This window comes from Oryctolagus cuniculus, chromosome 5, assembly GCF_051225735.1.
Source record: "Oryctolagus cuniculus isolate XC-2025 breed Fujian yellow rabbit chromosome 5, ASM5122573v1, whole genome shotgun sequence".
NCBI lineage: Eukaryota > Metazoa > Chordata > Mammalia > Lagomorpha > Leporidae > Oryctolagus > Oryctolagus cuniculus.
Window position 1 is genome coordinate 144,721,157 of NC_142871.1, and position 243,793 is coordinate 144,964,949.

At 43.8% G+C, this 243,793-nt stretch overlaps 2 protein-coding genes, 1 long non-coding RNA gene and 2 pseudogenes across 5 annotated transcripts; 3 read left to right on the forward strand and 2 right to left on the reverse strand.

Moving 5' to 3' along the window:
* Positions 1-26,969: 26,969 nt before the first annotated feature.
* On the reverse strand, positions 26,970-27,568 carry LOC149126772 (spliceosome-associated protein CWC15 homolog pseudogene; annotated as a pseudogene).
* Positions 27,569-84,204: 56,636 nt separating this feature from the next.
* Positions 84,205-243,210, forward strand: CAP2 (cyclase associated actin cytoskeleton regulatory protein 2). Of its 2 annotated transcripts, none has more exons than XM_002720865.6 (13): positions 84,205-84,730; positions 108,621-108,742; positions 111,949-112,049; positions 145,521-145,598; positions 199,830-199,973; positions 200,308-200,393; positions 203,094-203,199; positions 230,109-230,298; positions 231,640-231,812; positions 232,835-232,958; positions 233,042-233,124; positions 239,141-239,281; positions 241,841-243,210. In XM_002720865.6, the coding sequence occupies exons 2-13, from the start codon at positions 108,622-108,624 to the stop codon at positions 241,922-241,924; spliced, it is 1,431 nt and encodes a 476-aa protein (XP_002720911.2). In that variant the 5' UTR covers positions 84,205-84,730; position 108,621; the 3' UTR covers positions 241,925-243,210. The 2 variants fall into 2 exon arrangements, with proteins under 2 accessions (XP_002720911.2, XP_069930406.1); XM_070074305.2 differs by lacking the exon at positions 84,205-84,730 and adding an exon at positions 88,376-90,223.
* On the forward strand, positions 89,417-89,631 carry LOC127487347 (U2 spliceosomal RNA; annotated as a pseudogene).
* On the reverse strand, positions 144,894-156,534 carry LOC138849699 (uncharacterized). Of its 2 annotated transcripts, XR_016234738.1 has the most exons (4): positions 156,414-156,534; positions 153,900-153,952; positions 148,020-148,737; positions 144,894-146,303 (listed from the first exon to the last, which is right to left on the reverse strand). It is a non-coding gene; the product is annotated as an uncharacterized LOC138849699 (long non-coding RNA). The 2 variants fall into 2 exon arrangements; XR_011388749.2 differs by lacking the exon at positions 153,900-153,952 and having other exon boundaries at positions 156,414-156,518.
* LOC108178875 (uncharacterized) lies at positions 181,144-181,987 on the forward strand. The gene has a single exon (XM_070074309.2). The coding sequence runs from the start codon at positions 181,276-181,278 to the stop codon at positions 181,852-181,854; it is 579 nt and encodes a 192-aa protein (XP_069930410.1). The 5' UTR covers positions 181,144-181,275; the 3' UTR covers positions 181,855-181,987.
* Positions 243,211-243,793: the final 583 nt, after the last annotated feature.

Sequence of the window (243,793 nt, forward strand, 5' to 3'; positions counted from 1 at the left end):
GGCACGGTATCTGAAATCGGAAAGACTGTGGAGGAACAGGGTTTGGTAGATGCTGTCACTGCATTTGTGCTGTCAGGGCACATGTTGAACATCTACGTCCTGGGTCTACTGAGAATCTTGATCATTCACACTGTCGTAACAGCTGCATTTCTTATCGTCTTTGGCATATTTCTTCTGCGAGCACAAAGCCTCTTATCTCGCCAACAGTCTCTCCCTGGACTGCTGTCTCTTTCAGCTGCTTAGAGGCCTGGTCCCTTAAATCTCCCAGCTGTCTTTCTTACCTCTCATCCCTTGCTTCTTTTATCTGAATTTTCTTTTTTAATCTGTCCCAGCTGCCACTCTTGGCACAGTGCTTGCCTCCACGTTCTCTCGAATCAGACATTTCAGCCCGATGATGTGGGCAGGAACAGCATCTTTGCAACAATGCCTTTTCAAAATTAGCCCTGAAATCTATTAAAGAAAAATTTCCTCTCAGCTGCTGTACACCCTGTGTCCCATGAATCAACTTGTGCGTTTTGGGAAGGACGGGCGACCCCAGAGGCTTGTACAAAGAAATACAAGTGAGAATCCCAGCACACTTCGTTATCCAAAAGAAGAGATTTCTGCCCCCTGAATGCAGGTCTCGGTTTTCCAGCCTCACTGACTCTCTCTAACACTCTCCCCAGCACCCCCATCGTGGACACAAATGCAAATTCTAGAAGCTGGAGAGAAATTTCATATTGGAAACCATTTGGCTCCATTTGCCTGCTACCAGTACCTCCAGATGATTCTAGGCCTCTCTTGTCAATGAGATTCTCATTTCTCAAGGTAATTCTTACGAGAAAATTCTGGTGCTTCCATGGGGTTACCAGGTGAGTTCTGAGTGATTAAAAGGAGGAGGGTGATCTTAGTATGTTGCAACAGAGAGGGACAGTTCTCAGAATGGCATGTCGCTAGGCAAGCTAGGAATTTCAGAATGGCAGTTGTTACTCCTCAATTCCCACTCAGGAAAATCCTCAGAGTCTAAATGTCTTGGGTAGTACCCTAGTTCCCTTTGGAGTTAACTCATGCTGATTTTTTTTATGTAAACTCATGAAATTGGAGCACGTATCTTTGGGTTGCTTGTATACTGTTAAGATAAATGATTATCCCAAAGAGTAGTCTCAACTAGGATTAAAGGAAAATCTCTTAACTGCATAGAAATACAAATCCCCTATGGTTTACAGTAAAGGAGAACTTCTTATACATTTAATGAAGTATAGATTCTTGGGGTAAGAAGAAGATTGACTGGCAAGGTTTGTGCAGGTTGGATTTATAAATGTTGACTATCTTCTCCACCAGAATCCATTGCCACATCTGAATGTATTATGTAGGAATCTCCATTGACTGTAGGCTGCAAGAAAGAACAGTTGAACTGATACACACACACACACACACATACACACACACATGCACACACATGCACATGTCTCTCCAAGTTACAAAGGGCAAGTTCTTCCGAGCTATTGCTAATTAGATAATGCTTTGGCTTCGGATAAGATAAAAAAACTTGTTAGAAGAATAACTGTAAAAGTTGGATCATTGTATTTGAGATCCTACAATTTCCGAAGTTTATAATCTAATTATATTCGTGCAGTACTTTAGAGCCCTAAGGCAGCCCAATTATGTAGCAGATAGTCTACAAATTGAAACTTGAAAATTAAAGTTGCGATTATTTTTCATTCCCAGAGTCATTCTTTGTCTTTTTTGTCATAATTGTGTTCCATCTTCCTGTTCTAATATGATGAAATCAGTGCTACAATCTGAGCCTTGTTGGGCACTGCCCATGTGTAAAGTATTTTGGCACACTTCACGTTTCTAGGATTTTGCTTCATTGGGACAGTCTGTGTGTGGCAGCTCACACAACCTTGACATGTTGGCCAAGTGTTGGAGTAAATGACTTTTGAAAATCTCTGATAGAATAAAGTAGGATTAATTAAAATAATAGTATCTAGTTTACTTTTTTTAAAGATTTATTTATTTACTTGAAAAGCAGATTGACAGAGAGGGAGATAGGGAGAGAGGAGAGGGGGAGCAAGGGAGAGGGAGAGGGAGAGGAAGAGAGGGAGAGAGGGGGAGAGAGAAAGAGAGTCATAGATCTTTCATCTGCCGGCTCACTCCCCAAATGGCCACAATGGCTGTGGCTGGGCCAGGCCAAAGGCAGGAGCCAGAAGCCTCCTCTGGGTCTCCCACGTGGGTTGCAGGGACACAAGCACTTGGGCTACATCCCCCTGCTTTCCCAGGTACATTATCAGGGAGCTGGACTGGATGTGGAGAAGCCGGGACTCTAAGCAGTACTCATGGGGTTTTGGCATCACAAGCAGCGGCCACAATGCCGGCCCCAAGGATCTGACTTCATAAAATTTTCACGGCTTTATAGATCAGTTGTCTTTCTTAAATCGTTCCAAGGGAATTATTTGCAATGGTAATTGTAAAATTTTAATCATTTTCATGACTTCAGTTATGTCAAGTTAGATAAACTTAGTATGTGTTAACGGATTTTTTTAGACACAGAAGAAATGTCAGTTAACACAGCAGTGAATTCAAGCATAAAAGCTATAGAAAAACTATGGGAATGTGCAAGTGTGTCAAAGAATGAGGCAAAGGGTTACCCAGAGATGGCAGAATAAAAAAAAATGTGTAACACAATGTGAAAAATGGTAAATTTGAAGAAGTTACAATGGCACCAAATTATTTATTCCAGTCATCTGCAATAATTACAGTGTAATGAACTGCCCCAAACTTAGTGATGTAAAAACAAACCCACAAGTTTTCTTGCACTCTCTGGCCTTGAGTCAGAAATTCATACAGGACTGGGACAGGCATTGTGGTGCAGTAGATTAACCCGTCACCTGCGGTGACATGGGCATCCCATATGAGCACCAGTTCTGGCTGCTCCACTTCTGATCCTGCTCCCTGTTAATACACCTGGGAAAGCAGCAGCAGATGACCCAAGTGCTTGGGCCTCTGACACCCACGTGGGAAACCAAGACAGGGCGCCAGGCTGCTGACTTTCAGCGTAGCTTTTGCAGCCATTTGGGGAGCACACCATCAAGTGGAAGATCTGTCTCTGTTTCTTCCTCTCTCTTTATCTGTCATTCCGCCTTTCAAATAAATAAAATAAATCTTTTTAAAACAGAATTCCATCCAACAATGCTTTTTAAATGCATAAGAGCTTCAGAAAGGACTATGGAGACAGCTTCTGTCTGTGCAATCATGGGAAGGAAAAAAATGACGGAAGGGCACCCAGAAACCTGGTGGCCCCAACAGCTGGGGATGGAAAGTCACACCCAAGTTGGCATCTCCAGTGTGGCGTCCTCAGGTATGTCCAGTGACTGCTCACATGACTGCTCAGATTCCAGGAGTAAATGCTTTCTACGAACAAGGCAGCGTCTGCAAGTGCTCTCCTGGCCTAGCCCGAGAAATAATGCAGCTTTTCTTGTGCCATCTTCTGTCGGATCCTAATGAGTCCCTAAGACTCAGTGTCAGGGAGCTTAGCCCTCATCTTTAAAAGCAAGAAGTACCTGGTGCCATCTTTAACACAGCCGCGTTAGCAAAGTATTTTCCATAAAAATTAATTTATCCCTAATGCCTGTCTCATCTCAATATCATATTTGAAAAGAATGCATTTGGTGCCTCTGCCTGTGGCTTCTCTTACTTGGTTTTGACTGGTAGGAACTGGTGTGTTGAGTTGTGAGTGCAGAGTCCCCAGCTATATGTGTGGGAAAGGTTACTTCCAACATATTACTGATGAGTTTTAATAATAAAATAGAAATTCTATTGTAAGTAGGATATGCTAAACTGTTGAAATCTTTACTTAATGTATGCTAAACTGATCTTCTGTATATAAAGAGAATCAAAAATGAATCTTGATGTGATTGGAAGGGGAGAGGGAGTGGGAAAGGGGAGGGTTGCGGGTGGAAGGCACGTTATGGGGGGGGGAAGCCATTGTAATCCATAAGCCGTACTTTGGAAATTTATATTCATTAAATAAAAGTTTAAAAAAAAGTAGGATATGCTAGGTGCTCAATGTAACCTATCCAGTTTATTTGGAAACTGACATTTTTTAAAACTTTTATTTAGTAAATATAAATTTCCAAAGTACAGTTTATGGATTACAATGGCTTTCCCCCCCTATAACTTCCCTCCCACTCGCACCCCTCCCATCTCCTGCTCCCTCTCCCATTCCATTCACATCAAGATTCATTTTCAATTCTCTTTATATACAGAAGATGGATTTAGTATATATTAAGTAAAGATTTCATCAGTTTGCACCCACACAGAACACAAAGTGTAAAATACTGTTTCAGTACTAGTTATAGCATTAATTCACATTGGACAACATATTAAGTACAGAGATCCCACATGAGGAGTAAGTACACAGTGACTGCTGTTGTTGACTTAACAATTTGACACTCTTGTTTATGGTGTTAGTAATTTCCCTAGGCTCTAGTCATGACTTTCCAAGGCTATGGAAGCCTTTTGAGTTCGCCAACTCAGATCTTATTTAGACAAGGTCATAGTCAAAGTGGAAGTTCTCTCCTCCCTTCAAAGAAAGGTACCTCCTTCTTTGATGGCCCATTCTTTTTTTCTTATATTTATATTTTATTTTATTTAATGAACAGAAATTTCCAAAGTACAGCTTATGGATTACAATAGCTTCCCCCCCCCCCATAACTTCCCTCCCACCCACAACATTCCCCTTTCCCACTCCCTCTCCCCTTCCATTCACATCAAGATTAACTTTCAACTGATGGCCCATTCTTTCTACTGGGATCTCACGTGCAGAGATCTTTCATTTAGGTCCTCTATTTTTTTTGCCAGAGTGTCTTCACTTTCCATGCCTAAAATACTCTCATGGGCTCTTCAGCCAGATCCGAATGCCTTAAGGGCTGATTCTGAGGCCAGAGTGCTGTTTAGAACATCTGCCATTCTATGAGTCTGCTGTGTATCCTGTTTCCCATGTTGGATCATTCTCTCCTTTTTTTATTCTATCAGTTAGTATTAGCAGACTCTAGTCTTGTTTATGTGATCCCTTTGACTCTTAATCTTATCATTATGATCAATTATGCTTTTATTTGGAAACTGACACTTTTCTAACCCGAATAACCAACTTGCCACATTGTTAGGATGTGAGTCCAAATTCCTGGAGTTGGGAAATATAGCCAGATCTAAGGGACACACAAGGCATCTTGACAAAAGAGGGCCAGAACCTACATTCAGAGGACCCCAGCTGGATACACACTAGATGGGCACTGCAGTGGGGACCCAGAAATAGACTCCACATTCACCCCACACCCTATCGGTCATCCATGTCCTGTGCTTGGGCAGCTCGCTCTACTTGTTTGTCTCCAGTTTCCTTGCCTGTAAAGAGCTTGGGCTAGGTGATGTCATGGTGCCTTCCTTCCAGCTATAACAACACTTTGAATTTAGCAAAAGTCCCTCCTACTACACTTCTAAGAGAGAAGCTATTTAAATATAAGTGGGAGGGGGAACTTCAAAAAGTTCATGGAAATGTACATAAAGAAGAAACTCTGCAAAGATTTCAAAATTTCTTACATCAAAATAAACTTATCTTTTAAAAAAAGTACTTATTTATATAAAAGGCAGAGTGACAGAGTGAGAGACAGACAGACATGAAGAGATCTTCTATCCACCGGTTCATTCCCCCAAATGGCTGCAACAGCGGAACATGGAGCTGGCCCTGCTGAACACAGGGGCCAGGGAACTTCATCTGGGTCTCCCATGTGGGTAGCAGGGACCCAAGTAGTTGAGCCATCATCTGTTGCCTTCCACTGTGTACATTATCAAGAAGATGGAGGGGAAGTGTAAGCAGGAATTAAACCAGAGACTCTATGTGAAATGCAAGCATCCCAACCAGCCACTTAACCTGCTGGGCCAAAACGTGGACCCCTAGACTTATCTTTTAATCCTGTTTCCCTTCCCATACACACACAAAATTTGCAATATCTTCATAGATAGGAAGGCCAGTGTTGTGGTGTATCAGGTTAAGCCTCTGCCTGCAACACCTGCATCCCACATGGCACCAGTTCGAGTCCCGGCTGCTCCACTTCCAATCCAGCTCCCTGCTAATGTGCTTGGGAAAGTGGTGGAAGTTGACCCAAGTGCTTGGGTCCCTGCACCTGCATGTGGGAGACTTGGAAGAAGCTCCTGGTTCCTGGCTTCAGATTGGTCTAGCTCCGGGCCCTTGCAGCTATTTGGGGAGTGAGCCAGCAGGTGGAAGATCTCTCTCTCTCTCTCCCCTCTCCTCTCTGCTCTTCCTCTTCCTCCTCCTCCACTCCATCCTCCTCCTCCTCCTCCTCTCTCTCTCTGTAACTCTGCTTTTCAAGTAAATAAAAAATAAATCTTTAAAAAAAGACAGGAACAGTAATAAAACAAGCATTCTTTGGATGGTCCTTTTTCTCCTACAATAGATTCACTAGCTGCTTTTTTTTTACCAGCAATAAAATGGCTACACTAAGAGAAGACATGAGAAAGAGTTCAAAGAGAAGGTATTTTTTGGCGCAACCAGGTGATAATCAAGATTTTGAGCCCAGAGAGAGCCTGCTGGTTAACCTGAGAAATATCTAGCAACGGTATCTGTCTAGGCCGAAGGCAAGAGCCACATGTGTCCCTCCCCTCCCGGTTCACGCTCACCTGATACGTCTGCTCTTGGCCCAGTCAGAAAGAAGACGCTGTGCCTGTGAGAGGTTGCTTGAACCACAGCCACCCCAGCTTTGCCTTGAGCAAGTGCGCACTCGTGGACTGCTCCAAGGGGACACCTGTGCCTGCTGTGTTTGTCTAGGGTGACAGGAGGCCTTGCCTAACAGTGAAACCCATCAATAATCTATGCGCTCGTGGAGAAAGAAGTCTATAAATAAGAAATGCTCCTGCGTGCAGCCAGCAAGGCCCTCGTTCCAGGGAAACAGAATATACTCAGAGTGACACAGCACTCTCCAACCTTCCCAGTTACGTCACTGGATAGCTTAGATCAGAAGCAATTTTAGAAGATGCATTCAACATGCTAATGCCCTTCGACCGGCCTAATTCGTTAGGGTCAGAGTCTGGTCAGAAGCACACTTGCCTAGAGATGTGCTTGTTTGTTTGTCTTTAAGATCGGTCAAGGGCACGGAGTTATTTTCACACACTAGGCTTCCTAGCAGGTCACTGTCTAAGGACAGAAGTGTTTATCTGGGAGGTTTGGGATCCACTGTGGAAGACTGAAGATCCACAGGAGTCCCAAATACATTTTCCATTCCATTTAAAGCTCATAATCTTCTAGGTCTGTCCGGTTCTTCTTTATGGTAACATTTAATTATTAATCCTTCCTTACTTTGAAGTTCTAATTTAAGAGTGCATTAATAGATTGCTTACCAGGGACTTTGCCAAAATGATGGCAGGGCAGTCATTAGCGTGTGCTGTCTATGGGCATGGACGGGGCAGGCAGATGGGCTCAGGTCGCTGTGTGGCCTTAAGTGAGTCACATGCCCTCCTCCTGGGTGAGGGGCGGCTGATGTCTCACAGACTACAACGTGTAACGCGTGGAGCACGTCAGGTGGTGAACCTCAATCAAGGTTAGTTTTATTAAAATTGTTGTTCTTATTCATCACACGAATGTTTGTTGCTTAATGTGTGTAAAGCATTTAGGGACATTGTGGTAGAAAAACATACCATTTGTTCTTTATAGAGCTTACATTGTGGGTGGGTACAGTGGAGATCAAAAATAAATAAGAGCATCAACACACTTTTCAAGGTGGTTATAAAAGGATAGTGAAGAATAAATTAGGAAAAGGGATAGAAAGTGACACAGAAAGGAAGAGGTGCTGCATCTTTTCAATTTCTCTAATGTGCAGACAGAACAAGGAAACTGAGAGAGCCATCATGTGGACACTTAAGGGAAGATCGCTCTTGGCACAGGGAGCTGCATGTGCAAAGGTCCTGAGGCAGCAGGTACTTAGTGTCATCAAAGAAGAAAAATGCAGCTAACGTAGAGACAGTCAGGGGCAGAGTGGCAAAAGATGAAGTCAGGGTGTTGCCAGAACATCTGGAACCTTCTAGACCATGGTGAAGACTGAATTTTACAGCAGATGAGATTGGGAGCCATGGACAGGTTTCAGATATCACAGTGTCCCAGGAGAAGCATTGCAATTGCTATATGTGAGGGGTACCCTGCAGGGAAGGCAGGCAGGGAGTTGTCCACAGGAAGCATTGTTACGGCTCAAATGAGAACAGTCATAAAAGCAGTGAGCATTGCATTCCGTATATATTTTAATTAAAGAACCACAAGTCTTTGCAGACAAAGTGTGGGGTTTGAGAAACAGAGCAGAGCCAGAATGACTCCAAGTTTGCCCTGGAGTCTGAGGTAGAATGGACATGTTGCTTATGAAGACATTTTTAGCTTGTTCCTTCCAGTGTGCCAGGACCACACTTCCTGCCCCCTTAAAGTTAGGCCCAGCCATGAGCCTTGCTTTAGGCGGTGAGATGAGAAGCAGAAGGGATTGTATTCTTTGAGACACACGCTTTAACCTTTGAGAGTGTGAGTTCCCATCTCCTGTTTTCTTGCCTTGGTGATGGTGGTGTGGGTGTCAGCCTGGCTCCCTCGGGGGCCACAGTGAGCAGCCATCCCTGCTGGCTCACGCTGCACCTTCTAGAGTGAATGAAAAGCAACAAATGCCTGTCTGTCTAAATCACCGAGCTTTGAGAGAAGTTTCCAGCAGAGTTTCTGTTGACAATAGTGTCTGGGCCATGAAGATAAGGATGCATTTTAATTCATGGACCAGAGGAGATTGCCTTCAGGGTGAGTGTGAATGAGAGTGAGAAGGGGGATGCAGGCCACACACTTAGCATAAGGAAGCAAAGGAAGCTTCCTGGAAGAAGACAACCGTTTACTGAAAGCTGTGTTCCCCCAGAATTCATAGGCTGAAAGCTGGCTCACCTCTGTGATGATATCGGGGTGAGGTTTTTGGGGTGATTCAATCATGAGAGTAGCAGCCTTACAAAAGAGACTCCAGAGAGCTGCTTTCTCCTTCTACCACACACAGACACGACAAGAATACCTTCACCCACCAGAAGACAGAAAGCTCTGGGGCCTTCATTGTCGGATTCTCAGCCTCCAGTCTGTGGTTATCAGCCATGGTTTGTTTTTTTATTCAAAAAAAAAGTTTCTTTTATGTATTTGAAAGTCAAAGTGACATAGAGAGATAAATAGAGATAGATGCCTTCCATCCATTGAATCACTTCCCAAATGGCCATAATGGTCAGGGCCGGGCCAGGTCTCCCATGTGGGTGACAGATGCCCAGGTGCTCCGGGCATCTGCAGCTGCTTTCCCAGGTGCATTATCAGGGAGCTGGATTGGATGTGGAGCAGCCAGGACTTGAACCAGCACTCTGATATAGGATGCTGGCATCACAGGTGCTGGCCTAACACACTGTGCCACCATGCCCCTCCTGTAAGCTGTGGTTTGCGGCATTTTGCTATAGAAGCTTGAATGGACAAAGACTGAGAAGGAGCAGCTTCTAAGGCAAAGGAAGATGTCAAAGGAAGAAGCGGCCACAAGAGGAGGAGATACCCCCCTGTGTCAAGTACGACCAAAAAAGCTAAGAACGAGACCTGAATATTGGCATTGAACTTGGCAGCGTAAATTATGGGTGACGGGTGACCTTGACAAGAGAGATGTTGTGAAGAGATGGGAGCAAAAGCCTGCTTGTGCTGGGTTCCGGGGAGAATTGAGAAAAAGAAATGGAAGTGGCAAGTATAGACAAGACAGAAAAGGGGGAAGCAGAGAATGGGGGGGGCTCAGCGCAGGGCATTTATGATATAAGCTTGTGCTGGGCTTGTGTAATAAAAAGGAATTCTCAATAGCGAGGGAAATGCTAATGATGCAGAAGCGTACACACGGCGGCAGCAGTGTCACCGGCAGGGAGAGGGGTTCTAGTCTTCAAGGGGAGAGGCTGGACTGTGGCCGTCACCCATGCTGAGAGAACAGACAACCTCTGAGGGCACAGAGGCAGATGGGGCACAGCTATGGTTGGGAGGTACAAATTCTCTTTCCACTCGTTCAAATTTTTTTCTTTTTGGTGAAATAAGTAAAGCGATGAGCTGAAGGATGGAGATTTGCTGCAGCAGTTAAGGAACTGTTTGGAGTGGGTGTTGTACAGTAGCTTAAGCCTTTGCTTTGGACACCTGCATCTCATATGAGCACCAGTTGCAGTTTGGGCTACTCCACTTCTAATCCAGCTTCCTGCTAATGAGCCTGGGAGGCAGCAGATGATGGTTCAAGTTCTTGGGTCCCTGTCCCTCCAGGATTCCCAGCTCCTGGCTTTGGCCTAGCCCAACCCTGGCCATTGTGGGCATTTGGGGAATGAACCAGTGGATGGAAAATTTCTCCATCTCTCCTTTCTCTGTCACTTCGCCATTCAAGAAAATAAGTAAAATCTTTTTAAGAGATTTATTTATTTTCTTGAAAGGCAAAATCACACACACACACACACACACACACACACAAAGAGAGAATTCCATCCATTGGTTTACTCCCCAATATTTCTCACATGGGTGGCAGGGGCCCAAGCATTCAGGCCATCTTCTGCTGCTTTCCCAGGTATGTTTGTAAGGAACTAGATTGGAAGCAGAGCACCCGGGACTCCAGCTGGTGCTCAGATGGAATGCCGGCATTGCAGGCCATGACTTAATCACTGCACCACAATGCCAGCCCCCAAATAAATCCTTAAAAAAAAAAAAAAAAAAAGACAGTGCCTGAGATGCCCACATCCCATATTGGAGTGCCTGGGTTTAAGTTTTGGCTCTGCATCTGATTCCAACTTCTGCTAATGCACACCCTGGGAGGCAGCAAGTGATGGTTCAAGTACTTGGGTTCCTGCCACTCATCTGGGGACATGTATCCAGTTCCAGACTCCTGGCTTTAGCCTGGCCTAGCTGTGGCTATTGTATTTGGGGAGTGCATCAGGGGATGGAAGGTCTCTCTCTGCTCTGTTTCTCTCTCTCTCTCTCTCTCTCTCTCTCTCTGCCTTTCAGATCAATAAATAACAAGGTTCTACACGTTCTGGCTGCTCCCTGTCACCACTCTCCCTCCCCCTGACTTTCTGTACTGCACCTGCACTTTCTTCCTTGATCTCACCAATCACATGCCTGCCTCAGAACCTTTGCCCATGCAAGTCCCTGAGCCTGAAGTGATGTTCCCTGCAACAGCCATACGCCTTGCTCCATTGCAGCTCTTGTGTCTATTCAAATGCCATCTGATCCAGGAAAATTTCCAGACTTTTCCAATCAAAAGCATCTTCTCTCCCTCCCCACCTCTGTCACTCCCTGTCCTCTTGCCTACTGGATTCTTGGTCATCACCATTATCCGCTACCTGAAAAGTGCATTTACTAGCTTGTTTATTTTCAGTCTTCCTTGCCTCAGGGTTTATGTTTTATGAGCATTCAGAACTTTATGTTTTGAGAAGGAAGGATATGGGCTATAACAAACGTCTCAGATTTGTGGAAGAGACAGGAGAAATGGAGCAGGACTACGAGGCAGCTCTGAGGGCCCTGCTAAGGTTAGGGATCATGAATTCAAAGCATTGTATCCCTTCAACAATGTTCCAATACTTAGAATTACTTCACTGTATAAGTGGGGAGAGGGTGGGAATTCAGCTTCATGGAAAAAAAGGAGAGCTAGGAAAAAATAATAGCCATGAAATGCTTTAGGTTGCTAACAAAACAGCTGAAGAATGTTCCAGAGCTCCAGTGCTTCATAGTTCAGCTAACTTTCACAATCATACCATTCAGCTCCTCTGAGACACCAATGTTTCCTTTTCTAAAGCAAATTCATTCATTCATTCATTCAGAAATACATAGACAGCACTTACTGCCATCCACTGGTTCACTCGCTTAACGCCCGAGACCTGGGCAGATGCAGGGACCGGGCTGGGCTGAGGCCGGGAGCCAAGAACTCAATCCAGATCTTCCACGTGGGTGCGGGAGCCCGGTTACTGCAGCTATCGCTGCTGCCTGTCGGAGTCTACATGGGCAGGCAGCTGGGATCAGGCGCCAGGGTCAGGAGACAGACACAGGCACTCCATATGGGTCCAGGTGTCTTAACCAGCAGCTGAACCACTAGGCTAAAATGCTCATCCCTCCATCCCTAATGTTTACTTTCTAGAAAATTTGAAAAGGTTGTCTGGACCAAGGAGCAAGGTTTCCCAGTTGCACTACAAAAAGCTGAACAAACAAGCAAACAAAGCTACCACTCTTTTCAGCTTTGGGGCCTCTGTATGAAGTTGAGGGTTTGATTTCCCTCTTTGAGGTCAGAGCCTTCCTGAGAGGCGGCCAGCCTTGCTTTATAATCTGTTTTATTTATGCATCAGTTTAGTTGTTTAATAGCGGTAATTATACAAAAAGCATAGAAAGACAGAAAATGTTCCACTTGCTGAGAGAGGAAGTGTATTCTTCCCCAGAGCAAAGTGAACTGTCAAGGTATTCATCTCTCCTTCCTAGGACCTATCTTGAGCTTTCTTGCCTATGAAGGATATGGCTTGGGTGACCTTGGCCCTGAAATATTTTGTTGAATTATTGCCTTGCGTATCTTGGTATGGAAGACTCAGCCCACTGTCACTGACCAGTCTGCAAAGTAGTAGAATGGCAGTGGATCCCCCAATCTCAGGGACACGCAACGGCTTCCTCCCACTCACATGATAAGAGTCAGCCATGGCTGGCTGCCACTGTTTCATATCATCTTCACTCAGGCACCCAGCAGAGACGATCTGGAATGCGGCTGCCCAGTGGCAGGGGGGAAAGAATGCAGCCAGGGGCACGCTGCTCTTGAACTTTTGCATGATTGTGGTACACCTCGCTCCACATATTCCATTGTCAAAAGCAAGTCTTGGGCCAAGTGTGACTTGAATGGGTTGAGAAAGTGGAATCTTCTGGTAAACAGTGATCCAATCCAGCAGAGAACTTCTCTCCTGGTCTTCTCAGAAAAAGTTTGTCACTGCTTCCTCTGATGTACCTCTAGAACTTCTGTATGCCTTCCTTATAATAGAGGATATTTTAGTTGTTGGCATGACCATTTCCAAGCAGAAGGTTTTTTTTTTTGTTTTTTTTTTTTTTGTTTTTTTTTTGTGAGGACTAGGGCTGTCTCTTCCTGCATTGTCACTCACACAATGCCTGGGACACAACTGTTGCACTGTTGAGTTGAATGGATTGGTAAGAGTTAGGTGGATTGGATTGGGTTGGTTTGGATTGGATTGGGTTGGGTTGGATTGGGTTGGGTTATGGTAAAACAGAGTATCTGAAGCCGTATGTTTATGTGTGTTATAAATAAACAGACTTGGATAGGATGTAGAATAAGGTGAAATTAGCCTAATGGAACTTGGAAGTGAAGATCTGTTTGTTCAGTGATGCTTTACTGACGAGAGAAGTAGGGTGTGGGCAGAACAATTGACTGTCTCGTACAATGAGCAGTGTCATAAAGAAACCAGGTCTCCAGTTCTCCAGTTTCATTTCTTTCTAATGTAGCTCAAGGCCTCTTTTGGGAACAAAATCATGTAGTCACTGCCTAGGTATTTATTTGGTGATTTGCTTATAAAATACATGTTCAAAGGAAAAATTTAATAATAAAAAAAGAATACACAAAATCCACTCTCCCTGTACCTTGCCTTCACCCCAGCTCTGGACAAATAACCACTATTAGCACCTGCTTGTACTCCTTCCAGAAATTTTCCTCGCCATTCACAAGCAAGTATGATTATTCTTATACAAATCACACAGCACATATGGTTATGCCACTTCATTTTTTATTAGATAATAATTTCTGAACACCTTTAATATCAGTGCATCTGAATCTACACCCTTGTTTAATGACTGCAAGACACTCTGTGGGGAGCAACTGGGAGCAACCCGGACTAGACTAAGTTACTGGAATTAAGACTTATTCTATGCATCTGCTCTCCCACAATATGGCACTGGGAGAGGAGGAAACAGCTTCTACACAGCTGCCTCCAGTTCAACCAATAAACTGTAGGACTTGCTCCTGATTGGAGGAGAGCAGTGTACTCGGCGTGTGGGCAGCCGAGTTGGGATTGGCAGAGGAGGACTATAAAGGAGGAGAGAGACGGCACGCACCAGGAACATCTAAGGGGAACATCTAAGAGGAACATCTACCTGAAGGAACACCTGTGCAGCCCCCGAGAGAGCCGGCCGGTGGTGTGCCGCTCCCCCGCGGAAGTGGGGAATGTGGCAGGGGGAACCGCCCTTCCACGGAGGTGGAAGGGTTGGTAGCCAACCCGGGAAGAACCAGCAGCAAACCCGGGAAGGGCCGAGCAGACAAAAGAACAGCACAGGGTCCTGTGTCGTTCCTCCACGAAGAGGGGGAGCAACACACTCCATTCTGAATATGATAACATATAACTAGATGGCTGCCAGTGTAATTTTAACATTTCATGTCTTTTATTATCACAATTGGTGAGATATATGTTAGTGACACCCTCATTCGCATCTCAAGCCCTGATCTCTCCTCCAAATTCCTTTTTTTTAACTTTTATTTAATGAATATAAATTTCCAAAGTACAGCTTATGGATTACAACGGCTTCCCCCCCATAACGTCCCTCCTACCCACAACCCTCCCCTTTCCCACTCCCTCTCCCCTTCCATTCACATCAAGATTCATTTTCAATTCTCTTTATATACAGAAGATCAGTTTAGCATACATTAAGTAAAGATTTCAACAGTTTGCTCCCACACAGAAACAAAATGAAAAATACTGTTTGAGTACTAGTTATAGCATTAAATCTCAATGTACAGCACACTAAGGACAAAGATCCTACATGAGGAGTAAGTGCACAGTGACTCCTGTTGTTGACTTAACAATTTGACACTCTTGTTTATGGCCTCAGTAATCACCCTAGGCTCTTGTCATGAGCTGCCAAGGCTATGGAAGCCCCCTGAGTTCACTGACTCTGATCATATTTAGACAAGGCCATGGTCAAAGTGGAAGTTCTCTCCTCCCTTCAGAGAAAGGTACCTCCTTCTTTGATGACCCATTCTTTCCACTGGGATCTCACTCACAGAGATCTTTCATTTAGGTGTTTTTTTTTTTTTTTTTTTTTTTTTTTTTGCCAGAGTGTCTTGGCTTTCCATGCCTGAAATAGTCTCATGGGCTTTTCAGCCGGATCCGCATGCCTTAAGGGCTGATTCTGAGGCCAGAGTGCTGTTTAGAACATCTGCCATTCTATGGGTCTGCTGTGTATCTCACTTCCCATGTTGGATCATTTGCTCCCTTTTTTATTCTATCAGCTAGTATTTGCAGACACTATTCTCATTTATGTGATCCCTTTGGTTCTTAGTCCTATCATTATGATCAATTGTGAACAGAAATTGATCACTGGGACTAGTGAGATGGCATTGGTACATGCCACCTTGATGGGATTGAATTGGAATCCCCTGGTATGTTTCTAACTCTACCGTTTGAGGTAAGTCAGCTTGAGCATGTCTGGATAAATAAATTATGGGACATGTACTCTATAGAATACTATAAAGCAGTCAAAAACAACGAAACCCGGTCATTTGCAACAAGATGGAGGAATTTGGAAAACATCATGCTGAGTGAATTAAGCCAGTCCCAAAGGGACAAATATCATATGTTCTCCCTGATCGGCGACAACTAAGTGAGCACCAAAGGGGAAACTTGTTGAAATGAAATGGACACTATGAGAACCAGTGACTTGATCAACTCTTGTCCTGACGGTTGATGGACAATGTAATACTTTATCCATTTTAGTATTTTTTTGTTCTAGTACCATTGGTTGAACTCTGTAATTAACACACAATTATTCTTAGGCATTTAAATTTTAACTGAAAAGTGATCCCTGTTAGGAATTTGGAAAACACTATGCTGAGTGAAATAAGCCAATCCCAAAGGGACAAATACCACTTGTTCTCCTTGATAGGTGACAACTAACTGAGCACCAAAAAGGAAACCTGTTAAAGTGAAATGAACACTATGAGAAACGGTGACTTGATCAGCCCTCACCCTGACTGTTGATGAGCAACTTGATATGTTATCCCTCTTAGTATTTTTTTTGTTTGTTCTACTTAATACTTTTGGTTGAATACTGTAATCAATACACAATTCTTAAGTACTGAAACTTAACTGAAAAGTGATCACTGTTAAATGTAAGAGTGGGAATAAGAGAGGGAAGAGATGTCCAAATTCCTTTTTTTAAAAGATCTGCTTATTTATTTATTTGCAATGTAGAGTGAAAGAGAGGGAGAGAAAGATCTTAGAGCTGCTGGTTTACTCCCCAGATAGCTGCAACAGCCAGGGCTGAGCCAGGCTGCAGCAGGGAACAGGTACTCCATTTGGTGTGGCAGGGACAATCATCCCCTGGCTTCCCAGGTGCATTAGCAAGGAACTGGGTCAGAAGTAGAGCAGCGGGGACTCAAACCATCCCATTTCAATATGGCCAGCAGTATTGCAAGCAGCAGTTTAACCCACTATGCCACAATGCCTGCCTCATTCTCCCAAATTCTAGCATTTCTGCATTTCTTCTCCTAGTTGCCTGTGAGCATTAACAACCTAGGAAAATTTAAATTAAAATTTTCCTTTGGGATAGTATTTGCATGCCCCCAACCATCAAAGTTAAGACTGATCCATTTCCATACGTTCTTTTCTTTTTCCATTAATTTATCATGGAAACTTTCATTTTAATGTACTCATTTTCTGACCCATGTGTTGATCCCTCCATCCATCTGCCACTCTATCATAGTTTTTGATGAATTTGAAAATATAGGGGTCAGTGCTGTGGTACAGCAGATTAAACCACCACCTGCAATGCCAGCATCCCATATAGGGTCCAGTTCAAGTCCCAGCTGCTCCACTTCTGATCCAGTTCCCTACTAATGCACCTGGGAAAGTAGCAAAGGATGACCCAAGTGCTTGGGCCCTTGCACCCATGTGGGAGACCCAGGTGAAGCTCCTGGTTCATTGCTTCAGCCTGGCCCAGCCCTGGCTGTTGCAGTCATTTGGGGAGTGAATCATCAGATGAAAGATCTCTCTCTCTGTCTCTCTGTCTCTCTGTCTCTCTGTCTCTCTCTCTCTCTCTGTAACTCTGCCTTTCAGATAAATGAAATAAATCTTTAAAAAAAAAAAAAAGAAGAAGAAAATACACAACACTCCCAAGCACTTCTGCATTCATATAATTCAATGAGGCAGCGTTTGTTTGCAGTTACTTCATTTTGGAGGACAAAATTTAAATGCAAAGGAGTGCAGTCACTCCTACATTTCCCATTTTGTAAGTTTCCATCCTAACTGGATATAGGACATAAATACAACCCCAGAAAGATTTCTCATCCCTCTTCCCAGAGTCAGTCTTGCTCCCCAACCTGCAGCTCCAGAGGCGTCAATTGTTCCGATTTTTTGCCCTTATTAGATTAGTTCAGCTTGTTCTGGAATTTCGCATAAATACAATCATAAGGTCTGTGCTCTTTCATGTGAGGCCTCTTTGACTCTGCACAATTCTTTTTTTGTTTTTTTCTTTTTTTTTTTTTTTTAGATTTGCCCATGCTGTTGCATGTATCAGCATGTCATTCCTTTTTATTCCTAGCTAGTATTCTATTGTATACATGTACCACAATTTGTTTATCCATTCTTGCGTTGATGAGCACTTGGGTCATTTCCAGCTTGTGGCTGTTATAAATAAAGCTTCTAGGAACATTCCCATACAAGTCATTTCTGGGGACGTGTTTTCGTTTTCTTGGGTAAGGACCTCAGGAGTAGAATTGTGGGGTCATCCAGGAGGATTATGTTTAGCTTTATAAGAAATGGCCAGGCCACCTTCCAAATGGGCTATCCTGTCTTCTGCTCTTACTGATGTCATACGGGAAATTCGGCCTCTTGTCAGTGTTGTAGTTTTATTTCTCACTATTTTATTTTATTTTATTTTATTTTATTTTATTTTATTTTATCTCTCACTATTTTAAGATCCAGTCCTTGGGTGTCTGACCTTTATAATGGGGTTTCTATTTTACTCCACACTCATCTCCTCCTGTGTCCTGTATATTGATCATAACAGAGGCTGCCCTCCACTGTATTTCAGAAAAATACCCTTAGGATAGAAGTCAGTTACAGGGGGCCGGCGCCGTGGCTCACTAGGCTAATCCTCCACCTTGTGGTGCCGGCACACCGGGTTCTAGTCCTGTTCGGGGCTCTGGATTCTGTCCCGGTTGCCCCTCTTCCAGGCCAGCTCTCTGCTGTGGCCAGGGAGTGCAGTGGAGGATGGCCCAAGTACTTGGGCCCTGCACCCCATGGGAGACTAGGAGAAGCACCTGGCTCCTGCCATCGGATCAGCGCGGTGCGCCGGCTGCAGTGCGCCGGCTGCAGCGGCCATTGGAGGGTGAACCAACGGCAAAGGAAAACCTTTCTCTCTGTCTCTCTCTCTCACTGTCCACTCTGCCTGTAAAAAAAAAAAAAAAAAAAAAAAAAAAAAAAAAAAAAAAAGTCACAGGAATATACCTCTTAGGATTCTTGTTTTTATTTCATTTTGTCTTCTGCAAATTCTGACTTGTTTGCAAGATCTTTACAATGTGTAAAACATAAAATTATCCAGAATTGTTGGTTGTTTACAATGGGGTGTCATATTATCATGATTTGAAATCTCCAGAATATCTCTTTACAAATGCACTCATATCACACCACACCTCTGATTAAAATTTTCCAGTCATTTTGTGGATCACTTAAAGCAAAACATCAAATCATTTTTCTAAAGACTGATTTATTTGAAAGGTAGAGGCAGAGAGAGAAAGAGAGAGAGAGAGAGAGGTCTTCCATCTTTCCATCCACTGGTTCACTCCCCAAATGGCACAGTGGCCAGAGCTGGGTCAGACAGAAGCCAGGAGCCAGGAGCCAGGAGCTTCTTTCTGGTCTCCCACATGGGTGGCAGGGCCCCAACTACTTGGGCTATCTTTTGCTGCTTCCCAGGTGCATTAGCAGAGAGCTGCATTGGAAGTGGAGCAGTGGAAACTTGATCCGGCTCCCCCATATGGGATGCCGACGTCATAGGTGGCAGCTCCACCCACTGTGCACAATACTGGTCCTTCTGCCGGGTCCTTCTTTCTAGTCCTAAAATATGTACTCAGCTTTTCTACCTCCTGGAACAAAGATTCCTCTGCAAAGCTGCCTCTTTCTCAGCTTCAACTCCTCAGAGAGACTTACCTTGACTTTGCTGTCTAAAATAGCATTTCAGAGGCCAATGTTGGGGTGCAGCAGGTTAAGCTGCCACCTGCAATGCCGGCATCCCATATGGACACCAGTTCTAGCCCCAGCTGCTCTGATTCCAATCCAACTTCCTGCTAATGTTCCTGGGAAGGCAGTGGAAGATGGTCTAAGCACATGGGTCCCTGCCACCTACCTGGGAGACCAAGATAGAGTTCCTGGCTCCTGGCTTCAGCCTGGTTGAGACCTCACTGTTGCAGGCATTTGGGGAGTGAACCAGCAGATGGAATATGTCTCCCTCTCTCTCTCTCTCTCCTTCTCGCACACACTCTGTAACTCTGCTTTGCAAATAAAAACATAAGTAAATAAATACACCTTTTCTTAATTTTTTAAAGATTTGTTTATCTATTTGAAAGTCAGTTTTACACAGAGAGAAGAAGAAGCAGAGAGAGAGGGAGGGGGTCTTCCATCTGCTGGTTCACTCCACAGCTGGCCACAGTGGCTGGAGCTGTGCCAATCTGAAGCCAGGAGCCGAGCTTCTTCCGGGTCTCCCACGTGGGTGCAGGGGCCCAAGGACTTGAGGCATCTTCCACTGCTTTCCCAGGCCATAGCAGAGAGATGGATCAGAAGTGGAGCAGCCAGGGCTTGAACCTGCACCCATATGGGGTGCCAGAGCTGCAGGCTGGCTGGGGCTTTAACCCACTGTACCACTTGGCCCCCCAATCTTTTTTTTTTTAGTGTGAAGATTGGTGGTTACTGGCATTAGTCCTCTGGCTCATGTACCTGAAAAAGCTTCAGGGCCTTTGCATTATGTCTGTGGCCTAGCAAAGCTGTTCAAGCTCCAGATACCACATCTCACATCTGCATTCAAGGCAGGAGCAAGTAGAAAAGCCTAATGGCCCTGCCAGGCCCGTGTCCCCCTTGTTGTGGTGAAGGAAAGTTCACCTAGAAGGGCCCCAGCGGAATTCTGCTTAGTCTCATGGGCCTGGCGCCTTCATCGCTTCACCCCAGCTAGACAAAAGGCCACACAAAGCAAATGTTTGGCTTTGGAGCCTGCAAGGTGGGGGTGGCAGGACAGAGGAGTGGAGATGGGAGCCGCAGTGGCCACCGAGCAGGGTTTCTCACGATTCGCTGTCCTGTAAGAAGAGGCCTCATAAAAGCTAGCTCGGGGAAATTTAAATAAACGCTTGAGGTTTACTATGAATCTATGCTGTCGTCCCAATGTCTGTGTCCTTCAACGATGAGCTTGTCATTATGAAGAGTTAACAAGAAAGGATGAGGGGCTTCAAAAAGTTTGTGGAAAATGGAATGAAAAGACGTTGACTTTTTCTGCAAAAAAAAGGGAGGGGGAGAAAAGCTGAAATCCACGCATACAAGGGATCTTCAAGAAGTTTGCAGAAAATGAGATTTAGGAAAAAACTGCATGGATTACAAAATGCTTGCGCCAGAATAAACGTCTCTTTTTATTCCCTTTTCCACGAACGTTTTTAAGTAGCCTCGCAGTAACTGGTTTTGATATGCAGTTTGAGCTCCATCTCATCACATACTTTTTACATTTTATAGATTTTTTTGAGATTGCCCTGGGATTAAGGGAATTTGGTGACTCAGGTCTTGAACTCTATTATTTTGGCATTAGCCTTCAGAGTCCAGATCCAATATTAGGCTGGTCCTATATCTATTTTTAACATCTCGGATTTGGAGGTAAAGGAGATTGGATGAAACCTCAAAACATATTGAAAACTGTGAAATAATGAAAATGTAAGTGGAAGCATAAAGATTCAATGTATTCTTTATCATCCGTACCAGCTCAAATAAAATGGCTGATAAAATAAAATGACTGACTTTTCGCAGAGTCAAAAATAATTCAGAATTTAATTGGCAAAGGTATTTTAAGGTTTCATCTTTTTCTATTTTTCTCCTGCCTTGGTAAAGCTATGAATTATGTTGCAAGCATTGAACATCTCAAAATAGGAGTTACTAAGACAACGTATTAAATTAAGAATTAATTGGATTTTTAAAAATTCTCCTGTATGTGCATACAAATATATTGGTGTTGCATTCTCATTTGGCTTGTACACAATGCCTTCCTAAGAGAAGCCCACATTTCCTTGGCTTCTGAAACAATATTTTGACACCTCCATCAGTAAGTAGAATCCATTAAACAGGATAAAGGATCTCTTTCCTAAGGGAAAGTTACTCATTACACCTTACAGAGCCGTGTTGTATGTTTGTTAGGTATTCAGAACAGCTTCCACCATATTGTAGTGAACACACTTGTCCTCTGGTATCCTCAGGGCATTGGTTCCAAGCCCCTCTCAGATACCAAATCTGCAGCTGCTCAAGTTCGTTCTATAAAATGGTGTTTGCACAGAACCTATCTCACCCTCCCTCACTTTAAATCACCTCTTGATCACTTATAATACCCACTACAATGTCAATGCAGTGCAAATAGTCCTTGCACTGTGTTGTCTAGAGAATTCTGAAAACCAGGAGAAAAGTCTGTGCATGTCACTACTGATGCAATTACTTTAATATTTTTGATCCCTGTTTTTTTTTTTTTAATTTTTTTTTAAATTTGACAGGTAGAGTTAGACAGTGAGAGAGAGACAGAGAAAGGCCTTCCTTCCATTGGTTCACCCCCCAATTGGCCGCTACGACCAGCGTGCTGTGCCAATCCGAAGCCAGGAGCCAGGTGCTTCCTCCTGGTCTCCCATGTGAGTGCAGGCACCCAAAAACTTGGGCCACCCCCCTCTGCCTTCCCGGGCCACAGCAGAGAGCTGGACTGGAAGAGGAGCAACCGGTACTAGGACCCAGCACCCATATGGGTTGCTGGCACCACAGCTGGAGGATTAACCAACTGAGCCAGGATCCCTGATGGTTTGAATCCCTGAATGCAGACTTGAAGGACTTCCTGGAGCAAGTTTTATGTAACTATCAACTCCAGAGTTCCTGCAAGTGTTTGCCAACGATACCTGGGCTTGTTGTCTGGATGCTTTCCTTAATTCTTTGTGCAGTGCCGGAGGCTGCTCCAAAGTGGAGCACTATCCATCTCCAATTTGAGTTGAGCTTTGTAAGAGCTATCACAAGCTATTTAGATGAACTCCATAGATCATGGCTTTTCTCTATGGAATCAGAAGGCTTCCATAGAAGGTTTGGGGCAAAGGGCCGGCGCCGTGGCTCAATAGGCTAATCCTCCGCCTTGCAGCGCCAGCACACCGGGTTCTAGTCCCGGTCGGGGCCCCGGATTCTGTCCCGGTTGCCCCTCTTACAGGCCAGCTCTCTGCTGTGGCCAGGGAGTGCAGTGGAGGATGGCACAAGCACTTGGGCCCTGCACCCCATGGGAGACCAGAAGTACCTGGCTCCTGCCTTCGGATCAGCGTGGTGCGCCGGCCGCAGCGGCCATTGGAGGGTGAACCAACGGCAAAGGAAGACCTTTCTCTCTGTCTCTCTCTCTCACTGTCCACTCTGCCTGTCAAAAAAAAAAAAAAATAGAAGGTTTGGGGCAAAGGCACTATAAAGATCACACAATTGGACCTACTTGATGTTACTCAAAGAAATCAAAGCACGTGTAAACTAACCTTCCCCAAGACAGTGAACTAGTAAAAGGTCTCCTTAGCCCCAGCTCTTCCTAGGGTTAGAATTCCTGCATAACTCTTAATAGAGATAATGGACTTCTCTCCACCAGCTTCATTCCACACCTCCGTGGGGTGCCAGGCTTTCTGCTAGGTGCTAGGGATGCAAAAGGGACTGAGATAAGATCTCTGATCTTACAGAGCTCAGGATCCTAGCATCTATGGGAGGAATAGAAAAGTGAGAAGATCCATCTCTGCTCCTATATGAGAGACAAGCAGGGAAGGTGGTGCAGTCACATTAAATGAAGACTTTGATCTTGTAATTCCATCTTTTCTAAACAGTCTTTCTCCAAAGGCGGAGTAAAAGTTTGGTGTGCAGCAGACTGAGGAAGCAAATCTTGGATCAGCCATTTGCTTCTTTGCTTCATCCGTAAGCAAGCAGTGCCTATCCCTGGAGTCAGCACATAGTAGCTGATAAAGCCTCCAAGAAAGAGAACTTACTACTCACTGGGAGGCCTTCAGAGCACCTGAGTTTCCTGTGTATTTATCCAGCCCAGTTTTTCTTCCTCAATTTTCTCAACAAAAGGAAACTTTTCCCAATACCCTTTCTTGTGTGCTCCTAGAATTTTGTGACTCTCAAAACTGCTTGCATCACCAAACTCTTTGAAACCACAAGAGGGAAGAGTGTTTGGTGGGGGGTGGTATGTGTTAGTCTGTTTTCTGTTGCTCTAAGGAGATACCTGCAGCTGGGTACTTAGGAAAAAAAAGAGGTTTATTCAGCCTACAGTGTTGGAGGCTGAAGGTCCATCATCAGGAGGTCTCATCATTCAGCCTCTGCTTTGAAGGGGATCCCACATTGCATCTCAGCATGTGGAGAAGATGAAAGGCAAACAGTTGGGTGCAGATGAGGCCAAGCACATAGGCTGGCCTCACTTTACAGCAATCCATTCTCATGAGAATTAAACCAATCCTGGGAGAATGACTCCCTTCTGGGGGTGGTGCTTCAGTGACTTAATAACATCTCACTAGGCACCGCCAATTAAAGATCTTACCAGCCCATCAACATCCTCACACTGGGGACTAAGCTTCCAGCACATGAACCTTTAGGGGAGAGGCTGAAACCATAGCCTCATCATAGGAGGATGACTTGGGGGGCGAGACTGAGGGCTGGACAAATGGGAGGAAAGTTACAGCAGTTGTCAGATCTGTTCTCCAGCCATGGTTGGAGTGTAGCTAACCTTCAACTTCAGTCAATGTTAGAGCAGACAACAAAGAGCTAGCCTGTAGCATCAGGGTTCAGGGTCTCCACTCCATCCTCATTTTCACATCTTCTGCCTTGTGGGCACCAATCAACACTACCGTGGTTTAAGCAAATGCCATGTCTGTCACTAGGAACAACTGGAAAAGTCATCATTCTTTTTGGTTATTCCAAATAATAATTTTGTCCACTGTAAAAAGAATACATGGTTTTTTAATGGGAAAAGAAAAATATTGAAATATAAACAATGTTTTGTGAGGCCAACACCTTTTAAAGGCAAGCCTATCAATGAATTGTTGAAAAAAGTTTTGATTTTAATGATTTGCTAAAAGTAGTTAAATGAATACCATTTATTTCACCACTATTTCAAGAAAAATGCTTGCTTGGCTTAAGCTTTAAGATGTCACAATAATAATAAATGTATTGAGGAGATTAATTCGCATGATTTCAAGATCTTGATAGGATATGTGCATTATTATATTCAGTATAATCTATATAGTTAGTGCCCATAAAGTTGAGAACCATAAATGAATCCCCATGATTTCAATGATACCTTTGATCTCTAATCCCAATCCATTGATATCCAGTGCTACATACCTTCTGTACCATGTGGGAAATAAATGTAAATGCCTTCAAAGGATTCACAGTCCAGTTAGGGGAACAATCATTTCATGGCTGCCAAAAACTGACCTCATTGTCCAGCTAGCAATTACTGATCGTGGTCCAAGATTCTATAAAAAGACATCCCAACTCACAAATCCACTCCATAGCAGAAGTTATCAAATTATGCAAGAAACATGGTTGTACCCTTATCACCATTCCTACTCTCTTCTTTTTCTCTCTGAAGGATAAAGGTAGTATGGCTGAGCCTTTGTCCCATCACACACTAAGATGTAGAACTAAGGACACTCACACGGGCTGAGCCATTTGAGCCTGTAAGTGATCAGACTATTTATCCAAAGAGAATTTTTCCTGCGTTATCTAAACATCTGCCTTCGTTTTCTCATTCATTTTTCCAGTGTACCCACAAGATGAGGTTAAGTCATGGTCATAAGAATGTTTATTTGCTTATCTGGTATGCTAGAAAAGGGAGGCATATTTATCCAAATCTGAGTTTCTTGGCAACCGCACCAGCTTCCCATTGCAGTTAGCCAGCTGTAGATGAAGCCCGATGGAATCTAAGGCAGGAGCTGACATTCAACTACTCACAGGAGGCTTGCAACCAAGGTCTGTGCTGTGATCTCAATAGAACTGATACTGTTTGCAATTATAACTGTAACAGGCTTTCAGATTTGAAAGGGCCTTAAATGTAACTTAATCTAAGTGCCATCCTGTCTATAACTTCACTGCAGGGTAATAGATTGAACTGTGCAGGAACGTTTGAAAGGCAGAGTGACAGAGAGAGAGGAGAAAAAGAGGAAGAGAGAGAGAGAGAGAGAGAATCTTTTCTGCTGGTTCACTCCCCAAATGGCCACAACAGCCAGGGTTGGGCAAGGCTGAAACCAGGAGCCTGGAACTCTATCCAGGTGTCCCATGTGGGTGGCAGGGCACAAGTATTGGGCCATTTTCTGCTGCTTTCCCAGGTGCTTTATCAGGAAGCAGGGCAGGAGCAGAGCATTCGGGACTTGAATCATCACTCTGATGCCAGCATTGCAATCAGCCCCCATGCCAAACTTAGTGCACCATTAAACGCAGAACTTTTTCCTGCAATGCACTAGCATGCTTCAGTTTTAACAGATGGTGAAGTTTTAAAATATTAACAATGCTCATATTTCATTTCTTTTTTTGTTTTCTAATATTTTAAAAGGACATATATTATTTTTCCCAGAAGAAGCTCCTGGCCCCTGGCTTCAGATGGGTCCAACTCCAGCCATTGCAGCCATCTGGGGAGTGAACCAGCAGGATAAAAGATCTCTTCTCTTTCTCCTTCCCCCTCCTCTGTAACTCTACCTTTCAAATAAATAAATAAGTAAATTTTTAAAAAAATATTTTAAAGATTTATTTATTTATCTGAGAGTCTACATCCAGGTCTTCCATGTGAGTGCAGGGGCCCAAACACTTGGGCCAGATTCCACTGCTTTCCCAGGCCATTGGCAGGGAGCTGGACCAGAAGTGGAGCAGCCAGTACTCGAAGTGGTACCCATATGGGATGCTGGTGCTGTGGGCATCAGTTTTATCCACTACACCACAGCACTTGCCCCTGATAAATAAATCTTTTTAAAAATAATAAATAATGAAAAGAAGCCTATTAATTCTCTACAATACTCATAATTTACCTGTTGATGCCTTTTACAACAAATTTAATTTCTTTGCCATAGGACAGCCTAGCAACATCTGATCCTCATTTAAGTTTTTCCTTCAACCTCAGCCTTCCCACTATCTTCCATCACACCTGACACAATGCCTTTGGGATCCTGATAAGTCACCTGTAGACTTAAATCCATTTTTACATTTTTTTAGATTAAAAATCTATACAACAGGGCCAGTGCTGTGGTGTGGCGGGTGACTACTCTGCCCACGGCGCTGGCATCCCAAATGGGTGCAGGTTCATGTCTTGGCTGCTCAACTTCCGATTCAGCCCTCTGCTATGGCCTGGAGAGGCAGCAGAGGATGGTCCAAGTCTTGGGCCCCTGCACCCATGTGGGAGACCCAGAAGAAAGCTGCTGGCTCCTGGCTTCAGAAGGTAGTGATAAAGGCAAAGATATTTCAGAATTTAAAATAAGGAAAGCCTATACAAAATTTAGATGGTAGGAAACAAACAAACATAGCCAAAGTCAAAATGACCATTAACGTGTAGTCTTTCCTTAAGCACATAAAGCTGTCCTGTTTCGTGGACTTCTCCCTGAAGCTTTTGCGCAAAGTCAAACCTCAGTGAATCGTGTACGCACCTTTCTCCTGCTCACCTGTGCCTTTCATGCAGTTCTCAAAGACAGCACAGCATCCTGCCTTCTGTGACTTTGGAAGTTGGCTAAGGCTGGGCTGGGCCAGTGAGATTAAGGAGAGGTTATTCACCCAAAGTGTCTCCCAAACAGATCTTCTCTCTTCTTCAGCTTTTAATTCCTATTCCTTCCTGGCCTGTTCACCTGTTCTTTCATTATAATTTTTTTCCGGTTCTTCAAGAAGAGCAGCTGTGTCATCAACACTCCCCTCTTCATAGCCTTCATCTTCCTCGTCTGCCAGAGGCTCCCCTGTGGGGAAGATGGCATCAGGACTCTGCCCTAGCCAAGGGTTCTTTATTGCTGAAGAGGAGGTTGTATGTTTTCAGGTTGGAAGATCTGCATTTCTCTCTCTCTCTCTCTCTCTCTCTCTCTCTCTCGCAGCTCTCTCTCTTACAACTCTCTCGTGCGGTCACGGTTACAGATCTCTTCTGGGGCATCCTGAGTATGTTGGTCTATACTTTATCTCTGTGTGAGCAGGTAAGTCTCTGCTTTGAGAGTTGGCTTAAATCACTGTCTCCTTTCCCTTTTCCACTTCTTGCAGGTTCACAAGTTGGCCTGGCCCCTGTAGTCATCTTTTGCGTGTGGCTGAGGTTCGACACTACAGCCTCTGGAAATCACACAAGCTTCCTTGTGACTCTTGGCTTCCAGAAACCTCTGCCTGCACATGGTTTTGAACCGAGACTCAGAGAGTAGAATGCAGCCTTCCAGGAGTGGCAGAGTATGTGGAGACCATGTGCTACCTTGAGTGGATACAGCAGGCCCACCCCCCTTATCTGATCTTTGGAGGTCTTTGGAGACCTCCTGAAACTGTACTTTGTACCACATTCTCCATATTCCATACACACCCATCATTAAATGTGATTTATAAAGTAGCATAGTATGAAATTAACAATCATAAAAGAGAAGAATTACAATATTCTATAAGAAAATTTACATTCTCATTCTCTTTCTCTCAGAATAGCTTGTTGTCTTGTATTCACCCTTCTTGTGATAATGTGAGTTAACACAATGCCTATGTGACCAGACTAAGTGAGGCAAATGATGAGTTAGGCTACGTGTGACAATTACTTGATAATAAGCACTACAGCCTTATGGCTGAGATGGTTACTAAGTGACCTGTGGGTGGGATGCATGTACAGCATGATATGCTGGACAAAGGGACGCTTCACGTTCTGGGTCGGACAGACCAGAAGGGTATGAGATTACCCCACGTGACTTAGATGGCATAAGATTTAAAACACAAGTTGTTTGTTTCTGGAGGTTTTCAGTTACTATTTTTGCATGGCTGTTGACTGTGAGTAACTGAAACTGCAGAGAGCAAAACTGAAGATAAGGGAGGATGACTGCGTGATGCTTCTGTGAATGTGACTACGCACTGTGGAGCCTGAAGGACCCAATTTTCAAAATTGATGCATTTGAAGGCAACACCATCCGGGACTTAAAGTCTCCTCCACCATGTTCACATGCTTTAGGATTTGTGGATCCCAAACACGAGACCTTACATTTATATCTCACTGAATCTTATCCTATTTAATTCTCTTCCTCATCTTAATCAAAATCTCCTGAGCCTTTGCTATAGTATATTCTTTCATTCAGTTGATGTTATGCAACTACATGATGAACCAGGTCGTTTACACTTTTGGCCAACATATGACAAAACTGTTTAGTGAATGAAAGGAAAAAAGTCCTTGAAGTGATTATTAATCCTTGCCTCTAGACCATAACTCTATCTTCATGAGAAATATATGATAAAGAAACTTACCAAATGCCTTACAGGAATCAGAAGAGAACTAAGATATATTGGCTGTCTCTTAGATTCCAGTAGCTACGTATTACCTAATTTCATTCTTTTTTTTTTTTTAACAAAGTTGTATTGAGCACCTACTATATGCCAGGCTCTGGGTATATACAGCAAATCAAAGGGTGTGTGTGTGTGTGTGTGTGTGTGTGTGTGTTACATGTACAAGTGCTAGCATGCTCATTTTGCAGAGAAGGAGAATGAGAGACTCAGAGATGTGGGCTAACTCTCAGTGTGGATGTGTAACAGTGGCAGAGCCAGTTTCCAGACCTAACTTCAACCATGCCAGGGTCTTCTTTCACTGCAGGAATCATCTCTGAAGTCCATACCCCCTGCAACTGCCTAACCCTCAAACACTTCAATTTGTAGACTTTTGCCTTTGATGTATAAAGCTGTCTTCTATATTATAATTCTCTACGGACATGAGACCATATCTTAACCCTAAGGAGTGATGTGGAGCATCCACATCATCACTCTACAAGGAATCACTACTCTGCTGTGTTCTCCTGATACAATTCACTGTTTGGCTCCATTGCTCCATTTTTGTCTGTTACCACAGATCTATCATTCACAAAAATTAATAAAAAGGATGGGGACATGGTGTAGCAGTTAAGAGGCATCTTAGTCCTGGATCCACTTCCAGTTACAATTTTCTACTAATACACACCATGAGAGACTAAAGTACTTGGGTCCCTCCCACCCATGTGGGAGAACTGGATTGGTTTCCTAGCTCCTGGCTTCAGCTTGGCCCAGCCTTGGTTATTGCAGGCATTTGGGGTGTGAAGCAGCAGATTGGAAATAGCCCCCCTTAACTTTCCTCTCTCTCTCTCTCTCTCTCTCTTTCAAATGAAAAAACAATAAATCAAAGGTCTTAGGGAGGAACAGATAGAGCAAAGCATCATTGATTTCATACCTTTTGAAAAAAATTATTTTATTTTAAGTTATTTGAAAGGCAGAGGACAGAGATGTCCCATCCACTGGTTGACTTCCCAAATATGCACAACACCTGGGGCTGGGCCAGGAACTCCATCCGTATAGATGGCAGAGACCCAACCACTGAACCGTCACCACTGCATCCCAGGGTCTGCATCAGAGGGAAGCTAGTGTCAGGAGCAGAACCAGGACTTGAACCTACACACTCTGATGTGGGAAATGGGAGTCTTCACTACAAGGGCAAGCACCGCCCCGGTTTCATACTTCTAAGTAATAAAATGTGGCTCAGTGACAGTGAGTTATTGACTGTCAAGGCCCAGAATCATGCCTTGGAAAAGAAAAAGGAGGTTGAAGATTTCCAGGGCTAGCTTTCAGTTTCCAAAGAAAATACTGAAGCTGTAGCTCACACACAACTTACCAGCAAAGCACTTGGGAATCTCTTATATTTGTCTTATTCTTTGAGGTGATGAAATTAAGGACATGTCCTTAATCTTCCTCAATTATCCTTTTTCCCTCCAACAATATCATCACTAACTGGATTGTTATCAAAAAGTTAATAACTGAAACTGAATTAAGGTTTTTAGCAGAACAAAAGAGTATAGAATAAAAGGAAATCTCTTGAATTCCTGTGTCTCTTTGTGCCTCTCAGAAACAATTGTAGATAATAGTTACCTGCATTTCTTCTAGACCTCATTTTCTTTCCATATATGTATACGTATGGGTATTTTTTTTTCTTGGAGATTTTCCTGTAATTAGGGGAACTTGTCACTTTCTTTTTAATACTTACATTATAAACTGTATTGTGTACCATGTTTGATTTAATCAGCCTCCTACTGATGGACATTTAGCTTTTCTTTTCCAGTCTTCATAATAAAAAGCAATTACTTGAATTTAATTCATTTGTTCAAAAAGTATTTGTGTGACACATACTAAATGCCAAGCTGTATGCTGAGCTCTCAAAGGTGAGCTCATTTAACCTCTAAAATAACCCACTGAGGTGGGTAGGTTTTTTTTATTTTTTTACAGATGAGGACATTGAAAATAGACTAACGAAGCACCTTGTTCCAGGTCACATGGCCTAGCCAGCGAAAGACAGCTGGAATTCAAGTCCAGGCTGCTCTGGCTCATGAGTCCATGCCAACCTCTGGTAGGCTTGGATTTCTTTCCTTCGCTGTGCCTGAAGTAGATCAGCTGCTAGGCATAAGGAATGAAAGAAGCTTTTAGTAGCCGGTATTTAGCATATGAAAGCACTGGGAGAGAAGAGAGAAATAGATGACAAAATGGATCAAGAGAGTCACTTCTGCTCCATTCTGCCATGCCCATTTGGTCAACCTCTGCAAAGTTTTACAGACTGAATCCTCCTGCCATGGGATAAATTCCTTTGCCAATGTGAAGTCACCTCAACCAAACACATGAAGAGATGGAAGCGACAGCTCCCAGAGCCGTGGCTTTTAAATCTTGCAGAAAGGGTGTAGATACTAATGCAGTTTTGCACAAAGCTTCCTTGGGGTTCACGATTTTGAGTTCAAGGTAAACACCATCTAACCCAAGCCTTTTAAAGCATTGTCTCAAGAACTCTTTTTTTTTTTTTTTTCAATCATTGCCACTATTGTAAGTTCTCAGTCAGAAGCGAAGTAATTTTGTTGCTCTCAAAAGCCTCAATGTATTCAGTTCTTTCTCCCAGATACAAGTTGATTATCTAGTGTCAGTTTTCGGATTTCTTAAGGATGACATTGCAGGATGCCAGCAGTGATACTAACTGAAGCTCAAAAGACTGGAGGAGAACCTCAATGTCTTGGTTTTTAAACTTGACAAATCCCACTCTTTCTTCCCAAGGTGTAAATATGAAACATTACTGCCAGCTCCTTTTGGTACATGCAATGCTAATTAGTTCGCTGTGCTTAATTGACCTCTGGCTTTTGGTGCAGCCAAAGCTTGGCTCTTTGTTGGTGCATTAGTAGCCACGCAAATGTTTGCACATTTTTGAAAGTCTGAAGTTGTTAATCACCTTGAGAGAAGCAACTTTAATCAGAGCATGAGAGCTACATTTTCACTGTTCCTTTACTGCTATTTTAGTGCAGGTAGAAAGGAAATGTGAACTTCAAGATTAAGCAATTGCTGAGGGGGTGGGCGTCTGGTTCAGCTGTTAAGCACAATATGAGATGACCACACAGCATATTGGAGAGCCTGGATTTGGGTCCCCACACTGCTCTCCATTCTGGTTTCCTGCTAATGCTCACTCTGGGAGGCATCGAGTGATGGTTCAAGTAGTCAGATCCTTGTCATCCACCCCAGGGAAAACCAGATCGAGTTCCTGGCTCCTGGCTTCAGTATGGCCTAGCCCAGGTTGTAGGCAAGTGGGAAGTGAACCAGCAGATGGAGGATCACTCTCTCTCTCTCCTCTCTCTCCCTCTCTCTCCTTCCCCTGCCCCATCTGTATGCCTTTCAAATAAATAAATAAATAAATATAATTTCTTTTAAAGTGACAGAGCATAAACCAAGAGAAGGAGTTCATGCAATGGATCTGCAACTCTTGAATCAGATAGTCAAAAGGTGAAAATATCAGAAAATGCATGACTCATCTCGGAGACACAAATTAATTGGAAGATCTATTTAAAAAATAAATTTTCCTAGATTCAGAAGAATTTACACGTAGATTTCTAAAACTGTTGAAAAATCTTTGAAATGCTCCTTGGCGTGTCATTTGACAACCCCAGAGGTCAGGCCCACTGGGAATTCAGACAAAGCCTGCTGTCCCTCATGTGCATCTTGTGGTCTGTCGTGTGTAACATTTCCCCTCCCAGCTAGTATCATCTTATCATTCTGTCAAAAAAGGATTTGAGTTTCTAGTGGGCCATTTTGTTCTTCTGCTCCAGTGAATCAAAGATGAACCTTCCCCCTCCAACATATAAATGTATACCATTGCTCTGTTTGGAATGCATATTTATCTTAGAAGACTATATCTAGTTGGGAAATTCAAACTAGGAACTTGAGGCAATCTTACAGGTAATTTGGGAAAGTGTTTTGTGTTGCCTTGGTATGTTATCATCTATGTAGGGGGAAAATTGTGCAATTGTGTAACCCAAAAGATTACTGGGTGTCTTCAGTGGAAAACTAGGCTCTGCTGGGAGTATACCCCTCTGGGTCATCTGGGTCTATGGAGCATGTTTTTCACTGCCTTCAAGCAAGTTTACAACTCTGCAAGTCATAGAAAATGGAAGTCATGTGAGGTTATTTTGTCAATAGACCTGCACATAAATTCTGTATGGTGAAGCGATGGTCTTTCTGCAAAACTAACCAGTTTTGCATCAATTTGTAAATTTATTCTGTGGCCTGCCCATATCTCCTCTTTTAAAGTCCTCCGTGGAATCACTGCAAAATTTTGTTTGCATCATTAATAAGTTAAACTCCTTGGTACTCACTCATTTTAAATGTGCATAAAACTCAAAATTTTACCTTTGTATGAAATTATCTTTAGCAATGTAACCAAGTGCTATAAATTTCCAGTTTATTTAAAAAAATTTTTAGAATTTATTGTTATTTATTTGAAAGGCAGAAAGACAGAGTGACAGGGATCTTTCATCTGCTAGTTTACTCTCAAAATGCCTTCAACAGCCAGGCCTGGACCAGGTTAAACCCAGGACCCAGAAACTCCATCTAGGTCTCCTGTGTGGGTAGTGAGGACTATTTGATCCATCATCTACTGCCTCCCAGGATACACATTAGCAGAAAGCTGGGATGGGAACTAGAGCCGAGATTCAAACTCAAGCACTCTGGTATGCAGTGTGCATGTCCCAAGTAACAGTTTAATCGATGCTCCAAGAACCCACCCCTCCAATTTATTTTAAAATTACTCAAGCCTTCACTTTATTTTGTATTTAGAGAAACCCTGTAGGTTTTCTTTCCCTAGGACCAGCTCTGAAATTACAATTAATTCCTCCAATTCTGCTTATCATCCTTATTTCACAATGATTTCTCTTAATTTTATGAGATCTGTACAAATGTTCCATGTATGGATTTCCTTAGGGACTTAAGTCATAAAGATTTATCAAATGGGAGCCAAAACCCTAGTGAACTCTGCTTTCCTGAGGGGTACAATTTTAGTTTATATTTGTTATATCATTTCTATCCCTCCTTTTCTCTTTTTATTTTGAATTGTCTAAGTCAGTCGAGGCATTGGAGTGAGGCTACATAACGTTCACGTAGAAAACATGTTCATTGTGAGGCGCTGAATTCCAGGAATGCCTCCAAGAAGGTCTTTCAGATAGGTAAGACCCTGCACAAGGTGTTCAGATCCTCCCAGTGCGTAAATGAACACTGAGAGTATATTAGTTATTTGAGAAGAGAGTCTCTGTAGCTTCCAGATCTGTAAATGAATGTCACAATTACTTCATCAATGTCATCAAGGTCCTTTCTATGGGATTAAAACAATGTGCCACCACCTCCAAAGTCCTGGAAAGGACATGTGGTTTTTTTCTTTTTCTTTTTAAGTTGATTTCCTTATGGGATTTCTTTTAAAATGGCAGTAAGCATATCCTTGAAATAAGGGAAGATATTGGTGTTATCCCTGTAATATTTGAGTCTAGGAGCAGACACAACCATAGCAATTTATATGGATAGAATTTAATGCACAACTTAAAGTTATTCTTACAGAACATACTACTGCTACAGGGATACAGAAGGGAGTGACTAAAGGAGAACCCTGAAGGCTTGTTGAGCCAAAGGGTGACCATAGCATCCCTGCACCCCAGCAACCTCTTTGAAAGGCTTGAAACTCTTTGGGTTTATTTTTCCTTTATCTCCCTTTCAGGAAATTGAGGAATGAGTGTCTATTCTGATCCTTCAGTTCCCCAGGAAAATGAGAATTCATATGAACAAACAGAACCCAACATGCTAATTTTGTTTCTAGATACAGCAATTTTTCAATTATTATTTTTACGACCTCCATAAAGGCACCACTTTCTAGCACACTTTTTACTTAATGGCAAAGTGATGCACTGCATGAAGTCTTCAGTCTTTCTGAGTCCTTTCTAACCCTCCTAAGAGTCCTGCTGTCATCAGTAAGGTTGGCAATGAGAGCCAAGTCCGATTTCATCATGCACTATCATTTATTCAATCATTACACTAGTGCAGTATCATTTATTCAGTCCTCAAGTGTCCATTCTGGAAAATGACTGAAAATAACATCTGTCATGGAGGGCTACTTTGAGGATTAAGTGGAAAGAAGTAGACACTCAATAAGCATTTATTAGTAACACGAAGATCAACATCTGGCTGGAGAGCCAGCCCATAGAGGGTCACATTAGGCAGTAATCCAGGAACAGTCCACTCCAGTTAGCACAACACTGCCTGCCTTCCCCTGACATGGCACCAGAGAGGAGCTCTTTGCCTTGAGATATGGTGGGAGGTAGGTGACAGAGGGACAAACCTACCTGAAGGAACAATCAACAACATTACAGCAGAAGTTTCTTGACTCTTTTTAAAGGATCCCTTGAAGCAGGAGTCCTCAAAGGTGACCCATGTATTTCTGGGGCATGGTCTGTGGATTCGCTTATAAGTTTAAGCACAGTGAGAAAAAATTCTAAAGAACACCTCATTTCTCTAACCAAGATAAAGTATGTCCCAGAAAACAGAGGGAACCTGTATACAAATTTGTCACTTTATCATCTAGTGGCTAAAGGAATCTTGAAGAATGAAAAACATACCAAAAGATTACAGCAAGGAAAAATGCCATCTTCAGGCCAGCACCATGGCTCACTAGGCTAATCCTCCACCTAGCAGTGTCAGCACATCAGGTTCTAGTCCTGGTTGGGGCACCAGATTATGTCCCGGTTACCCCTCTTTCAGTCCAGCTCTCTGCTGTGACCTGGGAAGGCAGTGGAGGATGGCCCAAGTCCTTGGGCCCTGCACTCCATGGGAGACCAGGAGAAGCTCCTGGCTCCTGGCTTTGGATCAGCGCAGTGCACCGGCCACAGCGGCCATTAGAGGGTGAACCAACGGTAAAGGAAGACCTTTCTCTCTGTCTCTCTCTCTCACTGTCCACTCTGCCTGTCAAAAAAAAAAAAAATACCATCTTCATATTCATAAGGGTTGCTTCCTGTGAATTATCAACATTGGCATTTGGTAGAGACCTCAGGGGAAAAAAAATCAAGAGGATACTATTAAATAAGTACTTGGAAAATAAAAAAGATAGAAAAATGTAGAAGACTGATAATATCTTGTGTTGGTGAGGAAAAGAGTGTTCAGTGCTTATGAAACTTTAATGTACATGTGAGTCACATGGAATTCTTGCTGAATGGCAGATTCTGACTCAGTGGGTCTGGATCCTACATCTCAGCGCACCAGAGGGGCCACACTTCGTAGACCTAGGCTGCAGCATCCTATCATACACTCTTGAAAGAAATACAAACTGAAACCAAATTCCTTAGGATTTTTAAATATGTATGCCTTTTAATGTAGCCATTCTATTTCTAGCTTTACTGCATGAATTATTTTTCATTTGCCTGAAGATGTATCTAAAAGGATATTTATAGCAGCACTGTTTATAAAAGCAAAAATTTGGCAACAACCTAAATGTCCTTCAATTGGGGAGCAGTAAAGTAAACTGAGAACTATTTTGAAACCCTTTAAGAGAGGGTACACTGTCATGGAAGATCTTAAGGTATTTTATTAAGTGTGATAATACAGAGCACTACCCAATATACATTTCCAGAGAAATGAATTATGGGACATTATTACATATACAGGTAAGGAAGTATCCAGGAGGCTAAACATCAATTTCACGGTGGTTCCCTTTGGGTAAGGATATGGAATTAGAGGAAGAAAGTCAAGAGAAACCCTCAGTATTTATTTTTTTTCTTCTGTATTTTACACACTTTAACACTGAGAGCTCATTTCCTACTTATATAATTATTTATAGTAGGAAAGCAAGAGCTGACTGGCAGAAGTCACCATGGGTTTATTAGGAACATGTGCATGCATTACGTCCTCATGGGTGGATTGGATCCAGGGACCGTGAGGTGGGGTTATCACTACTACAAACAACCAAAGCCAGATTCAGCAAAAAGGTATATCTCTTAGAGTGTGTCACAGAGCTGTTTTGGGTCCTATTTTAAAACATTTACCTGTGATTTTTATAAGGAAAAAAGGCATTTTTGAAATTTTCAAATATTATGAAGATAAGAAAAAAGCTAATTATTTGGATGATAAAACAGCATTCAAAATTTATTGTATATTTGGAAATATTGAATGTAATCTAAAAGAATGAAAATCCTTTGAGATGAATGTAAAATCCTACCCTTACCTTTAAAAAATTTCAATTACACAGTATGAAATGAGACAAACATGGTTGAATAAAATCTCATTTGTTGAGACAGGGATTTCAGCTGGCTGTCTCTCCAGATGAGCTGACCATATAATTTGACTGCCATTGACATTTGATTACAAACTTGATGCCAACATAGGATTCCTCTCTGGACAGGCCACAACATATGTGTTTTTTCTGTATTCTGTACTGAACAATTTAAGAATATATTGACAAACACAGAACATCCAGGTAAGACTAGTCAGGATGTGGAAAGGACTTGAAGAACCCTATCATTGGAGTCAGTATGGAAGAAATTTTGACTGATTGAGCTGCAGATTTACAGGAGGGAAGGCAGCATGTCAGTTGAAAGAAGATTCCTTAAGATCCAAACTAGGACCAAAGAGTGAAAGTTTCATAAAATGGGTTTCAAGGCAATAGAAGTCTAACAGTAAAATGGATTGTTTTGTAGGTCTCGAGATCCTGACCACTGGTGATATTCAAGCAGAGACCAAACTGACCTCTTGCTAAATGCAGTGGGAGAGGATCAAATAGATGACCTTGAAAGCTAATGCTGAGACTCTAAATATGCATATTTTATTACATGAAATACTAGCTTATATGTGATTTTGATGTTTAAAAACTTATATGATATAATCTATTACATAATTTTACTCATTTGACTAATCTTGCCAAGAACAAGAGAGTCTTTTAATAGACACAGGAAGAAGGAGAGTTGGCCCTAGGGTTTTCTACCTCCCTGCACTTGGCGCAGACATCTTTATTAGAGGTTCCTCCTCAAATTCCAAGCTGGAAAAAGTTGATAAACTTCTGGTGTACAACAATCTGACTAAGATGACAGAGAATCGTATACGTGAGGCAGATTGCATCCTTGTGTTCAACCTCATTCTAACCCCAGTGGGGGTTAATAGAACTCCTTTCCACTCCTCACACTTCTACCCTTGGCAAATCATTCAAGGGCACCCAGTACCAAGGATGGCTGCTACCACTTAGGATACTAATAGTATCCTAATACTAAGTATCTATAGTACTTACATAATCTGGCAGTAATTTTGGGTAATAGTAAGGACATAAAATCCCTCACCTCCTAGGCAGTAGGAACCAGAGATGTAGACACATTTTCTACTCTAGCCTTCATTCTCACTGTAGGGATATACTATGTCCTTTATCAGCCAGCTTCTCTGATGTCGTGGGAAGCTTTCCTGCCAAAATATTTTCATGTATCCCTGCCACAAAATACTCTGATTTGAACTTCTTTTAAGTCACATACCTTGCCATCAGATTAGTAATTTCAACATATTAATGGCTTGTTGCTACAGGCTACTTTGATTTTATCTTTAATGGCAGGTAATGGTGGTAGTACCAATTTAGGAGAAAATATATAGATCCATTTGGTGAGTTCATGTTGAGTTATCAGAAGGGAGGAGTTTGTTTCCAGGTGTGTGACTCACTCAACTCCAAAAATTGATGCAAGCAGACAGAAGTATGCTTATAGTTATTTACTCTCCAGGAAAAAATTAATAATAACTTATTTTGCAGTATTTGCCAGTTTCTGTGGTATTAATAAATCCATCTGGTCAATTTTAAGTGACCAACACATGCGTCATTGAACTTGGGGTTGGAGAAAGATGCAAACAGACTCTGATGAGGAAGCAAGCCTCCTTACTTGGAAGTGGGGATAAGATTGAGGTGAGTAGTTAGAGTACAAATGAAAGAATGTCTATAACATTTGACACCTGGAGTGAATCTTTTCTCATAAAACATTTTACAGAGATAGTAAAGGCTGGTTTGAGCCTGGTACACTAAAATAAAGCAGTATTTATTTCTTTTTCCTGTCCTTTTGCCAACTATTTTGATCAGCTGTCCAAATTTGCTTTTTTACTAAGAGGTATTTTAAGAATGAGAACTGCAGCTATTCTAATATTTATCTTGAGACTCTTCCCATCATTGTGAAGATTAATCTGTACTTTTATATTGGGAAAAACCTTCAATGACAAATTAAAACTATATTGTTGTAAGAAGAAACATAATTTTCTATCTCTAGAATGAATCCAATATCATTGATGCCTTTTCCTCCATAAATTTACACAGATGATTTAATCTTATTTAATGTAACGACATCTGTTTTTTAAGACTTACTTTGGAGGATCGCAGCACCTACTCCCAACTCTTTCTTTATTACCTTCCTGAGGAGAAGCTAGAATGACAAATGCCTGTTGGGCAGATTCTCTTGTCATTAGGTTTGGGCATTCCTGTTTCATGGATCTGTCTGATAGGGTGCAAGTTAAAGCTCACTCTGTGATCGTGAGAAAGTTCTTTTCCTGTGGATTGAGCATGAAGATAATGCCCAGGTCATGGGAGAGCTAGCACAAGGATGGCAGATAGGATAGAGAAGAACAGGTTGGAACCTGGCAACATCATTGAATTGTTGACTAGACCAGAACTACCTACATCTACATGTCTTCTTATGTGGGAAAACACCTATTTCCTTATAGCTTCATTGGAGCATAATTTATGTACCATGAAATTCACATAGCATTAAGTATACAACTCAATGAATTGTATTTGATTTATAAAATTGGGAGGTCAATCAGAATCCACCGTTTCCTTCTAGCCATTTTCAATTAATCTTTATTCCTACTACTAGCCCTAGGCAAACATTGATCAGCTTCCTGTCTCTACACTGACTTTTCTGAACATTTCATATAAATAGAATCACACAACATATAGCCTTTTTCATGTGACTTCTTTATTTACAACAATGCTTTTGAGGTTTTCTCATGCTATGGCATGGACCAGCATTTTATCTTTTAACACTGAATGCTATTCCATTTGTGTAGGCATACCTCAATTTGTTTACCCATATGTTTATCACTTGGTCACTGGACTGTTTTCTGTTTGGAGCTATTATAAATAGTGTTGATATAAACATTCAATGGTGTGCACTTGTATGTATTTCATATACACAGATTCCTCCCTACCCTCCCTCCTGCCCACACTCCAGCCCTTCCTCCTCCTCCCTCTCACATTCCCACTCTCAATTTTCATTTTGCCTTCTTAATGTTGCCCTTTGAAATAATTTTTTTTATTTTAATGAAGTCCAATTCATTCATTTTCTTTATTTTATGGCTGTTCTCTTGATGTCATATCTGAACTCTTTGTTACCCCAACGACATGAAGATTTACATCTGTGTTTTTATAGCTTTTATCATTTTAGCTAAGGCTATGATTCTTTTTGAGGTAATTATTGAGTGTGAGGTAAGATTCCATGTCTGTTTGTTTATTTATATACTTGTCTATTGCAATGTGTATATTCAATGACCTCATCATTATTGGTTGAAAAACTGTCCTTTCTCCATTTGTCTTGACATCTTTGTTGAAAATCAGTTAACCATAAATGTGTTCATTTTATTCTATTGATCTTGGGACTACTGGCCAAATCCAGCCTACCATCTTTTTTTGTAAATAAAGTTTTATTGAACACAGCTGTCCCCTTGTGTGTGCATATTGTCTGGGCTGCTTGTTCACCAGGAAGGCAGAGTTAAGCAATCACAATGACTCAAATATTTACTAAATGACCCTCTATAAAAACAGCTTACAACACCTTATCTATATGGCTAAACTTAGGTCAACATTATGTTGTTTTGATTACTACAGCTTTATTATAAGCTATGAGATTCTATAATTGCTCCAATTTTGTTCTTAATCAAAATTGTTTTGTTACCCTAAGTAATTTGTGTTTTATATAAATATTAGGATTAGCTTTCCAATTTCTTTCTTCTTCTTTTTTTTTTTTTTTTTTGACAGGCTGAGTGGACAGTGAGAGAGAGACAGAGAGAAAGGTCTGCCTTTACCGTTGGTTCACCCTCCAATGGCCACGGTGGCTGGTGCACCGCGCTGATCTGAAGCCAGGAGCCAGGTGCTTCTCCTGGTCTCCCATGGGGTGCAGGGCCCAAGCACTTGGGCCATCCTCCACTGCACTCCCGGGCCACAGCAGAGAGCTGGAATGGAAGAGGGGCAACTGGACAGAATCCGGCGCCCCGACCGGGACTAGAACCTGGTGTGCCGGCGCCGCAAGGCAGAAGATTAGCCTAGTGAGCTGTGGCGCCGGCCTCAAATTTTTCTTGACAATATTTTTTTAGTTTTCAATGTGCAAAACGTTTGACTTTTTAAAATACATTTAAAAAATCTATCTAAGTATTTTTTTTATTTTTGAGGACATTGTAAGTGAAATCATGTTCTTAATTTCAGTTTCAGATTTTTTATTGTTACTATATAGACATAGATTTGCTTTTTGAATTTTCATCTTGTGAACTAGCTAAGATACTTTATTACTTTGTGTATTTTTTGTCAATTTTTAAAGGATCTTCTACATTTAGGCTACAAATAAAGTTTTACTTCTTTCTTTCCAACCTAGATTAGATTGTTATATATATATATACTATATAATATAATTAATATAATATAATATATATATAATAAATATAAAACTTACTTTATTGTTTAGAACCATTTAGGATCTCCAACATAATGTTAAACAAAAGTAATGAGAGTGGACATGCTGGCTTTTCCCATTTCTTTTTTAAGTTTTATTTTATTTATCTGAAAGGCAGAGTGACAGGTAGCCCAACTCAGCATGTGCGTTAACAGGGAGCTGGAACAGAGCCAGCACTCCTATATGGAATGCCTGAGTCACCAAACAGTAGTTTAACCCCTGCATCACCATGCAAAGTGTCAACCCCTTCTACTTGATTTTAGGGGAGGAGTTTTCAGTCAATCACTATTTAGTAAGATTTTAGCTATAGGTTTGTCATAAATGCCCTATCATGTTGAGGTAATTCCCTTTTATCCCTAGTTTATTAAGAAGTAGTTTTTCATTCACGAATTGGTATTGGATTTTTTTTCACATGATTTTTCTGGATCAATAGAGATATTTGTGTGATGTTTGTTTCTTACTATTCTACTGCATTATTCAATTCTCAAGTGTTAAGACAATCTAGCATTCCTAAAATACAACACATTTGTTCATGGTGTATAATCCTTTTCACGTATTTCTGAATTCTGCATCTAATATTTTGTAAATGATTTTTACGTATACAAATAAGTTTATGAATATTGGCTAGCTGTTATTTTCTTGTGATGGCTCTGCCTAGCTTTGTTGTCAGGGAAATACCAGCCTGAGGGTGAATTTGGAGATGTTTTCTCCCTATTTTCTAAAAGAGTTTGTGGAAAGTTGATATGTTTTTATACTATTTTAAAATATTTAAATAAATTCACCAATGGACCTGAGCTTTCTTTCCTTTGCAGTAATTTTTTTAAATTACTAACACAATTTGCCTTCTCATTATGTATGTATTCAGATTTTCTATTTCTTCCTGAGTCAAATATTAGAATTTGTATCTTTCCAAATTTTTTCTCATTTCATCAGAGTTTAACTAATTTTTGATATAATAGCTATTAATATATTTAAATTTTTCCCATAATATTAATAATACTATTCAATTTTTAAAATAATTTTGTTAGGGTCAATAGTGATAGCCCCTCTTTTGTTCCATATTTTTAGTAATTTGTTACCTTTTTTGTTTTCTTGGTCAGTGTCACTAAAAGTTTGTTAGTTTTATTGTACTTTTCATTCCATCTACTTTCTCTGTTTTTCCTATGTCTGTGATTCGTAATTCTAATATTTATTCTCTCCCTCTTTTGCTTGCTTTGGGTTTCGTTTTCTCATCTTTTTTTAGTTTTTTAAGTTGAAAGTTTAGGTTATACACATAAGACCTGTAATCTTTTGTGAAACTTGTTTTGCTACAGATTTAATGATTTTCTTAAAGAATTCAATTAAAAATTACCAAATAAAATAGCAGATAGATGTGGCATTTGAAGTAAGATTAAGTTATTTTGACAACAACTAATGTTGTTTAACTTTAATAAATAATGTGAAGATGCTTTGTGTTTCCCCTATTATGGAGAATTAAAATAAGATTTAATTAAAAATTAAAACAAGAAAGAAGATCTACATTAACATGCTAATTTTAAGTGGATATATTTTCTGATCTAAACTATAATATAATAATCTGACAAAATTCTATAAATGTCTTCTAAGTGATGAATATACTGTATTATGGCTGGCGCTGCAGCTCACTAGGCTAATCCTCTGCCTGCGGCGCCGGCACCCCGGGTTCTAGTCCCAGTTGGTGCACCAGATTCTGTTCTGGTTGCTCCTCTTCCAGTCCAGCTCTCTGCTGTGGCCTGGGAAGGCAGTGGAGGATGGCCCAAGTGCTTGGGCCCTGCACCCGCATGGGAGACCAGGAGAAGCACCTGGCTCCTGGCTTCGGTTTGGCGCAGTGCACTGGCCATAGCAGCCATGTGGGGGGTGGACCAACGCAAGGAAGACCTTTTTCTCTGTCTCTGTCTCTCTCTCTCTCTCACTGTCTAACTCTGCCTTTCCAAAAAAAAAAAAAAAAGAATATACTGTATTGTATTGTTTGGTATCAATATTTGGCATTACCTGTCTGTGTAAAAAGACATTTTCAAAGATGAAATACATAAAATCTCATTATAGATTAGTATTAACAAATAAATATTTGCAGTTGACTTTGATAATAATCAACAGTAAATTTGAATTTAATTAAACAAATATCCTATAAAAAGAATTTTATTTTTATTAGACTTGTATTACCAAAAAACCACAATTATTATTATTATATATTGGATTTCCTCAATAAAATATATGAAAATCTATTTCTCATGCTATATAAAAGCACTCATAATACCTTTGATTTCCTTTTTGCCTGCAAGACCTAAAAAATGTATTATTTGGCTCCTTACCAAAAGAGTTGGCAAATTCCAGTATAAGGTGATATTTGCCTAGCAAATAAAAGATTTCTGCTTCTGGAAAAAGACAACATTTCCAGCACCTCTAAAAATGCTCAAATACAATGTCTGGTATGCAGCAAGAAACATGCTAGGCAATCCTAGCAAAAGAACCAAATGACTGAAAATCAAGAGAAAAAACAGATAATAGAAAAAGAGTTGCATGTGTTCTAGATATTGTAGTTATTAGGCAATAATTTTATTTAGACAAAAATATCTATTTTAATTTTAATTTATTTATTTTCATTTTATTTGAAAGGTATACAAATGGAGAGAGAGAAAGAGAGAGAGAGAGAAAGAGAGAGAAAGAGAGAAAGATCATCTTTCCTCTGGTTTATTCCCCAGTTTCCACAATGGTCTGGACTGTGTCAGGCCAAATCCAGGAGTCCAGATCCCAATCTGTATCTCTCACGTGTGTGGTAAGGATCCAAGTATTTAAGTCATCCTCTGCTGCCTCCCAGTGTACACATTAGCAGGAAGCTGGAATCAGACAGAGTGTGAATTCAAACTCAGGCACTCCAAAACAAGATGTGGGTATCCCAAGCAGCATCTTAACCACTGTGCCAAATACCCACCCCTGATAATATATGTTAAAAAAAAAAAAAAAAAACAGTGAAGAGGTAGGCTATTTCATCAGATAATCGACATAGATGAGATTTCTCAAGCATCACAAAATCTAGAAAAAAAAGATAAATGCTTCTGTTAGTAATTTATGACTCATCATCATACTTTTTTCCAACTTTTTGGCTGCTTATTCTCTCTTTTTTTCATTTTCAATTATCTTTATATACTGAAGATCAATTTAGTATATATAAGGTTAAGATTTCAACAGATCAATTTAGTATATATTAAGTAAAGATTTCAACAGTTTGCATCCACACAGAAACACAAAGTGTAAAATATTGTTTGAGTACTAGTTGTAGCATTAATTCACATTGTACAACGCATTAAGGACAGAGATCCTACATGAGGAGTAAGTGCACAGTGACTCCTGTTGTTGACTTAGCAAATTGACACTCTTGTTTATGGTGTCAGTAATCACCCTAGGCTCTTGTCATGAGATGCCAAGGCTATGGAAGTGTTTTGAGTTCGTCGACTCTGATCTTATTTAAACGAGCTCATAGTCAAAGTGGAAGTTCTCTCTCCAATTAGACTCACAGCAGACTTCTCATCAGAAACCCTACAAGCTAGGAGGGAATGGCGAGATATAGCCCAGGTACTAAGAGAGAAAAACTGCCATCCCAGAATATTATATCCTGCAAAGCTCTCATTTGTGAATGAGGGTGAAATAAAGACCTTTCACAGCAAACAGAAATTGAAAGAATTTGTCGCCACTCATCCAGCCCTGTAAAAGATGCTTAAAGACGTGTTACACACAGAAACACAGCCATCAATAATCTTTCTTTTATATTATTTATTTATTTATTTATTTGAAAGTCAGAGTTACACAGATAGAGGAAAGGCAGAGAGAGAGAGAGAGAGAGAGAGAGGTCTTTCATCCAATGGTTCTCTCCCCAGTTGGCCGCAACAACTGGAGCTGCACTGATGCAAAGCCAGGAGCCAGGAGCTACTTCCAGGTCTCCCAAGCAGTTGCAAGGGCCCAAGGACCTGGGCTATCTTCTACTTCTTTCCTAGGCCATAGCAGAGAGCTGGATCAGGAGTGGAGCAGCCAGGACTGAACTGGTGCCCATATGGGAAGCCAGTGCTGCAGGCGGTGGCTTTACGCACTATGCCACAGCCCTGGCCCCAGCTCACTCTCTTATTACCTCTTTGCACAAGAATAGTTCATAATGTTTTATATGGCTATAGCAAATAAATTATTCAGTCTTCTAACATGGCCAATCATTGTCTACATTAGTAGCAGTTTTCTGTGATATTTACACAGAAAACATCAGATCTTGTAAGGGTAAACTGTGTGAAATATGCTTACACACAATTAAATACATTGTGATGCATAAAATTCATGACTTCCTACTAAGACTGCTAAGACATACTCACTTATTGTGGCACTATGACTTTGTGCTCTATGAATGAAAAGGTTCATGATAAATGTTATTTTGTACAATTCACATTCAAAAACTCCATGGTCTGTTTATCATTATACGCATGGTATTGTTTTCAACTTTTATTTAATAAATATAAATTTCCAAAGTACAACTTTTGGATAGTGGTTCCCCCCCACCCATAACCTCCCTCCCACCCATAATCATCCCATCTCTCACTCTCCCATCCCATTCTTCATCAAGATTCATTATAAATTATCTTTATATACAGAAGATCAACTTAGTATATAAAAGTAAAGATTTCAACAGTTTGCACCCACAAGATACACAAAGTATAAAGTATTGTTTGAGTAGTAGTTTTACTGTTAATTTGCATAGTACAATATATTAAGGACAGAGATCCTACATGTGGAGTCCTACAGTGACTCCTGTTGCTGATTTAACAATTAACACTCTTATTTATGATGCCAGTAATCACCTGAGGCTCTTTTCATGAGCTGCCAAAGCTATGGAAGCCTCTGGAGTTCACAAACTCCGATCTTATTTATACAAGGCCATAGTCATAGTGGAAGTTCTTTCCTCTCTTCAGAGAAAAGTACTTCCTTCTTTGATGGCCTGTTCTTTCTGCTGGTATCTCACTCACAGAGATCTTTCATTTAGGACATTTTTTTTTTTTGCAACAGTGTCTTGGCTTTCCATGCCTAAAATACTCTCATGGGCTCTTCAGCCAGATCCGAATGCCTTAAGGGCTGATTCTGAGGCCAGAGTGCAGTTTAGGACATCTGCCATTCTATGAGTCTGCTGTGTATCCTGCTTCCCATGTTGGGTTGTTCTCTCCTTTTTAATTCTATCACTTAGTATTAGCAGACACTTGTCTTGTTTATGTGGTCCCTTTGACACTTAATCCTATCATTATGATCAATTATGACCTTAAATTGATCACTTTGACTAGTGAGATGGCATTTGTACATGCCACCTTGATGGGATTGAATTGGAATCCCCTGGCATGTTTCTAGCTCTACCATTAGGGGTAAGTCCGATTGAGCATGTGCCAAACTGTACATCTCTTCCCTCTCTTATTACCTCTCTTATATTTAACAGGGATCACTTTTCAGTTAAATTTTAATGCCTAAGAATAATTGTGTGTTAATTAAAGAGTTCAACCAATGGTATTAAGTAGAACAAATAAAATACTAAAAGGCATAAAGTAGTAAGTTGTTCCTCAATAGTCAGGACAAGGGCTGATCAAGTCACTGTTTCTCATAATGTCCATTTCACTTCAACAAATTTGCTTTTATTTGATCAATGATCTAAAACCAATTCCAGGAGCAAGGACAATGGATTCAACAAATGGTGCTTGGAAAACTGGATTTCCACATGCAGAAGCATGAAGCAAGACCCCTACCTTACACCTTACACAAAAATCCACTCAACATGGATTAAAGATCTAAATCTATGATCTGACACTATCAAGTTATTAGAGAACATCAGAGAAACCCTGCAAGATATAGGCGCAGGCAAAGATTTCTTGGAAAAAACCCCAGAGGCATAGTCAAAGCCAAAATTAACAATTGGGATTACATCAAATTGAGAAGTTTCTGTACTGCAAAAGAAACATTCAGGAAAGTGAAAAGGCAACCGACAGAACGGGAAAACATATTTGCAAACTATGCAACAGATAAAGGATTAATAATGAGAATCTACAAAGAGATCAAGAAACTCCACAACAACAAACCAAACAACCCACTTAAGAGATGGGCCAAGGACCTCATTAGACATTTTTCAAAAGAGGAAATCCAATGGCCAACAGACACATGAAAAAATGTTCAGGATCACTAGCCATCAGGAAAATGCAAATCAAAACCACAATGATGTTTCACCTCACCCTGGTTAGAACAACTTACAAACAGAAATCAACTAACAACAGATGCTGGCGAGGATGTGGGGAAAGAGGGACACTAACCCACTGTTGGTGGGAATGCAAACTGCTAAAGCCTCTATGGAAGTCAGTCTGGAGATTCCACGGAAACCTGAATATAACCCTACCATACAACCCAGCCATCCCACTCCTTGGAATTTACCCAAAGAAAATTAAATTGGCAAATAAAAGAGCTGTCTGCACCTCAATGTTTATTGCAGCTTAATTCACAGTAGCTAAGACATGGAATCAATCTTAATGTCCATCAACAGAAGACTGGATAAAGAAATTATGGGACATGTACTCTATAGAATAATATACAGCAGTTAAAAAAATGAATCCAATCATTTGCAACAAAATGGAGGAATCTGGAAAACATCATGTAAAGTGAAATAAGCCAGTCCCAAAGGGACTGGTTCCCTGATCGTTGACAACTAACAGAGCACCAAAAAGGAAACCTGTAGAAGTGAAATGGACACATTGTCTTCTTGAGTTTATTACTAACAGAAGAGAACTTTGGTTTTGATTAGATGTCAATAAGAACCAAATACTCTGCTTATAATTTTACATGTTTGACATTTAGAAGAGTTTTCCACCAAGGATTTTTTTTTTTTTACTTAGCTTATTTCAAAATTTCATTTTCCTCTCTGGTGTGTCCCTCCAGGGTTGTGTAAACTTCAGCAAGTCCATGTAGTGATGGACTCTGTGAATCTGCACCTGTGTATCAGGAGCTGGAGTGATTCAACACAGGATTTTAGGAATATTATAGAATCCACTCCTATCTAATAGCTACCAATATGGTACTTGTACAAGAAAGTGATTATAAACCATATAAGTATATCCTTCTAAACCTGAAGAAAACATGTCCTTCCCTTTGGCTAAAATGACCAAAACTGGATGCAACCACTCCATTACCACTCAAATGAAAGAAGTTATAATGGAGGGCAAGCTGAATTGGAAAGAGACCACATTCATAACTCACCGACATTGAAAAGATCTTGGTTTTGCAAAGTTTACAGAGGGGCCACTGCTGTGGCGCAGCAGTTGAAAGCCCTGGCCTGAAGCACCGGCATCCCACATGGGCGCTGGTTCTAGTCCCAGCCGTTCCTCTTCCAATCCAGCTCTCTGCTATGGCCTGGGAAAGCAGTGGAGGATGGCCCAAGTCCTTAGTTCCCTGCACCCGTGTGGGAGACCAGGAAGAAGCCCCTGGCTCCTGGCTTCAGATCAGTGCAGCTCCGGCTGTTGAGGTCATCTGGGGAGTGAACCAGAGGATGGAAGACCTTTGTCTCTGTCTCTACCTCTCTGTAATTCTGTCTTTCAAATAAATAAAATAAATCTTAAAAAATAAAGTTTACAGAAACACCTTGCTTTGCAGACACATCGCCTGAAGCCTCACCAGGGCCTTGGGTCGGACCTAGGAACCTGGAGAATCCTAAGGCTTAGACTCTGTTAGCTGGGACGATGGAGGAGAAAAAAGTAATGATGACTGTCGCTGGATATCCCGGACCTCGGAAGACAGAAAACAGGAGTAAGAAAGAAACTCTATTAAATTCTCTGGTAGAATTTTGATGTCTGAATAAACTTTTAAAAGTCAAATTAAGATGTTTCAATTGAGACAATATTTAATAGCTGGAAATGAGTGGTGATGACATTGGGTACTAAGTAAATGCTGTTAAGAACCTAATTTTTTTTTAAAATGGAGCATATTAAAATTTTGCTTTTTTCCTACTATTTAATATGTGATTCCTACAAAGATGAAAAGAACCTTGGCGGCAACATCATGGCACAGTAGTTTAAGTTGGCACTTGAAACACTGGCATCCCATGTGAGCACCAGTTCAAATCCTGGTAGCTCCAGTTCTTATTCAGCTCCCTGCTAAAGCACCTGGGAAGGCAGTGGAAGATGGGCCAAGTCCTTGGGTCTCTGCCACCCACGTGGGGGACCCACAGGGAGTTTCAGGCTCCTGACTTCAGCCTGGCTCAGTCCTGACAGTTGTGACCATTTGGGGAATAAACCAGAGGTGGAATCTCTCTCTCTCTCTCTCTCTCTCTCTCTCTCTCTAACTCTGTGATTCAAATAAAATAAAAGAAACTTTTAAAAATAAATAGAGGTTGGCATTGTGGCTTAGTGGGTAAAGCCGCCCCCTGAGCTGCCAGCATCCCATAGGGCTCCAGTTCAAGTCCCGGCTGCTCCATTTCTGATCCAGCTCCCTGCTAATGTGTTCGGTAAAGCAACAGAGGATGGTCCGAGTGCTTGGGCCCCTGCACCCATGTGGGAGACCCTGAAGAAGCCCCTGGCTCCTGACTTTGGTCTGGCCCAGCTCAGGCTGCTGCTGTCATTTGGGGAATGAACCAGCGAATGGAAGATTGCACAATCTCTCTTTCTCCCTCTCTCTTGTAACCCTGTCTTTCAAATAAATAAATAAATGTGCTTATGTGACTTCATGCTATGTGTCCATTGGGCGGTGCTGCTCTAAAGGTGCAAGTTCCCTCCTTTTCCAGACATGAGGCTGAGGACATCACTTGACATACCAATGTCAGCTTTACCACTTTGTAAGAGAATGTTTAATTCCAAAATATCAAAGAGCTAAAAAAAAAAAAATCTCAGAATGAGAAAATTACATCTTTCACTATAATTGAATAGCTCTATTAAAGTATTATATAATTACATTGTTTCACAAGTTTAAAGTCATCTCAAGAATTCTCTTTAAAGTAATAAGTAGTTTCTCCAGATAGTGCATTCTGGCTTGTTTCTTAAATTGCCGATTCACTTTATGCTGCTTAAATATATGAAATTAGATTGATGGTCTTCCATAATATTTTTAAATAATCTTATAAGGAAAATTATAAGTAAGCAAAAGACACACACAGAATCTGAATGATTTTCTTTTAATTTTATTTGAAAGTCAGAAAGAGAGAGAGAGAGAGAGAGATGGATCTCCCATCTGCTGGCTCATTTTTCAAATTCCCACAATGACCAGGGTTGGGCCAGGTCGAAGCGAGAAGCCCGGAACTCAACCCAGATCTGTTATGTGGGTGGCAGGCACCCAAATACTTGAACCGTCATTTGCTGTTTTTCAGGGTACACCGTAACAGGAAATTGTAATCAAGAGCAGAGTTGGGACTTGAACCCAGGCATTCTGATATGGGTTGTGGCATTCCAAATGGCCTCTTAACCAACTGCTATGCCAAATGCCTACACCTGAATGATTTTTTATAGCTTTTTATATTTTTTCAAATTAATTACAGTAAGTATTGTACAGACTCACCCTTCACTGTCAGTCTCCAGATTAAAAACTTATGTGCAAGGGCCGGCGCTGTGCTGTAGAGGGTAAAGCTGCTGCCTGTAGCACCAGCATCCCATATGGGTGCCGTTTCAAGCCTGGCTGCTCCACTTCCTGTCTAGCTCTCTGCTATGGCCTGGGAAGACAGTAGAAGATGGCCCAAGTCCTTGGGCCCCTGCACCCACGTGAGAGACCTGGAAGTAGATCCCGGCTCCTGGCTTCGGTTCGGTGCAGCTCTGGCTATTTGGCCATCTGGGGAGTGAACCAGTAGATGGAAAGCCTCTCTCTCTCTCTCTCTCTCTCTTTCTCTCTCTCTCTCTCTCTCTTTCTCTCTCTCTCTCTCTCTCTCTCTCCTTCTGCCTCTCTGTAACTCTGCCTTTCAAATAAATAAATAAATCTTTAAAAGAAAAACCTAGGTGCAAGGCCAACATTGTGGTGCAGTGGGTTAAACCTCCTGTGATCTCAGCATCCCATATGGGGATGCACAGTTCAAGTTCTGGCTGCTCTTCTTCTGATCCAGCTCCCTACAAATGTGGCTGGAAAAGTAGTGGAGGATGGCCCAAGTACTTGAGTGCCTGCCACCCATGCAGGAGATCTGGGTGGAATTCCTGGCTTCTGGCTTTAGCTTCACCTAGCCTGAGATCATTCCAGCCACTTGGGGAGTGAACCAGCACATAAAAAAATCTCTGTCTCTCCCTCTCTCTATAACTCTGCCTTTCAAATAAATGAATTAATTTAAAATATATATATGCGTTGGTTCAACATAGGCAAATCCATCAAGGTAATACACCACATTAAATGAACAAGGGGGAAAATGGTAATTTCAGCTGGTACAGAAAAAGCATTTAACATAATTCAACATTCATTTGTAATTTTTCAAAAAACTCAACACATGGGGTCGGCGCTGTGCCACAGCTGGTTAAGCTGTAGCCTACAGTGCCAGCATCCCATATGGGCACCGATTCAAGTCGCAGCTACTCCACTTCTAATACAGCTCCCTGCTAATGTGCCTGGGAAAGCAGCAGAAGATGCCCAAGTCACTGGGCCCCTGCACACACATGAGAGATCCAGAAGAAGCTCCTGGCTCCAACTTCCACGTGGCCCAGCTCTGGCCATTTCGTCCATTTGGGGAGTGAACCAGTGGATGGAAGACCTCTCTCTTTCTGTCTCTTATTCTGTCTCTCTGTAACTCTACCTTTCAAATTAATAGATAAATCTTAAAAAAAAAATTAGGAACTGAGGGCTCAGTATGCATTTAGACTGGAAGAAAAAAAAAAACCTCAACACACTAGAAATAGAAGAAAACTCCCTCAAAATAATAAAAACATATGTGAAAACTCAGTAGTGAGCATCATACTCAGTGGTAATTTTTGTGTATATATTCACATGAAATTTTGGGCTATAGTTTCCTTTTCCTAAGTGATGTCTTTGTCTGCTTTTGGTGTCCGAGTAATTAATACTGGACTCAAATAATGAATTGAGAAGTCTTTTTTGCCATCTACTTTTTAAAAGAGTTTGCATTTGCACTTTCAAATTATAATAAAATTTACCAGTGAAGCCATCAGAACCCAAACTTTTCTTTAAGGAAAAAATTTGAATTACTAAATCAATGTATCTTCTTCTGGTTCTATTCAAATTTTCTATTTCTTCTTGAGTCAGTTATTTTTCTAAAAAGTAAAAAGACTTTTTTACTTGAAAGGCAGAGTTACAGAGAGAAAGGGGAAGAGAAAGAGAGAGAGAGCTCCCATCTACTTGTTCACTCTTCAAGTGGCCACAACAGCCAGGTCTGATCCAGGCCAAATGCAGGAACCCAGAAGTCCATTCAGGTCTCCCACATAAGTGGTAGGGTCCCAAGCACTTGGCTATCTTCTGCTGCTTTCCCAAGCACATTAGCAGGGAGCTGGATTAGAAGTGGAGCAGCCAGGGTTTGAACTGGCACTCATATGGGATGCTGGTGTTGCAGTCAGCAGCTTAATCCACCACACCACAAGGCTGGTCCCTTGAGTCAGTTTTGATATTTTGTGTATTTCCAAGATTTGTTCATTTCACCCAGGTTATTTAATGTGTGAGCATGCGTTGTCCTTACCAGTCCTTTCTAATACTTACTATTCTGTAAGCACTCCAATAATGCCCCCTCTTTCTTTTCCATTGTTAGCAATTTGCACCTTCTCTCCTTCTCCTTAGCAAGTGTTTTTTATCTTTTCAAGGCAGCTACTTCGGACTTTGTTTTTTTCTGTATTGTTTTTACACTCTCTGTTTCCTTTATTTTTTGCTCAAATCTTCATCATTTCCTTTCTTCTCATTGCTTTGCAATTTAATTTCTCTTCATTTTCTACTTTCTTAAGGTATAGGTTGATTGTTGAGTGCTGATATTTCTTTTTATTATAGGCATCTACACCTGGATTTGTAACTCGGCATTTCTGAAGCTTCATTCTATGAATTTTGTTATGTTTTACTTGTGCTTTCCTTAGTCTCAAAGTATTTGTTAATTTCCTTTATGATTTTGTCTGATCCATTGGCCATTTATGAGTGGATGCTTAACTTCCACATATTTGTTACAAATTCCTTCTGTTACTTATTTCAAATTTTATTCCATTTTGGTTACAGAGCATACTTCATATGACTTAAATCATTTGACACTCAACAAGGCCTGTTTTGTTGTCTAACATATGTTTTTTAGTAGAGGAAATTCTTTCTTTAGGAACATATTCCACACATCATTAAGAAGAGTATGTATTGAAGGGAGTGTTCTACCGTTTTTCTGTTAGATACCGTGGGTTACACTCTTCTGTTTCCTTGTGGCTTCCTAGTTCTTTCCACTATCAAAAGTGAATGCTGAAGTCTTCAACTACTATCACTGAATTGTCTTTCTCCCTTCTATTTTGTCAGTTTTTGCTTCGTATATTTTGGAGGTCTAATCTTAGGTGCAATGTATGTTTCTCCTTTTTAAAGATTCATTTTATTTATTTGAAAGAGTTATAGAGAGAGGTAGAGACAGAGAGACAGGTTCGCTCCCCAGCTGGTCACAATGGCTGGAGATGAGCTGATCTGAAGCCAGGAGCCAGGAGATTCTTCTGGGTCTCCTAGGTGGGTGCAGGGTCCCAAGGACTTAGACCATCATTCTCCACTGCTTTCCCAGGTGCATTAGCAGGGAGTTGGATAGGAAGTGGAGCAGCCAGGACTCGAACCTGTGCCCATATAGGATGCTGATGCTTCATTATGGGGCTTTAACCCACTGTGCCACAGCACCAGTGCTGGCCCCAGCAATATGTTTCTAATTGTTATATCTTCTTGATAGATTGACAATTTTATCACTAGGAATTCATTTTTCTTCGAGTAACCATTTTGTCTCAGTGTCCATTGTGTCTATTATTAGTATAGCCATAAAACATCTTAGTATAGCATAGTGGCTCCTCTATGTGTTCATAATATGCTTTACATATTATATGCATACATATGTGCCATACATAAACATATACATGTGCATATATATAAACGTATAGACACATACATATATTATGCTCTGCTGTACATAAACATAACCATATTATATGTACATACGTATGCACTATACATTATACTATACATAAACTTATACATATGCTTATACATAAACATGGACACATACATGCACATATTATACTATTCTATACATAAACAGCTGCTTACTGTTTGTATTTTTTCCCATTGTTTTACTTTCAAACTATTTGAATATAGAGTGTTTTGCATGTAGAAGACATAGTTGGATCATCTTCAAAATCCATTTTCCAGTTTTTGTCTTTTGATCATTTAATCCATGAATGTTCGATGCAATTTCTGATAAGATTTATGTTTGGTTTGCCCTTGTACTTATGTGTATTATAGTTTTTTTGATTCTTCTATGTAGCCAGTACTGTCATCTTCTGAATTTCTTTTTTTTTAAGGATTTATTTATTTATAAAGTCAAAGTTACAGAGAGGGAGAGACAGAGAGAGAATCTTCCATCTGCTGGTTTACTCCCCAGATGGCCACAACAACCAGGCTGAGCCAGGCCAAACCCAGAAGCCGGGAGCTTCATCCAGTCTGCCACATGGGTGCAACAGGTCCAAACACTTGGGGCATCTCCACTATTCTTCCCAGGCCATTAGCCGACTGAAAGCAGTGCCCATATGGGATGCCAACATCAGAGGCTACAGCTTTCCTAGCTAGGCCACAACATCAGGCCCCTGAATTTCTTGTGTTCCATTTTAATTCCTCTTTATTGTATATTTTAAGTTATTTTCTTTGTAGTCACCTTGGGACTTATGATTAACACCTTGCTTTATTGAGATCTAGTCTGGTTTAATACCAAGAGTACACAAAATTCTGCTCCTAGAGAAATCCACCTTTTCCCTTCTTTGTGCTGCTGTTGTCACACGCATCCGTTTCTATGCATTGCAGAGCCCCCAGCAGACACAGATATTGTAATTACGATAGTCCTTCCTTATCTGAAGTTTCACTGTACACAGTTCTGGCTACTTAGCCAATGGAGATCCAGGAGTACTAAATGAAAAAATACGGAAAGAAACTCTGTAGAAGTTTAAATTGCGTGCCATTCTGAGTCATGGGATGAAACCCTGTGCCATTCCACTCCAGCCCACCAAGAATGTGAATTATCCATTTTGCAGTGTATTCATATTGTATACACTGTCAACTATTTGTTCCTTAGTAGCTGTCTCAATTATCAGATCAGAAAACCCCAACAATCCAAGGTTTCAAGCTTCCACTGAGGGTCTTGGAATGCATCCCACACAAGTAAGGGAGAACTATGTATGGCTTTATGTCGTTCTCTTTTAAATCAAAAAGTGTTAAAAATGCCTTTTGTACTTATCTGTGTGGTATCTTTCTCAGCACTATTTCTTCATGTGGCTTCAAATGATTTCTGTTGTTCTTTCATTTCAGGCAGAATTTCCTTTATCATCTCTTGCAAGGCAGATCTGCTAATGATGAACTCCCTCAGCTTGCATGTATCTGGGAATCTCTTCATTTCTCATTCATTTTTGAACAGTATCAAAGTCTTGGTTGGCGACCTTTCTATCAACATGAAAGGAAATAACTTCTCTAAGTGTATTACCTTTGTTACTTTCACTTAAAGCCTTTTTTTTAAAGATTTATTTTATTGTTTATTTGAAAAGCAGAGTTATGGGGGATGAAGTGGGGGAGGGGAATACATAGAGAAAGAACTTCCATCCATTGGTTCATTCCCCAATGAGTCACAGTGGCCTGAGTTGGGCTGATCCTAAACCAGGAGCCAGGAGTTTCTTCAGGATCTCTCACATGGGTGGTGGGGCCCAAACACTTGTGTCATCTTCTGCTGCTTTCCCAGGTGCATTAGTAGGGAACTAGATTGGAAGTGGAGCACCCAGGACTGTACAGGATGCCAGTGCCGCAGGCAGCAGCTTTACCCACCAAGCTACAGTACTGGCCCCTGAAGGCATATTTTTCCCCAAAGAAACTTTTTATTTAAGGGATACAAATTTCCTAAGTACAATTTTAGGAATATAGTGATTCTTCCCACCATACCCACCTACACTCCCACCCCTCCACCTCCTCCCTCTCCCATTCCTAGTCCCATTCTCCATTAAGATTCATTTCCAGTTAACTTTATAAACAGAAGACCAACTCTATACTAAGTAAAGATTTCAACAATTTGCACACGCACACACACACACACAATTGTCTGAGAATGAGTTTTACAGTTAACTCTCATAGTACAACTCATTAAGGACAGAGGTCCTGCATGGGGAGTTAGTGCACAGTGACTCCTGTTGTTCATTTAACAGTCAACACTCTAATGTATCATGTCAGTGACCACCAGAGGCTCTTGACATGAGCTGCCTTTTGAATCCATAAACTCCATCAGTGCTTAGACAAGTCCATAAGCAAAGTGGAAGTTCTCTGCTCCCTTCAGAGAAAAGTATCTCCTTCTTTGATGACCATTTCTTTCTGCTGGAGTCTCACTCACAGAGATCCTTCATGTAGAACATTTTTTGCCACAATGTCATTGCTTCCCATGGCATGCTTTTTACAAAGACTTTTTTTTTTTTTTTATTTTTTTATTTTTTTATTTTTTTTTAATTTTTAATGAATATAAATTTCCAAAGTACGACTTATGGATTACAATGGCTTCCCCCCCATACCGTCCTTCCCACCCACAACCCTCCTCTTACCCACTCCCTCTCCCCTTCCATTCACATCAAGATTCATTTTCAATTATCTTAATATACAGAAGATCAGCTTAGTATACATTAAGTATGGATTTCAACAGTTTGCTCCCACACAGAAACATAAAGTGAAAAATAATAGATGATTTTTTTAAATGATGATGAAATCAGAGCAGACCTATTGTCATGTTTAATCCCAGTGAGAGTCAAGTTGGGAATTGATAATTTCTTTTTTTTTTTTTTTTTTTTTTTTTTTTTTTACAGAGGATCAGTTTAGTATGCATTAAGTAAGGATTTCAACAGTTTGCACCCCCATAGAAACACAAAGTGAAATATATTGTTTGAGTACTCGTTATAGCATTAAATCTCAATGTACAGCACATTAAGGATAGAGATCCTACATGAGGAGTAAGTGCACAGTGACTCCTGTTGTTGACTTTACCAATTGACACTCCTGTCTATGGCATCAGTAATCTCCCTATGCTCCAGTCATGAGTTTCCAAGGCTATGGAAGCCCTCTGAGTTCTCCAACTCTTATCTTGTTTAGACAAGGTCATAGTCAAAGTGGAGGTTCTCTCCTCCCTTCAGAGAAAGGTACCTCCTTCTTTGAAGACCTGTTCTTTCCACTGGGATTTCACCCACAGAGATCTTTTGCCAGAGTGTCTTGGCTTTCCATGCCTGAAATACTCTCATGAGCTTTTCAGCCAGCTCCGAATGCCTTTAGGGCTGATTCTGAGGCCAGAGTGCTATTTAGGACATCTGCCATTCTATGAGTCTGCTGAGTATCTCACTTCCCATGTTGGATCACTCTCCCCTTTATTTACTCCATCGGTTAGCGTTAGCCGGTACTAGACTTGTCTATGTGCTCCCTTTGACTCCCAGTCCCTCCACCATGACCAAATGTGAACTGAAATTGATCACCTGGAACAGTGAGATGGCATTGGTACATGCCACCTCGATGGGATTGAATTGGAATCCCCTGGTATGCTTCCAACTCCACCACTTGGGGCAAGTCAGCCTGAGCATGTCCCTAATTATACATCTCTTCCCTCTCCCATTCCCACCACCATGTTCAACAGGGATCACATTTCAGTTAATTTTCAACACTTAAGAATAACTGTGCATCAATTACAGAACTAAACCAGTCATATTAAGTAGAACAGATAAAAAAACTACTAAGAGAGCCGGCGCTGTGGCTCAATATGCCAATCCTCCACCCTGCGGCGCCGGCACACCGGGCTCTAGTCCCGGTTGGGGCGCCGGATTCTGTCCCGGTTGTCCCTCCTCCAGGCCAGCTCTCTGCTATGGTCAGGGAGTGCAGTGGAGGATGGCCCAGGTGCTTGGGCCCTGCACCCCATGGGAGACCAGGAAAAGCACCTGGATCCTGGCTCCTGCCTTCGGATCAGCACGGTGCGCCGGCTGCAGCAGCGGCCATTGGAGGGTGAACCAACGGCAAAGGAAGACCTTTCTCTCTCTGTCTCTCTCTCTCACTGTCCACTCTGCCTGTCAAAAATTTAAAAAAAAAAAAAAACTACTAAGAGGGATAATGTATTAAGTTGTTCATTAACAGTCAGGGCTATGCTGATCAAGCCATCGTTTCCCATAGTGTCCACCTCACTCCAACAGGTTTCCCTCTTGGTGTTCAGTCAGTCCTCACCGATCAGGGAGAACATATGGTATTTGTCCCTTTGGGACTGGCTTATTTCACTCAGCATGATGTGTTCCAGATTCCTCCATTTTGTTGCAAATGACTGGATTTCGTTGTTTCTTACTGCGGTATAGTATTCTAAAGAGTACACATCACATAATTTATTTATCCAGTCTATCGTTGATGGGCATTTAGGTTGGTTCCAGGTCTTAGCTATTGTGAATTGAGCTGCAATAAACATTAATGTGCAGACAGCTTTTTTGTTTGCGAATTTAAATTCCTTTGGGTAAATTCCAAGGAGTGGGATGGCTGGGTTGTATGGTAGGGTTATCTTCAGGTTTCTGAGGAATCTCTAGACTGACTTCCATAGTGGCTTAACCAGTTTGCATTCCCACCAACAGTGGGTTAGTGTCCCTTTTTCCCCACATCCTCTGCAGCATCTGTTGTTGGTAGATTTCTGAATGTGAGCCATTCTAACCGGGGTGAGGTGAAACCTCATTGTGGTTTTGATTTGCATTTCCCTGATTGCTAATGATCTTGAACATTTTTTCATGTGCCTTTTGGCCATTTGGATTTCCTCTTTTGAAAAATGTCTATTGAGGTCCTTGGCCCATCTCTTAAGTGGGTTGTTGGTTTTGTTTTTGTGGAGTTTCTTGATCTCTTTGTAGATTCTGGTTATTAACCCTTTATCTGTTGCACAGTTTGCAAATATTTTTTCCCATTCTGTCGGTTGTCTCTTCACTCTCCTGACTGTTTCTTTTGCAGTACAGAAACTTCTCAATTTGATGCAATCCCAATAGTTGATTTTGGCTTTGACTGCCTGTGCCTCCCGGGTTTTTTCCAGAAATTCTTTGCCTGTGCCATTATCTTGAATGGTTTCTCCAATGTTCTCTAGTAACTGGATGGTGTCAGGTCGTAGATTTAGGTCTTTAATCCATGTTGAATGGATTTTTGTGTAAGGTGTAAGGTAGGGGTCTTGCTTCATGATTCTGCACGTGGAAATCCAATTTTCCCAGCACCATTTATTGAATAGACTGTCCTTGCTCCAGGAATTAGTTTTAGATCCTTGATCAAATATAAGTTGGCTGTAGATGTTTGGGTTGATTTCTGGTATTTCAATTCTGTTCCATTGGTCTATCCATCTGTTTCTGTACCAGTACCATGCTGTTTTGATTACAACTGCCCTGTAGTATGTCCTGAAATCTGGTATTGTGATGCCTCCGGCTTTGTTTTTGTTGTACAAGATTGCTTTAGCTATTCGAGGTCTCTTGTGCCTCCATATGAATTTCAGCACCATTTTTTCCAGATCTGAGAAGAAGGTCTTTGGTATCTTGATTGGTATTGCATTGAATTTATAAATTGCTTTTGGGAGAATGGACATTTTGATGATATTGATTCTTCCAATCCATGAGCATGGAAGATTTTTCCATTTCTTGGTATCCTCTTCTATTTCTTTCTTTAAGGTTTTGTAATTCTCATCGTAGAGATCTTTAACGTCCTTGGTTAAGTTTATTCCAAGGTATTTGATTGTTTTTGTAGCTATTGTGAATGGGATTGATCTTAGAAGTTCTTCCTCAGCCATGGCATTGTCTGTGTATACAAAGGCTGTTGATTTTTGTGCATTGATTTTATATCCTGCTACTTTGCCAAACTCTTCTATGAGTTCCAATAGTCTCTTAGCAGAGTTCTTTGGGTCCCCTAAATACAGAATCATGTCATCTGCAAAGAGGGATAGTTTGAGTTCTTCCTTCCCAATTGTATCCCTTTAATTTCTTTTTCTTGCCTAATAGCTCTGGCTAGAACCTCCAGAACTATATTGAATTGCAGTGGTGAGAGTGGGCATCCCTGTCTGGTACCAGATCTCAGTGGAAATGCTTCCAACTTTTCCCCATTCAATAGGATGTTGGCTGTGGGTTTTTCATAGATTACTTTGATTGTATTGAGGAATGTTGCTTCCAAACCCAGTTTGCTTAGAGTTTTCATCATGAACGGGTGTTGTATTTTATCAAATGCTTTCTCGGCATCTATTGAGATAATCATATGGTTTTTCTTCTGCAGTCTGTTAATGTGGTATATCACACTGATTGTCTTGCGCACATTAAACCATCCCTGCATACCAGGGATAAATCCCACTTGGTCTGGGTGGATGATCTTTCTGATGTGTTGTTGCATTCTATTGGCGAGAATTTTATTGAGGATTTTTGCATCTATGTTCATCAGGGATATTGGTCTGTAATTATCTTTCAGTGCTGCATCTTTCTTTGGCTTAGGAATTAAGGTGATGCTGGCTTCATAGAAAGAATTTGGGAGGACTCCCTCTTCTTCGATTGTTCTGAATAGTTTGAGAAGAATTGGAGTTAGTTCTTCATTAAACGTCTGGTAGAATTCAGCAGTGAATCCATCTGGTCCTGGGCTTTTCTTTGTTGGGAGGGCCTTTATTACTGTTTCAATTTCTGTCTCAGTTATGGGTCTGTTTAGGTTTTTGATGTCTTCCTGGTTCAATTTAGGCAGGTTGCATGTGTCCAGGAATCTATCCATTTCTGATAGGTTTCCCTGTTTGCTGGCATACAAGTCCTTGTAGTAATTTCTGATGATTCTTTTTATTTCTGTGGTGTCTGTTGTTACATTTCCTTTTTCATCTCTGATTTTATTGATTTGGGTCTTTTCTCTTCTTTTTTTAGTTAGTTGGGCCAATGGGGTGTCAATTTTGTTTATTTTTTTCAAAAAACCAGCTCTTCGTTTGGCTGATTTTTTGTAATGTTTTTTTGGATTCAATCCTGTTGATTTCTTCTCTGATTTTAATTATTTCTCTTCTCCTACTAGATTTGGGTCTGGTTTGCTGTAGGTTTTCTAGATCCTTGAGGTGAATTGAAAGCTCATCTATTTGGTGTCTTTCCAATTTCTTGATGTAGGCACCTATTGATATAAACTTTCCTCTTAACACTGCTTTTGCTGCGTCCCATAAGTTTTGATATGTTGTGCTGTTATCCTCATTTACTTCCAGAAAATTTTTGATTTCTCTTTTGATTTCTTCTATGACCCATTGTTCATTCAGGAGCATGTTGTTCAATCTCCATGTGTTTGCATATGCTCTAGGGATTCCTGAGTTGCTAATTTCCAACTTGATTCCTTTATGGTCTGAGAAGCTGCATGGTATGATTCTAATTCTTTTGAATTTGCTGAGACTTGCTTTATGGCCTAGTATGTGGTCAATCCTAGAGAAGGTTCCATGTACTGCTGAGAAGAATGTAAAATCTTTAGCTGTAGGATTGAAAGTTCTGTAGATATCGGTTAGATCCATTTGGGCTATAGTGTCGTTTAAATCTACTGTATCCTTGTTGATCTTCTGACCGGATGGTCTGTCTATTTCTGAGAGTGGAGTATTGAAGTCCCCCAGTACTATTGTATTGGGGTCTAAGTCTCCCTTTAAGTCCGTTAATAAATCTTTTAGATAAACTGGTGCCCTGTAGTTAGGTGCATATACATTGATAATTGTTATATCTTCCTGTTGAATTGATCCCTTAATCATGATATAGTGTCCCTCTTTGTCTCTCTTAACGGTTTTTGTGGTAAAGTTTATGGTGTCTGATATTAAGATGGCTACGCCCACTCTTTTTTCATTTCTGTTGGCATGGTATATCTTTTTCCAGCCTTTCACTTTCAGTCTGTATGGATCTTTGTTGGAAAGATGTGTTTCTTGTAAGCAGCAAATAGATGGGTTTTGTCCCTTAACCCAATCAGCCAATCGGTGTCTTTGAAGTGGACAGTTCAGGCCATTCACGTTCAAAGTGACTAATGATAAGTGGTAACTTTGCCCTGCCATTTGCCAAAGATAAGTTCTAATATATGCTTTGAATTCCCTGTGATCTTTTGCTGTGAGGTTTCCTTCCTTGGTTTCCTTCCTTTACCTTCTTTCATATTGATGACCGTGTTTCTGTGTTTCTGTGTGTAACACATCTTTAAGCATCTTTTGCAGGGCTGGACGAGTGGCAACAAATTCTTTCAATTTCTGTTTGCAATGAAAAGTCTTTATTTCACCTTCATTCACAAATGATAGCTTTGCAGGATATAATATTCTGGGCTGGCAGTTGTTCTCTCTTAGTACCTGGGCTATATCTCGCCATTCCCTCCTAGCTTTTAGAGTTTCTGATGAGAAGTCAGCTGTGAGTCTGATTGGAGATCCTCTGAGAGTAATCTGACGTTTCTCTCTTGCACATTTTAGGATCTTTTCTTTATGTTTCACTGTGCAGAGTTTAATTACAACGTGTCGTGGTGAGGATCTCTTTTGGTCATGTTTATTAGGGGTTCTGTGAGCTTCCTGTACTAGGATTTCTCTGTCCTTCTCCAAACCTGGGAAATTTTCTGCTAATATCTCACTAAAAAGGCCTTCTAATCCTTTCTCCCTCTCCATGCCTTCAGGAACTCCTAGAACCCGAATGTTGGGTTTTTTAATAGTATCCTGAAGATTCCCGACAATATGATTTAGATTTCTAATTTCCTCTTCTTTTCTTTGGTCTGACTGTATCCTTTCCTGTTCTCTGTCTTCTAAGTCCGATATTCTCTCTTCTGCTTCACCCATTCTGTTTGTAAGGCTCTCTATTGTGTTTTTCATTTGATCTATTGAATTCTTCACTTCAGTCACTATCACAGTTTCCTGTTGTACTAGTTGTTTCGTTTCATTTTGATTCCTCCTTAATATTTCATTTTCACGAGAGAGATTTTCTATCTTGTCCATTAAGGATTTGTGTAGTTCCAGAATTTGTTTTTGAGAACTTCTTAATGTTCTTATCAATTTTTTGAGATCTGCTTCTTGCATTTCTTCTATGTCATCATCTTCATAATCTTGAATTGGGGTGTCTTTTTCATTTGAGGGCGTCATGGTGACTTCCTTGTTTTTATTACCTCGGTTTTTGCGTTTGTTATTTGGCATATTGGAGATATTTGGTTTCTTCACTGTGGTGCTTTTTCTTGTTATACTATGACTCTAGATTAAGTGGACTATCTGTTTTTGATGGAGCCTTAGGGCTTGAGATGGGTGTGGCCTGAGAGCTCTGTTTGGTGTGCCAAAGGTGACACTCCCAGGTTAGGCGTGGTAAATCTCTCTCTCTCTCTTTCTTTTTTTTTTTGATTCAAAAGGGAAGTAATTCCACACAGCTGAACGAAGTTGGAGGTAGTTAGCAGGCAAATGATATACCCACAGGAGCCAGAGATCGGAAGCTCTTTCCCAAGAACCCCACAGGGAATCTGTTCGGCCCTCAGAGTGGGCTCAAATTCTCCTTCAGCCTACCACTGGGTTGCCAAAGTTACGGAATTGTAGCGTCTCTGGAGAGTGCTCACGTGAATTCCGTGAGTTCTCTCCCCCACCGTCTCTTTTTTCACAGTCTCAGTTCAGTAGCACCACAAATTTGCTAGGTCCTAATCTCCTATTAATTTGCCCCGCCCAGAGTCAGGTTTTTCTGCTAGGCTCAGGGCCGGTGCAGACCTGAGGTCGCTCTGCTTATGACGTATGTCCAAGATGGCGCCTGCTCTTTGTCTTGCTCGCCCTTGAGAGGTGAGCAGAGAGAGAGAAACCCGTGTCCGTACTAGTCACCCTTTTTTTTTTTTCTCTCTCTCTCTCTCTTCCAGTTAGCCTTGTGAACTTCCCCCCCCCGGGGGTCGTTCCCTCTAGTCTCCTCTCTCTGCTTGCCTGCCGGTGTCTCGGGCTATTGAGTTTCGGCTCACCTCGCGTTCCAGCGCTGGTGTGTTGAGTCTGCTGCTGGTGTCCCGAACTGTGGGCTCCCACGCTCTCCACGCAGGTCTGCTGTGAGTCACGCGTTCTGGAAGAGTTTCTTCTGCTGTTTCCTCCCCTACTCTTCCTTGAACCTGCAGTATCTCCACTTTTATTAAACTATCTCTCCCCAGACTATCAGTGTGCTCCCTTCCTATTCCGCCATCTTGCCGGAAGCTACAAAGACTTTTTTACACTCTAAAATATCACAAAAATATAAAGAAATATTAATATAATCATATTTTATTATGATCTTCATGCCCCTGCATTGTAATTACATCATTCTCTTTCTTTTTAAAGGAAAAATAAAAGAACTTCACAACGACAGGGAATCTAATGGTCTAATTATCAATTTGGGCCTGCCAACCAATGGATCCAACCCATTTTATTGACAATAAAGCAAAGCAGAAATGTATATTAAAATTTAAATATTCCTGACTGGCAGCACCCATGGGCATCCACTTGATTTAGGTATCTGTGTTTACTCCATGCATTTGAATCTCGGCATCCACCTGTGTGGCTTCCTTTGCCGTCACACTTCTCTCTCAATAGGACATAAGTGCACTGAGGTGCTGAGCTGACACACAGTGGGGAAGACACAACCATTCTAGGGAGGACTCCTATCTGATCTCAGACATCTTGAGCTCATGAGTCACCATTCTATCTGCCTGTTTTCAAAGTTCTTTTTACTTACTGCCATCATTTTAAAATTTTTCTAGCAATTCAGTTTCCATAACTGCTACAGGCCACCTTCCACCATGACTTCTTGTTCCCTTTAACAGTGAATAATTAAAAGTGACCTATGGGCTGGCACTGTGGCGTAGCAGGTAAAGCCACCTCCTGTAGTGCTGGCATCCCATGTGGGCGTCAGTTCAAGTCCCGGCTGCTCCACTTCTGATACAGCTCTCTGCTATGGCCTGGGAAAGCAATAGAAGATGGCCCAAGTCCTTGGGCCCCTGCACCAACATGGGAGACCCGGAAGAAACTCCTGACTCCTGGCTTCGGATCGGCACAGCTCCAGCTACTGTGGCCAGCTGAGGAGTGAACCACCTCTCTCTCTTTCTGTGTCTCTCTCTCACTGTCTATAACTCTACCTGTCAAATAAATTAAAGAAAAAAAAAAAAACAGAAATGATAGAAAATGGAGCCCACACTGTGGCTCACTTAGTTAATCCTCTGCCTGCGGCCCCGGCATCCCACATGGGCGCCGGGTTCTAGTTCCAGGTTGCTCCTCTTCCAGTCCAGCTCTCTGCTGTGGCCTGGGAGTGCAGTGGAGGATGGCCCAAGCGCTTGGGCCGCTGCATCCGCATGGGAGACCAGGAGGAAGCACCTGGCTCCTGGCTTCGGATCAGCACAGCGCCGGCCATAGCGGCCATTTGGGGGGTGAACCAACGGAAGGAAGACCTTTCTCTCAGTCTCTCTCTCTCTCTCACTGTCTATAACTCTACTTGTCAAATAAGAAAAAAAAGAGAGACAGAGAGAGAGAGAAAGAAAAAGAAAGACCTCTCTCTGTCTGTCTGCCTCTTCTTCTCTCTGTTTAACTCTTTCAAATAAATAAATAAATCTTTAAAAAAAAAATGCAACCTCTGCGTTAGCAAATCCCAGAACTTCATTTCAGCAGAGCAATGAACTCCTTATGCCTCATGGGAGGGCTTCCGTGGCAGGACACACCTGTAGCTTTCTCCTTCTGAGATCTGCATTTTCTAAGGTGCTGACATCCCTTTGTTTTCTCTGGAAAGTTCTTCTTCCCTTGGTTACTCCTGTGCTGCTCTCTCCAAGTTCCTCCCATTGTAACTGTTTGCTCTTCCATCTTCCAGTCTGGACCGATGACTTCCCCAAGGAGCTGTCCTCAGTTCTCTATGTTTCCCCTTTAAGCGTGAAGCGCTCGCTCTCCTGAGACCAACCTCAGAGTTATTACACAGTGTTATGTCTGGGATCATTTCTTCAGCGATGTCTGGAGGGACCTCCCTGTTCATCCCAGAAGATTCTCTGTGCTCAGATGCGCACTTCCAGTTTCCCATTAGACCTGTCCCCTTGTTCTCCACTCAGCTCCCATTCAGCAGAGCTCAGAGTCCGCTCTTCGCTTCCCTCTACTCACCCCTCCTCACCTCACTTTCCTTCCTGACTTTTCCAGGTCTCTTAATGGGATTGACATTTTTCCAGTCTGTCAGGTTTCAGAACTGGAAAGGAATTGCAGTTTTTTGGTTTGCTTATTTAATCTCTCTGTTTGGTTGTCCTCAATATGATGCCTTTTACTTATGTCAATTCCTTTTTCAAAGTTTATTTTTGCTTTGCCTTTTTGGTATGAGATTGGTAGTTTCTATTAAAACATTGGTGCACATATTCTTTGGTTCAGGAATTATATTTAAAATAATTTATCACGCACCTTTACTTGCATAACTGAGAAAAGACTTATACATAGTGATGTGTTCTTTTCAACATTGTTAAAATAGAAACACTTTGGGAAAAAAACTAAATGTCTACAAATAGCTCAGTGGTTCTTCACTCATATGTGCCAATATTATGAGAGAGCTGATATCCTGTTGAAAATAGCAAATCAGAAACATAGATTTATGCTATTATTTCATTTTGCAAAACAAATATAGACTTGTATGTGCATAGGCCTTTTTTCTGTAATTTATTTTTCCCCATTTAAAACATTGAAGTAGAGTTCACATACAGTAAAATTCACCCTTTTTAGCGTATAGTTCTGAGTGTTTTGAGAACTGCATACAACCATACAGTCAGCTCACAAGCATGATGTAGAACAATCCCATTCCTCCAAATACTGCCCTTGGACGTCCCTTGGCTTACCCAAGTCCTTGTCCTCAATCCTTGGCAACCACTGATGTGTCTTCATCCTATATGGTTTTACCTTTACCAAAGTGTCCCATAATTACACAGTATGCAGCCTTTTAAACCTGGCTTCTTTAAGCTAACATATTTAGATTCATCCCTCTTGCTAGGTGTAGTGTAATTCATTCTCTTCATCACTCAGTAATATTTCATTTACAGAGATACCACGGTTTGTTAATTCACTCCACAGTCGAGGGATACTTGCATTATTTCCAGATATTAGCAATTTTGAATAAAATCATATAAATATTAGCACATAAGGTTTTATGTAAACATAACTGTTTCATTTGGATAAATAGCAAACAGTAGGACTGATGGGTTATATTGTCAGTGTATATTTAAACTTACATTGGCATAACTTTTCCCTAAAGTGATTATATCATTGTGCTTTCCCATTATCAATATAGGAGGCTCCAATCACTCCAGTAATTAATATTGTCAATTTTTTCTTTTATTATTCTGGCAGTTCTATAGGTGATGTTTCATTGTGAGTTTGACTTCTATTTCCCTAATGATGGATATTGAGTGTCTTTATTTATGTTTGCTCTATGCACAGGGAGATTCAAGACATACACATTTAGTTCTGATTCTGATTATGTACAGTGTCGCCATGGAAAAGTCTTGCAGTAGCTGAGAATGGGAAGAGGCTTTTACATTTCACCTTCTACTCTTCATATAAGCTACTTAAATGTAGTCCACATGCAGGAAGTGTTGGGCACAAAAGGTTAAGCTGTCCTTCAGATACCGGCATCCCATACCAGAGCACCAGTCTGGGTCCCAGCTGCTCTGCTTCGGATCCAGCTCCCTGCTGATGTGCCTGGGAAAGAAACTCCCACATGGAGTTCAGAGCCTGCCCTGGCTGTTGTGTCCATTTGGGGGAGTGAACCAACACATGGATTTCAAATAAATAAAATAAATCTTTAACAAAATAAATATAGTCAAGCGCATGATTATTCTGAAATTTTTTTTCAAAAAGTTAGCTTAGAAAATTTTCCTCCTATAAGTAAAACCAGTCCTGTGTTTCATTAATCCTCTAATAGGGTTTCATGGGCAAAATACAAGGATAGTAGATTACACAAAGAACAACTAGAGGGTAGCCCAGGATGTGAAAAGAGGTTTGCCCAAATCTGTAGAAAGATCTCTCCTCTCCATCTCTTCTTTTTAATTCCCCTAGTTTGGATGTCACCATGAGGTAAGAATTGAGTTATTTTATTTCATGTATTTCAAAAATCTCTAATGTATTGCTTTAATTAATTTTTGAGGATGTTTTAGAAAGATTTATTTACTTACACATTCATTCATTCATTAATTTGAAAAGCAGAGTTACAAAGAGAGAGGGAGAGACAGACAGACAGAGATCTTTCATCCACCAGTTTACTCCCCAAATGGCTGCAACAGCCAGGTCTGGGCAGGCTGAAGCCGAAAGCCCAGAGCTCCATTCTGGTCTCCCATGTGGGTAGCAGGATCAAGTACTTGAGCCAACATCTACTGCCTTCCCAGGTGCATTAGCAGGAAGCTTGATGGGAAGTAGAACAGCCGGGATTTGAACTAGCTCTGCAATATGGGATGCCGGCACTGTAAGTGATAGGTTAACCCACTGTGCCACAACACCAGCCTCTCTATGACTACTCTAACAAAAGTAACAAGAAACCAATGTCGGATAGCTATCAAAACAAGAAATAAAGCTTGAAAGGGGAGCAATATAGACTTTTTATTTCAAAGTTGAATCCTAACCACATTGAAATACCACTGCACACCTATTAGAGCATCTAAAGTTAGAAAGACTGAACATACCAAGTTCAGGTGAGGATGTAGAACCACTGGAACCCTCACACACTAGTAGTAGAACTGCAAAAATGGAATTACCAATTTTGAAAGCTTTTTGGCAGTTTCTTAATATGCTTCAAAATACTCACATGACCCAGTTATTCCACCCACAGATATTTCCTCGAGAGAAAGAAAAGCACACGTTCATACAACACTTACACACAAATGTTAACAGCAGACTTTTTTGTAATAGTCCCAGAATGGAAACAAGTATCCATCATAATGTGGATGAACAGAGAAAATGAGGTACAGCCACGACTTGGATACTACTCAGCAATTACAAAATGAACATGAGTGAATCTCAAAATCATAATGTTAAGTAAAAGAAGCCAGACCAAGAAAGAGTCCTTATATAAAAGTCTCAGAAGCAGAGACTCATTCTTTATAACAGAAAGTAAACCTGTGGGTTCCTGGGATGAGAGACGGGGCCCAGAGGGCAGGAGAGCAGGATTATGAAGAAGTCTGGGGTGGGTTTTGAGGGTTGTGGACAGATCCATTATCTCAGCAGTGGTGATGGCTTCAGAGGGGCACATAACCACATTAAAACTGACAAAAGCATCTCGCTTAAATATGTGCAATGTATTTTGTCAGCTGTGTCTCAATAAAAGCTGAATAAAAAAGTTGAACCCTAACAGTATCTGAAAAGCATTTGACTTCTTATCATATAAATACACAACCAAGAAGCTATGCTGATGGATTCAGACCATAGGTTTGTGTTTTTGACAACTTAGAAGTATTAGATATTAATGAGGAAGAGGAGGTGGAGGAGGCAGCATTGGAGATAGATCAGGTGATGGATGGCTTTTCTCCTCGCCATGCTTTCTCCTACAAAGCACTGGACAGACAGATAAATTCGTGTCCAAAATGGTAGCCATTAGTTATGCGTGGCTATTGAACACTTGAAATGTGGCAAGTGCAGAGTGAAATGGTTTCTTTTGATTCATTAACTTAAATGTTAATTATCATGGTCATGTGTCTAGTGGCTACCGTGTTGGGCAGAGCAACTCCAGAGCCCTTGTCAGAATTCGGGTTCATTGTCATCCCTGCCCTGCCCAGCTGCTCTTTTCTTTTTCTGTCCTCACCAAGAAGTGGAAGAGGCTTCTGCTCTGAGGGATAAAGTGAGGCAAAGAGAGAAGAAGCACAACTATGCATTTCAGATCAGCGTGGATATTAACACTTGCATCATCTCAGAAGTTCCTGTGGACAGCACAGCTCTCCAGAGAGCTGGTGAAAGTGTTAGAACAGGATAGATTTAAATTAATGTGCAAACCGAAATGTGCTGTCTGCTTACTTCCATAGCCAGGAACAGGAAGACTGATTGAACTTCACCGTCTCAAAATACACAGAGCAACTGCTCTAATGAATCAGTCATGATCACACCAGCTCCAGAACACAGATGGGTCTCCATTGCTCCAGAACACAGGGGGAGACGAGAGCTGGGACTTTGGCACCAGGGCTGGAGTTTATGTGGAGAGCTGAAAAACTATCTACAGAGTGAAGTCTTACATAATGGATAAGCTTCCCCACTGACAAATGCCAGTTTTCCAGTGGACCATGGAAAATTGTCTATTTTTGGCCACTCCATGGGAGGCTATGGAGCCCTTACTTGTGTTTTGAAGAATCCTGAAAAATGCAAATCGGTGTCAGCATTTGCTCAGTGTGCAACCAGTTCTCTGTTTTTTTGGGCGGGTGGGTGAGGGGGACAAACATCCCTCAATGGATATTTGGAATCAGATCAAAATAAATGAAAGGCTTAGGATACTGCTATTCTTAGGAAGTTCTATTCACAGTACCTGAATAGATGAGATCAAGAAAATCCTGACAAAACATTTCAGCGAGACAGTTATTTCTGACACCAATTGTTTTTAGATTACAAAAGGCTTATAATTATAGTTGCCTTTCATTGCAATCTTTATTAATGACCTCATCAGACTTTATGCAAAATACCTGAATCCAGGAAACATCAGATACTGGAATCCCTTCTGAATTAAAGACAAATTATTAGATGTCGAACTATAGGTTTTTGTGATGCTAAAATAGCTACTTTGTAGTAGAATCATCTGGTAAATAATACAAGCCTAAAAGTTCCAAGCATATACTTATGGTTTTAGAAGGGTCATGAGGGGCTGGCACCGTGGCTCATTTGGCTAATCCTCCGCCTGAGGTGCCAGCATCCCATATGGGCACCAGGTTCTAGTCCCAGTTGCTCCTCTTCCAGTCCAGCTCTCTGCTGTGGCCTGGGAAGGCAGTGGAGGATGGCCGAAGTGCTTGGGAAGGCAGAGGAGGATGGCCCAAGTGCTTGGGCCCCTGCACCCAAATGGGAGACCGGGAAGAAGCTCCTGGCTCCTGGCTTCAGATCAGCGCAGTGCCAGCCTTGGCGGCCATTTGGGGAGTGAACCAACGGAAGGAAGACATTTCTCTCTGTCTCTGTCTCTGTCTCTCTCACTGTCTATAATTCTACCTGTCAAATTAAAAAAAAAAAAAGAATGGTTATGAAACATCAAGTACCTTTGAGTGGCTCCATAGTTATTCAGACTTTGCTGTAGTTGCTTTTTTAAAAATGTGGAGCAGACTGATCTTTTTTTACAGAGCTCTTTGACACATTTTATGAGATCACAGTAAATCATTCAAGACATCGCTGAAGATCAAGTTTTGTTGCATAAAGAATGACTTTCCACTGCTCCATCTGTGAGAAGTGAGAAATCAATCATTGCTGTGGTTTGGATGGTTTGGCCTCTGTAAGTGCGCCTGCTGGAAACTTGGTCCGCAGAGTGGCAGTGCTGAAATGCTGGGACCTTTAAGAGGCGGGGCCTGGGTGCAAGGTAATCAGGACATGGGGCTTCCACACTCATGAATAGATGGATGCAATCTTGTGAGAATGGACTAGGTCTCCAGAGTGAGTTTTTTTTTTTAACTTTTATTTGATAAACATAAATTTCCAAAGTACAATTTTTGGATTATAGTGGCTTTTTCCCCCATAACCACCCTCCCACCTGCAACCATCCCATCTCTCCCTCCCTCTCCCATCCCATTCACATCAAGATTCATTTTCAATTATCTTTATATACAGAAGATCAATTTAGCATATACTAAGTAAAGATTTCAACAGTTGGCACCCACACAGAAACACAAAGTATAAAGTACTATTTGAGTACTAGTTATAACATTACTTCACATAGTCCAACACATTAAGGACAGAGATCCTACATGGGGAGTAAGGGCACAGTGACTCCTGCTGTTGATTTAACAATTGACATTCATTTATGGCATCAATAGTCACCCGAGGCTCTTATCATGAGTTGCCAAGGCTATGGAAGCCTCTTGAGTTCACAAACTGATCTTATTCAGACAAGGCCATAGTCACAGTGGAAGTTCTCTCCTCCCTTCAGAGAAAGGTACCTCCTTCTTTGATGGCCCATTCTTTCTGCTGGTATATCACTCACAGAGATCTTTCATTTAGGGCATTTTTTTTTCTTTTTTGCCACAGTGTCTTGGCTTTCCATGCCTAAAATACTCTAATGGGCTCTTCAGCCAGATGCGAATGCCTTAAGGGCTGATTCTGAGGCCAGAGTGCTGTTTAGAACATCTACCATTCTATGAGTCTGCTGTGTATCCCGCTTCCCATGTTAGGTTGTTCTCTCCTTTTTAATTCTATCAGTTAGCATTAGCAGACTCTAGTCTTGTTTATGTGATCCCTTTGACTCTTAATCTTATCATTATGATCAATTATGAACTGAAACTGATCACTTTGACTAGTGAGATGGCATTTGTACATGCCACCTTGATGGGATTGAATTGGAATCCCCAGGCACGTTTCTAACTCTACCATTAAGAGCAAGTCTGATTGAGCATGTGCCGACCTGTACATCTCTTTCCTCTCTTATTTCTACTCTTATATTTAACAGAGATCACTTTTCAGTTAAATTTACACATCTGAAAATAATTGTGTGTTAATTAAAGAGTTCAACCAATAGTATTAAGTAGGACAAATAAAATACTAAAAGGAATAAAGTAGTAAGTTGTTCCCCAACAGTCAGGACAAGGGCTGATCAAGTCATTCTTTCTCATAGTGTCCATTTCACTTCAGCAGGTTTCTTTTTAGGTGCTCAGTTAGTTGTCACTGATCAGGGAGAACATATGATATTTGTCCCTTTGGGACTGGCTTATTTCACGCAGCATGATGTTTTCCAGATTCCTCCATGGAATCTGGAATGGACTAGGTCTCCAGAGTGAGTTTTTTTTTTTAAAGATTTATTTATTTTTTACTTGAGAGTCAGAGTTACACAGAGAGAGGAGAGGCAGAGAGAGAGAGAGAGAGAGAGAGAGAGAGGGCGAGCTACTATTCATTGATTGACTCTCCAAATGCCCACAAAGCCAGGGATGGGACAGGCCAACACCAGGAGTCAGGCACTCAGTCCTCGTCTTCCATGCGAGTGGCAGAGAAATGACCATTTGAGCCATCACTGCTGTGTCCCAGGGTTCACATAGCAGGAAGCTGGAATCAGGAGACAGAGTGGGGAATCAGACTTGGCGGCTCCAGTATGGGAAGTGGGTGTCTTAAGCCCTAGGATAAACACTCACTCCCCAACTTTCATTTCATGACTATTAGGAAAAATCCACAAAATTGTAGCTGGAAGCTTGTTACAGCTTTAAAATTGCAGAATTTTGCCCATTCATGTTTTTTATTATTCTTAAAACCTGAAATCAAAAAGGTGACTTCTCTGGGTTTTTCAGTTCAGGTTAATGATTATTTTCAGTGGGACCCATCCGTGGTCACAGCTGGTGGACGAGAAAGTGTTTGCTTCTGCCAGGCCCTGGTCCCTCCCCTTGGTGATCCCTGTAGCCCCATCAGCCATGCTTTTCACCCCACCTCGGGCACCCTGGGCTGTGCTGGCTCTGTCCTCCATGGTCTCTGCAATATGCCATGACATGACTATTGCCTCCCCGACTCACGCACAGCCTGGGGGATCATGGGTGCCTTCCTTTTCTCATCTCAGTCACTGCACCTCCAGTTTCTCCAGCTCTTACTGATTCCTTGAAAGTAGAAACAAGCAGAGAGAGCCAACACCAGGCAAGGACTCAGCTCCCCTGTGCAAGTAGGCTCCCTGTGTCCCAGCACCAGTCCATCCGTAAGAAGGCCAAGAGGACCCACAGGACTTCTGATGTGAATGAGATGGGTTCTGTCTCTGGCACTTAAAACCCAGCTACTCATGGTCTAGTCCCACATGAAATCTCATTCATGAGGACAACTGTGCAGAGGCTTGTGGTGAGAATATATAAGATCGCCTCTTTTAGCGATTTTCAAATATATGTAATATACTATTTTTTTTCTTTTTTTCAAATTAATTTAAAAGGCAGAGTTACAGAAAGAGAAGGAGAAACAGAGAGAGAAAGAGATCTTTCATCCACTGGTTCGCTTCCCAACTTGCCTCAACAGCCAGGACTGGGTTTTGACAACTTAAAAGTATTTGATAATAGTGAGGAAGAGGAGGCCACAGCAGAGAGCTGGACTGGAAGAGGCGCAACTGGGACAGAACCGGTGCCCATATGGGATGTACATTTTTTTAATAACATGCACTTTCCATGAACTTTTTGAATTGCCCCCATATATTTTATGACTTACTTATGTATTTAAAAGGCAGAGAGAGAGAGAGAGAGAGAGATCTTCCAGTCACTGGTTCAGTGCCCAAATTGTTAAAATTGCCAGAGCTGGGCCAGGCCAGAGCCAGGAGCCAGGGACTTTGTCTGGGTCTCCCATGTGGATGGGTAGCAGAGGTCCAGGTACTTGGGCTACCATCTGCTGTCTTCCTAGGTGCACTAACAGGGAGCTAGATCAGAAATAGAGCATCTGGGACTCGAACCAGCATTCTCGTAAGGGATACTGATGTGGCAGGTAGCAGCTTAACATGTTGCACCACAATGCCGGACCCTGCCTTTATATTACTGAATTGCACATTGTGACACATAACACACAGGAAGCAATCTGGAAAACATGTCTTGTGTGGAAGGAACTATAAGTGTCCAAAACCAATTTTAAACAATAAATATGTCAGTGGTATATATGAATATAATATTGTGTATATGTGTTACATACCAAAGTGTATTAAACATAGAGCACATTTAATGCATGAATATAAAGAGTAGTTTAAGCTGCAGCTCCACAGGATCCCTAAGACAGGGATTCCAGGGCAGAGACTCTCCCTCCAGTGAGGTGTATTCCTTGTCAGGGCATCTGCAAACTTCTTACAGGGAGTCACTTTTGATATCCAAGTTTCTGCCTGTTTTAGTTCTGCAGTCATCCACAAAACAGAGGGGATTAACTTCAGAGAATGTTCTGGCCAGACCTCACACTTGGAAAATAGTATTCTATTGAGTTTTGTGGATTCCTTGGTTTTTGGAAACAATGCAATTGGGATGAAATATTTTGTACTGCTCCTTAAACAATAACGATAAGCCTGATGTGAAGCCTGGCCCTTCTTTCTGACACTGTAAGAGTTTTGTTGTCCTGAACCAGTTGTTCCTCATCAACCGTAGGAGATAGAATCACGAGTTATTTAAGCATCTGATCTGTGCATAAGGAAGCTCTGCGAGCCACCTCTCCCAGTTCTGGTCGGAGCATTGAGCACTTGTCTCCTCCTCTCCCCCACACTTCCTATCCACATCATCCCCATCAGCTTGTGACTAAAGGAGAGAAAATAACTCCCCAGCTGCCCGTGGTTTTCTCAGCTGCCAGCACAATGAACTTGATCACACAGGGGAAATTCAGAATGAAAGTCAGCATGCACACTGTTCATCGTACCTCGGGGCTTCTGGGTGGTAGTGCTAGGGGGCACCCCTGCCCATCCTCTCCAGCGCACCCTGAAGGCTGTCAAGCTACACTCAAAATTGAGCTTGTGGAATCCAAAAAAGTTGAACTTACAGAAACCAAGAGTAGAATGGGGCTTTGCCAGAGACGAGGGTAGAGGGAACGGGAGATGTAGATGGAAGGGTGCAAAGTTTCAGGTGGACAGGAGGAGTGAGTTCAGGGGATCTATTGCACAAAGTGGTGACTAATTAATAATGGTAATTGGGGCCAGCATTGTGGCACAGCAGGTTAAACTGCTGCCTGGGATGCCAGACTCCCATGTGGGCACTGGTTCAAGTATCGGGTGCTCCACTTCCAATCCACCTCCCTGCTAATGCTCCTGGGAACCAGCAGAAGATGGCCCAAGTGTTTGGGCCCTTGCACCCATGTGGGAGACCTGGATGAAGCTCCTGGATCCTAGCTTCGGATGGGCGCAGCTCCAGCTGCAGCGGCAACCTGGGGAGTGAACCAACAGAAGGAAGACCTTTCTCTGTGTCTCTCCCTCTCACTGTCTGTAATTCTACCTCTCAAATAAATAAATAAAAATATTTTTTAAAAATGCATGGATTTCAAATTTTTGCACCAAAAGAAATGCATCATTTTCCCATGAACATTTTGAGGTCCCTCGTGTTTATTCAGAGGCTTCTATGAGCCGGGTGGATAGATGTTTTGGCATTTTCATCACTTCCAAAGGGACCATTACTTTTGGCTCAGGTCCAGGTCGCCTTCTCACCTCTCAGTTTTCCTTTCCCACTGCCACCTGCCTATCTACAGCAATGGCACAGGCGCTTACTTATGCCTGAGAGAATGAGAGGGGCAGAAGGCGTCCACTTAAGAAACAGAATTTTATTTTTGAAGCTGGAATCTAAGTCTCTGTTTCAAATATATATTATGACTTCACTTTCAACTTACTGGTGCAAACTATATCATATAAAAGAGATACAAAACAAAATGCAAGAAAACTCGTGTGCATGGGGCCAGCGCTGTGGCTCGCTTGGTTAATTCTCCTCCTGCGGCGCCGGCATCCAACGTGGGCACTGGTTCTAGTCCCGCTGCTCCTCTTCTGGTCCAGCTCTCTGCTGTGGCCCAGGAAGGCAGAAGAGGATGGCCCAAGTGCTTGGGAAGGCAGAGGAGGATGGCCCAAGTGCTTGGGCCCCTACACCCGCATGGGAGACCAGGAGGAAGCACCTGGCTCCTGGCTTCAAATCGGCGCAGTGCTGTCTGTGGCGGCCATTTGGGGAGTGAACCAACAGAAGGAAGACCTTTCTCTCTGTTTCTCTCTCTCACTGTCTATAATTCTACCTGTCAAATAATTAAAAAAAAAATCACATGCTGTGCTAGGATGGTGTGATTATTTTTGTCTGTTCTCTATTTTCATTGCCTTTAAAATACTCTCCTAAAATGGAAACTAAGTAAGCTTGTTCTTTTAGTAACAAACTGTTGTCTAACCGTTGGCCTCAGGCAAATTCACCCTTGTATGCTTTGTTTAAATGGAGAGTTCAAGAGTTAAATAGCTTATGAGTAGCTTTTTCTATACTCACTCAGGGTTCACACTGGCCTATTGGTCTCTTAAATTCTCTTGGCTAATCTCTCTCCCTTAGACTGCCAACTTTTAAATGTGGTTCTCTTTTATTAATTATGTTTTTGAAGACATTATCTTCTTTCCAAAAACGTTAAACACTTTTGGCAATAGCTTATTTCCTGTGTGATTTTGAATAAATCTTATTTCTCTAAATCTTGATTTTAAATCAGAATTCTTTTTTTTCCATTAAGTAAACTACTATTTACTGACCCCCGAATGCCCTTGGTCAGAGCTACAACGCAGAGCTGTACAGGTGCCCGGCACACAACCATCATCTGACTAGCAGCTGGGTGAGGGCTGTTTGTCATCACGTGATGAGAGGAAGAAACACCAAAAGGGCTGGTAGCATCCCTTCCTCAGCACTGAGTAATCGCTTAAATGAAATTTGAGATGTGTAGGGTGGGAGTTGTGGGGCAGCAGGTTAAGCCACTGCTTGGGACACGTAAGTCCCATATCAGACTGCAGTTTGGAATCCTGGTTGCTCCACTCTGATCCAATTTCCTTCTAATGTGTCTGGGAGACAGCAGATACTGGTTCAAATATTTGAGTTCCTGCCACCCACTTGAGAGACCCAGATGGAATTCCTGTCTCCTGGTTTCTGCCTGTCCCAGTCCCACTATTGTGGGTATTTGGGGAGTGAATCAGTGGGTGAAAAATCTCTCGCTCTCTCTCTTTCTCTCCCCTCTCCCACATCCTCCATCATTTTACCTCTCAAATAAATACATCTTAAATAAATAAATAAATACATTTGAAATGTCTATGGCCCTGCTTTCAGGCATTTACATATATACTGCAGAGACTTCAAAAACAGAAAACAAAAATTTAAGAGAGTAATTTCTTTCCAATGTAATGAATGAACTGCTAATTTCAAAAGCTTTTTAGATAAAAGAGATGGATGATGACTGCATCTTTATGTACCACCTCAGTGACACAGTGGAATTGTTAAAAGACCTTTAGGATATATTATGGATTTCTCTCATGAACATTTTTATGCAGGCACCATTTTGTCCACCCCTTGGGTTACTGGAGAGGGATACTGCAGTTGGAGTTGTGTCAGCCAGCCCCCTTCTTCCTCTCAAGTGTCTTATGGCTCTTACCCATTGCCCATCTGGTGCCTGAAATCAGTGAGTTTTCACCTTCAGCTCAGGATATGGCCACCACAAGATGTCCTTTGCAAAAAAAAAAAAAAAAAAAAAAAAAAAAAAAAAAAAAAAAGAGAGAGAGAGAGAGAGAGAGAAATTCCCAGAAATTTAAAGCCATGAAGCATGATGTACCCAGATAATGCAAGAGGCTGTGCTTACCAGAGGGTGAAGCTGTCTCAGCCAGGATGAAAAGAAGGAAACTTGTTTCTGCTTTGCATTTTTGCAAATCATGTATTTCTTTTTTTTAAGATTTATTTATTTATTTGAAAGTCAGAGTTACACATAGATAGAGAAGGAGAGGCAGAGAGAGAGAGAGAGTTCTTCCATCTGCTGGTTCACTCCCCAGTTGGACACAATGGCCAGAGCTGCGCCAATCTGAAGCCAGGAGCCAGGAGCTTCCTCTGGGTCTTCCCTTGCAGGTTCAGGGACCCAAGTACCTGGGCCATCTTCTACTGCTTTCCCAGGCCATAGCAGAGAGCAGGATCACAAGTGGAGCAGCTGGAACTCCAACCAGTGCCCATATGGTATGGGGGTGCTGCAGGTGGCGGCTTAACCCACTACGCCACACCGCTGGCCCCACAAATCCTGCATTTCAATCCACGTTTAGACGTGGATCACTCAGAAAAGTCTGACAAAAGCTATGGCCAATCATCCTCCCCAGCAAAAGCACAGAAGCTAAATCATTAACTACGACTCACGACATCCACAAGGTCTTGAAACCTACTTAGAGACCTCAGCCAGCAATCCCTGTCCACTGGACAAAGAAGAGGAGTCATTTTTAACATCTGTGGTGCCTAAAGTACTGCAGGGAATCCTGCTGTTCTTCACCTTGGCTTTCCTCATTGCATAGTTCATCCTCTCAACCCCCCAGAATGTGTGGGGAAAAGAACCATCAAAGTGATGGGGAGCTGTGAGTCGCTGCCACGCAGTTTGCTTCCACGTGCTAGAACTATGTAGGCTAGAGCAAGATGCAGGGGTAACTTCCCACTGGGGAGTCAGTAGAATAAAATTCAAACTCTTATAGTACAAGGGCTCATGAAAAGTTCATGGAAATGTGCATTATAAATAACTGCATGGATTTTGAAACTTTTCACATTAAACAATCTTATGTTTTAATTTCAATTAAGCTTTTTGAAGTCTGCTTGTGCACTGGTAACATGTTCTTGAGAACTTCTGGCTCCAGAGAAAGCACATTTGTGGAAGCATGTCATCAACATCCTGTGCCCTTCATGAGCCAGGAAAAGCTTCAAAAAGAATCCTGTGTTCAGTAGGTATTTTCTCTTTGTAAGAGGCAGCACCAGGAGGACAAATAGGGTGAGAGTGAGACAACACAGGCCATTAATCTACTCTCAGTAACCTTGGCAGCCACGATGGCACAGCCAGTGTCACAGAGAGACTTGGAACCGTAGGATAGCTTCATTTAGTGCTCAACCTGGATTCCAGGAACCCATTGTTTCTCCATGCAGCAGGTTTGGGGTGGGGATGATCTTTCTGGGCTCTTTGGTCCCCAATATAATGCTGTCCTTTGGAGAAGACCTTTCACCGAGCCAGCTTAGTGATGACTAGCTTCCTGTGGGCCTGAGAGAAATGCAAGTGATTTGGGATGTTTGCTTTGTGTATCTACAAACATAACGATACCCAGTATAGTATTAGAAGATGGCGTGTGTAGGGAAGTGACTAAGTTAGAAGTGCTTCACTCTTCTGAATAGAATTTGTGCTATTATAAAATCAGTTGAAGGGAGTGCCCTAGTCCCTTTTTGCCCTCTGCCATGTGAGGATGCAGCATGGAAGCTGCCATCTGAAAGCAGAGTTTCCACCAGACACTGAATCCGCTGGCTGCTTAATCCTGGACTCCCCAAGGCTCAGTGCTGTGAGAAGTAAATGTCTACTATTTACAAATAACCCAGCATGAGGGACTTATTATAGAAGCACAAGTGGACTAAGCCAGGCCTTCAAGACCAGTCTCTGGGAGGGGATCATGGGAGCTGGAACCCCACCTGATGCTTGGGTATGCATTAGAGACTATGAATTTTGAGGGCCTGGGCCCTTTCATATGAAATAGCTGCTTTAGCAGTTTTACCCTACATGAAGAAAGGGAAGAAGAACAGGAGAACCACCCAATGATAGATTCCTCCTCTTCCCTGTGTTGTCTACCTTGTTGTCAGCTCCTAGGGCTAGCCCTGGCTGGGTGACACTGGAATGAAATCAATAGGGACAACACTACAGAGAGGAAGAAGTTCAGGATACAAGAGTAAAGGCCCATGGTGGAATAAGCCAAGAGTATTAATAGCTCTGGCAAGGAAGGGCATACCATATATATGTGTATATATATATATATATATATATATACATATATATATATAAGTGACAGAGGAGAAATTTTGAGATAGAAGAGAGAAAAGTTGAAGGAATAAAAATTAACATCAGCCTTCTTGCAGAGCAGATAATGAGAGCTTCTGCTAGAGAGAAGAGCAAGTTTGGGATGGAATCTCTAGGACTGAAAAAGATCAAAAGATCTAGGAAAGTCCAGTGTTTGTCTTCTTCTTGATAATCCCATCACCTCCGGGACTAATCCTGTAAAAGAACGTTTATCAACAAATATGTGCTCAATGATGGTCTTTACTGTGTGAGCCCTGAGAAACCCAACAGACAAAATCCCTACTGTCTTGGAACAAAGAGGACTCACTGGAAAATACAGACATGAAGTATTAAGAGAGAACAGTTCACTGGGGTGAGTCCCATTGGGAGAGATGTCACATAGCAGGTGGATGCTCTGCTGGATGGCACCGGTTAAGGGAAGGATTCAGGCACCAAGGTAAGGCCCATTGTGCTCCCCTCCAGACTAGTGAATTCTTTTCTAACAGGGTTCTCTGCCTCTTATTTCTTTCTAGTCCTATACAGCACCAGCAAATCTACTAGTGTTATCACGGTTCTGCTCCAAACAGAACAGTCCCCCAAGGCTCACCACAGAGGGTCCAAACATCTTGGGGTGAGATCTATGGCTTCCACCAGCCAGGGCCTGCCCTTCCTTCCATATCACAACTCCCTGTCCATCCGTGCCCACAGGCTGTTCCCCGATGTGTGTCCTCTACCATCCTTCTCTCGCTTCTCCTTGAGCGCTCGTCAGCTGACATTCACTCTTGGTGTCTCATTTCTGCTCCACCATTCAACATGCACCTCCCCCACGAAGCATTCTCTGACCCTGGGTAGCAGAAGCAACTTCCTTCTCTTCTGCATGTCCACAGAACTTTGTCCATAATTATGATATTTTTAATAGTTTTTGTTGTGCTGTGATTTTAAAATAAGATTTATTTATTTTATTTGAAATGCAGAGCAACAGCGAAACAGAAGGAGAGGAGAGAACAGAGAGAGAGAGAGAACTGTGATTATTTTTATACTTTCCACATCTTCCTATTATAAACCTAAAGACAGGAAGTATGCCTTATTTACTGGCATAATCCATAATGCTTTATATGCCAATGAAAAATATTCAGTTAGCTGTCTGTATGCATGGATTTTTGTATCCAAGGATTCAACCAATCCCGGATGGAAAATTTTAGAAAAAAAATTATCTGTACTTGAACATATACAGACTTTTTGCTTGTCATTGCAAGGGTACTTCAGAGGTTGGTGGAAAATGGAGTTAAAAGATACATTTATTTTTTATGCAAAATGCATGCATACAAGGGGTCTTCACAAAGTTCATGGAGGGAGTGTACATTTAGCCTAGCAGATAAGATGTCCGTATCCCTTAGGTGAGTACTTGGGTTTGGTTCCCAGCTCTGGCTCCTGACTTCAGTTTCCTAGCAATGAAGATCCTGGGAGGCAGCAGTGTTGGCTTAAGTAATTGAGTTCCTGCCACCCACCCTGGAGATCTGGTTTGAATTCTTGTCTCTTGGCTTCACCTGGCCTAAGCCCAGATATCACGGGCATTTGGGGAAGGAACCAGTAGATGGGAGTTCTATCTTGTGTGCACTCTCTCTTCTGTTTGCCTCTTAACCAAATAACTTTCACAAAGATTATTATTAAAAGTTCATGAAAATGTGTATTATGAAAAAAACTAAGCATGGATTTTTTAAAATTTTTACATAAACATTTATTTTAATTGCATTTCCCATGAACTTTTTGAAATAACTCATATTCCCTAAACAATACACTGTAACTAGTATTCCCATCATATTCGCTTTATATTAGGGATTATGTGTAATAAAAAATAATTTAAACTCTCTAGGAGTATGTGCAAAGGTTATATGCAAATACTGTGCCTTTTTATACAAGGGACTTGAACACCTGTGAATTTTGGCATACATGGGGTGTCCTGGAACCGATTTCCCAGATACCAAGGGACAACTGTATTCAGCTAAAGGAAATGCTCTATTAATACTTGTTGGAATAACTAAAATAAAAAGTGGTCATATAGAAGAGAAGCTTAGGCTTCTCCTGTGGTCCTACACAAACTTTCCATGTTCCTGGAACACAAGTGTTCCCAATACATAGATAATATGTAGATACGTCATCCATCCATGCATTCATTGTTCAGTAAAAACATGCTGATTATCTACTATATGCAAGTCGTGCACAAGGGTAGCAGGATGCTGGCTCTGGCTTCAGGCAGTGCATGTATCCATGTATATGTTATTATATTTTCTTGTCCCCCCCCCCCCAAACAGAGCAAAATGGCACTGCACATCACCACCAGGAGCAACGTGTAATGATCTTCATTTTAAGTTGTGACCTATAGGGGCAGAAAAGCCTTGTGATGCACAGAGTGCAAAGAGATGCAATTTTCACATGGACAGAGAATGCTGGCTTCCTCCGGACTCGCCTTCCTGTTTAGTGCCTGCAAACTTGAAGAAGGCATCCATAGCACCCCCCCACACCTGCCCCGCCCCATCTGCAATTATTTTCCTGGTATTCATTCAATGGGGAGCTTCATGTCTGCTTCTTTAGATTTCAATAAACGTCGGTTCAAATTGAAAATCAGTACTTTTCTTCTAATGTTAACAAAAAAGGGAAAAGACCTCCAGTTGTGTAATTATAATCAACATGCAAAGGGGAAATGCCTACACGCACACATTTTAAAGAGTAGATTGCATTTGTTTCCAAACGGGCATTTTTTTCCCCCCAGTTGCTGCCGTATATAAAACACTTTAACAAAAAAACACAAAAAGTTACAAGATCCTGAAGCGCGGCGATAGATGGCTACCCACCTCCCATGCAACTAGAGCTTTTATCCTTACTGGGGCTGGGCGGACACACAGGCCGGTCTCTTCCTTCCTGCGGACCTGTTACCCATCCATGTCTCCGCCCAAGTCTCTGGGGACCCAAAACCTATCTGTGCCTCCCTCAGCCAAGAGCCCACGGATCTTTCCAGACTCCTTCGCAGCGGTGCAGCGAATTCATCTCTCTCCCAGGCTGCGCCTGGCACGCGGCCCGCTTCCCTGGCCGCTGCCTCCCACGTCTCCCCCTCTTCTTTCTCCCTCAGCCCATCTGCCCCCTGCGCTCTCGGCTCCCCATTATTTCCAGGGCCCACGGGCGCGCGCGGCGCTCGCCTCCTCGGCTCTGCCCCGGGCTCGTCTGTATTTGGAGCTCCCGGAAGCCGCCGGCGACTCTCCCCCGGAGCAGCGTGACTGACACGGGCTCGCGTTCAGGGGGGCGGAGGCGGCGGGGAGGAGACCGGGAGGGCGGCGGGAGGAGGCAGCGAGGGGCCGAACGCCGAGCTGCGCCGCGCAGGACGGGACTGAGGACACCGGAGCAGGTAGGGTGGGGCGCTCGGGGCTGCTGAGGGTGGAGAGCGGCCGGGCGGCAGGTGCAGGGCGCCTCACGGGCCGGCGCGCCCCAGCGGCGCGGGGCCCCGGACGCCTGGGGGCGGGGGCCTGCCGGGCCGGGATGGCGCGCGCGGACGCGGGGACGCGGGGACGCGGCGCGGGCGGCCCCCATCTGGGTCAGGGCAGAGGCGCGCCCTGGCCGCGCAGTCTCCCTGGGCCCTGGCCGCGCAGAAGGCGGGTGCGAGCGGGAATGGGCTCTCGTGGCCGCGGCCTTCCCACGCGGGAGCCGCTGCGCTCCAGGGCGGTCTCACTTTTTGGGGGGTTCTCCCCGGCTCAACCTCGGAGCCTCACGGGGGTGCCAAGGTGGGTGTCACGGCGCCGGATCTGACCGCAGCCACTCCGAGCAGAAAGTGCTGGAAAGAAAGCGACCTGGCTTCATTGCAGAACCTGACTTGAGGCGGTGAAGTCACTTCTAAAAAATGCAGCGGCAACTGAGGCATTGAGGGAAGGCTCTTAACGGGGCACCCCCCCACACACACCGGCTCTCTCGCTGCTTTGGGTACCGGGTCGTGGGTGGGAGTCGCCACCTTGTCTTCCTGCTGGCGCTGATAACCAGACCTGCGAATGACCCTTTTCTCATCAGCATCGCAACGTGCTGCAAGTTTCAGCGAAACTGTGTGTGGCTCCTGCGCTGTTTAAAATGATTGTTAGAGGTGACTGCCTTGAGGATGGTGAACTAGGATTAGATTCGATTAGCCCTAGTGGAGACGAGTACTTAGCAAAAAGATCGGGGACCCTTGGTGATGGCCTCGTGGGAATGTGGCCGCTTGTGGAAGTTGTATTTTACCATAATCGTCTGTAGAGTATTGCTTCTCTATTGCTCATTTAGGTTTCTTTTTAATGCAAGAAGCGTGTCCTGGAATTCATGGTAGAATATCTAAACTCACTTAATGTGAGGTTACACGGTAGAGAAATTGTTCTGGTAGGCACTGGACTCTGATTAGACTGTAAGCCTCTTGAGGGTACGGGCAGGGTTTGGGGCAGCTGATTCCTGCAGCACCAACACTGAATACATAGGTAATAAACGTTCGTGAAAATAATTACATCGGTAGCTCTGCTGTGACTGGAGCGTGACTTCTTAAAGAGACTCAATATCTTGAAAAGAAAATCTACTTCTTCATGAACCCCTAAGTCTAAAAACACTTAACAAAAGTGGAATCAAGATGTCATCTACTGTACATAAAGAGGAAAAGAAAGTTTATCATGAAGGTCATTATCAAGAGAGTCTTCGATAGTTGAATGTCCATTTTTGCTGCTCTTTGTTGAAGTGAGAAGTAATTTAATTTGTTGATGCAGGGTAGGATTTGGCAAGCGTTGGAAGAAGAGATAGATGCTAAAAATAATTGGTTTTTCAGGCCATATGGTCTCTTTAATAACTACTGAGATCTGTTGTGGGATGCAAGTGGCTGAAGGTACATAAAGGAATGCTGTGTTTCACTTTATTTACAGGTTTTTTTTTTTTTGAAGTTCATATTATTTTCACTATTCTTTGTTCTTTTCCTCTCATTATTTAGAAATGTGGAAACCACTCTTACCTTGGGGAAACACAAAAACAGGAGGGAAGTGGAGGAGCCCAGCTGGCGGTGGTTGCTACTCCCAGCAGCCCTTGCCAGAATTTGGAGAAGAGCCTTTTGAAAGAGTTAATGGGCCAAATTTGGAGTGCCTGTTAGATACCCTGGGAGTTAGGTTAAATACCTTCAAGAATAATATTAACTTATGTGGGGCATTATGGTGTCTGCTTTGGACTATTTCCTGACATTTTTATGTGTGAGGATTTGTTTTGGTTTTGCTTCGTTAATTATGTAGTATTTTGTGCAAAGATACTTCAGAAAGTTCATGGAAAGATGGAATTAAAATATAAGTTGATTTTGGTGCCAAAAATTTTTGAAATCTGTGCGGTGTTCCATGGTACTCATTTTCTAAGAACTTTTTGGAGATTCCCTCATTTGCATGGATTTCAAAATTTTTGCATCTAAACAAACTTAACCTTGTAATAACATTCATCCACTTTTTGAAGAGCCCCTGAACACAAAAATGATATGCTAAATCTCTATAAGTTACGAACATTATATTCAAATGCACCCATATGAGCCCATCACCTGTTTTAGAAACTAGAGCTTAAGAGCTAGATGGGTGTAAATAGTATGGGAGAAAATATTAAAATATTAAAAACGCATATATGTGATAGTGGACTTGTATCCACAATACATAAAGAGTTCTTACAGCTCAAGAACAAAAAGCTAAATAACTCAATTTTAAAATGGCAAAGGATCTGAATATAGTTCGCCACAGAAGATATATGGCCAGTAAACCCATACAGAGCTTCTCAGTATCATTTATCAGAGAAATCCACATCAAAACCACAGATCACTTCACACTCCCCAGCTTGGCTGTCATCACAAAATCAGATCATGATAACTGTGTGCATTGAAGGAATCAGAACCCCTATCAGTGCTGGTGAAATGCTGCATTTCCTTTGGAAAACAGTTTGTCAGTTCTCCAAGTGAAACATAGAGTTTCCACATGACCTAGCGATTTCCTCTAAGTATTTAGAGTCAAGAGAGCTTGTATGTCCACAAAAAAGCCTGCATACAGATAAGCAGATTACTGGAATGTGGTCTATCTGTAAAATGGGATATTATTTAGCCATACAAAGGAATGAAGTACAGGTGCATGCTCCGACATGGATGAACCTTAAAAACATTGTGCCCAGTGAAAGAAGCCAGTCACAAAAGACCACATATTATGGCCGGCGCCGTGGCTCAATAGGCTAATCCTCCACCTTGCGGCGCCGGCACACCGGGTTCTAGTCCCGGTTGGGGCGCCGGATTCTGTCCCGGTCGCCCCTCTTCCAGGCCAGCTCTCTGCTATGGCCAGGGAGTGCAGTGGAGGATGGCCCCAGGTGCTTGGGCCCTGCACCCCATGGGAGACCAGGAAAAGCACCTGGCTCCTGGCTCCTGCCAGGATCAGCGCGGTGCGCCGGCTGCAGCGGCGGCCATTGGAGGGTGAACCAACGGCAAAAGGAAGACCTTTCTCTCTGTCTCTCTCTCTCACTGTCCACTCTGCCTGTCAAAAAAAAAAAAAAAAAAAAAAAAAACCACATATTACATGAGTCCATTTATGGGAAATATCTAGAACAAGGAAATCTGTAGAGACAGAGCAGACGAATGGTTGCTTCAGGTTGGCAGTGGGTTTGGAGTTGGGGAGTGATAGAAAAAGGACACAGAGTTTCTTTGGACGTGATGAAAATGTTCTAAAATTGTGCTGAAGGTTGCGTGTATCTGTGAATATACTGAAAGCATTGAACTGTGTGGTATGTGAATGATCTCTCAATTAAGCTATTAAAGAAAATAAATGGAAGGTTGGGGAAAGAAACACTAGACTGTTTCCCATCCTGATACATCTTTCCTTGTGCTTCTCCCCTATGCGATTCCCCTGTCCCTTCCTGTTAATCATTTCCTGGTTTTATTGTAAAACAGTTTTATTACATAACTATGTATTCCTAAGCAATATATTGTTTAGGTTTGCTTATTTTTTACTTATTAAAATGGTATCTATACCTTCTCCTTTTTTTAAGATTTATTTTATTTATTTGAAAGACAGTTACAGAGAGAGGTACAGCCGGAGAGAGAGATCTTCCATCTGCTGGTTCACTCCCCAGATGGCCACAACGGCCGGAACTGTGCCAATCTGAAGACAGGAGCCAGGAACTTTCTCTGGGTCTTTCCATGCAGGTTCAGGGGTCCAAGGACTTGGGCCATCTTTTACTGCTTTCCCAGGCCACAGCAGAGAGCTGGATTGGAAGACGAGCAGCCGGGACTAGAACTGGCACCCATATAGGATGCCGGTGCTTCCGGCCAGGGCTTTAACCCACTGTGCCACAGCGCCAGCCCTACCTTCTCCTTTTTAAAACTCAATGTTGAGTCTTTAAGAATCATCCATATTGTTGCATTAAGTTATGTAATACTTTTTGGCCAATAGTCCCTCTTTGATTTAGGTATGTGTTGTTGTTGTTGTTGACAGGCATTTGGGTTGGTTCCATGTGTTGCTGTTACCCAGAGTGCTGCTTTGAAGACTTGTCCATGTGTTTTAGCCAGTGTTCTTCTGTGTGAATGTGAATGTGCCACGTAGTTTAATGGGGAAAAAAATAGCCTATTCTTCTGACTTGCAAGTTGATAATAGACACCCAGTTTTTTAGTTTTCCCAAACCAAGAGAGGCTGCATCAGAGATTCTGCTTTCTCCTCCTGCTTCAATTCTGATTGGAACTTCCATCTTAAGAAGTGTGAAAAAAACATAGTTGCCCACCATGACCCTGTAATGCAATCATTCATGAATGTCTTCATCCCCTTATATTATGTGGCATTAGGACAACACAGAGGACAACTTTGTAAAGTCAAAGGGACATTACTTTAGGCAAAGTACATGAGCAAACATCTTTAGATTTTTTTCTTGTGTGATGTGTCCTACTGGGTGGCCCAGTAGCTCTAGTTTGATTTGGTTTGATGATTCTGGTAATGATAAGCCAATCAGAAATCTGGCTTTTTAATGTTTGGTGTTTTCTAGTCTGCTCTGATACAGTCTCTGAGTGTTCACACTTCTTCAGGATATTTCTACCATCGCTTCTCGGCCTTTTGGCTAAGATCAAGTGTAGGATATTTCTACCTTAACTTGGGATGTGGGAAAGCATCCTAAGATCAGAACAGTGAGGGTTTTTTAATACTGTTTTTAAAATTGTAGTAAAATCTATGTAATGTGGAATTGATCATTTCAAGCATTTTTAAGTGTGTGATTCAGTGGCATGAAGTACATTCACTTCCTTGTGCGCCCATCACTACTGTGCATCTCTAACATGTGGTCATCCTCCCAAACTGAACCCTGTGGGGAGCAACTCGGACTAGACTAAGGTACTGGAATTAAGACTTATTCTATGCATCTGCTCTCCCACAATATGGCGCTGGGAGAGGAGTAAACAGCTTTTACACAGCTGCCTCTCACCAACTTGACAAGCTGCAGGAGCTGATCCTGCTCCTGATTGGAGTAGAGCAGCGTACTCGGCGTGTGGGTAGCAGAGTTGGGATTGGTGGAAGAGGACTATAAAGGAGGAGAGAGACAACATGCACCAGGAACATCTAAGGGGAACACCTGAGGAACATCTGAGCAGCCCCCGAGAGAGCCGGCCGGCGGTGTGCCGCTCCCCTGCGGAAGTGGGGAAAGTGGCAGGGGGAACCGCCCTTCCACGGAGGTGGAAGGGTCGGTAGCCAACCCGGGAAGAACCAGCAGCAAACCCGGGGAGGGCCGAGCAGACAAAAGAACAGCGCAGGGTCCTGTGTCGTTCCTCCACGAAGAGGGGGAGCGACAGAACCCCATTCTCGTCTTCCCACACCCTCCACCCAGGATAACCACCCTTCTGCTTTGTACTCACGTAAGTAGAATCATACTAGTCTTTTTCTTTTTTTTCATATGAGTCTTTATGTCCAGGGGACTTTCACCTTGCTTTATTTTTCTCTATGTGTATGCTTTTTCCACTAGAGGAAAACTTAGCTTCTCTGGGAAATTATGTAATAGGTTTGTTTTCCTTTCAATAGCCAGCCCTATAAACTAAGGAACACTGGAAGTTGTCTGAAGCCAAAAGAACTTTTTTTTAAAGATTTACTTATTTACTTGAAAGTCAGAGTTACACAGAGAGAGAAGGAGAGGCAGAGAGAGAGGGAGATCTTCCATCCACTGGTTCACTCCCCAGATGGAACTGCACCAATCCGAAGCCAGGAGCCAGGAGCTTCCTCTGGGTTTCCCACACAGGTGCAGAGGCCCAAGGACTTGGGTTATCTTCTACTGTTTTCCCAGGCCATAGCGGAGAGTTGGATTGGAAGAGGAGCAGCCGGGACTCGAACTGGCGCCCATATGGAATGTCAGCACTGAAAGTGGCAGCTTTACCCTCTACGCCACAGTGCTGGCCCCCAGAACTTTTGGCTGCTGTGAATATGGTCTTACCTGCCCTGTCTGCTTAGATATCCAGTCATCCTGGCTTCTTATTGAACACTTAGCCAAGCAGAGAGGCACAGAAGTCCATAAACCTAAAACTTTAACATCTGCCTGATGAGTGGGTGAATAAGGTAATCTTTGAGGTCCTATTAGCCCCTAGTTTCTCATAATTAAAAGCCACTCTGAAATATATGTCTGATTTACATTTCTCTTGTTTTGATAGAAAGGATTATACATATTTTTAAGATTTATTCACGTATTTATTTGAAAGGCACAGTGATAGAGACAGGAAGACACACACACACACACACACACACACACAGAGAGAAACCTTCCATTTTCTGGTTCATGCCCCAAATGGCCGCTTTGCCAAGGCTGGGCCAGGCCGAAGCTAGGAGTCAAGAACTCCATCCAGGTCTCCCATGTGGGTGACTGGGGCCCAAGTACATGGGCCATCCTCTGTTGCCTTCCCAGGCACATTAGCAGAGATCTGGATTAGAAGCAGAGAAGCAGAGCAGATGGGACTGGGGCCAGTGCTCTGATAGAGGATTACAGCATTGACAGGGACGGGTTAACCAGCTGTTCCACAATGCCAGACCAAGAAGGGATTATTAAACAGCAGGAGGGTTCCTTGAGAGTGAATACAGAAGCAGGGTGGTCTAAATGGCATTACCAAATAGAAAGATGGTTCCTGGAGATGTTTGATGCTGGGGACACAGAAGACAGACCTTGCAGTACATAAACAACACTGCTTGTTGTGTGTCTTCACTTGTGCAGTTTCATGAGAAGTTAATCCCTATTACTTTGAATCAATCCATGTGGCAGTCCAGAGAAATTCTGGGATCCCCTGATTATTTATTCATTCCTCCTATGTTGAGTGGCTACTGTATCACTGGGAATACAAAAATCAATATCAGGGAAGGAAGATGCCATGGGCAGAATAATACCTAAACTGTGACCAGAAGTCTCAAGGGATCCACTGGTGATGGATCCATCCAGTGGTGGTTAGTATTTCCCATCTTGTTTTTGTTTATTTCTGTTCATAGAAGAAGCACTGGATTCTTATGAGATAAATTGGGTTTATTCTAAGGCAGAGGTAGGGGATCTTTTCTCCTGCCAAGGGCCATTTGAATATTTATACCATAATGTGCAGCTATACAACATTATGAACTAAAAAATTACCCTGGTATACATTGATTGAATTTTGAGTCCCACCTGTGGGTGTCTTGGCAGAGCCATACCAAATGATTTTATGGACCTTTTATGGCCCATGAGTTTGATATTCCCCCACCCCTTCTCTAGGCAAAGACTTCCCAAAGGTACATGCATGGAAGTGTTTGAAGACAAAGTCCAGGTCCACATCTTCTACACGTGCTTTTCCTAAACTGATCTTTCTGAGAGAGAGCCTGTAATGGAGACACAAGTTCTCTTTTCTCCTCCTTTTCCAAAATCAGCTTTTTCTCACTGTGCATGTGAAAAGCCTGTGTCTAGCCCATCTCACTGAAGTTCCATCTCAAAGCAGTTTCACTTGATTGCATTGCTCAGGAATGTAGAAATCTATGAGGTGAGAAGGGTAAGAAAGGGAAGCAATCTAGAATATCAGTTTAGTTTTAGGGGTGACAAAGTGAGTGATTCTAATGCCTGGACAGACAACCTTTGCAAAGCTTTCTAAATCTTTCTTTACACTAAACAAGACCAAATTTAAGGACAATCTAATCAAGTTATAAACTCAAAAAAATTATTTATTGTTATTTACTTGAAAGGAAGAGAGACAAAGGGAGAGAGATCTCCCATCCACTGGTTCACTTCCCAGGTGCCCACGGAAGCCAGGGCTGCTGGGTCAGGCTAAAGTCAGGAATGTGGAACTTGATTCAGGTCTCCCAGGTGGGTGGCAGAGACCCAAATGCTGCCTCCCAGGGCACAATTTTGCAGAAAACAGAAATCAGAAGCAGAGCGAGTACTCAGTATAGGATATGGATGTTTTAACCTCTGTGTCAAATGCCCACCCCAGGATAAACTTTAAAAGAGGATGAAATCAAGGCCGGTGTTGTGGTGTAATGGGTTAAGCCACCAACTGCGTTGCTATCCCATATGAGAATTGGCTTGAGTCCCGGCTGCTCTGCTTCTGATCCAGCTCCCTGCGAATAGCCTGGGAAAGCAGTGGAGGATGGCCCAGGTGCTTGGACCCCTTCATCCATGTGGGTCTGGATGAAGCTCCTGGCTCCTGGCTTCCATGTGGCCCAGCCCTGACTGTTGCAGCCACTTGGCAAGTGAACCAGCAGATGGAAGATCTCTCTTTATCTCTGCCTCCTCTCTCTCTCTCTGTAACTCTGACTTTCAAATAAATAAATCTGAGAGAGAGAGAGAGAGAGAGAGAGAGAGAGAGAGAAAGAGAGTATGAAATCATGACTCTCATCAAATAAAGAACGAACATTTTAAAACATATTTTAAAAATGAAGAGAGCCAGAAAGGTTTCACAGTCAGTCCTAAGAAAGCCATTTCTAGAAATGTTGGAATGAATTTGCTTAATAGGTATAAAACCGACTTCTTCCATAGTGGGAGAGGGAAAGCAATTGAACTTCTACAGGATAAAATATTTTTGCATCCCTATAGACATGAACTATTTACTATCCATTTTTTATAAGTTCTGTCTCTGTGGGGTTGAAAAATAGACTAGTTAAGTCAGTGAATAGTTGAGAGAACCAGATAGGTGAGTTCTTAGGATGTTCACTCCATTAGTCTTTTCCAATTTTTCCTTACACTGGAAAGTCAAGTATTTTTCATATTTCATCACCTTTTGATGTTTAGCATATAACTAAGAAGGATTTCAAAAGTTGAATGACATTTCTGTAACAAAATTTCATACATTTCCATCTCCTTTTCTATTTTTCAGCATTGCATTGATTAAAAACAAAAAATCAGAATCAAATTGATACTTAACCTTGACTTATTTTAGTAATAAGTATAGTGATATAAATGTGCATGAAATATTTGAAACATAAACATGTTCAGCAAAGACAGTTGAAAAAAAATATCTAGGAGTAGACACTGTGGCATAGCAGGTGAAGCTGCTGCCTGCATTGCCGGCCTCCATATGGGGGATGGTTCTGGTCTTGGCTACTCCTCTTCCAGTCCAGCTCTCTGCTATGACCTGGGAAGACAGTGGGAAATGGCCCAAGTCCTTGGAACCCTGCACCTGCGTGGTAGACCTGAGAGAAACTCCTGGCTCCTGGCTTCAGATCAGCGCAGCTCCAGCCTTTGCAGCCAATTGGGGAGTGAACCAGCAGATAGAAGACCTCTCTCTCTCTCTCTCTGCCTCTCCTTCTTTCTCTGTGTCACTCTGACTTTCAAATAAGTAAAGATCTTTTTAAAAAAATTTCTATTTACATTTAGCAATTATTTGTCAAAGTTTTTAATATTTGCATTTTGATACATTTCTTTCTACTAATAAAGATAATGGTATTAGTTTTTAAAAAAATAGTTTGACCATTGAATTAAGGCTTAAATGTAAATATATTTGATAGAAAAAATATGATAATTAAAATACATCAAAGTATAAAATATGTAAAATTAGGATAAATTTCTGTAAGGCAAAAGGAAATTGAGCAATAAATTCAAGGAGTAAGTAAAAGAATTATGCAAGATTTGTGACAGTTAAAGAGCAGCCTGTTCATATATTCTTCTTTTTTAACACTTTATTTCAGAATAATTTTAAATTTATAAACAAAAATTGTTAGGTTGTAATACAAAGAGTTTCCATATACAGCTTGCACCACTTCCCCTATTATTAACATTTCATATCAGTATAATCTGTCACAATTACATATATTCTTTTACAATTAATAGTGAAATCATCAGATAAAATCATTTTACTTTTACATCTCAGTATGCAAGAGGGTTTTATAAACTTTTTCAGGCTATATGGAATTAAAAGTTTACTAACTTGTAGCTTACCTTACACCCATTATCTGAACAAAAAAACAATGGTCCGTATTGTAGCAAACTCTTTCTAGTTTAGTATTGGTAAGTGAACCAGTTTACTGATTGACATAGTGCTAGGGATTCCTTGTTCTGCTAGATTTAGGGAAGACATTTAAGTACTAAAGGTCTAGCACCTCTCAGAAGGGGATGGGAGCTCATGATGTGTTACTTTTTTATTTTTGGCAACTGTATCTTTACCTTATTCATCTTTATTTATTTTGTTTCTTCAATATGTTATCTTCAGTAACACAAATAGTAGACCTTTTAATGTGGTCCCACAAGCCTTTTAGACTGTGTTCATTATTTTTCCAATTTTTTCTCTCTGTTCTTCAGATTGGATAATGTCTGTTTCTTCAAGTTCCTGGACACTCTTCTCTGCCATCTCCAGTCTGCTATTAAGTCTGTCTAGTGCACTTTTTATTTCAGTTACTATTTTTTCAATTCTAGAATTTTCACTTGTTTTTATAGTTTGACTCCACTGAGACTTCGTATTTTTCCATTGATGTCAGGAGTATTTATCTTTATCTCCTTGACCATACTTAAAATAGCTACTATAGATCTGCCTTATAATTCCAACACCTGTGTCATCCTGAGGTTGGCATCTGCTGATTGTGTTTTCACTTGAGGATTGCTCACATTTCCTGGGCATTCCTATGTCAAATATTTTTGATTGAATTCTGGACATTTTGAGTATTACATGATGAAACTGACTCCTTTGGAAGGTGCTCAATTCTTTTGTCTTATTGGGTAATCAAGGCAATCCTATCTTGAATTCTGTGAACAGTGATTGCAATATCAGTTCAGTTTTCAAGCCTTTGCTGTTCATCTTGAGCCTCAGGCATGCACTGTTTTGAAGGTTAGTCTGGGACTTGAGCAGTGGTGTCTATCATAGTTCAGTTCTCAGAGTCTCACACATGAACACACGAGACTGGGACTTGTGCTTGTTGACACACACTGCACATCCTCTCCAGCCTTCCCTTTGGGATTCTCCCCACGCTTCTACTCCTGTGCTCCCTTTTTTCCCTGTTCTTCTGGCATGAAAAAATGGATTTATTTTGAAAAGTTAGCTGCTGCTGCTGCTGCTACTGCAGTTTAGTTCTCCAAGTCTGGAGCCATCCTAAAGGCAAAACAGTGAGAGAAAAAAATAGCAGGGGTTCTCTCCAAGCTCTTTGGACCATAGTGGTCCTTTTTATTTCCTTCTTTTTGTCCCTATGGTCAGGAGAGAAACTTTAACTGCCTGTGCAGTTCTGTCACACAGTTCCATGTTTGTGGTCACTCTTGGGAGAGAAAAAGGAAAACACAGAACCTTGGCTTCCCCCATGCTCTTTCACTTGAAGGAGCCCCCGGGCCCTCTAGCCAAACAGGGGGTTCTTTCAGCATGCTTGCTGCCTGCGCCGCCCGCACAGCTCTGATGCAAGGACAACCCCAGCACACGGCGTGGGTGAGGACTATAATCTTCCTCCCAAATGGTTCCCCTTTTCCAGTCCTGATTCTTCTCCTTTATTCAGCTGCTGTTGGTTGTCTTCCAGGGTCAGGTACCTGCTTTTCACATTTTGAACGCAGCCTAGAGACAGGCTGAAGGTGACTTGGTCAGCTTTGTTATCCCTCCTCTGCTTGGTGCTTCCCTTCATTCCATTTTTCCTCTGTTTCTTCCACACCTGTCACTCCTTTCTTTCCACTTTACCCTGATTCTGTCTTTTCCTTTTGGCTTTGGACTCCTCGGTCTGCAGACTTAAAAAGAATCTCTAGTCTTGTGTTCATCCATATCACTATGGGAAAACACTGATTGTGTTTAAGTGGTAGGTTGAAATCAAGTGTGAAATAGACCCAGGAGGCTGGAAAAGCTAAAAGGAGTTGAAGGAGAATGCTTACACCAAATGGATTCCCTGCGCATTTTACATCCAATGACCACATTTGCACTCTTAACATTTCTGTGCATAAAACTGGCCTGGAACAGTAGGGTTCCCTTTGTTTTTTCTTTTATTTGAAGAAAGTGGCTGAATCTGTTGTTCAATTGCATATGCATATTTAACAATAAAGCCAATGCATGTTGAGTTTAGAAGGAATTTCAGGAAGGCCTAATATGTATTAATCCGAAGAGACATGGCATTCTTCACCCTGAAGTGACAGAGCTTAATAAAGTATAATACTTCTAGTCATATGGTGAGCAGTGACCGACTGACCACGTGAACCAGTACTGCCTGTGTGCTTTCGGTCAGTCATGTTTGTGCATTTATTTGTTCTGTGGTGTGGTCCTAGAAGTGTGGTGGTCAGAGGTTGTGGTCAGTGTGTTTGGAAAGCCGATGCTGAATTTCCTGTCTCACTAGCCACAACCATTCCCTGTCTCTGCTTTTATTGACATCAATACATCTGAGATACCTGGGCTTCTCCCTTTCCCTCCATTTAATTACAGATCTAGCCTGAACACATCTCAGGCCTTCTTCAATCTACTGTCACCTTCATAGGAAAATTCATGTCTCCTCCCAGATCTCTCTGCCCCTCTAACTGCTCCTGAGTCCCCTGTTTCTTGTGCTTGGTTAGACAGCTCCTGGCACACAGTGGAAGCTTAAGAAACATTTTCTGCCCGTTAATACCTCCGTGTCTTGCACACGCTGGGCCAAGGCTCAGGAGTGCCTTTACTCACTTCCTCTACTTCTGCATAACACCTCCTCCTCCTTTGAGACTTGGTTTGGTTCCTAACCTGTCTCTTCCAAGGGCTCAGTTGGGTACTGCCCCCTTCTTGATCCCTGGTGCCCTACAGTGTTCCAGCATACCCTCATTATAGTGATTCTCCGAGGGGTGTGGTTCTTGTACTCTGAAGAATGCTTCTGAAAGCCGCACAATACTGGGATTGCCTATGACGGTGAATCAGTACTGGCGAGGGTAGGCCTAAGAGTCTGCATTTAGGAAGCCCCACTCCTGCCCAGGACTCTGATGCACAGAGAGCCTTAAGAACTGCAGCCCTATTCTGTCAGCTGCCTTGGCCCCACAGCTAGCACAGTTCCAGGAGCGAGGCGGGTGGGCGTGCACAGCAGTCTCTGGCTAAGCTTAATAACCACCTGTGACTTTGCCATAGGTGAGAGCCACAGAGTTACTCAGCTGTTAACTGGTTTTTAGTGCTTGTTTTTTCAGAGCTTTTTTGAGACACAATTTTCCATATCATAAAGATCACCCATTTTAAGTACACAATCTGATGGCTGTTAGTATATTTATTTCATTGCAAAACTCTGCTGTAATCCTATTTTAAATCATGCCCACCACTTAAAATAAGGTTTGTGCCTATTTGCAATCCACTCTCCTTTCTTACCTCCTCCCCTAGGTAACCTCTAACTTACTTTATGTTTTTCTCCATTAGCCCTTGCTGAAGATGTCAAATGAATGGAATCACATAATACATGGTCATCTCTATTATCTTGCTTAGGATCATCTTTTTGAGGATCATTCATTTTATTCTACATGACTCTATTTCAAATATTTTCAAGGATGTAGAATATTCCATTGTATAGATATGACACATTTTGTTTACCTATTCTTCAGCTGAAGTACATTTGGATTCTCTTTGGGGAGGAGCAGTTAGGAATAAAGCTTTTATGACAGTGACTTACAAGCCTTTGTGTAAACATGCCTTTTTTATTTCTCTTGAGTAGGTACCTAGGAGTGGAGTAGCTGGTTGATGTGACAGATATGTATGAGACTTCCAATCTCTCTTTCTTTTTTTAAAGATTCATTCATTTATTTATTTGAGAGGCAGAATAACAGAGGCAGAAGCAGAGGCAGAGAGAGGTCTTCCATCCACTGGTTCACTCTCCAAATGGCCACAACAGCCGGGGGGCCATTCTGAAGCCAGAAGCCTGGAGCTTCCTCTGGGTCTCCCACATGCATGAAGGGGCCCAACGACCTGGGCCATCCTCTGCTGCTTTCCCAGGCACATTAGCAGAAAGCTGAATCAGAAGTGGAGTGGCTTTACCCACTATGCCACAGCACCAGCCCCTAGACTTCCAATTTCTTCACATCCTCATCAGTACTTGTTAGTATCTGTCTGGTTGTGGGTATGTGACATCTCATTGAGTTTTGATTTGCATTTCCCTAGTGAGTACTAATGTGAATCTTCACATAGAAATCTTCACTAGAAAAATATTAGATATTGCTCTCATTTCCAAATTGGTGTGTTTGTCTTCTTATTATTGAGTTATAGGAGCTCTTTGTATACCGTGGATGCAAGGGGAGCAATACTTTTACTTACTGGAGGTACAAAAGGTCCATGAAAACCAGTAGCCTAGTAGTAGCCTGGCTTAGTAGCAGTGTTTCCATGTTTCTTTTTTTCTTAGTGCCAGGATGAGGCTCTTGGGGCCTCCTATAAGCAGCTTCTGGACCTCTATGTCCTCCAGGGGTTAAACAAGAACAGAAGGCAATGTGGGGATGCAAGAATTGAAAGCGCTTCCCCAACAGCATGGTTGCTTAGAAAGGGCCATGGAGTGGGGGTGGGGAGGGAATTCCTTCTCAGTGATGGTCCCTCCCTCGCTTTTACCTAAAGGAGCTCTCATGTCCTAGTAAGAGAAGAGGGTAGGTCTCATTCTGCAGGCAGAATCCATGCTTGTGGGGGTGCTTCTTTACTCCTGCACACCAGCCCCCAAGTCGGTGCACAGAGGCAGCCTTCATGATCTACATGGGCTTCCCACGTGGTCTCAGCTCTCTTCTGCTGCAACAGCCCAGTTCTCTGTGTCCTGGTGTCCTGGATGGCACCCTGTTCCCAGGGACCAAATGTCTATCATTCGTGGAGATCCTAGTGCTCTGAGAATGCAGTTTATGCCTCGTGCAGTCAGTATAGGACACAGCTCAAAACATGTTTGTATGCAACTTTCTTAAGTTAGTGAAAGGGGGTTGGTGCTGTGGTGTAGTAGACTAAGCTTCCGCCTGTGGCGCTGGCATCCCATATGGGTGCCAGTTCAAGACCTGACTGCTCCGCTTGCAATCCAGCTCTCTGCTAATGGCCTAGGAAAGCAGCGGAGGATGGCACAAGTGCTTGGGCCCCTGTACCCAGTGGGAGACCCCAAAGAAGCTCCTGGATCCCATCTTCAAACTGGCCCAGCCCTGGCCACTGCAGCCATTTGGGGAGTGAACCAGCTGATGGAACGTCTCTCCCTGGCCCCCAACTCTGCCTTTCAAGTAAATAAATAAATCTTTTTTTAAAAAAGAAAGCAGCTCCCAGCCCCTCTTACAGCAGCTGGGCAGGACCTGTATGTTAATCAGCTCTGATTTTATAGATCCATGCACTGTGCCTAGAAGACGGTGGAGACTGAAAGACTGAATGAAACAGGTTCATCTCTCCAAACACGCCATTGACCCCATTTAGTAATAATGAATCACAAGACTCCTTCCTGCAGTGATAGATAGTTTTCTGGGAAAGGAGAGAAAGTCATTGATAGAGAACTTAACAATCTAGGACAGTCTGATTTGATGGTAGTTTAACAGATATTTTTAAATTCTGGCGAATGTCATTATGTTACTTTTTGCAGAGAGCTCACATCCGGGACCGTAGCATGGCGTCATCATGAGGAAAAGTCACTCTTATTTTCTACCCTCACTTCAGGTCTATTTTCTATTTCTCCTTGGGCTCATGGTCTTTCTCAGTCTCTCCTAGAGAATCAGAGGAGAAACTCTCACCACAGTCATGTCTGCATCTTTGGTCTAGTGAGATGTGCTATGAATGAGCCTTCAGACACTGGGAAGACCCATCTGCTAACATGGACATGCTATAAGAGTAGCACTCTGTCTTATTTGTTTCATGGACTTGCTGTGAAAAAATTGACAAAACTCTTTAACCAAGGTCGAGTCTTTAATTGCTTTTAATTTTTGAAATCCTGAAGAAAAAGGAGCCACGGAAAAGCCAAAGGTTTACTTTGGAGGGAGCATTTATGCTCTGTTAAATCGTGAGAGGAGGCCACTGTGGTTCCAATAGGGAAAAGCTCGTCCACCAGTGTGTTTTCAATGGAAATTGCTCCTACCAAAATCTGGCTTTCAGCCTGATCTGGAATTGTGCCAGTGACCAAGCAGGCAAGGAAAAGGCAGTGGATAGAAGCCAATTAACTAATCAATCAAAAATATTTTTAGAATTCTGTAGCTATACAGCACTGTGGTAGACTCATTAAAGACAGGACCCCAGCCCATGGAAAGCTTGTGAGTGGTCTCCTTGGAAGGCAAGGTGTACAAGTGCTAACAGAAAAGAACACACAAGGCAGTGTTGTAATTGGGTGGTGTATCTTGCAGATCCCAGATACGTAATGCAGACAAATGGGCTGTTATTCTGAGCTTATCACTACTTACGCTGTGCCGTAGGGTGTCAATGTCCAGAGCAGCTATGAAAGTTGCTGTTTTATTGGTTAGACTGAATGAGTTAAAGTCTTAATAGACTCTTTTGTCCTGAGCGTAAGATGGTTAAGTTGAAGAAAATAGGAGGGATGAATGAGTGCTCTTTTCCAAAAATGGTTGTACAGTGATAGTGCATGTGTCTCCTGCCGAGGGCCATTTTAAAGCGGAAGAGTCATTGTAAAAATATTTAGGGAGAACACAGGTGATTAGTAAACTGACTGCATACCCCAATCCTCATTGTATAGCAGTCATTCCCTGTGGGCTCGAGAAAACCTCTGTTAGAAATGTTGGAGGGCGAGTTCAGCTCCGTGCGGGAAAGGACTGGAGAGGCATTGCCAGAGGTACATGCCACAGCCGTACCAGTGCTTGCTGAAATGAAGAGAATGGCTTCACTCGTGTGCTGCGGGCAGCTAGAGAGGACTCAAAACAGAACGGCCTCGCATCCCTAGCACACTTCTGAGACCTGGAACAGGTAACCTTAAGGCCTTTGCTGTGGCACCTTTCTCCCTGGGATTTTCCTGAATCTGGACCGAATGGCAAACCTGAGTGACCACCTCCATGCCAGGCTTGGTGTCCCTGTTGACTGTTTCCTGCCATCGTGTACCCATACATGTGGGAGCGCTGGATTGGGAAGAGCTGGATTGAGTTCTTTGCTCCTGGCTTTGGGCGGGTCTAGTCCTGACTGCTGTCAGCATTTGAGGGATGAACCAGCAGATATACAAGCTCCCCGCTAGTGCACCTGGGAAGCAGCGGAGGGTGGAGCACGTGTTTGGGCCCCTGCACCCAGGTGGGAGACCTGGAGGAAGCTCCTGGCTTTGGATTGGAACAGCTCTGGCTGTTTCGGCCATTTGGGGAGTGAACCAGCAGATGGAAGACCTTTCTCTCTACCTATCTCTATAACTTTGTCTTTCAAATAAATAAAATCTTTTAAAAATGAAAAAAAGAAAAAGAAATAGAAAGAAATGTTGGAGGAAGAAGTTCTGAAATTGAGGCAAACTCCCCTGAAGTTCTCAGGGAGTCGTTTCTGCTGACCAGATGTTCTGCGTGGCTGCCTGACCTTTTGAACCTGACAGTTCCCATTGAGGGCAGAATGAGGTGGGATGTCTTGGTAGTAGCTAGCCTGTTGATCGCTGACTATGCTTCAGACTGCGTACCTGTGCCCCGTCTGCACGTGGTAAGTGAAGTGCAGTGCAGCAAAGTGAAGCTCTTTGCCCAAAGCACCCCAGCTCGTGAGAGCCAGGTACAAATCCAGGCCTGATTCCAAAGCCAGGAGCTCTCTCTGTCATCCCAGCTAAAGATGAAGAAAACCACTGAGACCTTATGCAGTGTTTGCAAGTGTATGGAATGCTCTCTTTCTGGGCATTTGTTATGCAAAAGTTTAGAAATGCAGCCACCGTGATGTTTCAGCCATGGCCATGGTTGTTGTACACTGGGCACAGCATTGGATGTAAAGTTGTACAATGTTAGGAGCTAAGCAGCTGTACTTGAGGATGGGTTTCCTAAAATGACCAATGACACAAAAAATGTAAGCAATGGCAGCAATCTTTTTCCTCCCAGGAAAATATTTTCTTGATCCCAGGATACTTCATTATTCCATATACAAGAGGATACCAACTGGCTGCATCTTCACTGAGATGCAGGAAGTATTTGCAAATACTGCTAGAAATGTGGTACTGGAATAGTTTGAATTGTTTAAGTGTTTAGAATGCTAACTGATTTATTTGATGAAGAAAACCTTGATTTATAAACTCTGACCCAGAGATAGTATGCAAGGCCCATCTTCCTCTTCTTTCCAGACATGGTGAAAATCCTTTCTAAAGGAAATAGATCAACCAGAAAACAAATCATCTCAAATGATCAAAACACTGGGGATAAAGAAAAGATTCCGGCCGACGCCACAGCTCACTAGGCTAATCTGCCTGCGGTGCTGGCACCCTGGGTTCTAGTCCCAGTTGGGGCGCCAGATTCTGTCCCGGTTGCTCCTCTTCCAGTCCAGCTCTCTGCTGTGGCCCAGTAGGGCAGTGGAGGATGGCCCAAGTGCTTGGGTTCCTGCACCCACATGGGAGACCAGGAGGAAGCACCTGGCTCCTGGCTTCGGATCGGCGCAGCGCTGGCCATTTTGGGGGTGAACCAATGGAAGGAAGACCTTTTTCTCTCTCTCTCTCTCTCTCACTGTATAACTCTGCCTGTCAAAAAAATAAAAATAAAAATAAAATAAAAGATTCCAAAAGCATTTTTTGGCAAGGAAAACACAAGTTTTATCAAAGGATCAAGGCTCAGAATGCCTTTGGACTTGACAAGAGCAAAGTAGGAAGCTAGAAGATGATGAATCCATACGGTTAAATCTGTAGGAAGCTTTCCAGCCTGGTATTCTATTCTTAGTAGACTACCACTCAAGTGTGAGGGCAAAATGATAATATTTTCAGACTTGCAAGATCTCAAAAAACATTCACCTTTCATGGACCGTTGTTTTAAAAGAAGATACTCTTGCTGCTTAGAGAAGTGCACCCAGAAAGAGGAAGCCATAGAATCCAGGAAGCAGGTGTACATGTGAGCTGGGGGGAGGTGGTCTCCAGGACACAGGTGATGGCAGATTCCAGGCTCAGGTATTCTGCGGGTCTACGGAGCCATTGTGGACTTGGAGGTTTACCTCAGAAGGATTCCTCTGGGAAGAAAAGCTGGTGGAATTCCACATGTGTTTGACCCTGTTGAGTGGGGGAAGGGCTCAGAGATGAGTAAATTTTTATACAGCTTTATATAGAAAACTGAGAGGCTGAAGATAATGACTTCAGGGAAACAGGTAGCAAGAGATGGAAAATGATCGTAGTACACTTCATGACAGAGGTGCACATGCTTCTAACTGCATTAACTCAATAGTGATCAGAGCAAAATTGTGATATGGACCATTAGGTTGGACAAAAGAAAATAATTGCAAGTATGTGGTGCTGAGGATTGGGCAAGAAAAAAGCAAACCCTTGCATTTTCAAGGGGAACTCAATATTAATGTCTAAAACTGAAGGAAAATGAACAAGACACAGAGACACAAGCATGTTATTTAGAAGTAAGAAGGCAATTACTGAAAGAAACAGCTAAAATTATTGAAAATGGTTGACTCTTGAGACAAAAAAATAAAAGAAGATAAGCAAAGGGTTTTTTTAAAAAAGAAGATTTGTAGAACTATCGACTACATTCTGTGCAGGTCAAGCTTTGATAAAAGCAAAAATTGAACTTTCAAAATGGAAAAGTGAGGAGGAGGTTCAAGAAGGAGAACAATGACAAAGATGGCTGTACTTCTCATTATAATGAAACTCAAAAGAGAATGCTGAAAAATTAATACTAAACCTGGTATTGGGATTAACCCCCTCCCAGACTGAGTTCAGGTTCCTGGCTTTAGCCTGTTCCATACCTGGCTTTGAGGACATTGAGAGTGAACCAGTGGATGGAAGAGCCTCTCTCTCTCTCTCTCTCTCTCCCACACACACTCTACTTTTCAAATAAATACAAGTAAGTAAATAAACAACCACTATGGCTCTCCTATGTGGTTTCCTAAAGCAGATCTTTAAAAGGAAATGTGAAGTGCCTTAAACGCTCATCTGTTTCCTTCCACAGGCCCTGGTCCATGTTTTGTGTTTTCTTTTGTGAGCTATAGATTCTGGGCACTCCTCTTGGGGTTGGCTTTTGGTAGGATGGGGTAACTGGAGGCTCTGGGGTACCACATTGGAGTTGTACCATCCAACCCAGTCCCTAGATTCTCCAGCTGTGTATCTGGCTTCTCTTTGCTCCTCATCTAATTCTTAGAATATCTTATTCCAGCCATGGCACCATATCCTCTCTCTCCTGGTATCCTGAGCAGAACTCGTGGATCTGTGTGCCTGGCCCCGACTCATTCTTCACCCTCAGCTTGGTGTCTGTGTTCGCCTTGACTGCCCTGTGCATTTCCTCCACCTGGGTCTTCATTCCCTGCTCCCATTAAAACTTGGCCAGATCCACTCTGAAAGGCAAGGGGAATGGCACCGCCTGGAAAGAATTTGGGGAATCTGCAGCTCTGGTCTTTCCTTGCTCTTAAGAGCCAGGATAGCAGCTGAGGGCATGTGTCGGAGGAGAGGGAGAGAGGAGGAGAAAGAGGGCAGATAGACACAGAAAGAGAAAGTACGAGACAGAGAGAATTTGTTTCTGGGGGAGGGCATGGCCATCTTGGACCCCACCCTCCTCCTGGGAGTGCTAATGTGTATCCTGGCATATAGCCTTTACTTTGGCTTGAATTTCTCTTAGAAACTGTTCTAAAATGTGAAAAACCCAGAGGCATCCTTTAGCTTCCTTGCAAGAGCTACACGTTGACCTCTTGAAAGGCCACGGTGAGACTCAAGCCTTGCTCATGCTGATTTTACAGGAAGTGACATGGGGAGACGCTCAGACTGCCTTCCCTCCTGGTCCACCCAGCCCCGCTCCTGTCTTTAAGTATCCAGAGCCCTCGGTGCGGGGGTGTGTGGGGGCTTTGTTGGGGAGGCCGATGTGAAATGTGACAAACCTCCCCCAGCATCCTGGCCTGCGAGCTGCCAAGGCTGGTGGGAGCCTTTCCAAGGCACGGGGCACGGGAGCTGGCTACCAAGCAAACACATTTTTGCTCCTAGCCTGGACGAGGGCCACCACGGTAACATTTGGCGAATTGAGTGGCAGGGGCCGTGGACAATCGCAAACAGCTGGGCGACTATTAAAAGATCCGAGGGGCTTTTATCATTTCTCAGATGGCCTTCCCTCACCCCCAGGACACCCATGTCCCTTGCAGGGAGATTGCGTAAAGGAGTCCATTAGATTCCTTCTTCCTTTTTTTTCCTCCCTTCTATTTCAATGGAAGCAAATGCTGTGACGCGAGGAGGGAAAGAATAGATGAGAGACTTCTAATTTTGAATCCCCTTAGGATTAGATGCTGATGTGAGCCGTGCAGAGCACGCTGCTCTATATTTTGAGAGAGTAGCCGCTGGCAGTTTCTGGAGAGGTGACTTTCCAGAGGGGCCAGCAGCCCCGCCCGCCGTCTGGTGACCAGCTGACTCCTGGACTCAGCATCAGGCAGCTATTCGGGACTTCTGAGAAGGATCACCTTGCTTTTTAAAATGCTAGTGGCCCCTGGTCATTGTGCTGATCTCACAGTGAATGGTCTACAAAACACAAAAGAGACACTCGATACCTAGTTGCCAGCAGAAATGCAAACTATCAGAACAGTGGAATTTACCCATGCTGAGGACAGCCCCATCTGTATTCCGGGAGCATGCACCTGCTCCTCTGTTGCTGAGAATGGAAGTCCTTTGTTTAGAGAAGAAAGCTGGGGTCTGCGTTGTGGCACCACAGGGTACACCGCTGCTTGCAACGCTGGCCTCCCATACTGGAGCACCAGCTCAAGTTCTGGCTGCTCTGATTCTGATCCAGCACCTTGCTAATGTGCCTGAGAAGGCAGCAAAGGAGTGTTCAAGTACTTGAGCCCCTGCACCAGGTCGGAGACCTGATGAAACTCTGGGCTCCTGGCTTTGACTTGGTCTAACCTTGGCCACTGTGGCCAACTGGGGAGTGAACCAGCAGATGGAAGATTTTTGCTGTCTCTCTCTCTCTGTGTAAGACTTTGCCTTTCAACTATATACATTTTTTAAAAATAAAAAAAAATTCTTTATGTATTTGAAAGGCAGAGAGACAGAGCTCTCCATCCACTAGTTCACTCACCAAATGCTCACAACAACCAGGGCTGTGCGAGGGCCAGGAGCCCAAAACTCCATCCGGATTTTCCACACAGGTGGCAGGAACCTAGCTACTCACCTGCTACCTCGCAGGATTTGCACTAGCAGGAAGCTGGCTTGGGAGCTGGGCAGCCAAGCACATGGATTCGGTGTGTAGGCATCCAAATGCCCAGCCCTGGAAAGTTCTAAAGATTTGGGAAGAACCACAGGCGCCAACTCGCATGAGCCCCCTTCTGTTCTCTGCAGTAGCAGTGTGGCTTTGCCCAAAGTAGTCAGAAGCTGATGTGGTCAGAATGCAGGACCAGGAGCTGGGTCCTGTGAGATAAATTAGATTGGATGCCATTCCTCAGAGGAACACACATGCAAATTCTTTTTATTTTATTTTATTTTTTGGTTGGGCAACCCTCTTGTAAACATTTGCATTAAACTACTCCATGCCCCCCTCAAACTGAACAGACCACACAAACAAAAATTATCATTGATATCTGTAAAATCATGAAGAGTTTGTACTCCTGGCTCTTTTGTCTTGGTGGTTTTCAGAGCAGGAAATGAGCTCCATTAAGTAATCTCTCTGATTTCTCCATCTTGACACAAATGTGAATTCTAGGGCCAGGTAGTTGAAGGTGTGCACCCTACACACACCTGGTTAAACATCTGTTTGGAAGCAGGCAAAGTGGATACCAAACTCCACTTCCATACTCAGTCCCTGAATCAGTTTCCATCCTTGTTTATTCCAACCAACGGGTTACTGAGATTACATCACCAAATCTCACTAAATTTTGTCTAAAAATACCAACAGCCTTACAGAAAAGAAAATAACATTTTGCATATTTTAAATCAAAATTCCTATTCTTCTTATAATTTGGCATACTTATAATTTGGAATAATTCGGCAACAGAAACAAATCACTAAGGAGTGGAAAACAGTCAGCCCCTGGAGGTCACGACCTCTCCTTGCCTTCTAATTGATGCTCAGTTTCCTAAACTCTGTTCTCCTGTGCTGGACCCGTTGGTTTCATCTTTGGGTTTCGAGTCCCCTAGAGAATTATACTTTTTTTTTTTTTTTTTTTGACAGGCAGAGTGGACAGTGAGAGAGAGAGACAGAGAGAAAGGTCTTCCTTTGCCGTTGGTTCACCCTCCAATGGCCGCCACAGCTGGCGCGCTGCGGCCGGAGCACCGCCCTAATCCGAAGGCAGGAGCCAGGTGCTTCTCCTGGTCTCCCATGGGGTGCAGGGCCCAAGCACTTGGGCCATCCTCCACTGCACTCCCGGGCCACAGCAGAGAGCTGGCCTGGAAGAGGAGCAACCGGGACAGAATCCGGCGCCCCGACCGGGACTAGAACCCGGTGTGCCAGCGCTGCTAGGCGGAGGATTAGCCTATTGAGCCACAGCGCCGGCCCCAAAATAATCTTTTAATTCCATTTTTCCATAAGCTCCTTGAATTACCTTCGTAGATGGTATTCTTTACCAGGATGCCTCCATGCCAGCACCTGAGAGTAGTATAGAGGGAGTTGATGTTTGTGTCTTATTTATTGGGCTTGTAAAAATCATTCAACAAAAATTAAGCTTAACATCATTTGCCGTTTTTTGTTGTTTTTTTCAAACTCTATATCCTTCAGAGTTCCACACACTTTCCTGTTGTTCTGGGCAATCACAGCCATTCTGAGTGATTTCCTGTTTCCCCATCACCGCTGTTGAGTTTGATGCTGTCAGTTTGCTCCTCTGCCCTTGCTCATGCAGCCTCTGTGTGCCTGTTGTTCCAGAATGGGAGACATGCAGGGCCTGATGGAGAGACTGGAGCATGCGGTCAGCCGGCTGGAGCAGCTCTCTGCAGAGTCACACAGACCTCCTGGGGACTGTGGGGAAGTCAACGGTGTCAATGGAGGTAGGGCCACAAGCTCGTCACCACAGGTCTCCAAGGGGGTCACTTCATTTCGCTCCCATCATTTAGCTCCCCAGACGCATTTCCACCTGCTTTCCTCAGCGCTCCTACTCCTTCCTTTATATGTGACCATAACGTTAACCAGAGCCAAGCAATCCCTGAAAAGAGAAAGGAAAGAAAGGTTCAACCCACAATCTGCAAGAATTACCAACATCTGTGCCTGCTAAGAGCCTAATCCCTGTGCCAGATGTCATCATTCTTTCATTGTAGTGTTTGTACTGCTGCTCCACACTCAACTGCTGGCTAGACCATCCAAGTAATTACCAAAAGAGAATAGAATGTTTTGGATTAGAATGTAAATGAGAAAGAATTATCACTCGGAAGGCTTTACTGCTAAAGGAAATATGCTATTATGTTTAGGAACTGCAGCTTTGAAGGGAGTTAGTCTGATGTGAAGCCAGACGTGACTTTGGTGTGACATTGCCACATCCAGTGGTTTCACCTTTGCCTATTCCTAACCAAGTACACTCTTAAAAGCTGGCAGTTGATATCATGCTTCAGAAAAAGACTTTTTAAAAAAATCTATGATTAAACATAGAAAGTTGACAACTTCCTTCAAAGGGCACCATCTGTGGCAAACTCTCCAAATTATCTACAAAAATTTTCCCAACTCTTTCTTGTCTAAAGTTGCAGTTTAACAAATAAAAGTACAGGATACCCAATTAATTTGAATTTCAGATGGAGAACAGAATTTTTTTTTATAAGTGGGTCCCAAATAGTGCATGGATTATAGTCCATGGTACATACTTACCTAAAAGTGTTTTTGTTGCTTATCTGAAATTCAGATGTAACCAGGCAATCCATATTTAATATGGAAACTCTGTTCTTGTCACACCTGACCCATTTTGAGGCGTGTCAGGCTTTGGAGAGCTGAGAAAAGCCTTGGGGAAGAGGAGGCTTAAAAAAAAAGCTTTCCCAGGAAAGACTTCGGTGGAGTTGCTAGAATTTCAGGCGTAGCTGGAGCTGTGCCTTGTGCTGCATGCCACCGGACAGAAACTACTGTGTGAGCACAAACGTGCTGGCTGGTGCTCCCCTTGACTAGAATGAATGGAAAGAGGTGAAGTTCAAAGACAGGCTGCCAGGGGCCTGTAGGTTTTGTCGGCACCAAGTGAGACCCATCTATGATTTCATTTTAAACCTCTTGTTTTTTAACCTCCAGTTGGCCTATGAGATTCAGTAACTCTTATTGAAGAAAATATTTTCCTGTTCTCTTCAGTAACTTTGCTTTATTATACCACTGGAGTGATTAAAGACAGTTCTTTAACTTTGACCACACACATAGAAAGCCTGTGAACATACAAAGTAAAGTTAAAATCCAACTTCCAGGAGATTGTATAGTGCTATTGAGTAAAAACAAAAACAAAAAAAATTCCTCAATAATTTGGAGCTTGCTTATCAAAGAGGTACCAGACTATACCTTGTATTTTCTCTATTAAAGTTTTTCCCTAGGAAAACTATCTTGGAAAATTAGTCAGCTAAGTAAAATTAGAGGACATATAATTAAAATATTTATGTGATTAAGTAAGTCTCTCTAACTTAGCAAACCATTCCAGACCAGTTATCAAAGCAAAGATCCTCAAAACAACTTAGCTGGCAATTTGTTATCACATTTGAAAAGGAGTAATTAGTAAGCAGGATAATTAGTAAAATGCCTGAATGACTTAAACATTTCACTACTTCTAAACATTAACATTTCCGTTTCTTCTTAGCCAGTTTTAGTATTTCTCTAAATTCTCTTCTAAACAAATCCTTAAGAACAGCATTTCAGCTTAAATATAAACATTATCATTCCTTTTTTTTTCACTTTAAAATAAACTTTTAGAAGGAAAAACAATCCTTTACAAATGTATCATGTGCATAGAAAAAAGACCGTATTGTGACACTGTGAATATGTTTTAGGATGTGGAATATTTTTTCCCTGATAATCAGGTAAGCTCAGCCCCAACTGTTGAAAAATCTTTTTGTATGCCTTCCAAGTGACAAGCATTGTGGTAGGTGCAAGGAAATCTCAGATGAATCACACACAGTCCTAATCCTGCACAGTCTTTGGTCTCCGTGCGTTACTGTCCAGAGCCTCAAATGCTTTGATTAAGGGATACTCCGAGGATGCAATCTGGGGAGAAAGGCCACTAAAGACTGCCCGGAGGAGGTGTGAGCAGAGCAGCGTGATGAAAGGAAATTGGAAAATGTTTTCTTTTATCTTGTAGGTAGAAGCATTTCTATCGCGTTTCTGAAACTTTCTCCTGCTCTAGCTACTCAGCAGAGACCTCTCAGGCTTCTCCCAAAGCAACAGACCAGTTTATCTGATTATAAATGCATTCACAGAGAATCTCTAGCCCTGTGCCCTTTTTATGTTCCCGAAGTGTTTTGAGCTAACTCACTCAGCTCCAAAGTCTGTCTAGAAATGAGAGTGTAGGAGCAGAGAGCGGTCAGCAACTCTTGCCCTCACCCCTTGGGCCTGAGGAAATGGCCAGTTGAGAATAAGAAGGAAGGAAGAAAGCTTTATCCAGCTGACTTGAGAGCATGGAGGCTCTATTTTTGCACTATGAGAAAGACAATCTTCAGATTTGGTTTGGACGTTAACAGCCTGTAGTGCTGTTTCTCAGTATTAGGACTCAGAGACCTGGATTTTTTTTGTCTGTGAATTAAAAAGCCCAGGATGGAATGCAGAGCTCATTGGCTGTGCTGTCTGCACTTCAGCTGTTGTATTCACCTGGCAGAGAACTCCCTTCATGTGTTGGCTCAGCAAGCATTTTCCTTCCCACCAGGGTGGTCTCTCCTCCCCCTGGAAAGTGAAGAAGGCATGCAATGAGTAGAATCAGCTTTGCCTCCAAGCCCAAAGTCCATTGCTACCTCTCCACTGTCCTGGGTGCCTGCGCAGGTGGCTGTAGAAGCAGCACTGTGATGGTGCTGCTGACCTCCTGGGTTGGGGGAGTATTGAGTGGACAGTCCTTGCTCAGGAGGATGAAGAATAGGAAGACTGAGCTATTGAGAAGAGCTTACTCAACATAGGTTGAGTGAAGAACTGACTCAGTGAAGGAATTAGTGACACTGGCATTGATGATACTCAACTCCCACATTCCCTGTAGCAAGTCAGCTCCAGCTTTTCATTAAATCACCAGAGAATAACAAAATGTCCCTCTTCCAAGGTGTGGCGCCCTCCGTGGAAGCCTTCGATAAGCTGATGAACGGTATGGTGGCTGAGTTCTTAAAGAACAGTAGGATCCTTGCTGGTGATGTAGAGACTCACGTGAGTACTTTCTACCCCTGTTGGCTGGGGAAAGTTTGGAATGAGCAGCCCAGCCTCTGACAACTCAAACAGTGTGATGACTTTTTTTCTGTAAATTTGTTTACACAAGCTAGGCATGTGGTAGCCAAAATATTTGTGTATGCATGCATTCATTCATTCCTGCAACGCTTACTGATTGCACACCACCAGGCTCTGTCCTTGAAGCTGGGAGTAGAGTTGAACATATCAGGCCATGCCCTGCCCTCACAGGACTGCCACCTGACTCTGGAAAACAGACAGTAGACAAAAAGCCTTCACAAAGAGCATGGAAAATGTGTCTTATGAAAAACTGATGCATGGTTTTCAAACACTTTTTGTATCACAGTAAGCTTATTGTTTCATCCCATCTTCCACAAACTTCTTGAAGCCCCCTTGTGTATAAATTCGTTCAGGTAGCAAATGTGACAAAAATGTAAGAAAGCAGGGTCATGATACAGAAAATGCCTGGAGCGGAACTGTTGTTTGAGATGTGGGACAATATTTGCTGAGGTGACAGGTGAGCAAAGATCTGAGTGGAGAAGGGAGTGAACTGTGTAGTGAGGTGAGCAAGAAGGAAACAGAGAGGGGGAAAGCCCAGAGGAGGGACCACGCTCAGCATGGCCTCTGCAGAGGAGGCCAAGGAGAAGGTGAGAAAGGAGAGAGACAGCAAGGAGCCAGAGCCCAGCAGGGCCTTCTCAGCCACAGTAAGGGACTCACTCTTCTACGTGTGATAACAAGACACAGAACACTAGGCAGAGGACTGGGCACCACTTGATTGATGCTGTAAAAAAGATCCTCTGGCTCATCTGACTCAGTCACCAGCCAGCTTCTCGTCTCTTCAAAGTGCAGCTTGAGAGTGTCACCTCACACCCATTAGAATGGCCTTTATCATCATAATGACAGGACTAAGAGTCAAAGGTATCACATAAACAAGACTAGTGTCTGCAAATACTAACCGATAGAATCAAAAAGGGAGAGAATGATCCAACATGGGAAGTGGGATACACAGCAGACTCATAGAATGGCAGATGTCCTAAACAGCACTCTGGCCTCAGAATCAGCCCTTAAGGCATTCGGATCTGGCTGAAAAGCCCATGAGAGTATTTCAGGCATGGAAAGCCAATAAACTCTGGGAAAAAAAATGTCCTAAATGAAAGATCTCTGCGAGTAAGATCCCAGTGGAAAGAACAGGTCATCAAAGAAGGAGGTACCTTTCTCTAAAGGGAAGAAAGAAAGAAAGAACTTCCACTTTGACTATGACCTTGTCTAAATATGATCAGAGTCGGCAAATTCAAAAGGCTTCCATAGCCTTGGCAACTCATGACAAGTGCCTAGGGAGATTACTGACGCCATAAACAGGAGTGTCGATTTGTTAAGTCAACAACAGGAGTCACTGTGCACTTACTCCTCATGTAGGATCTCCATCCTTAATGTGCTGTACATTGTGATTTAATGCTATTACTAGTACTCAAACAGTAGTTTTCACTTTGTGCTTCTGTGTGGGTGCAAACTGTTGAAATCTTTACTTTATATATACTAAATTGATCTTATGTATATAAAGAGAATTGAAAATGAATCTTGATGTGAATGGAAGGGGAGAGGAAGCGGGAAAGGGGAGGGTTGCAGGTTGGAGGGAAGTTATGGGGGGGAAAAAGCCATTGTAATCTATAAGCTGTACTTTGGATATTTATATTCATTAAATAAATGTTAAAATAAAATAAAATAAAATAAAGAGATACAAAGCAGAAAAAAAAGGCCTCTATCAAGAAAATACTAGGAATTGTTGGCGAGGGTATGGAGAAATCAGAACCCTTGGGCCCTGTTGGTGGAAATGGAACATAGTTTAGCCATGGTGGAAAAGAGTGATGGCTCCTCAAAGTGTTAACAGTGGAATTACCATATGTTCTATCAGGTCCACTTCTTGATATAACTCCCACAACTGAAGGCAGGGTCTCAGAGAGATACTGTACATGCCACAGCATTACTTACAATAGCCAAAAGGTGGAAAACAGCTCACATATCCATTGACAGATGAATGGATAAATAAAATGTGGCTCGTATGCACAAGGGAGTTGATTCATCCTTGGAAAGGAGGAGGATCCTGTTAGATGCTGCAACATGGGTGAACATATACCATCTGGGTGCATGGGGTAGTCAAGAGTGAAGGGGGGCAGTGGAATGGGGCTGCCAAGGGCTGGCAGAGGAAAGGAGAGTGAGCTGTTGTTTAATGGGGACAGAGTTTCAGTTTTGCAAGATGAAAATGTTTCGTTCGGGTATTGTTTGTACAGCAAGGCGGATACGCTTGCTGCTGCTGAGCTGTAAGCTTACAAATGGGCAAGGTGGACAGTTTTATGTTAAGTGTGTCTTACTACGATTTGGAAAAAAAGTATAGGTTGAGGGAAAACAAAACCATAGAATTGAGAATCTCTGGATGGGAAAAGACCCTTAAAGGTAATCTAAGCCAATCTCCCAGTTTTAGACTTTTCCTATTTTTTTAAAAATGTTACTGTCATCCGTGAGGTGGGCCATTATTTGCCTACCTATAACAAAAATCAAATGTAATAGGCTAACCAATCTGAAAAACTTAGAAAGAAATGTATTGCCAGGTTCTTCTTTTTCATTGGATTTTGTTTCTCTTGGAGAATTGAATTCTAAATCCATCTGCCTATAAATTTCTCAGATTTGAGAAAATGCTGGAAAAAATCGTCTTCAGTATAGATTCAAAAAATCTGATTATTGAAAAAAGTTGTGATTTAAGAGTTTCTAAAAATATAAAAAAGGGTTCTTTGCCTCTCACCCCTCCCCCAGTTAGACACCATAGGCAACACTCAAGCACCAGTGTTCTGGATTATACCAGTTATACCAGAAGTTTGTCATTAAATTGTCACTTATTTCACCACACTGCAGTGTAACTGTTTGTCACATCTAAGACAAAGATTCTTTATTCTATTAAGTATTTCTATGGAAGTACCCGTTGCTGAAAAAGGGGTAGTTTTGACATACTCTGAGTTCCAAAAAAGTCTAAGTACTAAGGCATGTTGGCTTTAAACGTAACGCACAGCTCCACCGTTGCTCTGGTCTGAGATGTGTATGCACCACGGTGTTGGCCGAGCCTCTTGTCTTCTGAGGCATGGCAGTACCTGAAAGCTAACCAAAGAACCTTGTCCCCAGGTAAAGAAGGTGTTTGCAGGATTGTTGAATGTTTACTCTGGTGAATACTAGCATGGTGATTCCCACATCATTGTTGCTATGAACTAATGGTAGCTGACATCATGCTTCTGGGTACACAGTGCGTGGTAACTCCTATGAGCCTGCGTCACAGAACAGAAATAGAAACTTCTTAGCGGAGACCACTGAGGCCTTCAGGCACTTAACTTTGCATTTTAAAAAATGTAGGATTTGCATTCTAAGTCTTCAAATTATAGCACTTTATATTCTTTTTCAAATTGAGTAATCAAGTGTAGCTTTATTTACATGAAGTTTTTTTTTTCTCTCCATTCAAAGGAAAGAATATTCTCAATTAGGAGTATGTACTAGTTACAGAAGCTTATATTTTCACTAGTTTTAAAGAAATGGAATAAAGAAGGGAAAAGAAGAAAGGGAGGGAGGAGATAATGCAGAAAAGAGGAAGGAAGGAAATCAGGGAAGAAGGAGACAGGGAGGGAGAAACACTTGTCTTCTGAAAGTTTAGACCCTGGTTCTACAACACAAAGAAAAGAACAGGCAGCTACAGACCATCTGCCCATTACTTTAATACTTTGAACAAGTAGTTTATTTTTTCTCTCTTATAGAACCATGTGTCATTGGTATTAAGCTTGCAGCTGCTGCTCTCATATGAGCCAGAAATGGGGGTTGAACTTTGTTCTAAGAACACACCTGTTGCCTTGAAAAAAAAAAGCCCCTCACATACCTGATTGTACAGTATGGAAATTTGAGAATGACACAAATGTGCATCGTGCTAAATCTTGTCCCTATGCTTGAAAGCTGCTTCACAGATACCAATAATGAACAAGGGCCGCCCAGCTATGATTTAACGTCTGTCTCGATGTGTTGGCTGCCGGGCGGGCTTAATTTACTGAAGACTCAATAGTCTATTGACGGAACAGACCACAAAAAAGGGGAACTAATAGCTACAATTAGGAAGCTCTGCTGAGCCGAAGAACACAACAGGTTTAGAAAAGATTAGATTTTATAAAGCCTTTCTTACACGCAACATAAACCAAAGGGCTTATTTAAATTACTCCTCAAGCCAAGGACACTGACACAGCTTGCACCCCTTTAAAAAAAAAAAAGAATGAACAATTCAGCATTCGATAATAGATGTTTAGCGTAAATATAATCCAAATATAGTGCTCGCTGTCGAAGTTTCTCCAAAAACTGAACCTACATAAACCCAAGCTCTTGATTGAACATCATTTACCCATAAGTGAACTAATGTGATTTTTGGGGGGAGAAGAGAGAGTATTTTTAGCAAAAATGTCTTAGTATTATTCATGGTATATGGTACTCATCTCTGGTCTGTTTCTTAGTGATTTGATAATTATTAAGCAACTTCAAATCATAGATGTTCCTAACCCAAATCCTTTTTGAAGTTTTGTAGGATTTATATTTTTCATTGTTTCTTGGGGTCTGGAACATTAATTTCCTGTTCTTGATTAAAGTAGACTTTCAAAACCTCTTTTACTGGGGCCAGCATTGTGTTGTAGTGGGTAAAGTCACCGCCTGTGGCACCCACATCCCATATGGGTGCCGGTTCAAGTCCTGGCTGCTCCACTTCCAATCCAGCTCCATGCTAATGGCCTGGCTAATGCAGCAGAAGATGGTTTAAGTCCTTGGGCCCCCGTCACCCACCTGGGAGATCTGGAAGAAACTCCTGGATCTGAGTTTCAGCCTGGCCTAGCATTGGCTATTGTGACCATCTAGAGAGTGAACCAGCAGATGGAAGATCTCTCTCTCTCTCTCTCTCTCTGTAACTCTGACTTTCTAAATTAATTAATTAATTAAAAAACCCCATCCTTTATTAATTGTTCAGTAAAAGTGGGAGGATCAGGGGTCAGGCATTTAGTGTAGCAGTTAAGATTCCTGCATACCACATCAGAGTACCTGGTTTGATCCTCAGCTCTGTTTCCTGATTTTAGCTTCTTGCTAATGATGCATCCTGGGAGGCAACAGGTGATGGCTCACATAGTTGGTTCCCTGCCACCCAAATGGGAGACCTGCATAGAGTCCCTGGCTAGTGGCTTTGGCCCTGGCCCTGCCCAAGTCCCAGCTGTTGTGGGCATTTGAGAGATGAGATGAGATGAGATGAGATGATGAGATGAGAGCTCTATCTCTCTGTGTGTTCCTCTTCCTCTCAAATAAATACAACTTTTTAAAATGTGATAATCGAAGTTTGAGCCAAAGGGCCATACAGCTCAGCTGCACACAGTGCACAAGGAGCACACAGCGACTGAGACACATGCCACAAAATGTGACATCCTTGTGTTCTACTTCATTAAGGACATTTTCTGACACTTGGTAAAGCCCGATTTTTGATGGGTAACAATCACTATACTGGATGTTTCTAGTCTTTATCATTTATTTCAATCCTCTACAAAATGTTTCCTTCGTTTTATGCTGTACTGGTTGGGTAATGCATTTGGAGTTGCAGAGTGAGACGTATTGCCTTCTCTGACCAGCACTAGCAGTTTGTATCTGGAGTTTAGAGCTGGCTCTACCCTCTCCAGCATGACCTTGATCTTGTCCCTGATAGTCCTTAACAAGACAGAGCCACATCCTTTATCTGGGCCCCTGGTTGTCAATAGCCAGTGCCAGTGACTCTTCAGTTACCTCCGCCTTAAAGCAGAAGGGGGCTATGAGGGCTCCAGATGAAGGGCTTGCAATAGAGTTTTTGTCACCATGATCAAGTGTATCCTGTGCTATGTCAAGGAAAAGAAAGACATGGGTCAGAGAACGGACGCACTAAAAATAAACTATCTTCACACTTTACAATGATCCCGAGAAAATCTGCCGGCCGCATTTACAAAGACAGTCCCTCTGAGAGTCTGTCCTGGGGTCCTTTCATAGCCCTTCTCCCTGGAATTAATCGTAATCCAAACTCTGGAATAAATAGCATAACAATATGTTTGTTTATTTTCCTAATTCTGTCTGTATTCTTCCAGTTTTCTTGAATTCAGAAAACATTCATGAGTCATTTGTACTCCTTAAAAACATGATGCTTGGTGCTTTGTAGTCTGGATCTGTGCAGGATCCCCAGCCCCAGCCCCAGAGGGTTGGAAGCCCCAGTCTGGGGCTAACTCAGAACCAGCCCGTTCGGCACAGATCTCCTGGCTACCCGAATTGCCTTCAAGCATGTTGGTCCTCCCCTCCACTTCCAGTCTCCTGCTAATTGTTTTAGTTTGAACGTTTATTTGTATCATAACTAGACACAGAGTATCTCGGCAATCACAAGCCCAAAGGATCTGTCTATCTTTCAGTTTCTCCACATGGCATAGATCCAAAGCATGACTTCCATAAAGAGTTCTGCCTGGGGTTGTGGGGCAGGCTTTATATCAGACATCTTCCCCTGTGGCTGTCTTAGCCATCAACAATGGGATTTTTGGAGAAGGAAGCACTCAGAAATCATCTGTTCCAATTACATGCCCCTTTTCTTCTTTCTCACTGCCTTTCCCTTTCTTCTTCCTCCCCACTCTTCCTTTTATCTTTCGTCCTCTTTTCTTTAAATACATTGTTTTTCTTTTTTCTTTCTCCATCCCTTGCTCCTTCCATCTTTGTTTCTCCTTCCTCCCTCCCTCCCTCCCTCCCTCTTTACCCTCTTCCCTTCTCCCCCACTTCCCTGCTTCCTTCCTGTCTTTCTGTCTCCTGCAGAGAAGGGGCCTGCACCTGGAGAGGTCAGGTGATGAGGTCAGTTGCTGGAGGACCACAGAGACTTGGTGGCAGGGCAGGAGCAGAGGCCGCAGTCTCAGTGCACCATGTTGGCAGACACTGCTCTGATCCCCTGGGCAGCTGTGTATCAGCAGCTTTGTAGGCACTGGGTCCCCTATGAGAAGCAAGATGGCACTGACCTGCCCCTCTCACCCTCTCTTCCATTTGTGGTGCAGGCTGAGCAGAGAGGGTGGAAAGCTTCTGTCACTTCCCAGTGTCTCTCCGCTGGGTGAGGCAGTAGGGGCCGCGTGTCCCTCACACATCCTCACTTCTGTCCCATCTCACTGGCCTCATCTCAGCCTGGTCATTACTCACTGTGCCGTTGCTATTAAATTTGCAGAATTCACAGAGGTCACAGACAGGCCAGTCTCACTTATCATTGCTTCCCAAGAACATGGAGAATTTTTATTCTCAGCACTGAACACATACTTTGCTACCAGACATGCTTTGACTCACAGCCCACGTCCTGCTGAGTTGCTGACCTTACTTGGACATAGTGTGACCACTTTTTCACTTAGGGAAATTTGTTTTTAGACCATAGCATTCCCATCTCTCTCACTGAGCATTCTGATTTCATGTCAGGTTTAGAGTGTAGGGCCCTGGCTAGTAAGAGACTGGACTTGGACTCAAAACATCTTTGAAGGGCCACCAGGTGTCACCAACCACTAGGATTGGCCTGTTTACCAAAAATGAAAGCTAGCACCAAAATATCTTGCCAAAACAAAGAATTGGGTTCCATGAGTCTCTAACTTAACTGTTTTCTTCCTAGACAGCAAATATGCTTTTTGTCATACTCTTGCTGGAGTAGTTGTTTAGTCTGTTTCTTAATGTATTTTTGAATAAGTAATCTATTTGTATGAGTGCAAGAATGCCAGTCAGATAAAGCAAGACATTAAGAAGTATACCAATCCGCATGTTTTTACTGTAAATAGATACTTTTTTTTCTTTCATGGCTTCTAGATTTTGAGTTGCCATTTAAAAGCTTTTCCTTGTAATACTTTCCATGGCTTCATTCTTCGTGCCCACACATGTGCAGGTGGGACTGGATCTCGATGCGTGCTGTAAGGTTGGACCCAGCTTCCCTTCAAGGATCTCCATTGTTCCCATCGCCACTTATTCATCAGTCACTTCCCTCACGGAATGACATGCTGCCTTTATCATGCACCAGAGCCTGCATGTCTCAGGGTGAACGTTTGGATTTTCTGTTCATCCCCCCAAGCTCTCTGTCTGCTCCTGTGTCACACCACACTGTCAGAGCTGCTGGGCGTGCAGAGTGTGTTTCATGTGCTCGCTGTGGTTCCTCTGCCTCTTGCTCTTCCTCTCCTCTCCAGATTTGCCTTTTCATCTGTATCCAGAGAAAATGTCAGTGTCTTTACTGGGATCAAGTTAAACTTATAAATTAATATATTTAAAAAGTCCATCAGTGTAATATTGAGTTGTCTTATCCCAGAACAGGATACGTCATTCCATCAGCTCAGGCCCATTTTTGTACCCTCCAGGGATTTTTTTCTGACAGGATTTTTGCACAATTCTTGAGTCTGTTTTGGGGGAGAGCATTACCATTGCTAAGAAATGGACTGGTTTCATCTGTGAATTTCCTCATTTTAAAACATTTTTATTTATCTATTTAAAAGGCAAACAGACAAAAGGGACACAGAAAGATCCAGTCAACTAGTAGCTGGCTCACTCCCCCAAGTGCCCAAGTGGCCTGGGCTAGGCCAGGCCAACATCAGGAACTCAGTGACAGAGCTGTCTTCCAGGTTGTGCCTTAACAGGAAGTTGGAGTCAGGAGCCCAACAGGGATTCTGACCCTGGTTGTCCAATATAGAAAAAGGTCGTCCCAAGTGGCATCTTTTATTAAATATTTTAATTTAGTCACTTACTTTTATTTTATTTGAAAGGGGGAGAGAGAGAGAGAGAAAGAGAGAGAGAGAGAGAGAGAGAGAGAGAGAGAAAGAGAAAGAGATCTGCTGATTTACTCCCCCAAATGCCAACAATGGCCATGACTGGGCTAGGCCAAAGTCTCCCACATGGACAGCAGAGAGCCAAGTCCTTGGGCCATCACCTCTCGCCTCCCAGGTGCATGTAAACAGGAAGCTGAATCCAAAGTGCAGGAGCTGGGATGTGGTGTGCGTGCGTCCTAGGCTATGAAGTTGTTCTTCATAGAAGTGACGGCTCCTGATTTCTTTGTTTTGCTTTTCTCTGGCTACTTTTCTTCAGTTGCCCACTTTTCTTGATGTTTTGCATAACTTTTCAGTTGATTATCCAGATAGTGTTTAACAAATATTAATAGTGGCTTATCTTTGAGCAAGAATGACAGCCCAGTAAGTATGCTTATTCTGAGTTGAAAGTGTTTGTGTGATCATTTTTTAACATTCAAATCTGGGTCTTTTTTTAAATACCACAGTTAAATTTTGTCTACTCACTTTTTAGCACTGATGGAGACAATCATTATTATTTTTCTCCTTAGATATTTGAATATGATTAATTATATTCATATATCTCCTAATATTGAGCCATCCTTAAATTTAGGAGACTGTAATTATGTGGAAATGACAACTCCAAACTTTGTTCTTTGTTTCTTTCAAGATGTTCAAGGAATTTCCCATTTGACAAAGGAAAATATGAAGTTTTCTGAGTCATATTAGAACTCATTTGTTCAATAAAAATATGCAGTTTTTGAAAAAAATTTTTTTTAATTTGACAGGTAGAGTTATAGACAGTGAGAGAGAGAGAGAGACAGAGAGAAAGGTCTTCCTTCTGTTGGTTCACCCCCAAAATGACCGCCACAGCCGGTCAATCCGAAGCCAGGAGCCAGGTGCTTCTCCTGGTCTCCCATGCAGGTGCAGAGGCCCAAGCACTTGGGCCATCCTCCACTGCCCTCCCGGGCCACAGCAGAGAGCTGGACTGGAAGAGGAGCAACTGGGACTAGGATCTGGCCCCAATATAGGATGCTGGTGCCGCAGACGGAGGATTAACCAAGTAAACCACGGCGCCGGCCCAAAAAATCTTAATGTCTTAAGTTTTATTACTGATATATTATTAAAGCAAATGAACTTTAAACATCTTTTTATGCTTAAAACCATTGCTTTCTTATAGTACATTCTTATTTCAGACCTTCTCTCCAGAGGAAGAAATTACTTTTTAGCATAGATTCATAGTTAAACCCTAGCCAACAGATTAGAAATGTTTAATTGTTGAGAAAAAATTCAAATTACCTTTAGAACAGCAGTTATGGTTTTGGAATTTTTTTAGTGCTATGCACATAACCTACGTTTTTCAAGTTTCAAGTGTAAATACACCAGCAACAACAACAACGTATAGGGAGTACAGCGCATCCTGCTTCTTGCATTACTCATTATTGCCTGTACTAACAATTTAAGCAGGAAGAGGAAGAGCCTCCACAATGAAATTAGTCTTTACTGGTCTGTTTTCAGTAGCAGATTCTTTAGGGGCAATTGAATTCTTTGACTGAGTAAGTCAGACACAGCAGAATCCTCACCAGCACTGCTGAATCTGACAGAGATTCCTGTGCTGCATAGAGTTCATGATGGAATGGGCGGAATCGTGTACTGGGTGAAGAAAGTCCAGGTTGTTCCTTCCATGCTGGCCATGAATGGATGCACGCAGTGGCTGTGGTTCTTAATTCTCTGCTTCTGTAGAACAGCAGCCTGGTTCTCCCTTTCTGTTCTTTGTTCCCTGGAATAAGCAAAATGAAACAACAGACATACATAGTGACAAATTCTGAGCATGGCCATGGCCTCCTGTGGTTAGGGGTAAAACTTATCACCTGTACCTTTTATTCTGCACCTGGAAAAATTAGATTGAGCCTTGCATGAATGTCATTGCTCTATGTAAACGCACAGTGTCTGTCTATAGCTCAGAGTGCCATGTTTCACTTACCTGTTTTCCCTGCCTTTTTCTTTCTCCACTATCTTTCCTTCTTTCTAAAACTATGCCAATAATTGGAACATCTGTTATTGTTTTCTATCTGGATTTCAGGGTAACTTAATTACCTGAAGGCTGGAGGCTGCCTCAGCATTAATACTTTGTCCAAAAGTAATGACCTCTTTACATTCTGATTTCATTTAGATTATTATTTCTACACATGTGCCCATCCCCACAGAACTCTCTCGCTCGCTCGCTCGCTCACTTGCTCTCGCTCTCACTCTCCATTCTACTAAGAATTCCTCATAATATTCACAATACCATTTTCATTACATTAAGTTTGGGCCAACTATATAACTGCCCAGGCCCGAGAGTCAGGTTGACTCTAGGAAACGTGTTTGTAGACTTGTTACTATGCATATAACAAATATAAGATGTTTCCCAACCTTAGTATGTTTTTTCCTTTTCAGTTGTATGAGCATACTTCAAAACATTCATGGAAACATACAATTAAAAGGTGATTTTTGGTACAAAAATATTTGAAATTCAAGCATAGTTTTTTCATAATGTGCATTTTCCATGAACTTTTTAAATTACCACTGTATTTAGATTGTGGCTTAACACTGTTCATTTAAACATATGGCAGTCTATATACATGTTATAACACATTACGAGCCAAGTCTTTTAATATGTCAAATATGTTTTGTTTGTATAAAAGAAAACAGGATAGCCAGTGAACTAATAATTTATAACTTATGTGTGTTTGCACATAAGATCCTTCTCTTTCAGGAACGTCTTTTTAAATATTAAAAAAATTAAGATATTTGGGGCTGGCGCCGTGGCTCACTAGGCTAATCCTCCTCCTTGCAGCGCCGGCACACCGGGTTCTAGTCCCGGTCAGGGCGCCGGATTCTGTCCCGGTTGCTCCTCTTCCAGGCCAGCTCTCTGCTGTGGCCAGGGAGTGCAGTGGAGGATGGCCCAGGTGCTTGGGCCCTGCACCCCATGGGAGACCAGGAGAAGCACCTGGCTCCTGGCTTCGGATCAGTGCAGTGCGCAGCGCGCCAGCCGCGGCGGCCATTGGAGGGTGAACCAACGGTAAAGGAAGACCTTTCTCTCTGTCTCTCTCTCACTGTCCACTCTGCCTTTCAAAAAAAAAAAAAATTTAAGATATTTGGAATGCCTATATTTGTCTTCCCAATTGATTTAAGTAAAATGGATTAACATACAAGTAAGGTAGTATGACATATGGCTTTGGGCCACCTGCTGAGTGCTGGGACTTATTACAAGATTCCAGAATTATGCTGTTTGCCCTGCCCTGTCTTTCAGTGTCTTAGCACTGTGCCCATCATAAGTGCTTAATAACTGTCTGCTATATGAATACATCAAGTTATCAATGAATAATTGAATCAATGGATGCGTGAGTTTACATAGTTACTATGGCTGGCAATTTGAATCAAGCCAAAACCTAGATTATCAGTTTTTAAAAAGTCAAAGTTATGAGCCATGGATTAGCCAAGTAAAATATTGAGAAGCAGACTATTAAATGATGGCTGCGTCTCCTTAGATTTTTACCACACACACTTGAATTGCTTTATCTAGTGCCTTCTTCATTGCCTTCATTCTCCTTTCGGTGCTGTAGTTGAGGAAAGTGAGCCATTGAAGGACTCGAGCTTTTAGACAGCTTAGCAAGAGACAACCACTCAGAGAATTTATCAGTGTATTGACTAGGTAGTTCCTGCCACTGGGCTGTGCTCTATCTGAGACAAGATATTTTTGTGAACCTTGCTATAAACATTTTAAGCTGAAGGTCAGTGTTTCAGAAAAATTCAAATTTTGTTTGGCTTTTCTGTTTGCATTGCATTTTGGTGTGTCTCTCTCCTCTCAATCATTAACATTCACAATGATAGTGATCGGGCAAGAAATAACTTTGGAATTTGAAAGGGCAAATTGAGAAATTAAATTTTTGGCTAAGGCTTCACCATGCATTTTCAATAATCAAATCTTCCTGGTTTTAAGAGTCTTTAGCTGAATTAATAACACTGTAAACATCTGGGTGGGAAGTGAAAAACCCAGTGAATTATCTCAATCTATCCAAATACAGACAGTGCTAAACTTTTAAATGAGACCTCCTCTCCCAGTTTATTGGGAGAATCTGGGATGGCACTTTCCCATAGATCTAATGTGAGCCATGGATGGTTAAGTTCCATGCAAAGAAACAGAGGAGCTGCTGCCCGTGTGCAGGACATAGGTGGCTGCCATCCAGAAACTATGTCCCTGGTGCAGAGTCTGTGAGGACAACTGCAGGAACTTTCTTTTTTTTTAACTTTTATTTAGTAAATATAAATTTCCAAAGTACAGTTTATGGATTACAATGGCTTCCCCCCACCATAATTTTCCTCCCACCCACACCCCTCCCATCTCCCGCTCCCTCTCCCATTCCATGCACATCAAGATTCATTTTCAATTCTCTTTATATACAGAAGATGGATTTAGTATATATTAAGTAAAGATTTCATCAGTTTGCACCCACACAGAAACACAGAGTGTAAAATATTGTTTCAGTACTAGTTATAGCATTACTTCACATTGGACAACACATTAAGTACAGATCCCACATGAGAAGTAAGTACACAGTGACTCCTGTTGTTGACTTAACAATTTGACACTCTTGTTTATGGCGTCAGTAATCTCCCTAGGCTCTAGTCATGAGTTGCCAAGGCTATGGAAGCCTTTTGAGTTCGCCAACTCTGATCATATTTAGACAAGGTCATAGTCAAAGTGGAAGTTCTCTCCTCCCTTCAGAAAAAGGTACCTGTTTCTTTGATGGCCCTGTTCTTTCCACTGGGATCTCACTCATGGAGATCTTTCATTTAGGTCTTCTTCTTCTTCTTCTTCATCTTCATCTTCATCTTCTTCATCTTCTTCATCTTCTTCTTTCTTTTTTTTTTTTTCCAGAATGTCTTGGCTTTCCATGCCTGAAATACTCTCATGGGCTTTTCAGCCAGATCCGAATGCCTTAAGGGCTGATTCTGAGGCCAGAGTGCTGTTTAGGACATCTGCCATTCTATGAGTCTGCTGTGTATCCCGCTTCCCCTGTTGGATCGTTCTCTCCCTTTTTGATTCTATCAGTTAGTATTAGCAGACACTAGTCTCGTTTGTGTGATCCCTTTGACTCTTAGACCTATCAGTGTGATCAACTGTGATCTGAAATTGATCACTTGGACTAGTGAAATGGCATTGGTACATGCTACCTTGATGGGATTGTATTGGAATCCCCTGGCATGTTTCTAACTCCATCATTTGGGGCAAGTCCGATTGAGCATGTCCCAAATTGTACATCCCCTCCCTTTTTTATTCCCACTCTTATATTTAACAGGGATCACTTTTCAGTTAAAATTTAAAAACCTAAGAATAATTGTGTGTTAATCACAGAGTTCAACCAATAGTACTAGAACAAAGAAAAAATACTAAAAGGGATAAAGTATTACACTGTACATCAACAGTCAGGACAAGGGCTGATCAAGTCACTGTTTCTCATAGTGTCCATTTCACTTCAACAAGTTTCCCCTTTGGTGCTCAGTTAGTTGTCGCTGATCAGGGAGAACATATGATATTTGTCCCTTTGGACTGGCTTAATTCGCTCAGCATAATGTTTTCCAGATTCCTCCATCTTGTTGCAAATGACTGGATTTCATTGTTTTTGACTGCTGTATAGTATTCTATAGAGTACATGTCCCATAATTTCTTTATCCAGTCTACTGTTGATGGGCATTTGGGTTGATTCCAGGTCTTAGCTATTGTGAATTGAGCAACTGCAGGAACTTTCAACTGAGTAATTTTAAGTCTAGTACTTGAAAAAATGGAGACTTGTACTTTGTATGTATGGGTTTTGTGTGTGTGTGTGTGTGTGTTTAAGTATCAGCAACATTTTTTTCCTTTCTTTTTTCTTTTTTTTGAGAGGCACAGAGACAAAGGTCAATGCCTTCCCAGGCATAGTAACGGAACTGGATTGGAAGTGGAGCAGCCGGGACACAAACTGGCTTAACCTGCTGCTGTGCCATAATACCTGTCCCTAAGTCTGGTTTTGAAATGTTATTTTTGTAGTACTACATCTTTATATATTTGACAAAAATATCAGTATCTGATAGATGAGACATTCTGTAGAAAATTCTTAAGACCAGCACCATGGCACAGTTGGTTGGGCCGCTGCCTGCAGTGCTGCATCCCACATGGGAGCTGTTTGAGTTCCAGATGCTCCACCTCTGCTCCAGTTCCCTGCTAATGTGCCTGAGAAGGCAACAGAAGATGGCCCAAGTGCCTGGGTCCCTGAGCCCATGCGGGAGACACGGAAGAAGCTCCTGACACCTGGCTTTGGCCTGATGAAGCCCAGGCTGTTGTGACCATTTGGGGAGTGAACTAGCAGATGGGAGATCTCTCTCTCCCTCCTCATTTCTTCTGCCTTTCAAATAAATAAAATCTTTTAAAAAGAAAAGAAACCCTTCACAATGTAGGTTTTGGAGCAGCACTTATGTAATGCAAGATACTAGGAAAAAAATTCTTGCACCATACTTTTAGTTAAATGAAGAAGAAAAACAATAAAACAATAACAATAAATGAAAAATAGTTGTTTATTATAAATACTGATGCCTGGAAGAATGTGAGTTTCATTACAGAAAGACAAAGAAATGAGGATTTCTGTGCAGGGTCTGCATACTTTGAGCTGATGTTGAACCTGATTCTTCCTACTTTCACTGCTAAACAAGATTTTTCTTTCTTTTTATGTGAGTGTATAGTTACACTCCTTTGATGCTTAGCAACCGTTATAAGGGTAACCTTGGAATTCACTAGTGGGAGAGAAAAGGCAGGAAAAGAAATTTTCTGAGCATAGCTGAGCAGGAATTGAAAGCCAAGAGGGTAGGGTGATGGTACTTGCACCTAAGGAAGATTTGCCTTATTAAAATTGAAAAGTTTGCAAGGCTATACATTGAATTGCTGATGGTTGTCATCCTTGTGGTGGGTGGGATTGCTCAAAACTTTTCCTTCCTAAATGTCCATGTCTTTTGAATATTTCATTACAAGTGTGTTACTGTTAGTATCGGAAGAGGAGGAAAGGAATACCAAATAAATCTTGGGAGAGAGATACTGCCTGAAAGGAAGTTCACTGAGCAAGAAAAGGCAAAATGAAGAGACAATATGGGCAGCAAGATTCTGCACATGTTGCTGATTCTGCTCAGCTTGGTCACAGGGCACCCCAGTGCCATGGGAAAGCAAAGAGCTTTCACGGTCAAGCGTGCGTGGTGAAATCCACTCTAGCACGGTTGATGCCGGGTAGGCATGGGCGTTGAATGAGCAAAATCTGGCTCTTAAATTTTATAGCCACTGCAGGTCAACTTTGTTCATTTCCCATATGGGAGGTGATTGTGAAGAAAAGGAAAGAGAATTAACATTTGCTGAGAGCCTGTTTTGTGTCAGGCGCTCTGTACTGCTACCTGCAGACATGATTGATTTGATCATTAGGATAACCCTGGGGTTAACAACATTTAAGACAACCAAGCCTACAAAAGGTGACTTGCTTATGGCCATGCATCTAGTAAGGGGTAGAGTTGGATTCGATCTCTGGCCTACCTGCATCTGAATCTCAAGCTCATGGCATCTCTACAATAACACTCTTGCTTTCCAGTAGCTTCAGTCATTCTTTATTAATCTGCAGTTACTGAACTGCTATTGAAATCAAAGCTCTTCTATTAGCCAACCACTGGGTTAGTCCTCCAGAACCTGTCTTCTGCTTCGAAGTGAAAGGAATGTACAAGGGTACTTCAAGAAGTTCATGAAGGGGCTGGTGTTGTGGCACAGCAGGTTAAGCCACTGCCTGCGAAGCCAGCATCCCATATGGGCACCAGTTCGAGTCCTGGCTGCTCCACTTTCCATCCAACTCCCTGATAATGTACCTGGGAAAGCAGAAGAGTTCTTGGACCCTGGTACCCATGTGGGAGAACGGGAAGAAGCTCCTGGCTCCTGGCCCCTGGTTTGGGCCTGGCCCAGTCCTGGCCATTGCAGCCATTTGGGGAGTGAACCAGTGGATGGAAGATTCTCTCTCTCTCTCTCTCTCTCTCTCTGTCTCCCTCTATCTCTGTTCCTCCTAACTCTGCTTTTCAAATAAAATTGGGGAAAAAAAGTTCCTGGAAAGAGAAATTTTATTTTGGTGCAAAAAATAATTGCAATCCATGCATAGATTTTTTTTTTTTTTTTTGACAGGCAGAGTGGACAGTGAGAGAGAGAGAGAGAGAGAGAGAGAGAAAGGTCTTCCTTTTGCCGTTGGTTCACCCTCCAATGGCTGCCGCGGCCAGCGCATCGCGCTGATCCGAAGGCAGGAGCCAGGTGCTTCCTCCTGGTCTCCCATGGGGTGCAGGGCCCAAGCACTTGGGCCATCCTCCACTGCACTCCCGGGCCATAGCAGAGAGCTGGTCTGGAAGAGGAGCAACCGGGACAGAATCTGGCGCCCCGACCGGGACTAGAACCCCGTGTGCCGGCACCGCAAGGCGGAGGACTAGCCGATTGAGCCACGGCGCCAGCCCGCAATCCATGCATAAATTTTTCATAGTACATATTTTTCACGAACTTTTTGGAAGAACCCTGATACACATGAAATTTTTCTTCATCAAAAAAAACCTTTACTGGCTGGCGCTGTGGCTCACTTGGCTAATCCTCCACCTGCGGCACCGGCACCCCGGGTTCTAGTCCCGGTTGGGGCGCCGGATTCTGTCCTGGTTGCTCCTCTTCCAGTCCAGCTCTCTGCTGTGGCCCGGGAGTGCAGTGGAGGATGGCCCAAGTGCTTGGGCCCTGCACCCGCATGGGAGACCAGGAGGAAGCCCCTGGCTCCTGGCTCCTGGCTCCTGGCTTCGGATCGGCGCAGTGCACTGGCCATAGCGGCCATTGGAGTGTGAACCAACAGAAGGAAGACCTTTCTGTCTGTCTCTCTCTCTTTCACTGTCTAACTGCCTGTTAAAGTAAAAAAACTTTACCTTTTAATTCAATTTTCCCTGAACTTTTTGAAGTACCCTCAGATGAGCATGAAAAGTCAGATTAAGAATATGACTTAAATAGCATGGAGGGGAGGGACACACAACCTTCTTGAATAAGGAGGGCCATGTGGGTCTGATTTTTCTGAGTGGTCTTAAGGCAGCCAAGTCTCCTACCCTTGGGTAGACCTAAGATTCATCAACTGGGAAGCCTTTGCTGGCTGCCAAGTTGAAAGATTTGGTTTAAACATGTTGATAAAGTATTTTAGATTCCTTAAGTCAGAGAAAAACAAGTTGGAGAATTTGGAGAGGGGCCAATCTGCCAAGTATTTTGTAGCTACACAATGATTGAATTTGAAAATGAAGTTAATTTGGGAGAATGGTTTTGTTCAGAATACAAACTTGTAACAATATTCATGCCTGTCAGAGAAGCAAATGGCTTTACACATACAATGGTGTTTTCTTTCTTTTCCTATTCCTGTGCCCTGAGAAATCTTGCTTTTACCTCTGAATTTCTTGACCCTATTTTATATCAATTGCAATTATTTGTTATTTTGAAGAGTTCTATATCTAGCTTTTTCCATTACAAGGGTTGGTTTTATGTAATGGGTGCTGCAGACTTTTCTGCCCATACTGTGTTTGTAACCTGCTATTTAACTCAGACCATATGTTCCAGGCCTCCTGCTGTGTCAGTAAATTCAGGTCCATTTTTTAAAAAGTAATTTGAGGTCATTTTTTAAAAAGATTTATTTATTTATTTGAGAAGCAGAATTACAGACAGAGAGAGGGAGACAGGAGAGCTCTTCCATCCGCTGGTTCACTCCCCAAATGGCCACTACGGCTGGAGCTGGGCCGATTGAAGCCAGGAGCCAGAAGCGTCTTCCAGATCTCCCATGTGGGTGCAGGGCCTCAAGCACATGGGTCGTCTTCCACTGCCTTCCCAGGTGCATTAGCAGGGAGCTAGATGGGAAGTGGAGTAGCTGGGAATGGAACCAGTGCACATATGGGATGCCAGCACTACAGACTGAGGCTTAACCAGCTATGCCACAGCACCAGCCCCAACATTGTCATTTTTCATGAGTAGATAGTATTCATTACATGGCTACACCATAATTGAGTTTAACAATCACAGTTGTGTGTAAGTAAAATAACTTACAAGCAAGAATGCAGGTGAGGGCACAGCCCAGGTGTGACCCTGAGAAAGATTATCTCTTAAATTCTGTGCTCTGGGCCCCTCACTAGCTTCATCCTGGTCCTGGCCCTGCAAGATGGTCATCTGCTGTTCTTTATAATCATTTAAAAATCAGTGGCATTTGACTTATGTACACTTTTTACTCTATTACCATTCCTGACTGCCATGGATATCCTTATGGAAACATTGCTTGTATAATGATGCAATTATTATCTCAAGGAAAATTCCTACAATTGGAAGTGCTAGGCTAATACTTATTGATTGGCAAATATTTACTGCCAAATTGTTCTCCTGTCCCCACCATCCATACACACAAAACACACACACACACACGCACGCACACACACTGTACTAATTCATACTCTCACAGCATCTGAAGGTGCTTCAGGCTGTTCATTGGTAATTATTATTATTTTTATTTATTTATTTGACATTAGAGTTATAGACAGTGAGAGAGAGACAGAGAGAAAGGTCTTCCTTCCGTTGGTTTACTCCCCAAATGGCCGCTACGGCCGGCACTGCTCTGATCCGAAGCCAGGAGCCAGGTGCTTCCTCCTGGTCTCCCATGCGGGTGCAGGGGCCCAAGCACCTGGGCCATCCTCCACTGCCTCCCGGGCCACAGCAGAGAGCTGGACTGGAAGAGGAGCAACCAGGACTAGAACCTGGTGCCCATATGGGATGCCAGTGCTGCAGGCGGAAGATTAACCAAGTGAGCCATGGCGCTGGCCCCCATTGGTAATTATTAACTAAGAAAATAGGAATGGTAACTACATGATTTGAATAAACAATGATATTCATGGCATTGAATGTATAAAATGCTTTACCCTGTACTGAACCAGCAGAAAAGTAAAAACAACCCTCATAAATCATCCTTCCTGTAAAAAATAAAAATTATAAAGTCTACCTTTGATCCATTTGATGTACCAGGAAATTTGTTTAAACTGCCTTTGTGGTGTTTTATATAACATGTTTTGGATGGGTTTGGTAGGGTATTGAGGTCACCTTAACTAAGATTGGTAATGCACCTGAATATGGGGTATAACAGAGAACTGCAGGCATGGATGTAGAAGAAGATACTGGGGCTGTTTCTTGGTGTTAGAGGTGTGTGTTATGGCTGACGTAAATACTTCTGTGGGCTGGAAGTTACCAAGGCAACAGGCCTATTAATGAAGAATAAACCTCATTTATTATCAGTGCCTGAATGATGATTTTTTAAATAAAGTGTACCTCATAGTCTTACACTGACATTCTCAACCTACCTACCCATCTTTCCTTTTCATATTGCAAAAGTATTTACCTTGTTCAATCAGCATGCCTCCTAGCTCTGCCGATGAGTGTAGAATTCAGGAAAAACATCAGTAAACCGTAGGGCAATAAAAATATTAATTTATAACAATTATCTAATATAAAATTATTGTCTTTTTGATACATGCTTTGGCTCAGGCAGAGCCTGAAATTGACTGTTACTTGGTTGTTACTTGAGCAGGCCAGAGTCTTTAAATTAACTTGTCTTTACGATTTAGTGGAATATTGCCAACGTATTTTTTAAATAAGTGGAGTGTGACATTGCTGCTTCCTTATTCTAGTCAGGCTGTAAATTTAGACTCCATTGTATTGTGCACACTGGTATTTCAAAGGCAGCCGAGGTTGAGTCTTGGGCTTTATGAAATCCTCATTGTCTTGAAGAGCTGGAGAACCACGTTAAGGAAGATGATGGTTAGAAATGATTGAGTGCCTAGCAGTGTGCTCTCTGAGTTCTAGAGAGAAGGAAATCTTTTATCCAAAAAGAATGCAGTTCCTTTATATCTCTTTTTTTATGAGAATGTGTCATGTTTTGTCAAACTGACCCCATGGGGAAGTTACCTTGGGTTGGTATATCAGTTTGTTTTCCATCACTATAGCAAAATTTCCTGAGGCAGTCCAGCATTTTTTGTTTCTTTTTTAGAAAGCTTTTATTTAATAAATATAAATTTCATAGGTACAGCTTTAGAAATACAGCGGTTCTTCCCTCCATAACCACCCTCCCAACCCCACTCCCATCCCACCTCGTACCCCCTCTCACATCCCATTCATCATGAAGATTCATTTTTAATTATCTTTATATACAGAAGATCAACTCTACACTAATTAAGATTTCAACAGTTTGCACCCACACAGACACACAAAGTATAAAGTACTGTTTGAAGATAAGTTTTACTGTTAATTCTCATAGTACAACTCATTAAGGACAGAGGTCCTACATGGGGAGTAAGTGCACAGTGACGCCTGTTGTTGATTTTTTTAAAAAACAATTTTTTTACTTGACAGGTAGAGTTATAGACAGTGAGAGAGAGAGACAGAAAGAAAGGTCTTCCTTCTGTTGGTTCATTCCCCAAATGGCTGCTATGGCTGGCGCTGCGCCGATCCAAAGCCAGGAGCCAGGCGCTTCCTCCTGGTCTTCCATGCAGGTGCAGGGGCCCAAGCACCTGGGCCATCCTCCACTGCCTTCCCAGGCCACAGCAGAGAGCTGGACTGGAAGAGGAGCAACCGGGACTAGAACCCAGCACTCATATGGGATGCTGGTGCCACAGGCGGAGGATTAACCAAGTGAGCCATGCACCGGCCCCCCCATTGTTGATTTAACAATTGACACTCTTATTTATGATGTCAGTGATCACCTGAGGCTCTTGTCATGAGCTGCCAAGGCTATGGAAGCCTTTTGAGTCCACGAACTTCAACCTTGTTTAGACAAGGCCATAGTCAAAGTGGAAGTTCTCTCTTCCCTTCAGAGAAAAGTACCTTCTTCTTTGATGGCCCTTCTTTCCACTGGGATCTCACTCACAGAGATCTTTCATGTAGGTCATTTTTTGCCACAGTGTCTTGACTTTCCATGCCTGAAATACTCTCTTGGGCTTTCTAGCGAGATCTCTGAATGCCTTAAGGGCTGATTCTGAGGCCTGAGTGCTATTTAGGGCATTTGTCATTTGATGAGTCTGCTGTGTATCCCGCTTCCCATATTGGATCATTCTCTCCTTTTTAATTCGATCTTTGTTATTAGCAGACACTGGTCTTATTTATGTGATCTCTTTGACACTTATTCCTATCTGTATGATCAGTTACACACTTAAAATGATCATTTTAACTAGTAAGATGGCATTAGTACCAACCAACTTAAAGGGATTTGGAGTCCCATGGAGTTTTTAGCTTTACCTTCAGGGGTAAGTCCGAGGGAACAGTGCCATGTATATCTTCTCCCTCTCTTATTCCCACTCTTATTTTTTACAAGGATCAATTTTCAACTGGATTTAAATACCTATGAATAATTCTGTGTTAAGTAAAGGGTTCAACCAATGGTATTACTAGAAAAAGAAAATAGTAAAAAAATAAAATGATAAACCATTCCTCGACAGGACAAGGGCTGATCAAGTCGTTGTTTCTCATAGTGTCAGTTTCACTTCTACAGGTTTCCTTTTAGGTGCTCAGTTGTCACAGATCAGGGAGTACATATAATATTTGTCCCTTTGGGACCTGAGGCAGTCTAGCTTTATAAATAAAATAAAGAGATTTATTTTACTTACAGTTTCATAGGTTCGAGGGCAAGGGGCTGCTATGGGCTCAGCCCCGGTGACGGACCTGTTGGCTGAGGCATAGCCATGTGGATGGTAGTGGTGGGAGCATGGTGGAAGGAGCACATCTCATAAAAGGAAAGTCAGAGATTTAAGGGTCAAGTTGAGGCTTCTGTAGCAACTTGCTGTCACAAGAACTTACTCCGGGAGACCAGTATTCCCTTCCAGGCTAAGAACCCCCCCAAGATCCCACCTCTTAAAGCTTCCATCAGCTCCATGTCACCCCCTTAGGGACCAAGCTCCCAGCACATGAACCTTTAGGGAACCAACCACTTGTAAATCATAGCAGTTGATGATATCTGCAATCCATTCCTGTTCTTTTTAGAGGTTTGTTGTCTGTACCACACAATTAGCATACTTATTACATGCATGCCCTGATTATTCTCTGTGTTCATGCTTTGTTTCTCTTGACTTCTACCTTATGTGACATCTAGGCACACACTAAGGCACACACTAAATAACAAATATTTATTTCCTGAGGACATTGGTCAAGCTCTAATAAATCGTTCATTGTACAATCGTGTTTTCCTCCTAGATAAGATAGAATTGTACTGTAATCTTATATGGGACAAGTGGCCGCTTGCAGGGGCAGGCACAGGCAGCCCAGGTGAGATGATGGGCCCAGACACAGCCCAAGCAGAGCTTGGCCCTTCTCCTGTCTCACTGTAGCAATTTTGGATTCAACTGCAAATAGCAGTCAGTCTGATTTCTCATGTCTTAGCTCTTAGCTTCAGACTGTGTTACTGACAAAACAGATTTTGCCCTCACAACAAGTTTAAGCAGAAGCAGACAGACAAGTTCCTTTGCTGGTGGTAATCCTGTCTTGTTGCTTTGTGCCCTTTCGTAATGGCGCACTGGGAAGAAAGAGTGGCTTCCCAGAGTTATTGTGCAAAATGGGCAAAAGTCCGTGGGAACAAAAAAAAAGTCATAGCAAGAAACATTCCATATTTGTATGTTTTATCCTTCACTGTGACGGCCTGGAGAGGGAGGTTTGGGTTGTGGCTTTAACCTTCATCTCCAACGTCTACAGACAAGCACAATGTCTACAGCAAGCACAAAGACTACAATCTCACATAGTGAGGATAAGTGCATCATTAGAGAACTTTACCATTTTTACTAAGCTGAAACCCTGCTCCTCAAATTCTCAAGGGTCCCCCATAGCACGTGCCACCATCCTTTCTACCAGGTAACTGCCCAATGCCGCTCCCACCCAGGTGTCCCAAACACACACTTACTTAATGGGAAGATGGTCTGTCACTAAGAGGATGCAGCTGAGGTGGGAGCTCTATAATGTTGCCTGAAACTTGAAACTGAGTAATATTTTTCTTAAAAAAATTTATTTATTTATTTGAAACACAGAGCAACAGAGAAGGAGAGACACAGAGAGAGAAATCTTCCATCTGCTGGTTCATTCTCCAAATGGCCACAACAGCCAGGACTGGGCCAGGCCAAAGCCAGGAGCTTCATCTGGGTCTCCTACATGGGTAGAAGGGGCCCAGGCACTTGGGCCATCTTCTGTTACTTTCCCAGAGAGAGAGAGAGAGAGAGAGAGAGAGAATAAGAGATCTTCTATCTGCTGGTTCACTCCCCAGATGGCCATAATGGCCAGAGCTGGACCAGGCAGAAGCCAGAAACCAGAAGCTTCATCCAGGTCTCCCATGTGGGTGGCAGAGACCCAAGTACTTGAACCATCTTCCGCTGCTTTTCCAGGTCATTAGCAGGGAGCGGGATCAGAAGTGGAGCAGCGGGAACATGAACCAGCATCCATAAAAGATGCCAGCATTGCAGGCAGTGACTTTACCTGCTATGCCACAACACCTGCCCCCCCCCCCCAAGTTTTTTGTTTACAAAAGAAAAGTGGAAGGGAGCAGATCTTTTAACTTACAGAAGTTAATGACAGAAGTGGTAAGAATTCAGAGGTAGTACAATTTTCCATCAGTTACTGATCAATCTGTAATTGTTGGGTTTAACATTTAAGAGTTTCAGGTTGGCATTGTGGCACAGCAGATTAAGCCACCAACTGCAATGCCCAGTATTTCGTATGAGCCTCTGTTGGAGTCCCAGCTGCTGCACTTCCAATCCGGCTTCCTGTTAATTCACCTGGGAAAGCAATGGAAGATGGCCCAAGTGCTTGGACCCCTGCCACTCACGTGGATGACGTGGATGACCTGGATGAATGGAGTTCCAGCTTCCTGGCTTCAGCCTGGCTCAGCCCCGGCCATTGCAGCCATTTAGGAAGTGAACAAGTAGATGGAAAATCTCTCTGTGTTTCTCTGTAACTCTGTCTTTCAAATAAGTAAATAAATCTTGTTTAAGAAACACACATAACAATGTACCTTCCAGTCCTGTCATGCTATGCTAAGTTCATCCATCCGCTAGGCAGTTCTGAAGCACCTGTCATGTGCCAGGTAACAGGTAGGGTGGTGATTGAGATTGGCAGAGTCAGATGGGACTGTGAAGTAGACACATGGGAAGCTGACAGATGGAACAGACCAGGAGAAAACACTGTAGGGTGTGAAGCACTCTTGGTGACTTTGGAGAACCTGTCTCTTCAGGGTCAGATGCTGTAGGCCAGGGAACCACCTCCCACCCTTAACGTTATTGATTCATTGCTGGATTGGTATCACTGGAGACAGCATCAGAAACAACCAGGGAACTCATTTCTATCCTTTATCTTTGAGGAGGGCCATATCCCTATCTATTGCTCTGGGCACTCACCATGAAAGTCACTCCTGGATTTCATTATGTCAAGTGGCCTGCACCTAGTGCTGGGATCCTTGTCCAGCAGTAAGTAGCTATATGCCATATGCTGTATTCAATGCTATGATACAAAATAACAGACAGCACATAGAATCCTGACTCTTTAAGGACTTCCTGTGTCATTGAGGAAATGGGAAAGAACCCATCCACACAGAGTTAACCCAGTGGTAAGTAGTGTGGGATTAGGGAGCAGGCAGAAGGCCGGGGTCAGTAGACCCCACTCTTATCCTATCTCATCCCATCAACGTTGGGAAATTCATCAGCCTGTCCACACCCTGATTTCTTTTTCCAAGGGCCAACAGAGCTGTGTGAGGCAGGTTCAGAGTCTATAAATAGATTTCTTTCCCAGGGCTCTTTTGAGAAGAGTCCTGGAGTACTTGGGAGACCACCCCGGCCGGAGCAGGGAGTACTTGCAGAGGAGTCGTGACTGTGGTGCCAGAAGATGAGGGTCCATTTGTGCATGGCTTTGGAGGCCAGGAGAAGTTGTGGACTCGATCCAAACTCTTTGTAAGAAATGAGAACCCTTGGAGTGATGATAGGAAAATAGGCATCAAGTGCTCTCTGTGAGTGGGAAGGGACGAAGCAGTCTTGCCTTGGCCTGCAGTATCTGCTCCCAAACACCATTAGCACATTTTTTACCCAGGGCTCTTGTTTTCTCTCCTCTCCCTCCTTCCTTTGTGCTTTCTGATTACCATGGCTGCCTGCACTCAACGCCGAAGCAAAATGCTCATGCCGCCGTTTTATAAATATCCTTTGGTAGTGAGAGTTCCCATGACTGGCTTGGCTCATGCACACCACTCTTCTTCCAGTAGGCAAGCAGTGGTAGATATAAAGTCTTGCTGTGTTTTCCAAAGAAACATTAGCCTGATGCAGTTGTATTTAGCTCTCTCCACCTGCATTGTCCTCACCCCCTTTTGCTTCCTTCCCATTTTGTGTGCTTCAGGTCTCCCCCTGGCAATAAAAGAGAAATGAATCAGGAGTCAGGAATTCTTGCTTCATTTTGGCCACTAACTGGCCTTATGACCTTGTATAAAAAACTTCATTTTTTTTTCCAGACTTTCATCCCCACACTTGAAAAAGTGCCAGGGATGAATGGAATGAGCCCTCTGGGATGATACTGAGCCTGTGGTTCTCCTATGCTATTTTGCTAACTCAGCTATTAATGAAAATAAGATAGAAAAGAGAGACAAAAGATATGATAGTATCATTTAGACCAGTGGTTGCAAAGTATAGTGTCTGAGCTGAAGGCACCATCCTCGCCCGAGAACTTGTTAGAAATGCAGGAGGGAGCATCTGGAGCAGTGGTTAAGAAGCTCCTTGGGGTACCTGTGTCGCATTTTGGAGTGCCTACATGAGAGTCCCAGCTCCTCTCTCAATTCCAGCTTCCTGCTAGTGTGCACCCCTATGAGGCAGCGATGATAGTTCAAGGACGTGGGTTCCTGCCACTCAAATGGGACATCCAGATGGAGTCCCTGGCTCCTTGCTTCTGTTTGGCTCAACCCTGGCTGTTTGGGGAGTGAACCAGTGGGTGGGAAACTAACTCACTCGCTCTCTCGCTTTCAAGTAAATAAAATAATTTTTTGAAAAAGAAATGCAAAGGCTTGGGCCTACCCAAAACTCTGAAGGAGGGACTCAGCAATCTGTTTTAACAAACTCTGCAGGTGATCCTGATACATGCACAGGGTTAAGAACCACTGACTTAAGCCTTCTGTGAGGTTCGTAGTATGTCAGCTCAGATAACTTTCACAATCTGACTATGCGGTCGGTGCTTATGGTCTGGTCTACAAAATTAAGCACCTTCAGTGCAAAATCAGGAACAGGTGAAATTTATCTTTGGCATCCAGTCACTTCTTTTTATGAGTCCAGTATCTTGTCTTGTTTTCATTTATTAGATCACTCTTTACCTCTTGATTGAAACTCAAGGCACTTCTCCTGTAGAGTAGTGTAGAGGCCCCTAAAGAATACACTCGCATTGAGGAGAAGGGGCAGTGGGTATTTGGTGAAGCCATTAAGACATCCCATGTTGTAGTGACTGGGTCCCGGTACCAGCTCCACTGTTTTTGTTTTGTTTTGTTTTGTTTTGTTTTTTTTGACAGGCAGAGTTAGACAGTGAGAGAGACAGAGAGAAAGGTCTTCCTTCCATTGGTTCACTCCCCAAATGACCGCTGCAGCCGGCGCTGCGCCGATCCGAAGCCAGGAGCCAGGTGCCTCCTCCTGGTCTCCCATGCAGGTGCAGGGCCCAAGCACTTGGGTCATCCTCCACTGCCCTCTCAGGCCACAGCAGAGAGCTGGACTGAAAGAGGAGCAACCGGGACAGAATCTGGCGCCCCAACCGGGACTAGAACCCGGTGTGCTGGCACCGCAGGCGGAGGATTAGCCTAGTGAGCCGCAGCGCCGGCCCCAGCTCCACTCCTGATTCCAGTTTCTTGCTAATGTGCATCCTGAGAGGCAGCAGGTGATGGCTCAGGTAGTTGGGTCCCTGCTTCCCATGTGGGATATCTGGGTTGAGTTCTCAGCTCCTGTGGGAATTTGGGGAGTGTACCAGCAGACAAAATCCGTGTGTGTATTGGTGTGTGTAAGTGTGTGTCTGCCTTTCAAATAAAATAAAAGTTTTAAAAAATAAATAATATGAAAACACAGTATTTCTAATTATGAAATAGAGGATGCTGGTAGGCCACTTTTGTGGGGGGGGGTCTATGGGGATGGCATGGGCAGTGGCCTCTCAGGGTCTCCCAACTGTACAAAGTAAATAGATGTCCATCTCCTGTCCTTGTCAGAGGAGGAAGGGCCCCGTTCCCTTTGCCATCTAGCTCTCAGCAAGAGAGTCAGTGTGGTTCCAGAAGGTTCTGGAAGTGCCTCTAGCATGGGCCCCCAGGCTGCATGGTTTTCTCATCTTCCACATCTTGCCTGTGCCCTTTCCCCTGGTTTCAGCTGTGCCAGTGGAGCTGGTACCAGGACCCAGTCACTGTTTTGCCACCCACATGGGACTTTGCAGCCTATAGTTTTTTCCAGCTAAACAATGCAAAGCTTTGATGAGTATTCTGACATCAACTGGGCTTCCCCAGGGAGCCAGCTCTCTCTCCCAAGAGGACTGGAGGAAAACAAGTCATATTTAGCTGAGGTCTCCTTACTGACTCTCAAAGGCTTTAAATTGGTTGCTAACATTCATTCAACACTCTTCACTCTTGGACTGCAGAACAGTAGATGTTCCAGCAACCTGTGTGTCCCAGAACCCCAGTTACCCAAGCGCTAGTTGATAGAATTCAAACAAAATGCACGGCTGGACTTTTACCAGAATGCTCTTTCCTCTCTGTACACACGTGCTCACAGGCAGCTGAATGCACACGTCCCCTCTCAAAGGCCCTGGAGGCTCTCTGAGCCCTGCACACGTGTGATGGACACACTCAGCAAAAACCATCGATTATTTGTCGTTCCTGAAAAACCCCTACGTTTGGCTTTTCCTTTCACAATGTTGGGAACTGCCTGAGTGAGCCAAATTCTCTCTTTCCAGTTATCAGACTCAGCAGGTTCAGTAAAATTGCCCCTAAACAGGGTGCTGTCTGATGGGGGATGGGGGAGGGATCATGGAACTTTCCAGAAGGAATAAAAAGTGGACCGGAATATCTCAAGTTGGAATGAAAGTCCTTTGACAAGACTGATGAGGTTATCAGAGAATGTGGGTTAGTATTTATGAATTATGCCCAGACTTCCATGGAGCTGAAAGGAGAGGGGTGCAGTCTAATCCTTAGAAAGGTTTTGTCTACATAAGCCAAATGAAAAGGGAGCAGACATCTACGTGTTCAGCCTTTGTGGCTCCAGCCTCAGCCCTATTGTTGAGTAAAAGACCATTTGGAGAAAGAGACTAATTAGTGAAATTTGCCAACTTTGAAAATCAGAACTTGCCAGAAAATCATTCTGCGAGCAACAGGCTAAACGTTGTTACCAGAGAAAATAAAAAAGGCTGATGACAGTGTTCATCCTGGGATAACTGCAAAATATTGTTCATGCCACCTTGCGCTGCAGAAGTCACGGTTCCCACAGCAACCACAACTCCATCGACTCTGCAAGGCTTAGCACGGATGAAGACAGCGGAGGCTCCTGCACCACGACTGCTGGGAGAACTGCAGTTGCTTTATTTTTAGTCAAGCTGTGGAAAGTTGTATTTTGTAGTTTTTTTTTCTTTAAAAAGTGGACATTACAGACTGACAAGAGTCCTTCTGAGTCACTGTGAAAAGACGTATTTGATACATGACAAAGCATTCACGCGGCTCAGAGCTAGCTTCACATTCTGCAGGTCGTAATGGCTGACAGTACAGTGAGACGCGAAATCCCTCTGTTCTTCCCCAAGGAATATCCGACATCTGAGCATTGTGAGCAATGTAGTCACTGAATCCAAAGATCAGGACAAAGAGAAGAGAAGATAGTGCCCTGAAGGTGTTTGGTGCAGCAGGTGTTTGATGCTGCTTGGGATGCCTGCATCTGATATGGGAGTGCCTGATTCAAGTCCCAGCTCCTCCTCTTCCAATCCAGTTTCCTGCTAATGTGCACAATGGGAGGCAGAGGGTGATGGCTCAAGTGGTTGAGCCCTTGCCATCCCTGCCACACACGTAGGAGACCCAGATTGGGTTCCTGGCCTGAGTCGGTTAACTAATTCTCAGAAGAATGAGCTGCACCCAAAGGCTCTAGTGAAGACTGGGCATCACCTTAGCTAAGCTGCTCCTTTTCCTCACCCCTGGCTCATCCAACCTAGAAGAGTAGAGAGAGCCTGCACAGCATTTAGCCCTCAAACTGCTGCTCAAAAGGGAGGAGACACTGGTTTCTAGGGGCTACAAGAGACTCAAGGAATTACCACATTTTATCAGAAAAATTAAACTATCTGGACGGAGCCGATGAGGCATAAGCAAGATGGAAGAGAATTGGCATGGCAGCTACATCTAGTAGGAACCAGCATGCAAAGTAGACAGACAGAGCTCACCCCCTAGGAAGATGGAAATGTAAGAAAAAGAAGCAAATTCTTCACAATGGTTTAATAAGGGGATAACCTACACTCTCCAAACTTAAGAATATAAAAGCATTTTTTAAATAGTTTAAAGACAAGGTGGTAAAACAATATGAATGAAGAGAAAAAGGAAATAGGAAGTCTAACAAACCAAGAACCAGATATGCTAATATGGAAGTGATAGATAACTTAGAAGCATTGTGTAGGATGCCAGTTGAAAATTTGCTGACAACGGGGAAAAAGTGTTCATATAATGGTAGTGAATACAGATGACAGACAAGGATGTTAAACACAGAGATAATCTAAAAGATATGAAGACATGCAAATATTATACAATATGAGGATAATGATCGGAGTCCCTCAGTAGAAGCTATAACAAATGGGACAGAAGATGTATTGAAAAAAATATAAGAAGAAAATTGCCCAGAGATGGAAAAAGGACCAAGTCTATTCCAGGGGCTAAAATATAGAATGCTCAAGACCCAAACATATCTCAGGGAAGCTATTAAACCTCAAGAACAAGGAAATAATTCTTTAGGTGTCGAGCCAGAATAAGTCAGTTTCCTAAAGGCGAGTAAAAAGTCAAGCTCAGCTCGGGCATCTGCACTGCCACTCCTAGTGCCATGCTCTCTGAGAACAGAGAAGGAAGTGACCCAGAGGAAGTATCCAGACAAGACGTGAGAATGTAAAGACAGCAGGAGGACGTGCTCAAACCTGAAAGAACTGAAGCTCTTGGTGAAGAAAATACTTGATATGGACAGTGCAGCCAATTATAAACATAGCAAAGGGCCGGCGTTGTGGAGCCGTGGGTTAAGCCACTGCCCGTGATGCTGACATCCCATATGGGTGCTAGTTGGAGTCCCAGCTGCTCCACTTCCAATCCAGCTCCCTGCTAATGCATGTGGGAAAGCAGGGAACATGGCTCAAGTACTTGGGCCCCTGCCATCCACATGGGAGACCCGGATACAGTTCCATCTGGGGAGTGAACCAGCAGTTGGAAGATCTCTCTCTCTCTATCTCTAACTCTCCCACCTGCCATTGCTCTTTCTTTAAAATAAAATTAAATAAATCTTTGAAAAAATACATCAAAATAATTTGGAAATGGAGACACTATTTAAACCACTAGAGTGGTTTAAATGTGGAAGTACTACTAAACAACAGTGGAAACTAATGTTGCAGACTGAATATGAATGTCATCAACTGGACAAAATAATAACTGAAAAATATGGAAACAGGGGGCCAGAAATGGAAAAATGTAAAAGTACTTCTGTTCTCATCTTTCCCAGGAAGTTGACCAATACTGTCTAAAATTATTGTATAACAATGCAAACACATTTCCAGCTTATTAATATTTTGTATATTTTTACCTTAGATCAATCATTTAGGAAATAATAACTTCTAATACAGGGAGTTTTCTTTGAACTTTAACAGTTCTTTTTCTTTTTCATCTCTACTATTCAACAATAATTTTTTAAAGATTTATTTATTTATTTGAAAGGCAGAGTTACAGAGGCAGAGAGAGAGAGAGAGATCTCCATCTACTGGTTCAGTCCCCAAATGGCTACAACAGCTGGAGCTGGGCTGATCCAAAGCCAGGAGCCAGGAGCTTCTTCCAGGTCTCCCATGTGGGTGCAGGGGCCCAAGGACTTGGGTGATCTTCTATTGCTTTCCCAGGCCATAGCAGAGAGCTGGGTCAGAAGTGAAACAACCAGGACCCAAACTGGAACCCATATGGGATGCTAGCACTGCAGTGGCAACTTTACCTGCTATGTCACAGCACAGCACCATCCCCTGAATAATAATTAAATGTTATGCTTTTTAAAAAATAATAAGAACACTAGGTATGGCCCCATTCCATAAGTCTGAACATATTTTTTTTCTCTGAACATATTCTTAAGCAGTGGTTACAATGATGTCATCTAACGTTGCTAATGATCACTTCCAGGTTGTGAGTTATTTTTTCAAAAACTAATCTTTGAATGTTTCTGCATTAAAAAATATTCTAAATAAGTATGCCTTATCTTGTGAAAACAACTAGATTTTCTTAAAGGCTAGAGAAAATTTTCAAAAAAGTTAGTTAATGCTGGGTGATATAGGTATTTGAGATTATTGTCTTCCTGGTACATTTCTGTAGTTTTTTTTTTTTTTTTTAATAAAACATCAGGAGTGAGTAGAGGGTAAGGATAGGAGAGTGTGTTTGAAGGTACTCCTTCTGCACAGATCATTTTGATGGAAGGGTTGAGTCCAGCTGGGGCCCCACGCAGCATTAAAAAAATCTCTTCCAGAACTATCATAGTGAGGAATCGTAGAAGACATTGGCTCTAGGTGAGTTAAAGAACGATCCTCCTTCCCCTGGAAGGAATAGAACAGATTCGGGACCCAGTGTGAAAGAACAAGAGAGAGTCATGCTTTGAAAATAATGGCACTTTGGAACTCAAATATTTTTAGCAGCTTTATTTAGATAGCATTCACACCTGTAACATTCACCCTTTTTAAGTCAACAATTCAGTCTCATATACTCCCCATGTGGTGAGGGCATCACCACTGCCTAACTCCAGGACATTCTTATCACCATCAGAAGAAACCCCAAGCCCATTAGCGGTCACTCCCCCCCCCAGAACTCCCTCCTGGCAACCCCTGGCAACCACTAATCTACTTTCTGTCTCTGTAGATGTGCTTATTCCAAACATTTCCTATAAACGGGATCATATGAATATGCTCTTTTGTGGCTGGCTTCATTCACTCAGCATAATGTTTTCAGGCTTCTTCTGTGTTGAAGCACGTGTCAGTCCTTCATTTCTGTGGAATGCTGAGTCATGTTCTGTCGTGTGGATCCATCACGGTTTGTTTAGCCACTCATCAGTGGGTGGGCATTCGGCTTGCTTCCCCGTGTTGGCTCCAAAGAATAATGCTGCTGCGAGCATTTGTTTGCAAGCTCTGCATGGATATCTGCTTCCATTTTTCCTGGGCATGTCCCTAGGGGCAGAATTACTGAGTCCTGTGGTGGGTGACTCTCTGGTTAAGAGCTCTTAACATTGAAACTGCCTTCTCCATCTTTGTTCCCAGGCAGAAATGGTGCACAGTGCTTTCCAGGCGCAGCGGGCATTCCTTCTCATGGCCTCTCAGTACCAACAACCCCAGGAGGTAAGAGCTCACCCCGAGGAACAGGGCTGCTGAGGGAAGGGGCTCCTCAGGCAGGAAGCAAGGAGCCAGCAGAACCTTTACCTGTGAGAGACACCCCCAACATGAGACTTGGAGTATGGGCAAATTCTCCGTCTAACATGAACCATGCTAAGGAGCATTTCTTCTGTATTCATAATCTTAGTAGACACGTTTTTTAAAAATGTATATCAATTGCAAAAAAAAAAAGCACTCTCTCTGTCTAATGACTAGTGATAAGCATGTTATAGTTGTGACCAAATTATACTGTCACAATGGACATCACCAGTTTAAGCCATCTGTTTATGTCATCTGTATCCTGTTCTTATTAGTTTTATAATCCAGGAAGCATTTGGTACAAATTTTTAGTTCCAGTTCTTTGCTGCTTTGTTTTCAAAGACTATTCACCTCTACGATCATCTACAAATTCCGTGTATGATTTGATTAGCTCCAGAGTGGTGAGTAGCATCTGTAGGCTGACTCAGTGCTTCTCCAGTGCCTTGGGTTTTTGGACACCTAAGGAGCTTAGGAGCTTCATTGCAGAGTCTGATTCATGACGCTGGAATAGGTCTGCGATTCTGCATTTAATATTAAACTCCTCGGTGATGATGGTGCTGATCCCTGTTCTAAAGTCACCAGAACTGGAGAGAATCTCCAAGAATCTCTAAGCACCAGGGGGCTTAAGAACATCTGTGGAAAACAGAATGAAAAAAATAAGTTTATCATTGGTGCAAAAAACTTTGAAATCCATGCATATGGGCCCTTCAAAACATTCATGGAAAATGTGGATTGTGAAAAAACTAGGCATGGGTTTCAGATCACTTTGCACCAAACTAAACCTGTCTTTGCATTCCATTGTCCATGAAGTTCTGGAAGGCTCCTTATCCTTAGGCATATTCCATCTCTCCTTTCCCTGCTTTCATGAATGTGAATCAGTCTTTCTTAAGTTAAAGATATTTAGATATGTTAGAGGATGTGATGCTAAATGCAACAATGTTGCCAGTGCAGGTTGAGTATCCTGTTTCTGAATCGTGGCAACCAGAACTGTTTCAGGTTTGGGATTCTTTTCCAACTTTGGAAAATTTGCATATGCATATGCACAGGCATATGCATAATGAGATTTCTTGGCCATGGGACCAAAGTCGCAACATGAAATTTGTTTGTGTTTCATATATATTTCATACACCTAACCTGAAAGTGATCTTAGAGTATATTTTTCATAATTTGGGGCAGGAAACAAAGTTTCATGGTGTGAAATTGTCCCCTTGTGGCACTGAGTGCTTCCAATTTTGGAGCATTTTATATTTCACATTTCGAATTAGGGATACTCAATCTATATTATGATGTTAGTGACTTTTAACCTACTGTAACATTGCCATGTAAGGCCCAGAATAAATTTGTGTATGCAAATGACAAGAGCAGATTTAAGAGCAAAGCGGTGGCTGGGGATTCTTCTCATTTTCTAGGGCACTAGACTTTCCTATTCTGTAAACCCAGGCCCCACTACCACCTGCCTAAACCACTGACACTGTGTCATGCAATTGCATTGCATTCCCTCTACCAAGGCTTCATAACCACATTATTTTGACCAAGTTGATCACGTAATGAATGCAAGTTTTCAATTGAAAAGTAGAGCTATTGCTAACAAACCCCCAGATAGGAAAAAATAAAACTTGTTCCTTTGGCTATATAATCTGTATCTAAATTTTGGTAACAATTATAAAAATTAAAAGATGAATGGAAAGATTTGCTGTGATACAATAGTTTAAATGTGATTACTCACTTTGAGTTCCAAAGCAAAGTCATGAAGATACAGAAGCTGGCCAGCGCCACGGCTCACTTGGCTAATCCTCCACCTGTGGCTCCAGACCCCGGGTTCTAGTCCTGGTCGGGGCACTGGGTACTAATCCCGGTTACTCCTCTTCCAGTCCAGCTCTCTGCTATGGCCCGGGAGTGCAGTGGAGGACGGCCCAAGTGCTTGGGTCCCTGCACCCGCACGGGAGACCAGGAGGAAGCACCTGGCTCCTGGCTTTGGATCAGCGCAGCACCAGCCGTGGCGGCCATTAGGGGAGTGAACCAATGAAAGGAAGACCTTTCTCCCTGTCTCTCACTGTCTATAACTCTCTCTCTGTCTCTCTCTATCACTGGCTAATTCTGCCTGGCCAAAAAAAAAAAAAAAAAAAAAGAAAAGAAAAGAAAAAAGAAAAAGAAAATACAGAAGCTGAACTGAGAATCCAGGACTTTGACCTTCAGGGACAGATACTCAGCTCCATTAAGGGGCAAAAACTAATACCCTAGATCCCCTCCCTAGCATAGTCATTCCTATCCTTTCCTGCACAGTGGAACCAACTGGAAAGTTTCTTAAAATAGCAATGCCTGGGTCCCACTCAATGGGTTTTGACTTACTTGGTCTGAGGAGTGGCCTCTGCTTTGAGAGTTGTGTGGTCCTCCAGGTGAGTCTGACATAACCAGAGCTGGGTGTATGGCTCCCCCCATGTGCTGTAAGGAGTTGATGCACAGTCTGGGTTAGGGGCCGTCTAGGGATGGAAATGTTCTATGAGTCACTGTGGATGCATTTTTCTCCTTGGCCTTCTCAAACCCTCTTGATGGAAGAGGAACGTGAAACTAGAAAGTCATGGTTTGATGCTCGTTTTCTGTGCCTGACGTGGAAAGACGGGTGATTTCAGTTGAGAGTCTCAAGGGGAAGAGGCCCTTTCCCAAGTCCAGAGCAAGAGGCCTCCCTGTTGCCTTGGATACCTTGCACAGAAAAGGCACTCACTAAATCTTGGATGAAGATGCAAACCAATGAAAACAGTGAATGGATGCCCTGGGTCTGTGATATCCCAAAGGAAGCAAGGGGTTGGACTGCTGATTGTCTTCAGGCACCTGGGTGTGCGATCTGATTCTGGTTCATTCCTGATGAAAGAGAGAGGTGGATTTCCAGGGAGGCACAGCCAGAAGGGTCCCCATGGCGCTTCTTTCTCATGGTTTTCCCATGCAGCAAGGCTCAGGAGCGTCAGGGTGGCAGAGCGCGAAGCAGTGTTGCTGCCTCTCTGCCTTTCTGTCCTATCCTTCTCCTTCCCTGTCCTCTTCATCCAGAGATCTGTCCTGGAACATCCACCTGCTAGAAAAGTAGGTTTGACAGGTCACCACCACAGTGGGGATCACAGTCCATGGCCACCCTGTGCATAAAGAACATTATGTTGTAACACATCGCATTTTCTCATGGGAACAGTATTGTAATTGTCCTTGTCTTCCGCTTAAGAATCAACTACTGTAATTTCAGCTCTTGTTGATAGTCAGCAGGGATTGTCAAGAAAACTTTCATGTGCGTGCACATTCTGTGAAGGGTTGCTAAAATAGAAATTGCTGGATCTAACTCTCAGAGTTCCCCATTCAATAGGTCTGGGTTCAGCCCTGGTAATCTGAAGCTCTAAAGAATCTTCATTGAGAGACCAGTGTTGTAGCAAAGCTGCCACCTGCAACGCCAGCAGCCCATATGGGTGCCTGTTCGAGTCCTGCCTGCTCCACTTCCAATTGAGCTTCCTGCTAATGTGCCTGAGAAGGCAGCAGAAGATGGCCCAGGTCCTTGGGCCCCTGCCACCCACGTGGGAGACACAGAAGAAGCTCCTGGCTCCTGGCTTTGGACGGGCCTAACCCTGGCCATTGCTGCCATTTGGCGAGTGAATCAGCAGATGGAAGATCTCTTTGTCTCTGTTTCTCCTTCTTTCTTTTTTGCAACTCTGCCTTTCAGATAACAAATAAACAAATCTTGGGGCTGGTGCTGTGGCGTAGCGGGTAAAGTCACCGCCTGCAGTACCAGCATCCCCTACGGGCACCAGTTTGAGTCCCTGCTGCTCTGCTTCCAACCCAGCTCCCTGCTATGGCCTGGGAAAGCAGCAGAAGATGGCCCAAGTCCTTGGGCTCCTGCACCCTCATAGGAGACCCAGAGGAAGCTCTTGGCTCCTGGCTTTGGATCGGCACAGCTCTGGCCATTGCGGCCAACTGGGGAGTGAGCCAGCAGGTGGAAGACCTTTCTCTCTCTGCCTCTCATTCTCCCTCTGTGTAACTCTTTCAAATAAATAAATAAATAAATAAACAAATCTTCAGTGGATGGAGATGCTGCCGGCCCAGGGACCACACTGTGAGGACCCGTGCCGTGCTAGCCCCATTACACATTGAGCTCAGATGTATTTAAGATGCTTTAGAATTGCATTTCCAGCTGCCTGTAGACCACTGCTTCTGAAACAACACTCTTGGATGGGATACCTGGGGATCTTGTTAAAATGAGGAGTCTGGTCCAGCAGGTTTCTGATTGGGCTCATTAGCCGGTATTTCTAGTAAGTTCCTGGACAGTGCTGAGACTGCTGCTCTGTCACTACACTTGAGCAACAAGACCATGGAGATCATTACCAGAAAACCCCCCACAAGCTCGAATTCTCTTAGCAGCCAAATATCAAACCCATATTTTTTTTTCTCCTAACATTTCTTTATCAAAGCAGGCTGTGTTATGCTGCAGTGACAAACATCTCCAAAATCTTATCCCTATTACAGTGAGCTTAATTTCTTTCTTTTTTTTTTTTTTTTTTTTTTTTTTTTACAGGCAGAGTAGACAGTGAGAGAGAGACGGGGAGAAAGGTCTTCCTTTTGCTGTTGGTTCACCCTCCAATGGCCGCCGCAGCCAGCACGCTGCGGCCGGCACACCGCGCCGATCCGAAGGCAGGAGCCAGGTGCTTCTCCTGGTCTCCCATGGGGTGCAGGGCCCAAGCACTTGGGCCATCCTCCACTGCACTTCCAGGCCACAGCAGAGAGCTGGCCTGGAAGAGGGGCAACCAGGACAGAATCCGGCGCCCCGACTGGGACTAGAACCCAGTGTGCCAGCGCCGCAAGGCGGAGGATTAGCCTAGTGAGCCGCGGCGCTGGCCAGTGAGCTTAATTTCTAGTAAATAATTACATGAGTAATTGCAATTGTAATGCAGATCTGAGAGAAAAGGGTGGAGAATGCACTTTAAATATTTATTTGTGAGAGAGAAATCCTATACAGTGGTTTACTCCCCAAATGGCTGAGATTGGGTTTGGGTCAGGCTAAAACCATGAGCCAGGACCTCAATCCTGGTCTCCCAGTGGGTGGCAGGGACCCGACTACTTAAGCCATCACTTGCTGCCTCTCTGGGTGCACGTTGGCAGAAAACTGGGATCAGAAACTGGGGCCAGGAATCCAACCCAGGCACTCAGAAATGGAACACTGGCATCTTAACCTCTAGGCTAACCATGCACCAAGAGAAATCCGTCTTTAACAGGAGTTTCAGGCATTAGGGAGGGAAGATATTGTAGGGAGGTGGCCCTGCCAGGGGTGCCTGGGAGCCTGCAAATGAGAGTAAGCACTTTCCTTGCCAAAGCCTAGGGCACGGCTAAATCAGTGTCAGTGATCAGCTGTGGCCCATTTCCACCTTGTGAGACCCTGGGCAGTGGCCCTAGCACCGCCTTGACTTTCTGAGCCACAGAAGCTGTGAAATGATGAGTGAGTATTGTTTGAAGCCACTGAGTTCGTGGAAATTTGTTTCGCAGATATAGAAGACTAATACAGATTGCCTTGAGTTCCTTCTTTCTAGACTACAAAATAACTGTTTTTAAGTAGGATTGTGGGCGACAGACTGACATGTACCCCCAGTTCCTCCAGTGACACCCCTTTATCTACCCTGGGGGAAGCTAGAAAAGGAATTTGCCTACAGCCCTGATTGACAATGATGGCTTCCAGCCTCGAATTTCCTTTCTCATTTAGGCACTGAAGAACAGATCTCTTGTACTCTGTAATATAAGAGCTTTCAAAATTTTCAACCATAACCCATTTAAAAAATATATTTTACTTCAACACCCAGTTTTACGAAACAACAGTCATTCTTACCGTGTGCTCTGCCTTCTGATGTTTTTCTTCTGTTTCATTATTTTGCTGTGTCATTTTTCTCTTCTTTTGTTAAGACCAGGCATGACCCACTAAATCAATTTCATGGCACACAGTGGGTCACCCCTTGAAGTTCAGACACACCCCTCCCATTGGTAGATATATGAAACACTCAGGACCTAGAACATGTGACAACACATTTGCAGACCATCTCATGTTTTTCTTGTCTCTCTGGTTGTAATTTATATAATTAATCTTGAGGCCAGAAAGGCCCAGTCCTTAATAACATTATTACCTAGGAAGTTTCGTGACCATTTATCAGATGCATCTCCTTGCAACTGATGGCAGGACCTTCATGTAGAAAATTTCCAGGAGGCCTTCACCCTGACACACAAAACAATTTCCTTGTAGAGACAAAGTCTGTCGTTTCTAGTTCACAAACGTGAAAAATAACCCACAGCGATGCCTTGGTAACCTGTCTAGGGGCTCTAGACCTGAGCTATTCCTTTATTCATCATCCAAAGTCCTTTTTACAGACATTATACACAAGAGGCACACTGCACGGTTATTCATAGGTGTTTTTTAAATCAAAGTATGACCTTAGAACATGTTTCTGTGACTAGGGAGAGGTAAAATGAACAAGTGTACTGTGGTCTTGAGACTTCTCACATCATACAGGAGAGATGAGAAATAAGATCTGTAATGATCTCTGTCATTGGAGATCACAAAACTCTGCCACAGGTGTCCTGGATGGGTACCACCCCCCGAGGAAAACGGCAGGCACCTGGGAGGTTCTTGGGAGGCTTCTCCCCTAGCCTGTAGATATGGTGCAGGAACAGGTGAGAAGCACCTGGGCCGTGGCAACCCCCAGCTGTCGTGTCATAAGAACAGCAGGTTTTCTCCCTTCCTGCCACACTCTTGCCATATTTCTCCAGCATTTCTTGTGCTGCTGAGACCTGACAATGAATGACCTGTATGTGTGTGTGTGTGTCTGTGTGCACAAGTGCACACATACACATGCAATTCATGTCCACCAGTACACAGAGGAAAAGTTAACTCTAAGTTTTCCAGCATCAGGGAAGATGATTTCTGGTCATTGATTGCCGTGTAGATTTTACTCATCAGAAAGACTGAAGGGAGGGTGTTTGGTCCCGCAGGTGAGACACTGCTTGTGGTGCCCACATCTCGTATTGGACTTGGGTTTGAGACCTGGATTTCAGCTTCTGCTAACACACACCCTGGAAGGCAGCAAGTGATGGCTAATGTAGTTGAATCCCTGCCATGCATGGTTCTGGGCCCCTGCTTTGGCCTGGCCCAACCCCCACTGTTGTGGACATTTAGGGATTGAACCAGTGATGGAAGATAGGTATCTTCTTCTACACGCATTGTCTGTGTGTGTGTCTACCTTTCACATAGAATGAAAATAGATCTTTAAAATAAAAAAAAACCAGTAAGACGAGGTTTTGTACTCCTCCAAGAAGGTGGAGGGAGAGGGGGAAAAAAAGAAGAAAGGAAGGAAGGAAGAGAGGGAGGGAGGGAGGAAGGAAGGAAGGGAGGGAGGGAAGGAGGGAGGGAGGGAGGGAGGACGGACTGACTGCTTTCTGATGTGCAGGGAGCAGGAATCTAAAGCTGCTTCTCTTTCCTTCCTTGCTTGTCTGACTACAGTCTGAAGACTTGGAAGGGGAAGGAGGGCGAGAGACTCCTCCCAGCTACTCCTCTGCTCACTCACCCTGTCAGAATTTTCTAATGCACAGAGCGGCCACCATATTTGTTAATAATTTGTTCATTTTCAACCAAACAAGAAAGGCTAGTGGCAATTATCTTGGGATTTCAGCTAATTATCTGGAGGGAGAGAACCAGATTACTAGTGGGTGATTTTAATAAAATTATCCAAAGCCAGGAGCTTCCTCCTGATCTCCCATGCAGATGCAGGGCCCAAGCCCTTGGGCCATCCTCCACTGCTCTCCCGGGCCACAGCAGAGAGCTGGGCTGGAAGAGGGACAACCGGGACAGAATCCGGCACCCCAACCAGGACTAGAACCTGGGGTGCCGGCGCCACAAGCAGAGGATTAGCCTAGTGAGCCACAGCGCCGGCCTACTGGCATCCTATATTAGGCACTGGTTGAAGTCCCGGCTGCTCCACTTCCGATCCAGCTCTCTGCTATGGCCTGGGAAAGCAGTGGAAGATCATGCACCCATGCAGGAGACCCAGAAGAAGCTCCTGGCTCCTGGCTTCTGTCTGGCCCAGCTCCGGCCGTTGCAGCCATTTAGGGAATGAACAAATGGATGGAAGGTTTCTCTCTCTCTCTCTCTCTCTCTCTCTCTGACTTGCAAATAAATAAATAACTCTTAAAAAAAAAAAAGAAAAAAGAAAAACAGTTCACCTGTGTCTTTGCAGATCTTTTGTCTCCTTCTGGGTGATTCCTGGAAAACCAACCTGATAAAATCCACAGTGAATTCTCATTAAACCAATTTGTCCAGTTAGGTGCTTGGGGGATGGCAGTTAAACTTTCTAAACCCATTTTTTTATGTTTGAAATAGGGATAATAGTTCCTACCTATGGAGTTATTGTGAGGATGAAATGAGGAAAAGCATTCACGGGTAGGTAACTGAGCAGAAGATTTCAGTGTTAATCAGTACAGTCCAGAGTTTTAGTAAAAAGTTCCTGAAACTCCAACACTTATCATAGTAAACTGTTTTTTTTTTGTGATTGCTCACATGAGATCCGCTGTAGTATTTTTGGCTGAAAGTCTCTCTCTCTCTCTCTCTCTTTCTCTCTCTCTGTGTGTGTGTGTGTGTGTCTACCTTTCTAGTAAATAAAATAACCACATAAAACACTTAAAAATCTAACAGATAAATGTTTTTGATGCATTTGGATTTAAATAGATATAGATATGTGCATACAAGTATCAGAGCTTTGTTATTATGAATTCATCCTTTTTGCCTATGTGATGTTTTAACGTAACTATGAAGTGTCAAATTATTATCCAATATTTTTAACTTGCCAAACAAAGGAGTGACTTTGATCTCGGAGCATGCATTGGATAAATTACTTGGTGCTTGTGGCAGGTCTGGAAATTGTAAAGGAAAGGCAAACGAATGAACAAAGCCAAACTCCCAAGTGTTGCTTAAGTCCATGCCCAGAAAATGTCACAGCACTGCTCTGTCAGGGCTGCTGGATCTTCCTGAAAGATCTGGCCGTGAGTGGTGGTGCTACGTTCTATTGTCAGGGGCCACATTGACAGATAACATAATGCAATAAACCAACTCTGGCCCTAAGGTAAAATGAAATGCCTGTTTTGAAATAATGAAAGTTGTAGGTTTTTTTCTTAATGCAAAGGCAGCTAGAACACATCTGTTGAGTAACTACTGTTAATTGCATGTATGGAACAAGTATTTTTCATGGATTTTTAAGTAATTCCTAAATGTATCTTGAGAACAGAAGAATAGTGACAACAGAAGTAAAAGGTGAAACAAATTTTCATTGTTTGTATCATGCTGAGTTGTGTTTTCATTTAGTAGGGATATTTCCCAGTGATCTGGATTGACAGTTTCAGCAAAGAGTGGAACATTAGAATCTAACCAATGGCTCATTTTTGTAATCTTCTCCAAATTAACTTGATATTACTACTTCATCAAGGTACCTAAGATTTTGCTCTTGTTGATGATGCTAGATGGGTTGATGGTCTTTGCCACCAAACTCAAAAGCAGCCAAAAGAATATGTGCTTTTAATTTCAGTAGAACTGTGTGGGCTTGAACTCAACTAAAATATCTGTCCAAATATGGTTGATGTCCAGAGGTAAAAACTGACCAGATGCTGATACCTACAGGATTACTCTTTTGTTACCAGCAGCTTTCTGAGTCGCTTTTCTTACTAGAGATAGAGAAATGAGGCGAAAACCCACCTTTACTTTGTCGCATGAGCCGTTCCATGGCAGTGAAATTACCATGGTAATGCCACCCCGGCCAGCCTGTGAAGGCTGCTGTCAGAGCTGGAAATAGCTGCTGATGCAGAGTAAGCCACCAGGGAAGGAAGGAGAGGCATGGTGTGTGTGATAGCATCAGAGTCTGCTTGAGTTGACAGCCTGAAGCTAGCCAGTCAGGGCTGAATCCCAACAGGAAAGCTAATGGTGAGTTTATCAGGATGCAGAGAGAAGGGCAATCAGAAAGGAGAGTAATTCTGTCATTCTTCTGCACAGACTGTTTGCTTTAGCAACATAAAGCTGTGGATGAGCCGCTGAGCTCCGGCTGTGGTTGGTAGCTTTATAGGCATTTAGAAGCCCCGGCCTGTGGAGGCAGAGTGGATTTGCTAGGATCCTGTCCCGTTGGGCTGTCACTCATGGTGACCTTTGTTGGATTTTTTTTTTAATCTGATAAGGCACATTAGCTCATCCCTCTTTGTGTAAGACATAAATTAGGTAATGAATGACTGCCCAGAGGAAGTGAGGTGGTTATCACACCCTGGGGATTTGGGAGATTATCGGGAGGAGGGGGTTAATAAAGGATAATATCCTTTATCAACTATTTCATACTGAGTGCGTGAGAACGCCTGAGCACTTTAATGGCAAGTGCTACAGAAAGCATAAAACTGTGTATTGGACTCAGGAATTTTTCATTCTCTGTGTCGTTACGTGTTAGGATTGCTTTGTAGTTTTTAGTAAAATAATTGTCAATTCTTTTTTTTTTTTTTTTTTTTTTTGCTGTCCACTGTGAAGCTAAATATTTGCCTACCTGCCACCGTCAGTCTGATATAAAACGTTGCAAGGGTTACAACTTTCTCTCTTACGACCTGAATCAAACATGAACTTAAAAAGAAGGCGCTGAGTCATTCAACATGTCTTTTTGGAAGCCACGCCCCTTTTGCTTTGCTGCTTGTTCCCCATTTCTGCTGCCTTACCTCAGATCCTCTTTGCAGGACCCAGCTTCTGTGGGCAGCGGAAAGCTGGCTGTGTGAAAATCGCAGGCCAGGAGAAGGTGCTTCCAGCTGACATTCCAGCCCGGGTCCGCTGACATCAATTACTTAGCAGAGGGCATGGGCTGTTACTTTTTATGGTCATGTTCTATATTTGTATGTGCTGGGGGATAGATCACATGACGAAACCATCATTTGATATTAGTGTTTATGTACACCAACTCAAGAGAGCTCGATTTAAGCTGCACTGGCCAGTACTCTTCATTTGTAAATTTAGCTTCTAATTGAAAATGCAGGCACCTCCCTAAGTACTAAAATTACAAATAATCCGGAATAAATTTTAAGAAATTGTCTTTAGAAGACAAACTGCTCTGCATGCAACTCATTGAAATGCACTGTGCCTTCCAGAGATTTTAACACATGCATTTTGAACATGAATGCATCAACATTGCCAGAATAATGAAAACCAAAATTTATCACTTCTACAATTTTTTTAGCTCCTTTCTTGACTGGAGCAAGACAACATCTTGTTGATGTCCATGCATTTGAAAGGAGAGACATTTCACAAAGTACGTAAGGGAAAGAAGAAAACATACCACACACTATAGGTTGTTTTTCGTTTTATCATGCACATGCCCGACCCTGGCACAGCTCTGGGCTTACGTTGCAGGTGGCGAACACCTGGAGAATGTAGTTCTTCTTTGATGATTATTTCTTTCTGTAAACTAAACAGGAAAAATAAATGTCCTTGTCAGGTTTGGCGGATTAGCTGCTGTGAGAACTCGTGTTTCCATATCTGGAATCGTTTATTAGATAAATCTGCCTGTACGTAGTTGCTTCAGATCTCTGCACGGCCCTTGTGTGTCTTACATACCCCAGCCCTCTTTAATTTCCTCAACTCCATTAATTTATTTCTCAGGGCTTTTGTTTTAACCAAGCATTTATTGGATCCCTCCTCTATAGCAGAGAACCTAGCACTCTATGTCTATTATTATTTCATTTGTATGAGAACATACTTTGGAAAAAGAGGGCCTGGGTGATGTCATCTGTCATGATTCATATATTCCTGCTCTTTGCACTCATCTTAATGTTACCACCTTTGTGCTTCAGACCCTCCACCTCCCGCCTCTGTCTCCTCTGCCCAGTGGCAAAGTAACTGTGCCTCCGATGACGTCTGGCTTTGAACTGCAGCACCTGCTAGAGGTCTCTGACAAACCATGAGGAGCTTGTTCATGTGCTACATTGGAAGCATTCCACTGTCAGTTTTTTTTTATAAAGATTTATTTATTTATTTATTTATTTGAAAGGCAGAGCCTTAGGCAGAGGCAGAGAGAGAGAAAGAGAGCGGTCTTCTATCTGCTAGTTCACTCCCCAGATGGCCACAACCACCAGACTGAGCTCATCTGAAGCCAGGAGCTTCTTCCTAGTCTCCCATGCAGGTGCAGGGGCCCAAGGACCTGGCATCCTCTACTGCCTTCCCACCCATAGCAGAGAGCTGGATCAGAAGAGGAGCAGCCAGGACCTGAACCAGCACCCATATGGGATGCCGGCACTGCAGGTGGCAACTTTACCCGCTATGCCACCGCGCCAGCCCCTCCACTGTTAGTTTTTATGAATGTTTTTCATCCCCTCAACAAAATCCTAAGAACTTCAAGGCTCTTTATTTTTATTTATTTATTTTTATTTTTTGACAGGCAGAGTGGACAGTGAGAGAGAGAGAGACAGAGAGAAAAGTCTTCCTTTGCCGTTGGTTCACCCTCCAATGGCCGCCGCGGCCGGCGCACCGTGGCCAGCACATCGCACTGATCCGATGGCAGGAGCCAGGTGCTTATCCTGGTCTCCCATGGGGTGCAGGGCCCAAGCACCTGGGCCATCCTCCACTGCACTCCCTGGCCACAGCAGAGAGCTGGCCTGGAAGAGGGGCAACCAGGACAGAATCCGGCGCCCCGACCGGGACTAGAACCTGGTGTGCCAGCGCCACAAGGTGGAGGATTAGCCTAGTGAGCCGCGGCGCCGGCCTCAAGGCTCTTTAGAGTTGATGTGTCTTCAGTTTTAGGACATACTATGATCCTAACTATTTTTTGGTGCCAGATTTCATTAAGGAGAGAGGCTTAAGTTCCTGATGACTTTTATTGGCTTGAGGAATTAAATCGGTTAGGGACGTGCATTTAGCCCAGCAGTTCAGAGGCAGGTTAGGATGCCTGTGTTCCACCCAGAGTGCCTGGATTTGGTTCCTGATTCCAGCTTGCTCCTGACTCCCACCTTGGGAGGCAGCAGGTGATGGCTCAAGTAGTTGGGTCTCTGTCATCCATGTGGGAGACCTGATGGAGTCCCTGACTCCTGGCTTCAGTCTAGCCCAGCCCCAGACATTGTGGGCATTTGGGGAATGAATTAGAAGATGAAAGATACCTCCCCTCCAAATAATTAAAAAAAAATTTAAGCTGGGATAATGAGTTACAGTGACTCAGGGACGAGATCAGCATAGAGTGACATTTTTGTTTAGCATTGTCCTGTTATCTTTTATTGTGAGAGAACACACTGTTCGGAGGTGTATGTGTTACGGACTGGAATGTAGTTGAGCACACACCTAGTAAGTCATAGGTCCCTCACATCCATTTAGCCCAGAAAGAGTATCCTTGTGGGCATTTGGAAAAGGGAAACCTAGAAGAGAAAGAACAGCAATGTGCTGTAAGCAAGATACCATCTCTCATATGCACCCTTTCTTGTGTGCACCCCTGAGGGGCCCACAGGATGGTTCATCTTGGGTGTGTGGCGCTGATGAGGAATGTTCACAACTAGATCTGGGGGACAGATGCGGCTCGGGCACACGGTGATTGTAGAATATAGGTTCTGGCCGGAGCCTGCTGATTAACTTCACTTGCACTGCCAAAAGCCAGCTGGTTGAAAACACTGTTGAAAAAATGTTCCAATTAGAGGGATTCTTCCCTGGGCAGTGTTTTCATGTGAATTGTGAGAAACAGTGTGTTTGCAGGAAGGAGTGGAAAGTGCTGTGGCCAGCGTCAGGCCTCTGAAGCTGGTACCTGCGTAGTATGAGTAGCAGAAACTGCCATGCAAAGCAACTTCAGGATTAGCCCATCCCTGCACAGATGGTCTCTCTCTATAGAGTAACGGTCAGCCAGTCACATAAATGGGATTTAAACAACTCCAACCACAGGAGTCCCATCATTTTCTTTGGCTGACTATTCTGTAGTCAAGTGTGTATAGGAGTCCTCTTGCAGAGTCATAAATTGGATTCTCTTTTCCCATAGGAACAGGGTTATAACTTAAAACTCCATATTTTACCAACTTGGCAGCAAATAATGCACACACTGGGCAAACTGTACATCATACAAGCTAAGATACCACTGAACCCTTTATCATTACTTAATATGGGTCAGAGTGGACACTGGTCCTGGAAAATGGATATAAATATACTGTTCACGTTGATCATGTGAGTCTCTGAGGGCTTCTGACCACAAATAGAGATCATAAAAGGTCTGTACCATAGGTTACCTATCTGAAACAAAGGACAGCTGTAGTAACGACACATCAGTGACTCTTGACTCTTTTGGATTTGAAAGTTCTCTTTCTAGAGAATGTACTGGCTCAGATATTCCTTTCAGATTCTTTCTGTATGTAGAAAAGATGTTTTCCTCTTTTTTTTCAGATTTGTTTTATTTATTTGATAGGCAGAGTTACAGAGAAGGAGAAAGAGAGCGCGTGCGCTTCCATCTGCTGCTTCACTTCCCAAATGCCTGCAGCAGCTGGGGCTGGGCCAGTACAAAGCCAGGAGTCTGGGTCTCCCGTGTGGGTGGCAAGACCTGAAGTCTTTGGACCATCTTCTGCTGCTTTCCCAGGTGCATTAGCAGGGAGCTGGGTCAGAAATGAAGCAACCAAGACTAGAATTGGGTCTCTGGTATAGGATGCTGGCATCCCAAGCAGTGGCTTAAACCACTGTACCTTGACACCAGCCCCTGAAAAGGTATTTTTCTTTTCATTTCCAAAGAGCATTTCTCTGGTTTGCACAGAGACATTCCAAGTCATTCTGTAATTTGCTAATCCTGTACTTAAGATTGAATTATCTTTTTCAAAAGTAGCAACCAAAGAATCTCAGTATTCAGAGGCTGTACCCTGTACTGCACTGGGCAGGATTCTCTTGGCTCACTCCACTCAACTTTGTTCTTTCATCTCTTGAGACTTAAAGCGGGGGAAGAGTCAGACAAGAGCTACAGGAGACAGGTGAGGAAAGAAGACAGACAAAGATCGTCACCATCTCAGGGTCGTCAGTTGGAAGTGACAGAGGGACTTCTAAGCCATCACGTGGTGCTGTGCCTCAGACCTCTCTGGCACAGTAATTCTCTGAACCCCGCTGCTCTTAGCTGCTTCTCTGAGTCTTGATCCATCTTTTGCAGCAGGGAAAGCAAAGAGTAGGTGTCTTAATTAGTAAGATGGCAGTAATGAAGGAGTGGAACCATGCAACACACGTCTGCCTGCGCTGTAACAGGTCATCCAACCTCTTGAATCTCCTTGGCTTATTTTTCTGTCTTTATTTTCAGTCGGGTTACCCTCACCTTAGTTGCTTGCTCTACATTGTTCTTTATGTGCGTCCCTGGCACCCAACCAGTCTAACTGTTGACTTGGTACTGAATAATCACTTCAAGGGAGGGGCCGATGGAAGAGAATCTGATTATTTAGGACTTCTGAGCAGTGAATGGTGGCCCAGATTCATTGTTCATCATAAGTGCTCAACAAGAGACAAAATGAATAAGCTGTCCAAACCAGATATTCTTCAGATATTAAGGATGATTTAGACCTTCTTCCAAGATCATTTAAGAAATGACAAAACGTCTCTGTAAACCTCCTCTTGTTTCTCTATTTGTGAGAACAAATAATGCCTGGAAAGTCAACTCCAATTACATTTTTTAAAAAAGAGACTTACTTATTTGAAAAGCAGATTGAGAGAGTGAGGGAATGAGAGCTTCCATCCAATGGTTCACTTCCCAAATGACTACCATGGCCAGAGCTGGGCCAGGATGAAACCAAGAGACAGGAATTCCATCTGGATCTCCCAAATGAGTGGCAGGGGCCCAAGCACTTGGACCATCTTCTGCTGCTTTCCCAGGTGCATTAGCAGGGAGCTGAATTGGAAGTGGAGAAGCTGGAACTCAAACCCGTGCCAGTATGGGATACTGACACTGCAGGAAGTGGCTTAACCTGCTGCACCACAACACTGGGTCCTTCCCCACCCCCAACACTTTTTGCAGTAGGAGAATCTCAGGAAGCCTGGAAGATGGTCCTCCTCCCATACTTTTGGGATGCAGAGAAGAGATTTATACTCAACACAACCATCATTTAAAGGCCCCAGCATAATTACTCCTTGCCCTGTGGATTATTTATGGAAACCTTATTTGCGAGAAGAGAAGAAATGAAACACAGAAAGGTTTCTTGCTCATCTGGTATCACTCAGTAAGAACAAAAAAGAATTAAAAAGCAAAATTTTCAGGGCTGGCATTGTGGCACAGCAGGTGAAGCTGCCACCTGTGATTCCAGCATCTCCTGTGGGCACCAGTTCGAGTCCCAGATGCTCCACTTCCAATCCAGCTCCCTGCTAATGGCCTGGGAAAATTGGCCAACTGCTTGGGCCCCTGCACCCACGTGGGAGACCAGGAGGAAGTTCCTGGCTCTTGGCTCCTGGCTTCTGCCTGGCCTGGCACCAATCTTTACAGTCATTTGGGGAATGAACTGGCAGATGGAAGACCTCTCTCTCTCTCTCTCTCTCTCGCTCTCGCTCTCGCTCTCTCTCCCTCTCTCCATAACTCAGCCTTCCAAGGAAATAAACTTTAAAAAAAACTAAAATTTTCTAATTCTGGTAATCTTAAGTATCTCTGTCATTTGGCTTTTTGGGATAAATTTGTAGGAAAGATCTATTTTTTTCTTGGAGAGAAATTGTGATTTAAAGTGTCATCCTGTCATTTAGGTTGTTTCCCATGTCTGTTAATTTTTCCTTAATTATTGCCATTTTCCACTCTGCCTCCAGTCTTTATTTTTTTCAGGTATGCCCTAAACAGAGTTTTACATTAATTAAGCTGTTCCTGACTTGACTTCTTGCATTTCCTCACTATTGCTATATATACATTTAATGTTGCTTGGGACCTCAACACGGAGTCTCTGAGGTCAGCTGTCTCTATTACAGTCATACGGTGGCCCCTTCTGGCTGCTTGCTCAGAATCTCTTCTGTAATCTCAGGGCATGATAAGTCTCCTTATTTGTGTGGGTGCTGAGGTCTCCTCCTACCTCCTCTAAAACCTTATCTAATCAGCTATTCCCTTCTCTCCCAACTGGCTCCTCCTGTTTAGTCTACAAACCAAATCAGGATTCTCTCGCCTTAAAAAAAAAAAAAAAAAAAAAAAAGAGAGAGCGAGAACTTCCTCTTCTGTTGAAGCTGTCTCCATCCTCCCCCTCGCTGCCACGCTTCGTGAGAACCCTCTTTGCCCTGCTTTCGTGTCCTCACTTCACCGACACTTGGCAGTTTCCTGTCATCCCTCTGCCTCCCTTATCATTGTGCACAAAGACTTTCCCGGTGCCCTGCCTTCTTCCTGATTGTCCTGTTTCCATCCGAGCTCCTTGAAGAGTCTTACCACTGGCTGTCACCTTCCTACAAGTGTCCCCTCCTTTGTGTCACGCAACTCTTCTTCCTAAATTGTCTATTTTATTTCTAGTCTCTCTCTGGCTTTCCATCCTCCACCCCTGAAGTGTACATATTCCTTCAAGATGTCATTGTTGCCGGAGGAGGACCTCATCCAAGCTGAGCTTTCCCTGATCATGTGGAATCAGAGCCTCCTATGCCGGTGGTGCCAACTGTGTATCTCCATACTGAAGGCTCCTGCTCTTAGACCCTAAGCCTGATGTGTCACAAGAGCCTCCAGTGCAGTTTACCTAGAGCCACATGTGCACAAACCTCTGTCAAACACTGTGCTCCCTCCTGATTCCTTCTCCCAATTCATGGAACCCCAGCCACCCTGTTGCCTGAACCAGAAATCCCCAAGTCTTCTCGACTCCTGCTTGTTCTTTCCCCTCACTCAACCAATCCTCAAGTCCTGGTGAAGCCCTGATCCATGGGATCTGAAACCTTTCTTCTATCCCATCTGTCTTAATTCCAAAAGGAAGAGAGGGAGGGAGGAAGTAGGAAGGAAGGAAGGAAGCAGGGAGGGAGCAAGGGAGGGAGGGAGGAGGAGGGAAAGGAAGGGGGAAGGAGGGGTGGAGGAAGTATGGAAGGAAGAAGGGAAGGGAGGGAAGAGAAGAGAGGAGAAAGGGAAGGAAGAGAGAGAAGCTCTCTTGTTTTTCTATTTTTTAACATAACGATGTAACAATCTTGCTTTATTTAAAGCTGTGAAATGAAGGATTTAAGGAAAAATTCCACTGCTCGTTGATAAACACTGTAGTGTGACCTCTTTTTTTTTTTTTTGAAGAATTAGTTTTTATTTATTTGAAAGGCAGTGTTCCAGGGAGAGGAGGAGAGACAGAGAGAAATCTTCCACCTGCTGGTTCACTCCCCAGATGGCCATAGTGGCTAGAGCTGGGCCAGTTGGTTGGAGCTGGACTGGTCCAAAGCCAGGAGCCGGAAACTTCCTCCAGGTCTCCCACATAGGAGGTAGGGGCCCATGCACTTGGGTCATCTTCTTCTGCCTTCCCAGGCCATTAGCAGGGAGCTGGATCAGAAGTGGAGCAGCTGGGTCTCCAACTGGCGCCCATATGGGATGTCAGCATTGCAGGTGGAGGCTTAACCTGCTCTGGCATGGTATAAGTATAGCGTGGCCTCTTATAATCTGACTCTGCCCCAAAGCTCCCTCTCCCCAGTCTGTTCCCCAGTCTCTGGTCCTAGCCGTTGTTAAAAAAGAAACAAGCAGAAAACAAAACTAATCTGGAATCCCTTTCTTTGCCTGAGGGATCAGTTCCAGACTGCACAGGATGGTGTTCAAGGCCCATTCAATAGTATATGGTTCCAGCATCAGAGTCCTCACCCTACAGCCAATTCAGTCCCCTGATCCCATTAACAACCAGGGTGCTCTGAACCTGTATACTTTCCTGTCTCTGCTCACACAAAGGAATGGTGTTGGACATGTGTGGCCTTTACCTCCTAGTCCATCTGTTGTTCATTTTCATTGATAGATCATGAGCCATGATTTCATTAGCTATACTTGGAGATCCCAGGATGGGTTTCCTCCAGGAGCACAGAGTCTAGTGAGAACAAATGATAAACCCAAATGTAGTACATTGTAATTAGTGCTGAGCTGCTCGGGGTCCCAGGTTGGAGGGATTGGAGCAGGGTTCACAGGGAAGGGGCCCCTTGAACTTGGTCTTGCAAGATAAGCAGGAATCATGGCTAGGCCATTGTGCCTAACAAATGGTCCTCCACCAAAATGACTAATTGCCTTGCTTTGAAACTACAGATAGTTGAATTTTTGTGTTTTAATGTAGTCAGTTACTCATTTTTAATAAAAAAGTTTAGGTTGTTCATACTTACGTTTTGATACATTGTTTGTCCTTAAGTCCCAGTAAATTTATCTTGATTTTAGTCATTTCTTGGCTATATCTTTCCATTTTGTGGTCTCTCTGGTGGGTGTTAAACTGTTTATCTGTTTTTGAGCTGGGCTAAAAGATAGCCTTCAGTGGTCACATGTTAACATTTTAGCATCAATGCACTTCAGAAAAACCATCTTCCTGGCTTTGATTTCTTTCTTTCTTTTTTTTTTTTTTTTTTTTTTTGACAGGCAGAGTGGACAGTGAGAGAGAGAGACAGAGAGAAAGGTCTTCCTTTGCCGTTGGTTCACCCTCCAATGGCCGCTGCGGCCGGCGCACCGCACTGATCCGATGGCAGGAGCCAGGTGCTTCTCCTGGTCTCCCATGGAGTGCAGGGCCCAAGTACTTGGGCCATCCTCCACTGCCTTCCCGGGCCACAGCAGAGAGCTGGCCTGGAAGAGGGGCAACTGGGACAGAATCCGGCGCCCCGACCGGGACTAGAACCCGGTGTGCCGGCGCCGCAAGGTGGAGGATTAGCCTAGTGAGCCACGGCGCCAGCTTGATTTATTTCTTTTAACTAAACAAACATTGGTTGCCTTCTAGAAAACAGAAAGAATCTTTCGCTTCTCTAATGCTATTCATGTTTTGTAGTTACTATCTGAGATCCTTTTGAGGATTTAACTAATACCTGATAGTTACAAGATTTAGCTGCTAATTTGTCAACTCTTTTATAATATTAATCCCTGCTTATTGCTGTAATCCATTTGTTTCTCAGGATGTCCTTATATCTATGTCTTGCCTTACATCGACACGATGAATATGAGTCTTTTTTCAAAAAAGATTTATTTTTTTTATTTGAAAGGCAGAGTTACAAAACACCTGCCCCAAATATGGGTCTTGTGATCCACTCTTTGTATTTTTATGATCGCCTTCTTCTGGCTCTCAAGCGGCAAAAAGAGAGAGGCAGATAGAGATCTCCCATTTGTTCTTTTACTCACCAGATGCCCATAGCAGCCGTGGCTAGGACAGGCCAAAGTCAGCAGCCAGGAACTCAGCCCCCAGTATCCCTTGTAGGTGACAGAAACTCAACTACTTGAGCCATCACCTGATACCTTCCAGAGTGCAATTAGTAGGAAGCTGGAAGAGGCAGCAGAGCCAGGACTAAACCCAAGCACTCTCATATGGGCGCCCAGGTGGTATCTCAGCCGCTACACCAACTCCCATCCCTATTTGGATTTTTAATTGGCCAGTTGTTTTGGTCTCAGATATTCTTCTCCGGACTTCAAAGAGCAAAGTGACCCTGGTCAAGTTGTTTTCTGTTTCATTTTTTGGCTTTGCCAGAGATTTTCTCCTCTAGTGCCCATGGAGAGAAATCTAATAAAAATTTTATCCTTGCATCATCAAACACCAACTTTCCTAGCTTTTTAAAAGTGTATGTATTTGCCGGCGCCGCGGCTCACTAGGCTAATCCTCCACCTTGCGGCGCCGGCACACCGGGTTCTAGTCCCGGTCGGGGCACCGGATTCTGTCCCGGTTGCCCCTCTTCCAGGCCAGCTCTCTGCTGTGGCCAGGGAGTGCAGTGGAGGATGGCCCAAGTGCTTGGGCCCTGCACCCCATGGGAGACCAGGAGAATCACCTGGCTCTTGCCTTCAGATCAGCGCGGTGCACCAGCTGCAGCGCGCCAGCCGCAGCGGCCATTGGAGGGTGAACCAACGGCAAAGGAAGACCTTTCTCTCTGTCTCTCTCTCTCACTGTCCACTCTGCCTGTTAAAAAAAAAGTGTATGTATTTATGTATTTGAAAAGGAGATAGAAAGAGACAGAGACAGAGAGAGCTATCTTTCAACCTCTAGTTTGCTCTCCATATGCCTATAAGAATCAGAGCTGGACAAGGCCAAAGCCAGGAGCCAATAACCCAGTCTAGGTCTCCCATGGAAGTGGCAGGGACCCAGGTACCTGAGCCATCCCCTGCTGCCTCCTACAGTGCACAGGAAGCTGGAATTGAAAGTGAGCTGAGACTCAAACCCAGGGATGCAGGTGTCCCAGGCAGCATCTTAACCACTAAGTCAAATGTCTGCCCCCGGCTTCCTGGCTTTGAAGCTTTGCCTTTGTCTTTATTTATTCATTTATTTATTTTTGTGTGATAGACTGGTCTGTGGAGGGAAGTCACCCAGCACTGAGTGGATTTCTCTGGAGTCTCATGAACCCAGAAGTCTAGTCCAAAATTCTCCTTACGTTGGGTAAATGCTGTGTTCTCTCTGTTCGTGGTGTCATGCTCGTCACGGTCTTTTCCTGCTTCCATTGGTCTTCCTGGGCTTCAGAGCTTGGAGGGGCCTTCTCTTGCCCAGGGCTGCAGTAACCCTGTGCTGCCAAATGGCTCACACGACAAAAATGTGTGGTCGCCCAATTCTGGAGGCTGGAATGAATTGTGAGATCAAGGTGTGGGCAGAGCCCTGCTGCCTCTGTGGGCTCAGGGAAGACGCCGTTCCCAGCCCCTCTCCTAGCTCTGGTGGATTTCTGGCAATCTGGTGCCCTTGGCTTCATGTTCCTGTGGTGCTCCCATGTGCAGGTGTCTCTGTCCAGATGTCCCCTTTCTCAGGACACCAGTAGGCTGAGGCCTTGTATGCTGCTTTTGCAGAATGCGTAAGAAAGACAGCCATTTACAATGAACAGACATTTCTTTCTCGCCATTCTGGAAGCTGGAAAATCAAAGACTGAGGGGCTGGCATCTGGCAGGAGCCTTCTCACTGCATCATAACGTGATAGGAGACAGCATGTGCGCAACAGAGGGACAAAAGGGCACCAAACCCCTCCATTTATAGGGAACCCACTCCCACAGCAGTGGCTTTTATCCACTCATGACCTCATTGTGTCTTAAAGGTAGGTCTTTCCCCTTAATCCAGTTACAATAGCAGTTACATTTCAGCCTGAGTTTGGGAAGGGGACAAAGATGGCCCCAATCACAGAGCATCAGGACCCACCGTACTCATCTTCACTTATTACATCTGTAACATCCCTGTTTCCAAATATGGTCACATCCTGAGATTTGTGGGGTTAGAACTTCACCTAAGAATCTGGGGATATGGGGCACAATTCAGTCCCTAGCACTAGGTCTGTTGGGCTCTGTTCTAGCATCATTACCTAGGTCACACAGCCATAATTGGGGCGAGGTGTTTCGGCTGTCATAATCTCCATCACCACATGTTCCTCTGCAGGGTAACGCTTCATGTTCTCTTTCTTTCTCTCTCTCTGGCACCTGTTGTCATTAGCACATTCAGGCCTGCTCAGGTAGCCAGCACTAGTCCCATTTATTATTCCCTTTGAAGTTGCAAAACTGTTTCATAGGACTCAGGCTCATTGTGGAACTTACTTGTTAGACTTATTTATTGTTTATGAAGCTCATCAGATCGTGTCTGTTGGGTCTTGTTGTTGAAGAGATAATCTTACAATGATAATGAGCATCTGTGGAGTTCTGTACTCAAGAGTTTGGGGTATGTAGCTCCCAGCACTTTTCTTTAATTCTTTTTTCCCTCTGTTGTTTCCTTTCTAATTCTATAAACAATCTTATGAAAATCTTTGTGACTTCCTGAGATTCCAGCTCATTGTCCAGTAATAAGAAAGTGGCTCATGCAGGTAAACCATGTACAAGGGCACCCTGACACGACCAGAGGACCTGGCCCTGGAACAGCCCCATGGTTTTTCTCCTGGGTGTTTTCTTTCTGTCTTCTGGTCACTCTTCTGGGAGCTGTACAAGGCGGTGTGGGGCAGAGGGTGTCCCCGAGAGCATCGTGGAGACACAGAGAGATTCCCAAGCTTGAATCCTCAGTCTGTCTACTAGCCTGAGGTGAGAGCCGTTTTCACAGACCCAACTCAAAGATAGTGAACTCCATTCATTTTCTTTCCAGCGCTCTTCCACGATAGCAGGGATGTTGGTGGGCAGATAAAGGAAAAAAAGCATCGTTGCTATCCCTGCTTCTATGTTTGACGTCTAGGTGGGGCCTCTCTCAGGCAAGGCCTTGTCACTAGCTCCGTGTAATGAATTGTGGGAAGCCGCAGCCTGGCTCAGATGACACAGGAGTGCCTCTTTGTGAGACACCCGCTGTGCATCTGGTGGCATGGCCAGGGGTAATGTGATACGGCTCACAATTTTAATCTCACCAAAAAATACACCTGGCAGGCTCATTTCAACTGGCAGGATAAAGCTCATATTTCATTGCCAGTGTGTAAACACCTCAACTTTTCATCTCTAACACATTTCCTGGGTGATTTGCAAATTGAAAAATCAAGTGGAACGCCAAAGGGGTGGAGCCCACGTGCTGTTTTGGTCAAGTGTGGGGCCACACTGATGTGGAAGTGAGTTCAAGCAGGCAGTACATGGGAGCTGGACAGGAAAGCTGGCTGTGGCAGGTTTGTCTCAGGGAAGGAAATCCAATAGAGAAAATTGTTTGGCGAGCATTCAGCAGCTGCCTATGAACACCTGGAGCCTGTTTCTGTGACAGGTGGAAGGACTGTGCCATTGTCTTGGGATCCATGTCCCCTTGTTCTCTGGCCACAAACTGTCCTTAACCAAAGATGGCTTTCTTTCACTGTCTGAAAATCATTCATTATTGGTATAACATGAACATTCTCTGAAATGCAAGGCTCAAGCACTACTGTCTGATTTCTCTACTTGGCGTGAGAGCACTTGAGATAGCAGAATGTTAAATAGAAATAGTACAACAAACCAAGTCCCAGTCCTGAGGGCTTCTGTTTTCAGTCCCAATATACATAGCATAATGTATGTGTTGATGGAGTTTTGTGTGAACAATTATTGGGGACCATTCAATTCAAGAGTCTCCAACTTTTTTGTCACCTGCTAGTTAATCTTCACAACATCACACTAGAGCACATGGGTAGTAATGCTACACTCCATGTACAGATGGAGAAATCAGAGCCCACAGATGTTCTGCTACAGGGCTCATCAGAGACCTGCAGTGATCCGCTGGGTGTTTTCCAGCCCAGGGCTCAAGCCTCTGGTTACTGGTGCCACCCAACTCTCCCTAGCCAGGCGTGATAAGGAGGCACGCCCCAGCCCAAGATAGCAAGAGAGCTGGTTCCGAGAGTCAGGTCCAGAGCCGGCCCTGGGGAATGGTAGGAGTGGTGACTTTGGACTTTATCCCATGAACAGCACCTTTTCCAATTGTGGGAGCTCCCACCTCCCACCCACTCATCTTCCTTGCTTGTCAGCCCCTTTGTTTGCACTGGACTTATTTCCTTGAAGTGATAGTTGATAACTAAAGGAGTCATTGTTAATAAGGTCACACTGGGGTGGCTTAGTTGTCAAGACCCCACTTGAGACACCTGCAAAACACATCAGAGTGCCTGAATTTGAATCCTGGGTCCATTCTCAACTTCACCTTCCTGTAATGTAGACTCTGGGAGGCAGCAGGTGATGGCTCCAGAACTTAGTCGCTGCTACCCACAGGCAAGACCTGGATTGAGTTCCCTCTCCCGGCTTCAGCTTAGCTGGTATGGACATTTGAGGAATGAACCAGAGATAAGCACTCGCCCTGTCTGTCTGTCTCTCTCATAAGGTCACATTTTGCTAAAGACAGCGTTTTGAAAGGAGACTCAACACTAGGCAGATCTTCCCAGGTTGCCCTCCTTCTCCCTGTTTCAGATGTTCTTTCCCTTCAGGAAGCAGGAACTGATCGGAACCTTTTAGGGGAACAGCCCTCAACTACAAGTATTTTGCACCACCACAAACTTTTCTTTGCATTCCATTTTTTCCCACAAACTTCTTGAAGTATGCTCCTTTAACAAAACCCTACATTTATACACAAACATGTTCCAAAAACCAATACAATAGGAAAATCCTACAAAATAATGGGAAATAAACTGACAGGAGCTTGTTTTTGTTGATCATTTAAGCCCAATTTGAATTTTTTTCTAGGGCAAGACCTAAATAAATTTTCAATATTTAAGCACGACCAGGATATCACCAAAAGGCCTGGAATGTTTCTTACAAATCAGCCTGGAAATATATTGCACTAGTCGTTAAAAGCTAGGGATCTGGGGGCTGGCGCAGTGGCACAGCAGGTTAAAGCCCTGGCTTACAGCGGCTGCATCCCATATGGGCACCGGTTCAAGTCCTGGCTACTCCGCACCGATTCAGCTCTCTGCTTTGGCCTGGGAAAGATGGCCCAAGTCCTTGGGCCCCTGCACCCACGTGGGAGACCCGGAAGAAGCTTCTAACTCCTGGCTTCAGATCAGCTCAGTTCTGGCTGTTGCAGTCATCTAGGGAGTGAACCAGCATATGGAAGACCTCTCTCTCTCTCTCTCTCTCTCTCTCTCTCTCTCTGACTCTACCTCTTTTTGTAACTCTGTCTTTCAAATAAAATAAATCTTTAAAAAAAAATCTAGGGATATGCTATGGTTTGCCCTCTCTGAACTTCATGTTGAAGTTTGATTGCTGTTGTGTCCGAGTTGGGAGGTGGGGTCTTTAAGAATAAGTGATTACATTGTTGAAAGAGAGCATTGCCTTCCTGAGGGGCCGGGTTTCTTCCTGGGAGGGTGGGATGGCACCAGGGAGCGCTGCCCCTCACGCGTGCCCCTTGGGCCTATGCCCGCTTGCCCTCTGCTTTCCGCCATGTTGTGACAGTAGGAAAGCTGTCACTAGAAACTGCCACCAAGCCCTTGGTTTCCTCAGCCTTTGGAACTGTAAGCCAAATTTCCCTTTATAAAATATTATTCAGCCCCTGGTATTCTAGGGACTGTGATGGGATTTTAAAATGTTTTCTCCATGACAGTAACCAGAGGCCAGCTGAACTCGGGGAATCCGTCAGGATCCCAGTGTGATGGGCATGAGGCCTCCTTCCATGTGCAGTGGACACTCCAGATAGCTGAAAGTCCTCGCACATCCTAATGTCACGGTGGCCTCTGGTGTCCGAGTTGAGCCGCTGTGCAGGGTGCGCCCCTATGCCTTCTGCTCATGGACCAAGCCGTTGTCCTTGACTTCATGAACAACAAGGAACAACAAGGAACCTTGGAATCCTCCTCCTGTCTGCTCTGTGGTCGCTTGTCATCCTCACCCCATTCGTCAACTCAGCAGTGAACGCCTGAGTACACTGTGCCTACTTAGTGCCTGTGCTGGAGATCCGACAGGAGAGAGGCAGGATCCCTCCTGCGTCTGTGGGAACCCCTGCCTGCTGCTCCCACCCCCTTGCTCTGAATCTCTCTTCCATGCCAGACTGGCTTTTCTAGACTTATGGTTAGAGTGCTGCCCTGCTCAAAATCCCCATGAAGGGAGGTGGCGGTGCATGGGGGCAGCGCAGAGTGGCACAGCACGGCAAGCTGTCTCCTGGGAAGCCCACATCCCATATAGATTTGCCAGCTGGAATCCTGGCTACTCCACTTCTGATCCAGCTCCCTGCTAATGCACTCTGGGAAGCAGCAGGTGATGACCCAGATATTTGGTCCTCTGCCACCCACATGGGAGACCCAGATGGCGTTCCAGGCTACTGGCTTCAGCCTGGCCCACCTGGCTGTTTTGGGAATTTGGGGAGTGAACCAACAGATAGAAGATATCTTTGTCTCTTTCTTTTTCTCTCTGACACTATGCCTTTCAGCTAGGTAAGAATAAACGTTTTTTTCAATCCTCATCAGGCTCCCTATTAAAATCCACATCCTTCAGTGTTGCACCTGGAGCTCTCCAAGAGCAGACCCCTGTCTGACTCAGCAGCCGCAGCCCACCAGGCATCCCCCAAGATTCTCATTCTGCATCGTTCTGTAAGGTGTGTTGTTTCCTGAGCACACCATGACTTTGTGAGTTTTCTTGTATTTTTGTACTTTGTTTTCTCAGCCTAGAATGCCTTTCCCTTCAGATTTCTTCTCAACCTTAAAGAACAGGCAGACATCACCCCTCTGGATTGTGGTCATCACCCACAGTCACCAGTGTCCCCCCCTACTCCAGTGGGGCAGCTGCACTCAACTGTTAGTGTGAACAGATTCAGTGCTGGGGATATAGTAGCTGTAGTTAGCATGGTGATTCATAATAATTGTTCAATGGGTTTCTAAAATTTGATTTATTTCAGATAGGGAGGTACCCCACCCACTGTTTCACTCTCTAAATGCCCACAGTGGCTGGGGCTAGGCCAGAGCAGAAGCCAGGAGCCTAGAACTCAATCCAGGTCTCCTATGTAGGTGGTAGGAACTCAGCTACTTGAGCCATCATTGCTGCCTCCCAGGTTATACATCAGCTGGGAGCTGGAATTAGGAGCCAGAGCTGGGAATCAAACCAGGTAGGTACCCAGTGAGTTGCAAGGCTCAATGCCTGCTCTGGGTCAATTAATTTTATACTGTTTTTAAAAAATCATGTTATAAGCCAACATTAATCTCAGAGATATTGTGTTAACTCTCTATACCTCAGTTTCCTCTGCTGAAAAATTACTACTTAATTATAAAGTCATTAACAGAGTTCGCATCGATTTCTGTATCAGTGCACGCCTTAGTGTCAGTCACATCCTGCTGGCTCATTCAATAACAGCAGTCTGTTAGTTCTGTTGTCATTGAAGTTTGCACTCTGCGTTAGCATACCTGGCCTCGAGTTACACCCTCTGGAAGTTTAAGGAGAAAGAGGATTCATGACCCTAGGGCACCTCTTGCCTCACGTGTTTTTCATGAAGTGGATGTTACTCTCTCAGTTAATAAGGAGCAGAGAGACTGGCTTTGTAGTGTAGTGAACTGAGCCATTGCATCCCATGTGAGTGCTGATTCATGTCCTGGCTGTTCCACTTCTGATCCAGCTCCTAGCCAATGGCCTGGGAAAAGCAGTGGAAGATGGACCAAGTCCTTGGGCTCCTGCCACCCACGTGGGAGGCCCAGAAGAAGCTCCTGGGTTCGGGCTGGCCCAGTCCTGGCCATTGAGCATTGAAGCCATCTGAGGAGTGAACCAGCAGATGGAAGACCTCTCTCTCTCCCTCTCTTTCTCTCTCTCTTCTTTATTCTTTTTCTTCTTCTGTGTCTTTCTCTCTCTCTCTCTCTCTCTCTTCCTTCTTCTTTTTCTTCTGTGTCTTTCCAATGAATAAATAAATCTTTAAAAATAAATAAATGAGGGGTATAGTCCTGACTAAACTCCAAGAGTGACCGATGCCCATGCTGTGTGGAAACCCCAGTGGGCTGCCCCCTTATGCTCCACTGTAGCTCTGCAGAACCTTCTACCACCAGCCATTGACACACGTTTACCTGTGGCCCACTCAGGTGAATACAGGGAAGCATCGCCACCAAAGTCTAGAACTGTTGCTCATTCCAGAGTTCATAAAATGGATGGCTGTAGTGAGCCACAAGAGAAATTGCATTTAAGGAAAATCAGCAACACTGTGATACCGCTCAGTGCTGTCTCCTGGTGTCCTCAAAGTCTACCACTGTGTCTGAGTGGGCACTGAATGGCTGAATATCCCAGGTCTGGCATTACCCAGCGTCGCCTGCCATCGCCGAGAGGGTTCAATTTAAAACCTTCTGTATATGTCTTGGCTTGAGTGCTGGAATTAACTCCTTGAAATTTCTTGCCTTGCCCTTGACTGACTAGGGTTTTGTGCTCACTTCCTCACTTACCAAAGTTGGTTGAGATTCTACTATTTGCCAGATTCTCGGCTGGGAAAATAGTAGTGAACAAAACAGACTTGTGTCTATTGCCGCCATCTATTTAGCCGTATCTGGGGTGCTCCAGAGGGGTGTTACCGTCCTCCAAAGGGCATTTTTGAAGCTTGTAAGAGTCCTTTTTGGTTGTAAGGTGTGGGAAGATGCTCCTGTCATTCAGTGGGTGGTGACGACAAATATCAGAAATCCAGGAACACGCCCCCAGTACATTATCCCTCATCCTGCTCGAATTTCAGTGGCTTACCAGATTTGAATGTAGGTGGAAAAATCTATTTTTAATCATCTGAGCTTAGAACCTAATCCCATTCCATATTCCGTATGCATATGCATAGTAATTTTGTACTATTTTAATATACCCTAAGTTACCGTGGATTGCAACTATAGAGCAAATTAAGGTAAGATGTCGCTTTGTTTTTGATCTGAATTTTATCCTGTGTTTGCCATATCAGAAAATTCTGTCTCCAAATATCTTCCAGAGGCTCTTGCATTGGAGTTGATTGCACACTCACCTGGTATCAGCCACACCTGGGGCTGTCTCATTTCCCATGAGTTTATGTATAGCTGCAAGTGAGACCCCTTCATCTCTTCCTTGTGTAATTGTGGCCAAGCATTTTTGCACTGAAATTGCTTTCTTTTTATTTCATCTATTTTTTGAAAGATTTTATTTATTTGGAAGGCAGAATTACAGAAAGAGACAGACAGAGAGATCTTCAATCCATTAGCTCATTCCCCAAATAGCCACAGCAGTCAGGGCTGGGCCAAGCTGAAGCCAGGAGCTCCAACCTCCATCAAGGTCTCCCACATGGATGACAGAGGCCCAAGTACTTGGATCATCATCTGCTGCCTTCCCAGGCACATTAATAGGGAACTGGATCAAAAGTAGAGCAGCCAGGACTCAAATCAGCTCTCTGATATGAAATGCTTATGTCTCAACCCGCAGCGTAACCCACTGTGCCACAATGCCTGCCCCTTTCTTTATTTTACAATTAGGCAACATATTATTTTTAAAATTTATGTGTCTCTAGTGTATATTATCTGTAAATTTCTGTGAGGCTAGAAAAGAAAGGATTAGAGGCTGGTGCTGTGGCGCAGTGGATTAAAGCCCCAGCTGCAGTGCCGGCATCCCATATGGGTGCAAGTTTGGGTCTCGGCCACTCCTCTTCCAACCCAGCTCTCTGCTATGTCCTGGGAAAGCAGTAGAAGATAGCTCAAGTCCTTGGGCCCCTGTACCTGTGTGGGAGACCTGGAAGAAGCTCCTGGCTCCTGGCTTCAGATCAGCTCAGCTCTGGCCATGTGGTCATCTAGGGAGTGAACCAGCAGATGGAAGACCTCTCTCTCTCTCTCTCTCTGTGTGTGTGTGTGTGTGTTTTGTGTGTAACTCTGTCTTTCAAATAAATAAACGAAATCTTGAATAAAAAGAAAGAAAAGAAAGAATTGTAGAATACTTGGGAGTTTACAAAAAATTTGGCCAGTTGTAACAGAGTTGGATGCTCCTGCCACAGAGACAGGACTCTGCAGAGGGCTGCCTATGAGTTTTAAGCTGTCGCCTCAGGATTCCCCATGGGTCCAATCAGAACAAACAGCATCACAGCACTGGAACTGGGTCCTGGAGACCTCCTGTTAGGCCAGGCACTAGCCTTTGGTTGCTGGACTGTGGGGACCTTTAGGGAATCTGGAAGAGAGACTGAGGCAGCCAGAGCAGCAGGAGATGCCCAAAGGGTCTGACAGGTGGCCATTTACCAGGGTCTGAACAACTGGTCCACTGCCCTGCTGCCCTCAGCTGAGTGCCAGCCCTAAGCGCAGCCCTTCTGCCCACACATCTGTTTGCCGGCTAAGTGCACACTCCCTGCTGCACTCCCAGCCACACTGGGTATTTCCAGAGAAGCCTGAAAACCCCCTTCCAGCCTTCTTAGTGTCACGGCTTCTGGGTCCACCTTATCTAGTATATTCCAGGGACATGGAGGTCCTTCTGACTGCATCTCACAGGCACTATGCTCTTCATTCTTTTATCAACAACGGTGTTTAACCGAAAATCACCCCGTTTTGTCCAGTTGGCAATGACATGGCTTTTCGTCGGTATCTGAGGTTAGTAAAATTGCTTGAACATTGGCAGTCATGATGGCAGCTCAGACCTCCACTGTGTGTCAGCCAGGGTACACACTGTTCCTGATGTAGTCATCACCAGAACCTTTTGGATGAATGTTGCTGACTTCTCAGGAAGATGCTGGGGCTCAGACCATTGTGAAAGTGAAGGTAGGACCAGAAGTGTCCTACTCCAAAGTCAGAGCTGTTTTCAGATCCTAAGAACGTAAGCTTTGGGAACCAGGCTTATCTAAGATCAAGTCCAGGTTCTAGCCAGATGCTCTTGGGCAAGCTACTAACTATGTCTCAGCCTTGTTCCTGCGTTCGTAAAACAGGGGTAATAGTGCCGATCTTGCCAACCTTTCCAGGTTTTGCAATATTTAAATAATACGTAGACTCCAAAGTTCAGTGCATGATTTATAGTAGGCAAGCAGTAAATGTTCACTGCCTTTCTATTCCTGCCCCCACTGCCAAAATGATCTTCAGATGACCTTTACCCCAAGGGACACCTGCAGATACTTTTTTTGTGGATTTCCTGATGGTGAGGATCATGTCGGTCCCAGTGGCTGCTCAGCCCGGTTGTGTTTGGTCACAGCCTGTCCCTGTGTTTATTCTGGAAGAAGCAGCATTTATTGTGCCAGAGGGAAGGACAAGGTTTGACTCCATTGGCTCTTTTCCTTCGCAGGAATTAGATTTTTTTTTATTACAGCAGTAATGTGTAACGCTGGAGAGGTCCATATTACAAGTTCAGAGAAGTCTTCTAAAACCAGTGATGGGAAGTAGTTACATATTTTCCCTCCTTCCTTGTGATGCTAGCCAGTAGTAGGGTGCATGGATTGGTGCTTCAATTTTGTAATCTGGTGTCACACACACACAAAAAAAGTCCAGAAGCTGAGTCTAGCTCATAAAGCCAGCTCTGTAGAGTAGCAAGTGAGAAGGGGTCAGAGCTGAAAAAAAGACCCAAAAGAGAAAAGCCAGGTGAGGGCCACACCAAAGGGGTCAAGTGGATCCTTGTGGGTTTCGTGCGATGCTAAGCAGCTGCCAGCTTATTATCCACTAGGTGCCAAGGCCAAGAACAGCTGGAACTGAGAGTGATGGTTGGCCCCTGAGTAACTGAAGTCAGAGGAGGGAAGGCAGCTTCTCCCTACTTCTGTTTCCTGCTTGCCTTTCACCCATGATCCACATTCCGGTGTGATCCGCTGCTGTGCGTGACAGCCTGGCCAGGTCCAACAGCATCAGCCGGGCAGCCATCAAATACCGTGCCTGGCAGATACTCTCGCCCACGCCCTTTTACTTGAAGAAAAACTCCCCGGCCTCTCTGGCCACTTTGTTCTTCATGCTAGGATATTTCATATGCCTGTTGTTTCTTGTCTGTTTGTTGATGGCTTGTAAACCCTTGGGGGAGGTCTTTTCTGTTCTCACTAATATATTCCAAGTTCTTACAGTGAAATCTGGCATGAAAGGTGCCTAATAAATATTTTAATGGGGGAAAAAAAGGAACAACGACGTATGGTAAGGTCAGCATCAGTGGGCAGCAGGCAGGAAAGAAGATTATGAAGAAAAACAGAGGCAGAGAACATAGAAGACATTATCTGATTCTTTCGTTCCTTATGAATGAAAAATGTTTGTATGGAAACAAGAGAAGCCACTTCCATCTTGAGATTTCTGCTACGCAGGCTGCATCCAGTTTCCCAGGGGCTTCATTTTCAGGTTTCCCTTCCACATTGGTGTGTGCATTTATTCATTTGTCCATTATTCGCCTTACTGTGTTTAGGATTAAAATGCGAACCAGACTGCCACCAGTATCCACTTGTACAACGAGATTGGGTCTAACCAAGCCAACTGTCTTCAATAGCATGCTGCTGTCCATTACCTCAGTGAATCAAAATCCGGTTCAGATGAAGCCAAGTCCAAAAGCTTGCTGTCTTTATGGGTCAGCTAGTTTCAGGATCTAATGAGTCATTGACCTGGGAAATGAGCAAAAATAATTGTATCACCAACCACAGACTGTAGCCATAATCCGAGATAGCCAGCTCACAAACCATTGCTGCTGGCCAGAGTGCATGACTCTGCCTAAACCATGGCCAGAGCAAAACAGCACAGAGCTTACCACTGGCTGACGTTTGGCCTAAAGCACCGGCGGTGTATATGAGAACAGAGCATTGCTGCTTCCACTTTGTGTTGATCCGGATTGGAACTGAGTCATATGGAACCCAGGGACCAATTGCGTATTTATGCATTGCATTGGACTAAATTGGAACCGGATTGTACTGAGCACAGGGACACAGAGCACGTTGATGTGGAGTACTGAGCTGCTGTGAGAAGACACTGACCAGCAGAGACAAACTGAAGAGGGGAGACAGGAAAGGGGCTGAACTGGAGGAGGGGGACCTTAAGGACAAGACAGCTGCACTGCAGGTGATATCAGCGAGGGCTGTGTCCTGGGAAAGCCTGGTCGAGGAGCATCTACATAATATGTCTAAATCTGAACTCCGGCTCTTTCTGCTCAGTCTGCCCCTTCTGCCATGTCCCTTTCTCAGTGGATGGTAAAGTGACTCCAGCCTTCTGGTCACCCAGGTCAGAAATGAAGGCATCGTTCCCAATTCCTCATTTTTTTTTTTTTTTTGACAGACACAGTGGACAGTGAGAGAGAGAGACAGAGAGAAAGGTCTTCCTTTGCCGTTGGTTCACCCTCCAATGGCCACTGCGGCTGGCACACCGCGCTGATCCGATGGCAGGAGCCAGGTGCTTCTCCTGGTCTCCCATGGGGTACAGGGTCCAAGGACTTGGGCCATCCTCCACTGCCCTCCCGGGCCACAGCAGAGAGCTAGACAGGAAGAGAAGCAACCAGGACAGAATCCAGCGCCCTGACCGGGACTAGAACCCAGTGTGCTGGCGCCACAAGGCAGAGGATTAGCCTATTGAGCTGCGGCACCAGCCCCTCATTTGCTCTTACGTCACACAACCGATCTGCAGTCCACCTCTTGCTGCAGTCCCCACTGAAGTCACTCTAGCGCCAGCTACCTCCATCTGTCCTCTCTGAATTATTGCAGTCGTCTCAAAAAGGATCTCCTCGCTTCTGCCCTGATGCCCCAGCGGTCTCCTCTGAGTGCAGCAGCCAGGGTTAGCCTTAGAAAAGACACACCATGCATTTCTCTGCTCAGAACCAGGCCAAGGTCCTGTCAGCAGCCTGGCGATCTGTGCCCCCACCCTCCCATTTCCAACACAGCCTCCAGCCCCGCCACTTCCCCTCACTCTCTGCATTGCAGGTCTACCATCTGTTTGCTGTGCCATGAACCCTGAACACCTGTTCCAACCTTGGGATCTTTGCAGGGGCTATTTCTTCTGTCAGAAACCTCTTACCCAGATGTCCACGTGGCTAATGTCGCATCCAGCTATGTCGCTTCCTCAATGAGACCTGTTTGAAATTGAATCCACCATTTCTGTTTCCAGCCTCCCTCATGCAGCTGTAGATTTCCCCCAAGGCTTTTTTTAAAGATTTTATTTAAAATTGAATAGGATAAACTTATTTTTCATCTTGAAGCAGATCCTGAAACTTGTGTGCTATACCATGGAAAGATGAAGGGATTTTGTGGCAGCAGTGATATGCCACTTCTTGAAAGGCAGCTGATTGGATGCTCATGGGATAGAAGAGTAAATATCTCCGAAATATCAACACATTTCTGCAAACCAAAAAAAAAAAAAAAAGATTTTATTTATTCATTTGAGAGGCAGAGTTACAGACAGACAGAAAGGTCTTCATTCCCCAAATGGCTGCAACAGCTGGAGTTGAGCAGATCCAAAGCCAGGAGCCAGGAGCTTCTTCAGGGTCTCCCATGCAGGTGCAGGAGCCCAAGCACTTGGGCCATCTTCCACTGCTTTTCCAGGCTGTGGCAGAGAGCTGGATCAGAAGAAGAGCAGCCGGGGCCAGAACTGGCGCCCGTATGGGATGCCGGCACTGCAGGCAGAGACTTAACCTGCTGTGTGCCACAGCATCGCCCCCCTGCATGGCTTTGACACCTAACGTGCTACGTGGCGTAGTTATTTGTTATGGTTACTGCTCTTTCGCTGTCTCCTGCTTGGACAGTTTGTTCTATGTGTCAACTTGACTGGGCCAGGGCTGGTGCTGTGGTGACTGGAATCCCATACTGGAATTGGAGTTGGAGTCCCTGCTGCTCCGCTTCCAATCCAGCTTCCTACTAATGCATCTGAGAAGGCAGCAGGTGGTGGCCTCAATGGTTGGGCCCTGCCATCCATATAGTAAACCAGGATGGAATTCGTGGCCCTTGGCTTCAGCCTGGCCCAGACTGATTGTTGTGGGCATTTGGGGAGTGACCCAGCAGGTCAAAGATATCTCTCTCTCTCACTCGCTCTCTGTCATTCTGTCTTTCAAATAAATCTTTTAAAAATTTTTTGACTGGGCCACAAAGTGTCTTCGGTCGAATATTGTTCGGGGTGTTTCTGTGAAGGCATTTTTGGGCGAGATTAACATTTCAATGAGCAGATTTAGTCAAGCACATTGTCTTCTCCCATGTAGGGGCCTCCTCCAGTCTTTTCAAGGCAGAGTTACACAGGTTTCCTCAGTGGTGGGCATTTGGCAGGGTGGTTAAAATGCTGCTTGGGCTTTCCGGAGGTGACGAACAACCTGCTCACACGAATGTGCCTCTCGAAAAGGATCTCCTCTGTCCCTCTCCGGAAGGGAAGAGGGAACACAAGAAGAAGCACCTGGTGCAGAGCCCCAGTTCCTATTTCATGGGTCTGAGGTGCCCAGGATGCGCTCAGATCTCCACGGCTTTCAGCCATGCACAAATGGTAGGTTTGTGTGGTGGCTGCTCCACTGTCATCCACCAACCCAGGGGAGGAAAAGCCAGGCTTTCAGAAGGATGTCCCTTCAGAAGGAAGCAGCACTCAGAGCACCCTGAGTCAAGATGCTGGGAAATCTTCCCAATAAACATATTTTGGATGACGGAAAAGAATGCTGCTTGGGTTGCTTGCATCCTATATCAGGATTTGAGTCCTGCTTCTGCTTTTGAACCAACTGCCTGCCAGTGCCCACCCTCGGAGGCAGCAGATCATGACTCAAGTAGCTGGGTTCCTGCCACCCATATGGGAGACTCATTGGGAGCTCTGGGCTCCTTGCTTCAGCCTGGCTTAACTCTGGCTCTTGCAGGTATTTGGGGAGTAAATTAGTGGATAGAGTTTCTCTGTCTGTCTCTGTCTTTGTCTCTCTGTCTTTCAAATAAAAATAGTTTTTAAAAATTTAAAACATAGATTTCTTTAGTACCTAAGTTCATATGAGAAGTCTTTTAAAAGTTAGTGGAGGGGCCAGCGCTGTGATGTAGTGGGTAAAGCCACTGCTTGCAGTGCCGGCATCCCATGTGGGCACCGGTTCGGGTCCCGGCTGCTCCACTTCCTATCCAGCTCTCTGCTGTGGCCTGGGAAAGCAGTGGAGGATGGCCTGAGTTCTTGGGACCCTGAGGAAGCTCTTGACTCCTGGTTTCAGATCGCAGCCAGTTGGGGAGTGAGCCAGTGGATGGAGGACCTCTCTCTCTCTCTCTCTGCCTCTCCTTCTCTCTCTCTTTGTAACTCTGACTCTCAAATAAATTAATTAAAAAGAAAAATAAAAAGTATATTATGAAAAAAAAACTATGCATCAGTTTTTAAAAAAAGAAAGCTAGTGGAAATTGAAAAGATACTTAGGGAGCAGGTGTTTAGCCTACCAGTGAAGATGCCTACATCCCACATTGGAAGTCCTGGGTTCAGTGTCTCACTTCAGCTCCTGACTCCAGCTTCCTGCTAATACACACTCTGAGAAGCAGCAGATGATGTTTCAAACACTTGCATCCCTGTCCCACGCATGGGAGACCTTAACTGAATCCCCAGCTTCCAGCTTCGACCTGACCCAGCCCTTGCTGTTGAAGACATTGGGAGAGTGAGCTACACTCTCTCTCTCTAATAAATGGATTATTTTTTAAAAGTTTATTTTGGGCCGGCGCCACGGTTCAATAGGCTAATCCTCCACCTAGCGGTGCCGGCACACCGGGTTCTAGTCCTGATTGAGGCACCGGATTCTGTCCCGGTTGCCCCTCTTCCAGGCCAGCTCTCTGCTGTGGCCCGGGAGTGCAGTGGAGGATGGCCCAAGTTCTTGGGCCCTGCACCCCATGGGAGACCAGGAGAAGCACCTGGCTCCTGGCTTCGGATCAGCACGGTGCGCCGGCCGCAGCGCGCCAGCCGTGGCAGCCATTGGAGGGTGAACCAATGGTAAAGGAAGACCTTTCTCTCTCTCTCTCTCTCACTATCCACTCTGCCTGTCAAAAAAAAAGTTTATTTTGGTGCAAAAGAAATTTTGAAATCCATGCATAGCTTTTTTCAAGGAGGCATTTTCCATAAGCTTCTTGAAGATCTCTCATATCCAAGAAGAATTATGAGTCCCCAAAGGGAGATGCATGTGCAACATCCTCCCCCTCAACCTCTGTTAGCCAGGAGGAGGCATCGCTGGTGTGGAGCTGCTCACCGCACTGTGGCAGGTGCTGAGTTGGGTGTACCACTCTGGAGAAGAGCAAACAGTGGCATCTTTTGAAGATTGTGCTAGCCTTAAAAGAGAAAGCACATTGCCAGTTACAAGTAATTGGAGCTAAGTACCCAGTAATTACTGTGATTCCAGGCAGTAATGGTTTCTCTACCTTGTGGATGTCTGAAGACTCAGGGGTAAATGTTGAAATTCTATGTATCTGCTAAGTTTGAGATTGAAGCTAAAGATTTCTCAGCTTAACTAAATGAATCTCAGAGAACAGATCTGGCCATCCTTCCATCAGGAGTTCACTGATTCGGGGGAAAGACAACGACTTGGCACGTGCTGTTGACTTGGGCTGGGATTTTTCAGATGAAAGCTTTAACTTAAACAGGTTTACCATGAGAAAGTAGACACAACTGATGAAAACCAGTCCACATGGTGTCTGGCGTGTGGTCAGTGCTCACCCACCATTGGTAGAAAAATAGATGGCAGTTTAGAAAACTTTTTTTCCATTTCAAAGAACTGATTTTTGATCTGTGTATTTAGTCTTAGATTTTATAAAGCTGGTGAATTTAAATGATTTGGACGGTTCTCTCCAGTTTATAACCCTGGGAATTATTAGTGAAGTTGCTGTAGGTTTGACTAAAGCACAGTAAGATCCACTGCTCTTCACTTTTAATGTGCAGAGTCTCATAAAGTAAAATTATAGATGATTATAAAATTCATCATTGTCAGAAGCCAGATGGTACCTCCCAGATAGGGTAAGAGTTAATGTCTTCTCAGCTGAGCCAATAAAATAAACGGAAACAATAACAAAATGCTCGATGAGAGTCTTCTCATTTCTTATTCCTATTGTGGATAACCAAGTTCAGCTTTGATTTTCAACGTAATTTTCCCCTCAAATTTCTGATTTCTCTCTGTAGTCATTTTGTATGCCTCTATCTGTCATTGTCGCTTATTGAGCCATTACTTCCTTCTTTGTATCTCAAATAGACCAGCTCATCCTATGCCCCTGCCATGAACCCAGAATTTTACAGGAACCCATTTATAAAGAGAGTTACAGTAGAGCTTTGTGTGTATCCTATATTCACTTGTCAGCCTTCTCACCATTGCATGAATAGAAAAGATATTTTCTCTGGGCTCTTCTTTGTACCATCGGTGAAAGCATCTATCAGAACAACTATAGTGAAAGCTACAAATCTTAGCCTGAAGGGTCAGTTTATGTTAAGGAATTTTTGTTTGTTTGTTTTTTATTTTTTTTTTCTATCATCTTCCAACCCCTGTTCTTGCACCAAGATTCAGGATACAAGATATTCTAGGGACACAAATTGTTGTGGGTCATTGCATTAAATGTTTAGATTTCCATTGAACTTGACTTTAAAAAAAATTGAAAGCAAAGAGTTACACAGAGAGAGAGAGAGAGAGAGAGCTTCCATTAGCTTCCATTAGCTGGTTCACTCCCCAGAGGACAACAATGGCCAGGATTGGACCAGGCCAAAGCCAGGAACCAGGAACTTCTTCCGGGTCTTCCACATGGGTATGGCGGCCCAAGCACTTGGACCATCTTCTGATGCTTTTCCCCAGACCTTTAGCAGGGAACCAGATAAGAAGTGGAGCAGCCAGGACTCAAACCAGCACCCATATGGTATGCTGGCATTGCAGATGGCAGCTTTATCTGCTATGCCACAATGCCGGCCCTTGAACTTGACTTTTTTATATCACATACCTACCCTCCTGAAAAGTGTCAGGCATTAAGAGATTAGAGAAGACTGTAGCCCACATGTCATGTCAGCAAAACCGTGTTCTTGTTTGGATAAAGAAATGGTTAGTTTTAGAGTAAGCCCTTCCCCAAATAGTGCACTACCAAATCTAGAACTGATGAGAGGTAGAGTTCACACCTGTGAACAGTGGCAAAGACCAAAATAGCGAGTAAGAACTGACTGAGAAATGTCTGTTGCTCATTGGTCCAGTGGCCCCAAAATCCCACATAAACCCTTACAACTTAATGACTGTTATCTGCAGAGGAAGGCAATGACTTCAGAAATGACTCTCAAACTTTTGTAGAAAAGATTTTCCATTAAAAACTTCCAGTTTGCCACAGCAAGTGCACTGCTCTACGTTTATGAGAAAAATAGAACAATTGGACTTCACACATCAGTGCCACCCTGAGGTCTTACCTGCATCATCCCATGTCCCAGACTGCAGGCCATGGCGTGCCCAGTGGCAGAGGAGGAGCTTCATAGTTTAGACCCTGAGCCTCCACACACTACTAAATTCTATTTCATATACATGGGAGCCCATTCGTATTCTCTATACTTTCTGTATGTCTGAAATCATTTAAGAACAAAAACTATTACTGAAAAAAAAATTGTGCTGATGAGAATCATGGGTTGTTGAAAGATTTGAGTTAAAAAATTCAGTAGGATTTTATGCATGTGAAAAGCTTCTCTTTGGGCTGGCAGGACGATGCAGCTCTCTAAAGCACTGAATTCCCTGAGAAGACCAAGTTACCAGATTTTGCTCTAGACTGGGGTGGAGAATGTCCCCCAGGCTGCAGACCGTATAAGGCCTGTAGAATAATTTGGTCTGGCCCTGCGAAGGCACCCACAGGCGGGTCTTGAAATTCAATAAATCTATAACAGGCTAATTTTTAAGTTGATCATTTTGTGTGGCCTGCAAATGATGTTATAAATATCCAAATAGCCCTTGGCAGAAACAAGGTTCCCCACCCCTGCTGTAAATGGATGATTTTTAAGGACTATAATCAGAAGCATTTCAGATCCTTGAGTGCATTTTTAAGAGCTTAGCAACCCTAAAATGAGGCATATATGTGAACTGTAAAATCTTATGAACATATAAAAATATCTTCTGGGAACATAAAAAATATTTGGCCTAGCAGATAAAACACCAGTTAAACAGCCTGTATCTGATACTGGGAGTGCCTGTGTTCAATATCTAGCCCTGCTTCTGTTATTTTATTTGTTTATTTGTTTGTTTGTTTATTTTTATTTGAAAGGTAGAGTTACAGAGAGAGAGAGAGAGAAAGGTCTTCCATCCGCTGGTTCACTCCCCAAATGCCTGTGATGGCCAGAGCTGAGCCATTCTGAAGCCAGGAGCCAGGAGCTTCTTCCTGATCTCCCACGGGGGTGCAGGGGCCCAAGCACTTGAGCCATCTTCCACTGCTTTCCCAGTCCATAAGCAGAGAGCTGAATCTGAAGAGGAGCAGCCGAGACATGAACCAGCACCCATATGAGGTGCCTGTGCTGCAGGCGGAAGCTTAGCCTACTATGCCATAGCCCCAGCCCCTAGCCCTAGTTCTTGACTCCAGCTTCCTGGCTCAAGTAATTTGGTCCTTGCCAGCCATGTGAGACCTCTGCTGAGTTCCTTTTCCTCCCAGCATCAGCCACAGTCAGGATCAATGTGGGCATTTGTAGAGTGAATCAGTGGATGAAAGTATGTTTGTCTCTCTGCCTCTCAAATAAATAAAAGCTAAAGGGAAAAAGAGCTCATGGGAAAATTGAATTAAAATATAAGTTTATTTAAAAAAAATATGTTCCAAGGAATATGTCATTATGCAATGCAATGTCAGCATCATGGCCTCATGTACATTGGTGATACTTGGTGGATTTGTTTATTTAGATTGACTTCTATGACACTTTTGCAAGCACTTTCAATTCTCAAGTTGTCTAAAATGCACAAGCATTTTTGAAAATGTTTCCATGAGGCATATTCTGAAATCTCCTAAATGTTCCTGGACAGTAAAAATGTTTTACATAAAAAGAACATAAAGGGGAAATCTCAGTGGTTGCCCAAAGCAAAAGTAACACAGTTTTACATTTCTGAGGTTTAAAAGCTTGCTTCTGACTTTAAAAATGGTGAAAACAATTGCTTCAATTACTAGAAGGCACCCCAGTGTTATAGTTTTAGATGTAAATGCTATTCCTTACTTGAATGATCTTTGCTTGAGAAAACTTGGTTCTTCTTTGTTTGAATAATTTATTCTGGCAAGCTTTGAATGTGTTTTCCTGAAGTCACTCCCTGATTGGAAGAATGAGGTTAATATTTTCTGATATATGCAAATTCAATAGTACCTATATTATCTTTTTTCTACTTGTGAAGATTTCTTTTTATTTATTTGAAAGGCAGAGTCACAGAGAAAGATCTCCCGTCTGCTGGTTCACTCCCCAAACAGCCACAATGGCCAAGGGTAGGCAAGGCTGTAACCGAGAGCCAGGAGCTTCATCCAGGTTTCCCACAGGGGTGGCAGGGGTCCAGGGATTTGGGCCATCTTCTGTTGCTTTCTCAGGCACATTAACAGGGAACTGGAGAAGAAGTGGAGCAGCCAGGACTTGAACTGGCACCCATATGAAATGCTGGCTTTGCAGGCAGTGGCTTAACCCTCTGTGCCACATCAGCCCCCAATTTTTTTCTGCCTTTGAAGATGCACAGTGGTTAGTAGGTTTTGAAATTTGTCCTGGGGCCGGTGCTGTGGCATAACAGGTAAGGCCGCTGCCTGCCATGTCAGCATCCCATATGGGTGCCAGTTTGAGTCCCAGCTGCTCCACTTCCAATCCAGCTCTGCTATGGTGTGGGAAAGCAGTGGAAGGTGGCTCAAGTGCTTGGGCCCCTGCACCCATGTGGAAGACTCGGAAGAAGCTCCTGGCTCCTGGCTCCTGGCTTCAGATTGGCTCAGCTCTGCCCATTGCGGCCAATTAGGGAATGAACTAGCGGATGGAAGACCTCTCTCTCTCTCTCCCCGCCTTGCCTTCTTTCTGTAACTCTGACCTTCAAAATAAATAAATAAATCTTTAAAAAATAAAATAAAATGAAACTTGTCCTCTGATTACAAAGGAAAAGTGTGTACATGCCAGAATTTAGAATATGTAAAGAAGCCAATAGAATTGAATAAAAATTCTCTGTTAATTCTTTAATACATGTCTCTCTGTGTGTTTGCTAGCTGTATGCTCACACACACACACACACACACACACGTACACAAAAGCAAATCCAAAGGAAGTCAACTGGTAAAACATTGTACAAAAGCATACATAAACCGGGGTAATAATGATAAATATTTTGTAATATGATTTTCTAAGAATATCACTTGATATGATCTTTCTTAGAATTTTAAATGTGGGGAAGATCCAAACATTAAGAAGTTCAAGTTTTACTTTCATGCTTGAATTGTAATGGTAATGCATTTGTAGTGTAAAATTTGCCTTTGAAACCTTCTTCCTAAAATGATAGAATTCTCACAGTACTTGCCAGAAATATGCAAATGGGATTTTATTTGTGCACTTGCTTGTTTTAATTGAACTGCTTGAATTTGGCTCTTAGAATCATTCTTTATGGTTTGAAAAGCCACAATTTAAAGATATTGTTATTTTTAAAGATATCTGTAGTAATTATAGCTAAAGAGAAAAAATGGACACCAGTATCTACCTATACTTGTGTTTTCCCATCTGTGCTTTCCAATGCTTCCCAAAAAATGTATAATAAAGTTATAATAAGAAAAATAGATTATTCAAAAAGAAATAACAATGATGGACCATTTCCCACCTGATGGAGAACCGCATGAGCACTCTGGATTCCAGAAATAACAGTCTTTTTTGGTTTTACTCAATGACACATCTTTGAGGTCAAACTCTCAGAGTTTGTTCCATCTCTTACAAAACAGCATGAGTGGGAATTTGGTTTTCCTTTTAGGGTAAAGTTTCTACAAAGGTTGCTGATAAAACTCTTTCATTTTACTTTCTGCAAAACAATTCAGTTACTTCTGGAGTGAAACTTAGATGAAGCTGATAATGGGGCTCAATTCTTCAACTTTAAAGCAGAAGCTAAGGTCATAAAGACATGGAGTCCTAAAATACTCTCCAAAGCTCAGCACTGCAGCTCAGAGCTCTTGGACGCATTTGCTGAGAACTTGCAGTTGGCTCATGTGTCACCTCCACTTGGGCCATTTTTGCATCCTTTAAAAGGCACAGAATCTTAGGGAGGGGCTCATCCTTGCACGAACCTTGAACATTTCTTGTCTTTCAGAATAAAAGAAACCTGAGGGAAGAGTTGTGAAACTAAGAATAATAGTGATCTTGTTGACATGTATGTGAACTTGAGCAATTTAAAGTCCTTCCAAAGCACACTGTGTTCACTCCACTGGGGGAGAAAGGTGGTCTCCTTCAGTGGAAGATCCTTGTCTACATTTAATCGACATCCATGCAACTCAGCCTAATACATGATTAATAGCTAAACAGGCAGAAGTACCTCTAACCAACAGCCTGCCCATTTGTCCACTTTAACATCCCACACACTGAGCCTTGGCTGATATCACAGGATCCGCTCTGCTGTCCTCTCTGAGTTTGGGTTCCAGCTGTGAAGGTTCAGGATGAACCAGGGAAGATAAGCCTGCTTTAAAGTACAGGAGAAATCTATTGGCACAGAATAGAAGTTGTGTTCTTTATTGGCGTTGTACAAACAGCTGTCGTACTCGGTTCTCCCAGCATTGCTTTCTTTTCTTAAAATGATGACAGTTCTCATGCAATTGCCAAACTAAGGCAAAAGGAAACTTTCTCAATCTTTATGATGCTTTCATCAGATAACCAATATAAAATATCTTCCAGAATACTCTGTCTCTTCAGACTTTAGAGTTTGTTCTTGGGAAGTTAGAGATGAACCAAGATGGCCTTAATAAATCTCCCTAGCATTGTAAATACTTAGTTTCTGCTTCTTGTTCCCTCGAACCAGTTGGCCAAGTGGCACCAACAATTTCAATATTCTGGTCTTTCTCAACTATGCCATTGCATGGAGAATATTATAGCTCAGTAAATTGTTGGAGAAAGTTAGGATGGGAAAATGTATGCCAGACCTTTAATCAGGTGTTGAATTGGGACTGAAAAGAGAGAGATATTTGCTCTCTATAGAGTGAAATTTTAGGGAGAGCATTTAAAAATTACTTTTGGCAGTCATTAAGGAGCAGAAATGGGATAGCGTTGTTTGGGGGTGGGAATCGTTAGATTTTTTTTTTTGATTGGTTTATTGTTAAGGGTTTTGGGAGGGGGAAGAGTTTAGGGAATTTTTTTTCTGTTTTATTTTTGTTTTGCTTTTCCTGAAATGCTCTTAGACCCTTTAATCGTTTGCTAGAGCTGCCATAACAAAGTGCCACAGAAGTGTAAGATCAAGGTGCCAGCAAGGTTGATATCGTCTGAGGCCTCACTCCTTGGCTAGGTGAGGCGTCTGCCTGTGTCCTTACATCATCCTCCCGCTGTGTGTTACCCATGTCCAAAGGTCCTCTTTTTATAAAGACACCAGTCACATTGGATTAATAACATAATCCAATAGTCATTGGATTGGATAATCATTGGATTAAAGTCCATGATAATGACCTCCTTTTAACTTCACTAGTTTTTTTTTTTTTTTTTTTTTTTAATCTCCAAATATGGCAACATTGAGGTCCTGGGAGCCGGGGCTTAAGTGTGTGAACCAGGGAGGACACGACACAGACCATAACAACCCTGATTCCTGGTCTTCATGCCAAATCGGTAAGACCTTTGCTTTGTAATGACCAGAAGGGAAGGAGAGAAGGCAGGGAGGTTTTGTGGATTTTTACGAGAACCAGCTAGCTTCTGCAGCAGATCTTTGGTTTCCCTTCCTTCGATATGGAGGATCTAGAAGTCCACTGAGAACTTTGAGAACACTTTGCTTTCCTTCCCTATCTGTTTTTGTTTCCTGCAATTAAAAACAGGTCCTCTGTCCATTTGCAAATCTCAGGAAACTGCTCTCCCTTGTTCACATGTGTGACAGGAGAGAGCTCAGTCGAATGGCCAATCTGACTTTCTAAGTGGCAGCATCTCGCAGCTCACTGGCCATGTGTTGAATGCCCACCATGCTCTGCACCTCTTGCCACATGCAGACACGTCTTCTCATTTGCTCCTCATAACATCCCTGTGGAGTACCCTATGAACCTTGTTTTGCAAGTTAGATCATGGAATCTTGGGCAACTTTGGTGATTAGGTTCAAGTGATTTGTGTAAGCCTAGTTCACTATGGAGAAAGGATTGAACCTAAGCAGTCTCATTCTAGAACCTGAGCTCTTACTGTCTCCACCATGAATTTCCCTAATCTTGTTGGTAGAGAAGAAAACTGCGTGTGAAAAGGCAACCACATTGTTCTCAGTGCTCAATACAGAGAATTGTCTCAAGGCTCCCCAGAAGAGCTAGGTTCCAGCTGCAGATTTGCCAACTCTTGTAAGCTGATCTGGTCTCAGCAAATTATCTTCTGGAGCTTATATCCCTGTATGTAGAATGAGAGAATTGGATTATTTCCATGGTTCTCAAACATGTGGACTGAAAGTCACAAAAAGAAACAATTTTTTTGCAGCCCACTACACACACATACACTGCATAACTGGAACAAGTGCTTCCTGAGATGCTCATCCTTATTATATGTGAATGTCCTCTGATATTTTCTTTTTTGCCAGAAAACTTTAATTTAAGGTATACAAACTTCATGCATTTCATAAATACAAGGTTAGGAACACTGACCACTGTACCCACCCTCTCACCCTTCTTACTCCTCCCTCTCCTATTCCTATTATTTTTTACTAAGACCTATTGTCAGTTAATTTTATACATAAAAGATTAACTCTGTAGTAAGTAAAGAGTTCAACAAATACTATGGAAAAAAAATATTTTCCTTAACAGTCGAGTCAAGGTCTGTTCAAAGTCATCGCATCTCAGTATGTCAATTTCACTTCTATAGATTTCCTTTGAAGCATTCTATTAGTTATCACAGATCAGGGAGAACATATGGTATTTGTCCTTTTGGGACTAGCTTATTTCACTAAATATGATGTTTTCCATTTTCATCCATTTTGTCGAAAACAACAGGATTGCTTTTATTTTTTTACCACTGTGTAGTATTCCATGGTATACATATCCCATAATTGTGTTATCAAGTCTTCAATTGATTGAAATTTGGGTTGATTCCACATCTTAGCCATTGTGAATTGAGCTGTAATAAACATGGCGTACAGATAATTCTTTCCTATGCTGATCTCATTTCCCTTGGATAAATTCCCAGGAGTGGGATGGCTAGGTCATATGGTAGGTCTATATTCTGATTTATGAGGTATATCCATACTGTCTTCCACAGTGGCTGTATCCCTTTACATTCCCACCAACAATAGACTAGGGTTCTTATATTCCCACATCCTCACCAGCATTTGTTGTTTCTTGATTTCTGTATGAAAGCCATTCTAACAGGAGTGAGGTCTTTTCTTCAATTTGTTAACATGATGTATCACATTGATTTGCAAATCCTACTTGGTCTGAGTGAATGATCTTTCTGATGTGTTGTTGGATTTGATTGGCTAATATTTTGTTGAGGATTTTTGCATCTATGTTCATCAGGGAACTTGGTATGTAGTTGTCTTTCTCTGTTGTATCATTTTCAGGTTTAGGAATTAAGGTGATGCTGGCTTCATAGAAGGAGTTTGGGAAGATTCCCTCCCCTTCAAGTTGTTTCAAATAATTTGAAAAGAATTGGAGTTAGTTCTTTTTTTTTTTTTTTTTTTTTGGTTAGTTGGGACAATGGTATATCCATTTTATTTATTTTTTCAAAAACTCAGCTCTTCATTTCACTGATCTTTTGTACTTTTTTGTTTAAATTTTGCTGATTCTTCTCTAATTTTAATTATTTCTTTCCTCCTACTAGTTTTGGGCTTGGTTTGATGTTTTTGTAAATCCTTGAGATGCACTGACAGCTCATTTATTTGGTGCCTTTGCAGTTTCTTCTTGTAGGTACTAATTGCTATAAACTTTCCTCTTATCATTGCGTTTGCTGTATCTTATAAGTTTTGATAAATTGTATTGTCTTCATTCATTTCCAGAAATTTTTAATTTGTCTTTTGATTTCTTCAATGACCCACTGTTCATTTAGGAGCATATTGTTCAGTCCCCATGAGTTGTTAATTTCCCCTTGAGTTGTTAATTTCCAGCTTCATTCCACTGTGGTCTGAGAAGATGCATGGTGAGATTTTAGTTTTTTTGAGTTTGCTGAGACTTTCTTTATGGCCTATTATGTGTTCTATCCTAGAGAAAGTTCCCTGCACTGGTAACAAGAATGTATATTCTGCAACAGTAGTATGAAAAGTTCTGTAGATATCTGTTAGGTCCATTAGGTCTATAATGTAGATTAACTCTGTAGTGTCCTTGCTGATTTTCTGTCTGGTTGATCTGTCCACTGATGAAATTAGGGTATTGAATTCCACCATTACTATTGTATTGGAGTCCGTGTCTCCCTATAGATCTGTTAACATTTCTTTGAAAGGAGGTACCTTTCTCTGAAGGGAGGAGAGAACTTCCACTTTGATCATGGCCTTGTCTAAATATGATCAGAGTCGGTGAACTCAGGGGGCTTCCATAGCCTTGGCAGCTCATGACAAGAGCCTACGGCGATTACTGAGGCCATAAACAAGAGTGTCAATTTGTTAAGTCAACAACAGGAGTCACTGTGCACTTACTCCTCATGTAGGATCTTTGTCCTTAGTGTGCTGTACATTGAGATTTAATGCTATAACTAGTACTCAAACAGTATTTTTCACTTTATGTTTCTGTGTGGGAGCAAACTGTTGAAATCTTTACTTAATGTATGCTAAACTGATCTTCTGTATATAAATGAATCTTGATGTGAATGGAAGGGGAGAGGGAGTGGGAAAGGGGAGGGTTGCGGGTGGGAGGGATGTTATGGGGGGGAAGCCATTGCAATCCATAAGCTGTACTTTGGAAATTTATATTCATTAAATAAAAAAAAATTTCTTTTAAATAGCCAGGTTCTGTAATTAGGTGCATATACAGTTATAATAGTTACATCTTCCTGTTGAGTTGATCCCTTAATCATTACCTAATGTCCTTCTTTGTCTCTTTTAGCAGTTTTTGTGTTAAAGTCTATTTTGTCTCATGTTAGGATGGCTACACCAGTTCTTTTTTGGTTTCTGTTGGCATGGAATATCTTTTTCTATCCTTTCACTTTCAGACTGCATGTATCTTTATTGGTGAGATGTGTTTCTTGTAGGCAGCAAATAGATTGATTCATTCAGCCAGTCTGCATCTTTTAACTGGAGAGTTGAGCCATTTACAGTCTGTGTGACTATTGATAAGTAATTACTTGGCCCTGACTTTTTTCCATTAATATTCCTATTGTTTACTTTGGATTTCCTTTATACTTTTACTGGGAGATTTTCTGCCTTCACTTTTCTTTCATAGTGATGACCATGTTTCTGTGTGTAGTACATCTTTAAGCATCTTTTGTAAGGCTGGATGTATGGTGACAAATTCAGTTTCTGTTTATTATGAAAGGTCTCTATTTCACCTTCATTAATAAATGAAAGCTTTTCAGGGATGACAGTTTTTGTCTCTTAAGACTTGAACTATATCTTGCCATTCTCTCCTAGCCTGTAGGGTTTCTGATGAGAAGTTAGCTGTGAGTCTAATTGGAGCTCTTCTGAAAGTAATCTGGCATTTCTCTCACACACATTTTAAAATATTTTCTTTCTGTTTTACTCTGGAGAATTTGACTACAGTGTGTCATGATGAAGATCTTTTCTTGTCGTGTCTATTAGGAGTTCTATGCGCTTCCTGTACTTCGGCATCCATTTCTTTCTCCAAATTAGAGAAATTTTCAGTCATCATTTCACTAACAAGGCCTTCCAATCTAATTTCCCTTTCTACTCCTTAGGGAACTCTTAAAACCTATATGTTGGGTTGTTTGATAGTATCCCATAAATCTCCAACACTGTTTTTTACTTTTTGAACTTTTTTTTTGTCTGATTGTAAAATTTCCAGAGATTTGTTTTCTAATTCAGATATTCTTTCTTCTGCCTCACTGGCTCTGTTAAGGCTTTCCACCACATTTTTTATTTGTTCTATTGAATTCTTCATTTCCAGTATTTCATTTTTATTTCTTTTTAAAAATCTCAATTTCATGGGAAAAATTTTCATTCATGTTATGTATGGATTTCTTTAATTCATGGATTTGCTTTTGATTACTCGTAAGTAATCCTGTGATCAATATTTTGAATTCCATTTCCAGAATTCCATTTCCAGAATTTCTTCAACCCTTTAATCTTCACATTCTAGTATTGAAGTGTTATTGTGTTCCTTTGGGGGCATCATGTTGTCTTCCTTATTCTTGTTTCTTGAATTGCTGCATTTATTTTTAGGCATTTGTGGAGATACTTTTTCCCCTTGTGGTGGATTTCATCTTTGGACAATGCCTCTGTGGCTTAGTGGAGTGTCAGCTTTTTCAGTGAATACCCAGAGGTGTGTGCTGGGTGTGTTGAGTGCTCCAGGGTGAGGGGAATATCCAAGGTGGTACCCAAGTTGGGCATGTTTAATCTCCCTTATTTTTTTTTATCAGAGGGCAGGTTTGATCAACTCTGTTGGCGTAGTCTCATGCTCAGCTCCTCTCCTCCAAGGAGACCAATGCCTGGGCACTAGTCCCAGTGGGTATAATATTCATCCGCACCACCACAAGAACCACACAAAGGATCTGTGCAGTCCTCAGTGTGAGCATGGATCCTGCAGCAATGACCTTCACCAGGGAATCGGGCAACCCAAGCATGTGGAGCTGCCCACAGTGACTTCCCAAAGTCCCAGCCACACCTTGTACCCACCCCTATAGCCACAGTGTTTTCACAGTGCTGGCACACAAGGCTCCCACAGTCACAAGCATCCATCCCCCTGTTAATTCTCCCAAACAGACTCGGGCATCTCTTCTTGGCTGGTTACTGGGTGTGCAGATACAGGTTGGCCCAGCTGTTAACGAATGTCCAAAATGGCACCCTTCCTCTCTTAGCTAATTACAGGACACTGGTGCCAGGTGGTTGGGGAGAGAGAGATGCCCCTTTTTTTTCCTCTAGGTTGGCAGGTACTCCTAGCCAGACTCACACCAGGTTTTTCCTGTAGCTTTATTGCCAGTGGTTTGGGCTGCTGACATCTGGCCTCACCTCCCTCTTCAAAGCTGGTGCTGAGGCTCTTGGCTGCTGGGGTCCTAAGTTGTGTGCATCCATGACCTCCGCATAGGTCCAAAGTGTCCCTCTAATTTGCTTGGAGTTTCCTCTGCAATTTTCCCCTGACTCTTCACTGAGACCATGCTCTCTCCACTTTTTTAAACTATCTTCCCCTAGACTAGAGCAGTAAGCTCCCTCCCTATTCCATTATTTGGAATCCTCTCTGATATTTTATAATCTATTTTAATGGCTGTTTTTAAATTAATTTACTTTTATTTATTTGAAAGGGGGAGAGAGAGGTCTTTCATCTGCTGGTTCAATCCCCAAATACCCACAACAGCCAGGCCTGGGCCAGGCCAACACCAGGAACTCCATCTGGGTCTCTCAAGTGGGTGATGGGGATTCAAGTACTTGACCATCATCACCTGCTGCCTCCCAGGGTGTTCATAAGCACAAAGTTGGAATTGGAAGCAGAGCCAGGACTCAAGCCCAGGCTTTCCAGTACAGGATGTAGGTGTCCCAAGTGGAATCTTAACCACTGTGCCACCTTGTCCACCCTATTTTTCAGGAAGCTAATTGTGACCTGCTCAATTACTTCTGTCAGAAAGCTGAGCTAAGTAACCTGATTTAGACTCCTGTGATCCTAAAGTCTTCTTAGCCTATGTGGATGTTTCTAGGAGCCCCTCTGATCTTAAATACACATATATTTGAAACAAATAAATATTACATATTGTAGGAGACAGCATCCTTTTTACATCCAGGATGAGCTAAGTGCACCATACCATAACAAACACTTATTCTTATTGTGCGCCAAGGAATTAAAACACTTAATCTTATGCGCCAAGGAATTAAAATTCAGTATCTGGGTCCAGCACTGTAGCATAGTGGTAAAGCCACAGCCTGCACCACCAGCATCCAACACCAGTTGCTCCATTTCCTAGCCAGCTCCGTGCTAATGGCCTGGGAAAAGCAAAAAACAGTGTCCCAAGTACTTGGGTCCCTGCACCTACATGGGAGACCCTGGTGAAGGTCCCAGTTCCCAGCTTTGGCCTGGACCAGCCCTGGCCATTGCAGCCATCTGGGGAGTGAACCCACAGATGGAAGTGCTCTCTCACTCTCTTACTCTCTCTCTCTCTCTCTGTAACTCTTTCAAATAAAGTGAATCTCTTTTTCAAAAAGTTCAATATTTCTTGTAGCCTCTAGATCATAAGTATTATCATCTATGCTTTATGGATGAAGAAACCAAAGAGCAAATCAAGCAAAGTGTTCAGGGCCCCATGAGCAGTAAGTGGCAGAGCTGAGATTTGAACAAAGGTTGTGCTGACAGCAAAGCCTTCACCTCCAACATTTTCTTTAGGGGAGGAGTTGAGAAGCTGCTGCAACTGTTCATAACTTCTTCCCTGATAGTTTTGCTGTCTGTGGCAGAAGTGACTGTCCTTTGCGGTGTGAGGCCACCACTGTAGCAGGGATTAAAATCACAGAGGGTGCCGGCGCCGCGGCTCGCTAGGCTAATCCTCCGCCTTGCGGCGCCGGCACCCCAGGTTCTAGTCCCGGTCGGGGTGCCGGATTCTGTCCCGGTTGCCCCTCTTCCAGGCCAGCTCTCTTCTGTGGCCCGGGAAGGCAGTCGAGGATGGCCCAAGTACTTGGGCCTGCACCCCATGGGAGACCAGGAGAAGCACCTGGCTCCTGCCATTGGATCAACGCGGTGCGCCGGCCGCAGTGCGCCGGCCGCGGCGGCCATTGGAGGGTGAACCAACAGCAAAGGAAGACCTTTCTCTCTGTCTCTCTCTCTCACTGTCCATTCTGCCTGTCAAAAAAAAAAAAAAATCACAGGGGAAAGGGTGGGATTTCCAATGCCCCACCTCCACCCAGGTCACCGCCAGACAGGCTGAATCTGAATCTCCATGTTTGGGGTCCAAAGCCCCATCCCCACCCCCAAGTGGTTCCAAGATGTAGCCATGAGTGGAAGTGATTGCTCTGAGATCTCGGATAAAGAAATGAAAAAGCTACAAAGAGCCTCCTCTTCTTACTTCCTGCAAGTAGATTTAATAAAATGCAATGTAAAGCTCTCCAGCTACTTTTAGAAGCTGAATATAGGACCTTTGTTTTTGTTTTTGTTTTTGTTTTTTTCCTGTGGAGCACACACATATCAAAAAATCCAAGAAACATCCTTGAATCTGCTCCTGACACCTAAAGAGAGGTGAGCGTGCTGAGCAGATGGGGTGGGAGTGGGAGGGGAGATGTTCAGAGCAGCTGCAGGGTTAGGGAGCGCCTGGCTCTGTGATGCTGTGAAGTGCTTGGCTCTGTGCAGCCTCATCACTCAACTCACATGGTTTTCAAAGTTCTTTCCTCATGACTAGAGACGTCAGTGCTTGCATTAATCATGAGTGACATGACCAGTAGTCACAGGCCCAAAGGACTGGGGATGATGTAGGAAGCTAAACCAAAGTCCTTATAAATAGAGTAAGGCACCATGTTTTCTTAAAAAGAGCTTTAGTGAAAGGTTTCCACGTTTTCCCATGGGTTGTGGCGAAACCAAGGACACCCTCCCTCAGCATCCCCACAGGAAGAGGAAGACATCCTTTTCCCTAACCTCTCGCTCACCGCACCTTTCCTTTGTGTCGCTGCAGTGTGTGATCTGTGGGTTCCATTTGAATACATACTCAGACTGAGTTCCCAGCTCCTGGCTTTGGCCCTCAGCCTGGGACCATTGCAAGAATTTGGGGACTGAACTGCAGATGGGAGAAAATATGTATCTATTTCTCTCTCTCTCTCTCTCTAATAAATTTTTTAAAAATTTTTTCAAAGACAGTAGAATTGATATGCACTGCATGTCACCATTTTCCATGCAAGAGTCTCCCAGATTGGAGCTGTAGTAGACTGGTGGGCTTTTCCCGCATCTCAAGAGACAGCACCAAGTCTGGTTTTTAAAGATCGTCAATTTTCATAGATCTAGAGTGAAAACAGTACTGTTGTCCCTCAGTATCCGTGGAGGATTGGGTTTAGGACCCCTACACATAGCCAAATCCACAACGCTCAGGTCCATTCCAGAAAATGGCATAGTATTTGCATATAGCATATGCCCATCCCCTGTATGCTTTTTTTTTTTTTTTTTTTTTTTTTTTGACAGGCAGAGTGGACAGTGAGAGAGAGAGAGAGAAAGGTCTTCCTTTGCCGTTGGTTCACCCTCCAATGGCCGCCGCGGCCGGCGCGCTGCGGCCGGCGCACCGCACCGATCCGATGGCAGGAGCCAGGCCCTGTATGCTTTAAAACAGCTCTCACTTACTTATGATGCATAGGAATGCTATGTAAGTAATCTTTCCACTGCATTGGTTAGGGAGTAACGACAAGAAATAAAAGCTAGACGTGTTCAGTGCAGAGGCAGTATTTTTCCCAAGTAACTTCTATCAGCGCTGGTTGAAGCTGAAGCTGGGGAAACAGGGATGAACATAGCAAAGAACAAATCTGCTCCTTTCTCAAAGATACTTATGTTTCTTTCTGAGCCCGGGGCCTAAGACCAGGAGAAGTACCTGGCTCCTGCCATTGGATCAGCGCCCGCAGCGGCGGCCATTGGAGCGTGAACCAATGGGCCAGCATGCGGAGAAGTGCAATGCTGCTGTCACAGCCCTCTATGTCTCACTGCTTGCAGAATGACGTGGCTGCGCTTCTGAAACCCATATCGGAAAAGATTCAGGAAATCCAGACCTTCCGAGAGAGAAACCGGGGCAGTACCATGTTTAATCATCTTTCGGCCGTCAGCGAGAGCATCCCCGCCCTTGGATGGATCGCCGTGGTGAGTCCAGCCACGAGATTGCCCTGTGCCTCCTCACCTTGCTGGAGTGTTTGGGAGCACTCACGGCCGCCTCCACGCTCCCTCTCCACAATGTCCACAGTCTCATGCGCTGACGGAAGAGGCCTGCTCAGGCCAAGGGCATCTGCCTTTTCTCTTTGAAGTTCAATGCTTTCTGTTCTGAGTGCCAAGTGTTTCAGTCGCCCTCCCAGGGCAGAATTTGCTTCCATCTTTCAAGTCCATGTCTCCCTTGCTTTTCTTCTTTAAGACTTTTTCTTTCTTATCCTGTTTTTTTTTTTCCCCCTTCTATGCTTGGGTGATGGTCCTGTTTTCTCAGTCCCCCAAACCTGGTCCTTATGTCAAGGAGATGAATGACGCCGCCACCTTTTACACTAACAGGGTTTTAAAGGACTACAAACACAGGTACGTACTGCCTTTGCCTACTCACATGTTCAGTTGGTCACTGGTTAGACATTTGTCCCTAAAACAGGGTACTTTACAAAGTTGGTGGGAAAAAAATGAAATTTAATGACAAGCTTATTTTGGTGCTAAAAAATTTGGAAATTCATGCATACGAGGGGGTCTTCGACAAGTTCGTGGAACATATATATTATGAACAAACTCTGCAGAGATTTCAAGGTTATTTTTTGCACCAAAATAAATGTATATCTTTCCCCACAAGCTTTCCAAAGTATTCTCATATAGTTCATTGCTAATCCCTTTCTAGGGTTCTATGTAGTGGGCTATAAACTTAAGAAAAATATCCCATCTTGGCAGGGAAAGGCAGCTGAAAGTAGCATCAGACATCCAGGTAATAATCTGAATTTTAGAAAGCCTGCCTTGCCCAGTTCTCTTGTAATGAGTAACCCCTCCCCATTGAAGTGCATGTCACTACATGCATATCCCTGTAATGCCCAACTGTATGTGGTTACAGAATTTAATCTGTGCCTCAGTTCAGTCCCTACCTGAGTGTACGCTGGGGCCATGGGTGTGAGTGGTCCTCCCCACAGCCGAGAGGGTTGGGATCTTCTGTGTTCTTGTGCACAGAGAGTCAGTCTTTCTCCTTTGATGTCAACTGTTAAGTAGAAAATGTGCTCTGAGAGCATCCAGGGTAAATCAGTGAAGCTCAGAGGACCCTCCCTCCCCCGGAGACCATACAGTAAGGCAGGCCAGTGCAGCCAGAGGTGCAGATCATGTCACATCCAGAAGCAGTCACCCCAGCCCAAGTCACCCTTGAGCTTCTGGGGTGGTGACGAGATGAAAACACAAGCACTCTGCACCCTGACCACCCATGTGGGTGCTCTCAGGGCCACAGCTCCTTCTGTGCGCTGTGGTCATTTGCAGCTCATGGCTGCCCCCCCACTGGACTGGCCCATCAGTGAAGAAGTTGAAAGGCAGACTCCTTGTGGTTTAAACAGAAGGTGAGCTCTGAGCTCCCTCGGCCCTGGGTCGACGGGTTGCTTTTGCTTTTTCAGTATGCGAACAGAGCAAGTCAGTTACCTGGGCCTTATCAAGTCATGGCTTCTCTCTCTGAGTTCTGATCTCTAAAATCCTAGTCTCCGTGCCACAGCTTAGACCAGGGTAATGAAAACCAAGGAAAGGTTTGCAGCCTCTGGTGTTTGCTTAGGTCCTGCTCAATTTGCGATCTCTTAGAGACTGACTTCAGGTGAGAGGTGCCATGCTGTTATTCCTTACTACAAGTTTTGCTAGGATTTAAGTCAAAACAATACTGCCATGGTTAAGAGGAAATTAATTTACATATGTAGATTAGGACTTCATCGGTTGTTAAGTATTTTAATAGAGAGTAGATTACGTGGGCAACATACTGTTTTTATAATGTCTGCATATGTGTATGTGTGGTGTGCACACATAGGAATATACATGTATGTGTATTAAATGCCCATATGAATAAATATATGTGTGCATGTATATTGAGGTAATTTTAATGCTCTAATAGTTGTAATGTATTCTATACTGCTTCCTAGGTGCAAGACTCTCACAAAATCCTCTAGGGTAAGGAAACTTACGAAGCTATACTCAGGCCTTTGAGTGAAACTAAGTGACAGATTGTTCATAGATTTGATGAATATAATCAATAAATCCAAAAAGTGTAGACTGAAACCACACCCATGTTTTTCCTCTTTGAAGAGTGGAGGACCTGTGACCCCAGTTCTCCACTCAGTTTTCCTAAACGATGTGCCTTAATGCAGTGGATCTAAACACGTTGGTACTTCATGCAGTGGGAAGAAACATGTATTTCCAAGAAGGCAAAACAAAATATGTCCAGGGACAGTCATCACTGACATGAGCTTGAGTAAGACAGATTTCCTCCAGTGCTTATCTTCAGATTAATGCCTTAGGGACCTATTTTAATTGTTGTTAACTCAAATGTCATCATTTTCATATTTACCACCACTTTCTAAACGGAAAAAGTACATATTATGGGTGAAAAAAAAAAAGAAATGCAACCATATTCACCTGTCTGTAAGTTTAACATTTCCCCCAATCCTGTATGTGAATCCAGTTATAAAAGGTAAGCATTTCACTAGTTCTTGACTCAATAAAATAGAGACAAAAATACTTGTCCTGCCAGCCGTGTTTGCATTGTGAAATTACAATGCGTTAAGTGAATGTTCCTTTAGAAGTATGGTGTTACACACTTGTAAAAAAATCATGTTCCTCACAATAGCCGCCCCTTCAACAGTCATAATGAATAGAATTCTCCAATTCAGTTGTACTGTTAACTAAATAATTCAACCGAATCATTACAATTACAGTACCATTCTCATTCCCGAGAGCCTATGCTTTTGCATTCTGTATCAGAAATAGTAAAAGAAAAGTGGCCTTCTGTCCACGTTCACCTCACAGAGGTGATGGCAGGAATGGGACCAAGATGCATGGCCTGAGGAGCCAGGCAGTCCCCGGCTCTGAGTCACACACGGCCTCCCCTCCCGAGGGGACTGGGCCATCTTCCCATCCGGGGTCTCCCCGGACAGAAAGCCAATTGCTGCAGGGCCGTTTGGAGCACTGGTTACTGATAACCCTGTCCCCCTCCCCCAATCTTTTTAAAAATTTTGTTGTAGATCCTAACTGCCCTCTCTCCCACTCTCTTTCATAACAAAGTGATTTGCGCCATGTGGATTGGGTGAAGTCGTATCTGAACATTTGGAGTGAGCTTCAGGCATACATCAAGGAACACCATACCACAGGCCTCACCTGGAGCAAAACAGTAAGTACCAGGCCCTCTTCTACCTGTTAACCAAGACCACAAAAATATGTATAGCAATCTGCATACCATGTGACCTGCTAATCTCACACCTTAAAATTGACTTCAAGGAAATGAGAAGGTAGAATGTACATGTAGAAACTGCTTATGGAAATGTCATTTGTTATAGGACAATCTGGGAACCATCTATGTGATGTAAAGGAAAACTGCTTAAGTTGTGTATAGAACACCCCACAGTGTTTAAGAATAACATACATGAGGAGTCCATGGAAAATGATTTGCTGGTTAATAACTGATGGTCAAGTGCACAAATACTAGCGTGGTGTATGTGTGAAGAACCTGGGAGGGGCTGGCATGCGACACAGAGGTTAAGTTGCCACCTGGGGCCAGCGTCCCGTATTGAAGTGGCTGGTTCTGAGTCCGGGCCACTTCCCTCCCCATCCAGCTTCCTGCTGATGCGCTTTCTGGGAGGCAGCAGGTGATGGCTCAAGTACTTGGGTCCTTGCCATCCACGTGAAGACCCAGATGGAGTTCTGGGCTCCTAGTTTGAGCCTGGCCCAGCCCCAGCTGTTGTGGGCATTTGGGAAGAGAAGCAGCAAGTGGAAGACCTCTCCCTCCCCCTCTCTCTTTCTCTCTCTCTCAGTCTCTGCCTTTCAAATAAAATGAAAATAAAGAATATTTTTTAACAAAAATATAAAAAGGAGACTGTGTGATAAGAATTGAAGACAACAGGAGAGCTTGGAAAAGGGTGTAATTTTTTAAGGAGGTGGAATTACAAATAAAATGCCTGTTTAAAATATTCTTAATTCTTCTTTTGGTGTGTGAAAATTTTTAGCACAATGTTTTTGAATACCTGGCAGTCTTAGTACTATGAATGACATCTGAGCCAAAGAGTAAAATCACAGCCTCTCTCTGCACCCCCTTCAGTCCCCTTGTGGGAGGCTGGTCTGGCCTTTGCCTCTTCTCCAGCTTGTCTCTCGTGTCATCCCATGTCTCACATGCATCCCAGCCATCCCTAACTGCTATAGCACCCTGAACAGGTGCCATGCTTAAGTCAGAACAAATGAAATTGTTGTTGTCTGAAAATTTGCCAGACTCATAGTGTTTAGCCTCTGTCGCGAAGTCCTGGACATACTTGTGTACCACGCAGGATAACTTGGTTCCCCCAGCAAGCAACCCCAGCCCTTCTCCATGTCTCAGCCCAAACATCACCTCTCTGGGGAAAAACAAAAAAAAGTTTTACTTATTTGTTTGAAAGAGTTACAGAGAGAGAGAGAGAGAGAGAGAGAGAGAGAGATATTCCATCTGCTGGTTCACTCCTTAAATGGGTGCAATGGCTGGGGCTGGGCCAGGCCGAAGCCAGAAGCTGAGAGCTTCATCTAGGTCTCCCACACTGGGGATAGAGGCCCAAGCACTTGGGCCATCTTTCACTACTTTCCCAGGCCAATCACAGGGAGCTGGATCAGAAGTGGAACAGCCGGGACTTGAACCGCTGACCATATCAGAAGCAGGAGATGGCTTTACCCGCTACACCACGGTGCCGACCCCCAAAATCACCTCTTTAAGAAACTTCCACTGCTTTCCCGTCAGTTCCCCATCTGGCTTCTGTGACTGTCCTCAATGCCTCCTTTGTTTCTTGACTAGTCCTCAGTCGCAGCCTTTAGCGTGTGGAGTTGTAATTTTCGGTGTGCTTTTTTGACTCTCCCACTGGATTGCAAACTCAGTCTCTGTCTCCAGCCCTTAGTGTAGTGTCTGAGCCCGAGTAGGTGTGCAGTGAATGGCTAAATGGTGAATGAGGGGGCTCTTAGAATCTTCCTTGCCGTTTTGGGCCTCTGTGCTTGCTTCCCATGGAAACTCCCTTTCATTACCTTTGCATAATTGATGGTCTATAGCTATTCTGAATGTTGATGTCAGCATCTTTGCTTAAGGCTGAGGCAGAGTCTTATTTTCCAAGGGACTCTGGGACTTCTCCATCTGTTCCCCGACACTCGTGCCAATGCTAACATTGACTCTTCAAGACTGAGCTTTCCTTTTGCTGTCTTCTTTGCTTCTTTTCTCCATGGCACTGAAATGCACGGTGCAGGATACAATTAAGTGGATTAATTGTTTTTCCTCTGCCCACAACATTGTAATTTTTGAGAAAGGGGTTCACAGACATTTGAGGGGTTTTAATAAGCAAGGGTGTGTGAATATGGAGGGTGTTTATGGAGACTAATTGGGATTATTTTTCAGCCATTTCTAAAGAGATACTGGTTTGTTCTAGATCACTGTGTCATGAAGGGGAATTGTCACATCTTTGCCTTGGAGATAGGTCATCTTTAGAGAATCGTAAACATAGAATCAGGAGTCCTTGGGTCTATTATTATTTCACGGTAGATAAATGCTTAAAACAATGAGAGCCCATTTGTGGAAAATAATGTCAGCAAATGCTAGCCTATTAATTCTGTAATGGTTCCCATGGAAAATGAATAGCAAATTAGTTTGAAATTGTTGGAAAACCTTTAATGCAATATAAAAGCTGAGTAATTGTGTTTCTGAATATAAAAGAGAAGAATTGATTATTAATTGCAGAAAAATAAATGTAGTTTGCCTTTATTTGAGTGAATACTTATTCCATTATGTTCACCAGAAATGCAGGCTTTGTAAAAACAGTGACTTTCAAACTTTTTAAGACAACTCATGGAGGGAAATCCATATACACAAAACCGCACTAAAGCAAGCTTTACAACAGTGCTGTCTTTTACCACATACTTGCACTCGGTTGCTTTCTTTGTTAACTGATGTCATTTTTTATAGAATTCTGACAGAGACTCACTAACTTGATTTCGTGACCCACTCAAGGGTCACATCCCAAGTAGTGGCAGACATGTTATAGTAAATAAATATTCTATCTACACAAAATGTGAATGGTCCATAGCGCACACACGGGCATCATAGGTTGCCATAATAGTAATAGCTATTGTTTATTGAGCACATAATGTGCCCTGGGAAAATTCTATTCACAGCAGTTAAAGCATATAGTCTACTTCACTGCTTTTGAGGGAAGCGTATAATGATAAAGTTGATATGAAAGTGAAGGAAGTGAGCTTTTAGCCTCATAGTAAAGATGCTGGCATCTTACTTCAGAATGCAAGGGCTCAATTTCTGGTTCTGGCTCTGGCTCCTGACTCCAGTTCTCCTGCCAACGCAGACCTGGGAGATAGTGGTGATGGCTCAAGTTATTGGGTACCTACCATCCACATGGCAAACCTGGATTGTGGTCCCAGCTCCTGGTTCTGACTCCCAGCAACTGCTGTGGGCGTTGGGGAAATGTACCAGAGTTTGGGAATGCTCCCTCTGCCTCTCAAATCTGTAAGAATTAAAAAAAAAAAAAAAAGATTTAAAAGTGATAAATAGTTTTGATAGGGAAATATTGGTTCAGAAAGATTATCATATATATAAAATCTTTGGACAAGCTTTCAGACATGTGTATAGAAACACCTCTGATTATTTTTAGTCTTTTTCTAAGATTTGGGAAGAAAAGCTACTTAAATTATATTATAAAAATTATACTTTCAAATTTTAAAATTAAATTTATATTTTTAATTACTAAAACTATTTAAAGATTCCAAAGCATAATTCAGGCTAGCATAAATCCAACTAATGTCTCCTAACTTGCAAGATCTGTCAACACATCAGCAAAAAGATTGATCAGTAATTAAAGGCAGAATGCCAGCATTCTTGCAAGGAAGAGGCAAGGAGCTCTTAGAATTATCTGATCCAGGAGCCGGTGCCATGGCACAGTAGGTTAATCCTCCGCCTGTGGCGTCGGCATCCCATATGGGCGCTGGTTCTAGTCCCGGCTGCTCCATTTCTGATCCAGCTCTCTGCTGTGGCCTGGGAAAGCAGTAGAGGATGGCGCAAGTCCTTGGGCCTCTACACCAGCATGGGAGACCAGAAAGAGTCAACTGTCTCCTGGCTTCAGGTCGTTGCAGCTCCAACCATTGCAGCCATTTGGGGAGTGAACCAACAGAAGGAAGACCTTTCTCTTTGTCTCTCCCTCTCACTGTCTGTAACTCTACCTCTCAAATAAATAAATAATCTTTTAAAAATTATCTGATCCAGTGGCCTGTGGGAAGAAGAAATGAACATGACTGTTTCATTTGTTTGCCCACTGATCACAACTATGTAAAAATATGAATTTGTAAAGGATTAGGAAGGAATGTAGAAAGATAAGGTAGGCCGGCGCCGCGGCACCATAGGTTAATCCTCCACCTGCGGCGCCGACACACTGGGTTCTAGTCCTGGTCGGGGCGCTGGATTCTGTCCCGTTGCCTGTCTTCCAGTCCAGCTCTCTGCTGTGTCCCAGGAGTGCAGTGGAGGATGGCCCAGGTGCTTGGGCCCTGCACCCGCATGGGAGATCAGGATAAGCACCTGGCTCCTGGCTTCAGATCAGCGCGATGCACCGGCTGTGGTGGCCATTGGAGGGTGAACCAACGGCAAAAGGAAGACCTTTCTCTCTCTCTCTCTCTCTCTCTCTCTCTCTCACTGTCCACTCTGCCTGTCAAAAAAAAAAAAAAAAAAAAAAAAGAAAGATAAGGTAGCATCCATGGATGCCACAGGACTCAGGTTGGAAAAACCCATCCCATCTGAATGGACTTTGTGCAGAACAGTACTCCTACATGCACCATGGAAAGCTTAGTACAGGTGCTTTGAGAGTTTGTTTCTACCTCCATTTTCAAATTGGACTTTGAGATTTGCCCTGCGGGGTTGTTAGCGTTGTCAGGGCTCTGAGTTCCGAGGACTCACTAAGGAGTCACCGCCCCCTGAGCCAGCAGTTGGTACCCAGCTTGGCGGCACCGCCTCCCAGCCTGTGCCTTGGGCCTGCAGCTGTGCAGTGCAACTGCTGCTCCGTCCAGTTGTCACTGCGGAATGTGAACCTTTGAGGCCAAGGATTGTTCTGGACAGCACCCATGTGTGAATGTGCATGTGTGTGTGTGTGTGTGTGCACGTGTGCACAGTGGGCTGGCGTCAGAGCGTCCTGGCTGGGGGGAAGCAGCTGTGGGGTAATCTCTCCGGAATTTCTCGTGCCATGTGCTGTGGTCCGTGGGACCTGATCATTTTCCTGAGCTTCCCTTCCACGTGAAGGCGACTGTGCCTAGGAGGGCCCTGCACCAGCAGCTTCTTGCCGTTTGCAGTTAGTTTCATTCTCCAGAACTCAGATCTGTGTTAATTAACATCCTTTCCTTGGCGCAAAGTTTCAGATGTGCTTTGTTGGATAACTCATCTTTTGGCACAAGCCCAGTAGAGACTCTTATTTATCCTCTGTAGGTGGTCAGATTTGTAATATTTGTTGGCAGTTCCTTCAGATCAGATAAGCTGGAAGAAAAGCCTAGTGTTTACACTCCCAGTTATCAAAGAATTGATTTTTTTTGGTGAATTGTCCAGATCAACATTCAAACTGTTATTCTGTTCTGTGTGGATCAGGCCAGGAAAACAATTCCATGAATAACATAAATATGATTATTGTATTAACTTTGTGATGTTCAACTTGTCCACATATTTGTGTCCTTTCATATTTGAAGGTATTTCAAAAACTTCATGGAAGATGGAAATAAAAGATAAGTTTCTTTTGGTGCAAAAAATTTTTGAAAGCCATGAATGTTGGAGTCTTCAAAAAGTTCATGGAAAATGTAGAATATGGAAAAAATATATATGTTTCATTTTTGTGTGCCAAAAAGAAACATCTTTCAATTCCATTTTCCACAAATATCTTGAAGTACTCTAGGGTATAACTGTTTGTAGAATAGAATAAGGCTGCACATTACTGAAGTTATACAGAGACACACATGATGATACTGTAGTTATATTTTTTAAGATTTATTTTTTATTTATTTGAAAGGCAGAGAGAGAGAGAGGGAGACAAAGAGATGAGAAAGAGAGAGAGAGAGATCTTCTGTTTCTTAGTTCACTCCCCAAATGGTTACAACAGCCAGGGCTGGGCCATAACCAAAACCACTAGCCCGGAATTCTATCCAGATCGCCCATGCGGGTGGCAGGGGCCCAAATACGTGGGCCATCTTCCTCTGCTTTCCCAGGCACATCAGCAGGGAGCTGGATCAGAAGCAGAGCAGCCAGGACTCAAACCTGCTCTCATAGATGAGGTGCTAGTATCACCAGCAGCAGCTTAACCAGCTGTGCCACAACGACAGCCCCAGTGACGTAGTTCTTAATGTTAATATGTGCTTTAAAAATCTATCCAGTACAGCCGTCTAGCCTCGCAGTTGAGACACCCTCATCCCATCAGCGGGGGTAAATACTCCAGCTTCCTGCTAATGCAGACCCGGTGTGGCAATGGTGATGGCTCACAAAAGTGGGTTCCTGTCAGCCACAGGGATGTCTGGATTGGGTTCCCAGATTCCAGCATCGGTCTGGCCCTGTCCAGTCTGTTACCAGCATTCCAGAAGTGAACCAAAGTATGGAAGCTTCCTCTCTCTCTCTCTCTCTCTCTCTCTCTCTCTCTGTGTGTGTGTGTGTGTGTGTGTGTGTCTTGCTCTCTCTCACTCTTTGCCTCTCAGATAAATAAATAGTTTTAAAAAATAAAATGTCAGCCGGCGCCGCGGCTCACTAGGCTAATCCTCTGCCTTGCGGCGCCGGCACACCGGGTTCTAGTCCCGGTCAGGGCGCCGGATTCTGTCCCGGTTGCCCCTCTTCCAGGCCAGCTCTCTGCTGTGGCCAGGGAAGGCAGTGGAGGATGGCCCAAGTGCTTGGGCCCTGCACCCCATGGGAGACCAGGAGAAGCACCTGGCTCCTGCCATCGGATCAGCACGATGCGCCGGCTGCAGCGCACCAGCCGTGGCGGCCATTGGAGGGTGAACCAACGGCAAAGGAAGACCTTTCTCTCTGTCTCTCTCTCTCTCACTATCCACTCTGCCTGTCAAAAAAAAAAAAATGCAATCTTCTAAAGAAACTGTCTCCTATACACTAACTGTCATCCGGCCTAACTTCCCCAGGAAAATCCAAATAGTGATTAAAATAAACAGACAAGATGGAATTGTATTTTTCCCAAAGTCAGACATTTTACAATAAGTTCTTCTCCTCCAGGCAGATACTTCTTTTCAGCCTGTTTCTCAGAGTAAAAGCCAAATGTCCATGAACAAAGTTAATGTTGAGCAGTTTTCTTTTGATCAGATTAAAACTCGCCCAGAAGGTATCTGACTGTGTAAATAGACCCTGGAGCATGCCGTGGAACCTTTATGTCTTGTAAGTTTTCGTGTCTTTCTTCTGGACTCTTTGGCTCCCAAGGAAACTGTTGTTAACCTTTCAAATTAAATTCTCATTTGCAACTTACACTAAACCTCAGCTTCGATGTATCCATCAGAGTGAGTGGGCAGAGCCTCCGTGGTGGTGGTTGTGGGGTCACAAGTCCTTGCTCTTCACCACAGATCTTTGCTGACAGAGGCGACCACAGCTGCATCCAGGCTAATTAATTGCTCTTGCGTTTTTAGCTCCCTTTGGGGCCTATAGGTAGCCAATGGCCATTGGTCCCTGACTTGTGGTGGTTCTGCTTATGACTGTTTGAGTTTATGACGGTGCAAACATGATATGCATTCAGCGGAAACCAGACTTGGAATTTTGAACTTGGCTGTTTGCTGGGCTAGTGCTGTGCCTCCCATCCTCTCTGGCAATGCTGGACAACAGCAGCGAGCACAGCTCCCAAGCAGCCCCAGGGTCACCAGAGGAGCCCAGACATTCTGCTATGCAGCTGAGCCGGACAGTGAGAGGTCAGGTGCATTCAGTGCACTTTCCACTCACAGTGTTTTCAGCCAATGATGGGTTTGTCAGGACAAAGCCCCATTGGACATAGAAGAACATCTGTACTTCTTAATCTTACAAAAGAGATCCACATTGTTCAGTGAGGGGGTTAAAAGTGTTAGCAACTAACAAATGAGTCCCAAATGCACAGACAACAAACTTAGGTAGGTTGAAGAAACCACATGATTAAACCAACATTACAAAAGCACCTACTGTGGGGGCTGGCACTGTGGTGTAACAGGTAAAGACACCACCTACAGTGCTGGCATCCCATATTGGTGCCCATTCAAGTCCCTACTGTTCTACTTCCAATCCACCCCCTGCTATTGCACCTGGGAAAGCAACAGAAGATGACCCAAGTGCTTGGGCCCCTGTGCCCACATGGGAGACCCGGGTGAAGCTTCTGGTTCCTGATTTCAGCCTGTTAGAGTCCTGGATGTTGCAACCATTGGAGGAGTGAATGAACAGATGGAAGATCTCTCTCTCTCTCTCTCTCTTCTCTCTCTCTCTGCCTCTGCCTTTCAAATAAATAAATCTTTTTTTTTAAAAAAGCACCTACAATGCACCAAGTTCTAGACAAGGTGCTGAGAACACAAAGATAGTGTGTGGCATAACAGACATGATCTCTGGGCCCACATAAATCCCTTTCCCAGGTAGTGTGATAGCATAGGGTGGGCAGGGTGACAGAGCCTGTTACTAACATAGATGGGGAATACCTGGGAGGTATACCCTGTTCTGAAGTAGAGTGTGGCTGTGGTACCTGTGGCAATCTGGGTACCTCTTAGAAATACAGAGTCTCAGGGCCAACATTGTGATACAGCAGGTTCCGCTGTCACCCAGGACACCGGCATCCCATATCAGAGCACCAGTTCTAGTCCCGACTGCTCCATTTCCAATCCAGCTTCCTGCTAATAAGCCTGGGAAAACAGTGAAAAATGACTCAAGTATTTGGGCCAGATGGGAGACCCAGATGGAGTTCCAGACCCCTGGCCTTGGCCTGGCCCACCCCTGGCATTGCAGCCATTTGGAGGGTGAACCAGCAGATGAAGGACCTCTCTTTCTCTCTCCTTATCCTTCTCCCTCCCTCTGCTCAGCTGTCACTCTGCCTTTCAAAGGAAGGAAGAGAGGGAAGAAGCGGTTCTGACTCTCAGGCTACTGCCCAGCCATCTGGAATCAGAAGCTGCCTGTTAACAACTCCCCAGGTGTTTATGTGCATATTACAATTTGAAAAGCACCACTCTGGCGTATTTCGTTTGGGCTGAAGGAATTGTTGTGCAGTGATCATGCATTTGTACTTGTTCATTTATTTAGTAAAGCCTTTTTATTAACAACCACTTGTTGGCTATCCAACATGTGCAAAGCACACATTATATTCATGCTACAGTTTCAGCTGTTTTTATCATGATGCAAAATAAACATCAATAATGAAAGCTATATTGGAAAATAACCATGCCAAGTAGACTCCTGGGTGGGCAGGAAGGGTAACAAAGGAGCTGACACTTGATTTGGATCTTGATGTATGATAGGTGCTTCATAGGCAGATAGAGATGAAAAGGATGGTTTTTGGCTTTCTTATTATGAGAGGCAGAGAGAAAAATGGACAGACAGAACTGCTATGTGCAGATGTACTCCCTGCATGCCCACAGTGACCAGAGCCAGAGCCAGGAGCCAAGAACTCAAGCCACATCTCCTAAAAAGGTCTCAACTATTTGAGCCACCTGCTGTCCTCTAGGTCCATATTGGTAGGGGAAGCCAGAATCCAGAATCAGGAACAGAACCCAGGCACTCAAATATGGGACACAGGCCTCCTCTCCCACATCCTAACCACTGAACCAAACGCCCATCCAAAAGGACATTTCCTAACAGAGAAATCAGTCTGTGCACACAGAGCTTGATTGAAGAACTCGGCGAGAAAGGCTAGTAGCTTTGCAGAGCTGAACATGATGAGAGGTGAGACCCGGAAGGCGGTTGGTCAGATGGTGAGGTCCTTATGTATCATGCTAAGAGGACGAGGTCGTATGTGGTAGGCAGGGTTGTTTTGTTCTGCACAGGTTTTTAGCGAAAAGTTATACCCTGTGAGTAATGACTGAGGAATTGTGTAGGACAAATGGAAAAGGAGAGATATCAGAGGCCCTGACATATGTCAGGGGACTTTAGTGGATGGCTAGGGGGTGACCTAAAATGTGATATGGGCAATGCAAAGAAAGAGATAGAGTGACCACTGAGTTGAAGGACAAAGAAGAGATAGAAAGAGAGAGAAGTAGTAGGAGCTTAAATGTAGACAAAAACTTCCAGTCTAGAAATCTGGAATCATGGTACCATCGATAAAAATAGGGAAGTCACGGGAGGGGCTCATGGAGGAGGAAGACCATCCATATGGGATTTTGCTATATTCTGTTTGAGTGCAAGTGAGACATCCATCCAGATGGAAAAGGTATACAGCACTGAAATGCAGGCCTGGAGCTCACTGAAGGGGTGGACCCCAACATAACGTTGAGAGTTGCCTGCCTAGAAATGAGAGCTGTGTAGATGTGAGCTCCAGGATAATAACCTTGGGGAATGAGGTTACTTCCAGGGTGGGGTGAATCAATCCAGGAGACAAGAGGTGGACAGGAGGAGAACCCAAAGAAACAGGGTCTCAAAGCCACCATCGGAAAGATGAAATCAACTGTCCTAACCTGGGGAGAATCAGGACTGGTACAGGGCTGCCATGGTCCATCATTGCCCTGTGGCCACTGACCTTTGAGGGGGCGGGTGCTGGAGGGTGGGAGGTAGATGCAGTTGTAGCGAATTCTGGAGTGATAAGTTTCTGTGTGATGATCCCTTAATGATTCGTGGTCTAGCAGTCTAACGTGTGAATCACTTCTTATAGCTTCAACTTCATCCTTTTGAAGTTTGGGGATTATTTGTGGGTTTTCTTTTCATCAGTGCCCACCTCTTAAAGGTCCCACCACCTCAACACTGCCCCACTGAGGACCAAGCTTCTGGCACGTGGACTGTTGGGGAACACACTCAAACCATACCCAAGTTTTAGCAGGTGCCTCAAGGGAACTCAGCTGCAGGCAGCCTTGGCTTCTCACCCATCGCTGTTCCAACTGCTTAGCCTCTGCTCCCCAACTTCCTGAGACAGGGCCTTCCCGTAGCACTGCCATGGCCTGATGACTTTCTCCATCTCACTGTCCCTTCCCACCCCCAAGTGACCAGGGGCAGTGGCAGATAGAGCCTGTAGCCCATCCTTGTCAGAATGTTGACGGATGGCAAATCATCTTTAATTTAGTTCTGTTCATTTGGGAGACAACGAGAACTCGTATCTACTGGGTTAACCCCCCAAATACCCACACTAACCAGTGCCAGGAGCTGAGAGCTCCTTCCAGGTATCCCACAGGGGTGACAGAACCTGGCAACCTGAGGCATCACTGCCGCTTCGTGGGGAGTGCATTAGCAGGAAACTGCAGTTAGGAGCCAGAGCCAGGGGTCAAACCCAAGGTACGCTGATGTGGAATGCAAGTGTCTTAACTGCTGGGCTAACCACTGGCTCCAAATCTCCTTTCTTAAAGTGAATGTCATCTTTTCAAATGGCCACAATGCCTTGAGACTCCAGGTGACAAGATATTAGCTGAAGTCATATCTTTGTGGTCCGAGGGAGCAGAGTATGGAAGGGTGAGTGATCATTTGGCGTAGGTGTTTCTGTGAATACATCTGGAGGCCACCCTGAAAGACACTTCCTCAAGTAGCAGGGGTTTCATGAAGCAAGCAGGCGACAAGGGGTGATGTCTAGAAAGATACAGTAATCAGACCTGTAAGTTCCTGTGCCATCACTAACAATTCAGTTTCATGTATTTGCTGTGGTGAGAGTGCTCACGTCCCTGCTCCTAGAATCCCCTAACTCTTGCTTCCTCGTGTCACATTCTGCCCATGCTCCAGGTTGCTTTATAAAATCTTCTCTCAAGGAGCTTCTCTGGTCTTTGCTGGCCGCATGTCCGACCCCAAGCCCGATGCCCCTTTCTCTCCACAGCAGCTCTGATGCTCAGCCCCTTCTACTTTATGAAATGGGTATTTATTCACTGCACTAAGAATTTGTGAAGCACTCGCCACATGTCAGGCCCCGGAGCCTGGGCCTCTTCCCAGCCCTGTGCAGCGGGCTTGTGCCCTAGGAAGTGAAGCATCGCAGGAAGAGTGTCCTGACCAGCCCTTGTGATAGCGAAACAAGATCGCTTCCTCTTCATGTGAGTTGCAGAACACCTACACACAGAAGGCACATTTGAATTGAGCCCTGAAAGATATGCAAGAGTTTTCCAGATGGAAAATGGGCAAGAGTCTTCCAAACTGAGGCACGGCCCGAGCAAAGGCTCACGGAGCAGGAGAGAGCCGAGCTCCTGTCATGTCTGGGAACACAGAGCATCTGCTCCCGGGCCAGGAGCTCATTGGATGATGCTGCGGCAGCTGGTCCAGGGCATTAGCAACAGGCGATATCCATATGCACTTGCTGCAAGAAACACATTTGTTTCTGAGCACGTTTCTTCACAGTGGAATTTGCAAAATGTTATTATTCCATGACCTATGGATCCTGCCCCTTGCTCAAGCCACGTAAAAGCTGTGCCTTGATGGTGGGAATGACGGTGGATGATGCATTTTATTGCTGATGACAACGCTTCCCCTGTTCCCCGTGTGCCTCCCGCCGCCCGTTGTTCTCAGTTGGCAAAAATGCAGGAAGTGGAAGCTGATGTTAGATGAAGCAGAATAGTTTGTTTTTTAAGGTGGGTGTGGTGGAGGAGGCATTTGGTACAGTGGTTAAGATGACACTTGGGACGCCCGTGTCCCATACCTGAGTGCCTGGGTTTGAGTCTCTGCTCCACTTCCTTTGTTTTTGGTGGTGGGGGTGAGGGTGGGGATTCAAGAGCAAATTTTTCTCAGAGCCTGCAACAGTTGGTTAACAAGTTGGTATCATCTAAAGGCCTCTCTCTCGCTTCAGACATGCAACCAACAGAAAGCAAACGGTATGTCTCAGTAAGTGTAGGGCGACGCCCCCTGACCTTTCCCCTCTGCGCCACGTGCTTGTTGCAACAAAATCACTTCACAGCCAAATGCAACTCAAACCCAACACACAGCAACCAGTTGTCTCCAGTATCACCGATTCCCGTCCTGTCCCAGACCTAGAAGCAGAGGTTAAGAGGAGAGGCTGACTCTTGATAGGAAAGCCTCGCTATACCCTACAGGAGCAGCGATGGGAAGGAGGCTGGTCCCTGAGGGTGGGGTGGTCTGCTCCACTGCCGATTCCAGCCTCCTGCTAATGCATCCCCTGGGAGGCAGCAAATGAGGGCTTAAGTCAGTGGGTCCCTGCCACCCACATGGAAGACCTGGATTGAGTTCTTGGCTCCCGGTATTAGCCTGGCCCAGCCCGTCATTGTAGGCTTTTGGGAAATAAACCCCAGATCGGAGCTGTCTCTGACTGTCTAATTTTCAAATAAATAAAGATTAAATAAATAAATTTACTTTAAAAAAAATGGTGCAGATTATCTTCTAACGGGAAAATAAACACTTCATAAAAGGGAATGCAAGGCAAGCCCTGGCCACAATTTATTGGTGCAGCTTGCACCGTTGACACAAACCGAGCTAATCCCAGTCCCTTCCTTGGGTCTGAGCCCCGAGTCACCTTTCCTGTGGATGTTGGAGCTGAAATTGACACGGTGCTTAGCTTGACTTAGCATGCCGCCTCTGGAAAGCTCTGGAGACGTAGATGCTCCTTTGTTTTTATGAAAACTTTTTCTTAAATAAATAATATATCAAATGAGTATAGTGTCACATATAAATAATCCTGCTCATAGCTATTATTTTGCCTTAACCCCCTGCCTCACCTTCACTACTTACCAAGTATGGATAATTTGAGAAAGTACAATTGTTTCTTTATGACCCTAAAGTCTGCAAGAAAAAAACAAAACCTGGAATTCAGTGATAGCTGAGTCTTTGGCTCTTCTGGCCAAATGAAGTAGTCTTCCAGCTAATTCAAGCCACATGTCACTCTTGGACTTTATATAACTGCTGCTTCCCCAGCCTGTGTCTCTTTGATGGGTATACTCTGCTATCTTTAACCCTGGAAAGTTTTCCCATGGAAAATTTAATTTTATCTCTCCTTGTTTTCTCTTATGAGAAATTGTATTTTCAAACTGCCAATGCTGGCAGACAAGAAAAAAAAGACAATCTGGAAATTCCAGATTTGGTCCAGACGTCGGTAGCCAAGCCAAGCCAAACTAATAATTAAAGCTACTTATCAAGACCATGTATGCAAAGTGTCTAGATCTCTTGTATTCTATGGGGGTCTACTCTGAGAGCTTGCTCTGCTTTTGTCAAAAATGTCCAATTTGTGGGGCCGGCACTGTGGCGCAGCAGGTTTAATGCCCTGGCCTGAAGTGCCGGCATCCCATATGGGCGCCGGTTCTAGTCCCAGCTGCTCCTCTTCTGATCCAGCTCTCTGCTATGGCCTGGGAAAGCAGTAGAAAATGGCCCAAGTCCTTGGGCCCCTGCACCAACATGGGAGACCCGGAAGAAGCTCCTGGCTCCTGACTTCAGATCAGCGCAGCTCCAGTCATTGCAGCCAATTGGAGAGTGAACCATCAGATGGAAGACCTCTCTCTCTCTCTCTGCCTCTCTTCTCTCTGTGTAACTCTCTGACTTTCAAATAAATAAAATCTTAAAAAAGTCCAATTTGGGCAAGTAGAACAGAAATCACCATATGTTTTCTGAAGAGACACATCCAGATAATGAATTTCAAAAAGTTGATGGAATTAAAAGATACATTTATTTGGCTGCAAAAGATTTTTGAAATCCATGCAGTTTTTTTTTCATAATATGTATTTTTCATGAGCCTTTCAAAGACTCCTCTACGTGTAGATTTCAACACTTTCACATCCAAATGAATTTCTCTTTTAATTCCATTTTTTCACAAACGTGTTGAAGTACTCTCAGGAATTCAGAGTATGACAAGCGTCAACACACTGGGTTACTGGTTTGCCGGTCCTCGAGTAGACGGTGTGTGTCAGTTTTCTCACGTGAAGCTGATACCGTTTTGCAGAAGCAACTTTGATTTTCCGTTTCGTCGTCTACAGCTGAAGTTCTGGCTCAGGTGGACCATCAGAGGACAACACACAAAGGCAGGGGGAGGCGGGAAGAGAGGCGGAAGAGTGAAGTCAGAGACCATAGGTGAAATCATGAGGTTAGGGTTTTGGTTTTGGTTTTTAAATTATTTTTTTAATTATTTATTTGAAAGGCAGAGAGACAGAAATTCATCTCCCATCTGCTGGTTCACTTGCCAGATGCCCACAATAGCCAGGGCTGAGCCAGGGCAAAGCTGGAACCAGAACTCAGTCCAGGTCTCCCACCTGGTGGCAGGGACTCAGCAACTTGAGCCATCAGCACTGCTGCCCCAGGGGTTCACACTGGCAGGAAGCTGGAATCAGGAGCAGAGGCAGGAGCCAAATTCAGGTGCTGTGCTACAGGCTGTAGGTGTTCCAAGCCGGGTCTGAACTGCTAGGCCGAACACCTGCCTTGAGACGTGATCTCTCCCCATTCATTCGTAACCTAGGATAAGGATGTTAGGAGCTTTGCCTGTGAAGATACCTGTTCAAAGTGGCCCCACATTTCCTTAAAAATTATGGGACCATCTGTTTCTACCTGGTCTCACAGCAATGTGCTGTTTCCTAGAAGAAATAGGAAATAGTCCCCAAACAGACCTTATAAAAATGGCTAACACACAGTATGCTGAAACTATTATTCAGCAGTATTATTAACAATTCTGTTTTCTTGGAAAGGTCCCCAGAAACTTTGTTTTCATTGGCAAAAGAAGTCTCAGAATTCTAAGAAGTGATAAAAATAAGAGAAGAGAGGCTTTAGTCCAGTCACTCTGGCTCAGTTATGTTGTATGGACGGATCATCTGACACTCTATGGGCAACCTGTTTTCCTGATTGTAGTTGTTTTCTTTTTTTAAGATTTATTTATTTATTTGAAAGAGTTACACAAAGAGGAGAGTCGGGGAGAGGGGTGTCTTCCATCTGCTGGTTCACTCCCCAAATGGCTGCAACGGCCGGAGCTGCGCTGACCTGAAGCCAGGAGCCAGGAGCTTCTTCCCTGTCTCCCAAGGACCAAGGCCATCTTCTACTGCTTTCCCAGGCCACTGCAGAGAGCTGGATTGGAAGTGGAGCAGCTGGGTCTCGAACTGGTGCCCGTATGGGATGTCGGCGCTTCAGGCCAGGGCGTTACCCCACTGCGGCACAGCGCCGGCCCCTGTAGTTGTTTTCTAATGAAGCTGGGATCCAAATATGAATGTAAAAGTTTACAAGTTCTTATGGAAATGGACAGATTCAGAAATGTATCAATTTGGTTTTGGTGTGTGCGCATGTGTGTGTGTGTGTGCTTTAATTTTAATTAACACCTAGTAGTAACTATAAATATTTATGGGCTACAGTGTGATGTTTCAGTTCATGTATACAGTGTGTTAACCATCAGATCCCTGTAGTTAGCATTTCCAGGTGTATCATTTCCTGGTGTTTGGGACGTCCAAGCTCCTCTCTTCTAGTTCTTCTCAAATATATACGAGGCTGTTGTGAACCACAGGCACCCCGGGGTGTTCCTGCAGAGTTAGTGCACTCTGGCTTACTCCTCTTTCTGTATTTTGATGCTCTATATCCAACCTTCGTCCATCTCTCTCCCCTAACCCTTCACAGTCTTCACTGACATTGAGAACACACAGTATGTGTCTTTCTGTGCCTGACTTCCTCTACATAATGCCATCCAGTTCCATCCATTTCGCCCCCAATGACAGCATTTCATTGCATTGTATGGCTGATTAACATTCCATCGTGGGTACCTTAAGCCACATTTTCTTCATCCATTCATCCATCATTAGACACCTAAGTTAATTCCATTATATTGGCTATTGTGAATAGTGCCCCAGTGAACACGGGAGTGTGGGTATCTCGTGGATAACACTAATTTCATTTCCTTTGGACATATGCCCAGAAATGGGGTAGCTGGATCATACATATGGCAGATCTATTTTTAGTTTTCTGAGGAACCTCAATATGTTCTCCCTAGTGGCTCTACCAATTTACATTCCAAACAACAGTGTATGAGATTTCCAAGCATCCTCGTCAGCACTTATTATTTTTTTGCTTTTTCAATAATGGCCAGTCTGGGGTGTGTTTAGATTTGCATTTCCTCGATGGTTAGTGATGTGAGCATTTTGGAAATATATCAATTTCATTGTTACTGACCAAAGCACATCTTGCAGAAAACAGAAAGAAACTGGTTTAGCAATCCAAAATATAAGCATGCCATTCATGATGGCTTTGGAAAGTGTATTTTGCTGCAAGGCAGACTGATTTCTGTGCCTAAAAGTACTTTGTTCTGAAGATACTAGTTCTTTCTTTTAATCCCGCCCTCCTAGTGTCATAGGTGAGATGTTTGTCATCATGTTTCATGTGCCATAGTCCACAAGGCCACTTGAAAATGTTAATAAACAGTAGTTTGTAAAGAGAATCAGTTGCAAAATGCTGTGAGTGCCTACAGTTGCAGCATGAAGATATGAGTGTATTTGTGGTTTGAAATGGCTTTGTAATTTTTAAATTGCTTTCAAGTATAGAACTGGGGCACGTGTAAGTTGTCACTGCCACCTGGAGTGACACTTAACAGGAAGCCAGGTGACTCATGGGCCAGGGTGTTTCAAAGAACAGCCAAGAATCTGACCCATCCCCGCTCGGCAGGGAGCCATGTGGGGGTGGGGGACATAAAACCCACACCACACCACTGCATGTCAGCTGCTTCATTTTGTGGCTTTATCTGCAATCTCCACAAATACGTAAAGACAGATGGCTCAAAATATTGCTCTCTCTAAGCTAGCTTTATGGAAGACATCTCTTAACAAAAGCTCTGTTGTAAGCAACAGATTCTGCCTGTTCCAAGAAACTGTCACGTGGTGTTTTAATTTTCTTGGTCTTTGCTTTTTAAACTTTGGTTTAAAAAAAAAAAAAAGTAACCAAGATATAGGTTATAGGTTGCCTGACCTATTCTGCAAATTGAAGACAAATGTTACCTGGGAATGTTTCTCCCTTGCTTAAATCCTCTTGCTGTCTGCTGTTAGGACAAAGGGGTCTACAAGGCACCGGATGGTGTGGTGGGAGCCTACATTGCTGTAGCCTCTGCTCCGGCCCCCTGCCCCTGCCTTCTCCAGGAGAGCTGGTCACTCCTTGTGTGCCCCAGCATCCCTTGTTCATGTGACAAATATAAAACTGCCTCTGCAGTTACTCTCCTGGGAACCCAACTCCACGGATGCTCATCTCTGCTATAAGCTGGCATGGTGTTTTCATGTAACCTGTGCACCTCCTCCCATATACCTGAAGTCGTCTCTGGCTGTAATGCCTACTATGAGGGAAATGTTAGGTAAATAGCTGGTGCTCTGTGTTTATTCAGGGAATAATGATGAGGGAAAAAGTCTGTACATGCTGGTTGTCTCAGTCTACAGCTAGCTGAAACAGGGGATCAGGCACCTGCAGATTCAAGATTATGAGCTTCTAAAAAAAAAACAAAAAAAAAAACAAAAAAAAAAACAGGACTTGGAGCAGGCTAAGGCACCACTTGGAATGGCCACACCCCAATGGGAGTGCCTGGGTTTAAATCCCAGCTTTGCTTCCTGATTCTAACTTTCTAACTGGTAGCAGGTGATGGTTGCCAGTGTGGGAGACTTGGATTAAATTCCCAACTCCTGGCTTCTGCTGGGCCCAGCCCCAGCTATTGCAGGCATTTGGAGGAGTGAACCAGCAGTTGGGAGCAAGCTCGTTCTCACTGTGTGTGTGTGTGTGTGTGTGTGTGTGTGTGTGTTTCTAAGACAGGACTTAGGCCTGTTTCCTCATTGTGTACCCAATTCCCAGCAAGGTAGCACCAGGTAAATATTTTTTGAGTAGACCAGCAAATGAGCCTTGCTTTCTCACTTCATGCTCAGTCCACCTACTAACAAGTTAGATTCCGTATAGAGAGAATCATCTGCTACCCCTCTGGGCCTAAAACTCTTAGAACTTGAAATGTGAACATTGAAGATTTCCAAGCAACTTCAGAACTACAGATTTTAGCCTGAAAACTTTTGCAACTAATTTGTTTAATGTAAATAGTTGTATTTCACTTTTTGTTTCATTGTGTCACAGGGACAGGAACTCGCCTTCGTCCTACTTTTTACAAGCTCAACCAAATGGATAATTCAAGTAATTTTTTCACCTAATCTAGATCCAAATTTGTACCAAATAATTAAGGCAAGATGTTGGTGGCGAGAATAAGGTGGTAAGAGTAGATTGCTAGCTGTCGATTACATACGTCATTGCCACCAGCAAAGCAAGGTGGAGACTCCAACTAAGAACTGGAAACCACTTTCATTTTAAAAAAAATATCTAAATCCTAGAGAAATCAAATGATTAGTAGTTACTCCACAAAGTAACATTTAATGAGGACAAATTTCAGTGCACATTAGCATAGACCTTTATTATATATAATATAGTTATATATTATATACGGCATATATAACCAAAAACTGACAAGCATTCCACATGCAGCATACAATGGGTTCATTATTTTATAGCCACAGTTCACATATTTAAAAACAGAGGAAGCAGCTGTTCCCAGGACATTTGAAATTAATTTAGAGAAAGGGATTTGCGGCACACTGACTTTTTAAAAAGTCTTTGTGCCCAAAAAAAGTATAGAATCAAACATCTGCTCTCAAAAATAATCTTAATAGAGCTTAAAGGCAGCATGTTTAGGATTTGTGCTGTATTCTTGCAATATAACTGAAGCTTGTACCCTGAATATGGCCATGTAAACTCATAACTGTGCTGCGTTTTGTTTAAGTTGGAAGCCACTGTTAGATGATTTTAATAGAATGTACTTTTTGAATTGTCCCCAGTCTGAGGCCCCAAGACACTTAAGAAACTCATGTCATCAACAAAGAAAGTAGGGTTTTTTTTAGGTTTATTTATTTATTTGAAAGGGAGAGTGACAGAGAGAGGGAAAGACAGAGAGAGAGACAGCTCTTCCATCCACTGGTTCATTCCCACATGTCTCCAACAGCCCAGGTTGGACCACGCTAAAGCCAGGAGCCGGGATTTCTTTCCCGGTCGACCACATAGATGGCACAGACCCAAGTACTTGGACCATCATTTACTGCCTCTCGAATATATTAACAGGAAGCTGAATCAGAAGCAGAGGCGAGGCTTGAACCCAAGCACTGTGATATGGGATGCAGGCATCCCAAGCAGCAGCTTACCCACTATGCCACAACACCTGCCCATTGAAAGTTTCTGGAAAAGCATCTGTGTGTAGGTCATTGCCACTTAAGACTAAGTCTCCACTCAGTTCCTACCCAGGAGACCTCTGTTCAGCCACCAGCTTCACTTCCCCCTCCAGGTGGCCTTGTGCAAGTCACACAGCTTTCTGATGCATTACTATACACTATAGAAAACAAAGGGAATGGGAGCCAGTGCTGTGGCGCATCGGGCTAACACCCTGGCCTGAAGCTCCAGCATCCCATATGGGCGCCAGTTCAAGACCCAGCTGCTCCACTTCCGATCCAGCTCTCTTATGTATCTCTGGATACATAAGCAGTGGAGGATGGCCCAAGTCCTTGGGCCCCTGCACCCGTGTGGGAGACCAGGAAGAAGCTCCTGGCTCCTGACTTCAGATCAGCGCAGCTCCAGCCATTGCGGCCAATTAGAGAGTGAACCAGCAGATGGAAGACCTCTCTCTCTCTCTCTCTCTCTCTCTCTGTAACTCTGACTTTCAAATAAATAAATATTTTTTTAAAAAAAGAAAGGAAAATAAGCGTTAGGGTAAAACTCATTGCAAAAGGATGTGTTAGAGAAGACTCTGAGAAGAACCAGAAATACCCGGAGTGGACAGTGTTAGTCTGCGCATGCAGGTCTGAGCAGGTGGGCTCTGGGCAGAGCAGTGAGTACCGTCTGCAGGCTGGCCTGGCCGTTTTTCAGGGTTTCTGGGCTAAGCAGCAGGGAGGAGACCCCAGCTGGTGTGGTCACGCGCAGGCTCCCTGGGCAGGCACCGCAGGTTCAGAGGCTCTGCCCAGGCCTCATTCTCCCGCCTTCCTGAGAGGTGTGCCCCTCTGCAAGTGCTCCTTCTACATCTCTAGCTTCCGGTGCTGTGGAAAGCAGGAGGCAGTGGGTCACTCAAGGGGCAGCTGAGGCCACAGCCAGGGTCTGACGCTCTCGTCCTAGCCAGTCTGGACAGCCTGGGGCATTCATCTCTAAAAGGAAATCATGCTGAGGGGTGGAACCCTTCAATCTCTACCCCCAGCAGAGCAGAACAACAAGAACACTAGCCAGAGAGAGCCAGGGTCTAGGTACAAGGACCTTGCTACTGGCAGGCTGGCGCCGCGGCTTAATAGGCTAGTCTTCCACCTTGCGGCGTTGGCATACCAGGTTCTAGTCCCAGTTGGGGCGCCAGATTCTGTCCCGGTTGCCCCTCTTCCAGGCCAGCTCTCTGCTGTGGCCAGGGAGTGCAGTGGAGGATGGCCCAAGTGCTTGGGTCCTGCACCCCATGGGAGACCAGGAGAAGCACCTGGCTCCTGCCATCGGATCAGCGCGGTGCGCCGGCCGCAACGTGCCAGCCGCGGTGGCCATTGGATGGTGAGCCAACGGCAAAGGAAGACCTTTCTCTCTGTCTCTCTCTCTCTCACTGTCCACTCTGCCTGTCAAAAAAAAAAAAAAAAGGACCTTGCTACTGTGACCAGTGGGGACTTAGGAAAATTGCATAAGAGCCCAGTTTCCAGAACCAGGGCACCCAGTTGCCACAAAAGCAGCATCAAAGCTAGTGTTGAGGACTCGGCGGTTAAGCCGCCGCCTGCAATGCCAGCATTCCATATCAGAGCACCAGTTTGAGATCTGGCTGCTCTGTTTCCAATCCAGCTCCCTGCTAATGCACCTGAGAAATAGCAAAAGATAGCCTAAGTATTTGGCTCGCTGCTACCCACGTAGGAGACTCAGATGGAGTTCCTGGCTCCTGGCTTTGGCTTGGCCCAACTCTAGCCATTGCAGCCATTTGAGGAGTGAATCAGGGGATCGAAGATCTCCCTGTATCCCTCGCTCTCTAACTCTGCCTTTCAAATAAATCCAAAAAATAAAAAGCAGCATCAAGGGTGACAACGCTGAGGTGCCAGTATCAAAGCCCAAGATGTCTTCTGTCCCCTTAGGATGAACACTGATGGCAGAGCTGGCCGTAGGACCCAGGTCCGCTGCTAGAGCATGAGGGTTGCAATGGAGGTGCAATCCAAGCTGGGTTATTACACCTCTCCCATTCCTTCATCTACGACACATGTGTGGAGGCAGCACAGACTTCTATATCTTTAATTTGGCTGGTGGCTGTTTTTAAAGGGGGGAGAAGGGAGGAAGGAGGCGTTTGGCACAGCTGTTAGGACTTCACTTGGGATGCCTTGCATTGCAGATTGGAGTGCCTAGGTCCACTGCTGCCTCCAACTTCCTAGTAATGCATACCCCAGGAGGTAGCAGCTGTTTGCTCAAGTAGCTGGCTTCCTGCCATCCACATGGGAGACCCAAAATGAGTTCTAGGCTCCCAGGTTTGGCCTGGCCCAACCCTGGCTGTTGTGAGAACTAAGGAGAGAGCCTGCAGATGGGAGGCTTTTTCCTCTCTCTCTTTTTGTCTCTCCACTTCTAGAATAAACTAAATATTTATTTGAATAATTTTTAAAATAGGTATTTATTTGGAAGAGTTACAGAGAAGGAGAGTTAGAGACAGAGAAAGAGAGAGGGAGAAAGAGAGAGAGATCTTCCATCCACTGGTTCACTCCCCAAATGGCCACAACGGCTGGGGCTCGGCCAGGCAGAAGCAAGGAACCAGGAGCTTCTTCCAGGTCTCCCACATGGGTGCAGGGGCCTAAGTGTTTGGTCTATCTTCTGCTGCTTTCCCAGGCACATTATCAGGGAGCTGGATTGGAAGTGACCCAAACCGACACCGTACCGGATGCTGACACTACAGATGGAGGCTTAACCTTCTACACCACAGCACCAGCCTCCTAGATAATTTTTTAAAAGTCTGAATATAGTATAAAAGGTTTCCTTGAAGAATATTTTAGAATCAAACAGACATGTGCTTGAATTATGTCTCTGCCATTGAGAATTGAAATTTTTTATTTTATTTAAGGTATGCAAACTTCACGTATTTCATATGTACAGATTTAGGAACATAGTGATACTTCCCACGCTACCCTCCCCCCCCCCGCCCACCCTCCCACCCTTCCTCCTCCTCCTCCCCCTCCTATTCCAACTCTTAATTTTTACAAAGATCTACTTTCAGTTTACTTTATACTTGTAAGATTAATTAAATAGTCGATTTCCTGATTTATTTTCTGCTAGGGAAGTGCTTCAGTACAGTCTGGGTAGCATGGTTGTACTGATTAAGGTTAACCCCTGCACCCAGGAGATGGAGGTTGTCCCCAGACTTGTCAGCACCTGGGAGTCCCTCACCTAGGGAGCCTCAGAAAAGTACACATGTCTCATCTTACGTCACCTCCACCCCCAGAGAGTATTTGCAGTGTGGCCTGGGCGTGGGAATTTTTCGCAGATCCCTAACATGTTTTGAATGAGTTTGGGAGCCCCTGGCATAGAGCCTGCCATGTGCTGGGCCTTAAAAATCTGTTGAATGAATGAAAATCATCAGTGCCCGGCACCCCTGCTAGACTTAGGGCAGCACACGGCTCCCTTCCTCTCCTCTGCTTTTTCCTGGGACATTGAACTTGTCAGGCCATGACTGGCAGCCAGGCCCATGCAGGAAGGCCGACAGCTCTGGCGCCCGCTGTGCTCACGTCCTACAGAAAGAGAAGAAGGGACCGCGGTACAGATAAGTTAGTGTGCGAGGGGCGGCCGGCGGAGATCCAGTTAAGCGAAGGTCTGATCAGTTTGGTGCTGGGTGCTCCGCACTGCAGAGTGCCTGAATGCTGACTGAAAAGGAGCCCTGGAAACACGAGCCTGGGCTGTGCTGTGGCTGGGCAGACAGGAAGGGTCTGCCCAGCGCAGTTTCAGCTGCTCCCAAGCGCTCCTGTTTTTTTGGCTTTCATTTTCAACATCAGTGGCCGTAAATCCTATGCCTGCCATTCCTGCGTCACCTCTCTGAATAGATCAGTGGTCCAAAAAAAGTTGATTATGTGGCTTATCAGCTTCAGGATCCTTTAATGGCTCATAGAATGGATCCCGGGAGCCATGGAACCAACTAAGTGATTCTGTTAGGAGCCGGTATCACCTTCCCTTTCCCCAAAAATCAGACCATAGAGCCATGAGCGGTTTGGAGGGTGGGGACAGGGCCTGTTCCATCACCAACTCGATAAGTTATTATGTAATTGGGAGGAAAAGTATTTCTTGACTTTTGGTGTGTGTCACTGAGGACAGGAATATTTGCTTGATGCGCAAAGCTCCTATTTATGGTCTTTATGATTCAGAACAAATTCTCAAATTTCACCCCTATAACACAATAGAAAACATTTCACATGCTGGGGGAAGATTGATCTCTGAAATCATTTCTCCTTGACCCAGGAATCCTGATGGCGCCAGGTTGGTTATAGAAACATAAAAGCCTTGCAAATTATATCTGTAGGAAGTAAGAACTCCAGCCTGCTGGGTTTTTAAGTCTTGCATTCTGAATAAGAGAAGAATCTATTTTCAAGGGAATTCTACACTTAATAGGGATTGTGGAAGTACTTGGAAATAGCTTGTTTTCTTTTTCGAGCGGCATCTACTGTACTACTAGACTAAAACTTGATGAAGTTAAGGGCTGTGTATTTGGCTTAGCAGTCAGATGCCTGTGATCCCACATCAGAGTGCCTGGGTTCAAGCCCCAGCTCTGGCTCCTGACTGCAGCTTCCTACTATTGGAGACCCTGGAAGGCAAGAGGTGAGAGCTTAGGTGTGTGATTAGTTTCATTCCCCAGTCTGGGGCTGTTTAAGCAATTGGAGAGTAAACCAGTGGGTGGGAGCTCCCTCTTTCACTCAAATAATTTTTAAAAATTAATAACTTCTGGGGCCAGCACTGTGGTGCAACAGGTTAAAGCCATGGCCAGCAGTACCAGCATCCCATATAGGTGCCAGTTCGAGTCCCAGCTGCTCCACTTCTGATCCAGCTCCCTGCTAATGCACCTGGGAAGGCAGTAGAGGATGACCAAAGTTCTTGGTTCCCTGCCACCCACTTGGGAGACCTGGAAGAAGCTTCTGGCTCCTACCTTCAGCCTGGCCCAACCCTGAATGTTGCAGCCATTTGGGGAGTGAATCAGCAGGAGTGTGAACCTCTCTCTCTGTCTCTCCTTCTGTCTTTAACTCTGGCTTTCAAGTAAATAAATAAATCTGTTAAAAAATTAATAACTTCTTGATTTTGACACATCATAGTACTGAGTTGTTTATGAAAATAAGAATATACTGTATTTATTATTTATATTCTGCATTTATGTGATGTTTTACCTGTGTACTTGGTATTTAAAATATATGAACCTAAGTCACATTTCAACACTCCCAATTTTTTTAAGTTGAACTAGTTTATAATTCCTTATTAGAGGTATACAGTTCCACCTCCAAGTCTAAAAGTAAAGTGACTGGGGCTGGTGCTGTGGCACAATGGGTTAAAGCCCCAGCCAGCAGCACCAGCATCCCATATAGGTGCCAGTTTGAGTCCCAGCCGCTCCTCTTCCGATCCAGCTCTCTGCTATGGCTTGGGAAAGCAGTAGAAGATGGCCCAAGTCCTTGGGCCCCTGCACCCACGTGCGACACCTGGAAGAAGCTCCTGGTTCCTGATTTCAGATCAGCTCAGCTCTGGCCATTGCAGTCATTTGGGGAGTGAACTAGAGGAATGGAAGACGTCTCTCTCTCCCTCTCTCTAGCTCTACCTCTCTCTGTAACTCTGTCTTTCAAATAAATAAAATAATTCTTTTTTTTTTTTTTTTTGACAGGCAGAGTTAGACAGTGAGAGAGAGAGACAGAGAGAAAGGCTTTCCTTCTGTTGGTTCATCCCGCAAATGACCCTTACGGCTGGCGCGCTGCGCTGATCTGAAGCCAGGAGCCAGGTGCTTCCTCCTGGTCTCCCATGCAGGTGCAGGGCCCAAGGACTTGGCCATCCTCCACTGCCTTCCCGGGCCACAGCAGAGAGCTGGACTGGAAGAGGAGCAGCCGGGACAGAATCTGGCACCCCGACCGGGACTAGAACTCGGAGTGCCGGTGTCGCAGGTGGAGGATTAGCCTAGTGAACCGCAGCACCGGCCAATAAAATAATTCTTAAAAAAAAAAAAAGTAAAGTGGCTTTTATCCCAAATCGGTCTGTGTGTGTTTCTATCCCACTTGCTTGAAGCACCATGCAGCTGTCATCCATGGGGACCTTTCAGAACGTTAAAATAGTCCCTGTCTTCTCTGTCACCTTTTACTGCCATTTGAATTTGTTAGACCTTCACGTTGAAAACAAGGACTGCCCTTCACACAGCAGAGAAAGTAAGAATAAGCACAGGTCTTGCTCTGGAAGACTGATTTTCCCCGGGTTTGACGACTGACTGTCAGATCGGTTGCAGCCCCTCCAACGTGTCCATACTCTTTGTCTGGTGGTCAGCTTGAGGCTTCCATATCTGGAAAACGACTTCCAGAGCGTCCAGCATCTCTCCCTCTAGCTGGTCCAAAAGGCTCAAAATCACCTAATAACCATCCGCTGTTTGTCTCTCCCACTCTCATCAGGGATTGTGATTTCGAGTGTCGCTAAAGAGCTCATCTTCTTGTCAATTTGTACTGCTTTTTTCTAATAACTAGGCCAGCTTCATTCCTGTCCTGAGCCTTGGACATGAACTTGTGACCAGGCCTCTGTTCGCCTCTGAGTTGGCAGCAGGGCTCCTGGCCATGCAGATTCTACTGGCAGCCGTGCTCTGTGTTCCCAGGGTGGACCCCGGCTCAGCCCCAGGACCCCCTGCACAGAACCACTGTGCCTGAGTGTGCCTCCTGGGAACCCTGGTGCCAACAGGTTCCAAGTCACTCCAGCAAGATCCCAGCTGGGGCTTCAGTCTCGGTGCCATGCTCTCCACCTTCTGTGTTCCACAGGGTCCCGTCGCGTCGACAGCCTCAACGTTTTCTGTGGTCTCCTCCGGGCCGGGTCTCCCGCCGCCCCCTCCTCCTCCGCCCCCTCCAGGGCCACCTCCGCTTTTTGAAGCCGAAGGCAAAAAAGAGGCGTCCTCTCCTTCACGCTCAGCTTTATTTGCCCAACTGAACCAGGGAGAAGCAATCACAAAAGGTGAGAAAGTGGGACCTTGAGGGTGTCCCTGTTCCCCCTGGAGCACCAGGCACAGACACCCGGAGCCCCAGGGGACCTCAGTCCATCCCAGTCCTCAGCATACAGGGAAGGCGGGAGCTGCAGTGCTGCAGGGACTAGAAGGAGCTCAGACACCCTGGGTTCCCAGTTGCTTCAGCTTCAGCTCCTGGTGCCTTAGCATCCTCTTCTACAGCCACGAGGTCAAGATCGAGGGAAACAAATGTAGCAAACAGTAGCACCTCTGTGTATGCATCACACTGAGCTGACTGTGTTCTCTTGGTGAACAGTTGACTTTTTTTTAAAGATCATACAACATTAAAAATATATCAGGATCATGGGGCCAGCATTGTGGCTTAGTGTGTAAAGCCGCCGCCTACAACACCGGCATCCCATATGGAGTCCCAGCTGCTGCATTCCCAATCCAGCTCCCTGCTAATGGCCTGGGAAAAATACCCACGTGGGAGACCTGGAAGAAACTCTGGCTCCCAGTGTCAGGGTGGCCCAGCCCCAGCCATTGTGGCCATCTGCGGAGTGAACCTCTGCATGGAAAATAATTTCTCTCTCTCTCTCTCTCTCTCTCTCTCTCTCTCTCTCTCTCTCTCTTTCTCTGTATATGTGTCTATCTGTCTGTCTCTCCCTCTCTAACTCTGACTTTCAAATAAATAAATAAATCTTTTAAAAAGTTAAATAAAACATTTCAGGATCAGGAGCACATGCATTTTAAATGGTAAATCATGCTGACAAAAAATGGTATGCACATGTGTTTTCGCTTTGCACAGGTGATAGGAATTAGATTGTAAGGGGGTGCCTTTCTACTGAGCTGAGAGATGAGAACCCAAAATGCTAAATTTTTCTGTTACCCCAACTGGCTCCACTGGCTCCTCCAAACCTTGTTTGCAAAGTGAAGGAGTGGACTTTGAGCTCTAAGGTCAATTCCGTATTCTAATGCACGCTCACTGGAACGCCCTAACCTTTCATGCTGTGTCTGGCAAGTGGTTTAGCCATGGGTGAAGTAGTCATGTGATCTTTTGGGGGCAGGGGGTTTGGTGTGTATTGGGAATTTTTTTGGCAGAGATTTTTAATCTATCATCTCCTTAAAGAAGAGGTTCCTCAAATTAAAAAAAAAAAATGCTTACAGTGCTTCTGGCTATCTAAACTTTAATAGGACGAAGACTTGACATCTTAACTGGGAGTACTAGGCTGTTAGGAAACTAGCCTTACCAGAGGTTCTCATACTCTGTACAATACATGGCATAACATGTTAGGGACATTTCCCCTTGCATGAACTATAAAGAAATGTGTCCACATGTATTACGCTTCCAGGGCTCCGGCATGTTACAGATGACCAGAAGACATACAAGAATCCCAGCCTACGGGCTCAAGGACAGACTAAGTCTCCAACCAAAAGCCACACCCCGAGCCCTACATCGCCCAGATCTCTTCCTGCTCAGAAACATGCTCCTGTGTTTGAGTTAGAAGGAAAGAAGTGGAGAGTGGTGAGTGCTCCCTTTTACCTTTGTCTGTCACAATCCAGCTAAAGGACCTAACTGCTCAGCCAATTACCTGGGAGTTCCAAGTGACAGAGGCTAAATCTGCCTGCTGGAGTAGAAACCAGGACATTTCTGAATGTGTCCATAAACTTAACTTTTTTCCACTCATTCTCATGCATTCTTTAGCTTTTAAAATTGTTTTCTTAGTTATGATATAATGCAGACATTAAAATGTAGCATTGACCATTTTCAAGCGTGCAGGCCAGAGGACTAGCTTATTGAGCTGCCATCACTACTGTTCCATCCACAGAACCTGTCTCATCCTACAGAACTGAACATCCGAGCCCACTGAACAGTAGCTTCTTATACCCCCTCCTGCAACCCCCAGAAACCTCCATGCTACTTCCTGCTATCTCCATGAATCTGACTTCCTCCTTTCATCAGCTTGTAAATATTGAGAAACCATTAACCTGTGGAACCAGGGCGCCCCATTCTGATCTTCCATGGGGTGCGTTGTTCAGCCCCACTGATGAAGGCAGTGAGGCACTCAGCTGCCACCACCCAGCCCTGCCGGGGCTAACTGTGTGAACAGGACAAAGAAACTGCCTTTGTGGGTGAGAGCTGGTGTCCCCTGCCCACACAGAGGGTCTGCCTAAAGATGAAGGGTCACGGTCCCTAAAAAAGGTGATGGTAGCCTGAAAGCACGGGGGCTTAGACCACTCTCCTGACCCTTCACCGGCCTGTTTATCCAGCACTGCTTCGAGTCCAGGTGCAGCGTCAGTGTCTCAGCCAACAGCTGCCATACCCCTGCTCCAGCCCCCACCCGCTAGCCAGGGTCCAGACACCTGTTGATATGAACCCTGACCCCTGGTTCCATCCACCCATTTCCAGCCAATGCAGATACTAAGGTAAGACCTATGGTTTTCCTCTACAAGGAGAGGTTCTGAAAGATAGAGTACCTTGAAACATGCCACATCCTGGGTATCAACCTTAAACGTACGTAATGCTTGCGTCTGTTTTAATTTTAGGAATACCAAGAAGACAGGAATGACCTTATGATTCCGGAGACCGAACTGAAACAAGTGGCTTACATTTTCAAGTGCAACAAATCAACTCTCCAGATGAAAGGGAAAATAAATTCCATTACAATTGGTAGGGCAATTACTAATTACTAGGATGAGTTGTTTCATGCAGACCTACTATGTGTATTTAGTGGAGCTGATTTTTCCCCCTAGACAACTGTAACAAGTTCGGCCTGGTGTTTGACAACGTGGTGGGCATTGTGGAAGTGATCAATTCCAAGGACATTCGAATCCAGGTGAGTGCCCCTCCCACCACGCTCTGCCCCAGCTCTGCCTTGGCACTGACCATGCCCTCGGCCTGCAAGGGGACTCTTGTCCCCACTGCCTTCAGACGCAGCTGTCACCACCTCCTGTGTGAAGTTCTGTCCTGCTTCTTACACTGCTTTAGTTCCTTTTCAGTTTCTTATGCCACATTCATTCCGTTTTGTGCTTTAGTGATTGGCTCACCAGCTATTTCAAGGACAGCTGACTAATCTTTACAGTCCAAGAATCTTTTTTTATTTTTAAGGAGTTATTTATTTTAAAGGCAGAGTTACAGATGGAGAGAGAGAGAGATATCAATGCACTGGTTCACTCCCCAGATGGCTGCAAAGGCCAGCACTGGACCAGGCTGAAGCCAGGAGCCAGGAGCTTCATCTGGGTCTCCCATGTGGGTGAAGAGGCCCAAACACTTGGGTCATCTTCTTCTGCTTTTCTAGGCAAATCAGCTGGGAGCTGGATTTAAAGTGAAGCAGGTAGGACACAAACTGGCGCCCAAATGGGAGGCCAATGTCGCAGGCAACAGCTTTACCAGCTACTCTGTAGTGCTGGTCCCAGCAGCCCCAGAATGTTGTATAGTACCTGCACATAGTAGGTGTTCAATAAATGTTTGCTGAGTGCATGATTGCAATAAATGAGCCACTGCATAAATAAAGATACCAAGAGATTCATTGCCCTACCATCCCAAAGAGAATTTCCCCCCCACCCTGGGAAAATTGGTTCTGGACAAGGAGGAGGAACAGTTTTCCTGAAGAATAGTTGACATCATCAGAATAATAACCTGGAGGGTGCTGGCACTGTGACATAGTGAGTAAAGCCACTGCCCGCAATGCCGGCATCCCATAGCACTGGTTCAAGTCCCGGCTGCTCCACTTCCAATCCAGCTCCCTGCTAATGCACCTGAGAAAGCAGTGGAAGATGGCCCAAGTACTTGGGCCCAAAATGAGGCTCCTGGGTCCTGCCTTCGGCCTGGCTAGACCCTGACCATTGCGGCCATTTGTGGAGTGGATAGAAGATGGCTCTCTTTCTCTCTCTGCCTCTCCTTCTCTGTAACTCTTTCAAATAAATCAATAAACCTTAAAAAAAAAGAAGAAGAAGAACAACTTGGATAGTAGGATTTGGTATTGAATTTGCAAAACAGAAGAAAATCTGTATTTCTTTGTTTTAAGATAAAGGTATATGGGATTTTATAGTACAAGAAAAGCTAAGGGACTTCTTACCTATGGCCAGCTATAACTTCTGTCTTTGATTACGTTCTTTTCATATTGATTTTTTAATTTTTATTTGAAAGGCAGAGAGACAGAGACAGGCAGACAGACATCTTCAAGCCACTGATTCAGTCGCAAATGCCTGCAGCAGCCACGGCTGAGCCGGAGCCAAGCTAAGAGCCAGGAACTCATCTAGTTTTGCCAAGCAGATGGCAGGGCCACTGCTACTTGCGCCATCACCTGCTCCCTCCCACAGTGTGCATTAGCGGGAAGCTGGAACAGAAACAGAGCCGGCACTCAAATCCAGGCGTTCCGTGGCAAGCAGTGACTCCACCACTGCACTGAATACCCACCCACCCCTCTTCTCATACTGCTACTCTCTAGTGTTTCCTAATTATGTTTGTTAAAATTGGATTTTAGAGATCTTTCTCTTTTGCTCCAGTGACACATATATTCAATAGTAGAACTCACATTCACTAACTGCATCTAAGAAATTGGTTTTGTACATGGTCATTGAATGGAAATAGCTGTGAGTGGGCCTTATGAGATCGTGGCACTGGTGCCAACTCTATGCCTATATCCGATAATTCTAGAAAAAGCTCAGAGAAGATACACTACCTTCTATAACTGAATTACAGGTATGAGATTTGTAGAAATGCAAACTAACACTACTATTACATAGATCTTTCCCCACTCATCAGCTTTGTGTTCAGACTGCCCTGACTTGGCAAAGGGCCGTGTTAACTGAGTTCCCCATCGGAGAACTGCACCCTGAGGACTGCCTGTGAATTCAAGTCTGAGGTTATAGGATTGCTCCGGAGGAGAGACAGTGTGAGCCTTGGTGCACTGGTGTGTGGAGGGGAGAGCAAATCTGTTACACTCCCTGGAGAGCAAATGGGCACCATCTAAGGACGACACGTCCATAGTGCGTGCCTGGGTGATTGCCCCGTGAGAATGTGCACGGAACAGCACAGTGCATACACCCAGGAGATGGCTATAAAATGCTCACTGCATTATTCATGCTGGCAGCCACCAGTGGGTGAATGAATCGCTAATAAATCTTCCCAGTGGCATACTGTACAGTAATGAAGATAAACAAGCTAAATAAAATAAGTACAGTAATTAAAATAAACAAGCTAAATAACATGTGAAAACGGGCAGGGGTGGGCATTTAGCCTAGCCGTTGGGACACCCTTGTCCCTCCTTGGAGTACCTGAGTTCAATGCTTGGCTCCAGCTCCTGACTCCAGTTCCTACTGTTGCAGACTCTGGGAGGTAGCAGTGATGGCTCAAGTAGTTGGGTTCCTGCCACCCCCCAGAGATACCGGGACTGGGAGTCTAGCAGCTGGCTTCAGCCCCGACCCAGCCCAGCCCAGGCTGTTACAAGCCTTTGGGGAGTGAACCAGCAGATGGGAGTGCCTCTCTCTCTCTCTCTCCCTCTCTCTCTCCCTCTCTCCCTCTCCCTCCTTCCCTCTCTCTCTCCTTCTCTCTCTCTTTCATATATATATATATATATATATATATATATATATATATCATCAAGGCCGGCGCCGCGGCTCACTAGGCTAATCCTCCGCCTAGCGGCGCCGGCACACCGGGTTCTAGTCCCGGTCGGGGCGCCGGATTCTGTCCCGGTTGCCCCTCTTCCAGGCCAGCCCTCTGCTGTGGCCAGGGAGTGCAGTGGAGGATGGCCCAGGTGCTTGGGCCCTGCACCCCATGGGAGACCAGGAAAAAGCACCTGGCTCCTGGCTCCTGCCATCGGATCAGCGCGGTGCGCCGGCCGCAGCGCGCCGGCCGCGGCGGCCATTGGAGGGTGAACCAACGGCAAAAGGAAGACCTTTCTCTCTGTCTCTCTCTCTCACTGTCCACTCTGCCTGTCAAAAAAAAAAAATATATATATATATATATCATCAATAAATTTCTCTGCCTCATCAATAAATGTAAAAAAGGAAAAAACAGATAAATCTCAAAACAACATTGAGCAAGTTCCAGAGTGGCATCCACTGGGAAATGCGCCTGTTTTCCGTTTATGAAGATTCAGAACACACAAAACAGTGCTCATGCATTACATATGCTTATGAGAGCTTCAGGCAGCCACCCAGTCCCCTCATCCAAGGTACAGAGATGATGAATGACAAATACAATGTTCTGGAGAGTAGGGACACGGAGGGAAGGAGAATGGGACCCTGGATGACAAAGGGGGCTTCAACACGGTGTAAGACTTCAGTCTTAAAAAAGAGAGCTAAAATGAAGCACTCTGGTAAAGCTATTTGGTAGGCGTTGATGCATTTGTTATATCATTCTTTATATATTTCCATGTTTGAGATGCATCATGATTTTTTTTTATGGATGTGGACTAGCATTGTAGAATGGTGTCTGGAAGAGCAGACCGTGTCTACCTATGGCAAATGTCAAGCTAAGTGAATGTCATAATTCATTGAAAACACTTGAGGAATTGTTTATATTTTGTTTTATTTTTAAAATTTTTTTAATTATTTATTTGAGAGGCAGAGTTATAGACAAAGAGAGGGAGAGACAGAGAAAAAGGTCTTCCATCTGCTGGTTCACTCCCCAAATGGCCACAGTGGCTGGAGCTGGGCTGATCCTAGGCCAGGAGCCAGGAGTTTCTTCCAGGTCTCCCACGTGAGTGCAGGGGCCCAAGCACTTGGGGCAACTTCTAATACTTTTCTAGGCCATTAGCAAGGAGCTGGATCAGAAGTGGGGCAGCTGGGACTCTAATCAGTGTCCATACAGAATGCCAGCACCACACGTGGAGGACTAACCTACTGTGCCACAGCTCCGGCCCTAAGGACTTGTTTTAAAGGGACCTGAACACAATATCAGTAGAAAGCAGACTAGCAGCTGCCTGCAGATGGGGATGGGGGTGACTCTAATGGCCTTGAAGGGCTGTCTGGGGTGATGGTAACGTGGCAATCATTGCACAGCTCTGTGGAGTCATTAACAAGCATCGAGTTGTACATGGAAAGTGGGTGAATTTCATGTCTGCAGCTTTTACCTCAAAAATCCTTTTTAAAAATTGGAAGAAAAGGGCATGGACAAAAGTTCATAAGATTTGGTCCAGTAATCCTGCTTTTGGCAGACTCTCCTAGGAAAACAGTACAAACCACGTGTGCGTGCGAGAGAGAGAGAGAGAGAGAGAACCTAAATTAGTCAATGGGAACTTTGGAAAAAAAAAAAGGGGGGGGAATAAATTCATGAAAAACAAGTGTTACTACAGAAGCATGTCTTAAATGCAAGACATTGGCCTATGCAAGGCCACATCTGTCACTCCGCAGAGAGCCTGGCCCAGCTCCCCTGATCAGAAGTAATCTCTGTTCTCAGGGTGTTCTCAGACTCTCAGAGATGAAAGCCACACACAGAATGTACCGATACATGGCACTGACCAGAAGGCTGCGGGAACAACAACCCTTAACATGCCAGGGCTATTTTTAAAATTCTCCCATTGCCTCTTTAGATGCATAAGGTGTTCTACATATATAAATACAAGTAAAATGCTGTTAGGCCAGTGTACTTACCAATTGTTAATCCACTGTCTCGAATCATCCAAGATGAACTAGCAATTTATCCATTTCCCTTTTGTCTAGTATCAAACAGTTCGGGAAATCTAGCAATGATCAAAACATGGCTGCTGACATGTTCTTGAGATCAGAATATAAATCTGTGAGTTATTATTTTAGTTGTGGCAGAGCCCAGAGCTTACTTGACCTTAAACTACCTCTGCCTTTTTTTTTTTTTTTTTTGACTGGGCTCAATTCCAACTCCATGCCCAGTTTCTATGGAGAGAGCAGTAAACAGAGAAGTATGGGTATGGTGACCCGGCTAGACACCCCGGCAAGGAATTCTCCCCATCACCTGCGCTGTGAACAGGACTTGCAATGCAGTCTTTTCTTCAAGGGGAAAGCGGAGATGTCCTTATCGCTTTAATTACCATTACAAGAACGAAAATTAGAGTTGTAATGTGGGAGAGACTGCCCCAGTGGAGATCTTGGTGGGAGTGTCTGAAAACTGATTGTTCAAAGAGAAATTTAAAACTATCAGAATTGTTGTAGCCCTTCGATATTTATAAACGATACAAAGAATCGCCTCCTCTGTGTACAGTTCTGTGTATCTATATAATGAGTGTCCTGAACCAAGCCTCTCCTTGTGGCTCCTGAAATGAATACACTTCGAAATACCTAGACACTCATCTCATTTAAGCTTTGCATTTCAGCAGAGGACTTATGTCAAAAGAATTATAGTGTTTCCTACTTATTTAAGTACAGAAACAATCTAATCAGTTTTTATTCAAGAATAATTTTATTCTTAAATGACAGTACTTGTTTGAATCCAGGTTTCAGAGAGATTGGTCAAAACTAAAATTTTAAGCAAATAAAGGAAAATGCATCTTATTGCTTTTATCATGAAATCAAATATATGTTTCAGGTCCTCTCGTGGGATTGTGAGACTTTCTGTGAACATGGAGCTGCTGTTTCCAAATTAGTGCCTTAATTTTGTCTTGGGAAGGCACCTGAGGTTGTGGAGTGCCCCCTGGGTGGGTGGTCCATTCATTCTGTCCCCAAATGACTCCTACCCTATTCAGCCTGCAGACATGGCCCATAGGTAGCAGTCCCTCAGCTCTAATCCAGCAATTCCTAATGCTGGATAACCAAGCTAAAGCCTGGAAGAATCGAGATTGTATTTATTTGGAGGACATCATGGTTTCTGTTTCTTTGGTTTGATCCCAGATTTTATTTTTTTTTATTTTATTTTTTTTTTTTGTATTTCAGGTAATGGGGAGAGTGCCAACAATATCCATTAATAAGACAGAAGGCTGCCACATATACCTTAGTGACGATGCACTGGACTGTGAGGTTGTGAGCGCCACGTCCTCTGAAATGAACATCCTTGTCCCTCAGGATGGCGACTATGTAAGTACTTGGAGCCTTCGTTATTGACGTCCTGGGAGCTTGATTCATCAGCTGCCTGCCATGAGCTTGATGCGTGGGACAGCTCAGAGGCCAGGAGGAGTTCAGGACGCCGTCGTCCATGTCTATTCTCTCCCATTAGCCTCTTGACTCTGCTCACTCCTGGACTGGCGCTTCTCAAGGCCCTTTACCCACAATTATTTTAATGCACCAGCGTCTATCAAATAGCACAGCGTGCATCTGAACTCCCACTGTGGAGGACTAAACATTTCCCTTTGTCCTGGTGCAGGCGAACAGGAAGGAAGGAGAAGTGCTCCTGGGGAGGGGATAAGTCTAAGCAGTCAAATTCTGCAACCCAGTGTAAGGACCAGCTGGGAGGCTGCGTGAAGAATGCCAGCTCCCAAATCCTGCACCTAGAGACTGTGTTCACGAGGCTTGGAGTGAGGCCCAGGACTCTGAATTTCTTTTTTGTATCTTTAAAGATTTATTTATTTTACTTGAAAGTCAGAGTTACACAGAGAGAGAAGGAGAAGCAGGGGGAGAGAGAGAGAGATCTTCCATCTGCTGGTTCGTTCCCCAAATGGCAGCAGCAGCTGAGGCTGGGCCAGGCTGAAGTCAGGAGCCTGGAACTCCATCTGGGTCCCCCATGTGGAAGGCAGGGACCAAGCACTTGGGCCATCCTCCTTTACCTTTCCAAGTGCATTAGCATGGAGCTGGAATGGAAGTGGAGCAGCCGGGACTCAAACCGGCCCTATGTGGGATGCCAGTGTCACAGGCAGAGGCTTAACCCACTATGCCACAACACCAGCCCCATAATTTCTGTTTAAAACACAAATCTTTGCCAGCACTGGGTCATGCCTGACCACTAGGTGTCTAGACAGCCTAATCTGGAGCCAGAAAAGGTCCCCTCTGGGACTCTTCCTCCCCCCACCCTCAATTAAAAAAGCTAAAGAACAAAAGCCAATACAGAACAGCTTCCGAGTAAGGCAGCCAAAGCTCGGGCTGACCCCTGGCCCTTGCAGAAGGCTCCTGTGCATGGGGACTGGATCCACTCAGAGGAGCTGTGGGGTGTGGATGAGCCCTCTACACTCATGAAATGAGGCTCTCTGGGCGTGGGACCCAGGCATCTGTGGTCTGGGGAACGTCCCAGGGGGTTCTGATGCGGAGCCAAAGGTTGAGCACTGCTGGCCCAAAGGCCAAGTGTAGCCAAAACCAGAGCTCTCCTGCCGAAAGGGTGAAGTCTTACCTCCATGGGCCAATTGCTCGTGCCCACAGGTGTCGGCCCTCTGCCCAGTTGGAGAGGGGAGGGACCAGGACAGAGGAGGTGCCCTTGGCGGTAGAATGCGGGGATGGAGGGTGGGGGTGGGTGATTGGCCCTGACAGGAATCAGTCTCCCGGAGCAGATCCGTCGTCGCATTACTGGCTGGGAGCAGCTGCCATGCACGGCTGTCAGGGAGCAGCCCTCACTCTGCAATGTTGTCCATGTGGCCTGGGATTGGAGGACCGACAGCTCCTCGTGGGCTCCTGTGGAAGAGCCCCGGGATGGATACGGGCCACGCTCCTGCACGCGGCACACACAGCCATTAGCTTACTGAGACTGTGGCTTCCATTGCAGGTTTCCACCAGAGGACCCTCATGACTCCACAGGGCCTTCGTTTTTAGAGAGAGGAATAGCTCCCTCCCAAGGAAACAGCACAGGTGCTCACGTGTGTTTCACAGAGACATCACGTCTCACGATGTGACGCTTATCCCACGCACAGGGTTTCAACAAGCCCAGAAGCCAGGGCCTGTGGGGCTGCTCCTGTTCCATCCTCTTCCAGAATTACTGGGGAATCAGCCTGGGGAAAGGGGAGAGTCCAGGCCACCTTCATTTGGGCCATTCTGTATTTTCCGCTTTGTCGTGTGTGTAGAGGGTGCAGTGTGTGTGTGTGTGTGCACACGCGTGTGTGTTTTCCAATGGGAAGGGGGCAGGGCAGGGGGAGGGGTAACAGATCTCTACACAACCCTCAACACGTTCTCGTGATCAGAATTCATCAGGCGCAGGCAGTTAATTCGGAGATAAAGCCTCTCCCGCCTCGCCAGCCTCTCGGCTTGTTGCAAATGCAGATTCTCCTTCCTATCCTGGCCTGCTAATGGGATTGCAGGTTGTTTCCTGTTCATGATGACTTTGTGAGAGACGCAGGTAGGAGAGACAGCCCAGGTTTGGAATCTGACTGCTGTGTTTACGACTGATACCATCGTGGGCCCTCTGCTTCCTATAGGAGACACCTCTTCTCCCCGCCCCCTCGCAGGGTGGTTGTAGGAGATAAAGCCTCGTTGGTTCCTGTGTGCCCAGTGCTTAGAAGCCTGCCTGGTTCTTGGTAGCTGCTGGCTTTAATGATGACGCCGGTGTGCAGTCACTGACCTGACACTTGACATATGCGAGACTCCAGGTGGCCAAGAGCCCTCCACCATGCACATGTGGGCTCTGTCACATTTCTTTGCCCATCCTGTGGCTCTCGTCAGCCTTCCATCTGTTCGCAAAGGGAAGCCTCGCTTGAAATAGCTTTGTTCTTCTTGCAGAGAGAGTTTCCCGTTCCTGAACAATTCAAGACTTTCTGGGATGGCTCCAAGTTGGTCACTGAACCTGCAGAAATTATGGCCTGACCTCCAGAGAGACGGAACACCCTTCTCCTGACCCCCCGCCCATCAAGTGAACAAAAAAGCAGCATTGAGGAGCTAGCCGTGGCAGTGGTTTGGGCCTCCCACACGTCTTCGTTTCCGGCACGCCTTTGTGGGCATTTGGAAATATTTAACACTTTTTCATGATTTGCTTTTGTGTGTGACTTTTAGTTCCACTTGATGACTTGCGATCACTGACGATTTAAAGGAAAAAGAGAATTCTGTTCCCCTCCCATCATTAGGTGAACATCTGCATGATTCACTTTTACACTTATGTTGATTTGCTAGTTGAAATAGGAACCATCTGCGAATCTGAGGTGTCCATTTCTACCTTTTAGAGACTTTTCGGTATGGTGTTGTTGTAGTTTGCCCTGAAAAATGTACAGTGGCTTTCTATCGTGACCACATACTCAGCTTTATCAGTGCAGATACACCGTTGGCATGAATACATGTTTTAACTCAAATTTTAATGAAAAAGTGAAACTCCACAGGAAGGACCAAATTCACTTTCTTGGTCCTTGAAAGACCTATATCCTTCATCGTTACTAAAAACCAAAAGTGAACTCGAATTATTCATCTTAAATACTTTTCCACCATGTTCTTCTTTTGAATAAAGATTCTTATGCCAAAAGATACATGAGAGGAAGTCTTTTTTTTTTTTTTTTTTTTTTTGCTATGTAATACCTCACAATTTTATGCTGAGGTCAAGCTCACTTTTGATTCTCTGATTTGGAACCTGTTAAATATCAGATGCCTTTCAGGATGCCTTGAATGTTGGGTTACAGATTGATTTCCTCTTTTCCACTTGCCGGACTTGCTAACCAGTCTCAAAACTGCACACGAAAAAGCCATAGATGTATTACTTCTTCTAACACCCAAGGAATTGTTTGTTGGTTTGGCTTGCTGCTCCTGTTTTGTAGTCTTGATAGTACATGCTTTCTCCACATAGGAATAACTATATTGCCTTGTATCTTTTCAATATGTAGTGCTGAAAAGCCTACAACTTCTTGAATCACATTTTCATGAAGTGTAGCATAATGCTTGCAGAACCAATACAAGCATATATATTGTGCCTATGACAGCCTTTGGAATACATCATTTCCACTTTTTAAATATCTCCTATATCCATATAGTAGTCAAATGACTAACGCTCACATACTAAGGATTTGCTATAAAAGTTTTGTCTGTGTGAATAATGCTGTGGCTTTAGTAAATATCGTTTTTGAAATGTAAACTTATTCTGAAATAAAGTAAAATTCTAATTGTGTAAATACTGTGATGAATTCTGGGTGATAAAAATTTTTTTTCCAAGTTGATTTGCCCCTTTCTCATATGTGAGATTTAGGAAAGACAGCTGAGTCTTCCTGTTGAATTAGAATTTATCCAGCATGCCATCGGCTTCCCTGGTGAATGTCTTCTTCATCAAGGTGGATATTAGACAAAGCCATTTGCAGTTAGAACACCTGTCATTCAGAAAATTCCACAATCCAGTTCTATAAGTCAAGACCTTTTCACTCAGAAAACCCCTTCATAAATGTCTGTTAATGTGAACATTCCAGGAAATACATGATTTTATAACTATAGTATACTTATAATACTATAGATTACAAATTATAACAAATGTAAATAACTTAAAATACACTTATAAACTTCTAGGAGGAAAATTAAATGGAAGGAAAAGACTATAAAAAGTACATATTAAATATCCATTATATAGTAGTAATTTTATATTGAGAAATAAGTCAGCTGGCTTTGAACTTGATACCAGCCATTTAAAAGGTTTCACGGGAGATGAGACTCTGGACTTGAAGTTCAGCCAATTATTTTACGCTACCTTGATAAGTCAATTATTTA

Coding starts and splice junctions, on each gene's coding strand:
- CAP2 (XM_002720865.6), top strand. CDS start 108,622: ATGGGAGACATGCAGGGCCTGATGGAGAGACTGGAGCATGCGGTCAGC. Junction 231,813..232,834: donor AAGGAAAGAAGTGGAGAGTG/GTGAGTGCTCCC, acceptor TTTTAATTTTAG/GAATACCAAGAAGACAGGAA. Junction 233,125..239,140: donor CCAAGGACATTCGAATCCAG/GTGAGTGCCCCT, acceptor TTTGTATTTCAG/GTAATGGGGAGAGTGCCAAC.
- LOC108178875 (XM_070074309.2), top strand. CDS start 181,276: ATGCTGCTTGGGCTTTCCGGAGGTGACGAACAACCTGCTCACACGAAT.